Below are 250496 nucleotides of genomic sequence, written 5' to 3'. Positions count from 1 at the left end.
AGCACACCACACACTAACCGATTCATTCACCAACAACCAGTCTTGACTATCTAAACGTGTAATCTCTGACTTGCTGTAAAAGTAAACAAACATGATGGTCAAGCTAGATGTGGCTAACTGTACGTCAATTATTGTAAACATTTTGGTCAGTATGATTGTGGTTTGGTATTACAGGACACGTAGAAACACTCTAGTTGTTGCCACAAATCAACAAGTTGGTCTTGAATTTCTGACATCCATCCAACTTTTTGCTGTCGTCGCCTTGGTAATGTTTGATGTGCTTACTGCTTCAGTCAGCTTGCTTCCTGATTAGTGTAAATTCCGTTCCACGGGACAATCCAGAGAGTCCATGCTCAGCCTTCCTCTGTGTTCCTTCCCCACAAGAGGAGTTCTGATGGTAAATATTGAAATCAATCAAAGATTTCAAAATCGTGGCGGGCCTGATCGTCTTCCGAGCAGATTGGGGTGGGTAAAATCCCTCCCAACACACCACAGAGAGTCTGACAAGATAGTTCGGCCTTTGCTGACTTTGGTCGGAAGGAGGGAATCGGCCCAATTATCTTGCAGTATGTACCCCGCTTAAGGTGCAGGGTGGGGCCCCCATTGAAATCCTATTTGCCTTCCCAGGTGCCACCCCAAAATCCAAATCTATGATTGGCCATATGGCTTATCAGAGGCGGGACTTGTAAAAATAAATTATCGCCATTTTTTTGTAGCCTTCCCTAGATCTGTGCCATGACACAATCCCGTCTGAGCTCTGCAGGCAGTTCCTTCGACCTCTTGGCTTGGTTCTTCCTCTGATATGTCAGCTGTGAGACCTTAAATAGACAGGTATGGTCCTTTCAAAATCAGATGGACTCCAGGAAGGGGGGAGAAACATCTCAAAGATGATCAAGAGAAATGGGAGGCACCTGAGCTAAACGTCAAATGTTGTGTGATTGTGTGTGTGTGTGTGTGTGTGTGTGTGTGTGTGTGTGTGTGTGTGTGTGTGTGCATGCGTGTGTAAAAAGAAGAACACCAATTTCCGCGAAGCAATTGATCCTGAACAGCGGCTGGCAGTATGTTTGACGTACGCACGCACACATTACTTTCACCTGGTTTAGTGAATGTTCAGACGAGATCTTGGTCAATGGTTGTCTTGTTATCAGTCTGCATTATCCCACCTTTCTACCAGAGTCAATAGCCTACAAGTCTTCATTCATCATCTAAACATAGCCCGAAATTACAGAAAATGTGTCGGCCCATCTCACCGGACATTTTTGCCATTGATAATTTAATCGGCCAGCTAAATTAAACCCAGCTGTTTTCCCTTTCGAATGATTGTGTGATTAAAACAGTTATCAATAATTCCTTCTGTAAAACCATTTGACAATGTCAACATCATAAGAAAAGTTTTTTTTCCCAATGGTCAGATTTCTGTTTTGAAAATGTAGGCTATGCAAAATATCGCACTTAACAAATAATTTTGATATCCAATAATACAATTCAGGAAACGTTTTATAGCCTATAGGCTACACGACGCATAAATGATTAAGTTATGAAGGGGGATTTTCATGGTGATATCGGCTATAGTTGTTTTACTCTACATTTAGCCTACATCCGGACCCTTGCTTTAACTCAGTCAGCAATTTATTAAGATTGTTGCAAACACACACACAATATTATTTGCGGCTATTCAATTTTACTATGGTGTAAGCATCATTTTTCCTCTTGTAGCCTATATCCTGTATTATGCTAACAGGTTGCGCTACATTTTCTTCTTAGCTTCCACTATAAAAAATAATCAAAATGTAGCCATTGTTAGCTACCCGGAACACAATCACTACATTTCGTAGCTGACATCCTTAAACTAGTGATCAGTACCTACCATCACCAATCCCAAGCTGCTTGGCTATCAAGCGCCATAATTGGTCTTTAAATTCTGAATCTTTATATTCCGCTGACTTTTTATCAAACAGAGTACTGTTTTGGGAGACAAAATGAATCAGTCTGTCAGATGCCATTTTGGATGATGACGACGTTGCAAGTAGCCTACGGCGTCTCTGAATAGTCAACCAACCCTCGAAACGACCTGGAAGATGAAGAAAATCGAACCTGTTCCAAAAAAAATAATGACGGACGAAAGTTTCGGCGTCAGTGTGCAAACATGATTGACATAACATGGGATTTAATTTATCTTTTAACGTGCGTCAATTTCGGAAGAAGAAAACAGACTCGGTGTGCAAAGGCCTTTACTGTTAATATGTTGTAATATATTGGATTTGTATTAATTAGACAGAGACAGCGCTTTTAAGACGAGGCTCAACTGAGTCTCTGATTCACTATAGACACTTTGCCCAACGATACATGTTTTCTTGGTGTTAGATCCTTTAATCGTTATCACATCACTCTCACGAGGCTAAAAAACAAAGGAGACTGTGCTTTTGAAGTCGTGGCACCTTCATGTTGGAACACGCTTCCCCTAGAACTTAGAGCCTTGACCTCTGGTTTATCATCTGTTCAGGCTTTCTTTTGTTTGATCCGTCTGTATTTGATTGTATGTGACTGTCTGTTTGTATTATCTCTGTTCAATTCTTTATGTGAAGCACTTTTTGACGTCTGCTCTTTATAAATAAACTCAACATACCTTACATTGTCGTTAATAATTATGTGTGCTAGAAGCAGGTTCTTCTCTCAAACCTTTTCAGTCACCTTCTACTCCCTGCCGTTAAGAGACACAACCACAGCTGGAAGCAGCTCCATCCTGCGTCACCATACGGATGATGTCAGCAAGGTGATGAATGGTACCTGACATTTTTCACATGGAGCACAGCATTCAGACCAAATGTCCTCTGAGTCCTTTTATCATCATCTGGCACACTCTTTGCAGACTTATGCTTACCTTTTACCTTTAGACGATTCTCTGCAGCTACTTCTTTAAGGATCTGATTGACAGGACAGTGTGTAATCAATAACCTATAATGCTCTAAAATGTATATACAAAGATACAGTACTAAACCTGGTGGATATCTGAATTCTCCTTAAAGTCTCTAAGCCAAAATACCCAGTTAAACTCATTGCGTTGCTTTGTAGCATCATTGTTATGCTGTACAGCCAGGATGTGAGAGTACTGTGAGTTTCTAGCAATTCTTACATAGTAGCAGACAGTAAAAATGCATTTCCGCATCGGCTTCATTTTTCCCAGGTTGCTGGGAATCTAGAAGTTCACATGTAAAGCTTGTATGTATTCACAAACTTAAAGTCGGTAAACCCTGATCAAGTATATATGCAATAATTACCATGCCTTCTAATTCATTTATTTTAAATTGGCCGAGGTAAACATTTTAATTGCCTTCCTTTGCAGAATAAGTTAAGCATTTGCACTTGATTTTGGACTACAGAGCTGACATACATGCAGTACAGTGACTTTGACCTGCTGCATCTTAGCTTTTGGCACCTTTAATAAGTGGAATTACACTGCAAAAATAGAGTTCAGAAAGTCAAAGTAGATATAGGAAATGTTTCAATTTATCCCCGTCTCTCATGCAGTATTAATGAGTTTAATAGCCTCCAAAAACAACAAGGACATTATTATGCTCTACAGCAGCCCGCAAGCTAACCAAAGCAGAGATAAAAAGAAAACACAGCAACGAGAAGATAACATTGTGCTGCTTGTAAAGAGTTGTCTGTTAAAGTGATAGATTGCACTGTGCCTGCAAGTAATTACTCACCAACACCACTGGGCATGATAAATACCCATAAACCCCCTCTGTCAATCTCTTGTAGGGCTTTGGGCAGAATCTAGATATATTAGAAATTATTAATCTGTTTCAGCGGATTTAGAAAAATAAGGACTTTATGGGGCAGTAGGAAGATGAAATGCATGAAGTTGAGCACAATGCAGGATTAGGTATTATAATAAATAAAGTAAAATCAGTTGAAATGAGTAAAAAGGACAAGGTGGCTCAAACTTTTTCACAATTGTGAAAGTTGCATATGTTTTCTGTAGGTCTTATATTTGCATTGTTTGACTTTAATAGGGTAACTTGTTTGGAGCAGTGGTTCTCACTCTAAACATGTTCTGCCATCGACCAGAGGCGGGGTGATCAGTTACAGGCAGAAAGAAGTAGGCCTACACGAACTGCGTCTGCGAAATGCACTTCCAATTGATATGTATTAGTATTAGATTAGAATATAATTCTATGAAACTTTGTTGAACTTAACCAGAAAAAAACAAGACCCCAAATTATCTGCCTTGTGTAAAATTAGATGGAAAAATAACTAGACAAGTTCTTCAAGTCATCCTCCTCCAAACTTTTTTTTAGTGTTTTTTTTCCCCCTTTCTGTCAAAAAATCAATCTCACAGGAGCCCCGTCAGATTACCTGGAGTCTTTTCTTTCAGACAGACATGTTTCCAGCTAGGTATGTCTTATCAGGTATTCAAGTTTTAAATGACTCCCCATGCACAGACCCCTTTGCTTTTCCTTTGATTAGGACAAACCTCAGCAGGGAAATTTGAGGAGTTAATGAGGTTTAACAGGCTTCTTTCATCAAACAAGCAAACACCAGGAACAGCAACTTTTAAGGATGTTTTCAAAAGACAAAAAGTAACAGAGGAGGGAAGTGAAGAATAATCCAGTGCTGCTGATGAACTCCAAAAGATTCATGTAGTTAGACGCCTATCCTCAAAGAATCCAGAGTTTCAGGATGTAACTCACATTTTGTAGTGAATTTATCACGTGCAGGACAGAAACTATGGGTCCACTTTTGGATTTAAACCACAGCTAGATTTGATTTACAAGAAAACCAGAGAGTTAGACAGAATCCATCTTAAATAGTGCATTTATTACTTGGTTATGTCAGAAAAGGTTGAAGTGGGACGCAGGTGCAGACCCAGGTGTCTTAACCACACATATGCAAGTGTAATTAGTAAACAGCAAAAACAGACAAGCTTTCTAAACTAAATAATGAACTGAAAAGGATTAACTAAACCACAGCTGCCAAGCAGCCGTTACAAAACAAAATTGACTGGGAGACCCAGGAAACACTTAGCAAAAACTCAGTGTCTGCCAGGGTGTCCTTAAAAGAAAACACAAAAGGCTGGAGTAGAACAAACTACTCATTACTAAACTAAGAGACTGGTAATACTGAGCCATTCCACAGAAAGGTTTATACTGACTGACACACAGACACTACAGGAGACACTACTGTTAGAACCTCTCACTACCTCTGAAGACGAGATAATGAGTCAGCACCTGGTCTTAATTAAAGCCAATCAGCCACACACACACACACACACACACACACACACACACACACACACACACACACACACACACCTGACACTGCTCTGAGCTGATTCCACCAACCTCAGTGAGTAGCTAGTGTGAGTGCCCTCACAGGTTGGCAGTTAGAAGTATGCAAATATGTGCCTGGGACTGGATTAAAAACACTGATCTGAACGAGGAAATCGAGTCTGTATGTGCTGCAGGTGGCTGTATATGTTTGATAATAGGAATTACACACTACTTACTATACAATATTTAATTCTTCATGCATTATATGATTATGACTAGTAGATATAAGCAGCTTTGTTCATGATTTATTGGTGTAATGGAAAATCATACAGAAATCAAGACCAGGTTTTTCTTTTAATCCTCACAGTGAAATGTCACTTTGAGGAAATATCGCCTTAATCAGCATAACTGATTGGTGTCTTTGACCCGTCAGCGTGCTTGGATGATTGGAAATGGGATTCACTGTCAGTGCTGACTGATCAGCTCTCATCTCCTTAAAGAGCTGCAAGTCATTTATTCATATTTAGTAAGAAGATCTGCAGTAAGAGTGTTAATTATGGGGATTGACTGTAATGGGTCAATTGTGTCTGAATTGGTGTGGGTGTCATTCTGTAATACACTTATATCCTAACCCTTTTTATCGGTTGTTTATGGTAAATGGACTTGAGCTTGTATAGCTCTTTTCTAGTCTTCTGACAACTCAAAGTGCTTTTACACCGCAGGTCACACCTACACATTCACACACTGATGGTAGAGGTTTCTATGTAAAGTGACCATCAGAAGTAACTAATTCCATTACACAAGTATACAACGCTGATGAAGCAGCGGGAGCCATTTGGGTTTAAGTGTCTTGCCCAAGGACACATCGGTCATGTTGCTGCATTTTCTAATTCTAAGGTATTCATAAACAGATTGATTTAAAGGATAGTTTTCCAGAAACAAGTTTTTATTTAATTATTATTAACTGTGGAGATAAGACAGGTTTTGGTTGAGTAACAGAATAGACATCCTGTTCCGCTTTAAGACTCATCTCTGTTTAGGATTCATGCTTTCGATTTATATGTTACATACTCATCTGAGTTTGAAGCCGCATCCATTTTAACAGCGGATAAAAAAGGTTTTCTCGATCTGATAGTGGCGCTAAAATATTCTGAAAACGAACACAGCTAAATGAGCCTGAGTGTTGATGTTATTCAACACAGGGGTATCCTAGACATTACAACAGTATATTGTAATACACTGCGGTAGGCTGTGTAGCAGAGCACAGTGTGCCTTCAGGCGGCATGATGTGTCTTCAGCTTTTAGAGGTGAATTGCTTCAGGTGAAAGCACCGTTCATATAAAATAATCATCTGTCAGAGTTGATACTGCGGCCTGTCTGTTGTTTTGTGCTGTGTGAATACAGATTGACAGGTAACGCTGTGTTAAGCAATTGTGCAGACCTGCGGGGCCATATTGAAGGTAATTGCCACTTCAATGTCATGTCGACACAAAAAAAAATGTCTTGAGTGTTTTGATGTTTCATTCAATGACTGTCTCGTGTGAAGTCTCTTTTTCTCCTCCTTTGTCTGTTATTGTTCTCACTTCACATGCTTTGAATAAAATTATCTGTTTGAAACGTATAGGGCTTTCACACTTGCAGAAAACTCCTGAAAGACTCCAGGAGATTTTTCCAGGAGAAGATGCATGTGTGAACGCAAACAGACAGATTTTTTGCTCGGACTTCACCCTGAGTTTTTCCTGCCAGCCCCCCTCCTATAGTAATTTTTTCCGCAGCAAGTCAGAGTGAGCTGATGAGAGAATCCAACAGGAGCGTATATGTGAAAACGGCTTTAGTGTTTTCCCACCTAACCTGTTTAGTTTGGTAAAAAATAACTCAGGTCTAAACGCTAATTAAAACGTTGACTGTTCTGATAACAGAGTTTGAAGTGTGGAAAGGCAGTCTAAACTGAAAGTCTGATGCACTCTGATGTCGTATAAAAATCCTTTATTAAACAGGGAAGTGTCCAAGCGTTTCCACTCTACTGAGTCTCCGTCAGGACATAATTGATAAAAACAGGTGCTTAATAAGGATGTCATGAGACAGACATAATGGTATCATGATATATTTGCAACGGTCTGATTTAAGCAGCAAACAAAGCAAGACATATGTTATATTACACAAAATACCTCAGAACTTGTTTCAGTAGGGTGAGAAAACCAAGTTTAGTGTAAACGCCTACATACGACATTACAAAATTCAGAATTTGTCAAAGACATAATTCATGTTATGCTGACAGTCTTGTGTGACAACATTCAAATGAAAGGACAACCTGGGAAAACGGTATGAAAAAAAAAATATATATACTAAAACACAGAGTGGAAGAAAAACCACCAGGTCGGACTATGGAAGCAAGTAAGATAGTATAGACTTATTCTTCATAAAACATCTTGATCTGATGGTGCTTCTTTCATGTTATTTCACATGTGCACACAAACAACCGCCATCAAACATGATAATTGGATTGTTCAAATCCACTTTTTTTTGCAATACTAAATTACTTTTGCTTATGAAAATAATAGTTTAAGTCAACAAGATTTTAGAAATTGATGTAGTTCATATTCTGATGGTCATTTGTTTTTTTACTTGTTCACACTATCGTATGGTATATTTATATGAACTATATAGTCACATAATTATGAATTAATCTGTAATTTGTCAATAAAAGGACACTGTAAAGGGATTTACCGGATCAGTTTATGATTTGTGTCAATGTGCTGTACCCTCACACGGTGGCTGGGGAAATACAATCAATGAATCAATACGTGACATTACGACATGAAACTATTTTGGTTCCGAACATTTCTGATGTCAGTCAGCCCGGTGAAGCTAGGTTGATCTGATGTCTAGACACAGAGTTATGTTAACGTCAACTTTGAAGTCTGCTGTCAACAAGGCAAAGGCTGTCCTTACAACATTCAGTTTTCCTTGCTACATTAACATCACAGTCAATGTGGCTAGCTAACGGGAGCTCTACATTCATACTGTCTCATTTGATCTCTAACCTGAATGGCGTTAATTGTTTGTGTCACCATAATATAGCCGCTCCACACCACCGCTCCATCGAGCCCTGAGTTGGATTGGACACAGAGAGCTAAAAGAGCTACTTGAATTTTTGGATCTGAATTTGACCAGTTGAATGTTACTGATGTTTTATTTTGATTTTTTTTTTTTTTCAACTTGAATTTTTGGGTCTGAATTTTAAATTGGTAAATTCAGGACAAATAAATTCAGATACATGGCATTCAAAGTAAAATAAGTCAATGCTATGAATTCAGGGGTGTTTTTATTTCAGTATTTAACATTCAGTGGCTGTTAAAATTCAAATAATGATGTCTCTTACTTGTTTCCATACAGGTTCACTTCACAACACTATGTGTTGAATCCCATCTACATAAAGTCATTTAAAGTAGTTTTTCATATACTGTTTCCCCAGGTTGTCCTTTAAAGAGGTTTGGTTCAACTTCTGTTGTTTTTAGATCTGCTATATAATTAAAGTGACTTGACTTAACAAGTGTTGTTGTGCATAAAAATAACGCAACTGTATTATTTTTCATTGGATATGTTTTCTTTCCATGGGGGGGTCAACACTCAAGTCTGTCTATGTCAAGCCTTTTAAGCAGATTTTAAGAAAAAGAGCTGCTGAGGCAATTTGATAAAGTCATTTAGTTGTGACATGGTGAAAACATGACAGGCTTTTTTACATATCTTTAGATGTGAGCTGGTTATGGCTTTTTTTTAATCTTCTGATGACTAAAAAGACAATGAAACATACTTTTCACAGGCTTGCTCCTCAAGGAGATTGGAGCCAAAGTTTAGCAGCATTTGAGGCATGCAGGAACAGAGCCAGCTGTACAATGGCAATGTCTTAAGGTGCTATTGCTAATTACTGTTGGTTAATTGACTGTAACTGCTTCACATCTGTCTCCCTTCTTCCCTGTGGGCCGATCTCCTCGTGGATTTTTGTGTGAAGTATCAACCCTATGTAATTAAACCGTGATTGAATTGCCCATCCTGCTGCAGATCCATGCGCCTGGACACCCCTCACCAAGGGCACAGACAAAGAAAAGTACAGCAGCAGTAGCTGAGGGAGTCAACACAGTTTTTAGCCCATTATTGTTTGTCTAGAAACTTCCCTATTGAAGCCAGCTGGGCGCACCAACCTCATTTACAAAACAATATTTTCCAGCTGTGTTAAATTGCCCCACACCTCCACAAACGAGTAAATTCCAATTTGTCACTCGAGGGACAATGGCTCTCTGTTCCTAATGGACTCCTCTGTTCTTATCATTCTTTGCATTTTGCGCTGCTATTTTTATAAAAACTTAAATCCAGTTTGGTATGAGACCATTTTTTTTTTGCTAATGTTGATTTGGCTTGAATTGAAGTTAAGATCAAAGGCTATTCATTTTCCATTTGAGGAGAAGGCAGTCCTAGTGTGCAACTCCAAGGAATGCTTTAAACTATGTCAACTGCTTGAAAAATGAAAGAAAATGAAAAGAAATATAACATATTAGACTTTTTGTCGGGGGTCTTGAGGCGATCCAGATGTGAACTTAATTGTTGTTCAATGACACGCTACACAGGATAAAACGATTGATTTTCGGGGCACTGAGCTCCAAGAGTGTTTGTTCTTGGAGGTTGCGTCTACCAGCTGCTTCAGGATCACTTTGGTTTGGTCCTCCTACAGGGACCTTTCCTTTGACCTTCATTTATACAAGAGGTCCAGTAGTTAGGACTCTCTGAAGTTTTGTCAGTGCCATGCTTTGCACAAGGGATAAACCCAAAAGCGATACCCTTAAAGGGCTGCTTCTTTTTCAGGGAAAGCTATTGTTTAATAACCTGGACACTCACAATCTACCATGAGCTCTTTGTTACTCCAGTTTAGTTATTTACTATAGAGCTTGGGTCTAAACTCTAGCACCGAACTTCCAACAGATACGTGTGCATTGCGTGTCCGCTCCGGTCCGTGACGGCTCCGTGTATCCTCGTCTGTTAACACCCACGTCTGCATTCTCCGTGCTACACAGCCGGACAGCTGGAGCGTCGTGCCAAAGGAATTCTCGCGGTAATTTTACAGATTCACTCACGACAGTGCGACATAATACGATGTATGTGGTATAAAACTCCATGTAAACCTTAGAAGCACAAAAACAAACACACATACGGTCATTTTTCTGAACCTTTAAAACATTGTGTTTTATTTTGAAAAATAACCGGATGTTTTAATGTTGTGTCGGTGTCTCACTTCCTGTCCTGCTTGTTCTTTTCTGTGCTAAATTGATGCGTCGTGCTTCGGCATCCGGCAAAAACAGAAGCCCTGCTGCAGAGGGCACCGGACTGCCCGAGCTGAGACCCAGCGCAGCGGAGCCAGTGGAAGCACACACATTGAATAAAGTGAAAACCTATCAGTGGACCGAACACGCATCTTGTGGAAGTTGGCCGTAACTCTTACAGGGTGCCAGTGTAATGCAGGCTATTTTACCACCTTAGCTTCACATAAGTTCTTCAGCCCCTGATTTGCCATCTGATGTAGGCTAGCAATGCGAAACTTTGGAGCCAGTGAGGCACAACAGGGTTTGCGCATTTCTGAGCATGTGTTGTGAAGTTACCGCTGTGTTAACTCTATGTGCCTCTTGTGCCTCCGCAACGTCGTAAATCAATGTGACTCTACGTTCAAATATTGTGCAATGCAATGCAAAGTTCTAAGACGTAATGGTGGCTGAACTTTATTACAGCACTGTTGTTGAACCAAAACCTGTAAAGGGCCTTAAACACTGATCATAATCCAGGAGGTGATGAGTGATTTGCCTGCACCTAGTAATGTTCAATATTCAATATTTCAGTTCCATAAACGTATTTCCTAACAGACAGGGTTAACCAATATGTGTCTGACCCAGGTACAGAGCAGCAAAGCCAGGACAGAATGATACCAACTTTTTAAGAGGATTAAGAGGTGAGATGTGGCTCTTACATCTGATTATTAGACACTACACACTCAATTTGAAAGCACTAAAACTATACTGAGGCTCCTTTCCACCCTAATAGATCTTCACTTGTCTAAGTCTGTATTTCAGTCATCATTCACTGTTAAAAGCTTTGGTGAAAGTTCTTTATTTTGTCTGTTCTTGAGCCGTCTGTTTTTTTCAACATTGTCTCTTTTCCAACACCGCTAAGTATAAAGTACCAAAAGACAAACTTTCTGCTCAATCTGCTGAGGAAAAAAAAACCTCAACCTGCTCGCCAAACCACAGCACCTCACGGCAGTCCAGACCAAAACCTCGCTGTGCAGGTGGAATCTGATCCGTGCTGTAAATCAATCTTGCCTGGTCTTTCGCTCCCTCTTGTTTTTGGCCAAAAAGTGCTGTAAATGTGCTGTGTAATGAGTGAACTGGAGAAGAGCAATTGAACAAAATGGTGTGGCTGGAGGAAGAAAGCATGCCTGTCAGCTTGCAGAGTAAACGGGTTGTGCTTGTTGACTGAAATTTGTTCTCTTTTGTCTGTAAGCTGCCAGAACACATTCAGCCTCTGTATAGCTCTTAAGACTAGAAGTGTAATGGTTAGAACATGTAGAAATGTAAAGCATGTGTTGGCGCCCCCCCCCCCCAAAATATCACATCTCTTTACTTTACAATTAACCCTTTACCGTCTGCAGATACTACTTCTTCTTTGGAACAAAATTAATACCATTACTGTGATACTACTAGTACTCTTTCACAACAACTTTCACACAGCATGTTAATATGCACATAAAAAACATAGGATAACATACATAAAAAGGTTTTGTGATGATGCTTTTATAAGTTTAGCAGGCATTCCTTCATGAAACCACATAATAAAATGAGATGTTGTATTTGGGAGAAAGAGGGTTGAGCAAAACCTCTAACGGACAAACCTTGCCACATCTTAAAGCATGCAGCTGGCATGTCTAAAACCAGGTTGTAAACAAAGTCTTTGCAGGTCAGTGCCTGGTCCACAGTACAACTTAGACTTCTAAGAGTAGATAGTACAGAAGAGGGGGGGAAAGCGAAATCTTCCTGACGGCATGCTGTCACCAAAAAATTTGACACAAACATACACCACTGGATTTAGAAAAATACATTTCAGATTAAGTTTGAATCAATGGATTTTCCAATCCAGTTTGTGTGAATGTTTCTGCAATATATACTTGTTGCCATTGCAGTGCATTGTAACAGCTGGGTTACAGAGTTAAGTGTCAAATAAATCAATCTCCATACAAGCCCACAGGAGGTCAAGAGTTTCAAAGTGAAAACATAGATGTGGATGATACAGAGCCTGACCGATTAATCAGTCAGCCGATAATTTCGGCCAATATTTGTTTAGCAAGTGACTATTGGTAATTTTATCGCAGATATCCGCCGATATAACTAAATTTATATGCCTGACAAATATAATTTCATTTGAGTTTTATTGTATTATACTAGCAGTCCTCTTTCACCAGCAGAGTGTGCTACATGGCTTGAAACAAGCATTTTCACCCTCCAGAGTGTCAAGCAGTTACGTGCAACGTACGTGCACAGTTACTTTCCGATTGAGTGGCCATCTTGTCTTCATTATAAATAACAAGTGTTTCATCCACAGTTGAGTGTTCAAGAAATACATGTGTTTATCTATATCTATCTATCTCTGCATATTTCATAGATCTAATAAAGATATCGGCTAATATATCGGTATCAGATTTTTTTTCCTTCCCAATATCGATATCGGCCTCAAAAATCTGGTATCAGTCGGGCCCTAGTTTGTCTAATGATGTTTGTGCAGTTCCCTTGAAATGTCTTGACTTTTTCTTGGAATCACCGGTTCATTGTGTTACATGAAGAAAAAAAACTGTCCACTCTGAAAGGCCTTTCTCCTTCTGTGACAAGGTCAGGCTTGTTTATGCATCATCATTTTGTCATCTAGCTCTTTCTTGTTATGTGTCCTAAGAGTGGCCAGATTTTTTTTTTTTTCTGCTTGAGGGCCACGGTGATGCGAAAGGCATCTTAGCCCAGAGGGGAGGTGACATCGTCAGGTCAGTGTTTCTGTCTCTCCCTTTTCGAACAGATGTCAGTCCATGTTAGAGTGACTGGGGAGAGAGGTTGATGGGTAACATAAAATGCTATCAAAATATCACTTCATATAAGACCTCAATGTGAATCATAAATATATCTAAAAGCAGGAAACTTTCCTTACACAAACGTGATTTAACTGCAGATTTTACAAAACACTTCACAGTCACTGACAGAAAACATACCACTGCAAACAAATACCAAATCTAAGAAAGCGAGACAGAGGAGCCCAAGCTTGGTGTTAACACTAAATCACTGTGAGTGATTATGGAGCCAAAGAACATCACAGAGAGGAATGATACAACACAGTACCAGCCATAAACATACAAAAAGAATATGCACATTCATATGCAAGCAAGCATCAATATGTATGTGCAACAAGTCCAAACAAATCACTGGACAAACACGCATTTGTCACAAAACAATTCTAGGAAAAGGATGGAGATTCCAACTTCTATCAGTGTAATTTACCATATTTTATCATCTCCTAAACAACAATTCACAATATATTAGTTCTTACAATTTTGCTGTGGTATGCTGAGTATATTGTAAAGGCTTAATATTTGACATTATGACCTATTTAAAGATATGGTGAAGTCAAACTCCCTCTGGGTTTGTTGTGCTCGGCTCTGTTCACACTTACAGGACAGCTCTTCCTCCAGTTTGTTTGTTTCACTCAGAGGCTCAAATGTTACATACCGTATTTTCCGCACTATAGGGCGCACCGGATTATAAGGCGCATAGAATAGAAGATACTGCAGTCAAATGTTTGACTGGGGTTGCGTTATGCATCCACTGTATGGAGCTGTGCTAAAGGGAATGTCAACAAAACAGTCAGATAAAGTCAAACTTTATTAAGCGTTCTGACAACTCCGTTCACTCCCATGGTAACGATGTTCAAACGTTAACGTGCATATTCACAATATCTCCCAGCCTTGTTCAGTTGTAAACACGTAAAAGAAACACAGTCTGATACCGCTAATTCAAACGTTAGTGCATAACTCAACATTGTTCAGTTACGTATAACACGTAAAGCTCACTTTTTCAGTTCATTCCCCGTCCACGAATCCCTCGAATTCTTCTTCTTCAGTGTCCGAATTGAACAGTTTTGCGAGTACGGCATCCAACATGCCCGGCTCCCTCTCGTCATTATCCGAGTCAGTGTCGCTGAGCGCCGTGTACAACCAGTATGGATCAACCAATTAACCAATTGCTCCATATATAAGGCGCTCCGGATTATAAGGCGCACTGTCGTTTTTTGAGAAAATTAAAGGCTTTTAAGTGCACCTTATAGTGCGGAAAATATGGTACGTTATTTTTCTTCACATGGACCCCTCCCTCTTCAACACTTGGGTTAAGACTGTTGTTGCAAGAGAACAACAGGAGGAGAACCAAAATACTTTCTAAACTGGAGAGAATATTTTTCTTGGCCTAAAAAGACAACAAAAATGGAATCACCAATGAGATGATAGAGCAGCTACTAGTCGTCTTTTTATGGATGTAAAGAGAAACAATGAGAAGCTTGTAGTTTAAAGGTGAAACTAAAAAAAGTCATGAGAGAGTTTCATAAGTTTAATACATTCATTTATTGATTTTATTTGACCAGATGAAGTGTTAATTTGGAGGGGGGATCGTCCCTCTGCGCTGAATCTTCTCCGACGTCGTCAGCCATGTTGGCTGCTTCACTTTCATCCACCTTGTGACACGACACTCGCAGAAGACGCCTCTTTGCCACACTCCAGTCTCTTGTCTCTGTCTTCTTTTTTATATATCATCTTAGATGTCATGGGAAATTTGAAGTGTGCAAGGAATCCTTTTTTTTTTCTTTAAGAGTTATTGAAGACAATTTTTCAAAAGTATTTTTGAAAAACTAAAACGGTTATCGTCACTGAAGCCTTTAGCTCATGTTGACTGAGTTAAGATACACATTATTCTCTAAGCTTCCCTCTCACCTGTAACATGCCTTTGACTTGATCTTACACAGATTATTAACTTCATGTATACATTTTATTATTAGTTATTCAGTTTTATTCACCTCATACCAAGAATTTCTTGTCTTTTTTCATCACATTTTTCTTAAAAATATGATTTAATTTCTGATTTACGCTTTCCATGTTCTAACTTCATTAACTTTAATCTTTTGGGTTTGACGCTCATTGTTTGCACAAACTTCAATACTTTAGTAAGAATCATAGGATATTAATACTTGCTTTGATACCACGGGAAACAAAATTCATACACACCCAATGTTGGGTAGTTTCTAAATTGTCTTTAAAAGTCAGACACACTCCTGTAATTTCCTCTCCTCTTCTGTCCATCTGTTTATAACAGACTGAAACACAACCGAACACCAAAAGGAAACGTAAACGTCGGTATTAATTGACTTGTGAACTTGATTGGACCACAACCTCTCTCTCTCTCTCTCTCTCTCTCGCGGCAGCTTTAGGTTAAAATATGTTTGATGTTGTGTCGTTCATTCAAAAGCTTTGGTATTAAAAAGTCATGAGGCAGTTTGATCAATTGAATAGATTAATTTATTTGATTGTATTTTATTTGACCAGGTTGCTAAGTGACAATTAAAAGTGTCCAATTGACCTAGAAGCTGCATGTTTTTGGATTGTGGTAGGAAACCGGAGTCCCCCGGTAGAAACCCACGCAGTCACAGGGAGGACACGCAAACTCCACACAGACAGGGTGAAATGTCTGCTGTGAGGCCGCCGTGCTAACCACCGAGCCGCCGTGCTGCCCTGTAAAGCTCTGTGAATTTTTTTTCGGCTGGCTACACACTAGACACTTGGGCCCCTGCAAAAGGCTGGGAGGGGGCGTGGCCTGATTTGAAGCTTGTAGCAAACAATTATTTGTACCTACTGCAAATGATGACCAGTGTGTGGTCTGGCAGGCAACTCTAGTGTGTGTGCTCAGTGGATTATAATGATAAAAACTGGTTGAAACTGTCCTTACGTCTGTGGCCTAGGCACTAGACGATTTGAAAATCGTCTAGTGCGTAGCCAGCCTTACAGAGCATTTAACGCACTGCGGAAAAAAAAACTTGACATTATTTGTGTTCATATTCATAGACTGTATAAAAACATAAATGCAGTCTCAGTGACCATTAGTTTCTGAAGAGGCATTATGAAGACAAACAATGGCGGTCACCATATTGGAAACACTCTTGTGTTTTTGGACCAAACGGTTCTGGGGACTTTTTGAAGAGGAACTGTCCACTAGGGAGTTCCCCGAGAACTACACACCATGGGGCCTTTTTTTTCTGTCTGCATTCGCACCCCCATTGTGCTGGGAGAGTACCTGCTCTGAAGCAGGAGCTCAAAAGGTTCCTTTAAGTGGGGTCCTAGGAACTAAAATAATTAACAAAATCTACTTTAATAAGTTAAAGTATCGATCCAATTTTTAATAATTATTTCATTATTTAATTTCTTTCTAATTATGTCATCAGTGTAGTGCAGTTAAAAAGTAGACTATTTCCTCATGACTGTTAGACCGTCTGCTCAAAGCACAACCTAATGAACACGTACTTACTGGGAGCAATGGTGAGACTGGGTGATGAAGGGGTGATGGAGGACTTCATCGGGTGTGATCCTCTTATTCTGGTCCATCTGCAGCATGGCCTTCATCAGCTCGATGCACTGCTCGTGTTCTGCAGCGTCAGCTCTGTTCTTCATTCTGACTTAGTTGTGAAAAACAAGGATCAAGTCCACCATCATCAAGTCATCATCCTGATCATCCATAAAAACCGAAAACTGACAGTGACTTCGAAAGATGATTCCCACTTTACCTGTTTTAGATCATCTATAGATGAGACCATGGGTCTCCTAAGGACTTTAGGAATGTTCCTTTTCCAGTACTCCTTGGGTGTCTGAAAGAAGGTTCAGTGTGTTCATATGAATGTTTCTCTTCCTAAATCTAACTAGGGTGAACATCCGTCAATAAACAAGTTTTATTTATGCGCACCTTATCGTATATTTCATCTTGTGCTCGAGGTAATTTCTACTCTTGTTGATAAAAAGTTGATACGCTAATGCAGCAAACATTTAACAGCTTTTTCTGCAGAACAATTCTTAATCTCAATCCAAACCTGAATGCTAATGTTAGCTGTTGTTGGTAGCTAAGTGTTGTTGAACATTGTCTTATTCAGTAAGACTCTAAAGTTAAAAAAAAAAAAGAAACAACTTGTGGTACCTTGATTTTCCAGCTGTTCTTGTGTTCTTTGTCCTTTGTTTAGAACTTTGTCGGGCGGCTGACCCAGGAGTTTAATCATTAACCGCAGCTGGAGATAAAACACATCGACACATCAACAACAAGAACACTTCTTATTTGGTCAACATGCTGACGCTAATAATACTACTACCACTAAAACCACATTATGTTCCTCTGTCATCCTGAACATATATTTGAAAAAAAGTTATCTTCCCAACTACATGTTCGGTTAATCCCTCAGTTGTAGATTTGATCAATTGCTGTGTGAGTGCATTAACGTTAGCTACAAGCTAAACCCAGGGTTGAGGAGTGTATCCATGATTCCTGTGTTTTACCCTCAGCTCAATAATATCTTAAATTTCAATTGCATTACAAGGTTCAGTACATGTTTTCCCATAAGACAATGTTGAAATGACCCATCTTAATACTCTACTTATTGGAACCTTAAACCTCAAAACTGTTATCAAAAGGATTCAAGCTTTAGTAATTGACTTACTGTGTCGTATTCACTGGTGTCGTCAAACAGGAGATCATTGAAGAGCATCGTGAATAATAGGCATCCAACGGACCACATGTCGAAGGCCTCTGAAAATGGAAGCCCAAGAATAATCTCTGGAGCCCTAATTGTTGAAGAAAACATGTTAGTATCAGTAACACTGTAATATTTCAAGCAGTGAAAATAAAAACAGAAATTTAGCAAACAATGGATTTTTCCTCATGGGGAAGAAATGACATAGTACACTGAGTCATAATCAGCATCATTTTGGATCTTACCTATAGGAAAGGGTTTGCAAATCCATGCCCTGCTCGGCCATAGATTTGTGTATGGCCATGCCAAAGTCTATGAGCTTGACTCTTAAGGGTCTTTTGAGGTCCACTAGCATGATGTTGTCTGGTTTTATGTCCGTGTGGATCACCCCGATGCTCTTCAGTGCGTTAAGCGCTGTGGCCACCTGTAAGCACAGTACATGTCAGAGACTGAAACAAGGTTTAAAAGACAGTTACCTGTGCTTTTCATCTGATGCTGCTGAATTCATACCTGTTTGATTATGGTCCTAATTTTAGGTAACTTCTTAGTACGGAGGCCGTTGGTGACAATGTGGTCCTCTAGGCTCATTTCCAGACTCTCGAAGACGAGCTCCTCGCCATGCCTCACGCTAAAACACTTGTGGAACTTGACGATGCTGTGCTGGTCCAGTTTTTTGGTCATTAACGTTTTTAGTATGGCCACCTGGAGAAGGGATTTAACAACAAGATGTTCACCAAAGTTAAAATCTTTAGAAATGTAAAAGTCAGGAAAGACAAGGGCTAATGGAAGAACTTTAGATGGCAAGGAAACTTTTTTGCAACATCGGCATTTGAATGGGTTTGAAAGGTATTCTTTACTTCTGTTGGGGACATTTGACTTTGAGTGGTCATAAGACTAGAAAAGGGCTAGTCTTATGACCAGCCCTTATTTATAAGTACAGGCCATTAACATTTACGACAAGTCAAGTACTTTCCCAATTTAACAGAGACATGTTTTTAAGGTTTAGGAACCAAAACAACTCTGTAAAGTTTAGGAATTCATAACGGTTTAGGCTGGAATACCAATATTCACCTGGGTCGTTTTTTTTTTTTACTTTTTATGACTGACTTTCACTTCATCATCCCCTCCATCATTAAACATCAGTCACAAGAAGCTGCTTGAATTTTGGGAGTATTATAGTGAAGACCGTCTATAGTGGTGCTTTAAACTCACTCCAGATTACTGCATAATTATGAATTTCAAACATTTATATAGAACACTATCGCGTTTGTGAAAATTAGCAAACGTTAGTGTTCTAGGGTTAAAAGCTTTCATTATTTGTGTATTACTTGACAGGAGTTAGGTAATGTAACATGTGTTTGCCCTTGAGATCACTAAATACACAGTAGCTTATTTGATGCACCTGCTTTAAAAGTCAAATCTTTATTTTAAGTTGTGAACTTCAAAATCTACCAAATGTCTCACCTCCTTTCTGCAGCACTGTTTGAATCTGGGGATTTTTACAGCCACCACATTGTTCGTGTCCGTGTCCAAACACCTTAAAACTTTCCCGAAGTATGATCATGCTCACTCAGAACTCAGGATTGGGATTCAAAAGGGCAGCAGCATCGTTATTTTGCATCAATGCCACTGCAGGAAGATGCTGAGATGACCTAACTACGATGCATCGAAAGGGATTAAATAGCAAGCATGCAATTTTCATAAACGTAAAGCAATGTTGCATCAGGATATCTGTTTTTTTTCCAGCTTAGAGGACTTTTAAGAAGTGGGTTGATCTCTTTGTTGGCGCATCTGGCTGCAGCATCATTCAACCTTTTGGATGTTAAAATTCAGAACATCCTCAGCTGTGTGTTAGGAGTGACAATGTCCTCTCCTTCCTTTCTGTGAATGAGCTGTTCTGTATTCATGTCATCTCTCCTGTTGGCTTGGGAGACATCAGCATCCTTATTTCCTTCCTCAACTCCCCTTTGGGTGCCCAGAAAATGTAGTGTTTGGGTTTGAATGCAGGCAGGAATGAGTGTCATCCATTTTCTGTAAAGATGGTGCTAGATTAGAGAGGAGATAAATGGATGAAGCCACTGGACATGGCTAGGTTCTTTTAAAACCACATGCTTGCTTCTGTATTTTACTCCAATCTGAAGAAAAATGTGGAAAAGTCCAGTCAAAGACTGTTTAGCCACGGGGAGATATAAAGAGAGCTTTGTTAACTGGTTGGCATTAGTTTTATTATATCATTAAATCTAATCGAAAAATGGACAAACTTCAGCCAATTATTTCTATAGAGAGTTCAGTTGTGGATTAGTGAATTAAAACAATTTATGTAGTTATTGTACTGTCCAATAGATATGTTTGAAAGTCTGTGAATAACAAAATGACCACAAAACTGCTTGGAATCATGTAATTATCGTGCAAGGGCCAAACTTTTGAAGTATTTTTCCTTATTTAATGGCCAAGACAGGGTGAATATAAAAGTTAACATGTGGATTTCTTTTCATACATGTGTATTCTTTTGGGTCAATTTAACTCCAGGCTGTATTTAGTTACATGATATATCAATGGAAAAAAGAAATACCAACATATCACACACGTCTACATGAAATTTCCCTCCGAACTTCATTACTTGTTATTTTCTCTCTCTATGCTCTCCCTCAATTAATAATCCACTCAGTAAGTCAGGCATGTTTGGTCACAGAAAAAAGGGGAACGTATCTGACAGTTTGGGTGATGTTGGAGAGAACCAGCGGTGGACTGCATGGAAAACATTTAAGGTTAGATAAATAAATTGTGCTGTGGATCAGTTGGTAGAGTTGTTGTCTTGAAATCGAAAGGTTGAGGGTTCAATCCCCAGCTCCTGCATCTACATTTCTGTTATGTCCTTGGGCAAGACACTTAACCCCAAATTGCTTCGTCTGAGGTGTATTTATGCGTATGTATGGATTAGTTACTTCTGATGGTCTCACTACATAGCAACCACTGCCATCAGTGTGTGAATGGTTAGGTTTAACCTGTGATGTAAAAGCACTTTGAGTAGTCAGAAGACAAAACGCTACAAGCTCAAGTCCTTTTATCATTTACCATGTTGTAATGAGTAAAAAAATACAGAATGATTTGATAGGTTGTAATAAATTGAATAAGGCTTTTGAATCTGCAAGATTAGGTGGTGTTTGTTTAACTTATTCAGATTTGTCAGGATCTCTGTGTTGTTGCTGACTTAGCCCGCCACAAAATGAACCATAACTCAACCAGTAAGAGGTTGTGCATTTTCGGGCACTATTATTAGCAGATTAACTAATCAACTTTGGTTATCTGGTGAGTATTTCATTAAGAAGCATGTTTTATGATCAATGAAGTTAAATAATGAACAGTGTGTGTGTGTGGTGTGAAAAGGTAATTAAGGAACATGTTGCGCATTGCAACAGTGTTGCTCATTGATTTATTTTTAAAAGCTTTTTGGACATGAATGATCTTTGGTCTCTATAAAAAAAATGTGCATAGCCTGTTTTTTGGCTGGACATATTGTTTATGCTTGGCACAATAATAAAAAAAGAAAAGAGGTTATTTTTTCAGAGGTTATTGTCTTGTCATTGGAATTTTTGACAGCCTGTGAAAGTGAAAGCTGTGCCTCTAAAACATGAAATGATGTAAAGTGAAGGGATGTTATTGAAAAATAAATGGTGGCGACTTTGTTCACCATTTTACTTTTTGTGTAAGGTTTCCACCAAAATGAGATTTGAATTTGGTCATACTTCAGTAAATACGAACCGTACACGGGTACCACAGCTCAGTCTAGCATACATGGCTCCACAAAGTCCTGTTTATGGTTAATGGAGCAGCTGCAGCAGCTTTTCTCTCTTATTTCAGGCTTTAGAAACGAATAGTACCGACTCATAAAGCAGGACTGAGCTGTCCCGAGGCTCACAAATAATGTACGCTATTTATTCAAATGGAAGACATTTTCTATCAGGCCTTGAAATAGCTGCTGCATTGTGTTTATACAAAAGTGGAGAAATATTATTCGGGGGCTATTCCTCATGTTTGGCCCACTGGGTTTTTTCTAGCATTGTCCCTCTGAATCATGGGGAATAATCGAGAAGATGATGTACATAGATTGCTTTTTTTTTAAATCGGAATCTAGGCCGGTCAGTCCATCACTTTGGTCCAGACTAATATTTATAAAAATACAGTTGGAATTTGTTGCAGATGTAAAAAAGATGTAAATTGTTGCAGATATATTTATATGTCAGAGGGCTTTAATACTACTGAAATGTGCAGATCTCCTGACTTTCCTTATAGCGATGATGGCTTTTTAGTAAAATGTCTTAACAACTTTCCAAAAGAATGGTAAAATTCAACGCTATTCTATATGACAATATGTGCATGCACATATTTAATATTACATTTTTCCTGTAATAGATTCAAGTAGAAAGGATTCAGGAAAGTAAGACAACACAGAAAGGACAGATGGTACTGTGTGCAGAAGTTCCAGTCAGGGATATAAAAGCAGCAGGCCTCCGTGAAGAAAAAACAGTTCTCGTAATGCCCACAGTTGAGTGACTGCGGACAAACACAACAAACAATATGCAGACTCCATGAACAAAGTGCTGCAGCAACTCAGAAAGCACACATTACGACTTGAACTTTTCAAACCACTGCATCTGCCCTTTACAAATGTCTGTGTGTACATCAGTGCTCCCACACTTTCACAGTGAATAAAATACTTCAAACAGATCAAACACAGACTCAGACTTTACCTGCAGCTGAAGTTTACGTTGCGATGGAGAGATAAAACTTACTGGAAGACGCTGACGTATTTTGATGTGTGGCTGTTAAGAGTTTCAGGACTGCAGCAGACTCGCTTCATTACCAGCTGAAGATGTAATGAGCCGGTGTGAGCAGGTCTGACCTGACTTGTACTCAGAGCTGGCAAAATAGTGTTAAGACATTCATGCAGATATGTGTCATATATGGAACAATGCAGAAGTTTCAACCCGTAAAGACTGTATAACCAGCTTCTTTACTGCAGTAACCCTAGTGGCAAAGAAGTAAACACCTCAGTTTTATATATATTGGGTGATGTACAGATCTCTGCAGAGAGAAATGAAAGTGCTATTTTACCTGAAGTTATGGTAGGGGAAACAACAAACACTAAGTGATGTAGTGGGGGAGTATGAACTTTTGTTCAACCCACTGGTAGCTTAAACATGTTGCACAGATTCAGCGTTGCTCAGTCACACAAGAGTACAACAGACATTTGCTGTCAGGGAAACTTAAATCTGACCTCCCTGGTTTCTCTGGTCACTGCTGCCTGTTAGCGCTGGAAAAAAACAGTGTGACTTTCTTTTGTGAGATATGTTTCCCATTGACACTTTGCATTAACCTCTCTCAGTAGCTAAGTTAACGGTTTCAACACAGAGCCAGCAAGTGTAAGTGCTGAATGAAGTGTCATACTGAAGGAATGAAACTTTACCGCTCACTTTGCGACTTTCAAAGCAGATTTTCAAAATGATATCAATCTTAGCAGCACCCTCCACTCATGTCTCCACACTTTCCATGCCCCTCCCTTCCTGTTTCACCAGCAAGTTTCTATAAGATGGAAGGTGAGAGTTTCTTGGAGATGCCATGCTTTGCTAGCAGTTAAAAAACCCCGATTTCTGGCTATGTCCACTGTCCTATCTCTACATTAAAGGCACAAATAAATAAATCTTAAAAAAAAAAAAAAAAGTTGTATTAAGAAATGAGAGTTCTGTCACTTTTGCCCATGATTTATTTCCCCTTATCTCCCTCTACTGACAAAAAGTTAACTTTTAAAATGAACATCTTCAAAACTCAAGATACCTTCCTATAATTCTGATTTCCACCGGGACAGAAATGATCTCAGCTTACTTTCACTCTAAACTGCACAATCATGCAGAAGCTGTAAATGGAACACTCAGTTATTATTCAGCGCAAACACGCACAGCTTACTTGAGCTTTGCCTGATGGGGGAATTGGGGTTGACAGCATTATTAATGAAGGCTGAGCATACTTAAGAGTCTGACAGAGGTGTGGGATAATGGATAGCAGAGGGCGAAAGTGATGAGTCTCGGGTTAAGAGCCTGCAGGAATGTTAAGATAACTTTGGCGGATAGTTGTCACCAAAGAACCTTCCAGTACCTGTTTCTGTTTTTTTACATACATTTTGGGATGTGGATTTAAATATTGATAATACCTGTCATCTGTTTCCATCTGGAGAAAAAGTATGACGTAGTACATTGTTACTTTAACTCTTGTTCCCTTGAGGAGGTTAGGTATTGCTAAGGTGGATTGCATCATAATTGTCATTAATGCAACAATGACTGGTGGCTGTATAAATTATTACAAGACCAAAGGAAGTTATGTGATAATATAAAGAGTAAGAAAAGAAAAACCATAAAAGGAGGAGTAAAATGGAATAATCAGACGTACTGCTTACACGATCCTCACTTGCAAAAGAAATGAATACTTTAAACTCTTTTTAAAAGCTGTAACTCTCTGGTAATACCATGGACAAGTACAGGAAAAAGTATTTGCATGTTAGACCGCTGTGAAAATAACTTCATGTTGATGGTCAAAATGTCAAACTTAAAGCTTCAAATAGTCACCCTCAAAGTGATTCCACAATCCACAGGCCTCCACGTGGCTAATATGACCTCTAGAATAATAAGTCCATGGTTACTACTCCATGATAGTTGATCAGGAGTGAAACTGTAGTTTTGCATATCTGCCACACCATGACTAGTTTTTTTTAAAGCTAGTTAAACCTGCCTACCATTCACCTTGTTAAAAGTATTATTGATGTACCTTTTCATGCCACAGATCACTGTGTAGCATTTGCTAACCTGCCTTATTAATCTTCTCTCATGAGACGCTCATTATCTCTGCCTCTCTTTACAGTTTCTCACCTCCTCTCTCCTTTCTCTATTCTCTATTCTCTATTTAACCTCCATCTGTCTCTTCCTTCTTATTTTAGTCTGTCATTCTTTTTTCCCACATCTCCAGTCTCCTCTTCCTTCTCGCACCTTTCCCACTTCATTGTGCGTGCAGCTCCTTGAGATGTGCTTGTCAACTTTTCAGACTCAGAAGACCTCATAAGTCCTTTAGAAATAATGTCATCAATAGCCAACCATCCGGGTAAAACGCAGCTTTTTTTCTTCCCTATCTTAAAGGCTGACATTTAAAAGAAATTTTACCTGACAACAGCATTTAACGTGTTTGTGTGTGTCTGGTTAGACCGAGCCTGTGTAGGTCCAGAAGTCTATAATAATGTAAAGGGCAGGAATCAAAGGACATTTAAGAGATTACGGCAGAGTGAGTGATGTCTGACCCCGAGTCCCTCCACTCATGCAGACATTTGGACGCCTGAAACTTTCTGGATTGTCTGAACTAAAGTCCTGCATGTGTGTGTGTGAGCAGTTTGTGGGTGTGTAATAGTTTTCTCTGTGAGTTGTTAAATGTCATAGCTGAGAGTTGCTGATCAAAGCACTGCTGTCTTCTCTCTGGTTCTTTTATTGGATCTACAATCAGCAGATTACGCCTCTTCGTTATACAGTTGGACAGATTCTTGGCCACTTCAAAAACAGTCAACAGAAGCACAATTAATCCAATTTTTAGCAACGTTGGCTGTGTGGGTCCATGCACGGCAACCTTAATGTCAGACTGTCCACCACTTGAGTAGTATTCAGACTGACACTTTCTCATAAACAATTCGCTGATTTCTGAAACAGATACTATTAGAGAAATCCCTGAAAGCCGTAAAACCGTTGGAATACCAGTTTTACGACTGGTACAAGCGAATGTCGTCCACTGTTTTCTGCAACAGGAGTTAAAATAAATGCTATTTTCCTTAATTATACAATAAGTTGATCGTCCCAAAAAAAATATTTTGAGGCATTCGAAGGTAGTGCAGTTGCATCATCTTGGTAAATTGCTATTTGGGTCAAACACAAAGGAAACTTTCCCCAAAAATAAAAAAGCAACAATAAAACATAATCTAGATAGGGATCTCTTTTCCATGATGCCATTCAAATCTGTGTCTTGGTGATGAGGTTGAATACGGTGCCATCATATCCATAGCTTATAAAAGGATTTTTGTTGTGTTGTTAAGAATTCTTCCACCATCATTTATTTCCAGCTCTTAACCTCTGGTATTAAAGTGAAATCTTGATTTGTAGCCTCATTCAAATCTTAATTACCGAGAAGGGGAAACTATGACACCACATGATATTTTCCAATTTCCCGTTTTAAGGGTAATTTACTTGATTTATTAGTAAATCAAACACTATTCATCATTTCACTGGAAACAAAGAAATGTGTCTGTTAATTCACTCTTATTGGATTCATATGAATACAGGTGTTTTGTAAACAGATTGATGGCCACATAATGTCTTATTAATGATTGTGATCACTTGTTTTGTGAATTTAGATAAAAATGTTCAGATACAAACATGTGAAAAATATAATGACATCTTAATTTTACCATTCATGGATTTCATTATGACTAGAATTTAAAGAAAGATCTCACTTAAACAAAGAAAATACATCCATCTTCTTAAAGTAGTACACTAAATATTGTATTTCCTGTTAGAATGGGGAATATCCAGTGAATAAATAATGTTTCTTTTAAGCCTGGCTCACACTGCAGGATAATCGGGCCGATTTGAGCTCTGATTCTTCCTTCCCGACAATCGCAGGGTCGCTCCCGGTTCAAGGCTGCTCGGACCCGATTGCCTGCTCAGATTATCTTGTAGTGTGATTGGTACAAAGATCAAATCTTAACGTCCGATCTGCCCGGCCATCGTTGGGAAGACCCCGATTTATTTAAAAAAATGTTTAATATTTAGAATTTAAAATCTTGACGATTATGTCATGAAAGGGTCCAGCAGAAGTTGTGAGTGACTACAATATAATTACGAGAGACAAGGGAGGAATGTAGTCCATATATCTGCGATTGTATCAACTTTCCTATATCCTACAACAACTTCCACTTCCTTCTCTTTCACGAACCGTTTTTTTTATTAACTATTGTCAACGCTCCGTCCCGATTTCACTCATTCAGTGTGCCCGACAATCGGGTCGTACAGGGCAGGGTGTCGTAAACGATTCAGTCGTACAGTGTGAGCTGACATGCCAACCCAACTTTTATACAATCGGGGAAAAATCGCATAGTGTGAGCCAGGCTTTAGACCAGGAGATATATCTGCCTTCTACAACTTTTCTTAACCTATTTTCGAATATGAAAAAATAACACAAATAGTCCTCCTGCCTCCTTATAGTAATCCAAAAGAGAGGAGAAAAAACCTTTCTGCGGGCAGTAAGGGAAGAAGAACAAACAGCAGATTACAAAGTTTCTTGAGCAGCTGTAATTTTAGTAACACTGAGTCAGAGGCCGTTTAGTAAAGTAAAAAAGTGGATCAGGAATAAAGTGCATGAACAGGAGAACAATGTCCATACGCTGCAGGGCAGTGAGACGAAGTATGGCTTCACTCCAAAGAACAGCCAATAATTCTTGTGCAAGCGAGCTGCGGGGGAGAACATATATTAAACTCTGACATTGAGCGGTATTAGCACGTCATATTAAACAGCCATTCACACCCTGCTCTTTTCACAGCAGCTCAGCTCCAATGTGAAGAGATGGGAGAGCTGGTGGAGCAATGCAGCAGAGACAGGCCGACCGAGCTCCCTTTAAATACCGTTTACAGGATGTTAAAATATAGACAGAGTCAGCAAAACCTTAGGCACATCCAGCTTTTCAGTTTAGTTTACAGTTTTTGGTTTGGCAGCAGAAGTACAAACAGCAGACAGATAACATAAAGAAAGATGAGCTTCAGAACACTTAAAGAGATTTTTCTCAGGAGTCAGTGAAAACAAAAAGAGACACGATATTGGGCAAAATCAATCTAACAAGTTGGTATAATCTTCGACGGCTCGTTCATTCTTGGATGTTAGTCACCATGGTTTTTCATATTTTTGGGATGAGTCCAACCTACTGAGGCATGACAGCTGCAGAATAGCCCTACAGTAGGTGGGTGTGCACATGCAGGTAATATTGTGTCTGGGTGCTAGGAGGGTGTTTGTGGAGAGAGACCGACAAACACTTTGTCTTTCCCAGATGATTTCTGATACATTATATATTCTGAACTCTCTTTGTAGTTACTTTGTAGTTACTACTGTAGACTCTAGTTGTTGTAAGTTCAATTACAGACTAGACATAATCAACCCCTGAGCCACCACTTGGCAGCAGTGGAAAGAATAAAACTTCCTTTTAACCTGCAGAAACCTCGAGCAGAACCAAACTCATGTTCAAAAGCCATCTACCATGAGGTGTATAGCACCTGAAAGATGGAAAATCTAAGGTTGAGAAGCCGTTGCGTCCTGTTCAGTTAAAAGCATTTTAGTGTGTTAAATAATAAGTTGCTGCAAACTTTGGCACAGATACTCATGAATTGCTATCCTTTACAGAATTCTCTGCTGCCATTTTCATTTAAAATGAAAGTTTTCATTTGAGAATGACCAAACACCTGCAAAAAACATTGTACTCATTAGCCACATTTATTAAGTGTTTCTCGCATGTGAGCATGCTGACATGCTGACATGCTGACATGCTACATGTATTTATCATTACAACTGCAATTCATGTCATGTTTTCTTAATTGTGAGGCTGTAAATATGCAGAGATCAACATTTACCGTAAAATCCAGAATATAAGTCGCACCAGTATATAAGACGCACCCTGCTTTAAAGGTCTCTTACAGAGAAAAAAAAGTTTAAACTGTTCATTCATGTGTTCAGCGATGTCTACAACGTGCAGTTTCTGTGCAGCTGTGTCGCTCTAAAAGTCCCGTCTTTTTTCACGTCCGGGAGTTTGCACTCCTACTAGCTACAGTACGGTAGTTGAGCTCTCAGCCTGCTGCCGAGAAAGTTGTGAAGAGGCACAGACTCCTAGCTTCAAGTCGCGCTGCCCGACTCTGCTGGTCACTCTTTAACTTTGATATAGGACTCTTTCAATCAAAAGTATACCACTGTTTTCTGTAAATTCATGATTATGACCTCGTGAGGAAAAAAAAGATGTGCACTCAGCTTTCAATACACAATGAATGGGGATGGGTTTTTAATCACGTCACGTCGTAGTTAGTAGCTGCTGGTCGCACTGGTGTATAAGACGCAGCCAACTTTAAGACGAGAAATAGGTATTAAAAGTGCGTCTTATACACCGGATTTTACGTAAACTTAACTGAAGGGACATCACACTGTAAACGCTGATTTCATTGCAAAAAAAAAGGAATAAGAACTTGTTTTTATATCGAATCATTTCACAGAAAAAACACAAAATGTGTGTCCTCATCATCAAATCATCTACATCAGGACAGAAGATACAAAACATTTCAACTCTCTCCTTGCAGAGCACCAGCAGGGGTTGCATCATTAGTGAAAAAGAGACTGTATGTTCTCGCAATAATCCAGTCTGTCAGTACCTTTTTATCTTTTCAAAGGCACATAATACAAGAGCGTGGAGGTTAGCATATAGGAGCACTAAACAGCTTACAGCCTCGGGGGTAAATTAAAGAGCAACTTAAGGCTGGGTCAGGGATCACGCATCCTAAAGCACCCGTTAATTCATGGACATTGTTGCCACTACACACTGCAAACATCATATACAGACACAGAGACTCATGATGGATACACACACAAAGAGACCTCCACCGTCACCGTTCTGTCACAACAATAACACTAATGCATTATGGGTCCTCCAGGCTGTGGCTATTCATAGAGCCTTCTTCCAAATGTCAGCCGTGCAAGGTTATTGACGTTATCATATCAAAGAGTCAAGAAACCGTTCCGTTAAACAACGAGTCAGTCCAACACACTTGTTTCCAGAACAGATCCAAAATGAATATATCAAAACTCATAACAAAAGGTCACGGTCAAAAAACATTGACTGCGTGGCTCCTAAACCTCCACCACAGTCCACAAACAAAAAAACGATCTACTTCTTTCTCACCACCTGTGCATCGCACCCAAATTAATTAACTCGGCTCCACCCATAACACAAAATACCTGCCAAAATATGCCCAAATAAATCCATTATTCACTATAAAGGTTTCTATGTCAAATCACGTACTTCGCATGAATTAATACTTATTTCTTACAACACAAAAAATATACTCTATTCACACAAACTCAAACCATACTTCTGAAACTAAAGTTATCATGATTAAAATGGCCTCTACAAATGGATTGAAGAATGGTGGGATGAAAAACCTCGAAGTTGAGTATTATATAAATCTGATCACATTGTCAGTATCAATAAATGTTCATTTCAAGAAACAACCTGCTATCCTGTAAAATAAGTTGAAGGGATCTTAAAGTTAGTACAAATTTGTGTTCAACAGCCAAACCAGCATTATAGACACATATCACAGGCCTTGGATCTGATACAGCCAGGTCTAATTTACGAAATCCAAAGCAAAAAAATGACATGAAACGATGATGTTTCTGTGGAGCTGGATGGGATAAAAAGGCAAATGACAACTTCATGACGTGGGATGTGTATTTATCAGCTTGTATTGATATTTGTGTTGTCCCCTAGTCCCAAAAGAACTGATCAATACTTTGAAAAAAGATTCTAAACCTTTGTCTGAAGACTCTGCTACCATTGTTTACGATCCGAGGTTGAGAAGAAATGCTGATGCTGATGTCACATCTCATTGTCTCCATTGCATTTTGAGTGGATTCAAAGACACACCAGACGTAACATCAGATACTGTCGGCACTGATTTGTGCCTGAATCATTAGTAAGCACACATTGAGACATTTAGCTTTTCCTCTTTGGCTGAGTATTGATGGATGGTTGTTGTTGATGGGAAGTAAAATATGCAAGAAATAATTTTTTTATGTTGTCATTATGCATCTGAGCGCCTCACTGAAGGAGGCAGAGAGATGTTGTTTTCGGCAGAAAACATTCATAAAGCAGCTCTCGGTGCGTCAGAGCTGATTTATTTCTTCACATATGACACAACATAAATCACAAATATTCACAGTCAGTGTGAAAGTGAGAAGCTGCAGGGATTTTTGAATCCTTATCTTTTTCTCACAAATTCTGAAAAACAGATGGCTTCACTAAACATGTTTCTTTAGTCGTTAACAAAATCATCATTCCAGAGCCTGTAAGTGATGGTCTTCACTAATGCACTGAAAAGTCAGACAGCACACTGTAGTGTCAATTCATGGAGATCTTTGCTGTTAAAATGACCCAGATAAGTGTAACTCCAAATACTGTGGATTATCTCTCTAAAATAAGCACAAAGTACAATTAGTCATTGAGCATTATTTACTGAGCATGAATGCATTTAAAGTTGTAGTGTGCAGCTATGTGTTCTTTTGTGTGTTTTTCAGTACATTTGTTTTAAACTACCTCATACCATAAAGGTTGCAAAAGCAGCTGGTTGGACCCAGAGGTCACTGGAGAGATTGCATATACCATATGGCCTGGAAAAGCCGCTAGATGGCTGGGTAACTGGATGGTTAGGTGTTTTTTTTTGGTTTTTTTGCAGAGCAGATTGGAACTGCTGGCATGCTGGCGTGCTATGGACAGAACGCGGCGCACACAGATCCTGTGGAAATTGCGGGTAAGTGGATCGTTTTTACAAAATGTGCATTATCCTCTATTGAAGAAGACTTCTTCCAGTTACCAGACCATGAAACTCATTATGAAAAAGTTAACTTAGGTAATAATTCATTAAAAAAATAGCTAATTTTAGTGATGACCTTAATGACTTTAGCGTTCCTCTGATATTTCCTTTAAGCTTCAACAACCACTTAAAATTTGAGGCTTCATGTGCCGCTATAAATTGATACCTCATGCTAACGTTTAAAGTTTGCGGTCATGCATGATACCAGGGCGGAAATGAAAAGGAGAGTTAGCACTTGATGGAGGTTTTGTTCCTGGAACACACTGTCTCCATCATTATCTCATGGCTTTAAATAACAGCCATTATGTTTGGCATATAAATGTCAGTGTTCATGAATGATGTGTTTCAAACAGTGGATCTATCAGACAGAGACAGACAGTCTCAGGTTGGCCAGAGTTGAGGTCATTTTGTTCTACCTCTGCGGGGTTTTAACAGAAGGGTTTAAATGTTCTGTTTTAATGTAGGATAGATTCATGACAATAAAGAAGATACTGCAACGTTAAAACCCTACATAAATGACATCTTCAATATGAATCCCTCCAAGAAAAACCTTCTCATGCCTATTTTACATCTGGTTACTCTCTCTCTTATCTTTTACCTTTACGATTACCTGGTTGCTTTTGGGAAACAGACCTTGAAGCCAGCAAATAAATAAACAAAGAAGTACACTTTGAACAGAGAAGAAAAGGACTGATGCCAGAATCTGTTGAAAGAAACCATAAAAGCACAAATTGAAACTGTGACAAAGCTGAGTGCGACACATCAGCCTGGTTCATAGAAGGCGAAAAAGAGGAAATGAAGGTGACAATTTATTGTAAGTCTTATTGATTTAAGCAGCAGACCTATTTCTCCAATCACATTTTTAAGTGTTTGTAAACAGACATGATGTGGGAAAAACAATAACGCATCAGGGATCATAAATTAGACAAGTTTATGCGTCATCTGTCAGCGGGTTATTACGGCGCAGACACACATAATCGCCATAATGACACAGAAGCTGCTCTGGCACAGTTACAACACATGACCCCGGCCAACCCAAGGACGGATTGATTTATGTCTGAATGCAGTCAAACAGGAGTTAACATCCATTTGTGGGTAAATGTGGGCGCAGACATGTAATTGTGAGCACATTTTCTTGGTTACTGAGATCAAACTTTCACGCCACCATAAAACCCATTTATCTGCAAGCAAGTGTTCAAAGGACAAACTGGAGTGACTCATCGTGTACAAATGAAAAAAAAATAAAGCCTGAAAAAGTCATTTTGATGATGCCTTGATAGTTATTGCATGCTTAAAATACAAAAAGTGTGAAGATTCTGTTAATATACCTTTGAAAATCATTTTTACAAAGACATATTTCTATGTAACATATGGTATTTGTGGACTTATACAAGCAAAGCCATATTTTGTGTCTAATAGTAGCAAAAAGTGGCTGTTCAGATCTCTTAACATTTGCGAGAAATGCCAGTCTTAGCAGATGGCAGATGAGTTCTGGTTCTGCTCGAGGTTTCTGCCTGTTAAAAGGAATTTATTCCACTGTCACTTTGCTAAAAGTTGCAAAGTGTTTTGCTCATGTTGGATTAATGCTGGGTCTTTGTAAATACTTTATTAGAGTATGTAGATCGGCTCTTTTTTGTAAAGTGTCTGGAGATAAGATTTGTTATGAATTGGGACTATACAGTTTTTTATTTGAATGTTGTGTCACCTTTCTACGATGGAGGATTGGGGCCACGTTAAAAATTTGTGTTTGTTTTTTTAATTTCAAGATTAAAGTCGTAAATTTATGAGAATAAAGTCGTAAATTAACGAGTTCCAGACCAGCCTGCGCGAAAATGATGAAAGTAGAACTCTTAAAGTCTTTAAAGAATTAAAGAATAAAGTCTTTATTTTAGTCTATGTCAGAAGAGCAGCAGCATCCTGTTCTCAAATGACAAACATGGAGCATCTTGTCCTAAAGGTTTCACTAATAAGGAAATAGGCTACTTCCTTGTGTAGTCGGTAAAAACAGTTAGTTCAAGATAAGTTTTCACTTCAACTTGCAAGACCTTGTTTATCTGTAAAATGATGAACAGGACACAAACTGGCTCTGCAGACAAGTGCAGATAACAGACACAAATAGATGTGTTGGGGCTTTACTTATGCAAATATGAAACTACACATGCTTTTGTCACATCTTCACATTTTCATAAAATATCAGCACCCTGAAAAGATACTGCAAGAAACTGTGGCTTTTCCGAAGAAAGAACCACACTGACTAAGAGGAAGTTGTCTGCAGAGGAAAAGACTTTAAGAGTTCTACTTTCATCATTTTCGCACAGGCTGGTCTCGAACTCGTTAATTTACGAGATTATTCTCGTAAATTTACGACTTCAATCTCAAAATTATCTCAGCCCAAATTTGGAGGTTTTAATTAAACCAATTTTAATCTTAGAACTTTAAAGCTCAGCTTCTAAGTCTCAGAGCTCCCCAAACCATGTCTGTGAAGTTTCTTGCCATGAATCCACTCTGATCCTGTATTTGATCATGCCTATAAACTAGACTTTCTCATGATTGTGGGATTAATAGTCAGGCAATGCTGTCGACGGTGAGAAGGAAGACTCAGAGGGCAGAACAAACTCCTAGCTGTGTGAGTATAACCCACCTGGGGGAGGGGTTACAGCCCTTTATGATGTCATGAAGGGAAAACGGCCTGTTTGAGCACACATTTTCTGGAAAGTGGAGCAGGCGAAAGATGGAGAGGATGGACTTTCTCATGATTGTGGGATTAATAGTCAGGCTAGAGACACATATTAGTGTTAGAAAAACTTGATAATGTGTATTTCTCATAATTTGTGACCTTTAAGGAATGAGCCACATAAATCCAAAAAGGACTAAATTAGATGTTCGATTTTGTTAGAATTGCATGTTTTTGTAATTCTAGCTCTCAGTGACTTAAAGTGATTAAACAAACTAAAAATAATGTTAGGACGTAAGTCAAAAACAGTCTGGAAAAAAGACACCAGAGGAGCAGATAGAGTAAAGAGGTGCATTGAATAAAGTCAGGAGTGTGTGAGAGGAGTCACGCTGTGTCTTGTAAAATAGAATGTAAATATGTGAGTCATCAGACCTCCCAATCATCTCCTCCCTGAGCAGAAAATCGGGGGAAATTATAAATGCAACAATTCATTTTCCTGCCACCTACACGGCACAGATGGTGTTTGTGAAGACATTTAGGCACCAAAATACTTCTGCAGCAATCAGACAATCTTCAGAACTTCTTCAGAAAGAAGTCAAACACAGTTCAGCCGCTGCAGGAGGAAAGTGTCACCTTACAGACGCTCAATCACATGTGAGACTCTGGCCTTTGTCAAAATCTGGTGCCTTCCCAATGCGCTGTGCAGGAAATGATTGCTCCAAAGTATGAAAATATTTGTGTAACCTGGAAAAGAGAAGAAGAAAAATTGGTCGGGGGTGTAATGAGAGAACCAGCAGAAGTGTGTGGTCGGTGCGGTGGGTGAAATGACTCTGAGGAAAGGTAAAGAAAAATGTTGGTGAGGAAAATGAAAATGAAAGACAAACTTATGCTGCAGTGAGAGGAGACAGCAGCTGCTCTTTGGGTGAACTTTAATGTTGTCCTCTTGAAAACAAAGGTCAGAGGAGGCTAATTGAGTGACTGAGTACATGTTATTCTGTCTGGATGTTCCACTGGCTTTTGTACTGAAATTGTTCTGTTCAAACATTTCAAAGACATCTACAAAAACAAGCTTCAAGCCCGCTTCAAACAAGGTCCCTGTCTGATTGCCTTCAGTGTCTGAAAGCTCTGCCGTGCATCCAAAGGGATCTTATTGCCCTGTTTTTTTCCTCCATCCCAGTTACACATACCCCTGTATTAATTCAATTGAAATACACACAGTAACAGTGATTTGTCTCTGTATCAGGGGGGTAACATGGGTCCTCCTAAAAAGCTTATTGGCCACCCCAAAATTCAAATCCATGATTGGTTAATTGACTAATCAAAGGTGGGATTCTGGCTTCTGATAGTTAAAATGTCTACGCATAAACGTGCGCACACTGTCTAACTTACAGTTGACTTACTTGCCAATAAATGTGTTTTAGCAAGTTAGAGAGCGTACACGGGTTTGCAATTTCCTAAGTATTTTAAATCGTGACTTTAAGCACACATCTTTGTTTTTGAGTCCCTAAAGAATCAAGCTAAGAAGATTTGTATGTTTCCAAATTGTGTTACTTACAATCCATTAGTGGGGATCCAAGGGGTAAAATAAATTACATTCATTTGGGTGTGTGTGCCCACAAACTCCATGCCGCCCGTGCATAAGTCAGTGCCTCAGGTTGGCCGCCCCAGTCAAAAAAGTCTGGACACACACCTGCTCCGTATGTACCCAGATAAACACCAGTACAGGAAGATCGACCTGCAGTCGGTTTAGTCTCTGTACTGTGTCCTGTTATCAACACTCATGAATCCAAGCTCATCACATACCGACTCTTTAGAAAGATTCAAAAGTCATTTAGAGGCTCATTTAAGGCCGCTTTCTTTCTCCGTGATGTGCTGCTGCAGCATCCAATCTATGAGTGGTATCCAATAAGGGGGCGGGTCTACCAGTATAAAGACTTCTGTGAAGGCTGCTGTTGTGTATCCTCGCTCACTCCTCGTCAGATTTCCCTCCTCTCTCCTCTCTCCTCTACTTGTATTAGAGCTTTGGAGATTTTAGAGTCTGTCACGTATCAGGACACCTTTCAGTGTGTCAACTTCTAACGTTAAATTCGGATTAACATTAATCATTTATCTTTTTTTTTACTAAGGCTAATCCTTGAATCTTTTATTAGACTGATGTTTATTTGTTTATTTATATCTGCATAATATCAGTTTTTATTTAGGATCGTATTCTGTATTTTTGCTCTTGTGTATAATTTGATTTCCTCTCTGTTTGCTGCTGTGTTTTATTTATGTAGTCATGATCAACATGTTCCAAACAAATTGCCCGTAGAGGGATTAATAAAGTTGTTGAATTGTATTAAAAGGTGTAAAGTGAATAAAAAGCAGACTGTGAATTCAAACAGCCTGAAGTTTTGTGTCTAATTAAACCTTAAACTGAAAAACAGATTATTTCCTTGCTGCTGCTTTTTTTTAATTTTTAATTTCCATTTTTCTACACTCATACTGCAGCTTGTTTGTCAGAGTGTTTACCTCAGTATTATAATATCTAGCTCATGCTTCCTGAGGATTTGGTGCCAATTTGTAACTCTGATTGTTGCTGTTTTTTGTTATTTCTAGACGCTCTCAGCTGCCTTACATTAAATCTGGCGAAACGCCGCTGTGTTAAGCTAAAAGAAAAAAAAAATGCAGAGACATTCTCTCACTTTGTTATACTTACTAGGACTAAATGTCCAACAGCCACTGAATGGACTAATGAGAAACATGAGACTGTTCTCTCTCAGTATCGAGCAGCAGCAGGGAGCCGTCAAGCTCGTTCAAATCCCTCCTTTTTCTGCTCACAGACTCCGATTAAAGAGCTAATTATGTTGTGAGCAGGCGGCCGGGCGCTCAATACACACATATAAACTCTCACACACACACACAAATACACAGAAGCAGGCAAACATTAACACAGAGGTATGCATGCACACTCAATTTGCATGCAAACAAATGTATTATTTGTCCTGACTCGTCAAATACTAGATTTGTCAGTGACTTTGTGATTGAAAATATCCCAATCAAGGTACCAATATAGCTTCAAAAGGTTCTATACCAATACATCTAAAAATCACTGTGAAAAATCCTGTTATTTTTAGTTAAATAAAGAGGTCAAGTTAGTAAAAATAATCAATAAAAACCTCTGGTCAGACCAAGCAGCTTCCTCCAGTGTTGAGAAATAAAGCCAATGCGGAAATGCAAAAAAAACTGCACTTCCTTAAGTGTCCACTTGAGGTCGGCTTGAAAAGACCCAGAAGTCCTATACACACTTAATTTTCAAATGGCAGCACAAATAAACATGTTCACAGCCTGGTACAAAAAGCTATTTTGGTCTGATTGTTTAATATCAATACTATCTTTATCTAAGTCTAAAGGATCATGAGCCTGTTGGGATAGCTCAGGGCTTGTGTCCTTTCCTATCCATAGATTAGCGGTTTCATTTTCATCAGCTGAGGCAGAAGGAGTTGGAGGACTCTGAGGTTACAGGACACATGTGGAGCAAGGCCCCAAAAGAAAACAAAAATGAACAGGACAGTGTATAGAATAAACTACAGCTTTGAATATTTCCTTGTTAAACCAAATTGCTTCTAGTGAAGGTTAAGTTTAACATAAATAAAGGCTTTCAATAACTTAAGTACCATCAATATTTCCATTAAGGCATTAAAATGTCCCAAAAAGATTGCTCAAAATGGTCCTTAACATTCAGTTGATTTTACTACAAGTGCCTTGAAACAAAATACAAAGTTTGAAGCAATTGTATATTTCCCCATCTTAAAGGAAAACTTGGTACAGTCCACAGTTCTGACACCTGGTGGAGCATGGGGCAATCAAATCAGTTGTCCATTCACGTTAAGGTGGGAGATAACGATTAGACATAAAAGCAAAGAAGAAAATATAAATACAAAGATTTGAATTTTAACTCACTTAAGTAAGTACATGTATTCATCAGTTACAAACAAACCATAAAGTCATCACAAAATATTCACATTAAGGACTTATAAAGGCGTTTTAAATCTGACCAAGAGAGCGAGTGACTCTCTCTCACAAGAAAACAAACCCACACAAAAATGGATTAGATATTGGACATTCATTTGAGTAGCCAGAAATGTGACTCAAAAAGAATAATTATGATACATCATCTCTGCTGGATTTGGAAGCAGAGATAAGGCATTATAATCTGTCTCCTTCCTGTTGGTTTTGATGACCTCCAAACACATGTAAATGTAAGGTGTATTTTTCTTGATATGCTCCCAAAGAGGCCTATGACGAGATTTTTCTCATGATCCAAGTAAAATCATTTTCTGATCCTAACATGAGAGATAGATTTTGGCATTGTTGTGATTCCACGTTAAACCAGGCCAGGTATCGCTGCAGATACTTCAGAGGGTGCCGGGGGAAATTGTTCAGACAGCCCCAAAATTTCCCAGTGGACCGTGAGCCCATTTGTCCAACAGCCTGTTATCCTGATAACAAAAACCCATTATTCCAAAAAAGACACATAGTTTGAAAAAGGACCAGAAGCCTGTTTGTGTGCTGCTCTGAAGCCTCACCGCTCAGATAAAAAAAAAACACTCCCCCCACTTTATTTGTTGGGTCAGTGACTGTTGGCTCTGTCCATGGTGCTGATTCCTCAGGGGTCAACTTTTTCAGACCTTGGGATTTTGGAATAACGGTCTGTCAAACAATAAGAAGTTCCAAGTGAGAGAGAAACTAGAGTGGTGTACTGTAGCATGAAGTGAGCTTAGAGGGTAATCCTGGTCTGTTGAAGAGTTTTCCAAACTGGCTTTCTTTGAACCCGACTCCATCACCATGGTAACTTACTCTGGTCCTGACCAGGTTCGGAGTTTACTGTTACACGGCTGATTTCACTGTGAAAACCCAGATAGGAAAACTGATGCGTCTTGAGGTATTACAGTAAGACATATTAAATCAGTTCACTTGCCTTTCATTCCTTTAAATCAATAAGCAATTTTTAAATCCTGCATTAACAAACTGTGAAACATATTAGCTCATAATCTGCTGATAAAAAAGTGATTAATAAACTGAATTTTACAAAGTTTCTCAGAGCACTTTTGGAAGAAACTTGTAAAAGATTGATGTGTTTAGTGTTTGTGTTTCCAGATAATAGAAGTTTAGAAACAGGCCAAAGATACAAAAAAGTTTAATGATGAGCAGCTCATCTTTTAATGAATCTACAGCGTATAATTACACCTTGCTCCTTCACGGTTTTCAAGGTAAGCGTGTGTGTGTATGTGTGTGTGTGTGTGCATGTGTGTGTGTATGTGTGTTAGTTTGTGTGTCTTAATAGGCAGATACGCACATGTTGTATTTGTACAGAGAGGTATTTTGGTGTAGTGCCTGAATCAGTGTTTACGTTTGAAAACGTGTATCTACAAGGTGGAAGGTGTGTGGAGTGAGTGAGTGAGTGTGTGTTTGTGTGTGTGTGTGTGTGTGTCTTAATAGGCAGATATGCACATGTTGTATTTGTACAGCGAGGTATTTTGGTTCAGTGCCTGAAACAGTGCTTGTTTGAAAACATGGGGTAAGATGTGTGTGTGCGTCTGTGTCATAGACTGGGGGGGTGGGGCAGTGGGGCGCAACAAGACAGAAACAGAGAAAAATAGACACTAGGGGGTACTGCTAAAGACCTGGAAGAGATGAGTTTTACTTATTATATATATTTAGGATTTGTACGTTTTTAGTTGCACTAATAGTGATATTTATTTTCTTCAAAAGTTCAGGTGCAATTTGAATTCCCAGCAGATACATCACTTAAGTATATTAGCATGCACACAAATTTATCTTAAAAAGCTGATTTCCTATGCACTATTGTTTGCACTATTGTTTCCTATGCACTATTGTTTGAATTAAGCTAAAAAAAACAAACAGATAAAGTCCTTAAGGTGATGACTAAAAATGCCCAACATGAAGCTTCAAAAGAGAAGTTGAAATAACGAATGGTTGAGGTCACGATGACTACAGTAAGACCACTTCTAACATAAAGTCTCTAAAGTTCTAGTTAATGCTTCTAAAAGACAAAGTAGTTATGTCTTGAGAGAGGAGAAAGTCAAATTATATATAAGAGAAGAGCTAAATTCACTGTAGTGATTTAGTAAGTGTAGAACAATGTATCATCAGCAAAATACTACACTCTTACATGATAAAATACACTCTGGGACGCAGTTTGTTTGCCCTTACTAACCAATAATTAACTTTTCTTTTTTTTTTATGTTATCATAGGTCATGACCAAAATCATCCCTTATAACATATTATTTACCTCTCTTTTGAGCCCTTACAACCAGATCTGTTCAATCATAAATTTGATGCAAATGACATGCCTGTTTTTTTCAGTCGGTAGTATTAAATCTGTGGAAGCCGTTTGTTAATGTATTTTCATAATGTGCCACTTAAAAATGTAATGTCAAATAAATTACATCAGCCTTTCACATACATTTTAAATGCATCATTTTTTAATTTATTTTACCATTTCAAAACCTTAGTGATGTCCTTAACTAAAAAACTTCATCAGAACTTAAATCATCGTCATACAAAGATAAGATAAAAGGGATAAAATGTACAAGGTCAGAATGACCTGTCCGTGAGAAAAAAGAAGAAGAACATTGTGTTGTAGCACTTAAACTCTTTTAGGAAACATCCTGTCACAGATACTGAAGAGAACATCTCATCCCTGCAGAACAAACGGCAGTGTTGCAGCAACACAAACAGGTGTCTGAATCAGACTCACGGTCTGACAAATAAGGACCAAGAAAAATAACAGACAAGACTTGGTATTTGTTTTAGCCAATTTCGCCTTTATGGGATGATTCAGCTGAAAAGAGACAGGAAATGTTGGGAGAGACTGAGCCATAATGGCCGTAGTTGGATTCGAACCTACAGCCGCTGTGATGATGACCACAGCCTCTGTACATGGGGCACGTGTCATAACCTCTTGGCTGTCCGGTTCCCAAACATGGCCTTTGTCTTGAAGATGCCATGACTTATTTTTAGACATGCCCTGGATATTTAGCCATTTTTTATACAATATTTTCCAATAATTGTTCTTACAGTAATGAACCTACATTTACATTTGACTCTCAGTGTGGCTAATTAATGGCTCTGCGAGTGAGGTTAGTGACCACAGCTTGTCATTGGTTGTCTGCAGGGCAGCAATGTGTGCTTTTAGCTGCAGGGTAATGAACAGGTTTTTCGCACTTGGCAGCAGCAGGAATCAGTTTAAAGTGGTTATACAGAGTGATTTGACAAATTATGGTCTCTTTCTCCCTCCAACATACATTTATACATTTACATTTTCCACAAAAGAAAAAAAGACAGGTTCTATAAACAATGTTGATTAAATGTGAAATTGTCTTTCAAGTCTAATTCTACAAGAGAATAATGTCCGCTGTGGAGAGGACCAGATGTTTGTTTCATGCAGACTGATGATTTTTAAAGCAGAAGAAAAATGATGTTACATTGTTGGTTCATTAGAAGAATGTTTGCAGCTCTGCTTTCAATCAGTCACACAGCATGAAGCATGGATGCTTTTTGAAACAACAGCTTTTTCTTTCTTGGCAGTAAAGTGATTATTCTATCATGACTCATGACCTCTCAGGTTAAAATTGCTCATTACGGACAGAGTTAGCCGGCAGATGTACTTTCCTGGATAACAAGAGCAGAGTGTTCCTGGAGGCTGTAAATGGGAATGCAGGGAAGTCCTACAAGTTCATCTTTTAACCTTAAGAAATGTTATCATAGATCACGACCATGCAAAATGATCCAAATGCAATTAAAAAGTGAATATGATCAGTTAGTGTATTATATTATAGGATTGAGGTGCGATCCCCAGCTCCTGCAGCTACGTGTCCGATGTGTCCTTCGGCAAGACATTCTTCTGCGGCATGTGAATGTGTATGAATAGGATTAGTTACCTCTGATGGTCACTTAACATAGCAGCTTCTGCCATCATGTGGGTACCTTACATGTGACTTTTTTCAACAGTTTGATGACTGTTTTTAATTGGCTCCATTTCATTTTTCATTTTTCATTTTTCATTTATTATACAGGAAAGTTTAAAAGTAACATTAAGTTACAGCTTAGCGGGCCTGACTCAGTTTCAAAACTGGTTTCCAGCAGGTTCCTGTTCTGCAGAACATGAAACATAAACCACAGTCATGTCACATCAAGACAATTTACATTTACACATTTACAGGACATAAGCATGGCAGATACAAACAAACAATACAGATAGTACAAACAATACTTGAACAAACACATGAACAATTAATGAGTGCAGGTGTAAGTGTGGAGAAGGTGTAGTTTATATGTATTTTTGAAATATGAGGTAGATGGTAGAGAGAGTAGGAAGTTCTAATGTGATGGGGAATGTCATTCCAAATTTTGGTGTATGTAAATGGTAAATGGACTTAAGCTTTTCTAGCCTTCCGCTAGTCTTCTGCTTTTCTAGTCTTCCGACTACTCAAAGCACTTTTACACCACATGACACACCCACTCATTCATACCCTTTCAAACACTGATGGTAGTGGTCACTATGTAGTTTCATCCATCAGAAGTAACTAACACCATTCAAACACTGCCACTGAAGCAGCGGGAGCAATTCAGGGTTAAGTGTCTTGCCACATCGGACACATCGGACATGTTGCCCAGCTGAACCCTTGACCATGCAGGGACTGGGATGAGTGCCTGTGAGACTGACCTAGTGAGGCGCACTTGTCTCATATCATGTGTCGGGAGAAGTGCAGCAGCTAGTGTTGGTGAAGTGCTGTTTTGAATCTGAAAATAGTATGTAATAGCATGGCTGTGTATGTAATTCTGAAAAGTCAAGGCGTTGGAGTGTGTGAGTGGGAGGTTACTGTGGATCTTAAGAGCTCGATAGTACAGTCGTGCTATTGGTTCAGTAACCTCCTTAGTGGTAAGTGACCAGATTGGAAGACAGTAGGAAAATGTTGAAAACACTATTGCATGTAGGTACGTTTCAGAAACAGAAAAGGAGCGATATCATCTGATCTTTGGGTGGCAGTAGCTCAGTCTGTAGGGACTTAAGTTGGGAATCAGCAGGTTGCTGGTTCAAGTCCCGGCACGGATCAAGTCTGGAAATTGGCCTGGTAGCTGGAGAGGTGCCAGTCCACCTCCTGAGCACTGCTGAGGTGCCCTTGAGCAAGGCACCTAACCAGCTCAGCTTTGTTCACGGTATGTAAAATGTGAATCAAGTAGCACACCAAGATATTTGTAAGTCTTTGTGATATCAAGATCTTGGCTTGCAAAGGTGATGGGATCAGTGATTGTAAAACATTTTCTGGAAGAGTGAAAGTACATACACACAGTTTTCTTTACATTGATGGTCAAATGATTATTTTTCAACCATTCATGTAAGAACTGAAGATCAGACAATAATATGGAATTTATGACATTAGGATTTGAGTCAGAGAGATTTGAGGTTATCCTCATAACCATGGTGGTGAATGTGTTCATAAGGTGTATACCTATAAGTCTCATCCATCAGGTCTTGCTGCAGGTGCAGAGAGCAGAATGTACTTTCCTTTGCTGTGTTTGTACTTTGTATTGTTTGGAATGTATCCAATAGTTCTGTGTTGTAACTTTGATAACACAGACGCATGTGGCCATCACTATTGTCTCCTCTCCAGCGGTGCTCCAGAAGTACCTTCTCAGATGTCCAGGATCCATCTTATTATTTTTGTAGCTGACAAATTTTCTGACAAAGTTTAAAAAAAAAAAAAAAAAAAAAAAAGATATCGGGATACCACATACTAGCTTATGCGTGGTGAAGCTCTGCAAAAAAAAAAAAGGGGTCAAAAAGGAGGAACAGGGGTAGAACAAAATACAGAGCAAATTGAAGCGTTTGATTAAAAAAAAAAAAAAAAAAAAGCAAAGCACTGTGAGAAGTTACAAAAGTGGGTTGGTTAAAAGCATTCAATAACCTAAATGTACTATGGTCATGTTATTTGTGATATTCTGTTTTAAAAGGACAGATCATAACTGGTATGCATGTTGCAATGGTATACTATTTTTTGCATTCAAATTTTGCAAAGTCAGATTACACATTTTCTAGAAAAATCTTTCAGTGCAACAACGTGAAAATGTTGTAATTTGCTATGGATTAAGAGCAAGTGATTTTTATTTTTGTTATTCCTGTTTTCTATGAATGCATGTCTTCCTCTGTACGCTAACAAATCCAGAAACTTTTTTATTTTGATCTAGTCTTGACTATTATTGCACAATGTCTGTTTGTCATGGTGCCACTGAATGGAAACATGCAGTTTTGGTGGCAGTAAAACATCCTAAAAAATTAGCCAAATGAGAAAAGAACTAAAGAAAAATTCTAAATGAAATCAATGGAGTTAATGACAGAGAAGACACATCATGACAAGGATCAGAAATGGAGCGAAGAATGAGAACAAAAACAAAATGGGAGGGGAAAAAGCTGCAGACAAAAAGCTTAGTAGAGAATAAAGAGAGGAGGGGGATTAATGGCAGCCTGAAAGAGAAAACGATACGGGTCTCTGCAGTGACAATCAAAGCTATGTGACGGTCGTTATCTCTGCCAGCACTGCGCCGCCTCCACAAAAGGTCTGCTGTCCTCGCTCAGAATCCCTACAAATTATTTCAAATGGTGTGTTCGCTTACAAAAACAGAGGCTGACACAAAGAGCTTTCAGGGGGGAAGATACACACGGAGATGTTACACAACATCACAGTCAGGGGCAGCAGGTTGACCACAAAGCTGGGAGAAAATCTGTTCAGGAAATAAACACCAACACTTACTAAGTATATCTCTCTTTGACTTATTTCCTGTTCAAACAAAAGCAAAACAACTTGTGTCAGCAATCAGAGTAATCCGACTAGACCCCGGGGAACACTACAAAAATGTCAAATCAGGAGGCAAAATAAGTGAGACAAATGTGCTTCCTATCAAAATAATTCACCATTTGAATGAATGCATTCATCAGAATAAGAATCAGCTGTATTGGCCGGTGTGCACACATAGGATTTAACTCCTCTACTGTACTGTATGTGCATATATTAGAAATCAAAAAAATTAAACTTACATATCCAAGGCTATGTAAGACGATAGTGCAGCGTTGAAGAGTGCAAAAGCTGCTGTAAAAACTGGATTCAATACTAATCAAATAAAACTTGTACTCAAATTTCACTTGCACTGCAGCAGATTAAACCTTTTATCACTCGATAGTCAGTACACAGCGTATTAGCTCTACATTATTGTACAAAAGCAAACATTTTTAATATCTCATATATCAATGAAAACTGTTTGGTTTGATAGATACTCTCATATATGAGCTGAACTTTTAGTTAAGGTAATGTCTCCCACTGAGATTTCTTCAATGCCCTGTTAGCATACGAGCTAAACTAATAATGTGGACAAGAACTGTGACTGTGGATAACAGTCTATTAATTACGAGCAAGAGCTACATTTAACTGCTGCACATAAAGCTACACCCCCCCCCCCCCCCCGGAAAGAAAAAGCTCAAAATCATGAGAGTAATAAATCAGAAAAAGTCAGTATAACTTTTATCTTTACAGCCAGACAATAACTTTCACATTTTATTGTAATTATATTCATCCCTTTGTCTTTTTTTGTTAGTCCTCATCTCCCTCGTTAAAACACAGGTTTGATAAATAACAGTCACAGTGTCTGAAAAAACACTTAGGTAAGCCATTTCTAGCTTCCTGCTGTTTCCTGAACGCTGTCTCAGGTGTGTTATGTTTTCTGTAACATCTGTGCTTTTACTAATATGACCATTTATTTTGTTGTCTTTGTGAAAGGTTGATTGATAACAACAATTGTCTCTTCAAAAATGTCCGTCCTTGCATTTTTCTCTTTTCTCCTGTCGTTTTCCCACTAATGATGAACTGTGGACATCCTTTATAAAAACGCTGAAGTTTTTATGTTTGTTCATACATACTCCGTAGGGACATTGTTCATCAGGCTAGCAGCACAGGGGAAGAAACTGTTCTTGTGGAGAGAGGTTTTGGTCCTGATGGACCGCAGCCTCTTGCCAAAGGGGAGGGTCTCAAACAGTCCATGTCCGGGGGGTGAGAGGTGCCGGCCAAGATCTTACCTGCAAGCTTCAGGACCCTGCAGGTGAACAGGTCGTGTAGAGATGGTAGAGTTCAGCCAATCCCCCTTGGCTGTGGCTGTGGCTGCAGTGTACCAGACTGTGATGGAGGAGGAAACGATGGAGTCAATGATGGCAGTAGATAAAGCCATAGAATAATATGCGATTTAGCGAAATAATAGTATTAAATATTTTCATGCAATTCGAAACTATGGAGGCCTATATATATAGAAGTCAAGAAAATGTCATTCTTAACAATAGGCAAAGTTTGGACAAGATGTGCAGTGATGGGACTGTTAAGCATGAATAAATGAGACACATGAAATAAAAGTCACATTTGTTCACATTTGTTGTTTGGATGTGACAAATGAGTCTGATAAAGACTGACACATATCTGAGTAATATATCTTACATAATGCAACAATATAGATATGTGAAATTGGTTCAGAGTAGGCTCGAACTACATACAGTGATTGCTGTGAAATCCACAAGGAAAAGGGTCATCACAGGAAGCCATTACAGCAGACCACAGAGATCCAGAGAGCCCAGAACCATTTGGTGATACGAGGGAAAAAGGAAAGTTTGTGCTTTTTTCTGCTCCACTGTTCCAACTTTTAATGCAGTTAGGATCCAATGTGATGCTTTTAGAGACGTTTGGTTTACGAGCCAGCATGACCATCAAAAAAACATCAGTGCACATCCTATCTGAGCAGCTTTCATCCACACATTAACGACAGGAAGCGCTCTCTACACTGCTCACAAATATGTCATTTTAATATATACAAACAGCATCTCAACCAGGCATCACTTTGGTTATACTTTGGCCTACTTTAGCATGTTTAGCTAACAGTTACACAGTTCAGTGTTTCATGTTTGCACTTACTCATTACTCTTGGGAGTTCCTGAGCTCCCTTTTCTCATCTCATAGGTTCCTGTGGTTCATTGGTGTGGATGGCCTGTAAATATCAACCTTACATAATTATTATAAATCTTAAAGTGAATCTTAGCTGCTCACTTCAACCTCTAGAATTACCAGTCCTCCCAATTTCTTGATCATTACAGTTTCTAATCTTAATATTAGACTAACCCATCTATTATCATACTTAACCGTTACTGCCAACATGATTTTACCATTATTACTGGCATTGAAAATCTATTTTATTCATTTGTCCTTTTTGGACTGCAGGGACTTTTGTAGTTCTAGTTGATGGAACCCTCCCCACTTTTTTTCCAATGATTCCTCACCACAGGAACTGTGAACTATTTGAGTTCCTAGAACCCCTTTAGAGGAACCTTTTTAGCTCCCGGGTTGTTCTGCATCTCCCTCTGTCCCCTCTTAACCCCAACACCGTTTCAGCAGGTGGCTGTTCAACGTGAGTCTGGTGTTTTTGCTTGCCATTGTAACTTTGCTAAATGTTGCTTTGTGCCTCAGTGGTTGATTAATACTTGTTTAGGAGTACAGAATACTGGAGGTGGATTATGTGACAAATACCTGGGATTCCACATATTAAAAAAACAAAACAGGACTGGACTAAAAACACTGATGCCGTTTTGAAGAATTCACAGTAGACTGTATCTTCTCAGGAGACTCAGATATTTCAATGTCTGCAGAACCATGCTGCAGATGTTCTGTCACTCCATAAATCTGTGTGAGTGCAGCTGTAGGATTGATCTCAATACAGATATGCAGCCTGTCTGTTGGTTCACCTTGAATTGTACTCTTGTGATGAAACTGAAGACTGTTAGAGTATACCTTCACTGGGCGGAAACGTCTTTCTTCCCGTGCTTGGCAACAGGACTAATGGTTGGACAGGAAGGGGTTTCAGTTGAATCAAACATGTTTGAGCCGCTGAGAGAATCATCAAAAGGTGAAGGAAGCACTGTCCCGTCAGTGTGAACACAGAGCTGAAAAAAACCCAGAGGGAGGTTGACTTCTCTCTCTTTTAGAAAAGGCATTACTCACTGATATATTAAGATAGGATATATCTGATACCTGCTAAATAAATGTTAAAATGTTCCATATAATACCATTAAGGTTATATGACAAGATCAAATTTAAAAACAGCACAAAATACCAGTAAGCCGAGTATAGAAGCACAACCAGTAAAGGTAATTCATAGAATAAAATTGACTTACGTAGGAGTCAGTCTGCTTTTATAAAGTCTCCTCTTGACTGAATTATGAAATTAACTCACTGAAAAAGAACAGTGGATTGGTTTTTGATGCTTCTTGAAAAGCTTGTTAATGGACGATTAGGACGAGTAAAGTAGAAATGATCTGCAGCGTCTGACCTGGAGTCTGAGTCAGAGGAGACAGACAGAGGACGCTCACAGGCTGCAAGCAACCTTAAAGTTTCCATTGCTTCTTTTTCTGACTGGTGTTAACAGTCTGCTGCAGAAAGCTGTAAATGTGAGTTTAATTGCAACTTGTTATGTTAGCTGTGTTAATTACTTGGCTGCTGTCTCATGTTTGATGACTCGTATGAATCTTCTCTCTGCATAAAATGTTAAAATCTTTTCTCTGCCATTACTTTATATTTGATCTGAAAATCCCTGCCAATCATTTACCCAAATCCAAATTACTTTGGCACCAGGAAATCAATTATTTCTTTTAGATTTATTCATGTTTTTTAGTGCCACAATCTGGAAACGGTGCATCTATTAGCTTGAGTGCTTTGTTGAATTAGACTGTTGGAGTACACCTTGGACTCGGCGATATGACAAAAAATGTTATCAGAGAAAATGATTAATTAGTACTAAGTGCATCATTATTAGATCATTTTGAATAATCTATATTGCCAATCATCATTATTTTAGGCTAGTCCCCTTCTATACACAGCAAACACATTAGAGAACTCAAAGTTTCATATTTTAAGCTTTACTAAGACCTTTTTCTACATTTTACCAAGCACCTAAACTTAACCAAACTTTACCCACATGAGAATCAGAAATACTTCATTTATCCCCGGAGGGAAATTAGGTCATTACAGATGCTCTTACACAAAATATAGCAGTAAAAAAAACAAAGAGACAGATATATTATAGATAGGATTAAAGTAAGAAATATAAACTATACAAAAGCGTGAGTATTTTAAGAACTAAAGCTATTTAGAAAAAGCTTCTGGAATATAATACATTAAGAAATCTGTACAAAAGGGGCAGTATTGAGCAGTAGATATATTGCACATGCAGAGTATTGCACATCATAATGCCCAATTAAAAACAGTGTGTTAGCCAGTATTGCACACTTTATTTACTGAATCAATTTTATAATGGTTTAGAATACATGTTAACCATTGTATCAGAAGGAGGAGGAAGGTCTGGTGGACATGTTCATACTTTGCAGGTTTGTATGGGTGTGTTCAAGATTACATTATAAAAGATATGAAACTGGTGCACTTTGTCTGAAGCTTGCTGGTAACTTACCAGTTGATGTTACAGTCAGTCATTTTCTGAATCAGGTGCTCTTTACATGTAGTAGCCGTCATAGACGCTTAATTTAATCAGCATTAAGAATTTATCCCCACAGATGTTATATCAGATACAAATAAAATACATTGAGGGATTAAACACATCGAACAGGTGGAGGTGGAAGCTTGAGCTTATTGTATCTACATTTTTGCCATTGAATATTCTGTTCGGCAACCTTTTTTTAAATTTGCACCACTACAGAGCTCCTGAAGCCCCAAAAGGTAAATAAATATCTTATTTGCGCAAGATAGTTGTAAACTGTGCACAATATATTAAATTTTGCACACAACATAACATGTGGGAAGAAGATAAATATATTGTGCGCACAAGATATTAACTTGTGCCATAAATGCCCATACATGTTTCACTACCGCCACCATCTGGATTGAAATGCAAATATTTACAGTGACCACCCACACTGATCCATATTTCTGTTATGTCCCGGTCTATAATCCAGACACATTTGTCTGGCTCTATATGTGGTTAAGAGTGAGTAAAAGAACCAGTATATATAATGCAGAAGATGAGGCTGATTAGGTTCAGGTGTGCAAAGTGGGCGTGGTGAAGGGCTGACCGCACGGAGGGAAAGTGAGACCACGCCCACCTCAGCACACACGCATACACACAAACAGACAGTGGTGGATAGTTTAAAATTGGACACACAAAACACAGAGAAAACTAGGGATCAGATTATCAGCACGAACATGTCTTTTGTGCCACTTTCGCCCTAATGAAACATCCGTTGTACATTCCAGTGTGCACTTACGCAGCGTCAAAACACACTCAAGTGAATCATGTTGGATTGGACAAATGTAGAGCGATAATTACACATACCGAGAGAGAGAGAGAGAGAGAGGGAGAGAGAGAGAGAGAGAGAGAGAGATACTCTCGGGTGCTTCTTTCACTTTAGGGCTGAAGAGGAGGGACTAGAGCGCAGTCGGTTAATGTCCACTGTGAGTTCAGCGAGAGCGTCAGAGCGCGCGACATCTCCTCAGCTGTCAGACTCCGCGCGCGCTGCGTCTCCAAAACATCTGCCGTGTCTGCTCACCTATGCACGGACCCTCACCGGGCTCTCCCCGCTCCCCGCTCTCTACACACTCCCACGGAGTCTCCGGACGCGCGCGGATTGTCGCTCCTCGCTGCACTTTGCGCACAAACTCTTCTTCTCCACGTTTGTGTCTGCTGCCGCCCCTGTTCACTATTTCTCTCCTCTGAGGACCCCCCCCACCTCCCAGCGTCAAAGCCCCCCGGGTTACACTGCACTTTTCCCTCTATTTTAAGCTCCAGTAAATAGTTTCGCGTTGAACTCGGACTGAAGAATGTGATTGTGGCTCATGGGGATTTAGTGTCGTGACATGCTTTCAGGACCCGGCGTCTCCACAAGGAAATGGTGAGTTCAATCCGCTTTATTCTCGCAGATTATCAGCCCACTGTACTTGGGTTTCCCACTCATCTTTTCTCCAGCGTGAGTGTTTGACCTCTGTAGGTCACAAGCCGGGGCAAGTGTCAGAAGAAAAATAATTTCAAATGTTCTGGTATTTCTGCTGAAGTATGTAGTTTATAAGTGCTCACGTCACCTTGGAGGGACTCCGTGTTCTCAAATCCGTTATAATATAATTACAATAACCCTTTTACATTTGGCCTGTTCTGCAAGATGTGTCAGTTTGATGTCATTTAGATATTTTTTCTTACAAGAACTTGTGATGGTTGTCTTAAAGGTAAAAGTGCTTGTGGAAGTATTTGTGTGTCTCGAGAAGTTAAAATAAGATTCTTAAGTTTGCATTTACTGTCAGTGTAAGAATAATTATAGTGTGTAGTTTTCATAGGTTCATAAGTAGGTTTGAATCTTTTGACCCGCTTCATATCACATCACTGATCTATCGATAACGAGCTATAGATCCACAATCTGTCAGCTGTCACATGGTGTGTGTGTGTGTCGTGTGAGAGAGAGAGAGAGAGAGAGAGAGAGAGAGAGAGAGAGAGAGAGAGAGAGAGAGAGAGAGAGAGAGGGAGAGGCATGAGGCTGTAAAGAAACGCTGGATTATGTAAGTGAAGAATCAGTGACAGAAAATCCGTTTTATTGCAGGGAAAGTAAAGGTTTCTGTGTTGATTTTTTACTTTTGATAACTTTTACTTTACTCATACTACTTCATGGTCTTTGATATGCATCTTCTTGATTTAGTCTATGCCTCTGAGTGTTGAAAAACATTTATTTTAAAAAGTAAAATTCAAAATTCAGTTCAGTTTTGAATAAGAATTTCATCCTCTTTCAACTCTAGAGTTTGATCCTAAGTTGGTAACTAAAAAATGAATCAATATTGATATGCCATGGACAAAAAAAAAGTCCATAGCCTATAGCTACCCAATTATGGGTAATTTGTTATTCTCAATTACCAAATCTTGCAGAAAAAACCCTGCACAATGTCTAAACAACACATGTGTAATTTAGACAGTGTGCGGAAGTTTACCTGCAATTTTTGGATTGATTCATTCCTCTCCGACTCATCTTTTATGAAATGTAGTTTTTTTCAAAGCTTTGGTACTTTTTAAATCATTAAAATAACCAACATTTTATGATTTGAAAGCACAGGGTTTATTGATTATTTGAATAACAATATTTTTTTCCCAGAACATTTTGAATGAATTTTCAAAATGCTCCCAAAAGATCTTACTCCATCGATGAAAAACAATGAAAACTTTAGTTTTTACCCCTTTACCTGACCCTATAATTATCTAGTATTGATAGCTTTCAAAGGCAAAGATTCTTTCAAATCTTTACATATTAATGTTTGAGGGAAGAAGTAGTTAAATATGCGCCCTCAGTCTGTGAGTTGGCGGAGGCTTGATTGACTCTATTGTTAGGTTATTTTATAATTTATCCAGTGTGTCTCTCTTCCTTTTAAAATATTTAAATATAGTTTAATATGACCAAAAAGCAGCAGCAGTTAGTTCCTTTTCTTTGTCTGACTTTGATGTTTGACACATTGCAAGTTGTCGATCAGTTCTTAAACGTCATTCGTTACTGAAACTACTGCACTTGCTCTTCACTAATTTAACCGTGCACTTACTGACTTAAGGACTTTGATTATTGTGGTTGTGTAATATTTATGGACAAGGCATGCAGGGAAACAACATGCCTCGATCAAAGGTGCAGGTTCAATGTTTCGCTGTAGGGGCTGATATGATGAACGGAGCTTCACCACTGTATCAGTCACAGTTCACACTCTCTCTCTCGCTCGCCCACAGACAGTGGGAGCTGCAGATTCAGAGCCATGTGAGATGGATTGGAGCGCCGCCAGAGCACTTGATTTTACAGTCAATGCAGATCACTTTATGTGTAAGTGATATGTGGATGAGGGTGACAGGGCTCCTCGTTTGTCTCTAAATCACTAGCTTTTAAAAGATCATTGAGGTCTCTTTTTTAAAGTTTCTTTGATTACGTAATCCATGCACACTACACACACCCTTTATTTAAAGTGGAGCAATACACTTCAAGTCAGGCAGAGAGCACACAGGGGCATCAGGGAAACAAGATGTCTTATTTTAGAAAAGATAAATAAGAAATAAAGGCTGGGCAGCAGCGGCATCTCTTCAGGTTTACTTGAATGGACTCGTGCATTGAAATCTCTCCTCCCACTCTATAACGAGGACAAGCTCTCCTCCAGATGTCCCTGTGATTACGTCCACTTTTCTCGCTTTTTCGCTTTCCTGTTGAGCTCAAGTAGGGCTGTTGAATTTATTTACCAGACCTTTAAACAAATTCATGTATAGTATTTAACGAGTGCTTGTGTGCATACTTTGCAGGGGATTGCCTTGAGAGTGTGTGTGTGTGTGTGTGTGTGTGTGTGTGTGTGTGTGTGTGTGTGTGTGTGTGTGTGTGTGTGTGTGTGTGTGTGTGTGTGTGTGTGTGTGTGTGTGTGTGTGTGTGTGTGCATACATTTGTGCAGCAGCGTTTGCATGTGGCGTGAGGCTGTGTTTGCACTGGACTTAAGAAAATAAGCCTCTAGGAAAAATGACTTGCCCACTTCAGTTTGTTGCAATGCCTCTAGGTGTGTCCAAAGCTGCTTTTAATATTCTTCTATCCACACCATACAGATCAGTGAGCTGGTTTGCAGACAGCGACTCAATTGAAAAACGTTCAGCTAAATAAGTGTCAAGCCACAATACAAATACACAAACAAAATGTTCCTTGGCAAGCTGATCAGAGAGAAAAATAGGATAGAATATTAAACTCTTGAGACTATTTTTCATTTATTCTGACACACATGAAGTGATTTAAACTCTGAGGAGACCCTGGGAAGGATCATGAACACCCCTGGAAGATCATATATCTCATCAGGCGTGGGAACGCGTCAGTTATCCCTGAGGAAAAGCTGAGGACGGAAAACTGTGTGAGCCAGATGATAAGCGGAAAAAACTGATGAATGATACATATCTTTATTTTCAAAACGCATCTTTTTAAAATTATGTTCTATAGTGTTATTGGCCCTAGCTGTATTGAGTTTTGCATATTGAGTGGGATTAGGTCTGATCCCCACAATTTCAAGCTGCAGAGCTTGTAAACAAGTCAGATGGATTTAGGTATGGATCGTTGGATGGACAAACATGTCCTCGCTCACTAGAGCTCATCAGACGGATCCAGCAGCTTTAATATGTCATTTGTGACGACCCCTGACTGTGGCAGTGCTTCTCCTGTGTTGCCTTGTATCTCTCCCCACTCAGGTTGCCTTCAGGTAGAGAGGGGTGGAACCAGTTAATTTGATGTCATGCACCTGGGCAGGCTCGGTCTGGTTTAGCTTCTCAGTCTCTCTGGCTGAATCTCGATTTCCTCCCCAAGCCCTGAGCCCTTATGGACTTAATTGACGTCACTTGGAAAGTGATTGAGTGCACGAGGCTGCAAAGGCGAGAAATGATTTAATACCAACGGGACTGCACTTTGCGACTTCTCTGTAACCATGACAGCACGATGTCATGTGGCATTAGATCTTTTTATTTTAGGTTTTTTACATTACTTTACTCACTCACAGCCATGGTGTTTATAAACAATCAATATGTTCTTTGTGTCTTTTATTTTTGTAAATGGACTTGTAGTAGAGTTCTGAATTAGCTGTAGTTTCCAAATATACTTTTTTGGTAAAATTAAACACAGCGTGGATTCACCTTCTTGCTTATTTATTCTCTCTCTCTCTCCCTGTTTTCCATTTTATTGCGTTTGTTTACCTTTCCATTCTTTTGGTCACAATGCTATGAACTATGGGTAATTCCCTCATGCTAAGTCTACAATTTACAAGTTGTTCTCATCACAACACTGAATAGAAGTTGGGAGTCATTTATTTCGTCTTTACGCTGACCTGTGGAGTTTAAACTGTCCTCTTTAACACCCTTCCTGTGATCAATGTGCCAGTACAGTATAGTTATTTTTAGAGTCAGTAAATGAGTACTGTATAGAGCCGTCAATATGGATGTCGAAGAAAAGGATTTTAGTATTGAATAGTTGGGAGCAAAGAGTCAGCCACACAGATGACTTACAGTATAGGACATGCAGTATATTTATCCCTATGTGTACAGCACATGTAATAATATACATTCATGTTTTGGGAGGATTCTCCTTTGCCCTAGTTGTGAGTATTTCTTATTGACATGATAACTTATTTAATATATTTAAGTTTTCACGTGTAAGTGCTGGACTTGTGCCATAATACTTTGGCAAAATCAAAATTCTATCCCATTGTTCTTGATAAATTATGTGCATATGTTAATATTTCTGCATTAATGATTTGGTTTTGGGTGAACACAATGCTGACCCACACTGTTCAGTGCCAGCGGAGGCGTCAGTGGGATGTTCATATCCTGCAGGGAGAAAGGAACAATGGAAGCTGTGGGTGTATCTGGTCTTGGACTGTCTTGCACTACTCGCCAGTGAAATCAAAGTTTACTTTTACTTCTCTCCTGTTCGCTGGTTTCAGCTTCTGTTACTGAAACTATACACTGAATTTAAAATGACGATGTGGGGACTATCGAATCTCAGGACGCATGTTAGTAACTGTATCTGTCTTTCCCGAACCAATTAGTGTTTATCCTGTTGACGCCTTTTTCGATAATCATGGAAGACTTTGTATTTGGCAGAAGAAGTGTAATGAACATTTCACAGTAGTTGAAGAAATACGTTGAGTGATGATCTTCTCTTTATGTTGCATCTGCTAGTAGTTGATTAGAATAAATTAGATACACTTTATTGTACCAAGGGGAAAATCACCCTGGGCAATAGTGCAGAGAAAACATACAGCTCTGTGCAACTAACAACAAACAAGAACAACACAAGACAGAACAACTATAAAAACCATAAAATAGATTCCTATATGCACAAAGTAAAAAAACATATTACATACAGACTAAAGGCTAAAATAAATCTCTAAGAAATCAAAACAAGTTTAATACTTTGCACTGACTGGTTCAGCAGGGTTTAGCTGTTAGCTTGTTCAGCAGTGTGACTGATGTTGGAGGGAGAGAGAGAGAGAGAGAGAGGTTGAAGCGGTTACTCTAACACTCTAAGGCTCTGTGACGTCGTAAGTTAAGTTGTCTCTGATACAGCCAAACATTCTTTAAAGGTGTCAACCAGAATGATTCGATACCATAGATTAGAGGTGGGCGATATAGTAAAAATATCATATCACGATTTTTTTTCATAGTGATCTTAAGACTAATTTGCAAGTTACTGACCAGTTCAACCAAACTTATTTCCCTGTATAATGTTTTTATATGCACAAAAACTGATGACAAGTTTAGTCTATTTGAAAAACATCATTGTAGGGGGTCTGGAGGTCTCACCCAGAACATTTTTAGCACCAGAAACGTCTTTTCCTCGATTTAATCAATATTTATGCACCACTTTGAAATTATTATTTAGTAATGTGTCCTTTTTATGTTCATCAGGAACATTTTCACACAGTGATGCATTCATTTAAAAACATGTACACTTCAAGTTCTTGTGTTTCTATTCTATTTTAGCCCTGCAGAATTCCCACAGCTGTAGCTTCATACAGGCTCTGCAGCCTTTCTTGTTGTTTTTATGACATCATTGGACTAACTTTAGTTTTGTTTGTATATAATCAAACATAATACAGAATGTGTTCAATCTGTGACAAATGATCAAAGTAAGTTTTAATGAAAGAAGAGTTTTATTCATAGAGGGGGCGGGACATCGTTGATTGACAGACAGACAGTCACCATGGTTACTCACTCTCACCTGCCTGCTGCACACAACGTGTAACGTCGTTTAGTGTAATCCCTATAACTTCACAGCAGGTGAGCTTCGGGTGGAGAGGCTTGATAGTAGCTTTTAAAAACTGAGAGAGAGCAGAAAACACCGACAGCAACATTTTAAACACCGAGGTTATATCTCTCATCACTGACTGTCTGAGCAATAATGTTCAATAATGGAACAGACACATTTTGAATTATGTCATATTGTGGATGTTTGGTCAGAAAATACCTCTGGCTGTTCAAAGATAATCTTGTTGACTTTATCCTGGAGAGGTTCAACAGAGGGTCAAACGCAGGCCATCACAGGAGAAACCGATCGTACGTTCAGTCAGCTGAAATAGACCAACGATAAAGAGTTGTAAGGGGAATTTCCACATTACAATACACACACACACACACACACACACACACACACACACACACACACACACACACACACACACACACACACACACACACACACACACACACACACACACACACATTCATAAAAGAGCATCTGCTTTGAATCAAGAACTAGCTCATAATCTCTGTCTCTCTCTCTCTTTTTATCTGATGTGGTCTGACACCTGACACTGTGACAGTAAAGTGCTGAGCCATCAATCTGCATAATTAATTCTATTAAAGTCACAAGTTAGCATTTACACAATCATGTGCTACAGTTCAGGTGTGCTCACTTATACACTATATACTAACGATTTCCCCCTTCTGAAACAAACAAACAGGTATTATTATTATTATCTGTGAACTTGGTGTTTTTTTTATTCTATAACTTTTGGTCATAGGAGATCTTGTTTGACCGGAGTTAGCTTCCCAAAAGTCTTCATGTAACCCTGTATTTGACCTTGAATACAGTAGTGTGTGTGTGTGTGTGTGTGTGTGTGTGTGTGTGTGTGTGTGTGTGTATAGAGAAACAGAACACACATGCAGAAACCCACACAGACTGAATCAGACAGGAGAATGGAGTGTCAGGTGTGGAGACGGGTTTTGCATGTTGTTCAGCGGTGTCAGATTCTCTCAGATCCGCTCTGTGTGTGAATCACAGCTGCTGAATGAAGGTAATTACCTCCAAGTCCTCGAAGCGCCACCGCCGCCGTCAGATCTGCTCCTGAACGCAGCTTCAGCTAAACACACTGAAATCACGCCATCCTTCACGGATCCAGGCTGGAGAGAGGTGACAGTGTGGAGGGATGATGATGAGGATTAAAAAAAAATAAGGGGAGGTTAAGTTTTGTTGGCACAGAAGAAAAGGATGTCTGTTAAGAAATCATCTTCAGCATCACAGTGTGTAATGTGTTGTGTGTGAAGACGTAAAACCAATCTAAAAACCTTTACCTTCAAACTATAAAAGAAGCAGAGAGAGAGAGAGATAAGGGAAACACCTCAGTTAGAATAGATTTGCTTTTTAGTCGGTGGTTTTAGTTTTGATCAGTTTCTGAGCGTGCTAAGAGATAAGTACAGCTACATGCTACGGTCATTATCAGTTCAATCTTTCAATTAATTTTTCAAACACATGGTTAAAAGTTAATTCCAACAAATATTGGAAAAAGAAAAGAAAATGTTTATCACAGATTCCCAGAGTGCAGGCTGATTGTTCCAAAAAAATATTAAGTTTACGATGTTTTTTAGGAGAGAGTGGATGGAAGATGGAAATTCAAACATGTAAGGTGGTGCGAGCAGAGAAGTTTGTATTCCCTTTCACTCCTTTGGCGTTGGTTTATTTGAAACAAAAAGTTGTTTTTTCTTAACCGATTGTCTCAGACTAACTATAAATAAAGTCATTGAGTTTCATATCAGTCCCGCCTGGTAAAAGTTCTATCAAAATATAATTGACATTTGTTTCAAATGCTAAATGTTTTTTTCAAACGTCCAAGTCAAATGTTCAGTTGTTGAAAGAGGTCTCTGTAATGGTTGTGTTTTTTATTTAAATCCTCCAGCAGATAAAATGAGTATGCAAATGTAAGAAACACAAGTTTCTTTATATGAATTATTTCACTTGTTGGTCCCTTTTAAATTTCTGTCTTGCCTTTTTTTGCATGCAGTGAATTTCTGTCACAACCTTCCACATTTTTATATCTCAAGAGACGGCAACGGAACAGAGAGAACAACAGAAAATAGAGTAGGTGGATGGTAGAGGTATTGAAGTGACTGAAACACAGAGTGAAAGATGTGTGTCTGAGAGACGAGCTGAGGGCAGAGAGAGTTCACGATGAAGAGAAGAGGATGAGAGAAAGAGAGAGGGTTAACAAAAAGAGAGATAATCTGTTTGAGCTGTCGAAACAGAGGTTTCCTTACATTGAGGTGAAAACTGATATGATGTGGTTTTACATTCTGATATCTGCTGCCAAGCATGAAGATTTTTTCTTTTGTGTAGGGCTTTTTTCCCCCAGAAGTTTATAGAAAGCAGTGTTTATTTCTTCCCTCCATGCATTCATACATGAGTTCATATCCATCTGCATTTTGTCTGTGCACAAAATGACTGACAGAATCTTGAATTTTGAAATGTTATGTTTATCTTTGTGTTCTGGCGTGTGTGTGCTCTTATCTCTGTGGTGACTAATTTGAGTTTGACACCATGACCACAGTTTCCTTGTAACAAGAGCAGCACCTCAGTAGCTGATGTAGAGCTTTGAATGGTGCAGGATTATAAAATGAAGTGTGTGTTTGTGTATCTGTAGACAACAGAAAACTGTTTTCTTGAACCTTTAACAGGTTCTGTAGTGTTACTTAAATAGATTTAACTTGAACTGTGCTACTTCATAACTGTCAGTCCGGCTTTACTGAAGCTGTGAACTTGGCCAAAGAGGCAACTAAGCTAGTTAGGGTAAATGGAAGCCAAAGACTGGCACTGAATGAGTGGGAATGGTTGTTATGATGGTATATGTTCTATGCTTCTTTTAAATGAAAAGGGAAATTGATGATTAATCTTTGTTACAGCTTGTCTTAACGAATCAGTTTGGACTTTGTGCGACACACCTCAGAATGACTTTTCTCTCTTTTAGTGGGTTTGTCAGAGGTTAAATCAGCAGCAATCTCCACATAAACATATATTTGAATAGTTATGCCATATTGGTTTGTGCAAAACAACATAAAATGCAACATGCTGTTAAACATACCACCATTTTCATTTTAATGAGCAGGAAAGATTGGTTAATAAGGATGACTTCGGTTCCCTTTAACTAGATTTGCTGCAGGGCTGCACGGTGGTGCAGTGGTTAGCAAGGACGTTCCTGGTTCGAATCCCCGGTCGAACAGGAGCCACTCTCTGGAGTTTGCGTGTTCTCCCTGTGAATGGTTGAGTTCTCTCTGGGTAAACTCCTGCTTCCTCCGACAGTCCAAAGACATGCTCTTCAGGTTAACTGGTGACTCTAAAAGTGCCTGTAGGTTTGAATGTGAGTGTGGCTGGTTGTCTATCTCTATATGTCCGCCCTGTGATTGACTGGCAAACAGTTCAAGGTGTACCCTGCCTCTTGCCCAATTACAGCTGGGATCCGCTCCATCCCCCTGCAACCCCAAACAGGAGGATAGATAACGGATGGATGGATAGTTTTGCTGCAATTGGCTTTTGCCCAGTCAATGAGTTGTTTAATTCCAGGAGTATTAATCCCTGTAATAGGCTCCTATCTAGTCATACATCTTTGAATATCTTTTTTTTTAGTGCTTGTATACGTTTGTGTTTGTGTCTTCCTAGCGGCCTGCTATAATGAACCCAGCAGAGCTTGACTTCTGATGCAGATTAATTGGACCCTGCTGCCTAGACGTTTCCACATTCTCCTCTCACAGTAAATTAGCCCACGATAATGTTTTCTTTTAGAGCATCAAACTCTTCACACAGATGAGAATAAGTAAAGCAAACATTTCCCTGAGGCAGAGCGGCTCTGGAGACAGAAATAATCCCAGGGAGTATCCAGTCATCTTTAGTGGGAGGGGCCAGAAACAGTTCTGAGAAAATGAAAATAAGGGGGTTGTTATATTCGCACATTACTTAGAGTGCTATCTGACAGCACTTTGGCAAAACATGTCTGAATGGCTGTAGAAGAAAACCTCTCTAACCTCCTGATGAAGCTAGTCCAGCACAACATCAATGCCATAATCTTTATATTGTTAGCAAGAAGAGAGGGCATTTTAAAATCTTAACTGATGTACCAGCACTAGTGTGATTTTTTTTCTTTCACTGAGAAGAGTTGAAGGAATCAAATGCAGCGAGTAGTGGTGTTGTAAAAGTGATTCTGTCCTGGGAGCATTAAAAGATAGGCGTCTATCGTCATCCAGATCAGTTTCCCCTGAAATCTTAAATAATAGAGTACAAAAACTTGCTCTCTATACCCTGACCATGCAAATGGAGCGAGTAGTAAATTAATATATTGCAATTTGGTTCTGGAAGCATCAAACGTTTTCTCGGGATCTTGAGAAATTAACTCATTATCTCGGAGTACCAATGCTGGTTTTTCTATGATAAGGAGGTAAATAAGTGTTAAAATCTTGAGAAAGCAACCAAAATGTCGTCGTCATCACAAGAAGATGAGAGTAAAATCAAATGGATGGATGTTTGGACACCGTACTTAATATAAAAGGTTTCACTAAAATTAGAACTAAACCGTTTTACTGAGACGTACCAAACAATCCCCTTAATAACAGCAAGACTTTGCTCCGACGTATCTCAACAATGAAAAAGAAAGTTTGGCCTTGTTTCACTTCTCTAACCTCTTTGCAATACCTGACTGAAAATGAAAAATAGAGTTGTACTTCTTCCTTTGAACCTATTCACTTTTCATGACATGAAAACAGTCCAAATGACGTTATACTCTACCTTTAACCTTTAACACACTGCCTAGTACAGTAGAGGTCTTAAACCCTGAGTCTTTTGTTGATGCTCTTCCTGAGATAATATTCTCTGTATGGTCTCACAGCTCTTGATCTCAGAAGCTGAACCATTATTTGCTTTCCGTTTTTTTTTTTTTTTTGTGTGAAGTTGGTTTCATTTGAGTAGAATTAATTGTCCTCGTTGAGTCTTGCTCCAGATAAGAGCGTCAGCTAAATTCCCCAAATGTGGGAAAGTAAATGTATTCCCCTCATAATTTATGTATGCAGGCTGCGGGCTGCTGGAGTCTTCCTTCATCTCCAATAAGACTCTGGCGCTTTCTTCAAGCTGAAACACGGAGGACAATATCTCTGAGCTCTTTTGTGTCCTCCTCCCATGATTTGTTCTCCATCAAAAAGGTTACAACCTCCTTTTCTTTTCTTTTGTTCTCTTTCGGGACATTTGAGACAGTCTATTGTTTGTGTCTTTGAATTTTGTGGCATGTTGGCTTTAAATTCTCTTTGTGTTTTTTCACTGTGGACGACGGTAAATCCTGAAGTCAATATTAAGGGTCTTTGGAGCAGATTAATCGTTTCTTATTAATCGTTCTGTGTGCTGGGTCAGAAGGTGAAGTGTTATTCTTCCTTTTGTGTTGTTGAATTGATTTGTCCTTGATGTTTTGCTGAGGCTATATTAATGTGCTGATCCTTAAAGTGTTCATTTGTTTTTTAGGTGCGGTATTGGTGGATGGTTAAACAACATCAGTATTACATTATTGCAATAACCCCTTTATTGATTCGACCTCAGTCTTTCTCGCTGTCAAAACCTTTTTCCTTATTCAAATGATGCTGATGAAGAAAATGGCTTGCAGTGGCTGTACCCTGTGGCTGTAACCTTATTGTGATTAGCACACCATCTCAGAGAAAGGTTAGGGTGACTTGTTTTGGGGTTGAGACGACCTGTCTGGCGTTTTCCTTCACTGATGGAGCAAAATTTTACACGCTGATGTGACCCGAGCAATGATCCATGAGCCTCTGCTCCATTTTTTTAGTGGATGTTCACTCAGGGGAATCATTTTGAGGAACACTTTTGACATTTATAAGCTTTTAATATCAAACCCAGAAAACCTGAAGGGCTGCAGAGGAAACCAAAATGCGAAAAAAAAATAAAAAAATCTAGTGATAATGTAGGGAAAATAAATATCCATGAAAAGTGATATATTGTTTTTACGAGGAATGGAAAGAAGTTTCTTGGAAGGAACGGCTTCAATAGAACCCGATAATCTTTTTTAAACTAGAAATGTATTGGTCTGTACGTATTTATTTCTTCATATGTTCAATTTAGAATTTTTCAATTAAACTTTGTTGACCTTGTGTTTGATCGCACAGAGACACATAACCTAGGTGCGGCTGTTTTTAAGAACGCCTGAGTGCATCAGGAGGAAGAAACAGCAGGCCTGCGTGTGCATTCTTGAGCCAGATAAAATAATCAGGGGCATTTTTTATATTTTTAGCAAATGTAGAGCTGTTGCCGACGAGGAAGGGGAAAATGTCATAAAACGGGGAGGTAAAGCATCCTGCTTTATCTGACTTGGCTTCTTCGGCCAACAGTGGCATTGACGAGCGCTGTGACTCCACATCTGGGGTTGAAAAGTTGAATTTTTTGAAAACATGTCCCTCATCAATAGAGAAGAGCCCCTGAAAAGCGCTGTACCATTGTAAAACAGTGGTTGTGCTATAGGTCCTATAGTGTTCTTATTCCTTTGTACTGGTGGCTGATTGTTCAAATGTTTTGCTTCACACCAGTAAGATAAAATGTTAATACCACTATGACCCTGATAATAAGTAATAATTTATAGGTTTTGACACATATATAACACATACTGTATTTGCAACCAGGTTAACAGCTCATAAACATCAACAGTGATTTTGAAATTGAATAAGAGGAAGTCGCAGAATCTCAAATTAAATCAGAAATAAAAGATTGTGTCCAAATGAACTTCTGCATTGACTCTTCAGCAAACAAGAACAAGCAGATGTCTGCACAACTGAGATTAGGCTGCAGGTGTTTGTGTGTGTGTGTGTGTGGTGTGTGGTGTGTGTGTGTGTGTTTGTTTGGAGAACTGAGAGCCCTCTGGCCAAATGAAGCATCACTGTAATCCTGAAGTGTTACTCGGCTGCTGCACATCAAAGCTCACATCAGAGAGAGCGAGGGGTGTGTGTGGAATATGGTTTTGAAGGCTGTCCACCTGCAGACAACACTGGAAACACATTCAGATAGAAATGTAAGGAATAGAGACATACAAGGAAAACACAGATCAAAACTGACAAAATGAAAATCCTTGGCTGATTTTTTAAGAATGTGGGATGTGTGTCTAAAATCTGTAACAAACGCATTAAGTCCTGTGAGTGGGTGCCCTGTGTGTGCGTGTTTGTGTGTCTTGTTTGTGTGGCTTGTACGATGTGATGCTATTTTTGTAAGGGATTATGTAAAAAATAATAATCCCGAGTTTATTCTTGTGACCAGATGTTTTTGACCCCATCTATCAAATTCTCAGTCAGACACACACATGCAGAAACACGAGGGAAGAGGCCACACTAAAAGTCTGCAGTCACACTCAGTGTTTGTGTGTCTGCTTTCTTGTGTTTGGTCAGTAAATGAAGCCCGATTAGAGTTGGGATGAGCACAGAGTAACTCTCGAAGGAACTAAAGAGCCCCTGTCATTAAATCAAACAGTGTATTACCAGGCTTTCTGTGGACTTTAAGGACGTATCTTACATTGTTTTTTTTTTAACTTACCTCTCGTGCTGTACAGATAGCAGGTCAATTCTGGTTCTATTCCAAATGTAAAAGTTTACTGATCAACTTTCAGAGCGGATCGAGTGCTCTCTTTGGACCCTTCATCCCTCCTGTCTTAACACTTAACCTCTCTTCTCCGGTTCTGATTCACCAGCTAGTGTCCTGGTCTGCCGAAGAAACATACAGCCCCTGTCAATAAAGCAGGACAGTGTCAAATTTAAACCAGATTTTGAAAAAAATTAGCAGAATAAAATAGTGTTATGGATATAATATCACTTGGGTCGGTCGTCTGAAATACTTTTCCCCTCAGTGAAACTGCAGAGGACCCTGGAGTCAGAACCATCAGGTTAGGTTGACCCTGAAGCCCGGGCTAAAAGATTTGGAAGATCTTAATAGATTTTCTGTGAGAGACCTCAATCATGACAACAAATACACAATGACAACCAATGGTTTTTGTAATAAAAGCTGACATCGTTTAATAAAATGAAACTGGATGTCTGGAGACATGAATCATGTCCAGGTGTAGTCGCAAGTAGCCTTTTAAGAAATTAGACTTTTAGCAACTTCTTGCTCAGCTTCATTGGTCCTTTAAGGTAGTTTCCATGGCAAAATGTTGCTGATCTTCTGCATCGTCTGTGTGAACAAGTACATCAGTGAGACCTGTTACTTCTCCAGGTAAAAGTAAATGTTCTGAAGGGAAAATCTGTTGACTTAGTTTAAGTGCTGCACTGTCTGAAGCACTGTTAGTCATATCTGGTCTATCGTGGACCTTCTGTTTACTCAGACCCTTTAAAGAGGCCAGGAGTCGAGTACCAAAACTCTGCTCTGTTTATTTTTCATAAACGTCTGACCACAGTGGATTAGAACAAGTTGAAGAAACAACAAGGTGCACACTGTGTCCCAGTGCTTCTGTTTATATCCAGATAAGATGAAGTGATCCTGAGAGGCGGTCGGGGCTTCAGAGTTCAGAGGTAGAATTGTTGTAGGTTTTCAGTGTTATTTTCACTTTTTAAGTTTTAGTGTGAAGCTCAAGCTTGTGTTAAACCGGCCTCCACGGGTTCTGTTTATACACCACTTATTAAACCAGCGCAGACTGGACCTCTTACTGGGAGAGAGACCCCTAACCTTTTCCCCAGCAGGATAACGTGGAGTGTGTTAAATGGTTGACGCTGATTTTCCTTTTTGACAAATTAACTTGGGAGTCGGGTGCAACTTTTAGGTTTACCTTTAAAATGATTATGGTTCCATCAATTACCACGACTCCCTGAAGACTACAGCAATATCAGGATGTCCAAAAAGAGTTTTAAAATGTTGCGTAGTTTTTAATATTATAATGTTCTTCTCTTTAAATCTTCCACTATTTGTGGTCGTTAACTTAAATCACGGTACAGATGCCTCTTAGCATCATTTCTGTCCTTGCAGGGCTCTGTTGTGAAGTTAGCACATATCAATTTGCAACTTATGGTTACGCTGAACAAAGCTGTAAAGCAACATTACCAGTAAGACTTTTTACAGACAGAATGAAAGCTTGATATGTATGAAGTATGAAACATCTCATACTGAATGAGTTTTGAGTGTGCAACAACCGTGTTGGCTACATTTTGATCTAATGCACCAAAATAACTGTGTTAGCAAAGATCGTAGGGTTTTTTTTTTTAAAGTAGTCATCAGAGGCCAGTGGTTTCACTCAGGAATGGATTTCATTGATTAAAGTTTGAATTGTACGCTCTTTATGTCATGTCAACTGATCGTAACAGTGCATTATAACAACAAACTGGAGGGCGGTGTCCAGAATGATACTAGAGTTGTACCACAGCATCACATTTTGAAGCTTTGAGCCTCAGATCATCAGCCATATTTGGAGAGTTGGGAAATGAGAACAGGCTGATCCTTTCATTGTCTATGTACGCATTTGATTTGAACCGGAACTGGACCCAAATGCATTGGGAAGAAAAAAAAACCCAGTGTGAGTTAAGAGTACTCCACAGACACATAGTTTTGCATTGAGTTCTTTGTAATTTAGCATAAGCTGTTGTAAAAGGACTGAATACAAGGAAAAAGATAAAGCAGAATGAAGAATAAAAAGTGGGGAATGTATGCAGAGACGGACACAGAGGAAACAGAAAGATATGGATATAATGAGTGACATCAGGGAGAAACACTGTGTCTTATTTGTGTGCAGTTTGTTCTCATCTAACTGCGACTTAATGTTGTACTGTAAATCAACATATCTTCTTTATTGTACCTGTTTTTATATCTTCTTTAATCACATCTCAAACACATCAAATCACAGCTGTAAATGCACACAACAGCCGTCGAGGTCACAATCAAATCACACAAAGCAGTCGTAGAAGCGATCGAGGACTTCTTCGCTCTTGCTTACATTGTAATGTAAATGTAAAATATCTGCAGGGCACACATGCAAGTGATGTTTTCAGAAGGTAACATTAGCATACATATACATAATGTGTGCATCAAGAACAGATGTTCAGGGTGCTGCAGATGTGGGTCAGAGAAGATGAGGTGTTTTGTGTCACTTTAATTATATGTAATGTGTAAGTAAATGTGATCCAGGGAATAGAAATATGTCTGTGATGTATGCATCACGGGCAGATTACTGTCAGGTGTGATTTATTCAGCTACATGTTGATATCATCAATTCGGGGTATGGAAACACAGGGATGTCAAACTTAAAGGTTCTTAATGCAAACCTGACTAATTGTGTATTTGCTGTGTTTCCAGTTGTATAACAAATTACAGATACTTTATTTTATTGATAAAATTGACTTCAATGTCTTTTTATTGGCTGTGCTGTTATCAGAGAATTATAGACGCTTATATTTCCGTGCTTTCTGTGGACTTTAAGGACTTATCTTCCATTTGTTTTAACTCATCTCTAATGTGCTGTAGTTGTGGGTCCACTTTGGTTCTATTCCAAATGTAAAAGCTAACTATTCAACATTCAGAGCAGATATTTTTAGATCAAAACGAATGCTCTCTTTGGACACGCCTCCTTCCTCCCTCCTGTCTCCACACTTGCGCCTCTCCTCCTTGTTCTGATTCAGCGAGTGTCAGTGAGACGGAGAGCGGCAGAACAGTGCTGATAGACATCAAAACACAAGTCTGTGATCAAGTTCACAATGCTGCATCTTGAAGGTGATTTGATTATCTGTTTGTCTTTAAAAGTTAAAGAAAATGGTGTGCTTGCTTTGTAAAGCCTGTTGGTTCTCCTTCAGTTTGTATTCTTGCGATGATACTCGCGTCTCTCAAAGTCGCCCAATCAGAGGTCGAATCTGCAATCAGCTGACATGTTAGGGGCCAATGAGAAGCCAGTGCAGTCTGAAACAGACGTCACAGCCTGCTCTCAGCACATAAAATACGAAAGATAGAACTGATTTGAATGGATAGATGGGAAAGTGAACATAGCCTATTAATAGATAGATCAGTGGATTTTATGAATCAATATCAGATCATTAAAATGAAAACTGAGTTTTCAAACCCAATCCTATAGGTTGCGTCTGTTTTTATTTTGTGATGATGCGGCTCAGGATGTGAAAGAACAGCGAGATGTTCTCAGGAAAGAGAATGAGATTCCTAATGACATGCTCTGAGATGGATTATAATATTCAGAAAGTCATTGATGCTAACATTAGGACTCGTTCGTGTCTGCACAAACTTTAAAACAATTTCCTCCTCTTTTTAGTCTTATCGCCTACTAACTGAACAGATACCTAATTTATTTTTGTTGAATAATTAAAGCGCATTTTTTAATTGAGGTTGGAGTCCACCCTGGAAGGTAAACACGTAAATCGTCAGGAGGCTCGGTGGAGGGAATGAGATCTAGCTGAATGATACAGTCGCTGTGGGAGCCACTGCAGAGTAAACACACAACAAGAGCTGAAGATGGATTAGTCTGTGTATGCTTTGTATGCTCAAACATTTAAATTAATACGTTTTCATACAACGATGATAAAGATGATTTAAACTTATGCCAGTGATGCCTAATGCGTCATTTCTGTATATAAAACAATACAAGAAGATGTTTCCTAAGAAGTGTTACTTAAAACAAGCAAACTGTGTCATCTCTTTTGTTCTACATCAGCTCATTGATCTATAGGATACTTTTTTACCAGGTCAAAACCTTGACCTGTTAGTGATATCCTTCATGGTTTGTCTTTTGTAATAATGTTTATTTCACAAGTAGTGTGTCATCGCTGGCACTAAAAGATATTAAAGGACTAACATGTAACGCTGACACCTAGTGTTTATAATGGGTAATGCATTCCAAATTCAAAACATTAGAGAGAACTGTCTCCCGATAAAGCCGATGTGCAGGCAGGTTGCCATGTTGCAGATGCGGAAGCTTCAGTGTTTAGCCATCGGTCTGTAAACCTTTCTGCGTTCTAACCTCTCTCCATTTTTCAAAAGCATCTCCAATATTGATCCTGGTTTGACCACGTTTCTGCTTGTGGCGCTTCATAGAAAAATGCAGAGGCTTTTTAGGTCGGGCAGAATCTGTTATATCTGAACAAGTTGGCTTGCCTACTTTTATCTCTGAAACACCTGTTGGATTGCCGTTTGCCTAAACTGAGGGGCGTCCATAGCAGCAGTGTGGGGGTGCCTTAAAACCGCCTACCTTCTCTGGTTAAAACAAAAACAAACCATTCCCCACCGGAATCTAAGTCAGAATATAATAAAAATATGAACTATCATAACCTTGTTGTGTTGTCATAGAACAGAAACCTGCTTTAAATCCACAGGAACCAAAACCATTTTTTACTGTCAACAGTCTGTCTACTGAACATTTTTACAACCACAGCTGAAAATAGACCCCTGACTTTTCAAACAGTTCCTCTTGTCATCTGAGCCAAAGAGCAGCTGCAGGTAAAACAAAAAAAACACGAAAAAATCAAGTGAAGCCTTGTCTGCTCCCTCTTACGATCTGTACCCCATCAAATGTAAAGCCTTTGTCTGCCGGGAGATGTTAAATAAAGATGAACTATAATGAACATGTAATTTATCATTTATCATACACCTGTTGTAATTTAATACCTCAAACTGTATTTAATGAAAGCTTAATCAGGGACTATGAATAGATAACACCACCGTGCAGACATCTTCTCTCTGCCTGGGGAGTGTAAGCAGATTTGAGTTTTACACGAGTCTCCGTTGTCTGCTGGTGTTCTAGATGTAATAAACGTCATCTCTGTGCTCTCTGATGAACGACTTTGATTATTTAAACCGCGGCAAGACGACAGACACTAAATGGGTATGAATCATCAGCTCCCCAGGTAAACATGTTGAATCAGGTGAAGTAAAATCCACTTTTAATTAGACAGAGCACATTTTTGCTGAGGCTCAATGTAGTTTCTGCCCAGAGAGAGATAAAGCCTGGACAACATATGTCCCATCACGGCCCCAAACAGCCACCACCGCACAGTTAAAGCCACATACTGCAACCTCAAATCTGCTCCTGATGTGCAGGTCAGCGCTTTGCATGAGGAGCTCTGCCGCTGCAGGACATAAATATGTGTTTGTGTGTGTGTCTCTGTTTGTAGGGCAAATGTGGGGCTTTGTAAACAGCTTGGTTCCAAAGATAAAAAAGTGCTATAGAAATGTAGAACCAGGACACTACCATTTACAAGACCTGAAATAGACAGAAAAGGAAATAAAAGCACATCCATTATTTATCAAACCTAGAGATGCACAGAGGCAACATTGCAGGAAGCATTATAATACAGTCTAAGACCCCGAAAGCAATTTTTGTTCAGTTGTGTCATCACAGCTTTGATTTTTATTGCTTTAGGATGTTAAGCTTTGTAAAAACTTTGATTTATGTTCCTTTTCCAGAGTTTGACTCCGGGAGTTTTACAACCTTGATCTTCTGCAGATGTTTTCCCAGTTGTCATAGACGGATGTTACTAGAGCCCGATTAATCGGCCAGCTGATAATATCGTGTCATTGTGACATTGGTATCGACTAATTTTATCACAGTTAAACGCTAATATTACCAGATTCATTCACCAGTAAAATATAATTTAATTGGACTATCATTGTATTACACTAGCAGTTCTATTTCCGGCTTTTGCTAGCAGAGTGCGCGATATGGATTACAACAAGCATTATCACTCTCCAGAGTGTCAAACGGTGATGCACGTACATGCGCAGTTACCTTCCAGTTGAGTGACCATCTTGTCTTCAATATATGTTTTTTTTCCAGTGTTTGACAACTGCATTTGAGGGATCAACATAATAAACTTTTATATCTATATCTACCCTTACAGATGGAATAGAGATGTAAGAAAGATATCTGCCGATATATCGGTATCTCATTTTTTAACCTCCCCAATATCATTATCGGCCCCCAAATACATATCGGTCGGGCCATAGATGTAACTATATCTTGCAATAAAATTTAAAATTGATACGAACGTTGGTAATTAAATCAATATGACCAAAAATCTATGTTGCAATCCTTCCTCTTTTACACAGTAGAGAGCGCTGTCTGCTGTTGGCTTCTGTTTGTTTGACGTTATAGCTGAAAAAGGGCGTACATACAGTATATGATAAAAGTAAGTAAAGACGTGAGGGGAGCAGAAAAGGGTGAGACAAAAACAGTGTACACCTATTTCAAGACGACTCAACGACACAAATATCACAAAAAAACAGATACACACTCATCCAGCTGCACACACACACTGACAATCTGCCAAACGTCTGGTTTTAGAGATGCAAACAGACTCAGTCCTGCACCACCTTCAGTCTTCAGCTCTCAGTCCAAATCTCTTTTGGCCTTGATGAGCTGAAACCCTTTTTTTCCAATTGTTTGCTTTTTTTTGGTCCAAGCGAAGGAGGCTGCTGAGGAAGGGAGACCGATGAGAGAAGTGGTTACAAACAAGGAATGCAAAGAGGATTATTTTAGTCTGATATGGCTTGTTGGCTTTGTGTGTGTGTTGTGTGTTTTTAGCTTCTTGTAAAAAATCCCAGGATAAAAGACACTAAACCAGACGCACAGGTCTAACCTTTTAGTGTAGGGGATCAAGATACCACAACTTTTTTATGGTTTCTTTGCGTTCTAAACCGGAGGTTCCCAATCTTTGGACAATATTAGTTGTTTTAAGCTGGTTTTACTACTGCCAATTTTTCAAGTGGTTTCCAAGTCGCAGACAAATTTCCAAAATCAGAATAAAATCCTGAGTCTGGTTCGGTTGTTTGGCTTTTGGGTGGTCTTAAAACTCGACTCGAGCTGGTTTAAGGAAGTCTTTTTCTCATCTTGGTTTTACGATACAATCAAACATGTTTGAGTAGCAGATACTTACTCCCAAGATTCCTTGCCAGCCTCACTGTCATCTTTTGTTATTGTTTTGATTGAGAGCCCCCTGGTGGAGGATTTACATACTTTGCGTGTAAGTCCTTAAAGGGATACTTCACCCATTTGCATTAAGCATTGTACCAGTCGTAAACTGGTAGTATTTTTGAATGGTCGTGCATCCAGCCCTCATTTCCCCCCTGAGGAAGTTCTGTATTTCCAAGTCTGAGAAAGAGCTTCCAGTGACGCAGATATCATCATATTGCGTCACTAGAAGCTGTTGCGGTTAGCGGTCTGAAACTACAACGCTAGTTCTTCATATTTTCGACCACTGAAGCTACAGACCTATCACAGATCAGTGGGTGGGAACTCACTCCCAGAATCGAAACTTAACATCCGCCATATTTCGCCTGGAAGGTATGCTAACAGGCTCTATGGAGAAAGCTGATAATGGCAAAAAAATATAAATATAGTGGCGAGATGGCTGCTGCCGACAGGCCGGTCTTGTGTTTTGGCTGCTGCGGCTAGGGATTTGGTGTCTTTCATCCACATGAGCCAAAAAGACACTTTGTGGCTTTTCTCGGCCAAGAAGGCACCAACTTCAAAATTTATTTCACATTTCTACTACATATATGACCCAATGTCAATACAGATTCATGTTTCAACGGGTGAAGTATCCCTTTAACAGTGTAAAGAAAACTTTTCAGATCAGACTCAGAAAGATCTGAAGATCAGAAAGATCAGAGTCGTGTTCTCTCTTCCCTCTCAAGGCTTCCGTAGGTTGTCTAGTTCAAGAGCTAGAAATGTGTTTTTCGGAAAACATGGAGTGAGAGAAGGGGGCCTGGAGATGTCAAAGATGAAAGAAATGTTATAGTGAAGGCAAGATTGAAGACAAATGTTATAACTAGGACAAAGAAAAGAGTGGATTATTGATGTTCTTCTGTGTAGAAGCTGTGCACGTTGTCTGTCCTTTTGCCAGGATGCAACAAGTGAACTTACACTCCATGTGAGAGGGAGCAGAGAGAGTTACCACCTTCAGAAAAGTCTCTCACACAGTACGAGAGGAGAGAGTTAGCCAGAGGAGAGCTCATCTCTCAGACAAAGAGAGAGCAAAACACGGAGCTGACACCTGAACATCAGTCCACGAACGGCCGTCTGCAAACTGCCCGAGTGTTTACCTTAGGTTGTTAGCTTGGTGAGAACTCATCAGTTTATCCTGGCAGGGCCGTCTGGGCAGTGAGTAATAGCCAGCTGAGGTGGCACCAATATGACCGCAAGACCCGACGGCCTAAAAAAAAACCCACTGACTGAAATCACAAGATGTACTTAGATTTATGTACTCAGTTTGAACTCTCACTGGGAGAGACTGCCGAGGACTGAAGCTGTTGAATGAACGCTCACTCCAAGTATCCAAATATCTCAGATTGCAACAACTTAGCATGAGCAAACGGATTGACATATCAGCTCCTTTTGAGACAAGACCAAAAAAAGGTTGGTCCACATGAAGCCTTGAGAGGCCTTCTTCCATTTTTAGGTGAACTACTTTTTTTTTCTTTTCTTTTTTTGTCGCCTGTGTAGTGTTTGTCCAAATAAACTCTGATATCATTAAAACAATAAATGGTCAAATGATGCATTAAGATACTGTTTAACACAATGTTCAAAAAAGGTTCCTTCTGTATTTTTAGACATCTAACAATTAACCACATCACTTCAGAGTGAGATCATCCGAAGAATGATCTGCTTTGATTTTATTTTTTTATTGTACATACTTTAACAATTTTGTAGGCAACTCCTGGTTTACACTCTGTGACATGCTTCTCACACACATAGGCCCGAAATACACACAAGCACAAACAGGATCTGTGGACATGCATTAGTGGGCAGATGTCAGAGTGGGGCTGCTACACATGGTACGCAGAGAGAGAGCACCAGAGCTGTTGGGGGTTTGGTGTCTTGCTCAATGGCACATCTGCAGTGCTCAGAAAGTGCCCTGGCATCTCTCCAGCTACCAGACAACTTCCATATTTTGTTCTCCACTGGGACTTGAACCGGCGACCCCTCCAGTTCCTAGCCCAAGTCCCTATAGACTCAGCTACTGCTCACATTCTCTTTCTCTAGCGCTTAACTGATCTACTAATTTATAGGCCCCAGTGTGATGCCTGTAATAGGTTGTGATGTTCTAAAGAACATGTCAGACGTTCTTCCTCAGAGGGATTATTTGAGCAGATTTACAATAGGAGAAATGACAGAGGAAGAGTTCCCATCACAAACTGGTCCCCGAGAGAGCAAACTGCCAAATAAAAATATGTTAGCAATCATTGAATAACTTATTCTTCTGATTTAAGAGTGAGTTATCCCTGACCTGGGAGCCAGTTTTCTCATAAATAATAAAAAGTGAATGCTATTTTTAAATCATTAGAGTTTTATATTCCCTCAGTGACTAGCCCCATGAAGTCACACATAGATTTACAACTCTTTTTTTCCCCTGGTTTTGTTTAAAGATATGCTTATCTTCAGCACAGAGGCAGTCAAACATTTTGTCTGGAAAAACACTTGGCCAGACAAACGAGTGAGATTTTCTTTAACTGAGACAACTTTCATGAGTTAAAGATACAATATGTAGATTCCGCCACCAGGGGGCTCTGAATCAGTACAACGGTACAATAGATGAAGTCGAGGCTAGCTGGGAATCATGGAAGTCCTCCCAATATAACTCCCCACGCTGTCACACAAAAACCATGTTGGACACAAAGCTGCTTGCTTGTTTGTACCTCTTTTTTAATGAGGTTGTACAAAGATTGTTTTCCAAGGTTTTCCCTCTGAGGAGAAACAAACCCACTTCCTAAATGTCCTCTCTTGTCTCCTCACCGCTCGCAGTGTGAATGACACTAACACCAGCTGCCAGCCGTCATCCTGCTCAGCCCAAAGCACATAAAAGACGAGTCAGTGATGGGACATTACGGTAAAAATAGAATTATATTGGCTGAAAGTAACACAAATGGCATGATATGATTGTAGTGAGCCAGTGAGTCCCTCTGCAGGGTTTGTCTTTGAGATGGTATCCAACTTAAAGCAGAAATTTAACATTTTTATCTCGTTGTGAAGGTTAACAATTCTATTTGTACTTTTACATTAGAGCCCCTTCCCCTTTTGTGTTCAATCATTTGCTCAATTTGACTTTTATTTAAGGGGAGTTGAAACTCTGGAAATGAATAATTTCCTGGCATTAGCAGAAACCTTAGAACTGGATATTTGACCCCCCCCAAAAAAAAAAAAAAAACAGACTGGGTACATCGTAAACCGTGCAAGTAAACAGATTATAGTTTCTCTTCTGACATTTTTTTGGAGAAAATAAGTTTCTGAAAATTGGCTCCTTCTTGATTTTGACTGGTCGATGATGGAAAAGTGTAACGCTGTGAGCGCAGCAACAAAAAACCTGACGCTGAGATCGTTTAAGGGCTCAGAACAAAACGCTGAAAACACTGACCCGCTGAAGGTCTCAGACTTGTTTTAATATTACTTGTGCTACTATTAGAAAAAACACTCTCATTCATTTGGTCATTGATGTGCTTAATCTATGGAGCTATTATTTATGCAAAACTATTCCTAAATGCATAAACAGACCTGCATTTACATTGTCATTTGTGGAACTACTCATTTGCAACAAAATGAGCTCAATCCATATGAATCTTTCCAACTCCTTTAAAATCAGTAAAACCTGAGGTGACAATCAATCTCAGTTTCCTGGGTGTTGTAGTAATTCTTCACACTGTAGTGTCTCTGTGTGTCTGTAAAGATCTGATCAATTACAACATTTGCCTCTTTGCAAATGTCCTGGAATGTGTTGAACATAACAGTGTGAGAGCATGCAGGCTGATATTTACTTTAAGTGGGGAGGACGGAGTGTATGTTATGCAAACTTTCCCACCCGAGAGGCCGAGCTGCTCACTCGGCTTAAACAATCTCCCTGGTGGGGGTTAAACGTCAGCGTGTGCAGCTGAGGAATTACCCTCAAACATCAGAACAGTGACCCATGAAGGAGGGACCTTGTGCTTGTAGTTGCATCTTTTTTAAGTCTTAGCCGGTCTGTGCTGAGTGTGCGTTTGATGCGTGGCCCAGCGAGCGGTGTGTCTCATCACTGACCCGGCGGAGTGAGTCACTCTGCCAGCCCAGTCAGTGCATTGGTGATGAGCTCATGTAATGGATCCTATTTTTAGCGGAGCCTCTACTGTGCTGCCCGGTTTACTTTGAAGATCCCTCCGACAAACATCTGAAGTGGTTCACTTTAAATCCTTCTAATCCACACACCCCATGCCCTGAAATATGAACGTTCAAAAAAAAGTAAGGAAACAGAAATAGTTAGTTCATGAAAAGCATCCATCAAATCTGATTGTTTTGTATTGCAGCTCATATCCTGACAAGCACGTCATGGGTAAACACATGGGGTAAATATGTTTTCAACAAAAACGTCACCGACACAAATTAGTTGCACTTGACAAAGGAAAAGCTTTTAGCAAACAATTCCCTTTACATTAAGCACACACACACACACACACACACACACACACACACACACACACACACACACACACACAGTAACACCACAGCCTAATGAATGTGTGTATAATATTTACAACTCCTCTTTAGTAACGTTTCCACTGCAGAAACTCTCCACAGGAACGAGGGATTAGGAACTTTCAAGAGAGAAGATGATCATGTAACTCATCCCGGCCATATTGTTCCACATGTTTAAATCTTATGAGCAGTCATTGTGCTACATTATAGGCCTTCGTCATTGTAAGAAAAAAACCACTTGTATAATTGTCTTTGCTGATTGTGTTAAGGTAGCAGGTCAAAGTTTCTCCTCCTGTTGATGATCTGCTTATCTTCACAAAAGTTTGGCTTTCTTTGGATTTCCTTGTTTCTAAGAAAAGATTTTCCTGGCAGAAGGAGGTGACCTGCAGAGCTTTTCAAATCTTTTTTATTGTTCCAAGTTTCCAGCTCTCAGCAGAAAAAAAGTCCTGATAGCAGATAGAAGCTTTGTAGATAGACAGTTTATAGATCTCACAGGTCAAGCCCGTTTATTTTCCCTGACAAACTGTGCCAGGAACTGCTTGATTAAGACTACTAGGACTATGGCACTGTAATAAAACAACACACACACAAACACACACACACACACACACACACACACACACACACACACACACACACCTATACCTAGACACTTTGAAACCCTCACACAAACTTTGTTCGTTATAAACGCACCGGACTAGAAAAACAAACAAAACTGTACAGAAGCATAAAAACATTGGTAAACCTAAAATACACATTCACAGGCAAACATTATACATACACACACACATACACACACACACACACACACACACACACACACACACACACACACACACACACACACACACACACACACACACACACACACACACTGAATCTTGCTTATCAATGCACCTTATTACTTCCTGACTGACCTTTGTATAACTGCCTATTGATAAAGCATTAGTCATGCATGGGAATGCAGTGGTATACACACACACACACACACACACACACACACACACACACACACACACACACACACACACACACACACACACACACACACAATGTGAACAATGAGTGAATGTGTTTAATTTGTGCAGAAATGCTAAACTGGGATTTTCAACTGTTGTGTGCGTAGCTTAGGTTTTGATTTGTGGCTGTTTCAACAGGGCGCTGCTGCAGTGATGTAAATGCACGTCTGTGACCTAAATCCTCCCAGCTCGTATCGATGCTGTTTAACAGAAACAAACATTAAGGTTAATGGGAGCGGGGCTGTGATTCTCTGAGAGTTCACCTTGTGTACACAGGACTTGATGTCACTTTTAATGGCAACCTTTAATAAAGATTTATTGGATTTTCAGTTCACAAACAAGTCCTCGGAGGCAGAGCTGCTCTGCACGCAGAACACATCTTTCTGGTCTGGTTTAACCTCACAGAGAGGAGCTGAGGAAGCAGCGGAGTATCAGCTGAGTAAGTGCTGGACAACCGGAACATTTGATCAAAATGACAAATCAACTTCGTTTAAAAGATCACTCTCGTAAATAATCAAGAACTGCATACTACTTTGTGGTTGATATGCATTTAGATCTTTGGGTTGGGGACATTTGATTGGATAAAAAAAGCATGATGTACGATTGAAAAAATGATCAACTGATTCATTGATTCATGAAATAATCATTTGTTTAAAAGGGGGAGCTCATAGTGTAAATGAAAGTAAAATTGCAACCTATGGCTATCTTAAGTTTGGCTTAACATTTTTTTCTTTTGTCAAGTCAGACTGTCAGACTGTGTTTGCAGCGTTTTTTGCAGCTCTTTCAATGGCACATCTAAATCTTTCATCTTTTTTTATGACTCTGTAAATAGTCCACTGTTGCCTTCAGTCCATGTGGCCAGTGTTCTTTCCCATCGAGTGACCTCCTGGTCGCTGATAAATAAGGACTGTTCACAATTGATGCATGGGATGTTGTTAAGGCAAAATAAATCCCCCAAGGGAGCAGGTCAGGGTGGATGGATTGTCCTATGATGCAAGTCATTCATATGACTTTTTAAAACCTACTTTTTCATCTAAAAAATTGTGCTGCGTCCTTTACCAGTGCGACAAACATATCTGGATTAAATGCTGACATGCATCGAAGTGCAGCCGACTCTACTGCACATGACCTGGCGCAATTTGAAAAATCAACCCCATTGAAAAATCAACCCCATTTTAATGTGTAATACAAGCGGCTGCTTCGCTATGCAGAGCATGCTGGGATACATAGTAACACAGACCAGGCTGGCGGCTTTTCTCTTTTAACAAGTTTTGCATTATATTTTCCTTGCAGATGTCAGTAACAGACAATGATACATTATGTGGTTGGATATTGTTTCCTGAATAATTGTAACACAGCTGGTGTGGTGATAAGGTCAAAAGTCGACCGCAGATTCCGAGGATTACTGCCATCAGACTCGTAATTTAGATCTCCTTCATTTGTTCTAGACTGGTACACGCTGTTGCAAGAAAAAAAAACACAGGAGGTTGTTTATTATTTAGTCACCGAGTTTGAAGTTTTGGAGTCAATTTAACCAGGCTGAGCTGCAGTGTTACAGAGGGGACAGTTTGGGGGGAGCAGCTCTGGCCTTGTACTTTGCACCTGAGCGAGCGGAAGCTGGGCCGTCTGCCACGACTCGTTAAATAGTTGAAGGTGTCAAGTTGTAAAATTTGGAGGTTAAATAATGTAACAACAAGAAGCTGCATTGTTCAGCTGTGTTAGAAATGAAGGTCTGTGTTCTGGGAGTCTTCTTTAGTCTTTTCTTTAGTACTTCAAAAGGAACTGAAAGGTTTTATTATCCTTGAATCTATTTTCTCTTACGTTTTGCACATTTCATTTTCAAGGCCCAAAGACACTCTTTCTGTTTTTTAAAAACAAACATGTATCTTCATATGAGAAAGGTTTAAACCTTAATAATCAGGTTTCAGAAACAAAAGGGATCACTTATATGTTACAACAGCCAACATAGATGTTTACATCCTGGTTAGATAAAGGTAAAAACATTGATTTTAATAACTTAATCCTGTGTGGAACCAGATTATTTATAATCCCAGTCCTGAATACATTTTTTCCGGTTGACCACGAGCCGTTTATTGACGCCTCTGAGTGTTGTGATTTGATTCAGCAGCTCGCCAATACAAAGCAAAGTTTGTCTACCTTTAGTTCAAAAGCACTAGATGAAGTAGGCCTACTATTCTTGGTAAAGATTTATTTTATTATTTTCTAATGTCCTCTGTGTGTCTCTCTTTTCCCCCCTTGTCATGTTGCTTTTGATGTCTTGTTTGAAGCACTTTGAATGGGCCTTTTCGCTGTAATGTGTTAAACACATCAATAGCCTCGTTGTGCCTTCATAAGACAATCTGCTGTTTAGTTCATTAAGGTAGTAGCCAGAGGTTACTGGTTATTTTCCTAATAACTGCGACACAATTTTTATAGTACTGAAGCAGTTTTGTTTTTGCTTGTAGCGCCCCCCTTAGGCCTGAAACCTGCACCAACGTTTGAGATTTACTGTTCGCCGCCAGGGACAATGAAGCGGAGGCCATGAAAGGTTAATGATAACACGAGGAATTCATGTAAAACTCTGTGTGCTCATTTGAAGTCAACAAGATTTATGACATCATCGAGACTTTCAGGAGTGCTCTCTTGCATTTATTATCATCAGTTCTGTCCCGCCTTTTTCTTCTTTTACTCTCTTTTATCTGTTTCCTTTTAAATGTTGTACCAACTAAGCAGCGACATTCCCTAACTTTTATATCCTTGTCCCGATGTTTTAAAGCAGCTGTTTTTAATGTGCATTTCATCATCGCCTCCTGTGTGTGTGTGTGTGTGTGTGTGTGTGTGTGTGTGTGTGTGTGTGTGTGTCCTCGGCGACAGGAGTTTATTAAGTTGTGAGTCACTTTCCCTCTAGCTGATCTTTGGAAAGTCCAGCAGGTTTTTGATGGTATTTGTAATGAAATCCTCGCTGAGTCCTCGTGCAGAGTGACACTCCTGAAAGTTCCTGTGGACATTTATTACAGATAAGGAGACGGACTGAAAGACGGGCACAGAGGACACTCCTTCAGTGTAGAAAGGTCACTTTCTGATGACTGCTCAGAGCTCATGGGACCGCTCCTTATTGCTTGTCTTATTGAGTGTTATGACATTCAGTTCAAGCCAATATCTGAACCAAATACCAGCCAACGTTTAATCTTCCACTCAAGGCTTTTTCTTCTCTCTGAACAGAGTGGGCTGCGCTAAAGGTTTGGGTGGGTTTCTGTCCTCTAGTAAGACATCAGTTTTAGGGTTTGAACTAATCATTTCTCATTAATGACATCTGCACACATTTTTAAGATTAATCCAGGAGACATTCTTACAAAAAATATATCAAAAAATATATTTTTAAACTTCACACAGTGCTGCTTTAACATTAAGAGCGTGTTCTTTTTTTTTACCAACGGCCCCAAAAACAAATGGTACTGACAAATAACAATAAATAGTAGAAAAGTCTCTCATGGAGAGGTCACAACATGTCAATCAGTTTTATTCTACTTTCTCCTTGGATGATTTTTTTTAATAGAATATCTTTATTGTCCTCGTCATTGTACAAGGTACCCTGCGTTTGAGTGTGCAGCTCGCCATCATTGCAACATTAAAAGAAGTACAACTGTGATGAATAAAAACTTACACAGTGATGAATAAAAAAAACAAAAAAAAACAGCTAGCAGTAGATCTGACGTCCGTCATGAGCAATAGTGAAAAACGATTATCCAGCATCAATGCTGTAGCAGATCATTTTATGTAAATCAAGTCATCAATAATAATTGCTTGAAGTATTAAGTAGGCCTATAAGTGTTTCAATTAATGGAAAAAGTTGTCTATTCTATGCTATCATAGCCAAATTTAAGAGACATGGTAAAATAGTAAATGTGCTTGTATAAGACTTTTCTTGTCTTCTGACTACTCAAACGATTTTACACCGCGTGCCACACCTACCCATTCACACACTGATGGCAAAGGTTGATATGTGTGAGTACTGTTTGAGAGCATTCTGCTTTCTTATATTTGTGAATCTCCTTAGGGGAAGGTCGCCGAATCTCGTGCAAAAAACAACCCTGTAAGTTGACAGGAAGTGACATAACTTTGTGCAGGATCATTTCAAGTTCAACCAATTCATAAAAAGGCAGAGGAAGTGAAAAATGAAGACCAAAACGCTCTGTCCTTAGTTTTTAAAACAGAACTCTGCATAGCTGCTTCCTGGTTTAGCTTTAACTCGCTGCACTTCGTGTGGCTGCTCAGACCGTCTAACAGAGCAAAGAATTTTAAAAATAGCATCGCAGGAGTGATCCTCATCAGTTTTGATTCAAAGAGGTATAGTTCAGCTCTGTGGATTGTACACGAGCATTGCTGAATGAACCTGGTTGCTTCACCTGTTGGACGTCTGGGAAGCTGTGTCTTTTGATGTCACAACATCTTCACATCTCAGGAATGGAACTGGTGAGTAAAAAGTTGCAACACTGAGGGGAACGACATGCAGGTGCATTTGAGAGGTTAAACATCAGGTTTCCTTTGTCTTGAATTTATTCCAGTCAGAGGTTTTGAACTGTGACCATGCTGATATTTAGCAGGGACATTCAGTCTATGAGATACCAGTGTCAGCTAAAACTGCAATCGATAATGTGATGCAACAGAGGGTCAGATATCTCTCTGCGAGGGCCAAAAGGTCCTTTTCTTCTTGTCTTTGTTTCTTTTTCTTTTAAACATTTTGTCTCCTTTGACATTTCATCTCTGTACCCTTTTTTTTCTACCTTCACTTCTTCTCATTCTTACATTGATTGCTCTTGCTCCCTGTTACTGTCTTTTTTTGCTACCCTGTCCACCATTGCGACACACATGAATGATTCAAGGCATCGTCCCAAGTCCTTGATCAATACCTTAATGAACCTTAAGTAGCAGTTTGGGCTGTGTATGCAAATGCAAATGACTGAGAAGCCCTGTTGGACTCCATCAGTGGAGAGTAAATAGGCTATCTTAGCTGCAGAGTGTTCCTGCATGTGTACCCAGAGACTGCAGGATGTTCATTATTATCAGTTTGGCAAATTGGGCGTAACGCTGTGACTGCAGGATTATCCCAGCCATCCGCGTGTAGAGCGATACTGAAACAGGCATGGGGAAGGAAAAGAGGGGCTGATTCCAACACAGGAGGGGAGGCATCCATCTTGCTTTTGAGAGACAAGAGCCCCGAGACTGCCATCAAACTCAAATTAGCATTTAAATTAAATTGAAAAAATTCATCAAGAGGGATAGAAGAAGTGTGTGTGCCCTGGCGTCCTATGGTTGCAGGAGAATGCCGTATCCCTAGCCAGCCACCCACCCAGCTCCTCTCTCTCTCTCTCTCTCTCTCTCTCTCTCTCTCTCTCTCTCTCTCTCTCTCTCTCTCTCTCTCTCTCTCTCTCTCAAAGTGAAGTATTTCCTCGCCTGCAGAGCTGCAGAGTTGGCAGCAGGATTGCAATTCACCAACAACAACAGACAGATAGACAGACAGACTAGATTACGGCTGTCAAATAAAAACCAAACAGAGTTGCCCGTCTTGGAAAGGAAACTCTGGAGCGAGTCTGTCCAGATGTCCGAAGGGTAATTTGTGTCACTTCTTTAAAACGGAGCAAAGGGGAAAGTTATGAGTAATGAGTGTTTGGTTGGAGGGGTCGTCAGAACACAGGAGCCAGGCACGTAATTAGAGTCAATTGACACAGAAAGGAGGATTCAAGGTAGGACGGCAGCTGAGGGGGAAGTTAAAAAAAACTATGAACACACTTTACCCTGAATTTCATTAGAAAAGTTGAACTACTCTTCCTCTGGGAAAACAAAGCTGCAGATATTTTTAAAGGTTTCAGCGCTGGGATTTCCCAGCGATGTGTACGTTCAAACAAAGCCTAGTTTGAATGTCTGATTTAAGACAGACGATTTATATTTAAGGTGTTGCTCCAGCTGGTTCCAACGTAGACAGAAGTCGCGCCTTAAATCTTACACCAGGCTCCTGGTAGGTGTAGTTCTCTGTAAAATACATTCGTCATGATGTATGAGTTTGAAAGGTGAGGTAACACGGAGGATGAGGAGAAGCAGAGGGTTTTACTGTTTGGTGCCGGCAGTGCGTTCTCCATGATAGATTACATCCCTAAAAATATTCTGACTTTGTTTTGTACTACTGTTTTGTGTCCAAAAGCGGCGATCATTCTGATTATAGAATACCGTTAGATCAACTTATTATAGTTGAAAAAATCTGGACTTCTACCCTGTATCCTTCCTTCTTGTTTTGTATTTCTTATTTCTTCACTTCACTTATGCTCCCTCTCCTCTCCTCTTAATCCTTTCTCCTCATTTATTTTTTCTCCTCTCTCTCTCATCTCCTCTTCTCATTTGTATCCCCCTTTTTTGATCTTCTCCAACTTTTCTGCACTTTCTTTTCAAACCCTTCTAACTCCTTCAGAATTTTTATCGTGACAAAAAAAAAAGACTTTCTTATAGAATAACACCACGATCTTAAGATGGAAAATAAAGAATTCAGCATGTCACTCAAGCGAGCAAACTTCCCCTTCAATTGTTGCTGCGAAATAACATGCAGAGGGAACAAGACAGCACACGGCTCCACACAGAGATACTCACAAATGTCACAAGCATTACCACAACTGTAATTCTAGGCAGTTGCCAGTCAACTGAATGTCCACTTTTGTGTAGTTCAAGCTTTGCAACTTTCATTGTGTCCCATTTCCAGAGCCAGAGCTGTGATCAAACAGCAGATTGTATTTCAATGCATCCAGAGTAAATGGCTAGAAGATGTTCAAATAATGGTAAATGTGAAGTCCTTGTTGGAAAAAAAAAAACACATTAAAAAAAAAAAAAGGTCACAACAATATCTGACCTTGAATCTAGGAAATCAAGAACAGGCACTTCTTTATAAGCAATATAACCACAAAACTCCAGAGGAATGTGCTTGAAATTAGATATGAGCATAAAAGCTCTTTGGAAAAAACAGACTTTAAATCAAGGTCAACTACTGTCGTTACCCAAAGCTTTTTTCATCTGGTGCTCTTTGCATTTGTAAGATGTTTATGCACATATTCTTCAAATTCTTTATAGTCTCAACATCCTCAATATAGGATGGAAAATGTTTGTACACATCCAGCAGGAGAGTTAGGGGACATAAAAAAAAAAGTCAGCAGGCAAGGAAAGGGAGAGAAAAATGAAAAGAATTAAGGACAGAAAAAGGAGATGTGGAGATGAAAAAGAAACAAAGGGAAGTAAATGAGCTGGTTAAAGTCAATGTGTAGGAGGGGGGAAATTGTAAAACAGAAAAGGGAAGGAGAGGAGAGAAGAGGAGGTAAAAATGAAGGTGAAAAGAGGAAAACAGCAAAGACATGAGGATATAAATAGAGGAGGGATAATTATAGAAAGAACAATCTTCTCCTTAATGAGCCACAGCTCCCTGAAATAAAAAAAAGGTTCTTGAACCTTTTGTTCTTTAAGCGAAGTGTGTTTGCTTGCAGAAAAAAACCCCAAAAAAAAACCATCAGCTCATAATTAAAAGTACATAAAAGGAGACGACAAGTTCATCATGTATTTTGACAGCAAATGATTTAAGTAAAGATGAAAGTGAACCCCAGCAGTGGCAGTGTGTGCTCACTGTTGTGCTTGCAGAACTTTATTTACTGTGATAAAGAACTGGCAAAATAACCCGGTGTGCGTCTGGAGGGACAGATCAGCAGGTTTCTAAACTGCTTGCACAGGATTTGGGGAAGTGTATTTGGCAGCCTTGAGGTATAATGCAGCAAAACACCTTTAGTGATTTATGGAGATGAAGGCAGCTTTAATAAGAACCTGAGCTGCATTTAAATGAGGCATAAAAAAAAAAAGGAAAGAATAAAGCATAAACGTAATCTCTTAAGTGTCTTGAAAATGCCATAACGACGCTTCAATCGTGTATACCTTCTTTATCGTACCCTTATGTGTACTTTTGATGAATACTTAGTTGTGTGTTTTAAACTGTTTTATGAGCTCAGGTCTGCTTTCCTTCTGCTGCGTCCGTGCTCCATGCCCACAGAGGTCTCCCCTCTAGGTGCCTCCTCAGGACAGGGTTCACAGGTCAGGGAGTGTTCTCTCTGCCGGAGGTCCTGGTTGAGTGAGTTGGCCTCTGACAGCGCCCGGCCCCTCCACACTGAGCTCTGCACTGAGGTTTTAATGGGCCTCAGTGTGGAGAAACAGGAAGCAGATGGTGTGGGGGACAACACACACACACACACACACACACACACACACACACACACACACACACACACACACACACACACACACACACACACACACACAGCTGGATCATTACAAACACACACCGCTCTCCCTCATACACCTGGCGAGTGATAGCTCTGAATCTTAGAGAAATGTTGGGTTTGCAGTCCAACTTCTCCTTTCCTCCACTTGGCTATCATCCTATTAAAAGATGTTAACTTCCATCATGGTGCCTCCTTTTTTTTATAATAAATATTGACCAGAAATGTACAGAAAATAATGACTACTAGTCGTTTTTGCATTGTATGGTTTGCCAAAAACACTTTCTGTGGCAAAAGGAGCTAATTTTTTCTACTTTATTGATTTTATTGTATTTCATACTGAATTCATAGTGTTTGGCTTTGGTCGATGTGAGCTTTGTTATTAGTGCACTGGTTGGAGGGGGGATCAGATGGGATCAACTGTCTCTTTCACCACTAGTCTGTACCATTCAGTGAGTACACTCAAGTTGGTGGTTTGGTATTTATGATAATTTGTGGAGCACTAAGACATCCACGCATTCATGTGATGAACTGGTGAAGTTTGATCAATAGTTTGAACTTGTAATATCAACCCAACCCTTACTTCCTTTAATAGCTGTCCCCTGCGGTTTTTGTCGGTAACACGTCTTCTTTCGCTCTGAATCAGTCCTTTAAAATAACATTGAAAAGGAATTGAAAATAAAATAAAAAATGACACGAGTACTAAACATGTGGTCGTGAACCAAGGGAATCTTAAATCAGGCCATATTGGTGGAAATCTAGAGATGTGGCATTATTAATCATACATCTACTTATTCTTTGTTAGAACCATTACCCATCATGCAACTGGTTTACCTTAGGTCCAGTCTGAGATATGAATGCATTATGCTTGCAACAGTGAACGCAGCATCACGCTTCAAAGGGCTTTAACTGAACCTTGAGAAACGTCCCTCCCCCGCTGACTTTAAATGATAAATTGTAAGGAGATCAAAAAATGGTAATTGATAACAGAAATTAAGCTAATTAAGACCTTAGTGAAATCTAATTGACATTGGGTTGATTGACCTGAATGAAGTGGTTAAGTTTTCACTTCCTGTTTGATTAAACTACGTCAGAGAGTCGGTCAGAGGATGACCTTCAGCACCACAGATCCATGTAGTATCGATCACGTCTTCTCACGTCTTCTCACGTCTGTCTCTCCTTCTGTGACTCTGTGAAGGCCACCGTCATTATCTGCAGAACAAACTTTGCCATCCTCACACAAAGACAACAGAAAAAGGCGTACCATTTGCCTTTTGTCATTCTCTATTACCTGTTTACTGTTACCATGGGAATGCATCCATAGTTCACACTTATTTGCACATCTTGGCCACTATGCATGTTTAATTATGAACAGTTTTTGGCTGATATGAATTTATGGTAAGGATTAATGCTGCAGGAAAAGCTCAAATGAAAGGCTGATATCTGGTAGTACGACTTGTTAGTAACTAAGTCTGCTAATGAGATGTCAAAGATGATTCAATATTTTGTTTATTAGGCACAATTAAAAGTATATGGACACATTTCATGACAGGGCAGCTTTATGGACCCTCCCTTTAAAGAGTGACAAGAAAATGACAATGAGCAATTCAAACGGGATAAAAACCGGGATGTAAGTTCCCATATAAATAAAGTAAAATACAGTTTATTTAGGGTGCAGTGATAAGATTTGTATGTTCTTAAAAATAAATGTGTCACACTTTGATCTGTGTCACTGTGATTATCCACTGCAGAATCTGTCCTATGTGTGTTACAAAAAAGATTGTTCATGTAAAAGCAGGTTTGAGGAATTTTTCCAAGTATTTTGTACCACATGTGAAACTGTTTGTGACCTTAACTCCTACATTTGTGAGGAGCTTCTCTCTCCTGTTGGTCAGTGCACTGATCTGATGTGATTGGGAGGTGAATATTCCAGGAAAGATATTTGACCTCTCTGTTTTTACACTCTGTTCATGTCCTGCATTCCTAAAAAATCTTCATCTGTAAAATTTCCAAAAAAAACCTCAAAAGTATTTTTGTATTCTCTGGTTCTTATTTCCACTCAGCAGAGATGTTGTTTGAGCTTGTGTTTGTTTATTGTGTGCCATGGTGTGTGTTATTTCATCAAATATGAAATACACCCACAACCGATTATTTTAAGGCTGTAAAAGATAACACGGCTGTACATTTAATTATAATTAAGTGTTAAATTAATCATGATTAATCACATTTTAATAACTTTCATAAATTCCATTCCTTCCCATTTAAAATCTAAAATTCTTAGGCTTTATTTTTATACTTTCTTTTATTTTGAAAGGACTCTCTGGTATTTTCAAAGGTTACACCATTAACTTACCATGGAAAAAAAGGACTTGTTACAGATCACAAACTAAATGAGGACAGCTAAAGAGGATGTTCAAAAGGGAAATGTTTGATGTCATAAGGTGGATATTGACTCGTCAGCTGAGCTGTCTGAGAGTTTTTTTTGGGTGAAATGAGACAGAGCTGCAGCAGTGTTGTTCTTCTTCACCGCGGAGGCGCACTGTGCGCCTTAACAAAAAATAGCCTGTTAATAAAATACATAGAAAACAATTATGCATTCAATTCAGACCTTGATTAATCGTGATTAACGAGTAAATGCTTCAGCCCTGATTTGTTTGTGAGGTTTTCTAATTTGTTGAACAAAACTTTTTGCACCATAACTAGACTTGACTATGGTCCAAGAAATACGTTTTGTGTGCAGAATTTACACATAAAAACATGATTCAAACTAAGAAATCTTTTCAGGATTTTGCTGCCTGGCTGGAGACCCATGCACTCACTGAGAGCTGTCCAGGATTGTGTGTGATGTGTCTTAACGTAGTCTGCTAATTAGTTCCAGTCCATCTGTCTAAGTGTGTGTGTGTGTGTGTGTGTGTGTGTGTGTGTGTGTGTGTGTGTGTGTGTGTGTGTGTGTGTATTTGTGTAGCTTAATGATTCAGGTCTCCGAGTTCGAAGAGTTCCTCTTCACAACACATGTCCATAGGTTTTATATCCTTTTTTTTTTTAAATGTATTTGTTTTATTATATATTTATATATGTTTTGTCACACTCACACAAAGCTACTGAAATTTTGAAAACAATTGGCTGACTTTTTAACACCGACTTTACCATAATTTTTCCTACCCTTAGTGAATTTAGTGTGAAGTCGGGGTGAGCTGATGTGTGAACGCTGCACGAAAAAAGTTTACTGTGGGCGAGTGGGAGGGGAGCGGTGGATCATGTATGTGTCCAGACTGGAGTGACTCTCTGTGTTCGTAATGAAACTGCTTTATGTTTTCTGTTCCCCGCTGTTCTTCTCTGCTCTAAGAACACGTTGCATAGATATAAAGGGGAAAAAAAGTAATTATAGTGCTGGACTCTCTTACTTTGTCCGTCATTTCTGCATTGTTCTTTTTGTCATGTCCTGCCTCTTAAGAAGCCCCTCCCCCTCATGTCTGACAGAGAAAGTTTCCTGCTGTGATGTGCATGTGTAATAAACTAACTCAGGAGACGACAGTCTGAAAGGAATTTGAAAGACATTTTTCAGGACTGCATGTGTGAAAACACTAGAACTGTAGAAGCGCCAACTTTAGGGGGGTATGGTGCTTGTTCTAACGTTTGTGTGTACAATTTAACATCACACTAACAGGACGTACTTTACTACTTTATGGAAGCTTGTATAATAAGTGTATACATTGCATTATTCTGTAAATACACTTACAGGATTAAACACGCATATAAAACCCTTTAATGTTAAGGCCACTTGCACTAGTGTTTAATAATGTATTCTCTGAGGAGAGTCTGAGGCAGAGATGTATGCACTGCTGAGTACTTAATTTAACACAATATATGGCTGCATTATGGAGAGAAAGTGGGTGTTAATGTGGTCTTTATTTAAAGAAACGTATAGTTGCCAATGCAGCACATGCAACATTAATATAGTACTACTTCACAGTTGATCGATTTATGCAATAAATACTTTTGCACCACCCTCCTGCTTTCACAGCCAGAGATCCTCCGTTTATTGCACAGATACATTTAGGAGAGCTGGGTTTATTACATCCCAGAGGCCGCCGAGCTGACAGAACATTGTAGCTCAGTTTGGAAGATTAGCCCCACCTTCACAAGAGACCTCTGGCTGAACCCCAGGAGACCTGAACCAGCTCCACCACACAGTTTAACAAACACAGACAAGCCCTCCACCCCCACCACGCTTCGGTCAGACAGTCTGCAGCTCTCTGATGTGTCTGCTATTTGTGCTCACTCACTTTTGATGTCTCCCATTAGGCTTCTTGTCCGGGTTCATGTTTTGCCTTTCTTTGCCGTGTGGTCATCTGTCAGTCAATATTTTCCTCATTATGTTTCTGTCTCCTTTTATGTTGTGTTTTACTTTGTTCTTGCATGGACACCTCTGTGTTACCCTGATCTGTATTTTCCTGCTCCAACGTGTTCCTTGCAAAAAGCTGAAGCTCAAACATGTATTGATCATTTTGTTTTGCATGCCAAATCGAAGCAGTGTGTGACGTACAGGTGCTGCACCCTTATGTGAGCAAAAGGAGCAAACCAATTACAAAAAAAACACATGTGCGTGATATTTCAGCTTTTAACCCCATTAACTATCCCAAAAATGCGACTCATGGAGCCACCAGACTTTCCACACCAAAACAAGTAAAGATACTCAGTGCAACAGCTTACTATGACCATTTCTTTATTATTTGATTTGAGCAGCACAGTCAATCAATTAATCTTTTGCTGTATAGCGCCAACTCATGGCGTCTTGCTTTGCTCAGGAAGTGAACTGGCACCTCTCCAGCTAATACACTCATTTCCAGAATCGATCCTCACCAGGACTTGAACCAGCCACCCTCCAGTTCTCAACCCATGTCCCCACAGACTGAGCTACTGCAAGATCACATCTATTTTTATGTAGAACGTTTAAACATTTATACAGAAGGACAAATAGGTTTCAGTGAACTCAGAAATGTTTTGAAGAGGAAGATTTATAGATAAATCCTAAAACACATTTGTTAATCTTTTTGTGAGCATGCATTGTTTTTGAGACTGATCTGGCTCCACATTAGTTCGGACACCAATCAGGAAACATGTGGATGTGGTATGACATGGGTGAGCATTTTCTTGTCCTGCTTTTTTTTTTTGGCACTTTGTTTTTCTACTTGTGTTCCAAGAAAAACTTGCCAGTGTTCATCACATTTTGATATAGACTTTAAAAAGTCCAGACAGGTAGAGAGTAGGAATGTCGCACCAACACAGGAACTCGTGACAACCCCTTGACACCAGCCAAAAAAGCTCTCCAAAAACAGAGGGGCAGCTGGTGGCTGGAACTTCAATATTTAATGAGCTTCGGTCCGCAGTGTGCTGTCAGCTGCTTTCTTAATGGCTGCAGGGAGGCTCGGGCACAGTAAACAGACTTCAGCTCCATAAGGACCAATAGACACTTAAACGTCATACTAGTAAATACAAGCAGTGACACTTTCTCGTAAAAGCAGAGGCTTTGTTTGCATTCGTGTGCTCTAACTGGGCCATCAGCTGCACTCTGCTTTAGGACTGTAACGTAGAACTGTTATGATGCACGTTCCAATCCCTGCAGCTGAGTCCCCCATTCATTCATGCTGCCGTGAATAATAAACCTCTTAGCAGAATATTTCTGTCCACTTGTGATTTCCCGCCCACTGCTCCAGCAGCCTGCCAGATATATGTGGCCAACATGGCTTTCCCTGCTCTGCTGGCCTGGCATCAGGATGTACCCATAATCTGGTGCAAAAGTTACAAACTTTCAGACATTTTCATGCACCAGCGACAGTAACAGAAATAATCCAGGTATCTTTACATTGTGTCGCAGATGGGGGAAGAAACGAAATACAGATTTTTACTTAACAGGACTCAGACTGTACACAGTACGACTTATGAAAATGTTCATTTTATGGTCAACTTATTACTTCCATGCCCTGCATTTAGCAAGAATATTGTAACTTTTACTATACACTTTCAAAACAATATTTACTCTATTTGAGGTGAATTTTCGAGGTGAATGAAGGGGAGACAACCCTGATGAAATTTGTGGCAGACTTGCTTTTTTAAAAATTCTTATATCTGGGGCACTAATGGCCTGGCAGTTAGGTCGCCTCCGTTGTACAGAGGCTATAGTCCTTCAAGCAGGTGGACCTCACTGTCTGTGTTGCCAATTCCCCCTGCCTCCCAAATGTACATACGCACAGTATGGGTCAGAGTTTGCTTACCGGTGAGCACATTTTACCATCAGGTTCAGTGTTTCCCCTAGGTTTACAGCGTTGGGGGAGTGGGGACATGCCGACACAGCGACACAAACACTTGAAGGAATCTTGGTGTTCATGTGTTACTTTTAATTCAATTCAATTCAATTCAATTTATTTTTGTATAGCGTCAACTCATAACAAGTGTTATCTCAAGACACTTTACAAAAAGCAGGTAAAATACCTTACTCTATGTCTGTTAACATTACGAAAGAGCAGGTAAAAAGACCTTGCTCATTGTTATGTTACAAAAAGCAGGTAAAAGACCTTACTTATTGCTGTTACAAAGATCAGGCCTATCCATCATGAGCACTTTAGCAAAGCAGCAGAAGTTACAGTGGTAAGAAAAAAATGACAGCTGTCCTGTTCTATTGGAAAGGTATCCTTAAATGACTTCTTTCCCTGATTCCCGACTATATCCACTATCCTATCCCTACAATAAAGGCACAAAAAGACCAAAAATTAATCTTTGAAAAAAATAAAAATAAAAATAAAACATTTGTTGCTTGACCTTGGGGGGGCGAGCCGCCCCCCCCCCCCCCCCAATATAATGGTAGGGGAAACACTGAGGTTTGATTTCATAGATCTCAAACTTTGCATTGGAAGTGGAGTACTTCACTTTCAGGCCCCGTATCTTGCATACACAATGTGTATGAATGAGTACCCTGGGCTTTTCATTGATGTTCCTGTTTTCCTGCAATTGATAAAAATCAGTGTGCCAGAGTCAACAGATTAGGAATTTATCAGTGGCTAAAAAAACTTGCTTCCTGCTCCTGACTTTTTCATGCTCAGTATTTCTCTTCTCCTTCTCTGCCTTTCACTTTGCCCCTTCACTTTCTCACCCTGTCTTCTTTTAACGCATGTTCCTCCTCTCCTCCTCTCTGTGTGACTGGATGAGACCTGACAGACTCCAGTAAACCCTCTCTGCGTACTTGCCCATTAGCTCTGTCATGCGTTCAGCCTCCCTGACTGTGTATGCGTTATAGAACAGAGTCAGCAGGCCCGCCCGACCTGAAGACAGTGCCAAGGAGATTTCAGACTGGTGGCAAAACAGTCTCATGATGATATAATAATCTGTTCTGGATTAATGAATGCTCGGCTGCACTGTTGCCATGACCCACATTGTACATGTGTGAGGAGAATCTGCAGCAGTGTGTGCCAATGTGGGCTGATATCTTAATATGTTTCAAAAAAGTCAATTGTTTGTCCTTGAAATGTATCTTATTTTAAGGTGAAAAAAGTGCTCCAATTGAGTCTCTAAGTGGAAGATCATCTTCAGAAACCATAAATCACTTGATATGCTTAAGAGTTGGAGTTGGATCTACCTTATGCATCGATACACTTTATAGTAAAGTTTTAGCATGCAGTGGACCATTATTTGATTATAACGATAGAGCAGACTGGATGAGGTCATGATGGAGTATAGTCCATGACTGATTGGTTTTTATCTGTTCTGGCAGGTAGGTCACTAATCTCAGATAATTGGACGTTATGACCTGACATCTCCAACACTTTTTTTATTGGTTGTTTTTTTTTCATCGTTATCAAGGAGGCTAGTTTAAGTGATTGCACTTTGAAATCAGTCATTATATCACCGCTTCAGGGGGCTTTTTTTTGACTTTCTAACATAGATTGAAATTAAGTCTCTGCTGGTTTTGTTGCATCATGTCTTCAATGCAGAAGAGGTGATGTGTGGGTTTGGGCGATTGGCAGTGGTTGGAGGCCACCTTTCAGTAAGTGAAGTAAAAAGAGACAGTAATCCAGTTAGTTACTTAACACTGCTTCCAACGACCTGAACACAAATGAATACATGTCTTTAAAGCACCAGAATGTCTGAACTTTGGCACTCACCATACTGACAGCTGCTCAGATTCTTCAGAGGAGATAATGGAAACACTTCAAAGGATTTATCGTGGTGTGAGACTTCTGTGCTGCGCTGGAGTCTGCAGAGGTAATTGCATGACATGTTGTGCAGGGAGACAAATTTACCATTTAGATCCACTCCAATCTGTATGTTTAAGACTTCGTTTTATTTCATATGAGTTTTTTTAGGGGGACTTCTGATGTTCTTTCCCAGGAGCCCTACTTTTACATAATTTGTGTCTTAATGGCTGAGAGGAACAAATGGTTTTTGAATGGCTCGTGTATGTTGTCCCATCTGGTAGCAGCTAAATTGGCTGCGGTGTGGTTTTTTTTTTTTCAGGGGAAATTCTGAGCATGAAAACCTTCTGGCAATGTGGCAGTATTTGAATGTGGTACCCGGTCGGACAGGACCCTTTCTGCATTGTTTGCGTGTTCTCCTCGTGCATGCATATGTTCTCTCTGGGTATACTCCTGCTTCCTCCCACAGTTCAAAGACATGCTCATTAGACTAACTGGTGACTCTTTAAATTGCCCATGGGTATAAGTGTGAGTGTGAAATGTATGTCTGTATGTCAGCCCTGTGATTGTCATATATTCCCGGGTTAACCTCGCCTCTCGCCCTATGACAGCTGGGATCAGCTCTAGCCCTCCCTGTGACCTAAAACAAGGCAAGCTGTAAGGATAATGGATGGATGTATTTCTTGCATGCACACAGAAGACATTTGGAGATTTGAAAGTAATAAAACTACCGGATGAGGGTTCCTGACATTTTGAAGAGTAGATAAAGACCCTTCATTTTTATTTCATCAGGATTTCAAAAAAACTGAAAGAATGTTCTTGTCCTCTGACCTCCTGGAATAAAAGAAAAGAAGAAGATTTTCTATGAATTGAGACGGACTTTAACAGACAATGCTATAGATTTAACATGCCTTGATTTGATTTGATTTGCTTTTTTTTTTTTTTAAAGCTGGTGTTCAATTTATGTGAAAATGTGCACCTAAGAGCTTAACCCTCTTTGATAAAATAATCTTTAAAAACGGAAATGTTAAAGTCAGTAAGATAGGCTTTAAGGTGGATGCTTGAGTTGAATATGTACCATTTGGAGGACGTTTGAATGCAAAGCTTGCTGTATAATACAAAACCAAATCAATAAATATTGATGCTCGTTCGGCTTAGTACGGTGGATGATTATGCATGTGTATTTGTACTTTTGTGTGAATGTATAGTATTCGACATGACATGTACCAGCACAGACCTGTACCCTTCTGTATTAATGTGACACTAGATTAAGACGGCCTCCTTTAATCTGACTTTACTGTACATGTATTAATGCTGAGAATGAATCATCCTGACAGGGTCATATATAGACGTGTGCATGAAGATTATCCATAGAGACACTCTTATATGTCACTGCGCTCAAGTCGTCTGTACAGCTGACCTTTAACCTTTTCAGTTTTTATTCTAAATGTAACCATAATAACATAATGGATATGTTAGGAAGGAGGAGCATGTGAAGGCAGCAATATTAAAGAATGTTGCTTTTTCTTTAAATTTAACAAAAAATGTTAAAGTACTATGAACTAGAGTAACCTTTTAAAGAACAAATTCATTCACACATTTTTAGATAAACATTGATGTATGAGCATGAGGGATGTGCACCTTCCTCTTTTCCTAATCATCAACATTTATCAACGAGAATCTGAAGTGCAACCACAAAAAAAAATCCTGGAGGGACTGTTCTCTATAACAAGTTAATTGTTTTAATATCTCACCATGACTTTGCCTTACACTGAGGGGATGTTGGGAGTCTGTAAATACGTCAGAATAAGTCATCCATAATCCATAACCACAGCTGACTCCAAATATGTCAGTCCAGTATGTGTGTGTTTGGCATTTAGAGCACATCCATCTGTTGAATCGTAATCCATGAACTGTGATGTAATTGAAGTCAGTGTCGATGTGATTGCATGATTTTGGTCTCATGAATCTGTGTGAGAGAGACAGAATGAATATTGTGTAAGAAGATTACAAACTACAGCATTATTGTAGATGTCACAAAACTGAGCACAATCCAAATTACAACAACGGCGACAGAGAAATAATGAAACAACAACAACGTTCGTGTGTGACGTTTTTGTTACACATAGAGGGGTGAATTTGTCTCTGTGTTGCTTATTTCAGAACATAAAAAAAAAACGAGTATTCATGCTGCTTTACACACATGTTCTACTATTGTGTAAGGCACTGAGCTCTGCCTGTTGTGCTCTTATGAACACTGCAGATAAAATGAGGATTTTTGTTCATTTTGTCTGCATGTTGGATTTATGCAGCAGTGTGTCAGCTTTAAATGTCGACATGATGAACTGGTACTGACAGCTGCCTGTGCATCTGAAGCATAAAGGGTTTTGTTATTCAGGGGATAAATCTGCAGGTCACGATCCTCCGTGGTCTGTTCCTGAACCTCTCTGTCCGACCGACCTTCACTTTTGATACTCTGCTTCTGTGGAAATGTTGCATTAACTACACCGTTCACATATAAATACAGCAGAAATCCAGTATATCCTCTGTAAATATCTCTGAGTCATGACTGTCTACAATGAGTGTTAACGTGTGAGTCCCGCTGTCTGTGATGTTAGCTGAGCCGTAGCTACACTGCGTTTACATGGATGGGACGGCCCGCCGGCTCATCCCCTGTTGTATAAAAGTTGTTTAATTGAGGGACTAGAGAAAAGAAGAATAACACACTGTACTCACTGCTTATTTGAAAGTCACATAAGCGTTTTTAGATCATGGTCATTCCGTGTAAATTTACGTGCAATGTGAAGCTTGGAGCAAAATAAAGAGCGCTAGCATTAGCATGCTAACACAACAATGCAGCTTGAGACGAGGACAATTTTGTTCTGCCGCTTGCACTTAGCGCTTAGTGCTTAATTATGGCGTGTTCCAATTTGATAACTCTTTTGCGGAAAACGCTAGGGGAGGGGTTTGGAGGTGTGTCGCTGGAGGAGAGCGGAGGATTCAGTATGGCGGAGGTGTCGCTAAACAGCAGTTTGTTTTGGTTTCATGCTGGTGCTCAAGGGGCGACATCTACTGGTTAAAAAAGTCCATTCTTCCTCTAAGTCAATGTAATTTAAATGACTTGTACTTGCTATATTGTCAGTGGATTACTGCAGGGATTTATTCCTGTTTGAGAATGTGTGTAAACATCATTAATCAGCACTTAACTGTATCAGTTATTCATGTGATCGGATCGGCACTTTTATTGTGTTTTTCGTTATTGTTGTGTTTGGTGTTTGGTTCAGAAGCACTTTGTTACTTTGCCTGAACAAATCAAGACGTTATAATCAATACTGCTCCGACTGTAAATCCAAGATGACTGCCCTTTAAAAACTGATACAGGAAACACAGAGCCGGTCAATTAACAATGGCCTTAAAATGTCAAACTAATTTTATGTTAATGCAATCTACCGAGTATCTGCATGAATAGTTTTACATTTGTCGTTAAAAGTTCAGTGTATGATAATAAAAAATGATGATGTTAACTGTTAATTGTGATCTTTTGTCCACAGGGACTCCCTGCATTTATGGTTACATGAATGTCAGCGCTGCAGGCCAGATGCCGGTGATGGAGGAGCTTGTCAGTGAGAGGTGAGCGTTCATCAATTTCAGCGTCAAATAATCTGTGTTTTTGATCCAACGCTTCCTGATCATGGTCACAGGCATTATTGATACACAAACACTTCAAGACGTCCACCTTCTAAAGAGCTAGATCCCTCACTCAAATGAAAACTAATGACATTTAGTTTTCATGTTTTTAGGCCAACTCAAGGAATATGACCTTCTATAGCCTCTATAGATCCCATACTGTATAATGCATTTTTTTTAAACTTTACTAAACGCGGACAAAACTGGACCAAACAACATTGGCTTTCAGGCCTGTCTGCTTTTGTGCAGTGAGTAAAAAATGAAACGTTTAACTCTTGACTCTGAAGAATGCATTAAAAAAAAAACACACACAGAGATCCTACAACATGAATAGCTGAAATCAGCAAAAATGAATACTCCCAGATGAAGATATCTCCAATGTACATCTTCAATAAGTGTCATGGCTTTTCAGAGAAATCATACAAAATGTTGCATTCCTTAAAATTTTAGGAATTTCTATGTTTTCATGAACTTAGATATTTCAATGTATCTCTCCTGTTTTTTTTTTCTTATGTCAAAAGGAATTTTGATATTTTAAGAGCTTACAATTTACAAACAGACGCCACAAAGTAAAGAAAATAGCATTTGCTTGCAACAGGTGAAAGCCTCAGATATTTAAAATCCACCCAGACACAACAGCTGCAGGATTTTGTATGCATCTGAATTTATATATATGCACACAAACGGCATCCATCTTCAAAGACACTTAATCTGCAATGAAAGCAGACTCTGCTGCTGTATTGTGTAACCATAAAGTCTCAAATGTCAGCAGGTTACAAAAGAATCGACTAACCTGGTGCCTTCTTCAAGGTCGTTTTCATCTTAACTTTATGGTTCATCTGAGGAAACAATAGACTGTGTGGGTTTTCTCCTGTGCTGCTCACTGACTGTTGTTCCCCTTTAGGCCTGTTGGTTTGATTACAACAGTGACCATGCTGAAACTGTTTGCAGTGTTTTTTTCCTTTTGCTGTGGATCGCAAAGAGTCATTAGATTGCTAGCTCTTACTGGCTAATGATGTCCTTTAGCCTGAGGGTGATGCAGAGATCCTCGCAGTAGGAACACATTTTTAATAACTTACTTTGAGCATCAGACTAATGAGACAGAAACATTACAATCCCATGATTAGAGGGAGGAAAGTCACAAGTTCAGTACTTTAAGAACTCTGTGGTTTGAGAATAGGTAATGTTTGAATGATTCTGAATCATGCAACAGTGTAAAAAAAAAATCACAGATTTCAGTCTAAATGGAGTTGGTTTGAACACATATGGCTGAAATCAGCACAAATGACTTCTTCTAGATATCCGTAACGCTACCATAAATTTACAGTAAATGTGCGGACACTTTTAAACATTTAAATTTAACATTTAGGGTTAATCGTTAAAGCTTATTTTAAAAGCTAATAAGCTTTTAAATAAGCTTTAATTACTTCATGCACTAGTGGTAGACTTTGCATTTGAAGTCACTGTCAAGTGATCACATTTTTTAATGGTGATTAATTACTGAAATGTTTAATAGTTATTTATCACATTTTAATTACTGTACATGTTTTTATTTTCCATTATTTTGTATTTCAATAATGTTTTTTTTATGCCTTTATTTTGTATTTGTGTCTTAAGCTAATGGTACTTTACTTTTATTTTGAAAGAAAATAAGGAACATGTGGCAGACCACAGGTTACAACATTAACTTCCGGAAAAAAGGAATTTGTTATGGAAATGAAAAGTAAATGAAAACAGCTAAAGAGGGCGATTAAAAAAGCGAAATATCTGATGTCAGAAGGTAGATATTACTCTTAACTCTTCAGCTGAGTTGTCTCAGAGTTCGATCAAAACAATAACAAAGGATGAAACCCCGAGCAACAGAGCATCAGTAGCAGTTCCTGCCTCCTTATGTAGCGGTCTTTGACGTAACGTCCATGTGTTTCCACGGCAACAGTAAACAAGACACTTCCTGTTATAATTATAAACTTAAGGCTTTCTCAGGCTTTGATAACTGTTGGAAATAATTGACGTAAAGTTAGTATTCAACAAAAAAAAAAGATTTTGATCAAATTATATATTTGAATGTAAACGTTCTAATACAGTTCTACAGATTACACCTTTAATGTCTTCACTTAGTATTTCTTTTAGCTTTTTTTTTTTTTTATCTCCACCAAGCTTTAAAGAGAAGTACAAAAACCAGTTTAAATATGTTGCAGAAACTAAAATGAGCAGTTGATGTTGTTGTTATCAGAGGAAGATAGAAAGGCTGCGGAGGTTTGGTGGAGATTTATATTTACAGGATTAAGTGGGAGGACTAATGTCTTTAAGAGTGTAATGAAAGCTTTTTTATGAGCTGCTGTGGTTACATTATATGACCTACTTTTGATTTGTGGTGCTCTGAGCGGATCCATCCCTCTCTGATGGCCGTAACACGAAGCCCGCCAGCCGCTGTGAACAGACGCAAATGGCCTCAGGAGTTTGATGTGTGACACAGAGTCAGATGACACATCCGCCAACGCAGCGCCCGACATACACACTGTACCTCTGTGTGTCACATGTGTTTAGTGTGGTCACACATGCGTTTTTGTGTTGTTTGTTCTGTCGATGACACAAATGAAGACAAGGTGACACAGAGGCAGGCGTACACACAACCATTACTGTTTGTTAGGAAGATCATCTCTGACGCCGAATTAGCTTCATTAGCCCGGATCTGGCACTATGGCAGCATAATCATTTCTTATACCTTTTAGCATCTGTTTCAAATTCCGGCCACATTTTATTAGCATCCCTGCACATATGACATTTTGTAATGAGCTTCTGCGTCTAGCTACCACAGTATTAAGCATGATCTTTGGGACAAATAATCATGCCACATGCTTACATTATACAGGCAGCTTTACGAATAAAACCATAATGATCTAATATTCTTTGTGATAACCCAGCTCAAGGGCCATGACAAATATGGGAAGGACACGATAGTCAACTTCAAATAATGATTATTGTAAAAAAGGTAAACCATTCAATGTAAAATTGCAAACATGGAGTGTGTCCGTCAGTAAAGTCAGGAGTGTAAATGTGGATGTGTGGCATAATGAGTTGTGGGGATAATTAAGCAAAATATAAAACAAAGACGGAAATGTGCAAATGATGGTGGGATGAGAGCATGTGGCATGAGAGAGAGCGAGAGAGCCACACTGGGGTCTGGCTTTTATGCAGCAGGCCCAGGTGCTCTGGATTGGATCAGCCGAGTCCTCTAGGAATAAGGGAGACAGAGCTAATTAGTAACCTTAATTTATAAACAGTAGCCTGTTTATAAATCACTAAAAACCAAGTCCATTGTGAAAGTGGTGTGATGACACATTAATCAGGTCACACAGATTTGATGTAACATTGTTGTGTGGTGAATGCACAGATGGTTTGAAGTCATTATCATATGATCGTGATTATCAAAATCACATCTGTTCAATTGGAACTTTTAATTTCAAAATGTATTACATCACAGGTACGACAGATATTACTATATGTTTGCCTCTGTTCATCACCATTAATAATCAAATCATCCACGTATATGTTTATTACCATGATAGGTTTATATTTTTATACTACTTTACCAAAAACAACATCAGACGTTGCCTTACAAACCATTCCAACAACAAAATACAACTATGTAGGAATGAGACATGACAGAACATCAACTAAAACAGCTCTGGACATCTATCTACACAGAATATGGTGCAAATCATGGTCAATTTATTAGTGTTTATTTATTTATTTTCCGTACATTTTTTTATCAAGTAATTACTGCATGCACTTTAAATGCATCATCATAAATACATATGTACAGTATTAATGCAGGTGTAGAAGAACCTGTCTTTCCACCTGGACTCTTGTTGAATAAAAGTTTTTAAAGCACACAGAGATTTAGGCTGCAGCAGCGTTATCTAAAATGGATCTTTCTTCAGTTTGGCCACCTTCAGATTCTATTTTGTTCACCAACCGGTTCAGACTGAATTATAATCAGAGGTGTTTGGAGCAAGCTATTCTGGGAATGCTTCAGTTCTGCAAAACAGAAATCACAGTCAAAGTCATAAACAGAATCTGTCTTTCTTGATTTCATCTTCAAAAATAGTTAACAAATCACAATCTGTAATGCATATTTCACAACTACAACACAGAACAACTTCATGTAAAACCATGAATGGGGTGCTGGTGGCGCAGTGGTTAGTGGTCTTCTGGGCGGACCGCCCGGGTTCGGGTCCCGACTGTGGCTCCTTTCCTGCATGTTATTTCCCACTCTCTTTCTCCCTGATTTCCAACTCTGTCCACTGTCCTGTCTCTCCATTAAAGGCACAAAAAGCCCCAAAATAAATCTAAAAAAAAACCCATGAAATTGACGTAATCTGATGTAATGTTTCATTCCCTGTAATTTAATGGGTAACATTAAAATTTAATCTCTGTAAATCCACAGAATTTCATTTTTTTTCAAATAAAACGGGAAAAAGCTGAAAGAAAAATACAGATTTATTTTTTTCTTTAAACCTGTGGTGGATGTGTCACAAAGGTAAAACACAGTAATGTCATCAATCAGTGTCGCTAGCATTGACAGCAACCCTTGAAAATTGAAGGAGGTTTGGATGTGCACAGAGAACAAAGAGAGAGACTGAAAGAGCTAAATGTGTCAAATAGTTTGAACAGTCTGATTGGCAGCAAAAGTCAACAGCCTGCTTCTTGTTTGACAAATGTCAAATGTGGTGATTTCTTTTTCATAAAGACATTTTCCAGCATTTCCACTTTTTGATGGAAAAATAATTTGTGACGTTCACGTTTCAGTAGCGAGAGCCATCATGTGAGAAGACCCTACAACTCTGAAAGAAAAGTGTCCCAGTATGGAGACTCAATAGCCCCACAAATGGTAATGTCAAACCAACAACTAATGTTTCGCCTGTCAAACACATCCTGCAGTGCAATAGCTCATAGAGGTTTTCTCATGACCATCGAGGAGGATCGTTCCGGAACAGGACAGCCATGTTTGAGCCATATGTCAATATGAAGCATTCAGTCAGAGATCAGATAGCAGACGCCATCTCTCTTTCTCTCTCTCCTCCTCCCTTTCGCTCGGCTGCTCGCCCTCCCCCTCCTCAGCACCTCAGGTGTCCTGTGACAGATCCTGTTTTCTGGATGATTTCCTTCAACAGGGAACTTTGGCCCCCCCCGACAGCGTGAATCCAAACACAGAGATGGAGAGCGGCAGGTCGCCCCTGCCCGTTCGTGTTGTTACAGTACATTTGTCAATTGTTTGCTCATTCATCCTTTTGTTTGCTCATTTGTTCAGCTCCTTCAGTCCTTATCTTAATTTATGTATCCTTTCATGAATGAAGCATGACTTTGATGAGGGATGTAAACCATTATCTCCGGGTGAAGATAGTGATGAAGACATTTAATAGCTTTCACGTGAGGCTCAAACTTATGGAACTGCCTGCCTGGTAACCAAGACAGACGTCCTAATTCTGCACAGTGTGGAGGAGTTATCATCTCAGCTGCACGTGTTTAACCAGCTTTCTTTTTCCAGAATCATTACAGAACAGAACAGATCATTATTTATGTTGATAGAACATAAACAAGAAGAGATCTTCTCCTCTAAAAGGAGAAAAAGTCCATCAAAGGACTGGTGTTCTTTTCTTTAAAAATTGTAAATTCAGCCTCACAGATCTGATGTGTGGACTGGAAAGAACAGATTTAATGTAATCTATTCAAAAATTGTGAGGAGTGGAGAAGTGTTTGGAACACAGTGCAGTTAATCCTGAAGCCTCTGTAGGACCTAAAACAGCAAATCAAGCCATGCAGAATCAGATGAATAATTTCAACATAGTTATTTTTATTGACTGTTCCACAGGTCAGTGTCAGCACCTCTGAAAGTGCCTTCATTTTCAATTTCCATTGCAAAGTATCACAGTTCCTGTTTTTTTTGATAGCTAGAAAAGACAGCAAGATGAGATATTTAGTCAGAAAACACTTCTCACACAGGAACAGGACAACATCAGCAAAAAGACATGACGTACTGCATTGTCCCCAGGGGTTTCCAAAATCGACAGAGTCCATCACAGGAGCTTAAAAGTGTTCTTACTACCGCAAAGAAAATTCACTGGGATGCCAGTTTAGCTCCCCAGGCGTCCCATGGACGGAGACCACAGTCCTCATCGAAACTGGTTGTTGATTTTCCTCCCGATCCCGACACGGTTTGATGCATGTCATCCCCTACTTTCTCTCCACCCATTTCTTGTCTGTCTATATATATATATATATATATATAATCAAAAAAATCCCCCAAAATATATAGCCTACCCCCGGAGTTAAAGATCTCTTTCATGCTGTAAGACGATGGGGAAAAAAGTATTTCTTGGCTTCTGTGTAATATGTGTCGGGGTTTATTCCCAGCCCTCCTGTAAAATCTCACAATGGAATAAGATTCATGGATCCATTTATTATCTGTCACCTGAAGCAGCCTGTAAATAATTCTGACACATTGATTGTGCACCGCAGTGTTCACAGCAACTCCGGGCACAATCTCTGAGTCTGTTCTACTTTTTTTTTTTCCTATCCCTCCATTCAAGACCTACTTATGCCGCTTGGTGACTGTGTTACAGCGTGCAGACTTGGTCGCCCACACAATACAGCGTCTTTTCTACATCCCAGACTAAATATTTCATTCAGCAGCTGCTTACGTAATCTCGAAAAAAAGGAATCCTCCATTCATAGAAAAAAAAACACATTGACAGAGGAGCTGAACATGCACACGTAATCTGAGACAGTGGAAAGAAAGAAGCAGGGTCAGGTCTGTATCAAAACATGCTAAAGATGTTTTCAAATCCTCAAGCGATGAATGTGACATCTGCCAACCCTCTGATTCTGTCATACTCCCTGAAGAACAGGAGTCGGCAAGAGGTGGAGAATGTGTGTGAGTGTGTTGGTTTGACACCTCCATCATACAGTGTTTCAAGTAATGCCTGACAAGGTGATTTATCCCACCTGTCAGCGATAGCACTTCCACGTATACCTGCATGGCAACTCAGCCGCCAGAGCTTCCCTCAGTTCTTTGATCGTCTACTATCAGAAAAAAAAAAAAACATCCTGACGAGATTTGACAAGATCCTCAATCAGACTGTTCTTTATGGATTTCATGGCATCTTCCTCAAAAAGATTCTGTGTGGGTGCAGCTTTTGGAAAGCGTGGATTTCGGGGGTCACAAAGTAAAAAGGAACACTGTTTTTGAGGCTGGATGTTTTCTAAGGTGGATGACAGCTTGGTTCAGACTGTTGTGTTAAATCAAATCTCGCTAAATGGAGTTTAATGCTCATTGATCATTTTGAAGAAGTTACTGCAGGAGACACATTATTCAACAACTTAACTCTGTATTCCCCCATCAGAGTTTTGTTTCATCACCTAACTCTTCGGTGAGAATTTTGGTGCTTTTCAGACTCAGTTTTTTGGTTTCTTGAACATCAACTAAAGCTAGAGGCAACTGTGCTCAAGTTAAAGAGGGGACACTACCTGCCAACTACTTAACAGCAGACAGGAAAAGTTGTAGACTAGATGGTTAAAGAAACAGCATTTTAAGGTTGTGACGATCTTTCCGCTTTGGATGCAGGAGTAGATTCCCCTTCAGTCTTAATGACACTGAGGCAGAACAAATAAAAAAGGGTTTGATTCTTTTCCAGCCATGTGTTGAAACAATTATGTCACATTTCATCTTGAGCTGAACAATTAGCTAATTTGTGCTGACAAGCAGCGCTGAGCTAAAGTCTGTCCAGTGTTTTCCCACAGAGCTGTTCTCTTTGATACATACACACAGTCAGGACTGCTGCAAAGAGTGTTTGTGATCTCAATGTTACGCACAGGAAGGCTGTGAAACACAAACACAAAGACATTACAGTAAGATCTGACAGTATTAGCAAGCTCTTAGCAATGCGGGGTTGAGTGACTTGCCCAAGGACACATCGGACTTGTTGCTCAGCTGGGGATCGAACTCTCGACTTTCCGGTTGAGAGGCGACGACCCTACCAACCCTAAACCGCCCTGAAATTAAACTAACTAAATCACCAAGTAATTCCCAGCCAATTTTCAGTCCAAACTTGACAAAAATGGCAGCTTGATAAGTGTCTAGCTTCACTACTGTTTGTTTCTAGATGAAGTTTAATGTTTTGATGTGATGTTGAAGTCATTTGATGTCGTACAAGAATTAGAAAGTCAGCCTGGCGTGGTGGTGGGTATCATTGGATGTGTCAAACAATATGTGACTTTACAGAATTGCTCCTTGCACTTTGCACATTGCAGTGCTAAACTGTTGTCCGTTCTAGTTTTAGAGGAGCTGAGATTCCTGGATTATTTTTCTTTAAATGCTTTAAACGTTTCTTCCTGATCATTATCAGGTAGATGTGACATGTTCAGTCTACCCAAATCCCATCAGTTACATGCAGAGAGAGCAGCGAGAGCAGAGAGGCGGTACAATCCCTGAGGGGCGGATGTGTTGAATGTTAATGAGGTCTGTGTTAAAGATAAGAATGAGCAGCAGGGGAAAATTCACCGCTGGAACCTGTGAGCTGTCAAAACAAGTCGACTATTTAATTGAAATTTCACACAGCTGCTTCCCAACATTTTCCTGCAGCAGTACAAACTCAAGTGTTTCTACATTAGTCTGATTCTGTTTAAAAGCCTGTACACTGAATACAAAGAGCTGTGATAAATAGGTGTAAAGTTTCCTCTAAATATTCCATTCAGAAAACAAACACCTGCTCATAAATAACAGGAACTGTGATGAAACTTTAGATCGCCGCCACAGTTTATTTAAAACCAGCTCCTCATTGATCATATGACACTGCTATATGTATCCTTTGATTTTCAGCCAGTCATTGTCAGTCTTCCATCCTCCTCTGCAGGCTGAAAGCTTCTTCCGCAGAAAGCTTATTTCAAAACGTCTTTATCGTTGAGCTCTTATTTCAATGTGAAGTTTTGAGGCTTCACTTGTCTTGATGGCGGCTGTGGCTCAGTGGTAGAGTCGGTCTCTCAACCAGAAGGTCGAGGGTTCGATCCCCAGCTCCTGCAGCCACATGTCCGACGTGTCCTTGGGCAAGACACTTAACTCCAAGTTACTCCTGCTGCTTTGTCGGTGGCGTGTGAATGTGTATAAATGGGATTAGTTAATACTGATGGTCACTTTACATAGCAGTAGCTCTGCCATCAGTGTGTGAATGTGTAGATGTGACAAGCACTTTGAGTCGTCAGAAGACTAGAGAAGCGCTATACAAGCTCTACTGTAGACCAAAAGTTATCTTAAATTACTATATTACTTCTCCTGTTTTTTTTTTTTGTTTTTTTTTCAAATTTTTTTTTTTTGGCGGGGGGCATATTGCACTCCGGATGTTTTACCTTAAGGCATGTTTGTGCCTCCTGCATGAATAATGCTGCTGGCAATTCAGGCAATGCCCAAAACCCCCAAACAAGTCATTACATCAGTCACATCAAAAAAACAAATTTGAAAATACACAACACGCTGAAGCATCAGGCCAGTCTTTGGATATGTCTGCTTTTGAATGATGAAGATGGAAGCATAGGAACGCTCACCTGAAAAAGAGAAGCTTGGTGCACCTCAGTCAGGAAATAGCCTTGTGCATGTGAGATACAATTTTGATATAAAACGTACATCTTGTGTGCATCAGAATCATTCAACACCGACCTAAGTCAAACTCCTGTTAATAGAAATACAAACTTTCAGATTTGGCACATGTAGGAAATACTGTATAATAATTTCTGTGTTTATAGCAAAGGTCCCAGGACGACTCACAGTAATTTGTCTCAAAGTTGAATTCTCATGGCCTTTGCCTGAAAGCACTCTGCGACAGAACGTGTCAGTTTTATAAACTGACAAATCTAAAAGGCAAATTTCATCTCTTCTTTTGGGAAAAGAGCCGCCCGCTTATTGACCCCAAATTAAGGCTCATTTTCCAAAAATCTATTTAACATTGGCTTGCAGGGAGGAATGTCAAATAGGCTGGCTGTCCTTCAACCACAGGACCAGCTTGTAAGAATCTGCTGAAGTGTCCTTAAGAAAGAAACGGAGGTCTTATAGAGCCTCCAAGTGCTCTGCTTTGTTTCTGACACCTTCCTCCGAATGCATTAACACGAGCTGCTAAAGCACAAACATTAGATTGCAAGAGGCGTCCTGAGAATGATTTGTGTGAAATGACTCTGAACAGATTGGTGAAATAATATTTGATGGGTTTTCTGTCAGTCAGAATTTAATTCTTGTTGTTGTGAATGATCAGAAAATGAACGTGAATATGAAGTTTATATTACCTACCTTGCCAGTATGACAGCATACTCATCTGACTTATTGAAAGTTTCTGCAGAGCTCTCACATCATGGGTGCAGGAGGTGGCCACCTGTAACGGCCAATAAATGGACTGATAACAATCCGAATGGCTCATGAAGGTCGAGTGATGGAAAGTTTTGTTGGGATGAAATGTGTGTTTACAATTCTTTGGGCCCACATTAAAGTCGTTCAAACAGCAAGCAGGATTTATAGATTTAATGGAACTCCAGTTTGGGATTTTATTTCAATTAATGATCTAAATAAAGAATACAAGTTTATGCAAATGTTAGAGTTCATTTGATTACTTTATGTGCAGTTATTCATGAATTGGGAATAATTGCGGAGCCTCATTAGGAAGTCCATTAGAGCGATTGAAGCCAAAATAATAAAAACATAATGAAGAAGACTGAAAAGGGAAAGTGGCCTCACCACACAAACACACACATACACACAAACCACACATTTATCCCCTTTTTAAATGCACATCAAAACATCTCACACATCATGTTTGTGTCTCTTTTCACACACATGAAAAACGGTGTCTTTCTTGATCTTGGCACATTGATAGTCAAACATTCAGCTCTGAATGAGGATGGCTGTTTGTGCCAGTTTACCAGTTTGTTCTCCTCACGACTCACAGCGAGGCTCTGAGCCAGCAGAGTGGCATTTTTGTTTGGCAATACAAATTCCAGATTTGTTTCTCGCCTACATTTGTTTGGCTTTCTGGTGACTCGCTGTCAGCTCGACTGGCGCTGAGTGGGAGCTGCAGTGAGGGGTGTGTGTTTCTGTGTGTATGTATGGGGGGGGGAGGGGGGGGGGGGGGGGCAGGGGATTGTGACAGATGGAATACGGCTGTTAAAAGCTGCTCGGCTGTCATGTTTGTTCTGCTCAGACCAGATCAACATGCAGGCTGCGAAGTGCAGGTATATCCTGTTTTTGGTTTTGGTTTTATGTCTGTACCAAGTGACACATGAAGCGCCAAGCACAAAAATAAAATCAAAAAAGGAAATCAGTATTTATCATGACTGTGATTTAATACCGCTGCTTATTAGGGAGTACCCTGATAATGATGCAAGACACCGGGTCATGGTTTTTCTTACAACACCAACACTAAAGTTGTCTGTCTAACATTTAAATGAAGATGATTCGAATCAGTAACAACAACACAAAATTAAAGTTTCCAGCAGTGTTGATTCGGACCTCACATCTTAGTGCACGTTGGGTTGTGTTGCAGCTGCTTGAACCTTTAAGCTATTTTACCAAAGTCGTGTGCAAGAACCAATCTGGTATGTAGATTTTAGTCACCAGTGACTAATCTCTTTCTGTCAATGGAAAATATGTCCATAAGAAGTTCGTCAGTCAGTTTCCACTAAAGATGGCAGCCTATTTTTTTTTATCTATGTGAATAATCTTAACTCAGCAATCAATCAATCAGCAACTTTTGTTGTTAAAAAAAAATGAATCCAATGTGGAAGTACAAAAAACTGCAGTTCCTTGAGTGTCCACTTGAAGCTGGCTGCAAAAGCCCTGATAGTCACATACAGAGCTATTCAAAAAAGAGTCTTTACAGGCTAGCAATAACTGTGTTCACACCCTGATAACAAAAATAAAATGGTATGACTTGTATATTTACTGGCACACAATGGGTGTTGATTTTCTTTTTATAACTCATCTGTTTAGATTTGATTAGGAATCAGAGTTATTCATAATAAGGGGCGTGGCTGATCAAACTGATAGGAGGATGCCTTGTCAGGAGGCTTAAGGCCCACCTCAGCTCCACCTCTTCATCATTCACTAGGTTGACCAAAAGTTAATATGAGACAACATTTCAAACATGGAGACCGCTTCTGATTGGCTTATAAATTCAGCTTCAGAATCCAATGGGTATATTTGATATATATATGTATAGTGTGTTGTGCAATGTTGTTCGAGTTGAATCAGCTCTGACCTGTTCTCTCCATCTCCAACTTGTTTGAAGGTTAGATTAAAGGAAAGAAACAGCATCAAATGCATTTAATTTATCACATTTCATTGACCCATTTTGATCTTGAGTGGGTTTTTGTTCTTTTTAAAAGCTTGCCAAATGTTGGCTCATGGTTAAATGTTTTTTTTCCAACATCTCATCTAGCAAAGAATTGATCATAAACATCACAGAGATTTGGGTTACAGCTTGAAGTTCTATTCTATAATCCTTTATTTAAAAATTAAATCAAACGTACGAGAAGGCTTTGTTTTATGTCTTTGTTTTAGAGCCGTTGTGCAAAACTAATTTAAAATATAAAGTCAAAAAGAAAATCCAGAGTCAAAAAGTTAAAATACACCAACCCGAAGAGAAAAACAACATGTCTCTTTATTAATTCTTACTTTTTTTCTGATAATGTTTTTAAAAAGTATTCATTTTAATGCAAATCAGGCTTCTTAGCATTTAACATCAACTAAGAAAAAGATGAACTTATGATACCAACTGTACAAACAGTGATATTCACATTGTATAAATGAGTCAAGTTTTGCACGGCAGCCAAACAAAAACAAATGGCTTATTGAATGAATCATCACATAGAGACAATAAATGGAACAGTTCAAGAAGGTGTGGGGGAGGCTTTCATTTCAGCATGAAACCACATTACAGATTAGTTCACTGCTTCAGATGAGACAATTTAATTCACAGAGATGTTTATGAATGTGCATTTGATCTGACAGCAGGAGAGACACAACAACATAAATCAACATCACATATCACATAAAAACACACACTCTCTCTCTCTTGCTCTTACCTGACGACGTCTGCAGTCTGGGAGTACAAAGTCAAATCCCTCAGATGAACATTTTACCTGCTACAGGAACGTGTTAGTCTCATGTACTGCAGCTTCTTCACTAACTGCCCGAAAGAAAACAAGGAACCACGCAACAGACAGGAAATATCTAATCAGCTGCTGAGAGAGAAGCCAAGTGTTATACTAACTTGGCGAAATCACACATATTGGAACAGAACATAAAAGAAAAACGTCATGTGTGCTTTGCTTATGCATTAAACTTGAGACTTTTTAATCCAAAGAACAGATCATGTCAACATAGCAAAACAATGACCTTAAGAACCTCAAGCAAAGACAACAATCTTATGAGAGCTTGGAGATTAATGAAGACCTTCACAAGTGTTTGATGTATTAAAAAAAAATCAGTGGGCATTTATTTGTGCACTTTGCTCACGCTCCATGTCGATTCTGCAGATCTCTGCAGAAGTCCAGCTGGTCAAAAACCTGCAGGAGGGTTTTTTTTTAATGCAATACAATTAAAATCATGCAGTGAATTAACTAAGGATTAATCTCCAAGACTCTTTCTTGCATTTGTATGTATGTGTTTGGTGTGGATGTGTGGATGTGTGAAATGTTATTTTTTCCCTCTGACACAGTACATTTCACGCTTGAACAAAGACAGCAGGTAAGGAGGAGCAGCCGGAGTGAATCTGAATCAAAGTTGCTGTTTGGAGAATATTAATGTTGGAAAGCGATTAAATATTTGTGTTCTCATTATGGTTTATTACTAACGAGTGTGTTATCAACCACCCAGGGACATTTGAATAATAAAAACAATAGATAAAGTTTAAAAATCACTCTGATGATGAGGGTATTGTACTAGGTCCAAAGTCAGTAACAGTCAGTTTGGGCAGAAGGTCTGAGCACTATATCTGGAAAGGAGAATTTTAACACCAGTTTGACCTTAATACTTTCTGCCTAAAGTGAAATTTGAGGGCCTGTCTGTGCAAATGTAATGACAGAGAATGATGGATTAATGGGGGTCATTCACACCAAGGTGAGGTCTAGACAAAGTGTGTAGATACTTCTTATCCACTTCCTCTTCTCTCTCTCGCTCTGGATTCAGCTCATTTTGTTGTATTTTTTACACCGCTTTATAAGTGTCATGATATCTTTTTAATCCTGATTAATCGCTGAATTTCAGTATTTAATAGAGACATATCACATTTTTAATTGCGTGTTTGAAACTCAATTCTTTCTAGCTGTGGGAGTGTCACCCACCTAGGGGGGAGGGGTTACTGCCCTTTGTGATGTCACACATAATACAGTGTTACAAATAAATACAAAATTGCAGCCATTGAGAAGCTGTTGCACTCATTTTGGCAGTATAACTTCGAGGCAGCTTGTTGGCCTTTGTCATGCTGAGTCGGCATGTTGAGTTTGAACCATACATTTATATTTAGTAGTATATTTATAAGACTCTGCAGATAAGAGAGGTGGGAAAATGGTAAAGAAGTCATAATATCTGAAGGCAGTCAAAGGGTCTTCTCTTTTTGGATGACAACTTAAGCATCGCCACCTGCTGGTATGAAAATGATATCCTTATGCAAAAGAAGACCACAGCAAGTATCTGGCATTTGTCTAAAGACTTTTTGTCATGCCCATGTGCAAATTTCTTTGCTTGGCCAAAAGCATTGCATGAAGACACAACACTTTGGTGCCTTGGTGTTGTTTTGGTGACTTTTGGACTATAACATCTTGGCTGTGGAAGTTACCATTCTGACATATAACTCAAGGCGATTTAACATCCAAGAACAGCCGCACAGAGCAATTATCATGGCTGTGGACTCTCTCACACTTGTTTATTTGATGTAATTTGACATAATTTCCCCTGCGACTTTGACTCAGTTGGGAGCGTTTCTTCTCCAATGAACTTGGCAAAACATGAACACTGAACACGTGTGATGACTCGTAGGAAGCAGACACTTCTGACTCATCAAGTGCTGCCAGTTGGTTTGAAATTGAGCTGCCCAGACAAAATGCCCATTGAACTTGAATTTGGATTTTGATAAAAAAAAATGATGATTATCATGCAAAGATATGTGAATCATTACTTTCAAAGTTGGCAGTTATTTAACAATTGAAGCCTTTATGTCTGTGTAACCCAGCTGTGGGTGAAAATGAGGATCGGGTGGTGTGTTGGGTCAAGCAGTCCATCTTGGACCCCCCATGTGAAACCAATTTACAGATTCCCCCCTGTTGCCTTAGGGGTAAAGCCAACATCAGGATGAGGCCAATAAATGATTGATGACTGGAGCGGAAACTGAACTACCAGAGAAGCTGATGTTATGCAGTTAAAGTAGCTTATGCTCATAGTTAGAGGCCTGTAGCATGTTTCTTTAACTTACAGATGTGTGTTCGTATGTGTTTTTGTACGTGTGGGAAGCTCGCAGGATCACGCCTTGTGCCTCTGGGAAATTGTTATGAAGACAATTAGAGTGAAATGACTTGCAGCTCTTCTTGCTCCAAATTAACACAAACGCTTGTTTGATGCCTCACGCTGCTCTGACACTAATTTGAATCGGAATCATACGAGGAATTAGAGACGATTTCTGGTGAAACGAGTAATTAGCTTCTAGATTCAGGACAGTGACTCACGCATATTTGTTTTCACCTGCTCTGAAATCACAGACGGCAAGGCAGAGATGAAGGGTGGGACACGGTGTGGAGGGGGGGAAACAGCCTGAGCCTCATTATTTTGGATGTTTTTAAAGGTACATTAAGTCATCTGTGGCCTTTGCTGACCTCTTTGAGCGAGGCAGTATTTATAGAAGTCACAGCATGGCTTCCTCCAGTCTAGTTTGTGTGTCAATTACAGTTGTTTTCACAGCTTCAAGGGCCAAGTGGGTTAATTAGAGATCAAGTAAATAGATAGGATTAGATCCGGGGATAAGGTTTTATTACATGGTAAACCCAGGCTTTCTCATTGTTGTTGTTTTTTAAGCTTCTAACAGGCTTTTTGAGGATTTAAGTTGTTTTTACATTAACCCCCAGCTGAGCAATCGACTCTAAGATAATTATCACACACATTTGCTTCCACTACTTACTTACAATTTGATGTGATGAAGTTATAATATTGAAACATTACATAAAAGTGGAGCTCTTGATGCACAAGTTTACGATACAAATTCCACAGGGTTTTGCTTTAAGTACCGTAAAATCCATAATTTAAGTCTCACGGGTAAATAATACTTTGGGCTATTTTGGGGGTCTCTCTGAGGGTTAAAAGGGTTTTTAACTGTCTCCCTCCCTGGGATGACTATGCAGTATCTGTGCAGCTGTGTAGCTCTTTAAGCACCATCTGTTTTCGCCATGTGCATTTTTCAATCCTGATATTTGAGCTAATGGGACCTAAAAAGTTTGCATTTATCTTCCATTTAAACATTAAGTTGCAGTACATTCAGCTATTGTCTTAAAGAAATTGAGATGGTTCAAGGTTTTATTACCCTATTCCACTGATATTATTCTGAGGCAACTGGGTCTAATACATTAGACCCAGGTATACTACCGGTACAGTATGAGTTCTCAGCCTACAGTAACATTGAAAGTTGTGAAAAACAGACCCACAGCCCGAGAGTCACTCTGCCCACCTCCGCTGGTCACTTATTGTCTTTAATTTAGGATTCTTTTCAATCAAACCAGAACTCCACAATTACTTTACATATTAGGATTTGGCATGGTTGTCTTTAAATGCAGGGTTATGAATGAGAGGCTGCTGGCAATACACAATGGGGCCAAATTGTCATTTCAATAGCGCCAGGTTGCGTGCAATGCATGCTTGTGGCGCATACCTAAGCATTTTTTGCCATATTGGTCGCATCAGTGAATAGGACACAGCCCACTTTTTAGATTGACAAAAAACTCTTAGATTCGAGACAATTCAGACAGCAGGTAGCCAGTTTGTTTTCTCCAGACTGTATTCCGGTCCATTTAGCTACAATAGCTTATGTAGCACTATACTTTCTGTGTGACTTTTTTGGTCTGAATCGGAGAAATGTTGTCTGAGGAATAAAAAGTTGATTGAAAAACGTTTTGGAGACATAGGCTGAATTTAACTTAACTTCTAAATGGTCATTTTTTAACTGCTTGATTTCCACAGTGCCTAAAAGTATTTTGACCATCCAAAAAAAAAAAATCAAAGTAAAGAAACTCTAGATTCAGTTTGACTTTCCTTTAAACTTTGCTTCAGTTGTGTTTTTGGCCTCATGAATGTTGAAAAAAAAAGCACACATTAAGTAAACTATGTATTTTCATCCTTACTTTACCGCACCCCACCAGCTGGACGTCTTTCAGCGACTCCTATCACAAGACGAAAGTCACACTGACATACAAAACATGACTCGGAGGTCCGTTTCTATTCCGAACACTCTCTGGTGCATTCAGTGTCAGGACAGTTAGTGGACATTTATCGTCCTCACCCTCCTACGCCATTGGTCACACATCATTAACCGTCCCGTACAGGAAGACAGGGTTGTCACGCTCATCTCAGGAGTTTTGATGGCCTGATTGAGCTCAGCTGTTAAAAACCGTCAGGTCATATCTCAATCAGGAAACAGGAAGTCTGCTTTTTGGTAGCAGAGATAATACAAGCCAAAAACTAAACCATGTTGTAATTCCAGAACTTATTACAGTAGCTAGTTCCAACCTGATTGGACTTTTCACTCTGTGTAGTCCTCCAGGCGGACGGCCCGGGGTTTGAATCCGACCTGTTGCTCCTTTCCCTCATGATTCCCCACTCTCTCTCTCTCCCTGGTTTCTGACCCTATCCAATGACCTATCTTGACAGTAAACACACAAAAACACCAAAATAAACCTAAAAAAATAAATACAAAGCTTCAATGCATGAAGCCTGAAGTTCAACGTTGACCATCACAGTAGCTGTTCATAACACAGTTTGCAGCTGAGTTCGATGTGTGTTTGTGTTTGTGTGTTAGGGATGGTTGTTAGAAGAGCTGATGCTGCATCATCAAGAGAAAACCCAAAATAGAGCGAGTGAATGGGATCTGATTGATATGCAAATGGTTCTGCATAAGGCTGCATGTTTAAGTAAGTTTGAGGAGTCTGAATCTATCATGTAAGACTGTGTGTGTGTGTGTGTGTGTGTGTGTGTGTGTGTGTGTGTGTGTGTGTGTGTGTGTGTGTGTGTGTGTGTGTGTGTGTGTGTGTCTGTGTGCGTGTCTGATTGCAATTGTGGCAACTTGATGATAGTGATTGCGTCTCTTGTTTTGTAGTTCATCGTGTGCAGGTGGTGTTTCCTTTTTTTTTTTAGGAGGTCTCTGCAGATTTTGTCAAATTCTGTCTACTTAAGTTTGTGCTTATTTTGGTGTCGCAATGTTTCCTAAATTTCAACTATTTTCTCTGACAACAACATTGCATTTGCACAAGCAGTGTCAACATAGTTTTGGAAGAGAAAATTATGAACTTGTGTTTGTGGAAAGTTGATGGTTTGAAGTGACCTGGATGTTGCATACACAGTCATACACTCCATGACCTGACTGATCAGGGTTTATTTTTATTTTTTTGGACAACAAACAAAGTTAAGTTGTGGTCTGCTGGGATGTTGAGGGAGTTGCGTAAACTTGACATTTACAGTGATAACGATCGGTTCACAGAGCAGGATTAAATGGGCATCATTTAGCAGAGTAAACAATCGAATGAACGCTCTGCTTGAATAAATGCTCTTTGCAACCAAAAAACATCCTGTTAATGAATGCTGGTAAATGTCAGGTCAGGTTATCTGAGCTTTTACTTTCTGATTCATTTTGTTTTGGGAATGATTCTGCATTGATTATATCTGTGAAACTATTGAACATCTCCATTGATTTTGCAACAGCGTAATATTGTTGTCCCAGTCTGTGAATTCACATTGTGTTTGGCATTGCGTAAGCACGGCGCAGTGGGAGCTCCACAGACACACAGTCAGACATGTACACAGTCAGACATGCACAAGCATACAGCGCTGCACTCCTTGCTGGCTCTGCTGAAACCGTCTCTCATCTGTTACTCCTCTGTTATTACCTCCGAAGACGGTACAGAGGTGGGATCAATTCGTCACCCCCCAACGCCTCTGCCACATTCAGAATGAAGACAAAACGTCAAAGGGGCGTACATATCGCGGCTTGAAACGACAGTCAGAATAAAGCTATCGGCTCTGGATGCTGCTTAAAAATGTAATGAGTTAATTTCCGGCCAATGCAAAAGCCCCTCACCAAATTTCATAAATTTTCTGCTGCATTGTTTCTGTGTTCCTGCTGACGGAGAAATACTATCAATAACATAACCGCCTTTAAGTAAGTAATAATAAGTAAGTAAAGTAAGTAAGGCAGTGAAGTTTATTTATAGCACTTTTCACAGACAAAGGTCACAAAGTGCTTTACATCAACAAAAAAAAAAACAACAACAACAGCATGCATACAATAAAACAAGAACAAATGAGTATGTCATGGACGACATTATAAATACCAAATAATACCAAAACTGTGAAGCCAAAATGTTTTTTATCTTTTCCAGTACCAATGACCATCAGATCAAATAAAAGATTAATAAAGCAATTTGTTCCCTTTCACACCAGACAAACTGTCACTTACAGTCTTCATCACACGATGAACCAGAAAAGCCTGGTTTAAATTACATATCCTCAACCTGTCACAAACACTAAAATGTTCTTTCCAGCTCGTTCGCTCTCCAACACTTTCAGACCAGATTCTGTTTCACACTTTTATTTCTGCTTCTCTCTTGTGCTACTTGACGCTTTAAACCGCATTTTCTGACTCGAGGTAAAGATAACAGAGTGTAATTGGAACAAAACTCCCGGTCAACCCGTCGGCTCCGTGCAGAAACAGAAACCTGTCATTCAGAGGTGACGCTCAGCTGCAGCAGCTGCTGTAAAGAGCTCTCGTCGTTGAAAGAAAAATAAGCTCCTGGGACTGGAAAATGGAACTCAGGTGTTAGAGCAAATCACAGAGCAACAGTTAACAAGTGGACACTTTTACTGAGACTCAAACAAAATGTCAAAAGTTGATTGGCTTTTTTATACATCCACAAAGGAGTTCAATTGCCAATTTGAAACTAAGAGTCTTTAAGTGATGTTTAATTTGGAGCTGGGAGGAATTTTTGGTTGAAAGTTTATTTTAAAAGACTACAGTCAGGTGTGATGCTAAACAATTTCCACGCGGGCATCCCCTGATGGTTTATTTTTAGGTCTTTGTCAGAAAAATATGCACGGATTTCCGAAATGTGAGGTTTTCAGAATGCATACGGTGTGCTGAAACTTTTACTGAAGTTATGAAGGTGTGAAATCAATATGGCTAACTTAGCTGTTGATCTAAATATAAGAATACATTACAAAGACGCCTCCTTAGGATGCCTGTGGGGATAATGCTAATATCTACACATTCCCACTAAATAAAAAATCTCATCAATAAAGCAGCTTACTCTAATTCACTGATTTATCGTCCGTTGTGAAAATTTTCCAGCTGAGGGAACCACCTGCTTTCATAATTTAGTTTCACTCCCGAGCTTTCAGCCGTAATTATCCTCTCTTTTTGGCCTCTGTTTCTCTCTGTCTCGGTTCCAGACAGCGGGGGGGAATCTGTCATGACCCGGCGCTCTGTTCTGACACATTTTTCCCTGTTTGTGATGCTGAGAAGCAGCGTTCGATGAGACTTTGGATAGCACCCATTGCCTCTGGTGCCGCTCGGCATAATAGCAAGCTTGTCTTTGCCTGCTGAGAGGGAACGTCAGTGTCCAGACAGCTATTGTTTGTAATTAGGGATTCCAACTGAGGCCTTCAGCACCAGCTTGAACTGTTTTTTTTCGGAGACAATGTAAAGTTGGAGGTCCTCCTTGTTGATATGATGTTTACCCACAGATGGGGGCCTAATGACCCCATGTTTGGGTGAGCAGCAGGAGGGAAAACAGGCTTGATGATGGAAGATAAAGAGTATGGGACTGTGTGAGTTCAGGTCATTGGGGTTGGTAAGTTTACGTCAGTCCAGGAATTTGGAAAAAATGTACACTGATGAATAGCTAATCATAACTATTGCTTTTTTGCAACCAGCTATTTTGATTTCAAAAATAAGTCCATGCTGTTAATAATTAGTGTTTGTTTCTATTGACAAAATGTGCTTTAAAGTTCCAATAAACCAGCTAATTGTTAACAGGTTTAGACCCATACATGGTACAGTAGATGTTCAGGCATACGGGAAGTTGGTCAATCTGGGAGCAAGACCAACATCATGTACTTTAAGATAACTGGGCTCTTTGGCCTTTTTTAGACTGGACAGATGTAGAGAGACGGGAAGTGTGGAGGGAGAGAGAGTGAGGGATAACATTCACCAAACAGCGTCAGAATCGTGAGTCAAACCTGTGACCTCTGTACACAGGATGCCTGCTGGACCGACTAAGCTAAACTTGTGGCCCCAACATTGTGTACTTTGGTGGAAGTCAGAGTTGATTGATAGGTCAAACTATTCATGCCTTTCTCACAGGGAACCAAATTTGATTCCAAATGAAAGTTAAGTTAAATTATATTTGCTTCTCTATCCACTGAATAGGAGGGGGAGGGAAGTGTCACTCTCTGTGATTGATTTTGGTAAAAAAATAAAAGGTCCTCAATCTAGAAAATCACTGATCATCCATCCTACTCCTACCTTAAACAGTCCAGAAATAATGGACAACTAATCCCACCTTCTTTAAAATTCTCACCTCTTGTTGTAAAGATCTATTCTGCACCCTCGATTAAGTAATCTTCTACTTTTCCCACTTTGTAATATAAGTTTTTTCAAAACTTGTCCTTTTTGTCAGCGCCCTGTAGTACCCTTTTTTTTTTTTTATCCCTGGGTCCTGAACTGTCTCCATCTAAAGAATTTCACACATCAATTAATAGAGAAAGCAAATGAGTAAATTAGTAAATGTTCAGAAAAGGTTTACGAGACCATATTAGCTGCAGTCCATGTACCTTTTAGCTTTAAACTTTGATGCAATTGTGTACATTTTCACCATTAACCATGTTTTTTGTGGAGGCAGAGCTAACACCATAAAGAGGGCCATGTCTGTGCAATCATCTAGCCTCAGCTGACTCAATGGCTCGTGCAGAATGACTCGAGTGTGCTGGCGGACCTGTGATTTCTCACTCTGCCTCACACGGTGAGCTCTCCGCCTGCAGCATCAAGTCTTTCAGGAGGGCCGCGCAGACCACCGAGGCTCCGGCGGGCTGCCAGTCATCAGGGCTGGGGGAAAAAAAATCTCCTTCTCTTTAGATCCAATCAGCAGCACTTCAGCAGCTCATTCAGAGCTGACACCTGATACAGAGCCACTCAAAAGGCTAAAGGCATGCTACAGAATAGCTGCAAAAGCCCTGATATAGAGGCTATTCTGAGCCAGCAAAGTTGATCTGTCTTTTTTCCGTCGCCCGACACAGCTGAGGAATTTTCACATTGGTTTAGAAAGATTTTTTTTTCTGCATTCATGTGGCCATAATGATCCAGAGATATATTGGAGCTTTCCAGCTAATGTCTGGAGGATGTTTTTCCCCCCAGTCACTCCCCATCTGTCTCGGAACTTCTAATTGAAGCTGCTGCTCGCTGATTGCTCACCAGAAGTTCAGATTAGCTGCAGGTCAAAGTTCGTCTGTGTCAAATGTCGACAAAGTCTCCAGTTTCAGTCCGTCTTCTCTACCTTTACCTCTGGCTTTTAGCTTCTGCATAATCTCTTTTGCTGGTTCCTCCACATGCTCACAGTTATATAAAGTAGAATTTAAGTGCAAGTGGCAGTGTGCAGGAGTTCTTTATACATCTGGAAAGTTAATTTTGAACACATGGTTGCTATGCAAAGAAGAAGTCATTCGTAAGGAGAAGATTGGGAGAACATACCAGGCCAAGCACACTGCTGTCTGTTTTTATGCATGTCTGGCTCAGCTCTCAGAAGTTATGGGCCGATGTTGTTTGTCTGCACACAAAAAATATACAGGGACCTGCAGAGCAATATTTCTGCACAGATGTGTTTTTAAATATTTCTTTATTAGCTTTTTATGCCTTTATTTTAGAGATAGGACAGTGGATAGAGTTGGAAATCAGGGAGAGAGAGAGAGTGAAGAATCACATGCGACAAAGGAGCCTCATGTCGAATTTGAACCCGAGCCACCCGCTTGGAGATCTATAGCGCCATACATTGGGCGCGCACACTAACCACTATGCTAGGCTTAAGAATAGGAGTTGAGGAGAACCTGCTAAAAATGTTGTTTATAATACAAATTGAATGGTTATGAACTTTTTTCAATCACAACAGGCTTTATGCCCCACCTTTGAATAGGGTAAGCGATAAAGAGTGGAAAACAATAGACTTTTGAACCAAATTAACCTCAGGTTGTTAAATAAAAAGAAGATTTTATTTAACGGTCAAATCACGAAGGCAATGCCTGCCAGATGTTGAGAAGAGTCGGGCTGTGGTTGGAAGTTTTCAAAGTCATATCTGTGAGTCGGCAGTGGATCTCGTAACACTTTCAAATCAACCATTAATTACATTTTCAATTCAACTAATTACAAACAACCAGTGGGTGACATCACTAAAACTACAAGCATAACATTTTCCTGTTGTTTAACAGTGTCTCACATAGTGCTTTCAAAATTAAACAAAATGTGCATGTGTGAATGCAAACATCCAACATTTTTACCCAATTTTACCTGGAATTTCTTCTGATAGCCCCCTAGTAAATTGTGAAGTCGGGTGAGCCGATGTACATAACCTGTATAAAACATGGACAAAGTCTCAATGTCTTTACCCATCGATTTCTGAAGTAAACTTTTAAAGCCCAATGATGTTCGCTCACCCCGTTGGGCTGACCGGAAAAAAACATTTGGGCAACATAATGGACAAAAAGGTGGAGCCGAGGCAGGCCTAAAGCTGACGGATACATAATCATTATAGTGCCAGACTCTGGTGCTACATCCCTCATTTCTGCGTTCTTTTGATATCATGTCATGCCTCTGAAACTCCCCACCCCCCATTTCCAGTCTTACAGGGAAGGTCTCCCATTGTAAGGTGCATGGATAAAATACCAAATCAGGAAGATTTCAGGGGAAGCCTGCCTGAAATGTGTAGTAGTGTGAATGTGGAAATGGCTGAAGTGCATTTGAGCATCAATAGAAAACAGTTGTTGCACTCTGCAGCTCCCAGGTAACAAAGTTGTTGCTGAGTAAGAGTGTGGAGCGTAATCAATCTTTTTTTTTAACGGAACCTTTAACACTGGACAGCTGGGTGCTCAGCGTAATTGTTCTTTGAGAGTCAGGAAGCAGATGCCAGCATCTTTGGAAACTGAAGCTGACAGGCAACTAATGATCAGTGAGTGTTTTTGTAGAACTTTAAGATACAGATACTCTTTTATGTTTGCGCTGTCGGCTCCAAAAGCAGGGGATACTGTAGTTCAAAAGAGGACATTTGTATGCTGAAGGACACTCCTGCTGCTTTGTTAAAGGGAGTTACAACAATAACATGCATATCAATGTCTCATTTGGGGGGAAAGGGCAGACTGTGTAGCCGACAAATTCCACATGAAAGAAGATTAGTGGTGCTACTGAGGCCTTTCTACCTTTTTTTTTTTTTTTGGGTATGGATGCTCATGTTGAGAAGCTGTCAGAGTTCCCATTTGATCAGATTAGAGAGTTGGCACCACTGATCAAAGAAAAAGCCTCATTTTGCACACTATCACTTTTCCTTTGAACCTTGCATGGTGTGAGTAAAATAATTTAGCAGATAGGGACCGTATGTACACCACCTGACCAGAGATGTGAATCATACATAAAGCCGTGTATTAGAATATTACAGATAATTTGGACAGAAAGTCAATTAAATAAACCGCACATTAATTGCCAATGTGCTTGTGATTTTATGGAGGCATGCAGGAGGAAAAGTTTAAATTATTTTCTGGACACATTCTCACTCCTGCTGCTAGAAAAGGTGTGTCTCTGTGCCTCCTCACTCCCTGTCAATCCTTCAGGTACGAGAGCCCACAAGCCTCAGAGGGATTACTGTAATGCACTACCAATGTCAAACAAATCTGAGATTAAACAAGTCACTTTCAGAGTGCTTTTGAACCACAAAAACTCCCTCTGAGAGCTTTGATTCTTAACTCATGTTGGCTACTTCCTTGAGACGTTTTGTTGAGGCCGTGCCAAGGTTATATGTAGAGGATCGAAACTGCAGAGTCTGCAGATTCATGCCATAATATATATCATGCTCCCCGTGGTGATTGGTGAATTAGCAAATCGCACCTGGCCTTGTTAACTTTTATTTTTTTAGATCCTCAATAATTTTTGTTCACACTGAACAAAGAGGTGTCCTATCAAAAAGTCCTTGAAAAATGATCTACTTTTTGAAAATCACTGCAAGAAAGTTTTGTTGTTACATCGCAGATGACAGTTGACAAAGTGTAAATGTTGCTTTTGTTTAAAGAAGTTGAGTTTCATTTCAACGAGGGTAAAAAGTTGCAGAGCTGTGGTGTGATCAATGAATCTGTACAAGATGTTGTGAGTCAACTTAAAAATTTCCCTTCTACATTACCTGTGACAATTATAAATCCGACACGTTTCCTGACCAGTCTGTGTTGTATTGTCTGACATCAAACAGTATCTGCTAGGATTTTGTATGGCACAAACTATTTTCCCCCAGCAGTGCAGGTAAGACGGCACCTCCCTTTTGGATTCATACCATTGCTGTATTAACTAAGACATTCATTCACCTGCATGCAGCAGGATTTACAATACCCTCCAGGAACATTTACAGCCTGAAGCACAATAACTCGAAATAAATTCACCTGCATATCGACACCACAGGATTAAAAGGACAGGCACGTTAAATCTAACCAACAGTGCAATAAAAAGGCTCTCTTAGCCTCCTAAATACTGTCGCTACATGAATCACCTGCTGATAGGTCTTCGGCAGCCGCACCCTGTCCACCACTGGACTGACCGCAGAGCAAATTTATTCATTCCTCCACCTCTTTGCTGCTGGAGGGAAAAGTACTGCGAGTGGACTTAAATAAAACTTAGTTCAATCACTGCGGCAGCGTGCAGGGCTTCACAGTGACTTAGCATAATTAACGTTAATGTAATTTTGCACAATAATTATGGAGTTGTGGTGTTGACCTCTAATCAGATTTGCAGTTTCCAGGATCGAGAGAAGCCCCCCCCCCCCCCCAATATTGCTGCATGTGGCAAGGCTGATAGACTTGAATTGCCAATAAAGGCCTTCATTTAGTATGCAGAACTAAAAAAATGTTTTATAGAAATGTGAAATGTTTGACTTCTGATCTTTAAATGTTAAACCCTTAAAGTGCATGTTATTCAAGTGTTTTTAAAAGCTTACAAAACAGACATTTACTGGTATAAAAATGGCTCTTTCATTGAATAAAGTTTAAGTCCTGCCTCATCTCTTTTTTTTTTTTTTTTTTTTGCACCCGCTTATTAAGTTAATGTTTTTCTGCTCGGCTGATTGCTCTGATCAAAGAGGGCTGCCCTGGAGATGGAGGAGATATAAATACATCTTAATGACACCTGAATGTTTTCATGATAGCAACATTCAAACAAGCAATGCTACCACATCTCTGTTTGTGTTCTGTCACTGTGGATGTAGAGTTCATTTGAAAATGATTACTTTGTCATATTCAGTAATCTGGCCATTGAAAGTTAATAGCGTAATTGTATGTCTGATTTCTGATAGATGACCTATAGAGACTTTATTGCGAATGCATCCAGCTTTCCCTCGATGAGGTGCTCAGTCTCATTAAAAGTTTTCACCAATGACTGCACCAATACCTACCCGAACGTAATTTGAAAAAGTTGAGGAAAGCAATTAGAGAGACAGAATGACTTTCTCCTGATGGAGCCTCACATCACGAAAAAGGATAACTGAAGGACAGATTGATTCTTAACATTAATTGTCTGGATTTTGTATCTATTTGTATTATATTTTTTCTGAAAAGAAACATACTGTTGTTTCACTCTGAATATCTGACCTTACGTGTTGATTTGTCTGTTTTTTTTTACTGTTTCCATAGTGACAGCATGCCAAAGCGGATAGCCCTAATCTGCTTCCTGTCTCTGGTCATGCTGATGAGCGTCCTGGGAAACCTGCTGGTCATGGTGGCCGTCTGCAAGGACAGACAACTCAGGTGAGACTATGCTCTCTCTGTTTTTCCTCACATTGATAATTGTTATTTTCCTCTTTCAATACATACATGTCAAATAAATCAAAGCTGCCAATTACTTCATTTATATCCATCCAGTCAGAATCACCATGGCCAGGTTTGCTCACATATACAAGGAATGGTCTGGTTAACTCTGCTCTCCATGTTCAAAAGTACAACATTAAATATAAAGAATAACAAATCAAATAGGCAACGACTAATATTGCACAAGCCTGAATAAGACAATAGTCCATTGATGAAGAGTGGAAAAGATTCTGAAATGAACATAATCAATTATGTAATTAGGTAAGTATTTATATCAAGCCAGTGTGCATACATGATAGATGAGGATGATATCAATAGTTGCAAGATTAAATGACTGATTGTTTAAATAATGTCATTAACATTCACAGTGGGTGTTCTGTAACAGGGTTATTTCACAGTGACAGGTCTGATGCTCTGTGATTGTGACATCAGAGAGGAAGCCTGGGGGGGAAGAAAGTTTTCCTGTGTCGGGGTGTTTTTTTTGCAAGGGGAGGAGTTTAAACAGTTTGTGTCCTGGGTGTGAGGAGTCTGCAGTGATGTTACCTGCCTGTTTTCTGACCCTGGAACGATATCCTGCCCTCCTGGATGGAGGGCAGCTGGGCCCTAATGATTTTCTCTGCACACCTGAATATCCATTGTAGTCTGTGTCTGTCCTGTTGGCAGATCCGAAGCAAACAGTGGACAGACTGGACTATGGCGGTGTTAAACATGATAAGTGTAGCTCCTGAGGCAGGTTGAACTTCCTGAGGGTCAGGGTGGAGGTGGCACTGTGAGCTTGGTGAGTTTCTGGTGGCGGATTTTCAAGATGATGGGGTTAACGTCCCCAAGGAGTCGAGGTGATGCAGGATGTAGTGCGGTCCCATTTTGACTGCCTCATCCACCGATCTGTTTGACTGGTAGGCAGACTGTAGGTGGTCCAGCAGGGTCCTGTGACGCCCTTCAGGTGGCCCAACACCAGTCTTTCAAAGGACAATGGGCCTGTTGTCAATTCATTTAAAGTAGAACTACTGGCTTACGTTTGAATTTCCAAGAAAAGCTGGAGCCAGTTGCCGAAGTTTTATGTAGGCTTTCTCTTAATTGAATATGCAACATCCACGCTTAACTCTGAGTTCAAAAGTGTTAAATTTGTGACTGGTGGTGCAGTGGTTAGTGCGCGCGCCCCACGTATGGAGGCCATGGTCCTCCAAGCGGGTTCAAATCTCACCTGTGGCTCCCTTAAGTGTTAAATTCTAAATCTTGGATGTTTGGTTACACAGCAGAGAGGGAAGGTTTGTGCACACTTAACAAAATATTGTTGCAGATTCGTAAAGTGACTTCTGTGGCTGTTTCCTAAGTGCTTCCCTAAGTTTTTTTTAACAGCAAAGGCGATAACAACTAAACATCACTGACTTTAATCGCCAAACAACCAACGAAGGTATGGGAAAGCACAAAGGTTACCTGATTATCATAGATTTTTTTTTTTAATATATAAATCTATTGCAATATAACAGTTGCAGTAAGTTGTTAATTGTTTTTTTTTTAATTGGTTGGTTTAGTTGTTAATTGAAAAAAATGTTCTCTCACTGTATATTTTCTATTCAGCACGTCAAAGTTTGTGTCCAACGTTAACCCACGTCACCAGTTTTTCCCGCCCTTTAACTTGATATAGTGTATTATTGATTTTGGTATTTTTTTCTACTCCTTATCTTCCACGTTATCCCATATTTTTGAGCATTAAACCTCGTTAAACATTTTTTTTTCAAAGGACTTCACAGCTAATTATGGCTCCTATTTAAGATGGAACTTTTGCCCATGTAGAAACCATTTCTTCTTATGCAACCTTGAAAATTTTACTAACACTCAAGTCCGACCTAAATGAGAAATAAGGTTCAAACCGGGCTGCGTTTGAGGTTAAGTAAAGCTGAAGCTGCATTGAGAGTGTTTGTGTGTATCAACGTGTTAGAGTGGGAGAAATATAGAAAGGGTTTTTGCAAGAGGGGCCGACCATGAAATAAGTAGAGCGAGAAAAACACAGTTAAGTAATACATCAAATGTTTCTAAAATGGGACTTTTGGAAGTGGATTCCCCAAACAGTGAACACATCGCCGGAAATACGTTGAATTATGATGTTTAAAGAGAAATGCATAAAAGAAATGGGTACACCGTATAAAAAGTTCTGTGCACTGTGCCGCTGGATGAGAAACAGCAGCAGTTCGGCCACACAGGCAGAGCGGGCAGGTCAAAGTGAGGACGGCTGGAGCTTTGGGAGCCGCTGTCACTGCGATGATTCATTCTTCTTCTACTGCTCCTCTTCTCCACTGCTTTTATTTCACTTCTTCCCCTGTGTCATGTCTCTTTCTTGTCCTTCTCTCTTTCTGTCGCTTAGTGTCTCGCAGATTGTCGGACCCTCTCTCTTTCTCTCGTTGTCTTTTTCCATCTTGTGACACCTGAGAGCTCAAGGTGACCTCTCCTGGGTGTTGACGTGTGTGCTTGTGTTTTGCTGGAGGACGAAAAGAAAAGTTTTCCTAGACAGGCATTTGTGTGTGTGCGCGCGTGTGTGTGTGTGTGTGTGTGTGTGTGTGTGTGAATGACAGTAATTGAAGTGAGGTCTGATTTCTTTGTATAATCACCTACATGCAGAGTGTGTGTGCATACATGTGTGTATAAACTGAGTGTGTGTATTTAAGAACGTTGATGAGTGACAAAGTCACCGCTGTGATTCCTCGCCTCCCTGAGGAGAGAACGATGACAGAACCATGTTTGTTTCTCCGTGCCTCATTGTCTTTCTGTCCACTGGGAAATATACACACACACACACACACACACACACACACACACACACACACACACACACACACACACACACACACACACACAACCATGCACACACACAAACCACACACAGAAAGAGAAATCCATCTATTAAATTCCAGCAAATATGAAAAGGACGCACATGCAGAGTAAACAAACTGTGAAACACAGAAACAGACAGACGTCCTCGGTGGGAGTGTCCCATGGCTGGCACTATTTGTGACAAAATAAAAAGTGATGCCTCATAACAAACCTGCCGCAAATTGGTTCAATGTTGGCAAAACAGCACGCAAACATGCTTGTCTGCTTGTTATTTCACAGCATCAGTCTGCCTGTCGACAGTTTTTATGTCGACCAGTATTGTTCAAATTCTACACTGATGTGAAAGAAGATTCTTTTGTTGCTGTGTTAAATCATTCTTGGACAAAATTTAACCAAAAAAAGAACAAAAATTCATACAAAGTCCCTTTGATATTGGATATATGTTTTATCTTTGAACCAACTTTTGTTTTTTTGGCATGCATTATCCACAAGGTACATTGTGTTAGCAGCATCTACTGAGCCTCGCTAAGAAATGAGGAAGGGGCTCTCTTCTTTAAAAGACACAAACAGGCTGTGTACAAAAATCGCACACCCTTTCACTACTCCCTATATAGGGAGTTCTCCGTAAGCTCAATCGTGAGCTCGTCAGCACAATGTCACAGCCGGGCACTTAGACTGTGACACAGATTGGAGACACACGGGTATACTAATCAATAAAGTAATTTATTTACAAGGAAAATCATCAAAACGTACAAAACTCATACATTTACAGAATCTGTAAAGTCCGTTGGGTAAGGTGAGGGTGTGTGGAAATCTGCTGAATGGCTGCTTTGCTGTAAAACCAAAGACAAAGAAACCGAATAAGCTAAGATGTGCCGTCAGACGTGTCTTTCTCAAAGAGTGACTGCTGTTCTGATCTAATGTATGCGTGAGGCACAACGGGTCCAGGTGTGTCTCATCTCCTGATCCCCTGCTCCAAAATTTGGTTAAAATGCCACCAAATTATGAACTATTCTGTTTTCACATCATGCTCCGCAGAGCAGTCAAATGTCACTTCCTGGTCCGCCAAAGCTTTGCACTGCAATCGTATATATTGCTGCGTTGGTGACCATAGGGTATGATAATGCTCACTCATAATTCCTACAGGCATACGAAAAGGTGTATTCAGTGTGCACCTCATAGTGAGTAGTGTTTGCTTTTGGACACAGCCCCATTTTTTCAACTAGCTAGCCAACAGCTAGCCACAAGATAGCGACAGTGCACAGTTGGCTACAGTAATTTGAGTAAATTATGAACCTGTCAGCTTCGAATAAATGAAGGCAAACTTTTCCTTTATCATTTCTTACAAGGAAAGCTGTATAGCCTGACATCTCTTAAGCCATCAGGAGATTAAGACATCAATGATTTAGCGAAAGAGGCTAACTGTTTGCATGTTGGGCCAAACTTTGGACCATCATTGGACCATCATAACAGCCTTAAAAACTGATTCAAAATTGGATCCCCAGAGAGCCAAGCGGTTCAAATAAGACCTCAGCTCTTTGCTGCATGTCATCCCTAACTCTGTCCTCCCAACATTTCGTGTCTCTTAAGCTGTCCTATCCAAACAAGGAAAATAGTCCCAAAAAATAACTAAAAAAAAAACAACTTAAAAACTGTGCAGCCTGCAAAAGAGGTAAGCTGTAAAATATACCTAGAGGCATTTCACACACACACACACACACACACACACACACACACACACACACACACACACACACACACACACACACACACACACACACACCAAACACAGAGTTTTCTACAGGGAGCTGACACCAGCAGAGGGTGGTGCAGAGGGTGCTAAACTCCTCATCAATAACTACCACACACACAAACACAACCACTGCTACCAATCACCTCTTGTTTCTCCCAGTGTGTCATGTCGTGAGAGTTAGTGGACCAAAAAAAAACACACACACACACACACACACACACACACACACACACACACACACACACACACACACACACACACACTTACACTGCCACACACTCTGCACACTGTTTATATGTGACAGTAGGCAGATCTATAAGCACTTGAGGTGGTAAATCTGTGGACGTGCCAGCTTTCTTTGGTTCACTATTATTTAGGAGGCAAGACATGGATTCTTTTTCAACTTATAACCACAACAGATACGGTAATTACAACTTATCTGGCCAAAATGATTAAGATGTTAAAAACAGTCTGTAGTTTATGATAATATAAAACTAAAAGATTAACGATATAGACAAATCTGGAAAGCTCATCAGCTGCATTTTCTGCAGTGGCGTCTTCCTTTAACATCTGCTGGTTTGACTGTGAGCGGTCCTGAGAAGTTCTACTTTTAACATTACTTGCTAGTTGTCTTTTTTAACAGTCCCATAAAAACACAGTAACAGTGTCAAAGAACAGTACAGACTTCTAAACCCTTGGATTAGACCATGAGATATTGTCACTGGGATAATCGTATTTTTCTACACAACAACAATAATATCGAATTGCCCCATCTGTGTACAGAAAACAACACAACACTGGCTTTTAAGGAATTAAGGAAGTTTTGTATATTCGCATTTCTGTTGCTATAAATGTCGTCCTAATCTGAGGATTAAAGTGTTGTTGCAGAGAGAGTCATTGCCTCTGGAAATATTTAGCAAAATACAAAATTGCAGAGCATGTTCTTTAAAGTGGAGTTGTTACTCGAATGAGGCTGTGACATTAAGCAAAGTTTCAAACACATTTCCACCTCACCTTGTGCATCCTCGCCTGTCTTCATTTCGCCATGCTGCGCACCTAATTTAGAGTGAAAGTCTTTTTAATTAACTTCCCTGTTAAAGCTCCTCATGCTTCCTCTGCTTTCCACATCACACATTACACACCGTGTGCTTCAGGGCATTACACCAACCTCTCTGTAACGCAATCCCTTTTAATAAAGTTTATTTATTCTTCGCACTTAAAAGCCAAACACGGTATGTCACTCTGTCTAAACCATGAGGCCAACCTCTCCGGACACTTTAATGGCTGCTAAACCGTTCTGAGTTACGGCCGACTCTGATGTGAATGTATGTGTGTAAATTTAGGCTTGAACATCTATTTGTACTTGGTTATATACATCTACTGGTGCTTATGTTTCAGATGTATATTAACACGTGTGAGCCAACCTTGATTTAAGCCTGCCCCACATGTAGCGGGCGGAGCTGACAGATGGTTGTTTCCAGCACTAACAGCCTGGTTTTAGGGGCTGTTTGAGTTACTGACAGGCTGATGGAAAACCCTCATAGCCATCCGCTCTTACTGAAGCTATTAATAGACGGCAGACTAGAGAGCAGGCCAGCTGACTGACCGACTCCCTCTCTGATTAGCTGTCTCACTGATGTTTTGGTTCGCCTGTGATTGCAAAGGATTACCAACCCTTTTTAGGAGGAGAAATTGCGAAATCTCACCACTCTAATTCTTTCTGCAGATCTGGATTTGTATTTTCTTATTTGCCAGCTAAATGGCCGGTGAGTGGACCAGTGAGCCGAGTGCCTTGTTCATGGAATAAACCAGTTTAAATGCTTTCAGCCTTGAAAACCAATCATACCATAGCACTGGTCACAGAAGTTTAGTGCCAAAACCAATATTTATATCCTGGTGTAAAATGATATCGGCTTCTTCTGCACTGGCTGATAAAAGATATGAAATACACTTTAGCATTATAGCCTGAATTGAACACTCAAGATTAAGATGGAAACCTGGTTTTATTATGACCTGCTTCCACATTTTTCAAAACCTGAAAATCAAAAACATTTAATCTTACTGATACTACTATTGTTTTGAGTCTTGTGGGTCCGACAATATAAGATAAAATATAAGATTTCCTGCAAGGGAAGGAAAACAGCTTTCATGGCCAAGCGCCATCGGTGTAGTGCATCAAATTAAACCAAAAGATAACCGCCCCTTCGACTGTCTCCAGCAGCTCTTCAGGATGGTCAACCTTGTCTTCCACTCAAAGCAGCCGTGAAATGCCCACTCAAACGTCCGAAATCTAGCTAGTTAAAAATAGTTCTCCACTTTTGAAATCGTAAACGTAGGTTTTGGTGAAAAAATTAAAACTCTTGTTGAGGACACATTTGTTTGTTTTCCCAGCGATATGAAATCGATATTACAGATAGAATCGTGACCTGTTTCACTTCCTACTCGTCTTGTCTTTAAACCAAATAAGATAAAAGTCAAATAATACATAAATAAAATGAATATCGCTTGTGGGATTAGATGGTTTCTGTAATTAGGTGGGTTGAGAAAAAGAGAGAGAGAGAAAGAGAGAGAGACAGACAGAGAGAAAGAGAGAGAGTTTCTGCATGTGTGTGGCTGGTAGTCTGTGTCTGACAGCTTCATAATAAGCCGTCAGGTAAATCAGATCTAACCTTGTTTTCAGTAGTTGTAACCTCCCGCTGGTAGAACAACAACATGAACTACGGCTTTAAATGTCAGCGTGCATTAGAACATCTCTTCATTCTTAAAGGTTTTGTTTGTGTATAATAGTTTTCAACAATACGATATAATACAGAAATACACAAGCTATACTCTTAACTGAATAAACATGAAAATATAGTGGACTGTTACAACAGTGAAAATAAAACTGAAAAAACAAAAACAAATACATAAATCAATCTGGCCGTGTTTGTTTTCTCTGTCAGGCAGGCACTTTGGGACTTTTTTATGTATCAATATTCATCAGTTTTTTTGCGTAAGAGGATCCTAAGAAAAGTCTTAGGCAGATTCATGACGCTGTTCTAAAAAAAACAAAAAACAAAAACCTTAGCGCCCATATAAGGGCATGCGACTGCAGAGCGACCAATAGTTTTCTCCAGGCATATCAGCGCTTCGGCTCTCGAATGTTCCTAGATTTTAGTTTTAGCTCAGAACAAATTCCAGATTAGAAAGCTGAATATCAGAATCAGCCGAGGGGGCGCTGGTAGCCGAGTTTGTGATGTTGTAAATTTGTGAACAGCTAAGATTTGGTGCAACTAGAATGTGAAATTCCAGTGACTGTGTCCAAATGTTTGCTAATTTATTGAGACTATGTTTCCCAAAAAAACTTATATCAAACTTGTAATGAAATGCAGTGTTAAACTTGCACAGATTGTGTGTGAAATTTACAGTAGGTTTTCATGTGAGAGTTTGTTGCAGAGAGCACGACTGATTGTAAGAATGAATGACGTAAAGATGAGTTTTCACCACATAGTTACTCACTGCCTTCATTGAGTGTAACTGAAAAAACACAATACTCATTCACGCAGCAGCTGTGATTACAGTCTCAGTTTTCTCGCTCCAACACGAAAAAACCATTCTGCAGAATCTGCTTTCATGATGATGATACATGATGAGCTCGACCTGAAATAGAGCAATTAGTACAGAGGTCATGATGGCAACCAGTTTCTTCTTAGGTGCATAAGAACAAAATAGCCTGTGCATTATATTACAGACCTTGTATTGATACTGAAATATGAATAATCAAGGCTATGGGAAAAGTGTTTTATGGTAACAAGAACTACAATCTTTCAACTTTGCCTCCCTAAGTTAAAAGAACAATGTAGTAAAGTATGACTTAGGGTAGTTCTATTGTATTGTCTGTTCTTTTTGTATCGAAGCAATACTTGTAGAAACAGTTTGACGCTCACCTGAGACAGCCTGCATGTCTTCGAGAATTATAGAGACAGGAACAAAAATGGATCAGGACTCTGCAGGGTTGTTAGATACAGCAATCAATGTGGATTGAGTCCTCAAGCCTCTTCTGTATACCTGAGTTTTACCTATTTGAACAGAGAATCTACCTTAATCTCTTTTGTCTCTCTGAGGTTTTATCTCATTTCAAGTTTGTGTGTTTGAGGAAAGTTTGGGGACTTTTTTTCTCTACTTCTCCACTTTCACAGCTCAGCATCGCTTTGTCCCTTCCTGTACAAACACCATTTAGTGAAGATGGATGCTTCCCCCTTTTCCTCTGGAAATCTATTGTCTTTGATGTAATGGAAACATTTTTTTTATATGAAATAGTTTTTTTGTGCTGTTACTGGAATGGAGTATGTCCTCATAAGTTTGGAATGGTCTGTATTTGTTTTGAACAGAGAAGGTAGGCGGTCTTATGGCGCCCCCACACGGCTGTTTTAGACGCCTCTCGGTTTGCCAGATATGAGACCAGTGATCACTGGTAATGCAGGGATGAAAGCGGCAAAGCAAACTGGTTCATATATAACTGATTCTACACAACCTAAAAAGCCTCTGAATTTTTCTAGTAAGCTCCACGAGCAGAAATGTGGTCAAACAGGATAATAAATATTGGAGATGATGAGAGAGGTTAGAATGCAGAAAGGTTTACAGACCGATGCAGAGCTGGCTAAACACTGAAGCTTCAGTGTCCACCACATGGCAACTTGCGGGAATATCGACTCACGAGAGGAGGGATGAAGGGGGGGGGGGGGGGGCAGCAGCTCTCTCTAATGTTTTGAATTCGGACTGCAGTACCCATTTGAAACACTAGGTGTCAGACTTACATATTGCTCCTTTAAGCAGTTAAAATAACATAATCCTTTATTTATCCCCAGTAGGGGAATAAGAAGGTGTTTATTTTTAAATAAATTCAATTGGCAATTTAAAATTGGATATTCAAAGAAAGAAAAAGTATTAAATGTTCAAAATAAATAACCGAGAAGACTCAGAAGACTCTGCTATGTGACAACAGCCTTCCAACATATTATTTTTCATTTTAAAAGTTAATTAAAAAAGCTACATTTAGCTTTTCATTTAAAATAAGTCAATACTCAAATAAAAGCTATTTAATGAAAAAATACGTACAGCTGTTATTTTTTTGTTTTCTTTTCATAATTACAAGGACATGTACAGAGCTGTTTCATCAAATATGGATCTTTGAATTGACAAAAAAAATTAATTGGAATACAGCATCTGTTGTTTGATATTGCTGCGCTCCTATATAATTCATATTTTAAAAGAACAGTCAATCTTATAAAGCTCTCTCTAATTATTAGATAAGTAAACATCTCTGCACTGCAGAAATGCCACAGAAACCTTTTATCGATCAACTGTATATACAATGTAAGGTTTATCTTATTGCATTCTAATCCTGTGCAGCTGGATTCACTGACATACAAATAATACCCCACTTTTAATTCACATATCTAAAAGTATGTATGTTTCTGTTGTCTCCAAATAATTAAACCCCCCCACCCCCCACCTTTCAGGAAAATCAAGACCAACTACTTCATCGTGTCCCTGGCGTTTGCCGACCTGCTCGTCTCGGTGCTGGTGATGCCATTTGGTGCCATCGAGCTGGTCCACCAGCACTGGATCTACGGGGAGACCTTCTGTCTGGTCCGGACGTCGCTGGACGTCCTGCTGACCACGGCGTCCATACTGCACCTGTGCTGCATCGCCCTGGACAGGTAAGACCTTTAAGACTCACTTGTCAGCTTTATACGTCATGAAAAGACATTCAGCCTGCACAGCTTGTTGTTGTTTGTTTAATGCTTCACATTGTTAATTTAGTTTTGTCAGGAAAATAAGCAATGATGTCTTTCTGATGTTGTGGAGGTGTTATATTGGAGAAGTTAATGTTGCTGGAAATGTATTTGACATGAAACTGGGTTTCAAAATGTGAGCAACATATCTTTACACTATACGGGCTTAACAGCATCTGAATGTATTCAATCTCCTGCTACATACATATAACTCTTTCTCATATTGAACAAGTCAAAGCATTGATTGAGCATTATACAAAATAAAAGAGTTTCTCTAAATTCAACTTGTCTTAACGTTACACTTACAAAGATTGCATTGTGCAGTGTAGTGTAGTGTCATGAACCAGTGATACTGTACACATTCTGATACAAGAGTAACAACTGAATATTTTGCAATATTTATCAGTGACACATTAATGTCTTTGCATGTGAACTTTCAATTACAAATGGATCATGTCTTCTGGAATCCAAATCATAATATTGCAATCATCAAGTGAAGCAATATTTTCTTACATAAAAGGTTTTTTCCAGTGTCATGTTTATTTTATAACCCAGCTGAATGACACCAATTTTCTAACATGAAATACTGTTTATATGCAGCGTAACATCTGACAGCTGTGAGGCCTTGACACACATACAGACTATTTGTGTGTGTTGCAGTGATGTCACAGGTCAGGTGACTGACTCAGATTTACCGCAGGGTTTTTTCCTGCAGATGAAGCATCTGAAAATATAAAATACTGAAAAAGCGCCCAAAAACTTGGCAAACTCTAAAAATTCAAAGTCAAAATAAGTCATTAAATTGTAAATTGTAACAGCATGTTTTTTCATATTAGCACTACAAAAAGGTAGATCCTGTAGTAAAACATCGGTGTGAGAATCTCTTAGGAGGCCTGGTAGGGGCAGAGTGTGATAAGTCTTCTTTTTTGAGCAATGCCCTTCATTTTTACAGCTCTGATATTAACTCAAGGAAGAGGAATCCGATTGCACAGCTTGTGTGAGAAGAAAGCAGACTGGATAAATTATTCTTATTGCTTCTGCAGCCAGTCTGATGGAATTTATTTAAACACAGAGGACAAAAAAAAAAACACTTTGGCATTTACAGCACCTGACAAAATTCAGCTCTGCAGCAGACATAAACAACACAGACAATTCAAACTGCAAGAGAGCACAGTGAAAGTTATTCCTTCAGGCTCCCTAAAGTGCATAAATATGCTGTTTATATGTCAGATTAAATCATGCTTATTGCGAATCCAAGTTTCTGATTGCATTACTTTATTCCCATTTTGCTGGTGAGCAAGAAGGTGAAGTAACCCTCTACAACAGTGTTTCTCAACTGGTGGGTCGGGACCCAAAAGTGTGCCTGGGAAAAAAAGATAGTATCATGAAGTCTGTGAAGTGATTTTGAAGCATGTTTTTTTTGGGGGGTTTTTTCTGATTCTTTCATCCATGGTGTATCTTGTACCGTCTTGAGGTCCAAACTGCACCATTCTCATTAAATAAATCTGATTGGTTGAAAAACATCAGTGTAAATCCTGCAGTACGTCAAGGGTCAGCTTCAGGCTAGCTCCAAGAGCCCCGGAAGTCACATACACACCCCATTCAAAAAAGCCAGTTTTTACAGCAGAAAAAAAACAAAATAGGTCCGATTAGTTATTGTCGTCATGGCACACACTGCACGGGGGTTGATTTTTTAAATTTTTATTACGCATCTGTTTTGATTTTATGAACGATGCATGTTATCCATAGTTAGGCACGTAGCTGACCTGATTGACAGGTTGGGTTAGATCTTACGGTTATTTGCCAGAAGGCTTTAAACCTGCCTCAGCTCCAGCTTTCAGCCTGTTGATAGGTTGACTGAAAGTTAGGCTGAAACAGGATTTCCAGCATGGCGACTGCTGCAGATGAGCCTCCGGAGCCCCCTGCCATAACAGATGGTTGACGTCACTCAGGCTTCATCTGGTTATATTTACAGTCTATGGTGTAACCCTAGTCTTCAACACAATCAATCAGATATGGAGCAAAATGTGATAATAAGTAAGCAATATGGTGCACAATGTATTGATAAGGACTGCAAGTGTTTCTGGAAATCTTTGCTCAAATATATGTATTTTCTATGTAAGATCATCGCTATAAACTGTTTGCAATCAATTTAGGAAAAAAAAATGATGACGCAACTCTAGAGCAAAGGTAGCAAAGTGAGTAATGGGACAAACTCTAGCTATGATGTTGATTTGAAAACGAATGCTTCAGTTAGCTCAAGGCTTACTATGCTAAGACGCCTGAAAACTGCTTCCCAGAGTTAGAAAACCAGCTCCCGTCTAATAGCTATTGTGTGCCTAGATCCAAGTTGAGTTTGTTTAATTTCCATATACAAAGTTCATTTGGTGACTATATTGATATTTGTTGATTTTGGCAAAAGTTGATTGAATTAGAATCTCGTTCCACAGCTTTAAGGGTCCCGGTTTGTGAGGTGAAAAATAGAGTCTCTCAGTTTTGGTCAGTAAACAAACTGGAACTTGTTGGGAAGTTTCTGTGATTATTTTATGTCGCTTACCTCATTCTGTGGGTATCTTTTGTGTATTGAGGCTGCAGCCGGGGATGTGAGAATACCTGAACCAGACAGAGTAAGTCTTAGTAAGTCACAGTCTTATCACCGTTTTTACACTTCCAAAGATGATTTGGGCTCAAAGACATTTGCAGTAAATGTGCTGGATTTTTGTTAAGCCCCAAAGAAACAAATGTTTTGTGTTGTGAGTAAATGAAAAATGTATTGGCACATTGTGGCCCTGCACCCTGAATGTAATCTCAGGACCTTGTCTGGCTGGATGCACAGGGAATATTGGGCTGTGGTCTTATTATTCTTGTTTATCATGCCTTAAGGATTTGTCTGCAAACACATCCTAAAGAATGCACAGTGGACCTCTGCAATCTCACCTTGAAGCATTCATAGTAATATTAATGCTGTAGGAAGTATCTAATTTGCAAGACCATTAAAGTGAGCTACATCTCACACATATGTGTTTTTAATGATGACACAAACACAAGATAATCTTCCAAATTAGACAAGCAGAGATGCAAAGCTCAGCAGCAGTGAAGGAGGAAATGGTTGCCTCATTCAATTATCAGACCGGAGACGCTTCTATACATACAGCTGCCTCTGCATCCCGCAGCTTCATTTTCAGCCTTCATTACCCCAAATTCACTCTTGTCCCCAGTGAATGGCATCGCATATCCTGTGTTCCTCATCTCATTTCTCAGCTCGCTTCTTTGGTCGTTCTTTCTTAATATTTCTCCCAAGAATTTTATAGAACATGCTAATGACCTTATACCCTTTGTAAGCTGCTTCCCGCTTAAGAAAGTGTAGTATATTCAGATACTCTTTATGCTTCATTTAGTTGAGTTTTTACTATAAAAAGCTCCTGCAGCATTCCATTATTACTGGTCGTGTTGATTGCCTTACTTATGTTCAGTGATAAAAAAAAATAAATGCACCATGTCGCACTGTGAGAAAATGATTCCCCTCCCCTCCTCGCTCATCATCTTTATGTGGGCAAAACAGCTCCATCAGCTTCGAGTGCAGCTCCGCACAGAAGAGCAAAGGTGTGGGCGGCTTTTCTCCATACGTAGACGCAAAACAAGAGCAAACTGCATGGAACTGGACCACTTTGTGAATGTAATTATTGTGAATTTCGTGGATAGAGTCCTAAAACGAGGCAATTTGCATTTGTTATTTTTGCGCAATTCATGGTGCTATTAGCAAGTGCAATCCATTCATAATGGATGTGAGCCCAAGTTGTTGAATTCTTTGTACTGTATGTGTAAAGGTAATCAGCAGCAAAGCAATTCTGATTGTAGATTCTGGATCTGATAAAGTTTTCTAGGTCTGCCATCTAAGTAATCAATGCATTATATAACATAACACCATCTTATGAAGTGTTGGGCAGCACCGAGCTGCCAAATCATTGACTTGAGATTTAGCATGAGCTGCTATCATCATCTCAAGAGTTCCACTTTAATGCGTCAAATAACTCGTAAACTGTCAGAGTGTAATTAAAGGTTTTCAGGCCATTAGAGATGAAGTTTGTGTTTATATTAAAAGCATCACACACACTGACAGAAAGAGAGAGAGAGAGTGTAAGTGTGTCCTCATGGAAAACTGCAGGATGAGACCGAACATTAATGAAACTGTCAGTCAAGACAGTCGCACCAAGAGAGAGTCTGGAGCCCTGAATGGCACAGAGCCCAGATTAAGTGTTTATGTTTGTGTTCTGCTGGAGATTTTAAAAATGTCAACACAAACACGTTAAAAAAAACACAAATTCTGCAAATAACATAAACAAAGGCGCCAAAGATTAAAAGAAGCTTTGGCAGATTTTACACTGGATTTGTCTTAGCCCGCCTTCATTAACAAAACTTGGAACCAAAAACACTCATCAGGTTAGGAGTTCATCTGTGAGGGTGAGAAAATGCAATCACGGAAACACACAAACAAAAGAGTGAAGGATTTAGAGTTGAGAGAAAAAAATTAATTTCTAAGTACTGCTTGAAGGGATTTCATGCCCATCATTTTACCTTAACCCTACCTTTCTGAAGGTTTGATTCAGCATTCACTAAAACTCTGAGAAAGTTCTATTTGCTTGCTACATGAAGATAGGAAACCATTTTTAAAGGTGAAATCTATATAGCATTTTTCACATCTGACATCAAAAGTGCCCCCAGATAATCATCTTTATGTGGACAAAATTGTGCTCCATCAGCTTGACAGAGCAGTTCTGCGCAGAGTGAAGGTGCAAACACCTTTTCTCCACTTTCAGACGCAAAACAAAAGCGAAATGCGCGAAACAAAAATACTTTTTGGATATGTTTGCACCTGATTTTCATTAGCGCTATATGCTTTGTGAATTAGATTAGCACGGAGAAAATGATTCAAATGGTGGAAAATTTGTATTAGTGGCAGGTCATCTGGTCTCAGTGAATCAGGCCTTGAGTTAGGTATGGAGAAACTATAGCCTGTAAATATTGATGGACGAATCCTGAATGATGTCACCCATCTGTAACGGCAGGGGGGTTCTGGAGGCTCATCAGCAGCAGCCGCCATGCCAGAAATCCTGTCTCATACATCGTGCCCACCTGTCAATCATGTCTGATACACGACTAACTATGGATAACACATATCGTTCATTAGCTCAAAACGGATAAATTGTAAAAAGAATTCACCTCCGTACAGTGTGTGCCCATGAGGACAATAACTAATCAGACCTATTTTGTTTTTTGTACCAGGCTGTAAACATCATATTTCTACTGTACAAAGACAAGCTTTTTTTTTTTTTATGTTGTGTGTATGTGACTTCCTGGGGCTTTTGGAGCCAGCCTGAAGCGGAGCCTCAACAAGCTGCAGGATTTTGCACTTCCGCATTGGCTTACTTTTGTCAACGCCGGAGGTTGCAGCTTGGGAAAAACATGCAGTATAGTGTCCTCTCAGGAGCAGCATTCAGGAGCAGCATGTTGTTTCTCTGGCCATGTAGTTATTTGGATACAGCATGTCACCTATAACCTTTAAGACATTTCCTTGCATTACCTATGTGTTATTTTATGAATACAATCCTTAAGAGGAAGAGTCATATAACTGCACACTGTCCTCTGTAGTTCAGATTTCTGCTTTTTTTTAGAAAAAACATGCAGAGGAGTTCAGGTTGTTTGTTCACCTCTGAGTAGTTCCTGCACATCTGTCCTTCAGTCTTAAACAAGTTTCACCAACCCGAGGGGAAGGCCAACCTCTAAGTCACCTTAGTGGTAACACCCGGGGGAAAGAAACACAGACAGCTCTAGCTTCAGCACAGTGTACTGCTGTAAGGTTACAGTGGTAATTAAAAGTGACTGGGATGAGAATATAATCGTTTCTGTCAACTCAAAGCTTCCCTTCACGATAAACATGGTTAAAAGTGAGACTGGAGTTAGACAGGGACATTTTCAGGGCAGGCCCTCAAGACTGTCTTATATTGAGGTTTTCAGAAGCCTCGCAAATTCTGTAAGACAGGTAACAGATTTTTTTTTTTACATCACAGAAATGAATGGAAAGAAAATTAAACAGACATCACTAAGTGTAGAGCTGTGTTTCATGGATTTGTAAAACTCTGCAAAATTGTTAAGTTTCAATGATTAAGAGGTGAAAGAGCTCTCACCTGGATCCACGCTGTTCATTTGTTGGACCCTCATGTTAGGTCATGGTGTTGGGTCTTAGCTCTGCCAGTGGAAGTCAAAGAGGCCTGTAGGCAGTTCTACTCCAGAGACCGGAGTCAGAGTAAAACACACTAATTAGAGCTATCGAGTTTCTATGTAGGGACATCAAGGGTTAAATGCCTTGGAGGGGAGGGCACCTTGATGGTACAAGAAGTGAAACAGGTCTTGATTTCTTCAGAGAGTTTAAGATTTATGGTGGACAACGTTCATGTTGATGTGCAAATATAATTGTGTCTGTTAGCTCTTTAAATATTGAAAGAGAAGTTAGTTATTTATAGTCATTTTTATTTTGAGGATATTCTTCTTTAATGGTGCCCAGTTCTTCAAAATCTAGGATCCCCTCCAAACATATCTTTAGACACGGTCCTCTGGCTCATTATTTTGAAATGCTTTTAAGAATGAAGAACTCCATACTGTAGTCCACTTCGTGTCACGATTTTAAACAACTGATAGGTCAAACAAACACAGGAAAATAATTCATGACATACATGTACGTTTGTAAAGTTAGTTATTTACCCATACCAACTGGAACCATCATCTTTTTTCTAAACATAAATATCCAGTTTTGGTACCGGATCACGACCAAACTGCGACCTTCTTAGTCACCCACATTCAATTTATTATTTTTTTTAAATGTGAAATACTTCTAAGCGAGCTTTATTCTAAAAGTGTATTTTGACTTTGCTTGGGCGTCTCGATTTTGAGTCTAATCACTGCTTTCATATTTGTTATTGCAAACTGGATCAAGCTGCGCTGCTCTATTCAAAACCATCTTATTTCAAAGTGTAGAAACCATCGACCACTCTGACTCTGTTTGACGGTTTTGGAGGGAGAACTTGCTGGTGAAAAACACTCCCATGTTAGAGACGATCACTTGGACAATAAGGCAGTCGCAAAAGCTGTCAGCAGCAAACTGAAACATGAATACAGTCAGTAGAAGCAGAGTCACATTATACCAGCCTTCTGCAGTAAAATCCCTAACAACCACAACCACAACAAAGTAAGCATGCTCTGTCTCTTCAATTGGCATAAAAAAAACCCACAGCCGATGGACAAAAGGATGTAAAGAAGACAAAGCAAAAAATTGGCGGCTATATAAATATAGCTCTACATAGGATATAGATCAGAAAGAGTGAGGCTAGACAGACGGGGATTTAAAAAAAATGTTGGTTAGAAGATGTTTGAAAGAAGAAAGAGACACTGGATGAAAGAAAGTACGGATAAAACTGAAAGACAACAATGATAGAAATCGATACATGTTAAGATTGCAGCACTGTGTGGACGCACCAAGAGTTTATTTGAGGTGCTCTTTAGATAGGGAAAGTTCTTGACTTGATGTGGATATGCATTACAGTTTGTCTTAAGCTCTTTATGACCATCCCATGACAATATTGACTTTTTAATTTTTCAAAAAGGAGTTTGCTCGTGATAGGTAAGATACAAACGTGTTAACACTTACCGAGTTAGTTTGAGTAGACTGATGCTCGTATCCGTTATTCTCTGCTCAACCGTTGGTGGAAAATAATAGACTATATTTCTTCAAATTTCCTCATCTATGTTTTTTCTTGGATCTTTTCTATAAAAAGTAGGCATCCTTGATGGAACAATGCATGTTGAATAAAAGCCTCTAGTATGTGGCCTTCCATCAGTATTCATGAAACCTTTATGAAGGTGTTCCTCGAGGGTTCCACTTTTTGTTGCGCACTTCAAATGCATTTCTCCCTGAATCTCCCACATGAAAGTGACTCTTTTAGGAACTTTACTTTGTGCTCTATATGGTTCCTCAAATTGAGTGTCCGCATTTATTTGCAGCCTCAAGGTTAGAGGAGCTGTGGCTGCAACACAGAGTATGACAGGAGGTCAAGAAAAAGAGAACCTTGAAGAAATCTATCAATTTTAATGCTTGACTTTTATGGGAAGAAAAGGTTGATGGTGAGGAACAAAAAAAAAATGCTTTCTCCCTCTTTTTCTTTCTCCCCTCAAGATGCTCTGAATCAAGGCGGAGAACCCCTGCTTACTTCAGTGAAACGGATTTATCATCCTGCTGATCAGCTCCCTGTGGGAATGTTGGAAAATATTTTAATCCTAAGGAGGATGTCTCTTTAAAGCAGCTTGGAGTCCAGTTTATCTTTGTGGCCAATGTAATGCTAAGCGTTTTGGACCGAAGTGGGATGAGGAATTTAGTTATTAAGCATGGTAAGAAAAGCCGTTTATTGTCTCTGTTCACCTCTGAGGTTCACAAAGGATTACAGTTCAAAGCCTTGGCCTGCAGAAAGCTTCTGGCGTTTAACATTATGGCTGCTGATGGCCTCTGGTGCACAGAGAAAAGAAGGCTGACCTCTGCTGCTATGTGTGCTCGAAAGAGAAACTGAAGTGCAGTCATTCAAACTCAAAGAAGCGCATGCAGACAAACAAAGCATGCAGATATCTGAAGGACAAACACCTAATGTAATGGATCTTAACACAAAAAGGTGACAATGTTTCTTGACTGTTAATAGTGTTGTTTAAGATAATAGATATTATTAAGTAGGGCTGTGCAAAAAAATCAATACAGCAATATATCTTAATATTTGTTTCCACAATAGTATATCACCCCCCTTTCAAAACAAGAGTTTATCTTGCCCGGTAGGTCTTTAAACCAGAGCTCAGGAAAGTGAGAAACCATTGTTGTTGTGATCTGAGCGACCCTCCTATTGGACGCACGGAGGTCGACAGGGAGCGCTGCGCCCGGGTAGAAAATGTTTTCACTTTCGCACAAGAGCGGCAAGCTGGACCCTGCGCTGCGCTCATCTCGGCAGCAAGGAGATACGCTCTTGCGACGAGCAACACAACACACAATGAATGCGCAGCACACCGCGCTCCACTGCGTCCTTTCTGAAAGGCCCTTTACAGAGAGCTTCAGTAGGCAGAGGGGAACATGTTTTTCTACTGTGTGACGATGTTATTTACAACTTTTTTCATTAATCTCGCACAATCTGGATTACATCTCCTGTGTTTCTCCTCAGATTAAAGATTTAAGTGACACAGCGTTCAGCTAGTCAGTGGCAAACTTTCTGAAGGAATGTCACTACAGGACCAATTTTTTTTATTTTTATTATGTTGTTATTGTCAAAATGAACTTTTACCAAAGGGTACATACCAATGTGCTCCCGAACTTCTGGTGACGATTGACTTCAAGAATGAAGGAAAGGTCGATTCCAACATATTTTGGTCTCCAGGAGGAGAAAATGGGCCAGTCATTTGTAGCTTCCAGCATCCTCAAAAACAAAAAACAGTTTCTATGAGATCATAGCAAAGTAAAAAATAATACATTTCAAGTATTTTTTTCTATGAGAGGGAGCATCTGCTGAGCAAATCCCTGGAGGTGAAAGAGTGTAAACACAGAAGGAAACAGTCAGAAACGTCTGGATTCATAAATAAAAGAATTTAGAAGGGAAAAAGAAAATCTCCAAAACAAAACATTTCTTGCACGTTTTTTTTTTTTTTACCTGTGTTTAAACACTGTCATCTCAAACTGCGGTATTTTAATTCTTTCTGTAACAATGTCAAACACTGTCACTGAATTCAAATATCTCGTGACCCAAAGAGAAGGTACTGTCGAGCTGTTGACGGAGCGTTACGGAAACACAACATGGAATAAACAACAATGTAAAAGAAAAAAAAGAGATCAGACAGCTTGTATGGGGACACACACGGGATCTGTCATGTCTGTGGTGCTTGTGCTCCCCCCCCCCCCACTGAATTAAGGGTAGACTCTGTTTCAGCCAGAGTTTGAATCCTTTCTGCCAAAAATCTGCTCTCTAACTAATCTAAAAAAAAATGTTTTCCTATCAGTACTATTTCTTTCCCGACAGTTTAAGTAAAATGCTACTGATTCTGTCCTTGGGGAAAATGGAACTCCATCACAATAATATTGTATTGTATATTTTTCAAAGCAACATATAGTATTTTTCAGTAAATACTCACACTATGAGAGGGGTTTAAAGGTCACATAAAGGTCTCTGTGAGGTTTCTTGCTAAAAATCCACTCTGATCCTGTATTTGATCATGCCTATAAACCCCTCTTCAGCCCTGCTCAGAACAGGCTGTTTCTGTGTCTGTACCTTTAATGTAAATGAGCTGTGTCTGACCACGCCCCCTCTCTGGAAGGGGAAGTGGCTCGGATTTCTCGCACCATGCCCTATCATTTACAGTGGGAAGGTGCACTCAGAGGGCAGAACAAACACCTAGCTGTGGGAGTGTCACCCACCTGGGGGAGGGGTTACTTCCCTTTGTGATGTCATGAAGGGAAAATCTCCAAACTGCCTGTTTGAGCACACATTTTCTGAAAAGTGGAGCAGGAAACAGATGGCATGATAGAGGAGGATGGACTTTTGTCATAATTGGGGAGTCTTAAGACAGGTTAGGGACATATATTCTTGTTTGGAAAACATAGTAAAGTGCATGTTGTGTAATGTGTGACCTTTAAGGTCCAGGGTCTCTTACAAGAAATATCTGATGTACATCATAGCTAAGTTTAAAAATCTATTATCGTGACGGGCCTTGAAGCTGGTGAGAGGTCTCAGCTCAGAATCAGTGGAAAGAGTTAAAAAGAAACAATCTGAAAGCAGGAGAGAAAGAGGCATCTACAAACATCACTTGATGCACATAAAAAGAAACATCTGTTGCCTCTGGTAAATTTCTGCTTGAGGAACTTGGCTGATAAAGACAACACAAGCTTGTGAACGTGACAGAGACAGAAACCAGAGAAAAACTGAGAGAATAGAAGGGGAAACGGAGAATGAAGCCAAGAGAGAGCCTAAAGAAATAAGTGAACAGCTGCAGGATAAAGCTTCTCATTCATTCTCTGTTAGCCAAAGATACTGACAAAAGCTGAATGGAAATCAATTAAGGCTAAAAATACTGATACAGCTACAAGAAGGATGCTACAACTGCAGTCAGTGAAGAGGCATTAAGGCTGAGAAAGACACTCAGGAAAACTCAATGAGCGAGACAAAGTGTTAGTCAGAGAGAGGAAAATGTGTGGAGACAAATAAAAGGAATGCATGTCAATGTTTGAATATGCATTGTCCCATATCCTGAATTATTTCGTAACAGATGTTAATGTTGTTGATTTCAGTGCCGGACATTATTCTATTTGAAGAACCAAATAATCTTTGAATGACTTTTGTTCATTAAACCTGTGAACTGTTTTTTTTTACTGGAGGGATGCAGCACTTTGATAAATAAGATAGCATCACTTCATGACCACCCATTTGAAAATATTCTTAGTATAAAAAAACAAGGCTTTACTCACCAAAGGAATACCTAATAGTTTTTTATGTTGTACTTCAAAGCTAAATATTTAAAGCATGAAAGTTGGGCAACTGCTAATGTGAAGGTTGACAATCTTGCATGTTGCATCAGATTTGTGACTTCCATCCCGCTAAAAAATATAATTGCATAAAACATTGTATGTTTTTGTTTTGCAGTAGAGGTCAGGATACAGAGTTTAAGGAGCTTTCATATTAATTTGATAATCAGATGTAATGTTATTGTCATGTCACAAGTCCAAGTACTGAACAAAGACCTGGAGAAATGTATTTGTATTACAAATCATCTCACAATAATACAGATATACAGCAGCAATATGTAATGTGTTTTATTTTACATTTTGAAGAATGAATGCTGCTGTTACATCACTGTCTGAGAATAAAATGTCACATATTGTTGAGACGTGTGACATGTGTTCAGAGCAATTTACTGACAAAGTAAATGCATGCAAAGCTCCAGCAGAGAAAAAAGAAACCGACAAAAATAGAGTGCAGAGGGACAACAAAAGAGACAAAAGACTGAAAAAAGCGAGTTCACAATCCGCCTCATGTTTCCATTGAGAGGAAAAACTGTTCCTTGACCTTCACAGAACATCTGTTAGAAAACCTCTTGCATAATGACGGCTAGTCTACCCCGTGGCTCCTCGCTTAAATTCATGATCATGATGCCTTGTGTTTGTCACTTTGCTGCATGATACTTCTTACCCGTCCTCTGCCCCCATATGCAATTAAAATGTCCAAACCTGTCAACACAAATTAACTTCCCCCGAAAGAACGGCAGCAGATGCTGATGACTGACACGATAGGGGAAAGCTGTTTGGAAAATGTTGTTGAGTTTTGACATGTGTCACTAGAGATCACATTCTGACACAGTTTCTTTAGGCTAAAGATGCAATTATGTATACCAAACACTGAGAGCAGGAGCAGGAGACCAGACCAAGAGAGAGTGGAGATTTGCATTATACCATTTCCTGTAAATTCAGACTTGCTTTAAAACAGTGCATAATACTTTGTAGTCCTTTTCACCTTGTTTTTTAGCTTTTCTTATTGATGTGAATCCAGTGTGCTAAAACAGCAAGGATGTAGAAGAGCTGTGCAAAAACAAAAAAAAACAAAAAAAAATCTCTGTGTGCTGAGACAGCGATTACAAACACATATTTCTTGCTCCTGGCTATTTGATTTGCGAGCCCCGCTCTTCTATAGCCTCGCTTATTTGTCTCATTTGCACTCACAAATCAAATGTCCTGCAGTGTTGTGTGAACAAGGAATAAGTAATATGATGCTTTGCGTGTCTCAGAAAACCAGCGTTCATATAAATCAAACTGTATCAAAATGATCCAAGTAAATAGAGAGAGTTGTTGAGTAGATCAAAAGAAAAAAGGCACTATTTAAAGTGCTTGCGGTCGGGACACGCTGCCGTTGGACCGTGCTCCATCTGCTTCTAATCTATCCCAGGTTAATGTGATGCTATGCATGCTATAGGTCCCTGTATGTGTCTAAGCTTACATACTGTGTGTTTGTGTATGGCCGTTTGTATTCACTCAGTGCAGTAATTCTCACCTGTATTACGCTGTGGGAGGTTGTACTTCAGACTTCCTCATCCACACTTGAAGAACCCATTTGCAACCTTTCAACGCGACTATTTTGGCTACTCAAATAGAAAGGCTCTCGTGACCTTTCTTAATGCCACGACACATGCAGACCACACACAGAATACACAAGCACTCCAAATCACTGATGCCTGCGAAATGCCACGCACCGCAAACAGGTAATGAGGTGGGACCGAAGCAGGGGAGGCAGCAAAATACCAACAGTGACAGGCGCTGGGATAAAGTGGATTAGCTTTAATACTGCTGCTGCAGAGCTCAGTGTTCAGTCATCCCAGGGAGGATCAGAAAAGGTTATAAAAATGTGTAAATTCAGCTGCTGTGGTGGGGATGAGTGTGGGAGTTAGACACTTAATCAGAAGGAAAGCTGCAACAACAATATTGATTATTATAAAGTCATTCTTAGGATGGATGTCATTTTGGATACAATTATTTTTAATGCAGTTTTTCTCTCTTGTTGAATGCCTCGGGACACAGAGCTCAAAAACAGAGAATATCAGTACAACATATATGCATGTGTAAGTCAAATGTGCAACATTTGTTTTACCCTTAATAACAGTTAGGCGTTGACCTCTAAAGGAAGGCTTAGCTATTGTGAAAGAAAAACCAAGGGTTGCTGATTTAGTTTACTTTGTTACACTGGTCAAAGGTTTGAATTCAGGTCCTGACGCTGTTAGGTGCACATCATCTCCCACTCTCTCTCTCCCCACATTTCCTGTCTATCTCTGACTGTCCTGTCCTAATAAAGGCGAAAAGGCACCCTAAAGATAGTCTTTCAGAAAGACAAAAAAAAGTTTGACAAATTACTTTTAAAGAATGGCATCATGTGTGGTGGTGTGGGTCCGTCAACTTTGACTTCTTTTAAGTTAGTTTTAGTTTTGATACTATGAGTTCTGTCAAGTATAACATACAAAACATAGTATAATAGAACTTATTTTGAACCCTTTCAGCTCATCTGGAGATGTGTTTGTGCCCGATCATGCCAAGTCTAGCATTCACTTTGGTCTTCAATTTTTTCTTTCGGGGGGGGATTTTTTTGATTACTCGTCCGTTTTGATTTTATGACAGATAAAATGTATTCACAATAAGGCACTTAGCTGACCTGACTGACGGGCACGGTGTATCTGTCTGTCAAAAGGCTTAAACCTGCCTCAGCTCCAGCTCTCAGGCTGTTGTTAGGTTGACTGAAAGTTAGACTGAGAGAGCATTTCCAACATGGCGACCGCTTCCAACGTGCTTTCAAAGTTATAGTCATTGGCTGAAACAAACTGATTTTTTCACCATCAGTAAGTTTTCTTTTAGATGTTTGGTGTTGGGGAAGTAGTTGTTATTTGTTCTCCAATATAATCCAGCCTGTTCCTGCCCTGCTGCACAGTAATTGGCTTGTAAACAGTGGGGCAAAAACAGGACTGTCAGCCAGACGCTGTGTTCATATCCCATGTAAACCAAATTTCCAAGTTAAAATGACTGCTTGGGAAAAAATGTTCAAAAAAAGACAGAAAGGCAGCATGCAGTGTGTGTCATACAGTTTGTAAGCTGGAAAGAGGTGGCCAACTGAAGCAGAAGAAAATGACTTGAGGATTTTGTTAAGTCTGACGCTCAATGTTCTTGAAGCTTAGAACAGGTAGATAAAATACTCCAGCATTACAGCATTGAAATCATTTTGCTCCATATCCACAGTGACACTGCTTTCTGCCATGTTCCACCGACGAGTGTGCTCCCAAGCTGATCAAGGACGTGATATTTTGAATCTGGCGACTTTCTGTGGGCAGGCATTGAAAAATGTGCTTCTTCCTTTTCTACACCTTCAAAATAAATAAATGGCCTAGATGTTATAATACTTAATCTGAGGAACTGAAGTTCACAGAGCAGAGAAATAAATGTAACAAATGCAGTGCGGACGGGGAGCGTTTGATGCTTCACCATGCAATGAAAAAATTGAGAAAATAATCATTGTTGTTGTTTTTTAATTAGCATTTAGCCTACTCATTTCCTTATATACAACCAATTATTTTGGTCCTATATGGAAGGAACGTTTACTTTTAGTTTTTCCTATTTAATACACAGAGGTTATACAAAGTGCATTAAAACACTGGGGAAAAATCAGCAAAACAAACATTAATAGCAAATTAAGCAAAACATTTTAAAGGAAATGAGAAAGTTGACAATTGTTAAGCATGTCACTCTTCTTTTTTTTTTTTTTTCAGTATTAATCAGCCACACAAATTGTTTGCCGCAAACCTTTTTCCAGCTCTTATGTCCAACACAAAAACAGGAAATCTTAAACACAGTGAAGCATGACATGGATGCTCGTAGATACGCTGCAAGGGCTGACATACACATTGTACACACAGACAGGCGCACACACACACACGCACACAAACACATTATACACACAGAAACACACTCGTAAACATACGTAGACCCATTTGGTTAGAGGGTAATAGAGGTCTGAGTGGCTCGGTTGGTCGACTTCATCTGTTTCCTATCACACTGCAACAGACCTGAGTGCTCAGAGAATGCGCACACACACACACACACTCTCACAGTCATTGACCCAGGTGAAATTGCAGTTATGGAGGATTTGTTACAGTAAGCGATGCATCTGTCATCTGAGCTTTTCCATACATAGATTCATCTTTTTGTCTCCCTTCCTGCTTGTTTTTCCTTTTCCGATTTCTCTTCCTTTGCATCCTTTATTTTTTCCCCCTTTCTCCCCCCTTTGCTTTGCCTCTTCTTCTTTTCCTAATTTCCTTCTCTATCCTTTTCTTATCTCTCCTTCCTCTCTTTTCAACCTCAATCTCTGCGCACTCATTCATCCTTTTCCCCTATCACCCGTGTGATTTCATTCATGCAGTTTTGTGCCAGCATCATTGTAGTGATATCACTCCCTGACAGCATGCTGGGAGTTCCTGCTGTAGTGTGTGATATCATGCTCGCGTGCGCACACTCAGACACACACTTACACTCCCTCTTTGGAGTCAGAGTGAATGTGTGAGTCAGGAAGTGAGGAAGTTATGAATGAAGTTAGACTGATACATAGAAAGAGAAAACCTCAATTGAAGAACTTAGTGTCTTGTTTCAGTGGGATTTCTGTACACAATGACTGGAAACCAGCTAAATCCTGTTTGTTTCACTGTTTGAAAAGACGATGGCTGCTGAAGTCGAGTTTTTGTTGACTCTTTGGCGTAAAAGACAGAAAATATCAAGGCAGACTGTAAAAGAAGAGGGACAGATCTGAGTCGGAGAAAGAGGAAGACATTTTAATGTGTTTTTCAGTCAATCTATTTTTCAATGAAAGGCGATAAGGCAAAAAACTGGATATAATCTGTTATCATGAAAACCGTTTGTTAGACTTAAATTGAGGTTGAGGAATTTTACATTCAGTAAAAATTTCTCAACTTATCCAGAATCAGAGTCCTGTCCATTAAAGTCTGGATAAACGGGAGCAAAGTGTGTGATTTATTGTGTTAGTCTGACTAAGGACCTGTGTCAATTAAGGCTGTTTTTGCACGACCCCTTACCAGTACAAAACAAGGGCAGTTCAGCATTGTCAGCCATCGTTATCCTAACGACTAATAACTGTCATCAAGGACAAGTAATGAGACGCTGCAGCTGAACATCCTGTCTCCTGCAGACATGCAGCAGCCAAGGCCAACCCACAATTCACTGACCAACAGAGGAGGAAATGAGCGTGATGCATCAGATGCACTGAGATAATGTCATGACAGTTATTTATGCCATGGTGCATGTGTCATTTCTGATGTGTTTGAGAATTGTTGAGGTTTTGAAGTACTCCTGGTTTTAAAAAAAAAAGATGATAAAAGTGTTATATTTGAAGGTTAAAGCAGAGAGAATGATGAAAGAATGAGAAAGGGGACATGAGTAAAGTTTGAAGGCACACACAGAAAAAGATTAAATTAAAAGGATAGAAATCTGAAAATAATAATCGGGAGGGAGTTCTTGAGGGTTGGCGCGGCAAGGGAGAAGACCCTGTCCCCCCTGGACCGATGGTTGGTCATGCAAGGGGGTTGACAGGGGGTTTGTGTCAGCAGACCTGAGAGTGCGGGTGGATGATGATGATGATGATGATGAGGAGGAGTTTGAAGTGGACATGCTGGGGAATGAGGAGCCAGTGGAGGTTATGAAGGATGGGGGTGAGTGATGTGATCACAGATGCAGGAGTGTGTGAGAAGACGAGCAGCAGAGTTCTGGATACATTGGAGTTTCTTGAGTGTTTTGGATGATGAACCGTAGAGGAGACTGTTGCAGTCGTGCAGTTTGGAATGATGAATGTGTGGGTGAGGGTCTCAGCAGCTGAAAAGGAGAGAGATGGGCGGAGGCAGGCAATGTTTCTGAGATGGGAAAAGGCTGTTTTGGTGATGTGTTTGATGTGTTTGTTGAAGGAAAGGGATTGATCAAAGATGACACCAAGGTTATGGACGTGGGGGAGTACAGTGGAGCTCTATGGAGAGGGAGAAGTAAGGGGTGGAGTAATGTATTGAGTGAGTGGCGGGAGTGATGGCTTTGGTGGTGATGTGGAGCTGAATGTCATCAAGTCCATGGCGTGGATGATTTGAGCAAGGGGGAGCATGTACAGGATATTGAGGAGGGGTCCGAGAACTGAACCTTGTGGAACACCTTGGGAGAGAGGAGTAGTGGGGGACTTGCAGTGGTTTATGCTGATGAACTGATATCTGTCAGAGAGGTATGATTTGAGCCAGGAGAGTGCAGTGCCGGTGATGTTGAAAGTGGTTTCAAGGTGGGAGAGAGTAAAAATAAACTGAGTACAAAAGAGGCCGAGAGAAACAGTGAGAGAGAGGTTTAGACATAAAACAGAGAAATTGGAAAGAGGAGAACATTTTTGAAAATGTTCTAGTGCTTAATTATTGTCGGAAAGCCTATTTTTGCGAATGTATTGCAGCAACAACCCTCATGTCTTGCCTTAGAGGTTGTTTAAAATGTAAAGGAGAGGCAAAAACAGAGGCACTGAAACGACTTGAAATAAACAAGTCACATTTAGTCGTATCGGTTGTATTTTGTTGTGATGTTGGAATTTGAATATGTAGGAATTCCTATTTACTGCAAGTTTGTAAATCAAATTGAACATTTAACCATCCCAGAATACAAAGGTAGCCGTCACTGCTGGATTCAAGTTAAAAAGTCATATACAGTATGAGATGTTTTAGTTTTCATGTGATCTGCTGCGATGGGTTGATCAGTATTTCTGTCATTTGTCTGCAGGTACTACGCTATCTGCTGCCAGCCTCTGGTCTACACGTGCAAAATGACTCCGATGCGAGTGGCTCTGATGATAGGAGGCTGCTGGGTTATTCCCACCTTCATCTCTTTCCTGCCCATCATGCAGGGCTGGAACAGCATCGGCATCGACCACCTGGTGAGCGCTGTGTTTTATTTGTACTGTATACATGATGTGAGTACATCCACCTTTTGAGCATATCTGGACAAAAAGGTCGATGGCTGTTCTTTCCTGCTCTCACAAGGTACTAGCTCACTAAAGCAAAACAAGCTTTATGAACAATTCTCTTTCTCTTTCTATGCTGTATTTAAGAAGAAAGAAGAAATAAAACTCAATATGTTCAAATATGATTACCATAAACACAGAAAAACAACAGTTAGTGTCCATCATGTGCAAAGGGACAAATCAAAGTCCTGAAGAGCATTGCTTTAAACAAAGAGGAAATGCTTCATGTGTAACCATGGCAACAGCATCAACATGTCAGACACAGAGACAGAGGGACAAGGCCGCTGACACCACAGACATGAAGTCAAGCTGTGAAAATGTAAAGTAGCTCATTTAATGGGTGACTCAGTGTCTTTGTTTAATGAGAATAAGATGCAGAGGATCAGACGGAGAGCATAGGAGAAATATTCTGGTGTTTTTTAAACTGAGACAATTTGTGGCGATTTAGAGGTATAATGTGAGAGGAACCTTGGGTTAGGATGAAAGTGACTGGGGAAACAAGATGGATTATTGTAAAAGAAGGACAAATATTGCGTTTGGAGGGTCGTTCTTGACCTCCTTGACCTTTGAAATTGCAATTTAACAGAAGATCAAATATGTGTTTCTGAACAGATGCCCTGCTGGAACTCAATCCTGTGAGAAAGATGGAAAGAAAACTATGAAAGGATATTCATTTCAACTTTTTACTCTAAATTTAGACTTTTATTTGCACGATAGTGGAAACCTAATTCCCCCTAAGACCTCAACATTTTTCAAATTAAAAAATCTGACTTTAGTTTTACTGTCCATAATTCCCGATAAATAAATGAAAACTTTTGCTAAGGGGTCATAAGAAGTGCTTACAACTCAAAAAAAGTTTTAAAAGACTGAAATACAGTACAAGCAACTGTCTCTTTTCTTCCGTCATGCTGTCTATATAAAGCTTTTATTAGATCATGCAGTTTAGAAAACGATAAGTATCTGGTAGACGTCCAGAGGTGCTTATTATTGTTCTAATGAAATCAATTTTAAGATTTATTTTTGGGCTTTTGGGCCTTAAAGATAGAGATAGGAACGTGGAGCGAGTTGGAAATCAGGGATAGAGAGAGAGTGGGGAATGACATGCAGGAAAGGAGTCACAAGTCGGATTCAAACCCAGGCCGCTCGCTTGGAGAACTCTAGCCTCCATACATCGGACATACATCACTTTTCAGCTGTGATCTGTTTCTTATCTGTAATGTTCTCTTCATATATTTGAACAAACACACTGTGCTTTTAAATATTTCTAAAGTCACATCATTCGATTTTGTGAAATATGCACATTTACTTTGAGTCTTCTTTGGTCCAAGGAGCCGTGGCACAAGGTCTAAGAAACGTGCAGCTTGATTTATAACACAGAGAAATCACAGGGAGCAATTCACCAATTAAGTACTGGCTGTGAGCACGGAAATATACAATGTCTTAAAGTCTCTGGTTTAAACTACTAATCGCTTTAAAGGAAATAGTATTTCTTTCTCTTGAAAGAAGTGTAAATATATGTTTTTGATGACTTTAACACAAGAAAAAGATGTTCCAAATACCCACAAAGTACAGCTTTGAAGTGAAGATGTCAAATCCTAGAAAACTGACGAGGTGCAAGCCATTGACGGTATCAGGATTGAAAAGAATTCAGCGATGCTTGCTTATCGGAGATTACAGAGACATGGCTGTCAGAGAGATTTGGACACTGAAGTGGCTATTGATGGTTTTGCGCACTCGTGCCTGCGTTTCAACCGAGATGATGCGGATGTGACTGGCATGTCGAGTAGCTGCAGAGTTTGTTTATACAAGTTGAAATATCTGCAGTATGCAATGCTGGAAGAGTTTGAACCATTGCATAACTGGAATTTTTGTGGCACATTTCTAAACAATCAGTTGAAGGAAAGCTTATAAAAGTTTGAAGGAGAAAGAGACGGTGTGCACTCAAATACAAACTGTCTGTGTGTGCAGAGTGACAAGAGAACCAGCTAGCTCTTTTCCGGCAGAGCCCAACACACACACATCTTTGCCTTCCTCTCTTTCAAACGCACACGAACAGAAGTTTACAGCACAACGGTGAAAAGTAAGCACCGTGCAGCAGAGGTAGCAGCGTCTCTCTTTTGGGTCCAATTAAAGCTGTTGAAAATTCTGAGCAGTGAGTCAGCTCTGGCACAAACTGCAGCTCCCAAACCCAAACAAAACAACCTGAAGTCAGAGACCAAAGAGATACACCAACAAATCAGTGTCTGTTTTTAATGGTTCCTTCTGTTTGTGTTGCCCTGAGGAATGAGCTGCTCTTATTACTTAAGGAGGCTTGTCTGGAGTTTCACACTTAATCACACCAATTGAGTTATCTTAAAGTCTCTTTCAGTTTTTCGTTCATTTTCTTCAAAATGTCTCAGTATGACTATGAATACACAACATCTTCTCACTCCCATCACTTTAAATATGGCAGCCAGGTCAGTGGGACCAAGCTAATTGTAATAGCAAAAGCGTCACATACCTCAAATATTAGTATAAGTCAATTTTGGTGTTTTAATCATCATTTCAGTGCTTGTGTCTTATTGTGTGTGAAGGTGCTCTTAGTCTTTTATTATGGTGTTATTCTAAGCACTCAGCACTTTGTTCAACATGGTTTGTTTTTAAATGTGCTTCATAAATGAAATTGACTTGACTTGACTTGAAATAAACCCCAGTCTGCTGGATGAAAAATCAAATGTGTTTGTCCCAGCTGTCGACCCTGAGTAACAGTTAAAGGGATACTTCACCCGTTGAAACGTGAATCTGTATTGACATTGGGTCATATATGTAGTAGAAATGTTGAAGTTGGTGCCTTCTTGGCCCAGAAAAGGCAGAAAGTGTCTTTTTGGCTCATGTAGATGAAAGACACCAAATCCCAGAATGCACAACACCGCAGGCCACTCTCACTAAGGTCAGGTTTACAGACATATTTACTTCAACACATAAGGCCATTTCCTCAACTGATTCCCGAAATTTTTTCCAGAAGGAATTGGTATCTTGGAAATTCGTGGCAAAAAACAGACTCTATGTGTTTGTGTCCATAGCCAAACAGTGAGAGCACGGACACTACCAGTCCACCCCAGCTCGAGCCGGCCCCGGCTCCTGGTCCTCACCGCCGCCTACAGGCAGGCCTTATGTCTCAGCTGATGGACGCTTACAAGATATGTTTAATATTAACCAGATATAGGTTGAGAGTAAGTAGACAAATACCTAAAGAGTGTAGCCTACTATGATTTATCCCACTAGAAATGTGGACAGCATAAATTGAAGCATTTTTCTGTAGGCCAGTGCTGTGTATTGTTACAATATTACAATTCACTTAGCAGACGCTTTTATCCAAAGCGACGCACATCAGAGAGTAAGTACAACACTAACCTATTCATACACCGCCACCGAAGCGGAGGGAGTATGCGGGGTTAAGTGTCTTGCCCAAGGACACATCAGACATGTTGCTCAGCTGGGGATCGAACCCTCGACCTTTCGGTTGAAAGGCGATGACTCTACCAACTAAGGACAGCTGGAGGCCAGCTCAGCAGCCGAGACATAAGGCCTGCCTGTCGGCGGCGGTGAGGACGAGGAGCCGGGGCCGGCTCGAGCTGGGGCTGCAAAATGAATAGCATAGTTATCTTTTTCTGATATTCAATCAAAAGTTGGGTTAAAAACCAAACAAATTAATTTTCTCACACAGAAACATGTTCAACATTTGAAAAGTGAGTTATGCCTCACCATTAAGTGAAACTCATTCTGAATGTTGTTCGTCTTCAGAAAAGGTTCAAGACACCAAAACTAGGCCTCCTCATTAGTGTACATGAAGTTTCCCAAATGTTTCACTTAAATCTAGAAAGATAGGATTTACTAAAGCAAAGAGACCATTAATAACAACTTCAGCCTTCAGCTCTTTGATGATAAGGACTATCTCCTTATGATCACTTTAACAGAGTCAATCAGTTGATGTTAATGAGGTGTAAAGATGGTAGGATTTACCCCAGAAAGACGTGTAGTAAGATGCATAGAGCTTCAAAGAGAGGTCGAACAACTTCCAAATAATTTTCATTAGAATTGGATTTAAACTTTTTTTTTAAGCACTAAAATAATGACAAAACCTGCTTTCATGAGGCATGTTGGCAAGACTCCAAAGTGTGAAATAAATCAACATATCAGTGAAAAAGTATAAAATCACTCAGAATGAGCTTTTTCAACAGTTCCTGTCAGACCCATAGATGGAAATAGAGAACATTTTCATCCTTTTCTGAATGCTTTAACTCTTCTCATATTGTGCATTCGTGCAGCAGAACAGGTGACCTAACCACTCACATGGAAAACATCGTAAAAACCCATTCATGAAGAGGACTTCAACTCACAAACATGTGAACGTGTGCCGGCAGCGATATAGATTGATCTCTGCATTATTCATCTTTTAGCCCTGAGCCAGTTTTCCTCAGTGATGAGATGATAGCAGAGGAAGAGCAGGGCTGGAACTTGTCTGTGATTAATGAAGAGGTGCAGAGCCCCCACCTTCAGGACTTCTGTTGCTCTTTTTTTTTTTAACCACAGAGACTCAGGCTGAGGGAAGCGTTGGATTTTAAGTGGGTTGTTATGAAGTCAGGAGGTGTTTCATGGCATAGTAAAGCAGACATTTCCAGCAGCTTAAACAAGTGGTTACACTGGGAATTTATTTCCAAAAACTGCACGTACATTCTCAGAAAATCCCAACTTTTGTGCCAGCATGGTCATGTCCGGGGATTGAGTTGGGGCATTAGTGCATACAGCTAACACTAATCTTTGTCAGGGTAGTTGCATTTTAATTCAATTCCATCGAAGCATGAAATAAAAAAAAAATACTTCTGGCAGCAAAGAAAAAGATGATAATGTAACAATAGCTTATTTACTCAGAAACATCTGGTCATGTTTTACAGAAATGTAGACTTGAATTGACTGAATTGTATGGCTGAGCTATGGGAATGTAAATCATAAACCAGTAGACCAATTCAACAAGTCCTCACAGAAATCTTACTCAAGTTTTAACTGGGATCAGAGAAGACTTTCCAGTACAAGCAATTTAAAATAATTAGCTCATCCTCTGGAGGTTTTCTGAGCACCTCCAACTAGACGGAGAACCCTAGGTAGACCCAGGAGTCACTGAAGCGATTACATATCTCAACAAGACCTGGGAATATCTCAGGATCCCCCACAAGGAGTGAAAAATGTTGCTCATTAGCTAGAATACCTTGTTAAGCATCTCACCCCTTTGGACCCAACTTGGGATTTAAAAAAAACAAAGAATGGATGGATCAGTGCATGCACGATGGCCATTACAACATTGCAGGGGCATTAAAACTGTATGGCTCCTTTCACACATGCACTGCACTGAAAACAGCCCACAACATTTCCCCAACATTGTCCACGTGGGCTGCAAATATGAACACAAACAACAGAATATGTTCCAGTTAACTTAATGTAGACAAGTACAGTGTGTTTGTTCCTCCTGAGTAAAAAGCCCCCCGAGAAGTCATGGGTGATCTGATTTGGTTCATGTTGGCGGTATAAGTCTGAAACGCAACAGCTTGGATGCGCTTTCTTGTGCAGCCCCCTCACTCTGCCTCTCCACTAATGCATGTCCATAGGATCCTGTTTGTGCATGTATGTGTGTGTGTGTTTCTGCCCTTTGTGTGTGTATCACGTTCACTAACGGCGTGAAAAACGTAATTTCCCCTCAGTGAATCAAATATGTCTTCTTCTTCTTCCATGTGTGAATGCAGCATGTACTAGTCTGGAATATTCGCTGCAAGTGAGTGGGCAGGTTGATGATGTTTACTTTGAGCAGAGTTCTTCTGCTTGATACTCTTTAACACCCACAACAGTCGTCTTAATTATGTTTTATTCTGTTGTTACTGTTATGTATAAATGTCCTTACACTTGCTGTAGTCTCACCTAAACTAAGTGGAGAATTTCAAGTTGTGAGTGCACAGCTGACATTGACAATGTCTCTCTGTGTGAAAGGGAATTCTGTAAATGATAAGGTCCCAAGAAAGTGAAATTATAGGATTTCACTTTCAACGATGTGATGTTAACAGCAGAGATTTCTTTTGTTTTGTTTGTGTTTTGTGCAGGTAGTCAATACAGCAAAGTTTCCTGCATGTCAATGTTTTGGAAACCAAGTCCAGTGAATGTGGTCCAAACAAAACAGCCGTAATGACTATATTGCTTCTGTAACTTGTCCTGTCTGATGTAACTTCTTTTACCAGATCGAGCAGCGGCGTCACAGCGAGGGCAGTAACTCCACTTCCTGTGTCTTCATGGTCAACAAGCCATACGCGCTCACCTGCTCTGTGGTGGCGTTCTACATCCCTCTGGTCCTCATGGTGCTGGCCTACCAGAGGATCTATGTCACAGCTCAGGCACACGCCCTGCAGATCAGCATACTGCAGCGGGCGGGAGGAGCCGGTGCATCGGACTCTGCTGACAACCAGCGTAACCACAGAATGCGGACAGAGACCAAAGCAGCGAAGATCCTGTGCATTATCATGGGCTGTTTCTGCCTCTGCTGGGCGCCGTTCTTCATCACGAATGTGGTGGACCCCTTTATAGACTACACAGTGCCAGACCAGCTGTGGGTCGCCTGCCTCTGGCTGGGCTACATCAACTCCATGCTGAACCCCATCCTCTACGCCTTCCTCAACAGGACTTTTCGCCGTGCCTTCCTCACCATCCTGTGCTGTGGGAGGAAGAGGTACCGCAGGCCGTCCATCCTGGGGTCCGGTGCCGCCTGCACAGCCACGCAGATCAACGGCTCATCACATGTACTCAAGTAAGTTCCTCTGGCATGAAACTGTTTCAAAAAGATCCCAGTGATCCAGATCCCCACCATGTTTTTGTGATTACCCGAGCACTTACTGTGGACGTCACCAGTGAAGTAAAATTTCACTTCTTTCGCACATGTGCATGTGTTAGTCAGCGTTACATGCACCATGTAACAAGCAATGTAGTTTCTTCTTTAAAGAAACCAAACTTTATTTTGAAATGTGCTTGTCTTTGAGCCCAAGCAGCTTCAATTCTTACAAAAGAATACAAATGAGCCAATTATTTATCACAGTCACCCTTGCAGGTTTTGCTTGTCTTTAGCCATGCTCTGTTGTTCAGTTCCTAATAATCACTGTGTGTGGACGTCGCAGTAGTATTCTCACAGGACGCAGAGGGGGAGTTTCTCCTTCCTCAGCCCTGCGTACAGTAATTGCTGCAGATATATTTCCTGAATAATGTTCAGCCGTGTCAAAAGGCAAGTAGCAGCAGCTCATAGTGATAGGTGATGATTTTTTTTCAGGTGTGTTCGAGGTCTTCTTCTATCTCTCTAAATATCCTGCAGACCCCGTGCTTTCCATTGCACAGACTTGACTCATTACTCTCCTGGCCTGTTACTGTTTCTAAACATAGAACACATGTTTCACAGAGATAAGAGTATGATGTTTACATGTACTCCAAAAGCTACATATTTCATCTTTGTTTTTTGTTTTTTTTTCCTCCATCCTCCATCTCTGCGCCTGGTAGGACGATCTTATCTGTTTTCAATAATAATGGATGTCATGCAGCAGATTTTTGTTTATGCACTGATTCCTGTTTTTTTGCTGGGGAGGTTGAATATGAATGCATGTATCTGACCACGTATGAATGGGACACATATGAATAATGATGCTACATAGTTCTGTGACCCCTCAGCAGAGCTCGTCTTCACTTCGATGTGCCTCCGTTTCTCTCCCTTTGTCCTCGGTGCTCAGTTAAGGAGGAGGTTTGTTTTGAAACCTGAGGGTGTTGTTTGGGTCTAAATGACTTCAAGTTGCAGAGAGTTTGATAGCGCTCCCGTAGGTCCTTTAAACCAGAAGCTGCAGAACCTTAAGTTATTACTGCACCAAATTCTTTGAAGCAAATACACCTGATCCTAGTATTTCGTGCTTACTCTTTATGTCAGTCTTATACATTTCTCCCCAGTCCTTGCTCGGTGAATCTTTAGACAAACAGCTGAGATTTGCCGACAGCATGAACCAATGCAGCTTACTGACAAAGTGGGAGGATGTTTGTGGGGTGATTTTGGAGGAGGTCACATGTCAAGTGTGAAGCTCCGGTTGTCTGTCTGAACTAGCTTCCAGATATCACTTCATTTATGTTCCCTATTGATTAGTAGGTGAAAATTTGGATGAAAGGGAGTGAGTTTAAATCCTCAAAAAAAGCACAAACCAATTTTCATCTTTCCTTGAGTTTTTTTTTGTTAATAAAGACTTCACATACATTTTTTCAAATAGGTTTTAAAAGTTACATCACATCTCCTGAGTCAGTAAAAGGCTGTGACAGCTTAATTCATTGTCCTTCCCCTTGCATTGCATTTCTCTTTTAAAGTCCTATTCCGAGTGTATTCAGCAGCTCTTCTCTTGAGTTCCCTTGCTGTGAAAAAAGATCATCTGTAGCGATTATGTCATTAATGTAAATACAGACCGGAGACAGCCCTCCATGGCTGGAGACTGTTAAAGTGTTTAGACATTCATCTTACTAGAGACACTAATTTCATCATTGTTGAGGAATTCTGAGTTATTCCGAGATTGATTTAAAATGTGGAAGCATTCCGTGTTTATTCAGCAGAATGGCTGTAAGAGATCCCAGAACATGGATTCAGGTACAGGACCTCTTCTCCCCCCTGTGCTTCTCTCTGGGCGTCCTTCATGCTAATTTTTAAACTAAAACAACAAGAAGGAAGTGCAGCAATGTTCATTGATTTCAGTGGCTGACAGAAGGTCATTGATCCCTGAGCTTTTAAAGCTTGTATTACAACAACAAAGAATTGTGTAATGAGAACAATCCAAAATATTTGTATTCCTTTTCCTTTCTTTTTTTTTTTTGCATTATGCTTGGGTACCTTATAACTAATTATTTACATATAGCTCTGCTGCTATAATGCTCATTTGCACATGCCTTGTATTGTTTGTCTTCATTGATATTTTTTAGGGACTGTTTTAAAATGGTAATTGTTTTTGAGCCTTAAATGATTGATATCCATAGTTTAACCTGCCGTTGTAATTCCATTTTATTGTTGTGTTGTACATCAGTAAAATGACAATAATGCTCCATATTTGTATTCATATTTCTATAAATCCCTAAAAGATGAGACCGGTTGGGTCTCTCTCTCGCTCTCTCCTTGAACATGCTACAACCTTGAGGGGAAAAGGTCTGGGTATGTGTATTTCTAGAGGAATTTGCTGGGTCCATATGGGTTCGGGTCAATCATTTTATGTCGAAAAGAACTCTAGTGACAGTATGAGAAGGCTTTTGTTATCTACTTTTGTGCAACAGGTTCCATTTGACTTTTGATGCTCACTTCTACAGCAAACTAACATCGTGTCCCATCACGCAGCAACAGACTGTCCACTCTGCATTCAATAAATACAATTTCTTCTGATCTGTGAATTTCAGTTTCCCCTTCCAAACAGTAGAACATCTAGTGCTTTTGTTTTAAAGCTGGAGAAACAGAAGTGAGTGGCGTTGTAGTGACGAGCCTTTGCAGTGGTGAGCCGACCAACGTTTCTCTCTGGTGTTGACACGAATCAAACGCAACATTAAGGATATAGATATTACTAATGCACCATTATCTCTGCTTTGTAAAACAAGTTAACAAGCTCTGTTGAGCCAGAAAAAAAATAGAAAGTCAAGTAAAGTTTTCCTGCTGGTCACTCCCAGTGTCTTGTGGATCTCCCTCGTTGACAGGGCGTTGGGGTCAAAAAAAACAAATGGCTTGGTTGTAGGCACTCAAACAGGAAAAAGTGGAATCGAGCAGATTTTCTAACTGAATGCATGCTGCTAGGACACAGACTTTAACATCAATTTCTGATTAAGTTTTAAGTGTTGGTATCCTTTGCAACACATATTCATTATGTCAGTCTTTACTGTGTGACCTTTTCACGCTGCAGTGTCTCTATTTTATTTTATTTTTTGCAAAGGAGCTTTTTCATCCAGCGCACCTGATAAAGGTCAAAGACGACTTGAAGTCTTTACTTCAGCCTCCACGAGTTCTACCATGAAGGACCTGAGCCTTTGAGACTTTCACACCTGCAAATAACTCACACAGAATGCAAAATAATAATGTTTTTATTCATTTCATTGATCCTTCCCTTTATATTGTATCTAAAGCAGTCCAGCCTGAGACAGGATGGATCTGAGCTCATTGTCAGCAGTATAGAGAATTTACATACGCTGGATAAAAGCGTCTGCTAAGTGAATTGTACAATTGTAGAATATACCAACCCAGAATTCCTTTTTTTTCAAAGTCATTTTTCTGTCAGGTGATGGACATTTTCTTCCCCTCTCTTACATCTACAGATCATTTCTTCCTGTTAATAACGACTGAAATCAGGTTATGAATGTGAGCTTGCAGAGAAGTGAGTCATCTTTACATGTATCATATTAATAAGTAGTGAACCAGGACCACCAGGGATTGGTTTTATACCCAGATGGTCCTTGATTTTGATCTTTGATTGCGACAGTGATTACCGGCTACATTCAAGCATAAACAAATGTGAGCTAATATTAGTCCTGCATTCATGGCATTTACATATTTTTGCAGCATTTTCCGCTAGGTGGACACCGGGCCTTACACATGATGTAAGATATTTTCCTTACTCCCCCTTCGTTGTCCCTCCTGGTGTGATATTGAAAGGAGCTGCACAGTCACAGTGAAACCTCTGGACGTCAGAGGGGTCGGTGGCTGTAAGCTGAAGACATCCATTAGTCCCCTGTGGTCTCTCTCAGGAGCATCAAATAGCTGTTATGTGGGCTGTTTAAAAGAAAGACAGGATGTTGTTAACATCATCACATTACCCTCCAGCTTCACTGTGTTTGCAGCCAATCAGAAACACACCCCATAGACTCACACATCATGGTACATTGGTGCACCGCAGGGGTTGAAAGATCAGGGTTCAGGCACTGCAGCCCATTAAAAACATAAAATCCAACTAATACATTGAGAAACAAAGACGGTTGTACAGTACAAGGGCATGATGTCAGCCGATCAAAGTAATGTATAACTCTGTCTAAATGTGTTGTATGTCTCTTCTCAGCTCCTCTTTGCCCTTGTGTCACAGTGACGGTAAAAGCAGATCTCTGGCCTCTCAGAGGGAGATTTTAAGTTGCAGCAGGGACAATAATGATCATCAGTGGGAGGCTGATAGGATTTTTAAATGATAGTCTTCTAATCACCAGGAGAGCTGATAGTTTACCATCCTGGATTTAGCGATCGCTGCTCATCTGTGTGTGAAGATACACACCACTTATGTAAGAGCAGAATCATACGATTTATAGTCGTATGTTGTTGCTTTTTCAATAAATTCTAAAAGGTTAAAGATACAGTCAAGCTTAAATTACCAAGATGGAACAAGTGCAAGTCAGATGTTTGTTTCTAATAATGTCTCCACATTTCATTCTGTGCTGGGAAGTTTTGTGTATACATGTATGTGTTGATTAAATACATAAGAAGTGGAACGTTTGGGAATGCAAATATAGATAATATTGTCCGGTTTTCAAAGAGCTCACAGGTTCTCTGGGAGCTTGTTCCACATCCGAGGAGCTCTGAAACTAAAAGCTACATTAATGATGAGATAATGAGGAGGAGAGCTGGACAGGGCCGTAGAAGGGCATGGACCCAGCTGAGTACAGTGTTCCTATGTACTAGGAGAAACAGGAGGAGCACTGCCAGAGCCCTGCTGTACAAATCAGCTGATAGTAGTTTCTGGAACGACAGGAAGCAGCAGACATAGAAAGTATTCAAGTCAGGAAATTGGCTTTGCAGCAGGAAATACTCGTACACACTAAATTGTTGTAGCTGAGGACTATGATTTATTATTATGGCCAGAATGGTTTTAGCTCAAAGGCCCACCTGAGTTCAATTTCTCAATTTCCTCTTTTCAACTGACGGCTGAAACAGGAAGTAGCGCAGTAATCAGGTTGTGTTAATCAACTGTCACTTATTGTATTTCTGTCTCCATTAAGGACCGTTTAGTCTCTGCAGAGATCCCGTCAATCAAACAGCGTGGGCGGGGCTATGGTATCCTCCATTAACTTTATTTATTTGACTGTGTTTTTTTTATCTAGAGTTTTACTAGTCCATGGTGTGAAACCATTTGTATTGTTTTCAGAAACTGGATAAAAGTTAAATCCCCTTCTTATATTGAATTTCATCTTGAATACAGAATCAAACATTTTAGGATTCACCATCTAAAAACACCTACACCCTCACCACCTTCAGAGTTAGGTTTGTTTTCCGAATGTTCCCTTTCATTTTTAAATCCAGAGATTATATTAAAGGTTGCATTCCGCTTGATGTGATCCCCACCTTCATTGGAGGTCTTGCAAAACTACACAACATAAATAGACGTGACTGAAGGTCGCATACATTTTATACAGCATCTCATTAGTGAGCAGGACGTCCGCCTTAATCCCTTCAGATTAATCTGAATCAGCGATGGTGGCTGTTAGACAGTGTTGACAACGACTCCCATGATCCCATGCTACCTCATGACATCATACCATTGATTGTTTTGTTTGAGGGATGCCTTGCAGCATACTTGCTATTGAGTTCTTGACAGTGGTGATGAGTATTATTTTTGTTCTTGTGTGATTATTGATTACAGGTTTTGTAGCAGTTCATCCAAATGATACTTTTCTCTGATTGTTTCTTTTATAACTTTATAAAGGCCTGAGGAGGTTCTGCTGCTCCGTATACAAAGATATAAAAAGCTAAGATAAGAGCTACCTCTGTACAGCCAAAAAAAAAAAACACTTTCCCTTTGTGTTATTAATCTTTCCAGCCCTCTGATATTTCTTACAACTTCTTGCATCACTGCTTTACAATAAAGCCAAGGACATAAACCTGACCGAAGATCTAATCTGGATCTAAAGACACGACAAATACAATCACCAGCACACACTCCCCTCACAGCATGTGGGCTGTTCAAACAAGAAGCCAGAGGCAGTTAAAAGCCAACATGTGGGGGCGATGGTGGCGCAGTGGTTGGTGCGCGCGCCCCATGTATGGAGGCTGTCGTCTCAAGTGGGCGGCCCGGGTTCACCTCCCACCTGTGGCTTCTTTCCCGCATGTCATTCCCCACTCTCTCTCTCTCCCTGATTTCCGACTCTATCCACTGTCCTATCTCTCCATTAAAGGCACAAAAAGCCCAAAAATACATCTTTAAAAAAATAAAAAATATATATAAAAGCCAACATGTGAAAGTGTATTTTAAGATTTTTCATTCATGTGTCAAGATCATATAGACTTAGAAAAGAAGTGATTTTTGGATTTGTTTGATGCGTTTTATAGATTTATCTCTGAGCCTGTATGACCTTTCATTTCAGTTATTTAGAAATGAGATGACTTTGACAATTTCAGACATTGACATCCAAGAGAATGCTACAAAGTAGTAGCGACATATACAGTTTTCAGTACAGTTATTGTGATTGCTGTGCTTTAAAAGGAATGTACGTTTATTGATACAAATGTGCTTTTTAACATGCTTTGATGTAAATGTTGTGGCGCAAAAAGATCAGTAGTTGTACGATTGATTGGTGTAAGTGAATAGTAGTGCATCCCTGATTAAACCCTGAGAAGGTTAATTAAGAGCAGACAATCTGCTGCTATCACAAATTACAAATTACAGCATCCCCCCCTATGGGGTCGTAATCTATCTTTAACCCGTCTGACCTTTATATATCGAAGAGGGGTTATTGAAGGATACTCAACATTTATAGTTCTCCCCTGCAGGGTTTTGAGGTTTTTTGTGTACAGCAACAAAGGAATGGTAAAATATCTTGGGAGGAGTATTACGCTGGTTATGAAACAGACTTGAATGAATAGAAATAAAAAAGACCATCAGCATGCAGATAGCTTTTATAAGGCAATTTTTATTGTCTGTGTCTGCAGCCAACAGGTCAGCGTCAGATGAAGTGAGTTACAGCAGGCTGCTTCAATGGAAAATATTCACAGAAAATCATAAGATCCAAAGTTTGAAAAACCAGAATGAGATTTTTCATCAGAAACAACTCCTATTGCATGTACAGAAAATGATTAAAAAAAAGAGTCTGCAGAGGTCTCCAAGCCACAGAAGGAACGGAAAGTTCCAGACAGAAGCTCCAAAAAAAAAAAAAATGTCTTTGTTGTCAGTTTTATTTCATGCATTCATACACTCAAAATAAAGTCGCTTTCACATATACACTGCTGAAAATTCCTAAAATGTAAACCCTCCTGAGTTGTTTTTTCACACCCTGTCGGACGGGAGAGGGAGGTTTCAGGAAGCACGGAAAGACATCGAAGGACTCAGCAGAAATCACTGTGATTTTTTTTTTACAGTATATCCAATATGGGGGATGACACCGCCTTTATATCAATGCTACATGTAATAAAGACGAATGCAGGAAAGAATTGGCTGACGAGCAGAAAACAGTATGAAGCGGTATAGTGATGTACATGAAGATTGAATTGGCCTTGCAGCAGTTGCTTGATATAAATGTCATTGACCCCTCCTACTCACTCATGGGGATTTTACCTGGATATAGCCTGCTGCATTCACACATTGATTCACCCCAACCAGGGAAACTTTACTAATGAGCTGGCAAAAAAAAATCTGTGTGAAACAATCACACTTGCAGCTCACCCAAACAATTTCCAAGAGTTTGTGCATGTGTGAAAAGTTTTAGTTTTTAGTTTTAGAATTCCTATGCCTATCCTTTCTGTCTTTTCCTTTTCTGTCTGAAGTATTATTTTTATGGGAGAAGGAAGTGATGTCACTTTTTTTCATTGGACTCCTTCAAGAAAGGTGCAGAGGTTGAGTTGCTCAGGGACGGACGGTCATGACAGCATTAAAAGGTCATTTCAATTTGATCTACCGATACGGCCTCTCCACCTGCATCCGGCCGGGGAATTTTTATTGGTGTGACCCTGCTTCATATGACCTTCATCCTACAGTCCATTACAGCTGGGCCTGGCTGAGGCAGTGAAGGGTTTTGCATTGATGGGAAAATCACAGCTCAGTTAATGGCTTTTAAAATGCCAGGAGTGTGTCAGCTCAGCTCCAGACTCTGCTCCTATGACTTCTACATTACCGGAAAAGCTCAGGAGTAAGACCCAAGGTGGGATGAATGTATGTCTGAGTCACACAGAGAGTTAAACTCAGGTCTTTTTATACCCAAGGGCTTATATTCCTCCTCGCTCATTGTCTCGAAGTCAAACAGAAAACTCCCACAGGTTTGATTCCTGATCATGAGGGTCAGGGGGATCTTAGACGTGATGCATCAGTGTGTGGGCAACCAGGCACAAAGGCAAAAATACAACTACAACCCTCAATGCAGTTAATACAGTGGCTGTACAAGCACTCCACATACAGAGCATTTTCGCTGCTCTTTCAATTGGCACAGATAGGAGTTTGTTCCTGTTTGAGCCTCTGTGACCTCTGTTTTCAGAACTCATCACTGGCTGTAGAAAAGATCGTGACTCAATTATCATAAACCACTTTCTCCTACAAATAATAATGAGGCCTTTTGTTGTTGTTCTTAGAAATCCTGTGAATATGATTGAAACAGTCGCAGAGACAGTAAACAAATTGAGATACCTGGAATCCCCCCCACCAACAAACATTATAAAACAATCTCTAAATAAAAGGAAATAATTGGGATTCTAGATGATGATGAGGAGGGCTGGACGGGGTCGTAGAAGGGCATGGACCCAGCAGCAGTATGGTATCTGCTCCTTTGTACAAGGAGATAGAGGAGGAGCACTGCCAGAGCCCTACAAAAGGACATCCAGCAGGATACTGCTGTGCATGTTTCTGACCAAACTGTCCAAGACAGACTCCACGAGGGTCGCATTAAAGCACAATGTCGTCTAGTGGAACTTGCTCTCACAGCCCAGCACTGTGCACATCTACTTTATATGAATTGACCAGAGACCACCAAAATGGGCAGGTCTACCATTGGCGCCCCGCTCTTTTCAAAGATGAGAGCAGGTTCCCACTGAGCACACGTGACAGGCGTTTAAGAGTCTGGAGATGCCTTGGACATGGATGATGAAATCCTCAGAGTGATGGTTAGACGTTACACTGGTGCAGTGAGCCCTGGGTTCCTCCTGGTGCAGGACAATTCCCAGCCTCATGTGTCCAGAGGATGTAGACAGTTCCTTGATGATGAAGGCATTGATACCAATGACTGGCCCTCTCATTCCCCTGACATAACTCCAACAAAGCACCTATGGGACGTTATGCCATCCACAGACTGTCCGCGAGCTCACTGTTGCCCTGAAAGCTGGTCTGGGAGGAGATCCCCCAGGTTACCATCCATTTACTTATCAGCAGAATGCCCAGAAGTTGTCGGGAGTGTATAGGGGCATGCAGGGGCCAAACACACTTATTCTACGCTGTGCTGCTTAATGGCAACTTGGCAATAAGAGCTTTACTTACAACTCAAAGTTGAGTTTTCTTGAGTGTATCTTTTACAGAACTTTATTTTCAGACGGAAACTTTCCTTCTTTTTTTATTGCTGGTATGCAAATAAAAAAGTTCCTCTCAGCAGAGGTTCTTGTAGTTAGGATAGTAGTGTTTCTCATCGGATGGTTTAAATCTGCAATATAAAAACATGGTGTGTGTGTGTATGTGAGTCTTTCATAGATAGAGAAGGCGCTCTGAAGTTTATCATTGCTGGAAAAAAATAGTTTTAAATGACGCATTCATGGGCATGATGAATATTTAACAAATCTTTAAAACTCCAGCACAAGCTTGCAAACCCTTTTTTTGTTTCGCTCTATGTTGGCTCGATGTTTTATGACACTTCAACAAGAAAGCCTTGGATGTTTAAGTAAAACAATTGCTTATGATTCACATTTGACTGCTAGTCATGCTACATGCAGAATAATACCCACCAAGCTGTTTAACTCCTCAGGTATTGTATACTTTTAAACGCATAACTTTAAAAATGTGTCAGCAGTTCAACCACTTCTGTAAATAAGAAGCAGATTTCAAGCTGTGCGGTTACTGCACCAACAGCAGATCTAATTGCCACTATGCATAAAGTAAGCAAAATAATTCTATTCAAATTTACAATATTAAGTGCAAGATGGCAGCTGGGATTGGCTCCAACCCCCCCTGACCCTGAATGGGAAAAAACGGTATAGAGAATGGATAGATGGAAATGAAAAGATGAACAATAAAAAAAAAAAAAATTACCTAAAAATAACATGTTGAAATAGGGAAAACAAAGAGGATATTACGCTGCTCATGTGGCTTGAAATCTGCAGCAGAATTTGAGTCTAGGGGAGCTTGTCTCTTTAAATCTTCTTTCAAGTAGATTAAAGGTATAGGAGGGGCTAGCATCAGGTTATAGAAGCTGTGTCTAACGGCCTGCTGCTTTGACCCAGGATTGGTTTGACCTGTGTTTTGTCATTGTTTTGTGTTTAAGTCTGTAACTGTTGAAATGTGATGGTCTTTCTCTGAATGAGGCGTTCCTGGTTAAATAAATATTGGATGGATGGATGGATGAAATTATTGTAAATTCAATTATAAAAAAATTAAAAAAAAGCATTAACATGAGGACAGTCAAAGAAGTTTTCAAATATCACAGTCTGCTGCTGTGGCCGTCACATCAGTGTTACTTAACACTCGGTCTTCGTTCTCTGAATCTTTTCCTGCTGTTAACCTCTGAAACATTTTATGTAACAAGAGGTCAATGGTTTCCACAAATTCTATCCTCCCTTTTTTATTTTGAATAAGCCTTGACCTTAACTTTAGGTCGCCGAGCCTATTACACAATTGATGGGATTTGTCCTTATCAATGTTGCATCACACCTGCATGCATTTTTAACGCAGTACTTCCAAATAAAAAACCCTCACCCTGTGAATAAATGGTAAGTCTTTTGTGCGCAACAAAAAACATAATTGCATGCAGCCAAGGACACATATGGACATTATAGTGACATTTTAACAATGCAGACAGGGTTTTAATGATACTCACACTTACTACAATAACACAAGAAAATACAGATCTAACAGTTGTGCATCATCTGCATAGTTTGATTGGCTGATTTCTGGGAATTGATGTGCAAATTTTACTACGCTATATTTGTGAACCAAAGATGGAGGCTTGGCTGCAGAGACATCGAGGTGAACGTGTCATAAATCAGACTGTTGTCAGAACACAGAGTGTGAAAAGCAGCTGTTTGGTTAATACACAAGTTGAATTTGATGTATCAGCCGGTTAACAGTGGCCAAGAAAAGCACACACACAATACTTTAGTCCTCCTGGGGAATATTAACACACTCCATTATACACAAACACTCACACAGACACACACATTTACTGCAAGTCTGCGGAGTGTTTATAGTCTCACAGGAGCCATATATCTGAAGGATGTCCATGAAGAGAGAACAAACTGTCTACATGGCGCAGTTCTTCACTGCCGGAGAGGAGAAGAGAGGAGGGGAGAGGAGAGGAGGAGAGAAATTAAGTAAAGAAAGAGAAGAAAAGAGAGGAGATAGAAGTAAGCAAAGACTAGGAGAGGAAGGAGGGACAAATGGTAGGATTAGGGAAAGGAAAAAGCTCAGAAGTAGAAGAAGAGAGGAATGAAAAGAAGAAGAGAGGATGAGGTAAATCTAAGGGACATGAGGGAAAATGGCAGAATGTCTGGAAAGTACTAGGGAGATGAGAGCAACAGCAAAGGTTTAAAAAGAAGAAAGGGTTTATTAGAAGAGGAGGACAAGTGGGGCAAGGGAATAGTAATTGAGGTTCAACTGGGAAAAAGGAGAGAATGTTAAAAAACGAAAGCATTTAAGAGGAAATTTGAACATACAGGCAAAGAAAGAATTACAAAAGAAGGAGAAAAAAGGCAAATAAATTAAAGACACTTTATAGGCAGACATAAAGAAAAACAAAAGGTAAGATAGTAAAGCAGCAGGGATTAAAGAAACAAGGAACAAAAGCGAGAAAGGAAATGAAATAGAGTCAAGACAACAAAAAGGAAAGCAGTGTTTCAGAGTGTAATGTCAGGACCTCTCTTTATTCTGGATCTGTCTTCAGTCCTGTATCTGACAGCCAACATGATTCATGTCAGCAAGCTTTAAAGCTTTGACATAATAGGCAGTTTCCATCACGTGTGACGTGCTGCTGCACCGTATGAAGGCTCACACAACCTGCAGCGAGCAGAGTAAACACACAGAGCTGAAGTTTTCTCTGTGGGCTCATGGAGATGGTATGCATATATACTGAAGTTTTTTGTTCCAGCTGCTCTGCAAGTAAACACTGAGGCGGTTAAACACACACACGGCATTACAGTGATTTCAACCATGCTGAACAAAGAGACAACTCTTTAAAAATGGTTGAAAGAAAAGCTAAAATTGTACCTTTTCATGATGTTTGCTTTAGGAAATGGAAATCATTATGGTTCGAAGATTTTGTGCATTTTTTACAAGTGAAACACTTCTGAGACGTACTTGTGAAAACAGCCACTTAGCTTTAAACCTCTGACGTCTGTCGTCCAAGATTAAAATGTTGAGACCAGAAAAGTGTCAAAAAAGCGTCGACCATGGTCTTATAGCAGTTTGTGAAGAAGTTCAAAAAATGTAGCTTATGAATCATGTCCCAAGGACTTTTAAGTTAATGTGTTTATTTTAGGGCTGTCAGCATTGCGTTGTGATTAAGGTCTGAAATCAATGCAAACATTTTTTTTCATTGTAAGGAATTGAGTGATATTTTGTCCATTTATGTGCATCTAGGCCACCACAGTATCTCTCTGTAGTCACTGTGATGGAAAATAACTCTCATTTCACTTAGAGCAAACTACCAAACATCTCAGTTGACGAGTCAAAAGTAATGATCAAATATTTACTTTTTACCCTTCCCTTTAGCTATTTTAATTCATTTTTCGACCCGTAAAGAGTTATTTTTTCTGTGGTTAAGTTAACGTCGAAACCTTCGATCTACCTCAAGATCCATATTTTATTTCAAGTCCTATTTTCAAGTATTATATTTGAAGTCCTGTCTCCCCCATAGAGGCATAAAAAAGCCCCCAAAATATGGAAAGAAAAAAAGTCATGTTTTCAATATCTTTTAGGTAAAATTTGCACATGTTGATGTTAGCCACAGAATGGTGATATACCTTTGGTGGTGGAGGCTGTGTTGCTTGTAAGGAGTGAAACTGGCTGCAAATTCAGCAAGCAAAAACTACTGATTGAAGCTGCTTGACAAGGGACATGACATCTTATTTCACGAAACTTATCGAGTACATTTTGCGCTGATAATACCTTTGGCCAAATTCTCAGGCACTAACGTTATGAATGATTAATGGCCTGAGGAAGTTTTTTTCTAGTTTGGACTGCAATATATAGGAATACATTCACGGAGACTCTTTATACGTTTTTTCTTTGGAAGGTGACCAAGTTAGAAGCGAGAATTGCATCTCCAGGTGTCCATAATAGGGAATCAATGGATGATGTGAAGGCTATTGATACCTGATAATAGACACCTTGTCTATCATCTCTAACATGGATATACAGTAAAGTGCACTTTTTCTGTTGTCGAGCCTGGGCCTGTATTTAATCTGCCATTTCTTTCCCCGTATTTCTTAGCAATTATACAAGAAGAACTCCATCACTGAAGAGTAGAGAGACAATTTGCTTCTCCAACAGTAGCAGAACATTGACCAGAACTCAATTCAGCCACAGAACACTAAGTTTTAAGTACATTGGCATGTTGTGAGACTAAAGGCGTGTTAGATGAGGCAGGCTGATTGAAAGCCGTTTCATCAAAAAAACTAAATTACACGTTCCGTCCCAAAAAACGGGAAGACAACCTCTGAAGTGCGTTGAAAATCAGCAGTTGATGATCTTTTCTCTCTTAAAGTTTTGAGCCCTCAGACAGTCGGAGGTTTGAAAATGTTATCACACTCAGCGGGTCGGGCTCATTCTGGCGGAACAAATAGCAGCCTCTCTTCATTATTCACTGAGGTCTCTCCAGCTGAGAATATTACCTTTGGCTGAAAATATAGGGCTGCTGCTCAGCCTCCTGCTGCTCTGTTTGTTCTGTTTGCAGGAGGCTGGAGGAGAGTGGGAACAAAGGGTCAGACAAACATATATATACTCATACAGACATATGTGTATAGATCACATGGACACACACATACAGATAATATTTAGCATTGCTGGTATATTAGCCTGTCTAAAATATCTAGCACCCTGCACTCAACAACAGCAGCTTTATGAATCAGTTTTAAGAAGTCACTGGAGGCCAAATAAATAAATGAGCATGCATGAGCATCAAATTATCATTGAAGCTTAAATGAATATGGTGTGACCATTGGCTGCTGAGAAAAATACACATAAACTGACACTGTATAATTTGGAGAACAAAGTTCTGTTTTATGGGATATGATAGTTGGTACTCTTCATCACTCTTGTTGCATGCTCAAAAGAGGAGTCCTGTGATTTTTTTTCCTTTTCAAAAACTTTCCTGAAGACACATTTTTAATCTCACACAAAGAAACCTTTTGGTTGCTAACCGTGGTGAGTCATTAAAATGAGCACTTCTTATGCACAATAAAAGATTATTTGTGCAAGAATACTAACTCTCTACATTCACGAGAAGATGTTTTCTCTTGTATTAGATATATTTTCCATTGTTCCAGCTTCTTGCTCTCTCTTTTCCACCCTTCTCTTCATATTCTTTCTCCTCTCCAACCCTTACTCATTTTATCTTTTCGTTGTCTTTCCAGCACTCCTTTTTCTCCCTGTCTACATCTCTTTCCATAAATATAGTTGTCTTCATCTCTTCATCACTTCCCAGCAGCGTTCAGGGTGTGTGGCATCTCTTTTGTTGACTTGAAGCGATACCACACACACTGTCCCCGCTTGCTAGTATGTCAGGGTGTTTGTCAGATTGTGTATATTTTCATATGTGCACTGCATGTGTTGTTGTGCGACGGATAAAAAGAGAAGATAGCAGGTGTTTGTCTGCGAGGAAGAGGAGAGAGTGTGTGTTTGTCTTTGCATTTTTATCCCAAAGTCTATATTTGTTTCTGCATCAGTTTCTGTGTCTGCATGTGAGCATACGTCTGCATATACTGTATGTGCAGTGTGTGTGTGTGTGTGTGTGTGCGTGTGTGTGTATATGGACTGTATTGTACTGCGGATATAAACAAAATCAAACAGTGAAAATCCTAACAGGAAGCCGTGCTCTCAGGCTGTCGGGGTTATGATGCTGTCAGCTTCATCAAACCACAAGCTCACAACAAACAACTGCACACATGCTCACTATCTGGAGCTGCTTCAAATTATGTTGTAGCAGATTATGATAAACTGAGCTGAGAGGGAACGGCAAAAACGTAAGGGTTATATCTCAAACACAAGTTTTAAAGTAGATAAAGGCCAACGATTGTCCTCTTATTTGAAAGAAAGAAAGAAACAGATCGGGGGACTTCCAACAGTAACTGGAGTCAAGCTGTTAAACCTCAAAAGATCTAACTCCAAAACTAAGTTTAGCTAAATGTTCATTTCCCAAGTCCAACTTTAATTTGTTATTCATCTACAATTACCGCCAATACTTTTGGTTTCATTTCATTATAAACTGGTTTCATATTTCTGTATTTCTTTGAAAATGTTTCCATTGTTTTTGTCTGTTTAGACAGTTTGTCTGCTCAGATATTTCCTTCAACTCTGTTGACCTAAACAGAACCAGGAGACAAAAGTCAGGAAGCTGCTCAGACTTAACCCCGTCTTGAGGCAGATTTAGAAATCTAGTGGATGAAGTGAAAAAACGAATAACTGTTACAGTTTCATGCTAATGTACATCTTAGAGCTTATCACTAGACCCCCAATATGTCATCATTATAATTACAAGAGCTTATAACAGATCTGTGACTATGCTGGGCAGACCTGCGGAGGCTACCGGGGAGACGTGCTGTACTCTCACAATGAAGTCACAGTAAAGTCATTTTTCAGTGTGCAGTGGATTATTATCATAATTTTTTCATTGTATGTTACTGCAACTGACTGGCACCTGAGAACTAAGGTTGGCTGTAACAGATCTGTTCACTTAACTGTGAAAGCCTAATTATTTTACACAGTCTTTTATCATTACGTTGCTGCTCCTGCTTATATTATATATTATTATCACTTTAACCATTAATATTTGATTTTATTTCATTCAAACAAACTTTATGAGTACCTTTATGGGCGCTTTGATTGGAGCAGCTTGTACATGAAAGACATAAGCTCGTTTTGTGATGTGCCTTCAGATAGCTGGTTGTCATTGGTGCGATACAAATAAAGATTGATTGACTGATGTTCACTGGATGAATTTTCCATTTTATTTTCTGACAGCCAGCACAACATCCATTCTGATTGATTTGGGTTGGAGGTGTTTGTCTAGGATTCATTTAGGGAAGATGGATGGATGTCTTACAAACACAAGTCTTTCAATCTATAGATAGTGTTCACATCCCGAGCGAACCCAATGTTAAGTTATAATTGTCACCAAACACTGACATTTCCCTAAACCCTACCAAAAAATGATTGATTAGGAATATGAGCCATGTGTTTGATATTTTAAAAAAAAGTTAGGTTTCAACACGTTCTCATCCCATGTCAGACACCAATGTTTGTCAAGGCCCCCCCGTTTGGTATCTCATACAGTACAGTAGAGTCTGTTTAGTGTATTAGACCAAGACACGTCTCAGTTTAGGTTAAAAAAAAAAGCACCGTTGTTTGAGTGACTTTTTATTTCACACAGTACTGAAATTCAAGTCTCCTTGGTGAAGGTCTTGTATTATTTGACCCATCCATCTTCCCCCTAACACCTCTCAAAGTGGACTTAATTGGTCGCTACCTCAGCTGACTTCCCACGTGCTAAACGGTTGCAGTAGTAGCTCGGGGCACGTAATATTTCTCCAGCTGGGTCCAAATGAATGTATTATTCATCCATTGAAGTGCATTACTGTTTGACATTTTTCGGAGAACAGCCTGGTGGGAAAAGGTTGTCTTTTTTTCTCCGGCATGCTCTTTTGCACATGCTTGGTGTTATCTAACGTGTGATTAAATTTCACGTACATTGCATGTGCTTCTGTGAAACTCTAGAGCAGAGCTTCCTGAAAGGTTGACTTAAAACCAACACTTCACTTCACTGTGACAAAAAAAAAAGTCCCATGAGGGTGAATCTTACAGCAGGCAATGCAGGTAGAATTAAAGGGCTGTTCATTTGAATATAGGTTTGTATTGTTTCCATGGCAGCAGCAGTCACTGGGTGCAAAGTAAGGCTGTGTTCACACTGCAAGCCTTAATGTTCAATTCAGATGTGTTTCCTCAGATGGCTTTCTCACATTGCTTTTTAAATTTGGCCTTCATCAGCCTTTATTCGAAATCCATAAATAAAAGTGGCCCAAAATCGGATATGGACAGATCACATTCCATGTGACTATTTTTATTCACACTGTCAGATCTGAGTCACAAAGGAGCAAAAAGAAGATCAGATTCAGGTCACTTTTGGCTGCAGTGTGAATGCAGCCTTAGTGCGCTGTACAAACCACAGAGCTGCATGAATATTGTGTCATGAGAAACAGATTTTTCTGAGAGACCTAAATGCTATTGCCATTTAGTAATTATTATTTTTTCTTCCTGGAGTGAGTAATTAAAAAAATGTTTGCTCAAATACTTGCATTGTCTTAAGTTTATAATCACAAGAAATTGTTCATAAAACAGTGGTCTACAAGTTATTGCTTGTTGTACACTTGAATTAACTCAGATTTCTGAAGTCGCAGGTGAATTCTGGGACGTATTCAGAACATACATGAAAGTAGCTAAGACAGTCCATTGTTTTCTTTAACGGCAGCTACATTAGTGGCCATATCAATGATGGTGATAACAGAGGAGAAAGACAGATTTTGTAGACAGAATAGAGAGAAGCTCTTAATTGGAAGAAGGATGGGATGGAAACTAAACACAACATAGTGTCCTGGTTTAAGCTGGGCATAAAGTCAAAGCTCAGGTGATTGGAGCCAGGTGTGTGTTTGGAAGCAAATTGCTTTTTAGTGTTAGTTTGAGTTTATTGGTTTACTCTTTTTGGCTTTTTGTTCTTTGGTATTTGATCATTGGAAACTTATAGTGTGGACTCACAGTATTGGAAACTGTAAATAATTAGTTAAAGACAGCACTGGAATAGATTATTGGACATTTGTTGTGTTTATTCGCCAAAGTACACATTTGGAAATAGTTCCACAACGAACACCTCAGGGGCTTTTTAGACAAAGTTGGGTTTGTTTAAAAGAGTCACTGTGGCTCCTTAGTTTTGGGGTGTTGACGTCAGAAAACAGGAACTGCTTCACAATTTTGACCATGTATTATATGTCTGTTTGGTTTGAATGGTCCTACCCTAACACGGGTTTCCAAAGATTTGGCAGAATACATTTTGTTGTAGGGAAGTTGTAAGCACATAAAAGTTTAGGACGTTTGAAGGGAAAGAATAAAAGAATACCATTGCAAGAATACATTTTAAGCAGGTCATTACATTTGAATTTCTTTCCTTGACACTGAACTGTGTTGACATGTATTGAATGAAAAAAAATTATGAAGAAAATACATTTAAAGCTCAAAGTAATAAACTTCCCAGTTTTCTAAAAAGGAAAACTTTTCAGAATTTGATGAATGCACATTTTATTGATATTTTAAAATGTTGCAAGTTCCATTTTATTTTAAAGACGCTGCCATGTCATTTTGGGATTCATTGACGATCAGTCTATTTTGTTCTTTCGGTATTAGGAAGTGTTGAATTCAAAATTGGACAGGATGATCAATCATAGTGAAAACATTTTGATTTTCCTTATAAGAAAGGGAAACTAAAACATCAAGCGAAGGAACCCTCGGCCAACCAACAGTGAATGACATAAAATATTCAACAGGAATGTATTTGAAGTAGCTTGTTATTGAAGAAACAGTATCTAGACCTACATCTGAATCCCAACAGAGACATTTCTCTCCATGTCAAAGAAAATACTGTGCTATCGAAATGTAGAGACTATACAGTGATGCTGCATTGTCTCCTTGTTATTTTTATTTTAAGTGGCTGAAATCACAGCCTGCTTCTCTTCTCTGTGACAGCGTCTCTTGACTCGTGGTCACTATGTGGTTTCTAATTTGTCAGCTCATCTCTCATGTTCTCTTTCTTTCGACCACAAGTAGGTCTCTGGTCTCGTTATGTCCACACGGTTAAATCCGTGTCCAAATCAAAACCTGACAGATTTGGGTAGAGCTCATTAAACGTCAGATTTGTCCAAAATTTCACAGTTGGCACAAAGACGCTGCCTGATGTGGAGAAGATCAGAGTTTGTGTGTGACTGAAAATACAGTGTGATCAGTGGGGGAGTAGATGTATTGTCTATGGTGATATGACTAAAGTGTGTGCTAAACATGGATGCAGAAGAATCTTTTTCATAAGCTGAGTTATTCCATCGTTTTTTTCTTTGCTGTCTGCCATTTGTGTTGTGTTTTGATAGAAGGGTCAGATCATTTGAAACGCTGATGCAACTCATTATTTCTTCATAGGATTGTCCTGAATTTCCCAAAGAATATTTATCATCCCGAGAGGTTGATTTTGATCCTTGACAAAAAATAATCTCAACTACTGTCCAGGTTGAGATTAAATTTGTTATCAGCACCACAGGGAAGGACACTTTCACCTTTTGGTTCTCCATAAGCTTACCTCTCTGCGACAATGCACACAAGATAATCTTTTTTAAAAAAAATTGGATTGCCATCAGATTTACTCAACACATTCATGCTCTCAATACAAGAAACCATTGTGATAAGAATGACCCTTATGACCTTTTCCCGTTGCTGCCACCCTGGAGAGAAATACTACTTTTACAGTAGTAGTGGAAAAACAGTAACAGTCCAAAAGACTCAGCCCGGGATACAAATCTGACAGGAAAATGACTTTGGCTCTGTGTTCGATGTCGTCAAACTGCCCTCGGCTGGTCCCCAACCTGACCCCTTCCTCTGCCTCAGGCCTCAAAACCATGTCCTCACAGTGGCCTGAAGCTTCCTTGTAAATAATTTACTCCTTAGTCTTACTGAAATCAAGTTTTATTGAACTTTTTTTTTTTTCAAATCTTTATTTTGAAAAGTGTTTAAAGATCTAAAGTAATTGAAAACAGAAAACTAAAAAAAAATCATAGTGTTGAAACAGTTGCAGAATACTCAGATATAGTCTCAGCAGGACAAACATATTAACAAACAAAAGAAGAAAGAGGGGGCGCTGGATAGCCTGGGGGTTGGTGTGTGTGTGTCCCCCGTGTGAGAAGAGAAGGAGAACATGTTGTTTGATGGATTTGAGAGTGAGAAAAGAGAGTTAAAAGTATGCTTTATGTGTGCAAATATGCATCTTGTACATTCTGTATACTGATGACTGCAGAAATACATAATGAAAACAGAATAAGAACGAGCACTTGCACACGCTACTTTGAATACACACAACCCTCGGTGAAGACAGAGCGTATCACTTGAAGTCTGTGTGTGCATGTCCTGCTTTGTTTTAAAATGTAACCCATGCGACAGAAATGTAATTAGATTGTGATTAATGTTGATGCTCGCAGTTTGTTTCCTAATTATAATGCAAACATGTACAGAAAGCTCTCACACACACACACACACACACACACACAGTCAGGAGTCTTTGTCTGGCCTGCTGTCCGTCTGATGGGTCGTCTGGGTGTGAACTAACCTTGTTTTTCCCCTTTTCTCTCCCTCCCTCTTTCTCCCTTCCTACCTCCTTCCTTACCTCCCTTGGGCTCTTCCGACTTATTACTCCCCGACTTTCTTTTCCCCATTTTTCTCCTGTTTTATCATCTGTGCATTAATCCTTTTGTTTTCTGCTATACCATATTCCTCCAACTTTCTTTTGTTCATTCCAACTTTTAACCTGCTTCCTCTCCTTAAATTATTATTCACTAATTTGTTTCGATTTTCATTCTGCCTTGTCATCATATTTTATCCCGCCATTTTCCCCTAATTGAATTTCCTTCACCTTCACTATTTCCTACATTTACTGTATACTACTTTCTTTCTCTGCATTTTCTTCGCCATGTCATTATTTCTTCTCCTTCATTACTCTACATGTCTTCCTCCTTTTCTCCTCCTCATTTGTTCCCCTCTTTTCTAAATGATTTTTCTTCTCTCCTTCTCATTTCCTCTTCTGTCATCTCTTCCTTTTTCTTTCTATTCACGATCCTACCCATCTTTACTTTTACAAATACTTCTACCCTTGTTCATTCATATCCTTACCCTTACCCTTGCTCCTCCTCCTCCTCCTCCTCCTCCTCTTCCTCCTGTCTCTCCAGCGGCTGCTCCTCTGCCTCCAAACTGCTCCTCTGGTTCTGCAACACCAGGCCAGTGCCTGTCTAGCTGCTGTATGTGTGGAGTCTCTCAAGGCTCTATCAAGTGAGTCTGCAGCCTCACACACATGCGCGCACACACACACACACACACACACACACACACACACACACACACACACACACACTCTGGTAGGAAACCCTGCAGGTTTGCACAAACACAACCACTGGGGTCAGGTATTTAAGCTTTAAGCAGGTGTGAATATTAAGAAAGTTTAATCTGCGTAAATGTGGAAAATGGATGCCTCAACAACTTGCTTTTGTTCCAAACGACACATGTGCCTTAATGATGCTAATGCATGGTGAATTTAAGAATCCAACCAGTAATTTAGCTTCTTAAAATGTATGATTTTGTTTTACATCTGTAGGTTTTCCAGCTTGTGTCTCATAAAAACGCAGCCGTGTGTGGAGTAAACATTTCACCAGAGAGTCTGCAAGTAGTGGTTTTAAGTCACAACGTTCTGATAACTGACATCCGAGATCTTGACCTTTTGCATATGTGTACGAGTCCAGTTTCAAAACCAAACACAATTTAAAAACTGGAAAACTGGGGGGTTTATTTCAGCAGTTACACAAAAGGTTCCATGTAACACCAAACCCTCCTTGTGATATTTTTAGACTTCTTATACTCGTTTTATACTTGAACACTTCTTGTACTTATTTTCTGCTTGTGCAAAATGTTTTTTTTCCACATGTGTCATATTACTATTTTTTACTAATGAACAATATCTGCTGTGAAATACCTTTTTATTAGGGCTTTCAAAATAATGCGTATATTTTGATAATTAAATTACAGAAAAAACTATTGATAATTAACTTGCACTCTGACATCATAGGTCACAGATCATACAACCCGCCACAGCTGTTTTGTAAACTTGATCAAAACACATGCCATGGATTTCATCGCCTTTTAGATTTTATTATTTCATCAGTCCAAGAGATCAACACCATCCAGGATCAGGTAATAGGACAGTCCACCCTCCATCTTTCCACCGTGCCTGTGTTCTACCGAGAAAACCCCCCCTCCACACACACACACACACACACACACACACACACACACACACACACACACACACACACACACACACACACACACACACACACACACACACACACACACACACACACACACACACACACACACACACACACACACATACACTCACAAAACCTAATACAAAAACGTGCTGAGGTAGGTTACGTCCAATACACCAATTGATGTGTAATCTTTCCCATTTGATCGAAATCTACTCCTGCCGTTTAGAAGCACGTTCCTTTCCATCATTTCATTTTGTTATGTCATTGACGAGAAGCTTCCTCCACGCGCTGCTCATGTGCTGTGAAAACTTTACCACATCAAAAAAAAATGAAACTTTTAAGACTGACAAAAACAAGTTCAACTTCATTTGTTGAAGTGAATGAAGAGGGAGAGAGAGAAACTGGAAAAAGGGGCCTGTGCATCACACAGTGTGTCTCTCTTCTCTTACTTGAATGCAAGTTTGTTTGTAGCTGTGGAAGCCTGTCTGTTTGTGCACTGTAAGGTGAAGCTTTTCTAATTTTATCGTACAATTGTAAAAGGACAATAAAGGCTTCCTTTTCTGTTCTTTACTTCTTTAATACTTTGGAGTTATGGACTTGGTTGAAGTTGCACAGCCGATGCGTCGTGGGTGTCTCCTAAAGGCAATAATTCGAATTTGTGTGTCTCTCTGTGTGGTTTTGAGATAAGTGGAGGAGCTGTTTAGATCACTTCATCTTCTTTAGCTACTTTTCCATTACCACTGTGTGTCTGTGTGTGTGTGTGAATGTGTGTGTGTGTGTGTGTGTGTGTGTGTGTGTGTGTGTGTCTGTGTGTGTGTTTGTGTGTGTTTCCACCTTTGTGATCTTCTCTACTTACTGTCCTTGTGTTTGTGTCTGTGTGCTTTTCTGAGGATGTCACCTCCATTCTGTACTCAAAGCAGCATTAATGTGTTACCGAGGTATGTTTAGCCTCAAGCTTTCAGTCTCTTTAACCTTTATGGTAACATACTCTGCACAGCTATAACTGCTACAGAGGAAGCAGATATCTTCAAATCACCTACAAAAAGCACCATCCTTTCTCTTTTCCCGGCGATATACACACTGGTATTTTTGCAGACTTGATGAGCCATAATGTGCGACTGAGGCCAGTGTTGGCAAACAGCTACAACGCCACCGCCTGTCTTTTAGATTAGCCATGTCCCTAATCATGCACATCTATGCATAACTCTAATATCATAAAAGATACCGGAATACCCACACAGTACCATGAATAAAATATTTAACCATTGAGACAAAAAACTTTTTTTTTGAACCAGATAAACATGTTTATTTCTGCTGTTAAAATTGGCTCTTAACATGGGACCTAAAGGGGATTGAATGGCTTTTGCAGCCAGCATCAAGGCATAACAGGGACGTTATTTTTCCACCTTCAAATGGCAGTCTGTAAGCGCAAAGAGAGGACAGAGATGTTGATTTTGAAAATGTGTAGAGAGATCCTGTTAGACTGCTAGCCACATTAGCAACATGTAGCTCACCTTTGCACTTTGCTTGCTGATTATTCTCTCACCCCAACATCACGACAGAAGGCGAGGAAATGCGTCCAGACGTTTATGTAGAGTACAACAGATTACAGATTTCCAAACACTGTGATCCTTTTATACATTTTTTTTTTCTCCTTCTAAAAATAGAAAGTCATAATGCTTTATTGGAAATGTCTCATTACCCAAAGGCAACATACAGTGACACATAATGTTGTATTTCCTGGTAATCCTTAAGTGGTCACCTTAAAATGACATTTTTTAAATGAGTAAACATCACATCCGCAGCGGTCTAACAGAAGGAGAACAAAGGCAGGCGGGCGGGGATTTAGGGAAATCAAAAGCATTTTACATAACAAAATGTTATGTGCAGGATCAATGCTGATGAAAGGAATCACTGGCATCCCCGTGTGCTGCCTCAGGGGAAAGACGGCAGAGCAGAATGCAAAGCTTTGGTCTTCTCTGATTGTCTTTACTAAACAGCAGCGCTCACATTTTAAAACAATTCACCGGAATAAATGAAGCACAAAACACCAACTCGGTTTTAAATTGATTGAATGTATCTTAGATTTTGTAGTGTGTGTGTGTGTGTGTTCGGGCACCATTAAGTGTAATGACTCCAGGCAGGGATCTACATTATGGTCATTTAGTGTTGGCCTTCGATTACTGGGGATGATTTAAGAAAGAGCCTCTTTTCCTGAAACCGCAGACACTACAAAAAATACATGCCGAACTCAACAGTGATGGTACAACAATTACATTCTATGACACTGTTTAATTTCAGATTACATGTAATTGAGTTTGAGGGAGAAATAAAAGAGAGCAGAGATAGGACAACAAAATAACAATAGAATGGAAGAACTGCAAACTGCAAGTCATTTTCATATATGCACACCTGAAAATATTTAGATAATGTCAAGATTACTTCTTCCAATATTCTCTTGACGTGGCTGTTCACATATGTGTGCCTTACTGTACAGCAGGAGACTATACAGGAGTACAGAATCAGACAGTCACATTTTGGCAAGATGGAAAGAAGACATGGGAGAGAATTTGTGTTGCCAAAGCACTTAATATGAACACAATGCCTGTTTTCGTTCCCTTGAACTGATCAAAATGTACACTTAACCTGCTCTCTGCAGTTTCTTTTGTGCAATGTGTTCGTCTGTGGTTACAAATATTGGTAGATATATTTGTATATTTGTGCGTTTCTGTGTTCAGATTCCAAAAAATCAAGAGGCTACAGACTATTCCGGCGTAGAGTTTCACAAACAAAGCGCATATTTTTGTATCCCACATACTTTCTGCTGACAGGCACAACAAGTCTAAATGTTTGCAAACCTGTCGCGGACTTTTCCGCTGCTCCGCTCTTTGTTTGTCTTTTCATTGTGATTTTCAATTTGTCTTACCCTGACGTGGATCCCAGACCTCCGGACGGGACAGACTCACATTACAGTTCCATCTGACGGATGTGCGCTGTCCTCGAGATGTTTATGTGTGCATGTGACAGATGTGTGTGAGAGTTCACAGTAATAAGCGTGCAGATGTGTGTGTATTGACACTATTTCTGTTTACATGAAGAACATCTGGACAAGCAGCCAGCTCTTAGATGTCTCCTCTTCTGTTTGTTGCAGATGGTAGCGCCATTTTCAGAGCTATAAGTGTGAAACTAGTCATAGCTCTTTAAATGGTACTGCTGTATGCACTCAGATATCCTGCAGGCTCATCACTCAGCACTGTGGAGGAAGTCTTCATGAAGGATTCATCCCTCTTTTGTCTTCCTCAGATAGACCCTTCATGCACAATAACTTTGTCCAGCGGGATCAGTATGTAACACCTTTTGACAAACTAGACAACTGAAATACAACCTTACATGTCTTAAACGCTGCCTTCCAAGAATAATGAATTATAAAAATGTATCTCTGCAGGAGCCATTCCATAAAAATGAAGACTTACGTTTGACAGTGAGGACAATTTAATACTTAATGATGTCCCTCCGCAGCACAGATCCTGTAGGATTTGGCCGTTTGTGAAGGGATTGTAAGTGAGTGATTGAATGGCTTGCGTCTGGCTTTTTTTGTCTAATGATGAACCTGATAGTCTCAGGAAACAGAGACAGAAGTGACATCTTGTTTTATGTCTCTCTTTTATTATGTTTATGATGTTACTCCTTCAATTTCATGTCGGTCTACTTATGTTGTTGTTGCGCTTTTAGAGTTACCTCATTTTCAGTCAATACAAATATATCCCCCACCGCCCAGTTACATTTTAAATCAGTAGGAAACAGTGATGGATTTAAACTGCAGGCTGACTTGTGATTGAAAAAATACTTAATGTGCCACATGTCTTTGTCCTCGAACAAAAAGACAGCTAAAACTCTAAACTTCAAGTGACATTGTCTGTGACAGGAGAGAGAGCAGGGCAGTCAGTGACACTTCCATGCTGCCATGCTAGGATTTCACTTAATCCAGGCTGTTTATGTTGCAGAAGTTGATCTTTTCCTGCCGGGTTCAGTGCAAAGAAGCTGAGGCCAGGGATTAACAAGAAAGATGAGGATTTATTTACCGCAGTCGGACATTGTAAAACTTAGTTGTCTTTGGTGGGATTTCATGTAGGGTTAGGGGTACATCATTTGATGCAATCTTAGTAGCTGACTGGCAAACAAGTCAAAGTCAAATCTAGCATGTGATGTTTTTTCTGATACATTTTACAAGTTGAATGATCCTTTTATGAGAAATCTTGTTTTGAGAAAGGATTCCTCATTTTATCTACGAGGTATCAGTTGTGCAAAAGAAGTGCTGCTGACATGAACACCACTGACTGGGATCTGTTAATGGAAGAAAACGTACCTAATATGACATAAATTAAGCATCAAGCATGTTTAAGTGTGTACGTGTATTCAGTATGGCGTTTGCATCACTGCGTGCAACCTTTTGCAGAGTTTTTTCATGAATGAAATACTTCTGCAAGTCCGGCATGTGTTTGATATGGCTGCATTTTATTAGTACCTGTGCACTTTTTTAGTCCTTTACAGCACTCGTCCGTCTTTAAGTGGAAGTATGTGCGTGTTTACTTATCGAGTGTGTTTCCCCGCTGTCTGACGTCTCTGCCATCAGTCCTGTGAACCCTGGAGGAAGTGTTCTGAAGAGGCTTTACAGAAAAACTAAATGACTGTGGTGTGTTTTTCATTTTTACTGACCGTGCATGCTGGCTTTATAGCTGTGCGTCTCTACAGGCAAGATACATACAGGGACATTATTATTGTTATGGTATAGGGTTTTTATGAAGGCTGCTTTATTGTGTCAATTTCATTTGGATATAAAAGTAAAGAGAGAACAGCAAATACAGTACACCCAGATCCAAGTGGTCCATCCATCCAGCGGTTTGTTGAAGACATCTGCAATGATGCTGATGAGATGTGAACTTAAACCAACAGATCTCCCATTTTTAGAGCGCTATCATCTTTCAAAACTCACTTTGCTTCAACTACAAAAACTGATGAAACACTATCATCATCTCAAAAATCTGAGTGATGCACGGATTATAAGATATCAGATGAGGGTTTCATAGAAGAGAACAAAAATGGAAAAACTCTGTTTACCAGCAACTATTACTGGGCATAACAAACTGTTGTGTTGCTTTCAATCTGCTTCTTTTTTTTGCAGAATTGTTAAAGGCATGGACAGTTTATACACCAGCAAACACTTCAGTCTTTTCTAATCATCCTATGAGGATGCAGCACGTCTGCCTCTGCATCCTTTACACGGTTATATTCTGATAGCAAAACTACAAAATGTAATGCGTAAATGACTTAACGTATATCTGTTTTATTCCTGTGATTTCTAAGAATTTTGTGCAATTTTGTCCAAAATAAAGTAGAACAACAGTGATAACCTCCAGTTGTGATACTGTTACAGTCAGGTTGATTAAAGGGGCAGTGGCTCCAAACCGTACAGTAGGTTCCTTTAAACTTTGCATTTCTAGTAGAGCTGCAACTTCAGATGCACAGAACCACAAACATCTCTTCCTGTAAACTGTAACAACAGTTTGGTGTATGTATGGCCCATTCTTCAGGACAACTGGTGGCATAAATAAAAAGGAACAAATGTTAGCGTCCAGAGAGCAATCCTCAATCAGTAACCGCATTAAACTGGTCAGGAAGGATTTTCACTTCCTAATTGAATTGGCCGGCTGTGTGCGTTTCTGCCTCTCCAACTTGGCCATCTCTGTCTGCACAACTCTGTGTCTCTCCTCAGTTTGTTTCTATGTCTGGCTCCATCTTTTTGTTTACCTCTTAAAGACACACAGAAATCTGTCAACTCTGCCAAGGCAATAGAAGACAATTACCATAAACAATATAGATGCATCTAGCCCACATCTGCTGATGATGATGCTCTGTTGAATGTAAACAATCCATATGTGGGTCACAGCTGCTACATGTGTCTGCACAGACGTATCATTCAAGTTAATGGCCATCACTTCACTCCAGACATGCATCTGGTTCTGCTATTTAAGTGCTTGACAACATGATGATCACACCTCGAAGTGATCCATCTATATTTGTGTTTGTTTGTCCCAGAAGTAAAAAAATAAATAAAGCTTAAGAATTGTACACAGTTTTAAAGTCTTTAGGCTTTTTCTTAGGTTCATACAGCCTTTTATTTATGCCATTTGACTGACCAGAACTCAAAATGAGGGATCTAACTCATTGTTTGAATAAAGTAAAGACTGTATTAACAGGGCTGCCATCTTTGATTTCAGCTTGGAGTAAAATTTTTGTTGCGGGGGTTGCATCCAATAACCGACATCCCAAACACACACATAAAATGAATACAACAGATGAATATTAACGCAAATTGGCCCCGTAGGGATCAGTATTTAACTGCTCAATGTAGTGCGACAGTGTGAGCAATTAACTGCAGTCTTTCTTCTCCTTCTTTGTCTTTGGAAGTTGGAGTGTTGCAAAATTATTGTGATTGGCTGCTCAACAGTTAGGCACATTGCAACGATTTGATACTGCACGCCTTTGGGTAGAAAGTTCAAACCATTGACTGTACTGTATGGTTCAGAAGGATGATAATGATGCTGACTGGTGCATTCAAGAGCAATCTGCTAAAAGTACCGTGTTGGCCTGATGTGCTCTCAGCTCTCCTCAGCGCCCCAGCCATAGACAGACTTGGAAAAACAAATGTAAGCATTAGAAAAGGCATGTGTGGCATGAGAGTGGGAGATTTGCAGTAATTGCATGAGTCTCATGCTCAATACTTGAGAGTTGGCCGCCCTGGTAATAATGACGTTGATGTAGTCAAGTCCAAGTCAAGAAATTGAAGCAGAAATTAAAATGTTTTTTCATTACCCTCTTTGGCAGCAGTGGGCGATCCAATCCAATCCAATATATTTATAAAGCAGATTTAAAAACAGCAAAACTGGCGAGAGTACTGTACTATCAAATGCAATGACAATTACATTGAAGTCTGTGAGAGAATGACCAGAAATCTCAATTAAGTTTATTGACTCAATCAAGTCTTCTTCAATACAGCATTACTTTTATTTTCTAAATAATGGTCCCATTTAGGGATTAAACAGCAGTATAAGCTAAGTGTCTACCACTGAAGCCAGAGAAAAAGCCTTTTTCAGTGTTCAGTCCAAGGAGTTGGTTGTTCACTTTTTGTAATAGGGAAGTTTTTCTCTTAGGAAGCCTACTTCTTCGCTTGCCAAAATCAACATATGGATCAATAATGTTACAGATGCACCTTGGCAACTAAGCTACTCCACTAAGTAAGTCATCTAAAAATATGGCCCTCACTGTAGAAAAACAGGAGAATGACAGAAGAAAATGGTCAATTCAGGGCTTGAAAACAGTTATTGCAGAGCAACAATTGATTTCAGGGTGGCTTTGTTGACTTTCTTTCATTCAGTCCCTGGTTTCCATCTAAAACAGATGTTGATTCGGAGAAACTGGGTTTGAAACCCAATGGAAATCATGATTCAAATGGTTGGAAAATGGATCCTTTAAATATCCAGTGTTTCATTTCTGTTTGTTTCTTTTAACTGGTTTGAATTGCCATGATTTCCACATTGTTTATTCACTCTTCCAAAATAAATTATGATTCGATTACTGAAACTATTTCAGTCCATGATGATGCAGATTACTAAGCTGCTGCTCAAAGTGCACACACAGATTCTCATGAACGTCTGCACATTTTTAAACTTTCTATGTGTTGTGTACTTATCACACAATAATTGGCAGCTTGATGCGTCATTTTAACCGCCTACACTCTGACAACTAAAGATTTTCGCTGTGCCAAACTTTTCTGACTTTACTGAGATTATTATTTTTGGGAGTGAGACATGCAAAGACCCCCCGCTTACATCAACCAGAGCAACTGCGTCAATGGCTCCAAGTTTTGAAAGGTCAACCTCAACATGTCAGAAAGTTAGAAATAATTTGAACCTTTCATGAAGGCATCTTGGTGGAAATACGATGTGTTGCCATGGGTAACGTTCTGACCAATGTGGGTGGCAGCGATCTATAACTCCGGGGCACAATGTATCCTCACCTCACCTCACCTCACCTCTATGCATCGATAGAGATTACGTTTTCTCACCGAATGCTTTCGGTTCGCACCATTTGAGGTGAAAATCAAAAAGAATCTGTTATTGTTCTTCTTTCTTTCTCGGGCACACACGCAGACTCATTCTCCTCAGGTTTTTTTGACACACAAACCCAACAGACAATCCCGCACACACACAATCTGTCTCTTTGAGGTTTCATTCATGGTTACCTCTCGTTTGATGATGGACCTCTGTTTATATTCTTCTGTCTGAGCATCCTATAAATATGAAGATATTCCCCTCTCGTCTCACGGGGCTCCACGCTACACAAGTGTAATTTTCTCTCCCCTGCAGGTAGAAATCTCTGCTTGTCATAATATCTTCCATTGTCCTCTTCATCACTGCCACAGTGTCACGCGGAGATGTGAGGCAAAGAGAAAACTAGAGAGTTTGTGGAAATGTGAATGTGATGTTAATTTTTGTACATCTGCCTTGGAAGAGTATGGTCCAAAATGTCCTTAAACCCAAGTGACAAAATAGATCAATGACTTCCAGATTTCCTCATTAGATGAGTTCAAAAGACGGCTGAACTGTAAAATCCAACTCCGGGCCTCAGTGATCCTGTGGAAGAACATCTTAAGGCCCTGATTGCTTCATATAAAAGGGGGTCCTCAACTCACAGTTCAGGGATTCAATTGCATATTCATGCTGTGGCAGAGTGGATCATTTGATTAGACTCTTGCAGTTGCAGATCTAGAGTACAGTATTATATCTTTATGATCAGGATTATACTTCTTATTTTTCAAAAAGGCTGTTTGTTTTTGTGTGTCAGTTGTTTTATTCTCACCTGGGCATTTTTTTGGACTTGCATTTCACATATGAAACCCATTCACTGTCAGCCAGGAGTAGCCAGGTATTACCATAGACTGTATGTAAGAATGGACAGAGCAACACCTTGCCTGAAGTGAAGCCAAAAGATTTAAGATCTCCCCCTGCTGACTGGCTGCAGTAATTGTCATAAATCCTGCCTCCTCCATGTTATCATATGGCACATGGGTCAAACTTTAAAATCAAAATACACTTTAAAGAAATTGTTCTCATCCGCTGTTTCATGGTGATAGTTCTTATCACGCTGATTTGTGTTGGAGTAACCATTTTCTAAGAGTTTGTTTTTTGGTACTGATGGTTGAAAAAAGGTATAAAATGCCATCTTGACAGCTTTGTTTAGAAATGTAGCTCCAGCGGTGCTGTGTGCTCTGGATTATCTGAGTAAAAGAGAAGAAAGCGATATTATACTTAACAAGCCCAAGCTGTTCTGCTGTCGACTGTACCCACTTGAGGGATCTTTGATGTTTTTTATTGTTTTTCTCATCAAAAGCAAATGATATTTCTGAAGTGGCTCAGAAATAGCGACTACTTTCCGTCAAACGAAAGTAGGTTGAGGTTCGGTATCCATCTTAATAGCTAACTGTAGTTGGCTCAGCTTGTATCCAAACTTTCCTTCTTAAATATTACAATGCAGTTCAATCAGTAATCCTAAATCAAGAGCTGATAAATGTCTGGAGTTAGTTTTAATCAAGTGAGGCTGACAGGAAAAATACACTGATAACCCAGAAACGTTCAATGAGTCTTCTTCTGCCATCGAGGTTTGGAAGCAAACACCAGCTGCCTGAGTGTGTGTGGGATTGTGTGTTGTCTTTCAGTTGATGTATGACTGATGTGTTTGGGGTTATGGAGTATAATCGTCTATTTCTGATTGTCTTTTTGTGAACGTCCACTCCTGGCAGGAATGTCATTGGCGACAGCACTTCCAACAGGCGTGTTTCATTATTCAAACACTCTTCATGTGTTTGTTCTGAAGTTTGACAGCAACTGATGGCTGATTTTGTCTCAAGCCTTGCAGCGAAATTACCAAACATAGGTTTTAACACGAGATCTTTACAATAACACGTCCAAACAAGTGTTTACCGTCAAATTACAGAATGTCTTTGATCTGTTGCTGACAGGCTCTTTCATAGAATTCTCTTTTGAATTTAACTGCTACATGATCATACAGTTTGTTCCTGGTCGAGGACAAACATTGGTTTCAAATAAACGGATGATTACAGGAACATTTCAAAACAAGATCTCACAGTGAAATCGTTTTTGATGCTGACACTAACAAACTTTTCATTCAAAGTACATTTTTGTGAAGTCGTTTCTTTCAAAGCCTGAAAAGATTAAAATAATCATGGCTTTCACTGCTGCTGACCTCAAGTGCCATTGGTTTATTCATGGAGTAATTCATTATGCCAGATCTGTGTGATATGAAATTAAACTCCCAGTATTTTTGGACATTTTCATAAAATATGAATGAACATATTTTAGGAAACACAAAAGAAAATGATGCTTACAATATCATCCAACAAATCTTAATTTCCCCAACATTTATTCGGATGGACAAATAATGAGACTGACTGTGTTAACAAAAAACAATGAAGTTGTCAGTGCAACAACTTAATACCACAATAGCCTTTATAAAACCTGGACGTAGGCTCAAGGATGCCACTCATTGGTTTCTGAAAAGGCGCTTTGAAGCCCAACCATGGAGGTCGCCATATTGGACATGCTGACTCTTGAAGTGAGTTGGAGTCCGCAGAGAAAGAGACAGCAGCAGACGAGTGCCAATAAACATTTGAAAACAAGATTCTGCGGACAATTTCAAATTATATGCATCACAAAGTTAATTTGGTTGATATATTTGTTTTTTTAGACCAAAGAAAGTATTTTCTTTTGATCACCCATACTCTAGTGAAAACACTTTTTAATGTTAGGTTATAATGCACCTACACACAGCATACCAGAGTGGCCGATACCGTCTGTCTTCCCCCCGTAGTTTATTTGTTTATTTGGATCCCCATTAGCCACTACCTAAGTAGCAACTACTCTCCACTAGGGTGGTGGCAGGTGCTAACAGTTGGACAGGGCAGGGGTTCAATAAAGTATGTAAATCATGTTTGAGCCTCTGAGAGAAATTAAGGTAGCAACAAATCCAGAGGGAGTTTGACTTCACTCTCTTTTAAAGAAGTCTTTACTCCACAGTGTGTTTTCAATATTTGCTTCCTGCCATATTTATATTCAGAATATGGTATATTGTGCCTTTGTAGCAAAACCCATACATCCCTCTAAAATACGAAAGTAGAAGAAATAGAGCAGAAGTATGAAGTTACTTTCCACCATTTCAAATTGACCACATGTGAATAATAAATGCATAGGAAATAGAAAGTATCTTGTACAGTGTAAGTGAACACAGCCGTGTATGCACACAGATCAGCTCTTGGCCTTGCTTGAATCCTGACCCGGTCAGCTTTCCATGTGAGCTGCAGTGGTTCTGATGCCTCTGGCCTGCTGCTTACAGTCTGTGCAATCTTCTGTGCTATCCTCCCTGTGGGCGCTGCAGCTAATGGAGTGTCAATGTGAATGTTCTCCCACCAGATAAAGACAAGAAAACCTCTTTTGTCAATGTAGGAGGATCTCATTTAACCAGACAAGCAAACCCAATAGTTAGCCAGTAAGAAATAATGAATGTTAAAGGCAGTGATGTGGAAATAAAAAAGCTTTTGTTTAAAAAAGGACCGTTTCCTTTTTGGGGGAAAGATGTTTTTTTATGTCATTTCAGGCTAAACAATTGTGTTTGAGCATGGTGGTGTTCATAAAGTCATAATTTTGGGTTATTTGATTATAACATTCCCAGTTATTAGTCTTAGCTTTGTATTTTATCCAAGTAAATAAGTAAAGTATATGTGTAAACTGTCTGGGGCCGGCTCTCCAACCTGGATGTAAACATGCACATTGAACTAATGAGCAGGGTTGGCAGTAATTTGATCTAGGAAATGGAGATACAGTTGTACATGGGCTGTGTCAGGTAAAAACTGGTATACCGACCGAACAATGACAAAATTTAGCATTGGGATGTGGGTATTAAGCTGTAGGGAAAACTGAAGGCTGGCGTTGCTAGCGCTGCTAACATAAGCTACACTCTGTAAACCAAATCACGCTGTTTACCCGCCGACAAATTGGAATAGAATAGTGCTAAATTTAGACTGTTTTCTGGCCGTTTTAAAACCTTTAATGAGTCGGCTGGGAACATCTTTAATATTAGTGTAAAGAGATATTGTGACTAGAGATTAGACTATATACACAACCAACATGCAGGTATGGACGCACGCACGCACACACACACACACACACACACACACACACACACACACACACACACACACACACACACACACACACACACACACACACACACACACACACACACACAGAGTGATTTCTCCTCATTCCAGTCATGTAAGCTATTAACTGAGGAAGGGTGCATATCAGAAGTCAGCCATCCAGAAATAATCAAACCTCGGATCTACTGAGAGCCAGACGTACACTGATGTCATTCCTTAAGCACAAACACACAAATAGACACAAACAAACAGCAACCCTTTATACATTGAAACTTGGGCAATTTACATTATTAACAGTATTAGTCTTATCAATTATTTTTTAAAGAATGCTTTTTGCTGTACGATTTAATTCCCCTTGCAAATGTTCTGAGGAGTGTGTTTTCTTATATGATGTAGTATAAGTTAGTGACCAAACACACACACTGTAAAAAATGTATGTGTGTGGTGTTTACTCCCCTCAGGCCTGCCTGCCTGCGTTCCTCGCCCTCATGCCTCACTGCTTGTGTCCAGGCTAAATTCAGTTGTAATGTTCAGAGACAAACAGAGCAGCAGGTTCAGAGTTTTCAGCAGCTCAGCTCAGAGAAACCACACATATTTTTGAGAGTACACATTTACCAAAGAAATATTCACTTTAGTTACAGCGAAATGTTTCTTTGGGCTGCTCACTCCTGCAAAGAGGTTAAAATTTAACAGCTGACATCAAAACTCAGGAGGAAAATGCAGTGGATTTACAGTGGTTTTAATTTTAAGAATACCAGCAATGAAATGTCACACTGCAAAAACTCAGGTGCATGTGGCTTTTATTAAGTGTTATGAGATATTTTTTGCTTGAAATTAGACAAAACACTTGCTAAGATTTGAGTTTTTGCAGTGCAGGTCTTTTCACTCTTCATTGTCATTAAGAAGCAATTAAATTATTTCCTTTGACCAACAAGAATAACAACAAAAAATGTCCGTTCATTACTCGTACTCTAGGGCCCAACAGAGTTGTGATTTATTTTGGCCGATATTATTTGCTGGCCTATTCATCGGACAGACTCTATTATATTCCTCAAACTTTAGAGATAGTGTCACTTTTTCTTGTTACTGAAAAGCAGTACATTCTCAGAATAAGTGAATTTAAACACTGAAGCTCATGTTTCCTTCCTTTTAACTGCTATTGCTTGTTCAGACTGATACACTTGACTTTGAGATAATCACAGATACATCCTCCTAGGAATAGTTGTTTGTTTTTATACATATAACATTGAAGAAAGAATAGATTGATTTAACAATGGTGTTAAAGGAACAAGGCCCAGCTTGCATTAAATTAATTCTACCAGTCTAAGTACACAATCCATTGCCACAATCTTCCACAAAGCAGCAGGAGTTAAACTCTTCATGGTTACCTTGTAGCAGCAAGCATTGGTTTTGGGGAAAGTTAAGAGCTGAAGAGAACAGAAGTCAGTCATTGAGAAAGAATATATTTCTGTGTACCAGAGAGGGAAATAGAGTACACACAGTCCTCATATATAGAAACATGCCTTTCCTCTGTGTCAATCGTGTAGACTTGTATCGTCCCTGTTATCAGTTAAAGGTCCATTTCAGATTAAAAGGCTTTCTCACCGAGATCGCTCAGGTTCATCAACCTCACTGCTCTAAGAATTGTTCATTTGAGGACTCATGTCTGAGTAAGCCCCACAGGCCAACAGGCTTAAAATGTTTTATCAAGGTGGCCCAAAAAGAAGGACAAAACATAAAAATGACAGATGGATATCAGGCATTGATCTTGATACCTCCATGGTCTGAGGCAGAACCCAGAGAAGCCTTGTCAGGGTTGTGATGGACGCTCCCCCACCTCGCCTTTCTCCGTCTCAAAAAGTAAGCCCCAAATTGCAGATGGTATCACAACAGCAGAAAATGAAAACAAGTTTTTGTTTGCCGTGAGTGACGCTTTGCAAAGCGAGCTCGGCTCTGCCAGCTAATCCCACACGGCTCAGCGGGGGAGCTGCTGTCATTAGATCCAAACAAGGGGCTCGGTAGGAAGGCTGTTCTGTTGTGTATGCTGGAAAAGAGAGCAGCTGGAGTTGTGATGTTCAAGTCAGCCTCAGAGGAGCTTTCCTCTCAGCAGTGATTCAAATCATACCTGCCTTTGTTTTGTGACGGAGCATGTCAGGGTCAGTTTGTCGAAGTATCTGTACAGGGAGACGAGCTAAAAAATTGTTTTCATCTTTGCTCTTTTCATAGTTTCAGCTAAGTTTGATCTGGTTTGTGATGAATCTCCAGAGGTTAGCATTGCTTGCTAGCCAGATAATATCTCTCCAGCACCATTATTTTTTCTAGAGCCAACCATCATTCTTCTGTGCACGGCACTGTTGGATTTGAGCTGGAGTTTTGGTTATTTTTGATTCTAACGATGATTAAAATAACAGGTAGTATTGTTTTAACACACATGGTACCGAAAGTATCAAACATTTTGACAACCTTAATAAGAATTAATAGACTATAATTTGTATATTACCTTCAAAAAAAGATTTCAATATCCATCATGTGTAAGTTCATGTGACCAATAGAAGGCCAGTGGTTTTGAAATGGTCACTAGATGCAAGACTGTCAAAATGTAGACAATGGTTTGAATCACATCTGAAACTAATTCTTCTTTTTAACTATTATTCTAGTCTACCAAGCGTCATCTGGATTGCCACTAACAGGGAACAATTTGACATTTAAAATAGATATGGTTTATACTCCTAACTGCAGTGACATGTTCCTCCGTTTAAATTTCATTATCAGTTGCTCTGGGATTTTTGATGCTCGCTTTAGCTCACAAGCCTTCTTCGATAACCTTCAAAGTAGTGAGGCAACTTATTGCTATCCAGCTCACATCAGTAACTTCTATTACTCTGAACTTGTGTATAAAGTTCACGTTGCTCTATCTTTGTGGAAATTAAACCGATCTGTAAAAGCTGCATTCCTTCAGCATTTCACCTCTTCTTTTTCCGTTTGCTTTGGTGCAGATTGGGTTTCTTCGGCACCGGCAAGAAAATCTCTCAGCTCCCTTTAATGCTTTCTGACGTGTTTTCAGACCAGCCTCATCGAGCAAGAGAAACTTGCAAGTTTAAATCCCATGAAAGGGCAACTTTCTGATTCCATCCAGTAGACCTGGAGTCAGCGGTGGTGTTGCTATTGGCACTGGCGGCCTGTAAACTTTTCTTACTGCATCTTCTATTTCTTCAATCTATTCTGAAAAGTGGTGCAAACACACACCATGACTTTTCAAACTCCCTAAACCTTTCTTCTAAAAATCTTCTTGAACTGCCTTTCGTTTTAATTTGTATTCTGTCTCCTCTCCTTTATCTGCCCTCTCTCCTCTCCTCTCCTCTCCTCTCCTCTCCTCTCCCTGGCCGCCCTTTAGCAGGAAACCTTCCTCAGTGTCACTGTAATTGAGGTGATGACACTAAGCTCTACTGTAATTTCATTTAACAGTGAACCCTGTATGCTTTTGCTTATCTGTGCACATTTTTAAATCTCTGGATTGCAAACAAATCTACCTTGAAGGTCGGAGGACTCCAGACACAAAAGGCATCCTTATTTTTTTTGTATTTCTGTCCTTGAAGGAAAGCCTTAGAATCGTGTGCCTGATTCTCTTGCACACGTGGGTTTTGAAAATGTTGTTGCTGAGCTGGAAGCAAATTTTCCTCACGGATGCAAAATTTGAATAACCCCTGCATAAAATTCCCCTTTTCCTTTCATTCTAGTAAACTCAATGCTGCATAATCTCTCTTCTATTCAAATCCCAGTCTTTAGTATTCGCCTCATATTCATCATTCTCTCCTCCATTCCTCCTCTCATATCCTCACTCGTCTCTCTTCTCCCTCGTCTTTCATTGGCATCACAGTGGGATGTGAGCTGAGGGACGCCCTGTGTTGTCTTGGTAGGTGGTAACTTGGAGTAAAAAAACAAAAAATGCATAAACAAAGCACAAAATAAGAGAAAGAAATCAAACGGAAAGACTTCCTGATTGTGATGATCATTTATTGTACTTCAGGCAGAAAAGAGTCTAAGTGGGCTCATCAGAAGAAGTGGCAACAGAGAGAGGATTGAGGGCCGTGATTAGAGGGATCGGAGAGAGGGCGAGAGACCTATGATGGACATCAAGACCGAGACAGAGAGAGAGAGCGGTGTTGGGTGTCGGCAGCCAATCCCCCTCAAGTGCAAGATTGGATCACATAAGGAGAAAATTGGGGAAAACATGTGATGCAAATATACATTTTTGCTGTGATTCATGCAATTTAGGAATTTGTTTGGGGACAAAGATTGTTCTATTGTGCTTCTGCAAAAAGTAAGAGCACTGCTTTTGTCCCGTTTTTGCAACAGAATCACAAAACCTGGCCTACAAAAGAAGGCTTTTTTGGTGCATTGTCATGTTTTTATCACAACATAATAATGGTGCAATGATTTTAGTTATATAACTGCCAGATACAGTCGATGGGCAAACATACGTCATATCACATAAAAACAGCGACGTGGATTATTCAAAGGTATAATCAGTGATCACATGAATGGTTTCACTTGAGCAGTGATTTAAGTGTAGTTTTAAAAACACTAAAGCTTGCAGTAGTCTCTGGTGGGAATTAAGTTCCACTTTTCTGTGGAGTGTGAATGGAGTTGGATTTGAGAAGCCACAACTAAGAGGGGATTACTTTTTAGTTTTCATACAAATATCTATCTACAGACATCATTTAAAAAGCTTTTGGAACTTTTTGGTTTGGTCCAATTTTGGCCAATAAATGTTTGTTTGCAAGTTAGACAGTGTGCGGGACTTTATCATGAAGTAAAATCTTAAATCTAAAAAGACAAGTAGATTTGTAAGATCCTATTCTGTCCTTAACAAGATATGTAAACAACAAGTGCTTGAGAGAACAAAGACACATCATAAAACTACAGTGCATATGTTCAGGTGCAAGAATAAGAAACACGCTTTTTGGGTATGAAGGTATTTGTTTTAAAACAAAAAGTGGCTTTTGAAACTTTTTCAAGTGGTTTTTAAGGATTTACAGTATATATGATGGTCAGGGGGAAAAAAAGGCTAAAATACTTGAAAATGTGAAGGTTGTTTTCTTTCTTTCCTTTTAAATGTAAATCACTGTCATCTTTTTATTTATTTAACATTTGAAGTACTGACTTTCTCTTTACACACACTGGAGGGTGCATGCTGTACATTTCCCTTTTTTTTTTCTTGGATAGAAACCTTATCTCCAAGTGTCCGCTGTTCTCTGAATTAACCCGTAAATTAACCTCTGTGAAGCCTTTATGAGATCTTTGAGGGGAAATCGTCTCCATACGCTCTCTAACAGCAACAAAGACAACCTCTACACTATCAGAGGAGTGTTCATTTGCAGAGGTTAACTCTTAGGTATATGTACAAGAATAATACCCTGACATTGTTCGACTAGTTTATATTAACCTCGGGGTTCATTTGATCTGTTTCCAAGTGGTGTTATCAACAGGCACGGAAAAAAACGCAGATAAACCGCTACAACCAATGAGAGCAACAAAACCCATGACTTAGCATGAAGTTCTTATTTAGACATGATACCAAAAGTTTTAATTAAGACTTCTTTTATTTGAATCATAAACTGTATATTAAGAAGGACGTAGCCACAGCTGCCTGAAAGGGAAGCCAAAAGATTTAGAACTCCCCCTGCTGACTGACTGCAGTATAGGTCATAAAACCCACCTCTTATATATTGGATTCTGATCATCGGATTTTTGCAGCATTCAGTTTCTTGGTAAATCAAATTAAGACAGCAGGAAGTACATTCTGCATGTACTTTATCAGCGCTGCACGTGTGACATATAAATAATTCAGTGTTTGTTTGTTTTTTGGCCTCGCACCACATCGATGTTGATTGTGAAATGTTCTCTTCCTGTCCCGCTCCTTCACGAGAACATCAGATCATTCGCACATTTGAAATCCTGCTGAATGGCACTTTATCGAGGTGAATGTCTGCCACATTTCTCCTCAAAATGTGCAGAAATGTTTAGTCTGCTCTTAATCCAGGCCTTCTGTCGCTGTCTCCCCTCTGGCCTCATTAAACAAACCTCCCATCATGTGTCCCGTTCTGCCAGTTAGCCTGGTGGCTCGGCTGTGTACAAACAAATCCACACATAAACACAGAATGTGTGCGACCACATGTACTGCTCCAAATATGTTCAGAAGAACACACTCGCAGTTTCGCAGCTTTCTGCAAGATTTCTGAAGATTTCCTGAGGAAACCAAACTCTGAGTTGCTTGTAGTCAAGACGAACGGGAGAAGCAGACCTGATGAAGAGAAACTACTGACGATCTATCCACATAACATTTACATGATGTTTTTTTATCATCACAGCAGAACATACAGCAACAGTATAGCAGCTTTCAGTAACAGTTCCCGCTTCCTTATATAGCAGTCTTTGATGTAACAACAGTGAAGTTTCCACGGCAACAGTAAACATGTCATGTCTGTCATGGTGGTGGTCATGACTGAGCCGCCATGACAGACAGGACATGTTACAACCCTAAAATTAAGAATGTCTCTGGCTTTGATAACGGTTGGAAATCTTTGAGGTGATGAAAGTATTCAACAAAAAATATCCACAGGTGTAGTCCATGTTTAATGAATTTAGATATTTAGAATTTAAAATTCTACATAGTGAACGTTTAAGTGTTCTCATGATCCAGAAAATACATTTTGTTTTAGCTGTCACATCACGTCACAGATTGCAGCATTATTTAAAATATAATGAAGACTAATTGCAGTGTTGTGGTGCATAATGCACTCAAGCATGTGAGGTTCATTTTTATCCGATGAAGATTAATGCAGCAAAGCTGTGTACACTGTAAGTGAGCTACAAAGACCATAAGTTTCTCCATGTAGTCTTTTGATGAGCTTGTGCCTGATAGAGAACTACATGACATGAAATCAAATGTGTATCAGGGCTTTAACTCTTAAAAAATCTATAATAAAGTCATTAATAACTTTCACCAGCGCTCCTTTCAACCTCTCATACGTACGTCTTTGTTTTCACCAAAGAGAGTAGGCAGAGATGCGGTCGCACTCCCAGCACCGCAGTGAGACCAGCTGAGGGTCTAAAGCCGCAATGTGGCAGCAATTTTGGGTTCTGCTCCGGCGAGAATCTGCAGCCTGTTTCCTTTTGAAAAGCTCTTAATGTTCTCGGCTGTCGAGTCGGTAAATTTCACGGCCAGTTTGGCAGCAGGAAGTGTCTTTGGTCAGGGTGTTTGTGTAAACAGCTCGTAATGGCTTTAGCCCACGGAGAGGCCTCTGTGGTGCACACACACACACACACACACACACACACACACAGACACACACACACCCAAACATCTGTACATACACACAGATGAAAAACACATAAATGCATATGTGGATTCTTGCATGTAACGCTTTGTTTCTTCACATTGAAATGCAGCAAAGCCTCCAGACTGTTTACAAGTGAGACTCATTAAGGCTGCTAGGTGACTTTCTCTGATGGTTCACTTTAAAATATATGCTTCTTGATCAGAGCTGCTGTGTTGAGTGTCGTTGTGCACTAATGTCACATTTAAATTGGTTTCTGCTAGATAGTTTGTTTGAAGCAATTAACACATTAGTCATAAAGCAATGAGTCTGCGTGTGTCACGTTCGTCTTTTGTGTCACTAAATGCTCCTTTGGCAGAGAGAAATTGCTTTCTTGAACATGTTAGTGTGATACACAGCAGAAAATGGAAAATGATTGTTGTGTTTTGCTCCATTTAATTCTCATTAGAGAAATTAGAATGGCTGTTTTTGTCATCTCAGAAATTTCTCTGTGAATCACCTTACCATTAAGACTGCACCGACGTCAGTCGTGTCATTCCTGTATGTTAGTATTTCTTTGTGTGTGTGTGTGTGTGTGTGTGTATATTGCTCTACTGTCAAAACCAGGTCAGATCCAGCCATGTATTTAGCTTCATGAGAATGATTTTTGAGTTTCCACACCGGGGTTTAAAAGGGGTTATTTTGCATAAGAAGTAGGAGAATTTTGTCAATAAGGAAAAACGTTTTCCCTTTGTTTATCTGACAATAATTGAAAGGATGCATGGGAGATATCCACTTCTTTTTTGACAGTAACAGTAGCAAAACTTGTATTTTCCTATCATATACTGGAAATAATCGTAATGTACTGACATCGTTCTGGTATCACACTTTTATTTGCTTTCCAAGCTGCTTATTCTGTTCACAGTCCTGGTGGTGCAGTGAGGAGGGTGATAACAGGGAGATGGCCTTTCCTATGGGGAAAGGATCGGTTTGAACATTTTAGGGGCTTAAAACTCCCAAACTGTCAACTGAATCAAAAAATAGGAAGGCTCAGTGTTCCACATTTGGTTTAAAGGGAGCTTAACTGAGATAAACTCTAATGGCCACCTTGCACAGTGACACCTTGCACAGCTGATTTGCCACAGCACTACATCTCATTTGGATGACGTATTCTCTATTGAAAAAAATGTAAAACATCGTGCTTCTTCTGCAATAATTTTTGATCTTGCTGCACTATATCTACTCATATTAACAACAGGGAAATCAAACTTTGTTTCGTTTTTTTGCAGTATTTCTTTAAATGTGTTTGTTTTACACAGAAAATGTCTGCACTGACTTGAGATATAAACATGTGTAGAAACATTTAAACACAGTCTCTTCTAATATGCACATTTTTCATGATTTTTGTTCAAAAAACCGTATGTTGAGTTACCTTCTTTTGCCAAATGAGCTAACACCATTGAAACTTAGTCTGTGACTTACTGATAAAACATTACATTTGCAATTGTCTTTGGTATCACAAACTTCTGGTCTGCCGTCAGTGGTTTGTCCTACAAAGAAATAAGATGATATCTTAATCCAGAGAAAATGAAAGAGGTGTGAAATTAATCTGGAGGCTGTTGACGAGAATACTGTTTCAAGCTCTGCTAGAATATTGTTCAAAATCACACCTGCAGTTACTCCCTCGTGCCAAAGGTGGTGCCAGAGAGACCAAAAAGACAGATCTTTGGGATTTCTGTAGTATTTTAGTGTTTTTACTGCATAAGAAAAAATCATGTCCTAGGATGTAAACTCTGGACATTGGTGTAAAACTTCTACTTCTTTGTATGCTCACTGTCCATCCATCTACCTTCCTGTATTACCAATTTAGCAGCTCGATCATTCATTTCCGAACCATCCGGGCAGTGATTACATTTTTCATCACAACATAATTGGGTCTGATGATATATGAGCCAGCTTCCTGTTCTAATGGAGGATCCCTCCTGAAAACACTCACATTATGGGGATAATACTTTGATTATATCTAATAGCTTATTTTGATAATGCCTGCTTTTGAAAGGATTGTATTGTTAAACTGTAGTACGTCACTCTGTAACTTCAGCTGAATTACTTAACTATACAAGAACTATCAAATGAATATTTTTTATTTGACACACACGCTTTTGTATTTAAATAATATAATATGATGATTATAACATGACCAAAATGTGAAGTCAAAGAAGTAAGAAGAATTCAATGCCAGAAACCAGATTTATTACTTCTAATATTGATCTTTGGCACGATAAGAGACTGTGGAAGCAGCCATGCTGTGCAGACCAGCTTCTCTTCGGTCTGCTTTTAAGTTTAATTCCCTCCAGTTCCTGTAATGTCTTGTAACAATGTCAACCTGCGGTCAGCTTTGACAGCTTCTCTCAGTCATCCTCCTTGAACCCACACTGTGCGATCACTTTTCCAGTAAGCAGGGGTTCAACCATGTTGAGACATGACTCACTTTCCGTCAGGACAACATTGTGAGGCTTTAACTAATTGTGTTATCCCTTTTTAAAAGATCGACGGAGTCTGAGATTTTTGACAGTGAATAGACTAGAGGAGGGTGCCAGGCCTGATGCTGATTTTATTGATTTAAAGTGGGTGAAGTTAGAAAACAAGCTTCTGGTACAGTTTAGTCTGGTTCATGTCTGGTTGGGCTTCTGTGGTTTGGAAGGCTTATAAGATGCAGATGAAACTCTACTTGTGTACGACTGCTGCAGCTACTACTACTGTAGCTCAAGGCCCATTCAGACTAAAATAACTGCAGCTCAAGAGAAGTTTGTTTTTTGAAATAGACGGCAGCCTTTGTGTTAGAATACTGCCACTAGTTATTTTGATTTATAGTGCAATAATTCAGACATAATCATCTGTATTTATTAGATGGATGCATCCAAAGCATGGTTAGAAATTTGCCCAGTGTCGTGTTGCCACAAGGAGGCACTCAGGAAAGAATTATGAGTTAAAACCTTAAACAGTTTAAGAGAAGTGGGCTTTGCCTCTATTATATATATATATAGAAAAGGGGCCAATATTATTTATGACTTTTTGTTTGAGCTATGGGATGTACATGAATTTTTCCAAGGGGATGAATCATCCATCCACCCATCCATCCATCTATTCATCTATCCATCCATCTATTCATCCACTCATCAATGCATCCAAACATCCATCCATCCATCCATCCATCCATCCATCCATCTATTCATCCATCCATCCATCCACTCATCAATGCATCCAAACATCCATCTATCCATCCATCCATCCATCTATTCATCCATCCATCCATCCATCCATCCACTCATCAATGCATCCAAACATCCATCAATCCATCCATCCATCCATCCATCCATCCACCCATCCATCCATCCATCCACCCATCCATCCATCCATCTATTCATCCAAACATCCATCTATCCATCCATCCATCCATCCATCTATTCATCCATCCATCCATCCATCCATCCACTCATCAATGCATCCAAACATCCATCAATCCATCCATCCATCCATCCATCCATCCACCCATCCATCCATCCATCCACCCATCCATCCATCCATCTATTCATCCAAACATCCATCTATCCATCCATCCATCCATCCATCCAATCATCCATCCATCCATCCATCCAATCATCCATCCATCCATCCATCCAATCATCCATCAATCCATCCATCTTTTCATCCACCCATCAATGCATCCATCTATTCATCCATCCATCCTCTTGTTGATTTTATCTCAGAAAACATTAAAGAAGTGTTTCACTGTCTCGATAACTTATTACAGCTTCAATAAATAATGTTGCATTTTTGTAGATAATGTTCCAAGTTAGAGTAAAATAGACAATACAATACAGCACCCATCCCTCAACAAGGTTCCCCCTCTCCTCCTGTCAAGATACCATTACTTTCCTCCTTCACAAAATGCTCAGAGCTTTACATGTGGGATCACAAACCAAGCACGTCTACGGTGTAAAGTCTTCCTGTCATTTATGTCATCACATTTATTAATGGTTTATTTGGACAGCAATGATCACTCATTTGTTTTGGATGGTTTCATACCCATAAAATCATAGAATAATGTAAAATTCCCCACACTTGTTGTCCAGAGTACAAGCTAAATTAATCAAATAACTTTTTCCGACAGAATAACAGTCAAATAAGGTGCACAATTACAAATGATTTAAGGTATAGAGCATTAAATCAGGTGCAATCTAATATTTATAATTGTATTGATAAATGACTAAAACCATTCATTTCTCTACTCCCACCCCTCCCTCTGTTCTCTCTCAGGTATTCTGTCCTTCACAACGGGAGCCACATGGAGCAGAAGAAGTCACTGCACACAGACATAGAGTCCCACGAGTCCTGCTTGTGACCAACGACGACTCCTCAGTCACAAATCCACAAAGACCTCGTCTCAAACACCACAGAGTCGACAAGAAAGCATACAGCCGGAGCTTAAACCCAACGCAGATGCTACAAATTCAGCACTCAGGCTCCATCAACCAGAGCCTGAGTGGGACTTTAAAGATCCAGGCCTTTGAATGTGGCAGGGACATGGTGGGCTGGAATTAAGACCAGTTCTCTTCCTCTGATGCTTTATATGTCATGATGATTCTCTTAGACTGAGCTGTTCTGGTGGAACTGAAACAGGGCTCAAATGCAACTCTAGAAGATCCAGCTACTCTTAAGCACCAGAAGGCTTGGTTGGTCTTTGTTGGAGAGTTTTGCAGCCCGGGATTGTGAATCATGACTGGGAGTCAATAAAGTGAATTATGTTGCCAAAGCTATTTTACATACATAGGACCTATTCCTGATCATTATGAATCACCCTCTTGTTTTCTAGTATAATATCAGAAAGATGATTATAGTTTTTATAAAGTTGTCCTCTGTAATGCAAGTCGAATATGTTGGCAAATTGATGTGTTATTTTCTGGAAAAGAGGCAGAGTTGAGAACAATTTATTTTTGGAAACGTCACACTTTTAATATCACCTTTCTCAGCCTTGGACACAAAATTAAAGAACCTCTACGTGTCCCTGGTTGAAGCTTTACAGCTTTGCTAAATCCTCACTAAGCTGAAACGAAAAATATGGTGGCAAGGCTGCGGTAAAGCCTTGACCTAAACTGTCCAAGTGCATTATTATAGAGAGGCTGCTAGCTCGAACTCTGTGTGCATTCAACAGGAGTCAGAGGACTTTTACAGACTGCAAAAGAATGATTCAGACATTGTGCTGGTGTTGGAGCAGTATGTGCATTGTGTAAGTGTGTTTTCATGTGTGTGTGTGTGTGTGTGTGTGTGTGTGTGTGCGTGCGTGCGTGTGTGAGTGCGTTAATCTTTGTATGAATGAAACCACCTTTTCCCTTCAAACCATACAGTGCTGATTCCATCTTGACACTCCATGTATTCCCCTCATTTCTGCTCACCTTGCAGGTCAGGATAAAGAATGACCCACTAATATTTTAATTTGTTCATATTTAAGAAAGGAGAACACTAAGACTTATTATATTAACTTCTACCTACGCTGCATCCTTTCATTTTAAAGACTCAGTTATAGTGGATGTCCTGTTTTCTTTCTCATTGTCCAACAGTACTTTTGGCTCACAAACTTTACTTAATAGCCCTCTCATTAGACGCTACCTGGGATTTATTATATTTATTTTACACTACCTGCCCAGCACCAATCAGTAGATTGAAAAGTCAACTCAACTCAAATGTATTCATAAGATGCATTAAAAACAATTAACTTTGACTGAAGCGGCAAACAACCAAGAGAAACAATTTAATTGAAATAAAATCATTCTAAGAATTATCATTCTTAATAAGATTAAATATGAGAATAAAAACATTACCGACAAGAACAACAAAAACTAAAAAACTAAAATGTTAGCTTGCTGGATGAAGTGGTTGGAAAAATCTGGAGCTTGATAATTTTCTCTAAGGATGTTAAAACCAAAAGAGTAGCTTTTCATCCCGTCATTAGAACCACAGTTCAGTTGATTGATGATGTTGCTCTGTGTCTCCTGGATATGTATGTACGCTAGTCGTTGCTAATGTATTACCTGTAAAAGCGTCTGATAGACCAGCCGATTCAGTAGAGAGATAATGTCAGTAGACCTTTTCAAAGTGCGACTCCGCAGCGCCACAGAGCTGAAACGAAGCTCCGCTGTCATTACACATTTTAACATTCATTTTGATTCCACAATGGCTCCTCAAATGTTTCTCAGCGATCCTCATTCTGAAAGTTTAACCGGACATTACATAATGTATAATTAATAACTTAAACATGCAAAATGGGAATGTAAACTGTTAACTCCCATGCGAGGCTTAACATGACAATAACATGCTAACCTTTTAAGCTTTAGCTAGTTTATTGAAAACTTTGGTGCGATACTGAAATGGCTGTCTGCTTATTAAAGAACCTCTCAGCACCCAACTGAGCAACCATTAAAACATGCACTCGAAAAAACAATTGACTCAAAGATTTATTCCAAGATAAAACCTTGTTACTTCTTCCTGTATAACAGTTTCATCATGTTTAAACCCAACAAAGGATAACTTTCAAACATTGTATTATTCACAAACACAATCTTAGCTGCCTGGTGACAACCCTGCTTCTCCCAAATGGTTAAATTTCCATGGATAAAGTTGGGAGCCACTTTTGCAATATTATTTACTTTAAAGGGAGACATTTTTTTCGAAAGTAAATTTAATTTGACATTTTGGAAACATACTGTAGTTTTCCAAGGACAGAAAAGAAATGTAGACAAACAGTAAGAAACCATTTCCTCTAGAGCTAAAGCAGTCACAGACAGAGAAACTCTAAAAATATTTGCATATGAACAAACAAAGCGCTCTAAAATCAGACAATCAGATGAGGACACTGTTAAGCACCGATTCACAGGCACAAAGAAAAAGCCAAAAAAAAGATCTGTACAGGCGAGGTAATTACAAATCCCTGCCGAGCCGAACCCATTGACCCAGTTTGAGGTGTCACAGTTCAGAGGAAAAATCTAATCCAGGCTGAAACTTCATCAGTGACACCATCTCTCATGTTACTCCAAATACATGATTAGGAGTCTCAAACATTACAGCTGAGCCAGGAGAGAAAGAGGGGAAGGTCAGGGGGTTCAGTCAGGGTATCGATGAAACCTTAACATGAACATGAGTCCACTTCACTCAAATCAAAATCTTTACCATCAGGTTTGAAAATGTGTCATTGGAGATGGTGACATGAGTTTATGACACTTGATGAGTAATATTCTGAGTTGATATTCTGTACCAAACACGGTCCAACAGAGGTACCAGAGCTGAAGACAGATGGTCATGAAGGCAGCTCAGGGGAGGACAATGGGTCACACAAACACTGGACTTTAATCCATGATAACAAGCTCCTGGGAGACTTAAAATCAATGCTGACTTAATTTAAAACCACAATCTTTTTCTTTACTTAATGAAGTAGTTTAAGTTATAAAACAGCTGTTTCACAACAGTAATCACAATATAGCAATACCTTTTCCTTTCCAACCACACTATATGTCATCATGAATTGCGGTTCAGAGCCTTTTGCGGGCGTGAAGTGACTTTTGATTCCTCTCAGACGTTTGTTTGAGCTTCATTTTAATTATGTTATAATATATTTAGTTATATTTTTTCATATGTATCAAACACAATCTAGATGACCTTATTAAATACTGTGATCTGACATTACCGATTGGACCATTTGCCAACAACAGATGTCCTCCAAACTTCATTTGGCCATGTCAACTTTTGTTTATGTCTCCACTTATTAAGAGGTGTTGTAAAGAATCTGATTTAAAAGAAATCTGAGCTGAGATTGGGAAACATGCGCTGAAATGTTTTTTTCAGAAGATATCACAGAGGCTAAAAATTGTTTCTATTTTAATCGATTATTGAAGAACAATGTATGAACACGTCCACAAAGAAGTCTTTGGCTCCATAGGGTCGCAGATTTAGCCTTTTTACAAACTGTCACATTCCCGTTTTCATCATCTTTAAACCCTTTATTTTCTCGTCAAACAAAAATGTGTTTGTTTGTTGTCATGCTTTTCTGTTTTCCTTTTAATTTGTCCATCCTGTTCAAAAGCTGCACACTTTCACCGCTGCAGTTTCCATGACATCCCTGCAAGCTTGATGTCATGTCACTGCATGTCAATTCTTATGTGAGGATGTCTGTGCATGAGTGTGTATGTTTGTTTGCGCATGTGTGTGTAGATCTGTGTGACTATTGAAACTTATTGAACTCAGGCTCGCCCTCTGATATGATAATGAATGAGCTGAAAAGAGTAAGCAGTCCATTTTTGGGGATATACCAAACATCATCAAGAGATACAAAAACATAAATCCATCTGGGAACGCTCCAGTTAGGATCCATCTGAGAGAAACCAAGGGTGCTGTCACTCTTTCAGGTAGATTGAAACTAAGAGAAGACTTCCCCAAGTGGAAATAGAAATCTTTGTTAGAAATCTTTATTTTTATTTCCTGAACTTCAGAAACAGTCAGAGCATCCATCCACCTATGAAGGAATATGGACTCAAGTTATGATTGTCGGCCCTCAAACTCCTCGGTTCAGTTGTGGTATGTGAGCGTGATGTTTCCATGAGATCATCAGTTATACGATGCACAGTGTTGGCCCTGAAAACAAAGTGAATGAAGAGAGGTGGTCAATGGTCAACTGACAGAGATGGATGATATACATCTCCCACTGTTCCTTAGAGAAATAGAAACCTTCACAAAATATCTCCTCTGACACCTGGTTAGCTTCCAAAATCCTCTATTTGGAATCAAAATATTCCAAGATTGTGCAAGAAAACAATTTGAGAAAATGTAAAATCACTTTGTCTTCTGTGTTTTTATAACTATCATGTAGAAATCTTTGGATTGTAATAAAAGCTTTCACACAGGTATAAGCACAATAAGGTACACAATCCCAGACCTGGACCAGCCATTCTTTTCTAGCGTTGTAGCAGTTGCATGTTTGGTGATTAGCTCTTCCACGTTTCAATAAGTTCCTTATAAAGAATGAGACGTTAAAAAAAAGCTTAAAATTTGACTTAATAAGCCATGCAAACAAAGAGCTGTGGGACCATCTTTGATTGAAATATAGAACGTATTATTATAGTTCTGATATTGTCTAATTTGATTGAATCATAGTTTGCCCTGTTTGCTCATGAAGCAGCACAGGCGGCAACAAATCCGCAAATCAATGAGATGCTGTGCAAGAAAATCCTGCAGATGATTAACTGATACCAACGTTTAAAAGTACCAAGGTTGAATTTGGATTTCTGTCTGAGCTAAAGAAAAAAACCAACATTGCCACATATACAGACCAACATACTCCATTATGTCAAGGCAATTTTGTCAAGGCAAGTTCTTCACACAAGACAACAATACATCAGGATAAAGGGACAAAGAAACACATTACAAGTTGACATTTAAAAATGATTCAAGCAAGCCTTTAAAAATCCAAAAGAAAACAACACAGAAACAGCTGAAACAGAAGTCAAAAGGTAACAAGACCCTGAGTTTCTTGAAGTGTTGTGGTACTCGAAATCGGCCTTGGTCTCAATGCCACTTTTTGAAGGTCTAGGTCCCGCCTCAGAATCAAAAGCATCTGTACTCGGTCTTGTCTTGGTCTCAGACTGGGCGGATTCTAGATTTTAAATTAAGACCGGTCAAGACGACCACTGATTGGCTATTTTTCTACGTCACTTCTGTGATCAGAAGGAAAACTTCTAAAACAAGAAATAAGTGCAATTCAATTATAATTACATTTTTATCCGCTGGTTGTATCCCCAACCTTCACTGTGTTTCAGTCTAAGTGAGTGGCACGCCCCCTGCACACAAGATGATGATTTTTCATTGATATTTATGGTCTTGGTCTTGTCTTGGTCTCGCCCTTGACTTGGTTTGATCCCAAAATATCTTGGTCTTGTCTCGGTCTTGGAGCACTCTGGTCTCGGGTATGTCTTGGTCTCGGTCGGTGTGGTCTTGACTCGAACACTAGTTTATTCAGTTGTATTCTGACAGGGTGATGAGTGATGGTGTCGTTGATAGATAAAAAGGAAAATGGTAGATAATTATTTAATTTAATTCCTTGAAGATCCTTTATCTGTCCTCCTTACCTTCAGCAGAATCTGAAGCCTTAAAAAGTCGTTGGCCTACCAACCATATAATATAGGTCAAAATGATCTCTTCATCAACACTCGTTCTAATTGAAAAGAAGCTGCCCCCGCTCAGTATTACTTCTGAAACAGGAGCTCAAGTAAGCAAGAGTTAATACAAAATAATCATCATTCATCTTTGCACATGTGCGTGTGACCTTTGTTCAAATGCTGGATTATGTACTTCATGTGACCTCACAGGTAACATTTGGTATTCAAGTTCTCAGCACAGCCTCTTTGCCTGTTTTAGTTGCACAATTGGAATTTCCCTTGGACATGAAAACATCTTCAAGCCTTTATAAATGTCCATTGCAGAATATCTGAGTCAAATGCCCTTATTTTGTGCAGAAGAAATGGATTTGAGCCAATCAGAGGTTTTCAATGAACGGTTCTGTGTCTTCTGATAGAGAGGCTAACAATGAAATGTTCAGGATACACCTGTCATTTTTGCAACTCCCTGATTTGTGTTCAGCATCATTCCTGCTCTGTATCGCCTTCATCTCTTTAATTTATTCTTTTCTGTTTGCAGCTTACGGCATGAATGTGTAAATAATGAGGAAAAACTCACACAAACTGTCCAAAGGAGACAGGGAGAACAACTTTTATAAAACTCTTCAGTATTTATTTTGACAGAACAAAATGGGTATTTTCATGTATTAAAAAGAACATAAAAGGCTTCTCTTTTTGGCAGCTGAGATGTGTATGACTTTTTTCTGTTGCTATGTGACAGTTCTGATAAAGGCTAATTAAAGATTAAAGCGATGTTGATAATCCTGGTGTCGACTGTCTTTGTGACTTTGATAGCAGCAAGCGTGTGTGTGTGTCGGTTAGCTCGCTCATTAAAGCGCTCGCTTCACTCAAAGGATCCGTGTTTCCTCTCAGAGCTAATCCAAGGCTCGCTCTCTTTCTCTGACTTTCCTCTTTTGTGAGTGAAACATTGACGACTTTAGGCACTCAGGAGGATTTAGTCAGCAGCTGAGAGAGAGAAAAGAACCTCTTAAAGAAAAAGCACTTAAAGGCTCTTGTCTGAGCAGAAATACTGATGAATGGAAGGAGCATTCAGTAAACACACAAACAGCTTTATCAGGGTGAAGCGGTCAAACTTTGTGTTAGTCACTTTCACATCTTAGGGAATCCTGATTATTTCTGAATCTGCTGCAAACAAGATAAAACCTATTTAGCTCCCCGCATTCGTTAAACTTTTTCCAGATTTAAAAGATTCATAATAGCAGCAACATTGTTGACGAGACAACCAACTGTTTGGCTTTTTTTTGCCAGAAATTATCTCAGTTAAAACTGTAATTCAGCACTTTTCAAGAATGTCACACGGTTTATGTTGCACAGATTCAGTCTAATGTTACATTAGTGAACAGTATTTTTTAAAGGACAAGAAGAGTAATGCGCATATACAGTCAGGTAAACAAAAAACAATATCACAATGTAAATCAAGTAAAAGGCAGATTAAATAACTAAATAACATACAGTACATAAAGAAAAGAACAAATGAAAGACAGTAATATACAGAATATAAAATAAACCAATAAAGATGCTTTTAAATAGTGAAATCATTATTTAAATAGAGGGGGAAAAGGTTTTATAATAATGCAGACATTTGTTATATCTTCTGTTGTTAATTTAAAGTAGTGATTTCAGTCAGGACTTTAACTCTAGATTAAAAATTGATTCAATTAATCCACGCTCGTTTGTTTTGATTTGGAGGCGGACGTGAAGTGACGATTTACGTTTAATTTCGCACAGCATTGTGGGTGGTAAAACACAATTCATTTCCTGAAAGCACGCATCCGATCCATACTGCATGAAACCCGGAAGTTAGTATCTATACTGAAATGTTCAGTATACTGAGGCGGACCCAAGAAATGCATACTGAATGACTACGAAAGTTCAGTATACTGAAACTCCATACTGAAAAGTACTGCATACTGAACTGTGACAATTCGGAAAGGGCCAAGCTGTGACTTCTTTCTCCAAAAGCAGTTCTTCCATTAAGTCATTAATTCCTCTAAACAGTTGTTAAGTAATGATCAGTTGTACACTTCTCTTGTCCGTGTATTTCCTCCGACTATGGCGTTAATTTAAGGATTTGGTGAGTAATTAGCTATTCTTTTGGTCATTTGTTTGGCCCAATGTGTTTTTTTTTAAAGAATTGAAAAAATAATTCATGTGGAGAGAATCAGAAAATAAAGTGTAGCTTAAGATATATATATTTTTTTTACATACTTTATTAATACCTGAGGGAAATTCTGGTCTGGCACATCATGGCTGAGAGAAATGTTTCTCAAGGGTACCTTAGTCAACACTCCCTGGCACCTCTCCAGCTACCTGACCAACTTATATTATATTCCGCGCAGGGACTTGAACCTTCCCCCCTCTGGTTCCCAACCCAAGTCCCTACAGACTGAGCTGCTGCTCCCCCTAATATATTCAGATGATATAAATAAATGAGCCTTTTTGTTGCTAGTTCAGTGACGTATTATAGTTAGTTAATCCTTCATTTTCAATCTCTCACCACTGATACATTGGTGTCCAAGAAACAGATGGTAAGCCTTGTCCAGAGGGCTTCAAATAGCTGAAAAGAAACCATGAATATGTCTTTTATCAAAACATAACTTCCACACTCATTGCTACGCCTCAGCTCATCTCTGTCTGTGTGCGACTATTAATCCTGAGGAACTCTGATGAGATTTACAGGTCTGAAGGAAAAGTACATCGACATGAGCTCCAGAGAAGAGCAGACAAAGACTTCAGACAGTTATGTGCGTGTTTTACTTTGGTTAAAGTCTTGATATCACTCTGTAGAAATAACTGTAGTTATACTAAAACATTCTGATGATTTCTTTGAATTTAACCTCTACACACTTAATACTTTATAATACTTTCTGTTGCATTTACTTCACCTTTATTTGATACTTCTTTGAGTTACTCTTTTTTGTTTTCTAATATTGGAGCAACCAGGGACAATTGAATTCCCTTATTTTAGCTTAGCTTATCTGAAGGCCTTTTTTGACAATTTAAAGTCTGAATAAAACATTTTTAACCTGGACTACGGGTTTCGTTTGATACATAAACGATTTACTTAGAAATACCTGTTGTGAATTAAGCATTTACACGTACATACTGTACTTGTGTGAATGCAGGCTTACCTAAAAACTTTAAATATCACTGATCTAAGTCAGGTCATCACTTTGGTCCCACAGTCTCATTGTTTGCTCTGGCATCTACAGCAGCAGCAAACACTTTCCCAGCAGCTCTGTGAAGTGTTTTTAGCTGTTAGCTGGTCTTGTTCCTGTTTTTTCTGAAGGGTTTTTATTGACAGAGAATGTGAAGCTGTAATCTTTAGGCCAGCAGGTGACAAACTGAGGAATAAAAACGGTGTTGGTCACTATGTGACTCACAAACAAATCAAAGAGCTCAGTGCAGAGTACAACACAAAGACCCTGCAGATATACAAACACATCCACTCAGACACACCAGCATATGTTTTAAGATATCTACGCTCACATTGGGATTCATACGCAAACAAAATGTCCAGATTCAATTCAATGAATATATTTAAAGAGTGCTAAAGTCAGTGAAAGTACAATTATACATAAAACAAAATTTATTTGACTGGTAGGGAATAATCTCTTGCTGTTGTTGTGCAGAATGTGAGCGTTCTGTGGTTGAGCTTCACTTTGCTTTGGCAGTGTGTTTTGGACTCATCTCTGTCAGGGTCTATTCATCTCCACAGAGTGTAATTTCTGCAGAGCACTGAGGCGGTGAAAACGTGGAAGAGAAACATCCTCAGAGAAACACAAATCATGCAGGGCAGGACTTTGGACAAAAGCACACAGAGAAATGGTGCTGTGGTTCCAAAAGATGTGCTGACAAAATGACAAGTCTGCCTTGTTGTTATACAAACATCTTTAAGAGTCTTAACCCTCAAGAAATACAAATCAGTCTGAACTGTGAAGTAGATTATTGTTTAAATAAATAAGTGATCTGTTTTCAGCAGCTTGGTCATCTGTCATTCTTCTAACAAATGCTGTAACTATACATTTTGTACAGCTTTGCCAATGTGTTTCATAGGTCTTCATTAGATTTCAGGAAACAAAATTGGAAATCTTGGATATCTTTCTGGAAAAGGGTTGGCAGAAATGTAAATTATATGCATTGACAGCGATGTATAAATCATTTTCAATAATTGTTTTGACACGGACACTTAATTTTGTGTCATTATGAAGTGCTGTCTTTGTGTTTTTGTGGGCTTGAATCCTGTTCAATTTGTTGTGCTGCCTTTAGGCATGAAGTTGTCTGCAATTCACGCCCCTTGAAGTGCCTCTAAGTGAAAAGGTAAAGAGAAAGTGACAATAAAAGAGAGAAGGTAAGGTAAACAGAATGTAAATGGAGACAAAAAGAGGAGACAGGCAAAGAGAGATAGAGTGAAGTTAGTGGAGCAGTCAGCCCACACATCGAGTCAATTAAATTAGGCGGAGTAAATCCTTCCTGACGAGGGTTTAATGTGGTTACAGATCGAGGACAGCTCTCTGACTGCTGCTCGTCATTGGCTGCGACAAACTGTCAGGAGAACACACACACACACGGCTTTAAGTTAAACCAAAGCATGTCTCTGTCTCTATTAAAGTGCCATGTGAGATTTTTTAAGGCAGAATTGTCATAATTAGCAATTTATTTACAAGGCGTAAGAAAGACAGAATCCCTAAAAGCTTCACCTCTGTTTGCACTTGAGTGTCCTTCTAAAGATTTTTCAGCTGCAAAGCACTCGGCTAATTTTAACCTTGCTGCAAATGCATCAGAAGCAAGTTTGCATAATTTGTTTTTTTCAAGGTTTAAAAAAATCCCTGTACCCATAACCAAAAAGAAAATCAAATCATAAATATCCCTCACTCCTGCACAGAGCCCTAATGTTTGTAGCAGTGGGGTTTTTTGAGCCAATGTCACTAATGCACTTGAGTTTTTACACAGACAGAGTTTTTAGGCAGACCCTCCATAATCTGGTAAATTTTAACATCATGCAAAAAGGCATCACTGTATCCATGTGCCACGTGAAGGCTATGAAACATAAGTGCTCCTCTTATAAGGAGAGCTAGAAGCCGTTGCGAGACACAGAAAAAATTATTTTGTGGATGAAGCAAGCGCTCTCAAACTCACAGCTCTGCCCGGAAAGAAATGTCAGGCGGGCCCTAATGTGCTGCTGATCACAGGAGCTCAGTCCACATGATTTACACTCAGTCTGTACTATCACCTTCTGACCTTTTCTTTTGTTTCCCCATCATATACGAGTTTACCCATGTGCGTAACAGAGACACAGTAAGATGTAAACACTTTCCTCTCATTGCTCCCTCAGGTCGAGTACCACCTCAACAAACTGATGGTCTTTTAGTCTTTATTGTTTCCACAGGGAGTCTGCTGACCTTTAGCTCTCAGCTCTGCTAAAGGTCCAGAGCAACAGTAGGACTATTTCACGCTCAAGAGGGAGAGAGAGAGAGAGAGAGAGAGAGAGAGAGAGAGAGAGAGAGAGAGAGAGAGAGAGAGAGAGAGAGAGACTGGAGGAGATGAAAGACTGACTGTTAAGTCAAACTTATATTGCAATATAAAAGATTAAGTTTGCATGAGAGGGAGAAAATACTCAGTCTGGTAGTTTTAAATGAAAGACAGCAGAGAGTTGGCTTCAAATTCTTCATTCTGGTTGTGTTTGCCAAAACCTCAAACTGGTCTGTTGAAATATTTAAAGTCCAGCTGGCATACACAAGCCAAACAAATTCAATTTTGGTTAATTTGTCCTTTCGCCATCTTGCTTTAATGTCCCAGTATCCTTTTTATGATCAAAATACGAACTAAAGGATAGAAAAAAAAAAAACTGCCTTCTGTTCTGCATGGAAAATGTTCACAAAGAAGAGCTTAAGTCATCCAGTAAATTCATCGAAAGGGTAAATTGTCCTCATGTACAGCATGATAATCATTATGGACAAAGAGCTGTCATATTGCTCATCAAAGGATTTGATTTTATTCAGGAACAGGGGACACTTGGTCACTATGCCAACCAAGAAGAAGAAGGCAAGCCCGCACACTTACTCAATGCTAGAAAAAAATCTAATAACCAGTACATGTAATTATATGGCAGGTGTGGTTAAACATGCAAACCGCCTGAAGGGGAAAAACAGCAATCAAATACAACCACAGGGAATATGTTAAGACTCAATGCATACAAAACATCTAAGACAGAATCTAACTATCAAGGCTTATATTGATAAAAGGTCAAACATAGAATGGAGAAGACACGTGTTGTGTTTTTTTATTTCAAATTTATGTTTGCATTTTCAATCGACCTGCACCTATATGGTGTGAGTATAACGGCGTATAACAGCTGTGGGTCAGTCTTCTCTCAGCCAGAAGGTTGGGGGTTCAATCCCCGGGTCCTGCAGCCGCATGTCCGATGTTTCCATGGGCAAGACGCTTAACCCCAAGTTGCGGCCGCTGCTTTGTCGGCAGCGTACGAATGTGCAGTATGAATGGGAAGTAACTTACTTCTGATGGTCCCTTTACATAGAAACCTCTGCCATCAGTGTGTGAATGAGTGTGAACGTGTTGGTGTGACCTGTGGTGTCAAAGTGCTTTGAGTAGTCAAAAGATTAGAAAAAACACTATATAGCTCAAGTCCATTTACCATAACACCCTCCTTCTACATTATACCCAACCAACCTTATTGATTGCATCAAGATGATTCAAACCACTTTTTTTTTTGATTGTGGAATATCATCTGAGTCTGAAATTTTTTTAACTCTGACAGAAACTCACTCTCTTTAATAACCATTCAGATTATGTGAGATCCCTGTAACAACAGATAGAGAGATGGATAGATAGATACTGTATATACTTAATTGATCCTGAGGGAAATACAAAACAGCTGGTTCAGAAACTCCAGTAAGGCATACATTTATCTGCTTTTAAAATTAAAATTAAAACAAAAGAAATAATCATTCCATTTCATGTTTGTGCCTGTGATACTCCCTGCCATTGTTACGGTTATTACAAATTCTGGACCCAAAAGCACGACTCGGATAGGCAGGATCAAGTGATAACAAAAAAGGTTTATTCCAAAAAGTGACTCAAAGGTGCAAGGAGGAGGAGGGGTAGTGCAAGGTTCCCAGTGGCCGTGATCCCAGAGTGGTGTCCAAAAAAAGCACAGGTGAGGTGAAGCAAAAACACGAACAGCGATCTGGCGCAAGGCAAACGAAGAAAAACGGGGTTAGCTACACAAGCTATCACAATGAGCACTAGAATCCAGAGGAGCCAAGAGCGTACAATACCAAGCGAGCAGGTGAAACAATCTGCCGCCAAGGTGAAGCAGAAGGAAGTCTTTGTTGTTGAGATCCTGATGACCAACGAGCTGCACCTGGCGCCGCCTGAGGACATGAGCCCCGCCCACCAAACTCACACAGACAGGGGAGAGACACATGAGGATTAAACAGACGGGGAATGACAAACAACACAACAAAAGGGGGAGGAAGGGCTGCCATGATGTGAATCATGACAGCCATTATATATCAGAGAAGCCACCTCTCTCTGAAGTTTTAGAAATACAATTAAAATCTTTGAAATCAGCAGATAAGCAACAATTGCTCTCTGTTTTCTCTCATGATTTCTGAAAACTACCTACAGTATCCTTTCTTTTAAGACTGTGATTCCTCACCTGTCCAGCAGCTATCAGAGCTCTCCCCATATCTCTTAACAAGTTCCAATTGTCCCCCTGTATCCCCCAGTTTCCTCTCTTCCCTTTTCTTAATGCGTTCCTTCCAGACATTTTTATGTTGTAGTAGACTTCATCGCTCTGTTTGCACTCCAGTCGGCCTCGGTCCCTTCATACCGATTCTTGATTGGTTTGATCTCTCGTTGCAGGAACACATTTGCTTTTCACTTTAGCAGATTCATCCACACCTGCCTCTGTGTGCACATTTGGGTTCAAGTACAGTAGTGCGCTCAGCTGGTCCAATCACTGCATGAGGCAAGGGCTCTCAAAGAATCAATACTTGATCTCTAGTTTATTGTTCCACTAAGACTTGGTACTGTTTGTACCTTTAAGATTGACTCATTATCAGCACAATAAACCTGCTGAGGCCACCGTTGCATCATGTTTGATTTGAACTGGCTCGATGTCATTCGAAACGACGTCCCGATCATTTGGTGTGGTGGTCGTGAATCCCAATCCGAGCTGTTTTAAGGCAGTCATTTCCTCGTCTTAGTGTAACAATCAAATCAAAAGTGTTAAATATTATCGCAGGTCTTTAGCTTTGTCTTTTGCAAATTGTCTTCTTCAATGACGCTCCCATTGTCAACATCCAATAGGAGTGGTTATGCCAGCACCAAACAGGAAGCTGCAAACTAGTAAACTTGGAGAGGAGGTGAAGGAACGTGAGGTTCACTTGGATTTAGAAGGAGGAGAAACTGGTGGACTTGTAAAGAGAGCAAGAAGGCCTCTAGAGTGGAGAAGGAAAAGATGGAAATCTCAGCCGTTGAGATCCCCGGTAACATCTCCAGGTCTAATCAGGAATATGAACTCAGTCACTAAAAGAGGGTGTCAAACGTTAGTCTTTTGAAAGTCTGTTTAATGTTTTTTTTAAGGTCTTCTAGTGTGTGGAAGGCATTAATGTTTTACAACTTTGCAGGTAAAAGTTCACTAAGTCTGAAATTCTGGAGAGAGAGAGCTGAGGGACGGAGACACATTCAGACACTTTTATCTGCATGCATTTGAATTTGAATGAAATGTGAAAAATAGGGAAAGGGGTCCCTAACAGATAAAATGCAAATGCTGTTCAGGGAGATCTAAATAGACCGATCCTTTGATACACGGTTTCATCCTTTTTAATAAACCATCTCATTTAAATGGTCCCAAAGCTGAGATAAAGAAAGGAAATCTACATTATTATCTCTTGGAAAATCCATCAGACAGACTGACACCCGGCCATTATTCCTTCTTTATAAAGTCTTCTCTTTTCTAGGCTGATTTGAGGGAAGTTTTTTTTTGCAGCACCTATACTGCTACCTGTTCTTATTTGAGGAGACAGTACAACATCTATATTACATGTTTTGTTTTAGGAGAGATGAAGGATGAAACATAGCTTCACCTATTCCTTAGCTTGCACATTAAGCAGGGTTAGAGCCTAGAATAAAATAAAATGAGGGGAAAGATTTTTCTTTCCTGCATATTGAGAATAAAGTCACAATATCCAGAATTTTTTTTTTTTTTTACTTAAGTTAAATACTAAAAACACATGTCTCTGTATGTATTTAATTTGTCATATTCAGGGAAATTTTGAACTTTATTGTCAATATTTTGACTTGACTTCCTACAAGCAAAACTTGACATGACTTCAAGGGAAGGTGGCAGAGATTGGTAAATAGGGAAATAACATGAAAATAGCTTGTGATGTGCTGACGAAATGAGAAAAATATGAAAGAAATTAATGAATCATGCACTGCTATGACCGACAGTGACAACAGAGCCTATCGATCCCTCGCTTCCTTCAATCATGTCAAAACTGTTCATATATTTCAGAGTTTCTAACTGAATCAAAGTTTATATCAGAATAGTATTTTCCCTACCAAAAAAAACAACTTTGAACTATTTGAGTTATATTGTGAAGACACATTGTTACACATACTGTACATTTTTTTATACCAGGTATTTCTTTCTCCTTCATCCACCCTCCCTCCTCTCATCCTCTGCAAGCTCAGAGTGAATTTATAGCCTTCCATATATACCTCACTGAAATGAAATGAAACAAGAAATCATTTTGATTCTGACTCTGTCGTTCTTTTTCAGATCTACTTCAGCATAGAGTTCCCTCTCACACTTAGCTCCAATAAAGCATCGCCTTTTATTTCTCCGTGGGAATAGATTCAAGTCAAACAGCCTTACTCTTTATTGGATCAAATACAAATCTCTTACGGTGTAACTCCAGGTCTGTTTGTATTTTGACAAACCATCTTGCTGAGCTTTCCTCTCTCAAACAGCTGCTGTCAGATGTTTCTAAGACCCCAGATAACCAGATCAGTCAGAGACTCTTGTGTTTGTGGAAGCCAGCTGATGCCACACACACCATCAGTCACAGTGCAAGCTGAACAATACATCTATGAGAATGTTTTTTAACATGATGTTTCAGCCAAAGAGACTTTTCTGATTCAACATGATACAGAGATCAGCATCTTCATCTATTTTTCAGTTGAGATATCTCTGAAATCACCATTAAAAAAAAACACAACTTGGTCTTTCTTTTTGTCTCATAAAGTATCATTGTTTTGTTAGAGAGCTGGAACTATTTTGTTAGCTACCTCCAACATATCTGTTTGTTTCCTGTATTATTTAGAAGTCTTTAAGTTTACCTACACTTTGGCCATCGTGGGCTTTGACTTATAATAAAAACAATAGCCTACATTTATTTATATAGCACCTTTAAAACAGTGTTTTGACAGACAAAGAAAATGAAGGAACTCAGGACCACAGAGCAGATATCAACTGTCAGTTTAAAGAGAACAAAAAGACATATAGCCTAGAGCAAATATCCTCGTGAGCATACTCTGCACCAAAGTAATTCATTTTGATCGAGAATATAACATGTTTTACTTTTTTTTTTAACTTGAAATGCTCTGAATGTTTTAGGTTTAAGGTTTAGCTTTCATGTGTTATAGCTTATGGTGGGTACAATAGAACAAGAGATTATAATTTTTACATAATCATTGAGCATGAAAGTAAAAAAATCAAACCATTAAAACCGGAAAAACAATTAACGTACTATAAATCTGCCGCAGTGCTCAGGGACTTTCCGGTAAGTTTGACTGAGGTTTAAACTCATCTTGTGATTCATAGATGACATGAAATGCTAGCCTACAGATGCTGACATGAGTAAGATTAAAACAATAAAATAAACGTCTTAAAGGGAGAGTAGAATCATCCCAATATAACTCCACTCTCGTTTTGTTTTAGCTAACATTAGCTTAAAACTGTAAACTTGATGTTAACTTAAAGCTGGAGAGTTGGCTTAAATAATGTTTGGCTGCTGGTCACAACAAGAGCAATAAAAAGAGACATGGATTACATGGTTTAAGAATAACTATGAATAAATTAATATTAGATTTTAGTGACAATTAGTACACCTTTTAACACCAGAAGTGGGATAAATTTGTCTGATGTCGAGGCTATTAGTCAGACTAAAAAGACAAGTGAATGTTGTAAACTTTGTTTATTTACCTCAAACAAGTCATTTAAAAAGCTGATTTAAATCGTTGCGTAAAACATGTAAAAGTGCATTCAATTAATCTCTTTAAAAGGTAAAGATCTCCGTCGTTTTGACCTTATTGCCTTTACAGTCAAGTGGGCTGCAGTTTATCAGGAGGCGAGGGAAGCAATGGCTTAAATACTTATTACTTTAACCTTCCTGTCCCAACTTGAACTAATCAAACTATGTTTACAAGCAAACTCAAGACAATTAACCTGACAGAAAGTAGTATTAAAATGTCATTGCTCTTCAGCCTTTGACTTGTCCTTGAAGTCTCCAACACAATAACCAAGTTTTTCTAAAACATGTTGTCCAATAAACAGTCTAACACCAAAAGACTTCTCGATTAATCTCATCAAAAATAAGGAAATCTCTACATTTACAGCTGTAACAAGCAAAAATTTGACATTCTTGCTTGCAATTGACAATTCAAGAAGAATTGTTTGCATTTTTTATTTGATTCGATTAATACATAATAATAATCATCAACAGATTGCAACATTTTCTATGCCTCCAGTGAGGAAATGTGAACTTCCCAAAATCTACTTTTACCTTTGTTTAATCTTACCCTATGTTAATACTACATCTGTTTTTAGATATAGATAAGGGTTAAAAAAAGAAGGATTTTATTCAATGAACTTTGAAGTATTTTTAGTTTTACAGTTTTACATCAGCAGTTGTAAGATAATCATTTTGGTTGAATGTGGGTTTTCTAATCCATTTTTTTGTGGGGAGAGAAATGATTTGCTCTCATTCCAGTCATAACAGCCGTTTAATTTTCAGCTTGTCTAATAACAAGGGACTGATTGATTTTTAATGTGCGTTGGTTCAGTAATCGTGCCTAATAATGATTATGGGATTTCATTTCAGAGTGTGGGTGGTGTGGGAGGAGCACTGTGTGAGCAACTAGTGCATGAATGTTTCTTCCCTTATGTTAATGTTTGCAAGCATCATGTATACATTTCTGTGTATGTTCAATGATAAAAAAAAAAAAAAACTGCACTCAGCATCAGCAGGTGTAATAAAATCATCATGGATTTTTTCCTTATGAGCCAAAAAAGAAGCAGAGAGTTATTATAGGTCCTGTATCCATCTAGCATTTTTTCTAGGCAGGAAAGTGCTGGCTGTGTGCTAGAAAGCGATTGCATGAAGCGTTTGTGCACTGAAAGTAAAAGTTTGTCCTGTCTCTATGACAACAGTCTGTTGACAGCCGGCCGCTGTATGATGTTTACTTTATGTATTTAATTTTTTTTATATTTTGGATAAGTTTTACTCCAGCAGACAGAGAATGTGGGTTCAAGACATGATCCGTAGGCGACAGACAAACTGGGAATATCTTACATCAACAGCGCCTTTCTGAAAAGTTGAAAGATTTTCAACTTGAGCACTCGGAACGTCCGCACAAAAAAGGCGGCGTGTTCGGAAAAAAGATGCTGCGGATGTTGCTCTGGGAGACCACCTGCTGCTGCAAACACTCTCTCCTCATTGGAAACAATTGAGAAAGGACACTGGCGTTCATAAAAAAAAACGCTAGGTGGACACAGGGCCTTATTTCATCTAATTTTAACCACATTTTAAAGAGCTAATGAGGTAAGAGGCACTGAATATAATGTACTAGCATTAGAGAAAAAACAATATTCCCAACCAATCTGTTCGGAGTGTTTACTCTAAATTGTTAAGAAGCAACCCCATGTCACTTCGAATAACAAGGAATCTGCTTGAAAAAGAGTCAGGACTTGGACCTTAGAACCTGGGCTTTTACGCATTTGCGGTCCCCTCTTTGAGATGAATAACCTGTAACTCTAGTTGGAAATGTCCAAACACACAGTGACTGTTATTTACTGGGCATGAACTGTGTTGTTCTTCTTGTTTGCTCAAATGATAATAAAAAACAAACAACTCAGCACTTTTTTGCCTTGGTTTATCATTACCAGTTTTTCTTCTGTTTTATCCTGATGTAAAGGTTTGTGTGGTTGAGTGTGTGTGTGTGTGTGTGTATGTGTGTATGTGTGTGGTATAGACAGAGAAAAGTGAGCAGCAACAAAAACGTGATTGAAGTCCGCTCTTCATTTCCTCTCGTCTTTTTGCCCTGCTGAGAGGCATCAGTAGGAGCTCAGGTGTGACATGCAGGGCACTGATCAAACACACTCCTGCACAGGATGTCAGTTTATTACTCGCTGCCATCACTGATGTGAGGAGGCACAGATACCGTACAGTCAACTAGGTTTGTGCCATAAACTAGACCAACACATAATGAAAGAGTATGACTCACTGCTTGCATCAGTTCATGCCACTGACAGCAATGTGATGACGTAAAATGTGTGTTAATGTAAGGGTGCACTCGCACTGGGCAATCCGAACCATGCCCAAGAACGCTTCGCCCCTGAAGTCCAGTTCATTTGACTAGTCTGAGTGCTCCAATCAGTGCTCAAGCACGGTACACTTCTTGGCCCTGGCACGCTTTGAAGAGGCGTGCTCAGGCAGTTTATTGTAGTGTTTTAAATCTACTGTGGGTGTCGCTGTAAGACTGCAGCTCAGGTTTACATTGTAGGGAAGTTTCTGTATAAATCTGGAGTGTTAACCCTAAAAAGACAAAAGGTTTTTCTTACTGCTAAAGCGTGACATCTTCTTATCCTAACTTGGTGGAATTTAGTTTGTTTTGCACTGTCATGGACTTTTTTTTTTTTTTTACATTGTTGCACTTTCAGATGAAAGAAGAAACTGTGTTAGTTGCTATCTGGTCTGGCTGCCGATCATTTGTAAAGGTTGATCGCAAACTAAGACAAAGCGCATTAGCCAGGTTGGTCCCAGGTCAAGCATCTCAGTGATTGGTACTAGATTAACCTCCTATAAAATACGTAAATAAATGGAAATAGTCTAAAAGTCTAAAAAGGACCCTTCAGACTGTCCACATTGTTGCAAACTCCATTTACATTAGTGAAGTTTGAGCTGTCATGCTGCTTGTTAAAAAAAATCATCTTGAAAATAAATTAGAAACACTTTTATGCATGACTTTCATTAAATCATTACATAAATGGGCCAGCATGTATAGGTTTTTTTTGTATCTATCCCTCAAAGTTTAAAATTTAAGCACTGAAAAGATTTTATACTAAACATCTTGAAACTATGTTTTTTTTTCTTATTTGGCTGCACAGTCAGAAGATGAGGTTTGTTTCAGTTTCTGAAGACATGACAGACAATTCACAACAAACCCTTTGGGGTGTAGTTTGTGACTCTGTGGACAGGTAGTGTGTAATCTACTGCTTTCATTTTGGACCGCTGTGTGTGAATTATCCTCCTGATAGCACAGGGAATATAAAGGGGAGTCCCAGCGGCACACATCCTGGCAGGGGTAATAATAGGACGTCCCGGTGGAACCCCTCACTAAATGTCTTTTTGTTGATGGTTCAGGTAATTGCAGAGTGCAGCTGTCATTGTTTTCATCCCGACAGTCGGCTGGCTTTTCATTCTTGCTGACAAAAGAAGACATTGTTTCCTCCCTTTGTGCAGAGTGTGTGTGGCATTGTGTTCATAAATGTGTGTTTGTAGATGTATTTGGGTTTCCTTGACTGACTCTGTGCTGAATAATAGTGCCTTGACTGCGGCTTTGGTGTGACTTCTGGTGCTTTTATGTGTACGGTTGGTGCTGCTGTTTGTGAAGGCTGAGCCTCCAAAGAAAATAATCTGGGGAATAAAACGAGACTTGAGGCATAACGTATCTGACTTTATCATTGGTGTAAAATATACTACTGATGCAGCTTAACATGGCTAAGACAAACTTTTTTGTGATTGCGATCTCAGAGCCCCCACCACCACTTTCATATTTTAGCTGGTATCCTTCTTAGCATACTGAAATGCTGCACAGAGGAACTGAATATAAATTGCCATTTTACTCGAGTGCTGCAAACAGTATTAGATAAATAGTTGAATCTTTTCCAAACGCCAATTCCTCGACCTGGAAAACAACACTAATGTGTAATCTCAGCACAGTCTCACAATATTTCTGAAATAAGCGCTGAATATGAAGTGTATGTGTTGTTAATAAAATCATTTAAAAATGAAATCTTACCTAAAAAGGAAAAACACCCTTTTTTTAAGTGGATTTGAACTTTATCTTTTTTTTCTCTCTATAGGAACAGGGCATGTTAGTTAATCATTTTATAAAGTTGAATGACATAGTATTGCACTTTGCTAAATGAATACTATTTACACTAAGAATCTTTAGTTACATTGGGATGGTAATGTAAAGTGAGATGCAGTAATAACATGCTATTTGCTGCAAATCTGGTATGAAATGTGTTCTCAGTTTTATTTATGCAAGAGGTGCATGGAATAATAATGTGCAAAATATCATGGAATGATCTCTGTGTGTCCTCTCAGGGTTTAAATAAGTGATTGAAATGACAAGCCCACAGAGCACTGATCTCTACTTCTTATAAAGGCAGCAAGACATAATAACTTGGACATTTTTTCCCTCTATTTTTTATTACAAATAAGGAATTTTTTATCGTTATTCCACAGATGTTTCCAATGAGAAAAGCCTTATTTCTAGCATACATTGTGTTTTTTGGTGATGCTGCAGTGATGAAACAAGAATGCAGAGGCATCCAAACAAAAAAATCATTTAATAATACTTTGATCCCTTTTGATTGCTGGTACATTTGAGAGTAAACATTGTTTTGTTCTTTTGGTTTCCATCAGGATTGTTGTGGAGGATGAATAGCAGAGAAGCCTGGACGACAAAGCCAAACGCTGCTGCCACTGCTGCTGCTCTGATGAATCATTTGAAGAGGATGAGTCACATTTTGTGATGGACATCCAAGTCATTACCGTGTTTTGCTCGATACATGGCATAACTGGTGAGTGCTTAATTGGCTCCCTCTTGCAGTTTGAAGTCAAGAGGAGCTTGTGTCCTCTCTGACTGTTCTGTCATCATGTTGGCTGTTGTGAATTGTTTGTGCAACATGCACAGCTAAAGATGGACACGGTATGACTCATGATGACATCTATGTTTACTAGGGGATTGCATTTAAAGAAAAATTACTATTTGAAACTCAAAGACCATTTGTATTTCTCACTTTCTTATTTCATCCCTGCTCAGATCAGAGGGCAGAACAAACACCTAGCTGTGGGAGTGTCACCCACCTGGGGGAGGGGTTACTGTCCTTTCTGATGTCATGAAGGGAATATTTCCAAACAGCCTGTTTAAGCACACATTTCCTAAAAACTGGAGCAGGAAAAACACAGACAGGAAGGACTTTTCTCATAATTGGGGGGTTTTGCTGACCACATATTAGTGTTAACGCTACTGCTGTGTCACCTCCACACTATTTCTATCTTCTTCTTATTTTATTTAATGGTAGTAAGCAAACAGCTTTCAGATGTGCTGCTGCCACTGTCTGGTGGTAGCTCCACATTACAACCAGGCATCTGTATAAACAAATGAAAATATATATTCCTAAAATTAGATAAAAGTCGCAGGAATTATTATTATTTTTAAATAAATGAATGACTATTGGAATATTAGAACGTCATGTCACATCCCAATCCCGTCCCATCACTTTGTTAATGTACAGTTGTCAGGCTAAACGTATATTTTGAACAAATAACAATAAAATTCTTTCTTATCTCTCTCACCTTTATGGATTAATGTGAATTCAGTTGCTCTTTAAAATAAGATAAGAAGTCACTCTGTGAAAATGGCACCTAAAGAGTATGTGAGCAACATTGAATGTGTTGCAGGTAGCAGACACACGGTTAGAAAAATGAGTTCTTCAGTCTGGATCTTCCTATTTAAAGATATTGAGGGAGGTAAGTCGATATTCTGCTTGAATGCTCCATTTTCAGCAGATGGATGAGTGTTTTAACAGCCTGAGCGGAAAGAGGCAATTTCTAGTGTGCTTAAGGATTATTGAAAGCGATGCTTCTGGGCTGCAGGAATTTTGATTCAGCACTTGTTTAATGCATTCGTAACAAAGGCTGAACAAAATGCATCGTAAAATCCTTTTTAATTTACGATAAAATGTTAAAGTATTTCCTCATACCATTCTTTCAGAGGCAGCTTGTTGGACTTAATGTTAAGCCAATTTGTGATGTTTGACAGGGGCCATAATGGTAGTCATTTTCCAGTTGGACATGTCGGACAGTCTTAAAATCAGATAGGATGTAACAAAAAGTGTACTACTCAAGCCCCCCCCTCAAGCATTCTCCATAACTGACATGAGCACATCACATTTTTCCTTGACAAACCTGTCAACAACCCAATATGGTCAGATATGTTAGGTATCACGTTAAGGAGCAAAAATGCCTTCTGTCGTATCTTTGAAAAACCTTGTTTTCTCTCATATTGGTGTAAGGTAGTGATAGGTGTGTGCATTTTGATCATGGCTAATCTGTGACATTTATCTCTAATAACTAAAGTTCCATTAAATGTTGCACAAGTTTTTTTTTAAATACTTAAAAATATTTGTGGGTAGAAAGTTACCTTCACATATTTTCTAATTTTCTTCAATGAATCCTAATATCCTTTGGCTGTATGGTGTAGCATCAACAACATTCTCTTCTGTCTAATTATTAAGTAAGGTGAACAATTTCTAACTCCTGTCTTTATGGTTCTGTGTTTAAAATGCAACACTTTGAGCGGTGCCTTAAGTGTGCGTTCACATTTTGTTGTTATGCGTGTTGTAGCGGGCGAACCTTTTAGATGCTTTAATTTGAATGCTGTCAAGGTCATGTTGGCATGACATGCTAATGCGCTGAGAGCTGTGGCATTTCAGGCATACAGTACAAACGTCCTATGGGAAAGCAGTGAAACTGTTTTCCAAACATTCACTGTATGCCTCTTTGTTAGATTTTCACAGCATGTGAGCAAAATATACATTATTATCCATACTCGTCCTCTCTCTCTTTGTCGTTACATGAGGTAGAGCTCTTAACAGATTCAAAACACTCTTTTGTCAGAAGATTGAGTTAACAGCGAGGGAAACACTATTTGACACTATACTGAATTGAGGTTGGAAACAAAGTAGGTAGGCAGATGACAAGCCTCCAGGACACGGGAACTGCCAAAGCTGCAGTTCATAAAATACATGTCAAGCAATTAGATATGTTTCAAGCTGATAAATTTAGGGCGCACTCACACTAGGCCCAGCTGCCCTGTACGGTGCTGATGCACGTTGCCTCCCCTCCCCTTTCCCTTATTGTGAGGTTTTTTATCCTGATAAAAACCAAGATTGGATTACCAGATCCTATCCGATATTTAATAATTTTTTTCTCATTGACAAACCCTAACTGAAGATTTGAACCTATCAGATTTTAAACAACTAGGAGATGGAGACAGAAGGGAGGGAGCAGCAGTTCCTCACAGAAGAACAAAGGTGGTTCTTTATTATTGCTCTTGTTGAGGACGACCTTCCCTTAGTGTCCATTAGAGATGTACCGATGCATCGGTTTGTCTACAACATCGGCCCATTGGCAAATAATGTGGCATGAGTCGATGTCATTAGCCAATGTTTATCAGTTTTGTCGTATCAATTTACTGCTGGAACCTAGTACACCTACTGGTTCAGAGAAGAGATGTTTTATTAGACAGAGGAAGTGACCTGTTGGACAAACCATTATTTGGCACTCAGCTAAATTGTTATTTTAAACTTGGTATTGGTATTGGTCTTGTTTTTCACTATCACCTGAATCTCTAGTTTCCCTGCATACCTGCTGCAGTTAGGTGTAACTTTACTGAACAAACACACCATGTCTCTGCCTGCTGATGTTGTGTATGCAGAGGTTGAAGTTGATTTCTCTTCCTGCCTCTTAATGTTGTCCTACACAGAGCCAAGCCAAGTCACACACGGCCAAGCTGACAGTCACTCTTTGGCCGATGTGTGTTCAGAGCCTCTGGTGATGGACTGACAGTGCGTGAGCGATCCCAAGTTGATACACTGATCCATTAGTTTTCAGTCAGTGGATGACACGGGGTGTTTGGGGTTGTGATGGGGGCTCAGAGGGGTCATTAGGCATGTGAAAGACGTGTGTGTCACTTGTGCATGTATGTAAGTGTGAGTTAGTCGTTGTGTGGCGCCGCCCTTGGCCTCCTCCATGCCATCTGCTCGCCGCAGTTCAGTGTGTCCCTTCCAGCTCCCTGAAGGCCACTTAAGCCAATCCAATCATGGCTCAGAATTAATATTGTGCAGAGTGGACACCTCTTAGTTTTCTGTTAATTGGTGGGAGATTCACCTCATTTATGAAGCGTGATAATTAAGCAATACTACGTTCAAGGTCATGATGCTGAAGTTAGTTTTGTTGTACTTGAGATCGGTCTTGGTCTCAAGAAGCCTTGGTGTCAGCTGTTTTTTGTCTCTGTGCTCACAGCGCTCTCAGTTAAAAAAAAAGAAAAAGTTTTAGGCCACTCGTCAAATTCACAGAGCAGAGAATTTAATATTAATGGATATGGACAGCGAGCGCCCTATGCTTCGCGATGTGAAGCGCTATCTGATGCTTGCCTGTTGTTACAAATCGCTGTAAGAGTTATTTGTTTGTAGGAACGTTATTTTTAAGGTTTATTTCTGGGCTTTTTATGCCTTTTATTTAGAGATAGGACAGTGGAGTCAGAAACCGGAGAGAGAGGGAGAGTGGAGATTGACATGCGGGAAAGGAGCCACAGGTCGGATTCAAACCCGGGCTGCCTTCCGGGAGGACTGCAGCCTCTGCACATGTTGCACGTGCAGCAACCATTAGGCCACCAGTTCCCCTGCAGGAGTGGTATCTAACTATATTCAGAACTCCTGGTTGTTATGTCACATAAGATGTTTACTGTTCCAACTTTTAAAAAGTATTGCGCTTAGTGTGTTTTTACTGCAATAACAACTGTGGCCACTGGAGGTCACTATACTGTTTTATTATGTCGTGAACAGTCCTAGTAATAGTGAATCTATCTAAATGCTTCTATAGGTAACTGAGAAATGTTCGGTTTTGTATTTTGGTAAACTTAAAAGATGATTGCTTTAAAATATCTATATATATATTATGCCAAATAATAGACCATGATTTCTATTTTTTTCAGTAACAGCATGTAACACTAGATTATGAGTCAGGTTCCTGAGTCAAATATGTGTTATTAGGGGGACTCTTCCTTTGGAGGGGTGGCCACAGGGGGGACCAAGCTCGGTGTTAACAGGGGCACTGACCCCTTGTTGGCCCCTGCCTAGAACCGCCCATGCCTCTGTGACTGACAGCTGGTCTTACACAGTCTGACGCCATTTGAATTGTGCTGGTTCTACGACACATATCTGTTGCTCCTGTCAGAGCAAGCCGGACAGAGACAATTATTTACATACAGGTGCTGTTTTACACAACATACTCAAGCATGACGTTGAATCTATTATCTATTATATTGTCCTTAAACCACGTACAAAGCTAAAAAAAAAAACAATTAAAAAAAACACATACTAGGTTATTTGTTGTGAAGTAAGTGAAAGTTAACACATTTTCATTCACCAATTTGACTTCACCACTGTCCTTTTCTGTGTGAATACAGACTCTTGATCTGACAGCTCTATTTGTGAAACATATTGGATCCGAGGTAGAGAGAAAGTCTGGCTGATGCGAGAGATTGGTGATAAAACAGTTTTTTGACAGTAAACATAAAAGCCCTGTTGGCTTCCCCTGTCCAAGTCTTTGAAATATAGAAATGTCCCCTCACAGAATATTGGGATTTTGACGATGTGAAACAAACCTCCCTTTGGATGACAAGCGTTTGATCCATGAGCAGCTCTCTCTCTCTCCCTCCCCTCAGCCTCAGGAGGAGCAAACAAAGGAATGAAAGTTGAGTTGTGGGATGAAGCAGCTTTTTGTTAACTTTACAAATAAAACAAATTAAAATGTCTAGGTGAGCGAGGCCGCACGCTGCATAATCTCATTGTCCAGATTCCCGCCTTTATTAACTGAAAATCGAATATGTTGTAGGTACCACTTGACCTTTCAGTGGCCAGATTCAATCACATTAGCCTGCTTAGTGACCGAGGAAATAGGATTTAGAGAAGAAAGCTAACACAAATCTCCCTCAGATTCTGCTAAAAGTGTCTGATGTACTGTATGTAATAAGAAAGTGTCTAATGTAATAAGAAGAGAAAAATACAGCTTATGAATAAATAGTTTGTAAGAATCAAGTGACCCTTATCAAATCCTAACCCAGAAGAAAAAAAGTGTATTTCTGATCAACCTACATACAGGTGCCCTGTCTCAGAGAATGTCATAAATTCACCTCTGGACTGAAATATGAGTCTCAGGAGTTCTGTTTTTAACCTGATAACATTTGAGGAAAAACACCCAAATGTCAGCAACAGTTTAGAGGCGATAAAGATGATTTTAAAAAAGAAAACAATTCTGATTTACTAATATCCACAAGAAATCTACAGATCTGAAATCAAGGAAGACCACTTCTCCTCTCCACATTTGCTTTAGATGTGGTTTTCCCTTTGAGTGAAATTATTGTTCACTGAAATAAAAGTCCAATATCCTCTCCCAAGTTCCACAATGTCACTTTATTCTTTATATTTTATTCTCCCCAGTTTCTTGGTAAATGCTGCCCCCTGGTGGAAAATTAAAGTCACTGCCTGAGAAGGCCAATGTGACTGCAACAGCCTTACATGTCCTAAATATTTATCTATATTGATGGCAGCTGGCTTTGTCAGTCAACCAAAATGTTACATTTTTTCGAAAAAAAAAAATGAAGTGGATAAAAAAATAAAACAGCAGAGATAAAACAGTTTAAGAGTTTCTATTATTTTTGCAATGTTCCCTAAACACTCCATGATTTATCTGGTAAGCACACCTAATGGAAAGAGTGAAACACTAAAGTACACATATTTGTTCTACACTTTGTTGTTCACTGCCAACACTTTGAAAGTGGAAGAAGAAAAAGGAATAGACTGAAGACGAGGAAAGATGAGAGCAGGAGATAAAGGCAGACCCAAACCTTAAAATCTATAAACTCTTATCTCCTCCAAAAGTTTACAGAGAGACAGATTCGTTATTGGCAAGAACATCGAAGTACAGACGGGGCATCCAAGGATCCTCACTCACCTTGAAGCACTTGTGTGTCTTCTTTGTTTGTCCTCTTACAATAGTGTCAAACTAAAGTATCCTAGACAAAACATAGTGTGTGAGTCAGTGTTAAGGTCATTGCAGCTGTTATTTAAATAACTATGAACAATGATGAGATCTTTTGACAACACAGAAAGTGATAATACAGTCCAGTAATTCTCCTCTATTAGTAACATTTCATTTATCTTTAGATCGTCCTGTGTGGACTACAGCTCAAAGTTGCTCCAGTAAAGGGTGTTTAAGGAGTATAGGCGTTTCTACATATACAAGGGTGTGACCTTGTTCTGCCTTACTGTGATGACCAACTTTCTTAAGACAGCAGTTTTCACAGTCACACTAAAACTGTCTTTTGAGGATTAAGACTTTTATCGCCTCAGGTGGTGATTTTCATGAATCTTGACTTCCTTGACAGAGAAAGTAGAAGCTGTTCTTTCTGCCCTGCAAAATAAACCACAGCCTGTGAGCTGTAAATCTCATGATGATGTTTGAACCAAAGACAGAACTTAAAGAAGAGTCTGTTACAGACATAACAGAAAAAAATGGTAAATCTTGCATTGACATGTGTGGCTTGACGTGATAATGCTTGTGTTTGTTTGTTTGTTTGTTTGTTGAAAGGAAAGTCTGAGGAAAGTTCTAACTTCACCTAAAAAAAAGGATTCACATTAGGATCTCGATCTCCCATAAGCTATTTAAATCACAGTCTCAGTCAACCAGTCTGTGCAGTCTTCAATCGTCATGGAAGGAGCAACAACAAGAAGAGAGGTTTAAAGAAACCCATCTGGTCGAGCCCCAGACTCGACTATTGACTGAACTTAAGAGGATTCTCGTTTACTTTGAAAGCCACATTGACTCCTTTGCTTGAGCCCATGTTTTGTTGTCCTCTGTAGTTTGTCTTCAGGGGAAAGTCTTTAAGAGCGGCAAAGGAAAAGAACAAGAAGAGTGCAATGTGACTGGAATAGAGATTTCAAGTTTATTCTTGCTTCAATTCGATTTATTTATTTATTTATTTTTTTTTTTAGCAAAGCAACTAAATACATTTCTGCATCAGCTTATGTCTGTGTGAGTGCGTGATCAATCTCCAAATGATTATATACTTAATATTACAGAACGGCCTAGTTTATTTTAGAGCTGCACTGATGTGCACCAATACCAATACAGATTTTAAAAAATAATTTTTAATAGTGTTATTGTTGTTATTGGTATTATATGTAAGGCTTCACCGAGTAAACTGTCTTCACACAGAAAGACAGGTTAAACCCTGTTTATTTAATTTTTTTGCATTTCTTATTAAAAGAGCAAAACATCTATTTTTATAGATAAAAATGCGTTAACATTTTTCCAAAGAACTGTATTTGAACGTTGTGCAGGTGACACATACAAACAGGAAGCAGCACCAACTGTTAGGTTTTCAAATTAAATATTTCAAAGTAAAGTGTTACAATTGTACTTTTGATCATAAAGTGCCCAAAGATCTTTCTTGATCTCTGACGTTGATCGGCGTTGTCAATCCGATAGGTAAATTCATTAAATATCGGACCCGATACCGATATTATTTCAGATTGGTCTCATCTCTAGTTTATTTGTTATTGGGCACGCATTCCACTTTACATTTATGCATAAATGACGGATGTGTTAGGAAGGCCTGAAAGAAAGGAAGAGAGCTGCAGGATTTCCAAAAATGTTCCAGGACAGAAGTGAGGACGTGAGAGAAGGTATCAAATCTGTTTGTAGTTCTTGGTAAACAAACGTCATGTTACAGGTGATTTAAAGTTTAATTGAAAAGACAAAGAGCGCTTAGACAAATAGCCGCTGCATCACACAAAAAGAGTCACGAGTGAGTAATTACTCGAGTCAGAACTTTTGTTTGCTGAGTAAAGAGTTGTTTGAAAAAGCACTCCTACAGGCAAAGAAGAGACTGATGCAATCTCAATAGAATACATTTACTAAAGCATTGGATCCATACCTGTAAAACTGTGTTCCCTCTATTATTGGCATGCCATAAATAAGTACAAGTATTGCATTGAATCATGGGAAAATGACTTTATTTCACATAAGGAAATTGGACAAAGGCTGTTTGTGAGAAAATTAATCATTCATGTAACCTTGCATCAGTGTTCTGCAGACAGCTCAGAATATAAATGTTAAAACCGACATTGTACATTAGCATTAAGTACAAAAAATGTCTTAAGAAAAGCGACTGAAATCCTGAAATGAAAATGTAAACAAACATCTTCTGAATGTTAATGGCAGTGCATGTTGAACTACAGGCTGTGTTCAGTGTAATAAAATGCACTTTTACAGTTTCTCCTGCAGCAACATCAAGCCATCACTCCCTTTCATGTGCTCCTCGTATTATGGAGCTACATAAAATCATTTTGTAGCACAAGCAATGAAACACATCATACCGTATAAATCCCAAACCCAAAATAAGTTATTCTGTGTCGCATGGTCAAGTTTTACAGACAAGTCACACCAAATGAAACCTCAAAATTTGAGGTTATGATCGAATAAAACCTTCTCAACCAGTGCAACTTACTCTCAGAGCTCCCCAAAACATGTCTGTGATGTTTCTTGTTCTAAATCCACTCTGATCCTGTATTTGAATATGTCTATAAACCCCTCTATTTCAGCCCTGCTCAGAACAGGCTGTTTCTGTATCTGTAGCTTTAAATGTAAATGAGCTGTGTCTGACCACGCCCCCTCTCTGGAAGGGCTTGGGCTCTCTTGCATCATGGCCTATTGTATACAGTGAGAAGGCTGAACAAACACCTAGCTGTGGGAGTGTCACCCACCTGGGGGAGGTGTTACTGCCCTTTGTGATGTCACAAAGGGAACAATTCTGAAAAGTGGAGCAGGCAAAAGACAAAGTGGATGGACTTTTCTTATAATAAGGGGGTCTGAAGACAGGTTAGGGACACATATTAGTGTTTGAAACATGGCTAAGTTCATATAAACTAAACTTTATCTATTGTTACAAGTGCTGGTGATAACATGATCTAAAAGCAATATGGCGATTTCTGATGGCCTCCAGACATGACAATCTGAGATGATCGTATTTAAAAAAAATTAAAAAAAGACATGAACTTTGACTTTACAAAGTGGGATGGGATGTGTTTGTTTCCCTGAGCTCCAGTACAAATAGTCTTTTCACTTTCATTGTAGAGGTGGTTATTTAAAGGGTGGGGTTTAATTGCTGTCGAAACTAAAGATCAGATTGCAAGTCCGTACATCTCGGTTACGCACAACAACATTCCTGCAGCAGCGTATCTGATTGTCTGCCTGGTTCTTATACACAGAGCTGCATTCAGTCATTGACAAACAAACATATTCACTGTGTGTACAGTAGCACGTGGGAAATGCTTCAGTAGACCTGGTGCTTTTTGGCTTGACAATGGAGATCTGAATTAACTTAAATAACAAATATAAATTATAGAAATACATTCAGTAAAACAGGTTCTGATTATCTTTGACCCATAGAATCACAACATAGACAAAAGCCATCCAGTCCAACATGACTGGACACACCATACAAAAAGGAACAAACTGATTATTAAGGCAAATGATAATTTTTCTAATTTTATCGAAGCGCTGATGAAACCTAAGTAAAGCATCCTCTAAGTACAAGACATATATATATATATATATATATATATATATATATATATATATATATATTTAAAATTGGCATATACTGATGATTTTAAAAAATGCTGAAGTTGTGTTTTACAGGAAAGATATGTGTATATATTACAATGTCCTTTGTTTTAATAACTTGATAATTAAATATTGGAACACATTGGAAAACTTCTCGTTTTTGGGGGTATGGCTTTGCTGAGTTACATTTTGGTTTAATAGAACAAAAAGCAAACTACAATACACTAAAACAATCGATCACAGTTGAAAGCTTTTGATTCAATTAGGTAGTGTAATATGTCACTGCTATTTAAAATAAAGGCATACTTTGTAACTGCTTTGTGCTTTACATAAACATAACTACATAGCTAATAATGACACAATTTGAGTCTCTGCTCATTTAATTTCCAACACGATTTCACTCTCCCTTATGTTTGAAAGAGAGAGAAAAATGTTCAACCTCCATGTCAGAATGTTTTCTCCTCTTTGGTTCACAGTCTTCGTTTTCAGAATTAAAGTCAAGTCAAAGGGCCATACTGAAATCCCCTGTGACTGTGTTTGACTTGCACATGTCTTGGGCAAAACAATTTTATCAAGCTCCTGAACACCGTCAGTTTTTTGTTTTTTTCTGGTGTTAAGAAGTTGCTCCTCCTAAAACCTCAAACCCCCTTCAGCAAAGACAGTTCCAAATATGAGGAAAGAGAATCCTTCCCCTTTTTGCATTCATGCTGAGGGTGCTCGTCAGAAGGAGTTTTTTTTTTTTTTTTTAAACCAACAAAACTTTTTTTTTTACATTTTGTGCTTTTTTAGGTCCAGCCAATAATTTAATTGTCTTCTTCTTAAAAAGGGCAAGGCCGTTCTTATTCATTTGAAAACTCCACTGTTTTCATATTTTTACATGTTTACTCAACTAACATTCTTGTTCCCTCCTGTTTGCTGTATTGATACACCTTAAGGCACATTAGGCATCTGTTATCTGTAGGAACCTTTAAAGGACCTGTGTTCATTAAGGCCGTAACAACAAAGGATAGGGACAGAAATAATTCAACATTAAAACAGATGAAACCTAATCAAGCACGTTTTTTGCAGATTAACTCACATGGCACTCACTGCACAATAGTAAAAAAAAATGTTGTTAATTGTATATATACTAATCTAAATGACATAGGTTAAAGCTATGCGAGTTGCCTCCCTCAGTAAACGGGGATCGAGGACAAAGTTCATAAAAGTACTTCATCAAAGTGAAAAACAAGGTTCATACCAGTTTATAAAAAACACCACAGATATAAAATAACAGCTATGGACATTTGTTCCAAATAGTAATCTCCCACATGAAGAACATGACACTTGTTCTTTAGTAAATGACTAAAGATACACACAAAACAAAAACTATGAAATGATTGTAAAAAGAGGAAGGTCCACCATGAGCTGGTGGAGCTCTCTAGAATAATCTCCAGCACTCCGACCTTTGTTTCTCAGATTGTATTTTCACCTCTCTTTAAAGTCTATATTCTATATTTTAAACATTCAACAGTTTTATGGCTTTGTAAACATGACCGGGTCTTTCCCACAGGGAAAAATAATCTCACGGCCTGGATTATCATTGGTATGAAGGATAACAGCGTTATGAGGTACTGTAAGAATAAGTTTCTGTGCAGGCACAATGTGGCTGTTTGTTACAAAGTAAACACTTAATAACAGCATGTGGATTAAGATCCATGACTTTTGTTCAAGAATAACCTTCTTTCAGTTGAATCCACGACCTCATCTTAAACTTCAGTGAATTCTCCAGTCGTTCAAAAGTTCCCTTGAAAAACCTTTTTTCTTAGTTTTTTGTGCAGATATCCTGACTGACACACAACAGACATGCTGTTTTCTGACCCAAGTAATGACAGTTAGCTCATGCACGTTATGATTTACAGGCAAAGGCTGCACGAGAGAAATACGATACTTTTTTGTGGAATACAAGAGCTCTATAATTGTAACACATCATTGTGTCTTACAGTAGTTTGGGATTTAGACAGCTGTACTGCCATTGAAACATCTGACATCTTGGTGCCAAAATTTCATATCATATCAGTCATGACTATCAATATTTCATATCCTTACTCAATGTGACTGGGGATTGTTAATGATCTAGTTTTGGTATTTATGTGCAAAAATGGAGATGTTGCTTAAAATTTCCCCAAGGGGATAATATGGTGTATCGTTTTGTAAAGGAAGTACAAAATTATCCTTTTTTGAGGTTTCACTTTTAGCATAGGCACTACATCGTGTAGTCTGGTTACATTTCTATATAGAAGACTTACAGTTAGCATTTGCGATGCTGTAACATTAAGCAAATAGTTTTCTCCTGCAATTATGATTGACGGTGCAGGACTCCAGCAATCACTGAAGCATTACAAGGCACAATGGCAAACCTGTTCTTATCCTCTGCATTGTTTGAGATACATGTGAACATATTGTATTTGACAGATTGTCTTCTCAGCACTGGCTGTCATAATCTCCATTAGGAGCCGAAAAGGTTTTAGACATGGTGGACGGCATCTGTGATAGTGAAGAATATGATTTTGTTCTCCCCTCCATCAGGACCTTTATCATCATAGTATCCTCCTCTTTCCAGATCGTCCAGTACTGCAGCGTTACACTGAGCCAGCACAACTTTGATCCCAAGTTCTCCGTAATCTTTACGGACTTCTTTGAGAGCGTTTACTCCAGCTGTGTCTAAAAACAAGACAGAGCTGCAGTCAATCACCAAGCTGCGTAAGCTGTGTGACTTATTATTGAGCATCAGCGTTACAGTTGCACCATCTTCAGCCTTATCCTCTTTATCCGCCGCCTCCTTCTCCTCAGACTTCACCTTTGGGACTCCTTTGCCCTCTTCCAGCTGTTTGTTTTTCTTGTTGAACTTAATACGTCGGCTTTTCTCCTTCACAGGATCAAGCCCGACACACCTGTACAGAGACTTTTTGAACAGTGTCTGGTTTGCATAATAAATTGGAGCGTCATATCTAAAAACGGCCACTCCAGGATGTGTTCGGAGGCCGTGGTAAGATGACAGGTCCTCGTAATGCTCCCTGGTTGAAGCACAGCCGAGTTCCAGGACCTGGGCCTGCTGGGTTCGGCCCAGGACGCAGAAGGCTGACACCAAAACCCCCACGAGAAGACCCAGCTCGGTGTTGACCAGCGCAGAGGTTGCCATGGTGGTCAACCAGATCGCTGTATCGACGCGGTTGATGCGCCACATGCGGGGAACGTCTGTGAACTTTCGTAAAGCTCCGCGGAGGTTAACCACGATGATGACAGCTAACACACATCTGGGCAAGGAAAGGAAAATGTTAGCATCAGAAAGTTCATGGAAAAAAATGCAATTAATCAGATCAGCTCCATGAAGAGTGACAGCTACTGTTAATAAACATGAGTTAACAAGTCCTCACTTCACACTCATGGCAGTAAATTATTTCCAAAGGGCAAGTCTTTGTTGCGTTCTGGATGTGATGTGGCCACCAGAGGTTACCTTACAGTTAAGAGTAACTGGTGGGACAAGTCACGTAGGCTAGACAGCCCTAACCAGTTTCCTTTCTGTCAGTTGCTCTATAATAACAAAACGTGAAACTGCTGCACAAATGAGTTATTTTGATTTTTTGGGCACAGCTGGATTTTCTTACTCTATCACTCCTGTTAAAGTACGTTAATTTACTGTTTTTTAAAGTCTCAACTGTAGCATATCCAAAGTTAAGATTGAAAGTTGTTGAGATTGAAAGTACAATGTTTATGGAAGAAGCTTAAAGTGCTAAATGACTCAGGTTTTGCTAAACTTACTTTTGAAGGGAATAGAAGAGCGGTGCGATAACCAGCAGCACCAGCAGCAGGACGAGGGAGGTGACCAGCCCAGACACCTGAGTCTGGCACCCCGTTGACTCCTTCACCAGGGTCTTTGTCAGAGCAGCGCTGGTGGTAAAGCAGCGGAAGAACGATGGCAGGATGTTGCAGAAGCCAATGGCGTACATCTCCTGGTTGGCATCAACAGTGTAACCATGCTTCTTGGCAAACATCTCAGACAGTGAGACGGTGATGGCGAACCCTACGATGGCAATGGAGAAGGCGTCCACAGCCACACTGGGGATCAGAGACCACATGGGCATTTTGGGAGGGAGGAAGCCTGTCGGGATTTCACCAGCAACTCCGGATCCGTAATCAGCATTGAAGTGACCAAAATGAGAAGCCAGTGTTGCAATTATCACAACAAAGAGTTCAAAGGGAATTGGAGCCTGGGTAAGGAAAATGAAAAAGACAGTTTTTAGATTAGTTTAAATCGGAGAACATTGCTTTTGAGAATGTTGCTTTTCTAGCATTCTAACAAGGAGGGGTAACAGATGCAATGTTTGGCTGGATGGGAAGAACATTTTGCATAAGTAAGAGTGGATACTGTCTATGGCAACTTTCTTAGGGCAAATTGGGCTTGGATTTAGCTTAACTTTCCAATCTCAAATGTCCCAGATGAAGGGCAACATCGTAGGACAATTTGGTATGCCGCAATTCAAGACTCTGGTTTAGGCCAGATAGATAGATAGATAGATAGATAGATAGATAGATAGATAAATAGATAGATAGTTACTTTATTGATCCCAAACTGGGAAATTTAGGAAGTTTGGGATCAATAAAGTAAATATATTTATCTATCTATTATGGTTACTAGCTACTAAGTCTGCAATGTGAAAATTAACCTTTAAGTATAGTTGCCCTTTATCTCTATGAACAGGTGTAAATCATTGCAGAATGTGATGTTGAAGTACTAACTCTTTGGTATCAGAAGTATTGTGGTCTCCGTTGGTAGTCGGAGCAGTATTGACGAATTAGGTCTGAGCGTGCAATCCAGTGCAATCCCAGAACTAGCAATCATCTCATAACAATTTATCTATGCGTGTATAATTTGTTTGAAAAATGTATTTTTTCATATGAGTGTCAACAGTTATCTCGTAATAGCTTTGGACACGTAATATTTCAAGGACAAAGTTGCCTGTCGGTTTGTATTGTAAGAACAGAGGACCCGAGGATATTCCAACCTGCATATCTGGTGTCGGTTAATCTGATATTAGATGGTTAAATGTGAAAGCACAATATTGGCCATACCATCACATAAGTAAGCAATTAAAGATGTTTCTACCCCTTATTCATATAAAAAAAAAAATCCTAACCCCAAGATTTTGTGAGACAAGGCACAGAAAATGGAAACTGTCTACAAAGTGCACTAAATGTTGAAGTAAAATGATCTACAATCTGTCTCTCTACCTTTAGCTTGGATTTGAAGCGATCGTTGAGCTCCTTGGTAGGTATCAGCATCAGCAAACACACCAGACTTGTCACCAAATCACAGATATTGGTGTTTCCCAGGTTGATGATTATGTTGTACCAGGTCTTAAACAGAGTAAACCAGCCCTGGGGTCTGGGGATCTTTAGACCCAGGAGGTACTTGAACTGGGAAGTGAGGATGGTCAGGGAGGCTCCTGTAGCGAAGCCGCTCAGAAGGGAGTCTGAGAGGTAGACGGAGACAAAGCCTACCTGGAAAATACCCATGACCACCTGGGAAAAAGAAACAAGCAGGTGTCAAAGTGAAGGCAGGATACTTTATATCTGCAGATGTTGCAAAAGAGATATTGTATCGTTCAAGACATTTTTACAATAAAATGACATTCAATGGAATATTTTGAAATTGCTCCAATAGATTGCCACAACCAGCAGCTTAGTTGTCCAACAAGATCTTAACTCAGACATTTTCTTCTTAAAGAGTAAAATAAGATAACCTTACTAAGTATTTTTTACCTTGCCAAACAAAGGAGTTTATGGTCTACCACTGACTTGATCAGTTTGTTTGTTTGTGCTTTTGAGTGGATCCAAACTTAACATTAACGAATACCAAAGTCACTTTAAAGTACATAAAAACTGACCAATCCAGGTGGCGATAACATGGACACTCTTGGGCAAAATGTATTATTTTCTTAATAGAGATAACAGTTGTTTCTGATTTATGAGAATAATATTACAATTGCAAAAAGGTCTATTCCTTATTCAGGGTAAGTAATTTAGTCAGACGATTTGAATAACAACCTTACCCTGTCACTGCCAAAAACAAAATTTAATAGGTTGCATTTGTCTCAGGGGATTACACGGCAATGGTTCTAGCCTAGTTGTAGCTGCAGAAGAATCTACTGGAGCAAATCATTTCAACCTTTTGGTCATTCACATCAACATGTGCATGTAAAAGTAGGGCCAAGCTTAAAAAAACATTCTTGAAATCACATAAATGGTCCGTTTCACTCATTTGCACATCCATGTTCACTTACCTGGTAAACTCCAGCAGTAAAGGTGACTGTAGCGCCCACTGTGATTGCATAGCAGCTCCTGTCACACTCCATCCCAACGCTGCTGTTCCCCTGAACACCCAGCAGGATCCCGCTGACGTTACCACTCATGCCAGTTTTTTCTGTGAGGTATCCTGCCAGAGCTAACTCCCTATCAACAACCTGACCTACGAGCAGGCAGAGCACCCCAAAGATCCCCACCGAGATGTGTTTGGAAGTGCCTAAGAGAGTGTAGATGATGGAGGCGAAAAAGGACGTGTAGAGACCGTATACGGGGTCCTGACTGGCCAACAGGGAGTACGCTATGGACTGTGGGACCAATAGGATGCCTACAATAAGACCTGACATGATATCTCCCAAAATCCATTCCCTGAGCTGGTAGTGAGGCAGCCACTTCAGAATCGGCACAAAGCCAAGTAGTTTGGATTTAGCTTTCTTTGGTGTGCAAGAGCAGCATTTCTTCAGCCGACGCGACACTTTGGATTTGCAGGTTTTGTCCGTGTCTTTCTCCACTCTTTCCAGTATGAGAGGCTGCATCTGGCCGCTCTCGGCTCCGTCTTCTGCTGTTGCGCGGAAGTCATCGCCAAGAGTCATGATCGAGCTCTTACCTGTGATGATTTACAAAAAGGAGAGCTCAGCGATTCAAGTAGTCATGCAAACTTGATCTATAATCATGACACGTCTTTTTTTTTTTTTTTTTTTTACAGGCAAAATAAAATGAACTTAAAACAATAAAACTTAAACAACTCGAGTGCTTATCTGTGAACCTTTTGCTCCTGACTACAGTAATAACCACATGACACTTGTCAGGAGAGGTGCTATCTAATTACAGGTCAACGGGTTTGGGCCTAATTTATCAAACGTCTAGAAACATGGCCTACTCTTTATGCTACGTCATCATGCATAAAGACACTTCCCCTTATTCATACGCTTTGGCTCAGTGACCCCTTACAGTACAGAAAAGTGTTTTTTCACTGTTGACTTTCCTTGCACAAACCTCAACTTGAGTGATCTAAGTTCAAGGGTTAACACTGGACCTAATAAGATAACAAACCCTCTAAGAAAGACCTGATTAGATTCTGTTTAAACAACATTAAAATGGCTTAACTTTAATGGGGAAACGGTCCTTCAAAAGTGGTGGAGAAAGCATTGATCATTTAGTGCAACAACAAAACAAAACAAAAAAAAAGCTTTCAAGCTCCCAACTTAAGTGGGTTAGATGTCACAGATGTCTCATCTTAGATAAGTCAAAACCATGTCTACTGGAAGTTTACTTTAAAAGTCAAATATAGCCCCCTTATATTGCCCCCACCATGCCACTTTTTTTTACCAACTACATCTCTTCCAATTTATAACATTATCAGGATTTCCAGTACTGTCAGCTTGCTTTGTTTCCTTACAGTCTCATGTGTAGTGCTGTTAAGGAGATCATTGGTCCTGCCTACGGGCTATTTAAATGCAGACAGTTAATAATAGGAAGCTGAGTAGCCTTACGTGACAAATATCCTATTAGTGTAGTTACTACCAGTCTGCTTGAGCTAGTTTTGTTTCACTTTGGTGACATAAAAGAGCCACAAAATGCACATATGAGCCCCTCTGATTCTGGCCAGCTGCTGATGTAACTCCTCAGTGCAGGAGCTGCCAACGTTGCATTAGCGGACCTGTGAATGAGCACTATTGTAAACAAATTGTCAACGTGGATACTTAAAAAAAAAAAAAAAAAAAAAAACTTTAGCCAACAAGAGTTAAAGACAATTCGCGTTAAAGTTCGCTCCCCTATTGAGAAACTTTCATACAAATGTAAAGTAACGTACCGGAGCTCGAACAAGCCGTCCTTTACTTCACGGTGACAGCGAGGTGTTCAGACGGCCGAGGCTCACTCCGCTTCAAATTCATTTTACACCCGTCTCTCTCTCCCTCTCTCTCTGTGTTGCTTCGTGCGTGATGACGTTCAATGGGAAGTGTGGTGTACGTCACTAGACTTTCTGAGACAAAGATTTACTATAAATTAAGATGACTCACTCTATCGCAAAATAAGACACCGCTTTTGAAAAATAAGATAAATGAAGATATGTTCATGTCAAATTTGGGAAATGAATTGTCATAGCTGGTTTAGAGTCAGAGAAGAGGAAAAAAAGAGAGAAATCAATTGATACATAACAACGTATACAACAATTATGAAGTATAACTATTTAAAGAAATACCTTTAAATGTAGCCTATCTTTAACTTTTACAGAAATTACTAAGGTTGGATAATTGCATTGAACTTTGCGCATTTTAGTTAAAGGTGTATTGAATGTTATTTTATATTCATGAAAAAGAAAATATTGTACAATAGGAAAAAAAAAAAGGTTGCATAATAGACTATTTACATTAAGGAAATACAAATCCTGAATTTATTGCAAAGGAACTTTCAAGGGCTTTTCTTTAATTAAGGAGCTTGCCTCGGAAATAACTGAATCTGTTTAATGTTACATCTTTGAAAACATATTCACAAACACACATAGTCCTTTACAGCTACCCTTAAGTGTCCCAAAAACAGAATGCCAGTTATCACAACTTTTTTTTTTTTTAAATCAAAACCTAAAAATCTATACATATGGAGAAAAACAGAGATAATGTAAAGTATCTTTCATGTTTGAATCTCTACATACTCAATTTGAAGCTTTACTACCACTCCTGTCTTCATTTTTAACCTAATGACTAATTGAGGATATGTCGTGATGGTCATAGCAGATCCAGGAACAGTGAGCGCTCTGTTTATAATTGGAACTCTTTGTTTTCAAACAGTCATGGATTGACAACACACAAGTGAAAGCAGCTGTGCAGTGGGGGGATTTTTTGGGGGGAGGGTTTGTTTTCTTATCAGCAGTGGTGTTCCTTCTGTTCGAGCTGTTTGTTATTTTTCGTCTCAGATTCTAGAGAGAGGGTGTGAAGGTGACTGATGTTTGTAGTTAATCACCAGAGGCGGGCCGCTCATGATACATTATGGCTCATATGTTGAAAATTGTGACATTTTACTGACACTTCTCCGCTGCAGATACCCTTTAAATTAAAAGCAGAATAACTGACTATGTTTGAATGAAATATTACCTCTTTTATTTCACTGCTAACTTACCTTTAGTATGTTCATTCTATAAAACTGTATTTTTTTTTTACATTTTTCAAGCCCTCTATTCATGTTAAACTTAAGGTAACAATATATTTTAGTTCTAACAACACTGTACAGTAACTAGGTCTGTGTACTGGAGGGTCGCCAGTTCAAGTCCTGGTCTGAACCGAAGTATGAATTTGGTCTGGTTCCTGGAGAGTTGCCATCTCACTTCCCCAGCAAAGAGGTTCCTTTGAGCAAGGCTCCAATCCCTAACTGCTCAGGTGGTCTCTCGTTTAAAGCCCCCTAGCTGTGACATCTCTACATTTGTGCATGGCCATATGATCCTGTTTGTGACTGTGAGTAAATTCCTGGCCTATAAGTGTGTAGCATGTTCTAAAACAAAACAAAGACAGAGTGAAAAAGAGAATTTCCCCTCGAAGACTAATGTATTAAGTGTGTCTTCTTCTTTTCCTTCAGCTTTTTCTTTTCTTGTTTTTCTTGTTCTTATCCTCTTTTCTCTTTCTCCTTCTTTTTCTTCATCCTCTTCAACCCAGTGCTAGATGAAGTTATGAGTTGTCTGTTTTTTGGGGGGAATTTAAGTTTAGCTCTTCATAAATAAAAATCCACAGCTACCTTCTCCTGAAGTTGTGATGTCTAACTTTATTATATTATATATAATTATGTTATTGATGACAGGATGTGTTATGAATACTTTCTTATCTTTTTTTAACTGGCAGAGGAAGAACCGTCTTTGACATCATTTTTTAAGGCGACAGTGAGTGATGTTATTCTTCAATGATAGACTCAGGGTGAAATGACACTCATATGTCTCCTGATGTAAACTCATACGATGTTATCAGGGATGCTCAGTGGGTGGAAACCATTGTTTTCTAACAAAGATTTGTTTTAAATCAAAATTAGGAAATTGTATGTGTTATTAATATTTCAGCTAATAAAAATAGATACAATTTTCTCTGTCTAGTTTATTTTAGCTTGCTAGTTACCATAGCATTTAAGATTTCTGGTCCTCTGAAGTCCAACACTAAAACTACATCCATGTTGAAAATGTCTTTTTCTGAATACTCATCTCAAAACACACAGTTATTGTGTATTATATAGTGACATAGAAATGAATCCCAAGTTGTCTCATTACACCATGAACCGTATCATAATCCCAGTGTTGTAATAGGATGCAGGCTTATGTTCACACATGACCATTTAAAACCATCTCTGTAATCTC

The 250496-nt window shown here is 39.4% G+C and overlaps 3 protein-coding genes and 1 long non-coding RNA gene across 8 annotated transcripts in view; 3 read left to right on the top strand and 1 right to left on the bottom strand.

Annotated features, from left to right (window-relative positions):
• Nucleotides 1-51047: 51047 nt before the first annotated feature.
• Nucleotides 51048-229917, top strand: htr4 (5-hydroxytryptamine receptor 4). 5 transcript variants are annotated; one of them, XM_020637470.3, is made up of 8 exons: nt 51048-51499; nt 78206-78314; nt 97916-97994; nt 125266-125379; nt 135526-135726; nt 154208-154361; nt 160712-161274; nt 207880-214544. In XM_020637470.3, the coding sequence occupies exons 1-8, from the start codon at nt 51497-51499 to the stop codon at nt 207962-207964; spliced, it is 1308 nt and encodes a 435-aa protein (XP_020493126.1). In that variant the 5' UTR covers nt 51048-51496; the 3' UTR covers nt 207965-214544. The 5 variants fall into 5 exon arrangements, with proteins under 5 accessions (XP_020493126.1, XP_020493128.1, XP_065814489.1 ...); XM_065958416.1 differs by lacking the exon at nt 51048-51499 and adding an exon at nt 182854-182953 and having other exon boundaries at nt 73092-78314; XM_020637472.3 differs by lacking the exon at nt 78206-78314 and having other exon boundaries at nt 51050-51499.
• On the top strand, nt 187187-190081 carry LOC136180012 (uncharacterized). Its single transcript, XR_010666937.1, has 2 exons — nt 187187-187291; nt 187394-190081. It is a non-coding gene; the product is annotated as an uncharacterized lncRNA (long non-coding RNA).
• Nucleotides 229918-238192: 8275 nt separating the features above from the next.
• On the bottom strand, nt 238193-248152 carry slc26a2 (solute carrier family 26 member 2). Its single transcript, XM_020637469.3, has 5 exons — nt 247977-248152; nt 246145-246770; nt 245093-245383; nt 243623-244071; nt 238193-243117 (listed from the first exon to the last, which is right to left on the bottom strand). Exons 2-5 carry the CDS (start codon nt 246754-246756, stop codon nt 242328-242330), a joined length of 2142 nt encoding a protein of 713 aa, XP_020493125.2. The 5' UTR covers nt 246757-246770; nt 247977-248152; the 3' UTR covers nt 238193-242327.
• A 2326-nt stretch (nt 248153-250478) lies between these two features.
• Nucleotides 250479-250496, top strand: part of LOC136180008 (rod cGMP-specific 3',5'-cyclic phosphodiesterase subunit alpha-like) — a 9142-nt gene continuing 9124 nt past the window's right edge. Inside the window, exon 1 of the mRNA XM_065959064.1 lies at nt 250479-250496. This exon is cut by the window's right edge and continues 87 nt beyond it. The gene's annotated coding sequence lies outside the window, so the exon portion shown is untranslated.

The sequence above is a fragment of the Labrus bergylta genome, chromosome 9, assembly GCF_963930695.1.
Source record: "Labrus bergylta chromosome 9, fLabBer1.1, whole genome shotgun sequence".
Taxonomy (NCBI): domain Eukaryota; kingdom Metazoa; phylum Chordata; class Actinopteri; order Labriformes; family Labridae; genus Labrus; species Labrus bergylta.
Note: the sequence above shows the minus strand (reverse complement) of the source record. Positions and strands in the feature narration are given on the sequence as shown.

What these genes read in the sequence shown, in the direction of transcription:
- htr4 (XM_065958415.1), top strand. Translation starts at nt 78,158, where the DNA reads ATGTCACTTTTAATGGCAACCTTTAATAAAGATTTATTGGATTTTCAG. An exon ending in GAGGAGCTTGTCAGTGAGAG is followed by an intron (nt 97,995 to 125,265) that starts GTGAGCGTTCAT and finishes CTGTTTCCATAG; the next exon opens with TGACAGCATGCCAAAGCGGA. An exon ending in GGCTCATCACATGTACTCAA is followed by an intron (nt 161,275 to 207,879) that starts GTAAGTTCCTCT and finishes GTTCTCTCTCAG; the next exon opens with GTATTCTGTCCTTCACAACG.
- slc26a2 (XM_020637469.3), bottom strand. Translation starts at nt 246,756, where the DNA reads ATGACTCTTGGCGATGACTTCCGCGCAACAGCAGAAGACGGAGCCGAG. An exon ending in GCTTCAAATCCAAGCTAAAG is followed by an intron (nt 244,072 to 245,092) that starts GTAGAGAGACAG and finishes TTCCTTACCCAG; the next exon opens with GCTCCAATTCCCTTTGAACT. An exon ending in CTCTTCTATTCCCTTCAAAA is followed by an intron (nt 243,118 to 243,622) that starts GTAAGTTTAGCA and finishes TTCCTTGCCCAG; the next exon opens with ATGTGTGTTAGCTGTCATCA.